General features: G+C 40.4%; 1 long non-coding RNA gene across 3 annotated transcripts; it reads right to left on the reverse strand.

Moving 5' to 3' along the window:
- Window positions 1-3,063: 3,063 nt before the first annotated feature.
- LOC120101719 (uncharacterized) lies at window positions 3,064-131,758 on the reverse strand. 3 transcript variants are annotated; one of them, XR_010065410.1, is made up of 3 exons: window positions 131,306-131,758; window positions 124,212-124,269; window positions 3,064-3,312 (listed from the first exon to the last, which is right to left on the reverse strand). It is a non-coding gene; the product is annotated as an uncharacterized LOC120101719 (long non-coding RNA). The 3 variants fall into 3 exon arrangements; XR_005502514.2 differs by lacking the exon at window positions 3,064-3,312 and adding an exon at window positions 80,360-82,737 and having other exon boundaries at window positions 131,306-131,756; XR_005502515.2 differs by lacking the exon at window positions 3,064-3,312 and adding an exon at window positions 85,974-86,551.
- Between the last annotated feature and the right edge of the window lie 156,600 nt (window positions 131,759-288,358).

Below are 288,358 nucleotides of genomic sequence, written 5' to 3' on the forward strand. Positions count from 1 at the left end.
CCTTCGGGATTTTAGTATGTCCTTGACTCCAGCCTGTGCTTTACTCTCTGTTTACCAGTCTGTCAGGATGTGAACAACAGTGCTATACTCTTAAATTTCTTCCAGTGCTGTGAAGATAAACCATGTCCAACTTATAAAAGAAAGCATTTAATTGGAGGCTTGCTTACAGTTTCAGAGAGTGAGTCCACGACCATCGAGGTAAGAGGCAGGGTAGTAGGCAGGCGGATATGTTGCTGGACCAGTAACTGAGAGTTTATATCTTATCCACAAGCACACAACAGAGAGGAAGAGAGGGAGCAGGAAAGAGGGAGAGAGGGCGAGAAGGAAAGAAGAAAGAGGCTGGGCCTGGCATGGGCCATTGAAACCTCAAATTTTACCCCAAGTGACAGACCTCCTCCAACAAGGCCACACCTCCTAATCCTTTCTAAACAGTCCACCAACAAGGAAACATTCAAGTATATGCACTTAGGGGGTTAGTCTCATTCAAATCATCCAAATACCTCTGTTACCATGGAGCTACCTTCTGAGGAAAGAAATGTAGGCAATTTAAAGTTGGGGATAAAGTGGACATGGACAATGGAATGCTGACTACTTCTGAGACTCCTTCTCCCATCATATAGACAGTATGGTGGATCATCTATAAGTTCAATGCCAATGGACGGTGTTACCCTAAAGAATGAGCTGAAATAAATCCTCCATTTTCTGTTTCTCCCTTTCAGGTATTTTGCCACAAAAATGAAGAGGGGAGGGGAGAAGCTAATACAGAAAATTGGTTCTGTTGTCCTTGACTGAGATCATGTGATTCTTAGGTATCTGGCACTGGTTTGTGGAAGGAATGTGAAGGGAATTTACAGCTTAAGGCAGAGAAACCTTAGGGTGCTGTAAAGGGACTTGAATGGACATCCTGGTGAGGCGGTGGGGGGGGGGGATGAGGAAAGTAAAGACTGCTTGTGAGGTTCCAGAAGACAAGTATTCTTTTGGGGTCTAGATTAGAAGCCACTGAGTTTCAGTGGATCTCACTGCATTCTGCCCATGTCCTGAAATTTTGGGTGGAGAAGAGGTCAAAATAACACACTAGTTTGCTTCTCAGAGGAAATTGTGAAACAATCTAGCATTCAGGCTATGGCATGCTTACTGCTTCTCACTCTCTTTCACAGTGAAAGAGAGTAGAAAGTGAGTCAGAAAGATAGGAAGGCTAGAAATGTAGGCAAGTTTAAAGTTGGGGATAAAGTAGACACAGACGATGGAATGTTGACTATTAGATTAGTGAAATTAAAGAGAAACTTTGCATTCTGTACTGGGACAATAAGACAGTGCCTTTAGGGCCATCCAGAGATGGCCCCACATGGGGATGCATCCCATATATAGCCACTAAACCTAGACAATATGCCAAGAAATGCATGGTGACAGGAGCCTGATATAGCTGTCTCCTGAAGGCACTGTCAGAGCCTGACAGTTACAGAGGTGGATGCTTGCAGCCAACCATTGAACTGAGAAGAGGGTTCCCAATAGTGGAGTTAGAGAAAGGACCAAAGTAGCTGAAGGGGTTTGCAACCCCATAAGAAGAACAACAATATCAACCAACCAGACCCTCCAGAGCTCCCAGGGATTAAACCACCATCCCAAGAGAACACAGGGATGGACCTATGGCTCTATCCACAATGTAGCAGAGGATAGTTTTGTTGACCATCAATGGGAAGAGAGGCCCTTGTCCTGTCAATGCTCAATGCCCCAGTGTAGGGGAATGTCAGGGAGGGGAGGAGGGAGGGAGTTGGTGGGTGGGTGAGAGAGCACCCTCATAGAAGCAGGGGTTGGGGTGGGATAGCGGGAACCAGGAAATGGGATAACATTTAAAATGTAAATAAAAAATGCAATTAAAAAAAGTGCCTTGAGGGTAGGACCCCATCTACTGGAAAAAAAATGTATAGAAATTAGGAAAGAAAGAGCTCGAATAGAGAATGCACAAGCAAATATTCCCTGTTTAGGAACAACTTCCAAGGAATGTGTTTTCCCAGGGTTAGGTGCCTAAATATATTGACGGTACAGAAGTTGTGATGAATGGGGGCCAGGTTATATCAAACTGGCAGCAGGACTTGGTGTCGTTTTATTGGGCACAAAAGTGAAGGTAGCCTGGAAGCTTGCATGAAGGTCAGGCAATGCCATCAAGGAATAGCAGCGTCAGACTCTCTGCATGGATGGAGTCATTGGGTGAAGTTGGGAAAATAAGATCTAAGTTGTAGAAGACAGGCAGGACCTTGGCGATGCCAGGAATGGGCGCGCCTGCTGAGTTAAAAAAGCTACAGCTATTGGGTGAATCCAGCCCAACATGGAGGCACTAGAGCCAGAGGGCAGAGCTATTCCCGTGTGTTGGAGTACAGGTGACGTCACCAATGATGTCACACAAGGAGCTGCGGTATTTGCTGTTTGCCGTGCTGTGTTTCTACTTTGGTCTGGTTCTTGTTGCTATGCTCCCCCCCGCCCCCCGGCTCTAACCTTAGATCATCTCCACACGTTTCAATTCCAATTCAGCACCCTCTTCCACTGCAATTACATCTCAGCCACAACTGTGTCACAGCATGGACTATGCGTTGTCTTGAAATCTCCTCCTCCAAATGACTTAGACTGTTACTTTCCAATCCATCCCTAGTTAAATCTCAATTCATGGACAGAATGCATGCAGATCCTTTGCTGGAATATAACATGAACAGATTCTAATCTAATCCCTGGCAGAATCTTTATTCTCCTCCAAGACCCCAGGAGACCATATGGCATGATTGTTCTGCATTATTAGATATTCGAAGTTTGTGATTTTCTTTCTGATTGTACAGGCACTCACAGCTAAAAGTCTTACTCAAGTTTCATAGGACTATTTTGACATTTGAATAGTGTTGAGAAATATGAAAACTATGAGGGCCTTTGAAGGCAGAATGTGTAAAACGAATACATTTGACATTAGGAGATAGTTGTTGTCTTAGTTAGGGTTTTATGGCTGTGAACAGACACCATGACCAATGTAAGTTTTATAAAGGACAACATTTAATTGGAGCTGACTTGCAGGTTCAGAGGTTCAGTCCATTATCATCAAGGCGGGAGCATGGCAGCATTGCAGCATCCAGGCAGGCATGGTGCAGAAGGAACTGAGTTCTACATCTTCACCCGAAGAAAGCCAGGAACAGACTGAGCATCCCCAGTCAGCTAGGAGGAGGGTCTCCAAGCCCACGCCCACAGTGACACACTTCCTCCAACAAGGCCACACCTTCTAATAGTGCCATTTCCTGGGCCAAGCATATGCAAACCATCACAGTCTTGATCCTATAAAGAACAGAAGTAGAATGTTTTGGTTTATAAGTGAAATGTCCCCTATGGATTCTCAGTGGAACACTTGCTATCAACTGGCCACATTCTTTTGGAAGGTTGCATAACTTTCGGGAGCAGGACATTGTTGAAACATGAGGGTCCCTGGAGGGTGTACCTCCAAAATTATAGCTGGATTCACCTTCAATCAAGCTTCATTGCAGTACGAGCCAATGAGATGAAATAAACAGTGCCACACCCTCTTGTTGTCATGGATCTGAGTACCACCATGCTTTCTGCCCAACCCACAGATGACATCTTCTCTAACCGGGAACGGAAATAAAGTCTCTGCTCCTTTAAGTTGTTTTTGCCACACCCATAAGAGAAGTAACCTGTATGTGCTGTTGCCAGGTCTGAATCCGTGAACAGAGTAACACCGAAGACGGCTGGTCTAAAGTGAAAGACACTGGGCAGATTGCTGTCACTAAAGGAAACACATCTTAGTGAGCAGACGCTCTAAAAAAATTGATGACTCCACAGTAATCAGAGAAGGACACTGTAGGCCTCTTTATTTTGAGACATGGCAGGGCAGGGAAGACATCATAAAGTTTACTCACAGAATGTAAGGGTTATTAGAGGGAAAACTTTGGAAACTGCTGAGTAGTGAAATCTCTGGTGCTGGCTAATAACTTGCTGAAACCCAAGAGGAAGGCATTTTGTCTTAGCCTGACCATTAAGCACGAAGCCCAACCTTTCAGTCCATGATTTATAGCTCTCAGAGCTCTGAAGACTTCATTAAAAAGCACTAAATAAAGCCAGACACCTCCCAAGGTGTCCCATAACTTGCTTGGGAGTCGGAGAGATAAGAGGCATTTTTCAAGGTCAGACTTTATTTAGGCAGCAGGGAGCCTATAGATTCAAATAGGTTAAATGAGAAACACAATCAATGATAAGGAGGAAAGAGGGGAACAGCAATAATAATAACAATAATAATAATAATAATAATAATAAAGAAAGATAAAGTGAAAAAGAGAAAGAATTTGTATATTCCATGCCCCGAGTCTCTATGACAAATTGCGTTATCCAAGCATAGTTATAGCAAAGTACCCAGTCTTTTTTAAAAACTACACTCTCTTTTTAAAATATTTATATATTTATTTTATGTATATGAATGCTTTCTCTTCCCACACATCACAAAGAGGAATCAAATCCCATTACAGATGTTTGTGAGTCACCATGTGGTTGCTGGAAATTGAACTCACAACCTCTGGAAGAGCAGCCAGCGCTCTTAACCACTGAGCCATTTCTCTAGCTCCTCTTTTTTTCTTTCTTTCTTTTGAGACAGATTCTCACGTAGCCTATACTGGTCTTGAATTTCTTATTTTCCTGAGTGTGATCTTGGAGTTCTGATTTTCCTCCCTCTCCCTACTCAGTTCTTGGATTATAGGTGTGGGCCGTGGTAGGATTATCCATTATAATTTCAGTGGTCTCACAATCCACCTGGATCTTGTGGGACCACTGACCTTGGGAATCCTGGTCCCAGTCACATAGAAAGATCAGTTTTTCTGGCTTCTGGTCTCATTGACCTCCCACTTGACTGACTGTCAGCTTTGAGCACCTTCATTAATATCTTCAGGAGGAGGAGGAGGAGGAAGAAGAGAGGAGGAACAGCAGCAGCAGCAGCAGCAGCAGCAGCAGCAGCAGCAGCAGCAGCAGCAGCAGCAGCAGCTACATGATACAGAGAGACTACAGAAAAGTCAATTCCTAGGCTTTCACTACTCGATGGATGCTTCACGGAGCAAAGGTCATCAGCCCCTGCAGCAACTGCCAATTTTCAAGTTCACTGGCAAAATTTCACTGTATACTAAGTTTATGGTTGTTTTTTCTTATGCACAACTAACTTTCCTTTCTCCCTTTTGAGGGAGAACTTATTAAACGGCATTTTGTTCATAAAAGAGAAGGTACTAGAAGAGACACATTGTCTATCAAATGCATCTCTGGTCAAAGTGATAATGTGAAGATATGCTGTGGCCTAACAACCTTTTGGCTGGCATGAAGTCTTCCTTGAGTGTAGCCCTAACTTTCAAGTCATACTGATTTCAGAGCCCGTTACCAACTTCCTTGAGAAGAAAATTAAAGGTAAAGGTGAAGGAGCATTCGACAGAGACCACCAACTGATTCCATTTCTGACTTTATCTGCGTTTGGTAGCAAGTTTCTGCATCTTAGCAGCGCGCTGACCACTGAGGATGTTACCCAAGTCTGTCATGCTCCGTGCTGCTTCCCTGCTGTTCTCAAAGCTCCATACGGTGTAGGATGCTTGGGTGTCAGTGTGTCACGTGTGTATAGTTCCACCCTTCTGTCTTCTTTGAAGCTACAGAAAACAAGCTGTGGTCAGCACAATCTACACAAGAGAGGCAACTGCCCTTGGGCCAACGCTTAGTCAAAGTCAAGAGATGACTGGCAGTTGAATGGATGAAGGTCTCAGCCATTCCTTCCTCGGATGGAGTAATGGTGAGCTGTGTTCCATAAGGTCCCTCAGAGTCTCTATGGGACCGGAACTCAACACACAGTGCAGCAAGCAGCCCAGAAGCCCTCTTTCCCTGCTCGCCTGCTTCAATATTCTGGGACCACTTTTCAGAAGAAGTATTTCTGCCAAAGTCCCTATATCAGGGTCTACTATTAACACATTTCCCGTTTTCCTTTGTAACAAACTGCTATCAGAGACCTCTACACTGTCTGCCCTGGGCATACTCTGTGAAATAGAATTTCCTTTGTGTTTCCCTTAGTCAACAGGCTAGAGTACCATAAGAGTAGTCAAGACTGCCATCTCCCTGTTTTGAGGTCTAGGTCTGTCTTAGTTAGGGTTTCCACTGCTGTGAAGAGATACCATGGCCAAGGCAACATTTAATTAGGGCTGACTTGCAGGTTCAGAGGTTCAGTCCATTATCATCATGGCAGGAAGCATGGCAGCATCCAGGCAGACATGGTGCTGGAGAAGGAGTTGAGAGTTCTACATCTTGTTCTGAAGGGAGCCCAGGGAAGACTGGGTCCTTTGCCCTGAGCAGAGGTTAAGCATAGGACCACCCCCACAGTGACACATGTCCTCTAACAACATCGCACCTATTCTAACAAGGGCACACCTCCTAATAGTGTCACTCCCTGTGGGTCAAACATTCAAACCCATGAGTCTATGTGGGCAAAACTTATTTAAACCACTACAAGATCCTAGGATTGATTCTGGATCCCCACTTACCAGGTGTATAGGGTAATTCCTTAATCTTTATATGGTAGTTGTTTTTTATTAGTGGGGGAAGTATGATTATGATAATAACAATGGTAGAAATGACTGTGATGTAAAGTGAGGAAATACATGTAAATTGATAGAAAAGAACATCACAGATAACAATAAACAATAAATAAACTATTTTGTCTATTTTAATAAAGTATTAAGTATTATTAACACTTTATTAAACTTGGCAACAAATAAAGAACAGTTGGAGAAAGGATGCTCTTTCCCCTAGGGACAATGAAGAATGAATGATTTGAAGACAAAGTCAGGGAATCTGCATGGAATCCAATCAGAATGTCTTTATGGAGGCTACATGAGAAGATTGAGCAGACAATTAGATAATTTGTAGTTGGTCTAGGGGCTTCTTTTGAGTCATAAAGTCCATGGTGACATGGGTACAGATGGAGGCCAAAAGCTGGGGAGGAAGAAGACTGAAGCGGTCAGTATGGGTCTTGCAGAGTCAAAGGATCAGAAGCCTCTTGCTAGGCTCCACTTGCTGCAGCAGCTTGCACAGTCGTAATAACGTCAGCGTAGAGCCACGCCTGGGAAGTAAAGTTGCTGCAGCAAGTGGGGAGATGTAAAATGGTCCAGCGACTAACAGTATGGGAGCTCTCCATGACTTTAAACCAGACCTGGCATATGATTTGGTCAAACAGCATCTAGACCCAAAAGAACCATAATCAGAATCTTTAATAAGTAGTTGTGTGTCCATGATCCCTGTGGCATTCTGCACAATAGCCATAACTCAGAAAACCTAACTGTCCAACAGTAAGGGAGTAAAAACCAGAAATAGACAAAGTGATAGACAGATGTATTATTGCCTTTCATCCTTTTTAATGTAACTATAAAATACTATGAAACAAACTAAAAATCTAAAAAAAACTGGTTTAGTTAGTTGAGGATTATATTTTATAATGCCAAATAAAAATTTTCATTCCTTTTTTATAAATGGCTTATTGTGGCTTTAAGAGGAAGTAATATTTTAAGGTAATCATGGCATTTGTTTGTTTTTATTTATTTACTTACTTACTTATTTATTTTAGTTTCAAAGTATCCAAGACCAAGAAGCTTAGTTCACACATTCATATAATAAATAAGTGATACATTTATTTGGTCTCTTATTGGAGCTGAAATATGATAAACTGAAAATGAAACAAATAATTTTGTTTTTGTCTTCATAATGTATTTGAAAACATGATTAATCAGATAATTCGAACTCAAAACTTAACTCCAAAAATGCTAAAAATGGTAGAAAAATGTTGACTATCCTTTTAGAAATTGTAGAAAAATTATTTAGGACAAAAACCAAGTAGAAAGTAAAGATTGGAAAGGTGAGAGTGGGAACTGGGTTATTCCAAAACTAAAAATAGGCGAGGTAGATTTTTGGAGCTCTACTAGTTCTTACAAACTACTTAATTTAATACTAATTTAAAATATGCATTTAAAAGGGAGTCTGAGGGGTTGGGGATTTAGCTCAGTGGTAGAGCGCTTGCCTAGCAAGCACAAGGCCCTGGGTTCGGTTCCCAGCTCCAAAAAAAAAAAAAAAAAAAAAAAAAAAAAAAAAAAAAAGAAAGAAAGAAAGAAATAAAAGGGAGTCTGAGTCCTGCAGCTACCCTGCAGGGTGGACAATGTTGCTCCCAGAAGACAGGTATCAGATGAAAATCTCAGTTCCAGACACAGGATAATATCCTTCAAGTTGGTGTTAGGGAGACCCCAGGGACATCCAAGAGTACCAACAACACAGACTAGTGATGTTGCTCTCGCTCTACTACAACTATGTGGTAAGACCCTACTGCTGAAGACACTTTGAATACAGGACATGGAGAAGTAAACTTTGATCAGGAAGCTTTCTTTAGGCTACCTTACACAGTGCCAGAAGGCACTATAGAAGATGTTAGGGCAGCAATGTCGTTAATGGTCCACCCAGTCCTGGACCCTCCATGCTACAATGATAACGTACCTGACAAGATGTGACCACCTGTGCAACAAAGATGTGATAGGTATAGAAGTAGCCAACCGGTTTTTGATTGGACGTGAGGTCAGATCCACAGGAATGATAGGCACTAGAGGTAGGGATGGGATACCTTCTGTTGTTGTTTTGCTAAATGGACAATGAAGGTAGGTAACACCTTGCCCTGACACCTTTAGTTATATTTATTTTCCTAGACAGAGTAATGTAAAAATATCTGATGATTGATGGTGGCAGCATGTAAAGTTATACTTGAATATTTAAGCAGTGTCAATGTGGGCTCAGAAAGACCCAGTCTAGATGATATTATGAATACCAAATTATCTTATTGGATTGTAGTGGAAAGATTTAGATACCTCATTTTATAGGATAAAGAAGACATACATAGAGTTTTCAAAAATTGGTTTAAAAACTGCAAATATTAAAGTCTGTTTTCAATGCCTTATTTAAAGACTAAAGAGAGAATTAGGGTTGACCAGAATACTCTCTCTCTCTCTCTCTCTCTCTCTCTCTCTCTCTCTCTCTCTCTCTCTCTCCCTCTATCTCCTGTCTATCTATCTATCTACCTCATCTATCTATCTATCTATCTATCTATCTATCTATCTATCTATCTATCTATCTATCTATCTATCTATCTTCCATCTATTCATCTATGTATGTAATTACAAGAGGGGACTAACAATACTAGCTTATCAGAGGCTGGGTAGTTCCACAATAGTCTCTGAAGTCTGGAAAGCTGAGGAAACTGAAATTTCAAGAAACAGAACATTTCTCAAAAAGGACCAATGATACAGTCCTTGTATTAGGCTGAAAACCCTTGTCACTAGTGCAAAGCCACAATCAAAGCAGAGGAACCTTGGATTGGATCTCTGTAGACAACATCAAAAGCAAACCAACAATTCCTAGCCAAAAGGCATTCACTCAAGAAGTGATGCGTGTTTGCACACACACAAGCTTTGCACATATTCTATGTTTCTGCTCCATCTGGGCTCCTAGCCTATTGCCTGGTGCTGTTCACACTTACAGTGGGTTTTTCCCACTCAGGAATTGACCCTCTCCCACCACTAACAATCTCTGCAAACTTCCTCATGAAGACACTCCAATTGTGATTCACTATTTTCTAGGCACTTCTCAAGCTGCTCATGTTGACAACCAAGATTAAATGACAGAGAAACAGAGGACTGAGAACCATGCAAGAAAGTCTGTCCCTTTGGAGGAAAAAGGACTGACAGGCAGTCTGGATTGCAAGAGAAGTAGACTTGCTTTTTTTTTTTTTTTTTTTTTTTTTTTTTTTGGTTCTTTTTTTCGGAGCTGGGGACCGAACCCAGGGCCTTGTGCTTCCTAGGTAAGCGCTCTACCACTGAGCTAAATCCCCAGCCCCGACTTGCTTTTTTTTAAATTTATTTTTCTTGGATATTTTATATATTTATATTTCAAATATTATCCCCTTTCCTCCCTCTCCCATACCTCCCTCCCTTGCCCTGCTTCTATGAGATTGCTCCCATTCCCACCTACCCACTACAACCTCAATATCCTGGTATTACCCTACATTTGGGAAACAAACCTTCACAGGACCAAGAACCTCTTCTTCTATTGATGCTGGACAATGCCATCCTCTGTTACATATGTGGCTGGAGTCATGGGTCCCTCCATATGTACTCATTGGTTGGCGGTTTAGTCCCTAGAAGTTCTGGTGGAGTATGGTTGGTTGATATTGTTGTTCTTCCTATGGGGTTGCAAACCCCTTTAGCTCATTTAGTCTTTTCTCTAAATCCTCCATTAGGGTCCCCTTGTTCAGTCCAATGGTTAGCCGAACCATCTTCATCTGTATCAGGAGGGCTCTGGCAAAGCCTCTCAGGACACACCCGTATCTGGCTCCTGTCAGCAAGCACTTCTTAGGATCAGCAATAGTGACTGCGTTTGGTGGCTGTGTTTGGTGGGATGGATTGCTAGGTGGAGGTGTCTCTGGATAACTTTTTCTTCAGTCCCTGCTCCACTCTTTGTCCCTGTATTTCCTACCATGAATGTTTTGTTCTCCCTTCTAAGAAGGACTGAGGCATCGCACTTTGATCACCTTTCTTCTTAAACTTCATATGGTATGTGGATTGTATCTTGGGCAATCCGAGCTTTTAGGCTAATATCCACTTATCAGTGAGTGCATACCATGTGTGTTTTTTGTGATTGGGTTACCTCACTGTGGATGATATTTTCTAGTTCCATCCATTTGCTTATGATTTTCATAAAGTGATTGTTTTTAATAGCTGAATAGTACTCCATTTTGTAAATGTACCACATTTTCTGTATCCATTCCTCTGTTGAAGGACAACTGGGCTCTTTCCAGCTTCTGACTATTATAAATAAGGCTGCTATAAACATTGTGGTGCTTGTGTCCTTGTTATATGTTGGAGCATCTTTTGGTTGTGTGCCCAGGAGTGTTATGGATGGGTCCTTAGGTAATACTATGTCCAATTTTCTGAGGAACCGCCAGACTGATTTCCAGAGTGGTTGTATTAGCTTGCAATATACCAACAATAGAGGAGTGTTCCTCTTTCTCCACATCCTCACCAGTATCTGCTGTCACCTGAGTTTTTGATCTTAGCCTTCTGATTGGTGTGAGGTGGAATCTCAGGGTTGTTCTGATTTGCATTTCCCTGATGACTAAAGATGTTGAACATTTCTTTCTTTTTCTTTCTTTTTTTTTTTTTTGGTTCTTTTTTTTCGGAGCTGGGGAAAACATTTCTTTATGTGCTTCTTGGCCATTCAGTATTCCTCAGTTGAGAATTCTTTGTTTATCTCTGTACCCCATTTTTGAATAGGATTATTTGATCCTCTGAAGTCTAACTTCTTGAGTTCTTTGTATATATTAGATATTAACCATCTGTCAGATGTAGGATTGGTAAAGATCCTTTTCAAATCTGTTGGTTGCCATTTTATCCTATTGACTGTGTCCTTTGCCTTACAGAAGTTTTGCAATTTTATGAGGTCCCATTTGTGGATTCTTGATTTTAGAGCATAAGCCTTTTGTGTTCTGTTCAGGAAATTTTCTCCTGTGCCCATGTGTTTGAGGCTCTTCCCCACTTTTTCTTCTATTAGTTTGCATGTATGTGGTTTTATGTGGCGGTTCTTGGTCCACTTGACTGGGGCTTTGTACAAAGAGATAAGAATGGATCAATTTGCATTCTTCTATATGCTGACCCCAAGTTGAACCAGCACCATTTGTTGAAAATGCTGTCTTTTTTCCATTGGATAGTTTTAGGTCCTTTGTCAAAGATCAAGTGACCATAGGTGTGTGGGTTCGTTTCTGGGTCTTCATTTCTATTCCATTGATCTACCTGCCTATCTCTGTACCAATACCATGCAGTTTTTTTTTTAAAATCAGGATTGCTCTGTAATACAGCTTGAAGTCAGGGATAGAGATTCCCCCATAAGTTCTTTTACTGTTGAGAATAGACTTGTTAGTATGTTGTGAATAGTTCCTGCAAGATTAGGGTAAGGAAGGAAAGGGTACCGAATAGTAAGAAACAATCAGCGGACTGGGGAGTCTGTTTGTCGGGGCTGGAGAGACAGCTCAGCAGTTAAGAGCATTGCTGCTTTTCCAGAGGACATGGGCTCAGCAGCCAGAACCTGCTTGGAATTAGGGAACTCCAGTTTCAGGAAATTCTGGCTTTTGAGGTCATGGCATCCACATGGTGCACAAAAATCTTTGAGTTAAATACCAGGCTCATAAAGTAAAAATGAATAAATCTTAAAAAAAAAACCCTGCATGGCCCAGTCTAAAGCAAAAAGAAAGCAAAGTCAATATTGATTTAATCTTCAAGTTCATCTGAAAGAAACAGAATCAATAGAAATACCCAGAAAGTATCTTAAGAGAAACAGCAATAAAAAGAATGTGTTTTTACTAATATAAAAATAAATTGAAGGATAATACACCTTAAAATCAAGCTGCTCTGGCTAAAATGTAGCAAGCAGATCAATAACAAGATTGGGTCTTATATAACACCAGTGACCCATATATAACACCAGATCAATAACGCCAAGGACCTTCGAAAACTCAGATGCTCAAAATGTAACAGGGCGCTGCCTAAAAGAATCATTCAGCCGCACAGAGGAAGATAGGATTCTTGCTCTGCTTTATGTATGCAAATTGTATCCAGCCAACAGGAAGGAACTGGGTGCAACAAAGTGGTAATAATTTAATTACTAACTAGAAAAGCGGGATGAATTTTTCTGTTGCTGGGGAGGACAATGTTTCCTTTTGTTTTGAAGTTTTAGAAGACATTACAATCCCTCTGCTTATGCCAGGGGACAGATACAAATGAGGCACAGAAGACAGCTTTTCACCTTAGAGACTGCCTTTTAGCCATGTCTGAACTGTGGGGTTGAAATCTGATGGCTTAGAAATAGCATTGGTCACTTTGGGATTAGTACATTGACCTATTGCTTTATTATTTTTTAAAAATATCTTATTTATTTAATGTATATGAGTACATTGTAGCTGTCTTGAGATACACCAGAATCTGTTACAGATGTTTGTGAGCCACCATGTGGTTGCTGGGAATTGTACTCAGGACCTCTGGAAGAGCAGTCAGTGCTCTTAACCACTGAGCCATCTCTCCAGCCCCTGACCTATTGCTTTAGAATATCTCTGGGTAAAATAAACTGGGTTTTAGATACAATCTAAAACCATCCCAGAGTTTATCCTAAACATACTGAATCAAGATCCCTGTCTTAGATGTGCAAAATCAAAATACATCTCAGGCTTCAATGTTTTAACCCATTTTTTTTTTTACATCTACTTTTTTATTAACTTGAGTATTTCTTATTTACATTTCGAATGTTATTCCCTTTCCCGGTTTCCGGGCAAACATCCCCCTAATCCCTCCTCCTCCCCTTCTTTATGGGTGTTCCCCTCCCCACCCTCCCCCCATTGCCGCCCTCCCCCCAACAATCACGTTCACTGGGGGTTCAGTCTTAGCAGGACCCAGGGCTTCCCCTTCCACTGTGATCTTACTAGGATATTCATTGCTACCTATGAGGTTAGAGTCCAGGGTCAGTCCATGTATTAACCCATGTTTTTAATGCAAGCGCAATCTTAAGAATTTCTGACTGTGTTGGACAGTTTTATGTCAGTTTTACACAAGCTAAAATCATCTGACAGGAGGGAACCTCAATTAAGAAAATGTTTCCATGAGATGAGGACAGAGACATTTTTTTAATTAGTGATCGATGAGGGAGGGCCCAGCTTATTGTCGATGGTTCCATCCCTGGGCTAGTTGTTTTGGATTCTATAAGACATCAGATTCAACAAGCCATAGAGAGCAAGCCAGTAAGCAGCACCCTCCATGGCCTCTGCCTCAGTTCCTGCCTCCAGGTTCCTGCCTTGTTTGGGTTCCTGTCCTGACTTCCTTCAGTGATGGATGGCAATATGGAAGTATAAACCAAACAAACCCTTTCCTCCCCAATTTGCTTTTGGTCATGGTGTTTCATCACAGTTATTGTTACTCACAGAAGCATTGTAAAGCAGGCTAGAAGGTGAGGGTTCAGGAAGGATGCTGGAGGATTATTGCTGTCTCTACTGTGCCATATTAGGGACCCCCCAGAGGAAGGTTCTGGATCTCCATCAGGTCTGCTGAGTGTTAACATTCCCCGACTCCCACCATCCCTGCCATTTTGTCTGGCTTTACAGAATGCAGTTGTCATAGTTGGCTTGAATCTCTCCCTGTGTTGTCTAGGATGATCATCTGTGTTTTGGAGAAAAGGCAGGAAATAATCTGACAATTGTTAGGGTCGGCTTTTCGAGAACAAACTTCTGCCGTCTGTACCTAGAAGCTGCAAATGTCTGTCTGAGAGGCCGGTGAGCCAAACTCAGTGTTTTCAGCTTCTTTGCTATAAGAGCTTCGAATGACCCTTAGATTCTGTCAACCAGGGTGTGTTTGGGTGACTGGATCATCAGAGAAACGCTAAGGCCCTCTTCCTGTACACATTGTGCTATTTCTGTTCATAAACAAGGGACTGGAGATGAGACTGCATTTAGTGAAAGTCACAATTCCAGAATTTTTCCTTGTGTATGATGTAAACTGATATGCTAAAATGTGTGGGATCTACATAATTCAGAACAGGGTAAGAGTCTCATCCTTTCCTTATCCACACCCCTTAATAAATCCTTGGAGAGACAATGTCACAAAATCACACACTGATGAAAATCCATTCTAAGCCTAAAGACTTGAACCTAGCAGAGAAGCGAAAGTTTAGTGATATGTTTGTAGATTCGCAGTGCACCTAAACTCCTGAAATCCATATTGTCAAATTTCAATAAAAATACCCTCAGTTACCGGAAAAGCTTGGATTCTCTTCATATATTTTGATTAAGGCAACTGAATGGTTGAAGTGACAGCTCGAGAGTCAAGAGCCCTCCTTGCTCTTGCAAAGAATCAATGTTTGGTTCTTAGCACCTACATGACATCTTATGATCTCCCCAACTTCAGTTCCAGAGGCCTGGATGCACACTTTTGATCTCCACAGCTACCATGAATGTATGTAACGCAAGCAAAACCTTCACACAGATAAAAACCCTCTACATGTATGTCCATTCATTGAACTATTCATTCAATATATTAAGTATATATAGTTATATATGATGATATATATCTCCTAAAACCATACATTATACAATTTTTTTTACTAATTTTACAATTTGGCAAACAATATTCTCATTTAAATTACTTACATTCGTATGGGATTTATTACTTTCACACATAAACAAATAAGAACATTTTCCAAGGTAATAATTACAGTAACACTGATATTGATATATATGCTCTATTCACAGGGCACTTGGAATCCTCAATAATTTTTCAGTGTAAAGGAGCAAAAAGTTGGAGAATTAGTATTTGAGAGCTGATAATATGAAATCTACATCTTACCAGCAGATGGCGCCACGAACACATAGAACTTGAGGCTCCAGTTTCCGTGGAAACGGATTTATATACATCAGCTGTAAATGAGATCTGGCTTTCCCCAAAGGAGATTCTTCCCTGCGTTCGGTTGCTCTTTATGTGAAAAGGAAACTGCCCTAAGTGGCCTGCAGATTACGCTGAGAGTGGGAAGGGATGCCTCGCCCGTCATACTCACCCCACCGCCCACAAACTAATTATCTCCTCGGCCAAAACCATGGACTATATCTGAGAGCGATGTTTCCCTACATGGTAGCTATGCATACAGTCAGATATGCCAATTCCCTCGCATCACAGAGAGCTGTATGATAGACCCCAGAACTTATTCTAAGGAACCACATTATTACAGAGATATATGCATATTCCTATCCTGCTATAACATCAAAGATTACTGTAGGCTGAGTATGGAGAGGTCTATCTCTAAAACGTGTATTTCTCTTCTGTGTATTAATGACAGTGTACTCCGACATAACTTGTCCATCTCGATTCTCTGTATCTGTGTACTGTGGAAGGTAATGTCATTTCCGTATGGAGACCTAATTTTGGAACAGACCTGCTTCTTCTGACCTTTTTTAGTTCCTGTTTTGCATACAGATTCCCCCTTTGCTGTGTTGACTCAAGCTTGCTATTTTTCCCTCCAGATTTTAATGTCTCTGCTTTTCTGGAGGGAATCCTCATGTCTCGTGCTGACTTAGTATCTCAGCCTTGCTCCAAATGATTCACACTCCTTTTCCACCCACTGACAGATGAGAAAACGCAGCACTGTTCCCGTGGAATGTCAGAGGGATGTGTAATGGCCTAGCATGGCCCCTACATTGCAGTCTCTCCCAACCAACCCACTTTTCAGGTATTCTAGTCAACTAGCTTGATCAGTGAGCTTTAGGTGGCCAAGTTCCAAGATTTGCTCCAACAGATTGTCTCTGGATTTCTGCAGAGACATCCTCCCACTCAGCTCTGCTCAACAATGCCTGAGACCCAACCATTTTTTTTGACGTTCGCCCATGCATGGGTAAGCAATATGCTGTGTCTATGGGGGGGGGGGGGTTTCAGGAGTAGCCAGAGGTCCACGGAGGTGGAGTCAGTACTGTGCAGAGTTACAGCAATATTGATCCTGGCCACTTGCTCTAGCCTGCACCTTCCATTTATTCTTTCTCCAACTCCTCATTCTTTTTTTTTTTTGAGAAAAAACAGTTTTTGTCATTCCTTCTACAGTACAGAGACCCTTAAATCATCTCTCACAGTGCACGCCAAGTTGTTTTATAAGTTAAGATGCTATGATCTCTCCTTGTGTATTGGGTGCACCTAAGTCTCCATTAATCTTCACTGTGAGTGATTAAGGGTGCACCTGACTGTGGTGCGTATAGGAGGGGTCTCTGGCAGGAAATTATGGATTATGATCAGATACAGTGATCCTGATAGCATTTTCATAACAGATTGCAGATGGCTTTTAAAGTCCCCCCCCCAAATCCAAATAAACCCTTTCCTCCCCAACTTGCATTTAGTCATGGTGTTTTATCACAGCAATGGGAAACCCAAATAAGACACTCTAGGATGGTGGTTCTCAACCTTCCTAATCCTATGACCCCTTAATAAAACTCATGTTGTAGTGACCCCCAACCACATAACTGTAATTTTGCTTCTGCTGTGAATCATAAGTAAATATTTTTGGATATACAGTTGGCCGGAGCGGTCTTGGCCCGCAGGTTGAGAACCACTGCTCTAGGAGCCTGTGTCTGGATCATGTTCAGATACATAGCTGATTGTTTAAGAAGCGGGTCTGCTTTCCCAGAGCTGTGAATATTTTTACATATTTATCTGTGCGTGCGTGTGTGTGTGTGCGTGTGTGTGTGTGTGTGTGTGTGTGTGTGTGTGTGTTCTAGTTCTTCCAAGGTCTAGACATTGAAAAATGCAAAGTGTTGCTGTGAGAAATCGAAGAGCTAAATCAAAGGAGACAGGCTTGATTGTTTTATGGATCAGAGAATCAATAATGTTAACTTGATCATTCTCTCCCAAACCGGTTTACAGTCAAAACCCCCAATTTTTTTTAATATATAAAATAAGTTACTAAACTTCTTCTAGAATCACATGTAGGAGGCTAGCATGGATAAATATATAAATGCGTTTTCTGCCTAGGCAACTGACCTTAGACTCCTACACGTTTTCTTCTGAACTCCACATGCACACCACACCACACACACACACACACACACACACACACACACACACACACACACACCACACACACCACACACACACACACACCACACACACCACACACACCACACACACCACACACACACACCACACCACACACACACACACACACACACCACACACACCACACACACACACACACCACACACACCACACACACCACACACACCACACACACACACACCACACCACACACACACACACACACGCACACACACACACCACACACACCACACACACACCACACACACACACACACCACACACACCACACACACACACACACACACCACACACACCACACACACACACACCACACACACACACACACACACACATACACACACACCACACACACACACCACACCACACACACACACACCAATACACTCTCTCTCTCTCTCTCTAAATGTAATTTTAAAAGTATGTACAATTATATGCGAATGAAAAAACCTTAGAACAGTAAAAAGCATTTTGGGAAGAACAGTTAAACAGAGGGATAGCACCAATTAAACCCCAATCGACTGTCCATCTACACAAGTGTGGTCTGACTGCAGTAGGTGTCAACACTCTCCAGGTGCTTCCTCTCTGCAGCCCCCATTGGAAACCACTGGATTTGTAATAAACATTTCACTGAACCTCTAGGGGGCACCCCAGGCTGGTCACTGACTAAAGAATTATATTTGCATATAAATAGACCTTCCTGCAGGCTTCCTAAAACCATTTTCCCCCTCCCACAAAATCAGATGCCCTGGGTGGAAACAAGAAAACGTAAAGGATTTAAGAGTGAGGGGCTTGACAGCTGGGGTATTTTTTTTTTTTCTCGCAAGACCATCCAGTACTTGGCGTCTGTGAGAATTGTAAACACGTATGGTTTCTGATTCTGTATCGACACTCCTTCTTAAAAGGAATATGCATCATTTTAAAAGTTGAAAGTCTGATGGTTTCCAGAACATCAGACTTGCCTGGAACCTTTTAAACTCTTCTGAGAGAGCACTCTGACGCCCTGCACATTCTCTCTGGTTTAGTCACCGCACATGACCACTTTTCCAAGCTTAACACCTTACTGCGCCATCCCTGAGTTCCCCAGGCAGGGGAAGTGGCTCTTACTCTCTCAGTCTGGAAAGAGCCTCCCTCCTGGAACCCTGCAGCATCAGTCCCCACCACTGTGGAAGGGAACTTGATATGCACCCCACCCCCGTCCTCATTTAATTGTTTCATAGCCACACCGACTGATACATTTAGTGTCCTAGGACCCCATCTTTGGTTGGATAATTACTGGCAGTGCTTGCATATGGAGCAAGGGCTTAGAATTGTCTGTTAGATGAACTGGACGTGAGTTTGGGAAAAGGTTCATTTTTATCACTTTCTTGCATTTGCTCCACATCCTGACTGGGGCAGAGCAGGCATGGCATCCAACTGCTGATGGAGGTGAAGGCATTTGTGCATGTGTTCAGTAATGGTTCGCATAATTGAACCATCAGGTGATAGTGTGAACAGATTATCTTTGAATTCTTTTCTCCAAGTTGACTTCACCACCACCTCCTTCTCCTCTCATTTTTCCCTCTGATTCTTTTTCCTTTACATTCCTCCTCCTCCTTTTCCTCTCTCTCCCACCCCTGCCCTCTTTGCTTTCTTTCCACCCTCCCTCCCTCCCTCCCTCCCTCTCTCCCTCCCTCTCTCCCTCCCTCCCTCCCTCTCTCCCTCCCTCTCTCCTTCCCTCCCTCCCTCCCATCTTCCACTATATTGTCTAGACTAGCCTTGATCTCGAGATTCTCCCCTGACTCCATACTGCTGACATTACAGTCCTGCATTGTCACACCCCACCCTATGTCCTCCCTATGTCCTTAAATTTAAAGGGACAGCTTAGCTCTTTCACGCTTTTAAGTTTCCACCCTTTCCCTCCCTCTTTCCTCCCTTCCTATCTTCCCTTTGTTTCCTTCCATTTTGTCTCTTCCGTCTTTCTTATATGTATATGGATGTTTATAAACACACGAAATGAGAAGACTAAAGTAATGTTGGCAAGTACTTCCAAGGGACTTGCACAAATTGGATCTTATTGGCCACAAAGTCACAGGCATAGTCTATTACTTTGATTTATTGACCTTCAATCATAACCAAACAAGAAGTTCCCTTCAGTAGTTTAGTGATGATAAAGAAGTCATTTATTTCCATATGCATGTATGAATCCTTTGTGTGTGTGTGTGTGTGTGTGTGTGTGTGTGTGTCTGTGTGTGTGTATGTTTGTGTGTATGATTATTACACATGTGTGTGCACTCCGTTGTGGGACAGAAATCTGTCAGAGATCTTTCTCAATCTCTCCACCTTATTTTTTGAGACAGGATAGCTCACTGAATCTGGGGCTTGATGGTTCAATTAAACTGGGTATCAGGCCCCAGAGATGCTCCTGTCTCTATCTTTCTGGATACTCACTGCTATGCTCAGCTTTTATGTGGTGGCAGGGACTGAATTCAGGTTCTCATGTTTGTGTGGCAAGCACTTTATTAACTAAGCCACTTCCCCAACCCACTGACTCCTCTTTATCTGTCCAGAAGTCCCAGTGGTGGTAAAAGGGCAAGGTGCACTCATGGCATTACTTCTGTTCTAGAAAAATACATCAAATGTGACACTTTTCTTTTAAAAAATTAATTTTTTCTTTCTAAGTTTCATATATACATACAACATATTTCAATCATATTAACTTTACTCCCCTCTCTCCTTCATTTGCACCCCATATTTTCCCAACCTCCTTCTAACTTTATATCCACTTTGCTTTTTAAAAACATAACTCATTGAGCCCAATTTATGCTCCCCAAATATTCATGCATGTGTAGCTATCTCCAGGACTGTGGTTAACCTACCAGGAGCCACATTCTTGAGGAAAACTGACTGTCCCTCCTCCAGAAGCCATCAACTGTCAATAGTCCCTCAGTTGGCATCATGAGCCTCTCTCTCCTCTGTGGTAGAATGTTGACCTTGTGGCTTGATCTTGTGTACGTCTTTTGCAGACAATCAGAGTTGCTGTGAGTCCATGGGTATAACAGCCCTAAAGTTTTACCTTTTTCTTTCTTAGATTATCTATGCTTGGGTATGTGAAGGTCAAAAGCGTAACTCCTTGAAGCAGGAGTTACAGGTGATTAGGAGCTGCCCAACATGGATGCCGGGAATTGAATATAGGTCCTCTGTAAGAGCAGCCAGTGCTCCTAACCACTATTGATCTGCTTGTTACATTTTCAGGCTAATGACTTTTCTCTAAGTAGTCCAGAGAGCTTGTTTCCTCCATGTTTTTCTTCTTTTTCCCTTCATATTACAAATATCTTTGATTGTCATGTAGGTTCCCAGGTTTCCTATAAGAACCCAATACCACTATTCTTAGTTGTCAGCTTCCAAGGTTCATTAGAGGCCCCTGGAGAGCTAGTTCAAGTTTGGGCTATGGGGCTTCTCTCCTACAGCTTGGTTTGACCACCTGACATTCTGATTTGAACGCAGCAAATACATATCTTATATGGAGAGTTTGATGTAGTCAGGCTGAGCTGTGTGTAACTCCCAGTGTGTGATCCTGTACCAAGGAGGGTTTTCTTGGAAACACCCTCTAAATAAAACCTCTCCTTTCCCCAAACACTTTCTTCAGAGGGTCCCACTTTGGGAAAACATGTTTAATATACAGTCTATTCTTAGCCTGCCCCTTATTGTCTGAGTTACCCCCAGCATGGTTTGACTCTCTGAAGCCCATTTCCACATGGGTACCACAAGAACAAAACACTTGTCCCTAAGGGTTATTAGGCAGATGGATATGATGCAGGAGGTTATCAGCTATAACACTGAAAATGGACCCCAAGCTGGTGCCTGAATTGTATCATGGGTGCCCAGGGGCACTTTCTTCAGCTTTCCGTTATTTTAACAAACACCTAACTTGATCAGTTTATGAAGAGAAAAGGTCTACTTTGGTGCAATTTTAGAGACATCAGTACATTGCTGATTATAACATGCATGGCAAAGCAACTATGGTGGTTTGAATGAAAATAGCTCCCTTAGGCCCAGAGGGAGTGTCACTATTAGGAGATGGAGATGTGGCCTTGTCAGAATAGGTGTGGCTTTGTTGGAGAAAGTGTGTCACTGGGGGTAGATTTTGAGGTCTCAGATGCTCAAGTCAAGCCCAGTGTCTCACTCTCTTTCTGCTTGCTGCCTATCAACCTGGTTGTAGAACTCTCAGTTCCTTCTCCAGCACAATGTTTGCTTGCATACCACCATGCTTCCCACCATAATGACAAGGGACTAAACCTTTGAATCAGCTCCAATTAGATGCTTTCTTTTATAAGAGTTGCTGTGGTCATGTATCTCTTCACAGCAATAAAAATCCTAAGATAAGAACTCATAGCCCATACCTCCTAAAGAAGCAAATTCTCAACAAAACAATGATATAAACCCTCCCACTAAGCCTCACCTCTAATTTTTTTTCGCCAAGCAGGGGACCACACCGTCAGCATCTGGGCTATTGGGAGACATCACAGCTCTAAGCTATGACCTTTGTTTCCTCCTTCCCTTCTACTTTCTTTGAAGAGGTAGAAAGAGGACAGAGGAAAGGATAATTTGTTAGATCTCTAACACATACAGGTGATATTTGCTGCAACCGCAGTGGGGCACATGTGAGTGGGTCCATCACCACCCTCCACGCCCAGAATTTAGCTCTGTTTCAGAGTTGGAGTTGCAGTTGGAGGTTCCTGGTGGCCAGGGGAGCCTGCTTCTTCTCTGTATTTTAACATCTGAAACAGCTTTGTTGGTAGAGCATATTTTGTGTTGCTCTTTGCTTTGGTTAGAGAGGGCCACTCATCGATTACCTGACAGCATTTCCTTGCCCTCATGCTCTCTCTCATTTCAGAAAATATATTTGTTTCTTTTTTGGGCGGGAGGGTGTGACTTTAAAGAAGATAAGAAACATTCGTGCGACATCAGATGTTTCTTATGAGAGCACAAATTATTGATGAGCCTCAATATGTTGACGGAAGAGGAAGACAGAGATTTAATTAATTTTAGAATTCTGCGCCCAGCCTACCTCCCCACCCTTTCGGCAGCTAATAAAATGCAGAAACAGACTGTGAACAAAAGTCAAGAGATGCTGCTGTGAAGAGGGCAAGTCACAAGGGGCTCCCCTTTCACTTTTCACTCACAGCATGCGTGCTTCAGACTGGCTGTCTGTGTCAAAGAATCTTCCCGCACTGCTGCTGTGCACAGATCCCTCTGAAGAGCAGAACAGAGAGCTAGAGAGAATGTGAAAAAAATACCAAGCAGCAGAGAAACCCAAACAAACATACATTTAGAGAATGAAACCACTGTCTTGTCGATTCACCAGGATTTGGAAAAACATTTACGTATGTATTCTAATTTGGAGAGTCCTTTTGAGAAAACTAAAGTCTGGGGTTGTGGGCTCTGAAGTGGGCTTTGTTTAGGCATTCCATTGCTCAACAGGGTTTCAGCAGAGCAAGGTTGCGAAGCACAATGGGTTTGTCTTCCTGGTTCCTGGCAGAGCCATGGAGATGACAGTGGATCAGGCAGATCATTTAAAATGAATAAATAGAATTTGAGATGTAGATGATTAAAAGCTTGGGAGCTGTGGTGAATTAATTTCCCTTTTGATTGATCATGGCAATATTTCCTTCATGCTGGTGACTAAGGGTATTTACGTCCAGCAGTCCTATCTCATGCATCACTATTTTCGTACAATACTCCAGAGGCCTCAGAAGTTCTTCTGCAAGAGGTTAATGCTTGCATTTTCATTGGACAGTGTTCTTATATACACTGTGTGTTTGTAAGTATGCACATATGCAAGACATTAAATGTCTTAAGTTATTCACAAGATTTTGGCTATTGTGAACAATTTCTACTATGAAAAATCTCTTTAAACACTTTCTTGTATTCATATTTTCCATTCTTTGATGGTTTTATATATTTATATAGTGGATTTTAGTATAAAATTTAGTACACTTGTATATTCCCTTTACTGTCTTTTAAATCTGTAACCTAAGCTTTTTGAGATTTGTAAAACATTTTATATACACATATTTTCATGTTCCTACTAATTAACCAAAATACTGTTATCCTCAAACTTAAAATTAATTTTTCTTGATGCATCAAAATAATGGTAAAGGTTAAATAGAACCTTGTATGCATATGAATACACAGTGAATAAGATTTAAACATGAATCACAGAAATTTGCATTTGATTCAATTGCTTAAAGGGTCACTAAAATTTATGAAGAGCCAATTGATAAATCAATGTTTTCTCTCAAGAAATTTGCTCTCCCAGGGATAGGTTAATTACAAAAGAGTTGACACTGGTAAAGATGGGTGACTGGAAGGATGATGTCTGGGACAAACTCAGAATCAGCTGGGGGAAAAGAGATGGCCCAGGGACTGAGACATAGGAACAGACAGAAGGCAGCCACTCCACAGAGATCCCTGTAGCCGGATGTTCATGTGGCACAATCTCACATGGGAAACCTTAAAGGAAATAACCACAGATATTTTGCAGATACAGTCTGCTTTTCATCTCTGAATCAGAACTCATTAGATCACCATACCCAGTTGTTGCAAAGATTTCACTGGGAATTCTGGTGTTGTTTGTTTGTTGATTTGGTTTCTGTTTCTTTTCCTCAAGACTTCTGTCTCTACCCCCTGCTTGGTTGGTTGACCTAAACATCAGGGATCAAAATGACTTGAAAAAAAAGTGTTCATAGCAGGTTTAAGTGACTTGAAGGTCATGAGGATGGACCTCTCCCTTACAATCAGCAGTTGGTGAAATCCTGAACTAAAAATGCTGAACTTTGATTACAGCCCCCAAAATGAAGACTGACCCTGGGTGGAGACCAATTCCAAATTGTCCCCAAATCTCTAAAAGATTAGTATCTAGCTGGAGGGTTTCTGGTAAAGATCAAAGACATTGATCTTACTCCTAAGAGTTGGTCCAAAGGCTGTACTCATCACCCAGACAGGACTGCCTTCCTCACTCCCTAGAATGCTGTCTGTTCTAGAAAACTTGAGAAATTGTTTACCTAAAAATGTAGACTGGGATAATGGTTTTCCTGGCTTTTGTCCCCCCTCATCTAATGGCAATGTTTTCCTCTTCAGCCATCCCTTTGGTTATTAGCTACTCTCACCCTTGAGTGTGCTCAATTTTACACTGTAATAAACACCAGTAATAAACACATACACTATGTGCTATGTGTCTCACCTGAATCCTTTAATAGAGATCACAAGGACCAGGGTGCTGAGGTGAGACAAAAGCGAGATCCTGACCACACTGAGTATGCACAGCCTTTCATCTTGTTATTATCCCTTAAATACCACAGTAAAGCAATTATTTTTATGGAATTAACATTGTTGTGTATTTTACCACATCTAGATAGAATTTAAAGTATATTGGTAGAGTCTGGCATTGTGGTCCATGTCTGTCATCCTAGTCCTTAAAATGATAATGCAAGTAGATTCTCATGATGGGGTTGAGCTCTGTCTGGTCTACATTATGAGTTCCATGTCAGTTTGGGCTACAGAAGGAGACCCTGTCTCACACAACAAAAGCAAGCAGAGCCAAAACAGAACTAATGAGATATATGGGACTCTGCATAGGTTATATGAAACTACCAGGGCATTTACACAGAGACTTGGGAGTTTAGCTCTGTCCTGGGGAGTTCCAGGCCATTCTCTGTCAGCAAGAGATTATTAGGCACACATTAGAGAGGGGCAGGAACCCATGAGATCAACCAGAAGACCTTGAGCCAACAGCTTCTAGCTTGCACTATTGTTGAGTGAACTTGTGCGGCAAAGCATTTGACAGTCATCAACCAGGAAGTGGAGAAAGGCCAACACAGACAAGACTGAGCAGAATAGGCAAAAGGGTAGGACCTCAGGCCCTGTGGGTTGATTCTCCTTGGTTGGATGGCACAGTGGTGACTAAGCCAGTGTACTGTTCACTGTTGTGCCCAGAAAAAGTGCTACATCTATGCTACGCAATGCAGCTGATCAGAATTTCAGTGACCATAGAGAGTTGGGATAGTTCAGGTTCAGAGACAGATTATCTTGGGCAATCTTACCCCCCAAATAGTTCACCTCTGGGTGTGACTTAACATTCTTTTTTTAAAAATTTTATTAGATATATTTCTTTACTTACATTTCAAAGGTTATTCCCCTTCCTGGTTTCCTGTCCATAAGCCCCCATTCCCTCCTCTCCCTCTCCCCCACATGGGTATTCCTCCTATATATCCCCCTTATTGCCCTCCCATATTCCTCTGTACAGGGCATCCAACCTTGGCTTAACATTCTTGTGATTATTTGGTAAATCATTGTGGAAAGTATGAACACAACCCTAGTGTAAAAAGAATATCTCTGTACTGTATGGGTGCTTCTCCTGTCAATTAAAAATCCTATGGCCTGACTTAGGCAGGAAATAGGAGGCGGAACACCTGGCTGGAGGCAGAAAGAATTCTGGCATAGAGCGCAGGTAACCAGCCACGTGGCGAAATATATTAAAATAAATGGGCTATGTTAAGTTATATCTGCTCAGAAAAGAGTCTAGCTGTATGGCCAAGATATTTATAGATATATTTTGAGTCTGAGTCTTATTTCTTAGAGCATGAGGCTAGGAGGTGGAGCCCTATCCAATTTCTACACCCTAGCGTCCAGCAAAGCCAAAACCGAGAGTGCCACACAGTAGCACCTGACGTCTATGGCAGAGTTTTCTCTTCTTTGTTATAACATGATCTCCAAATGGACCTGCAGATAAATTTGAAAAACATCTTGACTTATGCATTTCTTTGTTGTGTTACTGTAAAAACTTTATGAAACTCTTTCCTTGTGGGGACATGGAGTCTGGGGTAAGATAAACCCGTGTTCCTGGCTATGATCCTTCATAACAAATGGCCTTGCTCCATTTGAGGTGAGAGCTGTATTTTTGCACCGGCAGAATCTACGTCCACCTTAATCATTTCACATGCTGAATCTTTCTTTGCCTCTCGTTCAAGCCTTCTCAATGAGAAACAGGAAGCAAGAAGACGTCCCTGCTTTTATGAGATCAGTTCATTTGTTTCTCAGAGAGGTGACCTTCTTATTTCCATGGTGGGAAGGCCATGCAGAAGACCTGACCCCTGAAGCTCTTCTTGGGCAGTAGGACTGACAGACAGAGGAGATAGCTACATGGATGCCTTTGAAGGCTGAGCAGTAAGCATGGTGGCCTTTTTTAAATTTTCCTTATGCCATGTTTAAAAAAAAATCTCTGCATATTATATGCTCTAATCAGGGGAATGAGGGATGGATCTTGGGTGCTGTCTTGGGCTTACTGAGTGAAAACCAAGATTCAAGTTTAATTTGTTTTAAAGAAACAAAGAGGTGGAATGATTCATCCACCCAAACGCTGTGAGCCACAAATACCTGTTACAATGATTGAAGTAAAGGCCCTGGACGTTTATCGAGCTGATTTTTCAGAGGTATTCTGTAGAACTGATGTAATTGGATTTGCTTCACAGACTGGCTGCTGCTTCCAGTGGAAATTCACTGTTTATGCTGTCAGCAGCCTGGAAAATGGAAGATATATTCTGGAAAATATTTGTTGCCCTTGTTAAAGGTATTTGTTACCCTTGTTAAAGGTGTATATGCCTCCAGAATACATTGTTTGAACCTCACCCTTAATAACTCCTTGCCTGGCATATCATTGTGAAGAATCCAGTTGGGTATCCTTGGGTTTTGGTATGCCTGTCATGGGAAGGAAGTTCAAAGTGAGCCTGGATGGGACTTGAAACATCAGAGATGGGAGAAATGCAAGCATGAGCCTGAAGAATGTTCCTAAGGAATGACTAACTACAGTAACTAAACCAACACGCCTTATCCAATGAAGCAGTAATGGCCATGCCTAGGGCACCACAGCATTTAAAAGGTGGAGATGATCAGAGCCTAGCTTGTGCTGGAACTGTTGACCACATTCTTTGGTCTTCAGAATACTTTCCACTTCCTGTTTCTAACAGCAACAGAGTCAAATATGAGCATGGCCTATTCCTATGGGAAATCCTTCTTTTCTCTAGGTATTTTGCTTTTGTGCATCTTCCATAGTTTAAGAGTAGCAGCCACTCATTTAGTTTTGGCAAGGTTCAAGAAGTACATCTTATACTTTATCATCGCCATAGTTTCTGACAGGTTTCAAGTATCCCTATAGAATCAATCAAGGCACAGATATTTGAAATGTTTGAGATGTTGTCTTCTCCACCATAAATTTTGGCTTTCAACATACAAATAATTTTGGTTGAGAAACTTCTGTGAGACTCGTCCTATGCTGTTCCTTAATGTTCTCCTCAATATGGGAAGTCACTTTCATAACACAAATATATAGAGATTGAGTAATTCATGTCCTTAGTTCATATAAGTAAGATATGCTTTTGTCTAATGGAATGTCAGACTAATTATTACAAAGAAAATGGAAAAAACAATATACAGAACATATTGATGATCGAAACACTCAGGAAGGTGAGAGCAACATAAATGTAAGGTAAGCCTAGTCTATGTAGTTAGAACTGTCTTTAAGAAAAAGAAAGAATATTCAAATGTATGGACACTCAAAAATACATGTATAGACAAATGCTTAACCTAATCAGTCACCGAGCTGTGCAATGTTTCACTTAGAATCTTGTACCAGAAGTCCTAAATAAAAACCTTGAAATTCTGTACCACGTCTTAAAATTGAGAGAGAGAGAGAAAGAGAGAGAGAGAGAGAGAGAGAGAGAGAGAGAGAGAGAGAGAGAGATGAGCAAGTTAATTTTGTTACTCAGAGATACCTTAAACTGATAAGTGGAAATTACTTATTACAAGAGACAGACAGACTTAAAACATTTTTTTTAAAAAAAGTCTGTTTTTTTTTACAACATATCAAGTATATATATTGTTCATCTGTGCAGTAATCTTTACAGTATGATATTATTTCTTTAAAAAGGGAAAAGTATGAATATAAGTAATAAGAATTTTGATAAGGACAGATTTAAGACAGCAACGGTGCACTTTCCTTATTTTTCCAATGTCTGATCATGTATTTGTCCCTCTTAAAGACCTATATGACTGGACTCAGACTTGGAAACTCTCAGAAAGGACCCCTCCATCTCTTGGCAATCTGTCCTTTGAGTTTTCCTTAGCTTCTCTCATTCTCTCGTGCAAAAGTTTAACGTATCCCACCACCTCCTCCTGGGTTTCTTACTGCGTTCTTTCTTCAGAACAAGGCAATATTTGTGTTGCAGAACATAGTGGATCTTGGGGCCTGTGGTCCTGGGCTTCTTACCCTCATTGTTTAAGGGTTTTCTGACATGTTAATGGGTGTCATCTGGTGAGAGATTGAACAGCTTTCAGATTCTGCTACCTCATTGGGCCTTAGCCATCAAAGCATAGCAGAATTTGTAGTCCAGAAACATACTTTTTCCTTTTTTTTTAAAATAATAATCAGGTTGATAACACTCAGGCTGCCATCCATAGTACATCCCAAATAAACTTGCATTTCCTCTCTTCTTCTACTTGGTCTATAACAAGAGTTATAACAAGAACACCCCTTACTCAATAGCAGGCACACCCTACCAAGCATCAAGATAATTTGTTTCATGGGAAAACCTTGTTTGTAATTCCTACCACTGATTCAGACCACAGGACCCCTCCACTCTTCACCAGAGCACCATCAATTACTTCTGCGGCCATGCACTTCTCACAGAGTTCGTGTTCATCGTTCACATCTATGAGTTTCTGACAGCCTGAGGCTGGGAAGGAGATAGCTCGCTCTTGATACAGCTGACAGCCTAGGAGGTGACACAGGAAAAGAAAACTTTTCTTTTCACTCATCTGGTTTTCTAGCATTGGTGTAATAAGGGTAATAATGTGAAAAGGGAAAAAGAACCTGTCTGTCAGTCAGTGCTGATCAAAGGCCTGGCAGACCATAAAAAGCAATGAAGTTCCCATCACCAGATCATCAGAGATTAAGTGTTGATTGACAGGCATTCCCCAGCTGAGAACCTTCATTTGTTTCACTGTCACGGAGACGGCTTTCACTTCTCAGCTTGGTTCTAACAGTTTGTAACTTGGAACTCTTCCTAAGCAAACTATTTTCCAAACTTGATAACGAATACTAAATCAGGGCACCTGGTCACATAGAGTGAAGAAAATGTTAAGAGATTTTCCCACCAGTGTAAAATCTAAGATATTCTTTGTATGTGGGGGTCTCTGCCCTGTCACCATGTGAACAACATGAGAAGGGTTCTGAGGTTTGTGTAGGAGTTAGACCAGTTTGGTAATAACCATCAGTCTACACCAATCCCACCCCATCGCTATCTTCGTCATTCTAAGGTCAAGCCACTACAGTAGCCTCTTCAAGGTGGTAACCTTTTCTAGAAAGAGCAACCTCCCTTTCTAGAAAGCAAACAAAATGCTGGCTAATTGCTTTGGAAGAGCCAATTCTTTTTGAAATGAAGAAACCTGAAGTAGTAATGACTTCCTTACTCCAGCAGATTTAACATGGAAAAAGAAGACCCCTCCATTGTGCCTGTCTGTGGGGACAACAGAAGAGCTGGGCGTGGCTTTACTCAGTGGTAGAGATGAGTGAACAAGAGCCAGTCTGTATACCATGCCAAAAAAGAATCAACCTCATGTAGGATCTGACAAGGAGACAGCCATTGCTTCCTGGATTGCCCTAACCTTGCACTGTGGAAACAGCAGCTCCAGTAGCCCCATCCTTGCAGAAAAGATACAAAACACCGGACAGATTTCCTTCTGTCCTGTTTCTTTTAGACAATTTGCTAGGCTGGAAGGACATTAGCAGCTGCTGGCTTCGAATTTGCTGTTCCGTTAGTCTGAGAAACATATCAGAAAATAATGAGGAGGCTGGCAATCTGCTGTGCAGAACGCAGTCAGCCAGAAGTGTGCCCCTCAGGGACTGTGTGTGCTCTGGGAAAATTTCATAGAAAATGCAATCAAGTTCAACACATACATATGTTTTTATTTATTTGTGTGCCTGTTTCGGACCTTTTGTTGGTGCTGTTTTTGTGAGGATTCTTGGCATTGTGGTTTCCTTCGCCAGTTCTTTTCTCCATCAAGCAAGGAAGGAGCAGAGTAAAGTTTTGCTAAATAAAGAGAAGATGCTTGGCCAGAATCTGTGTCTATCTTCACAGTGAATCCTCCCTTCAACTACACAAGGTATGCAATTTCTAAATCTCCAACTCTGGCTGCCTTTTGCTGACTCCAATCATAGCTCTAAACGCTGGAGGGAGCTGTGAGCACCTGTGTTTTTGGTTAGCTTTTCTTTTATGCAGATAGTATGGCAACACAAAGGAACAAAGAAGGAATCTATGCATGTATCTATTTATCTGTCTGCCTACCTATTTATCATCTATCAAGTATCTACTATTTTTTACATTGCTTTGATTCTGTGTAGTCCTAATGTGTACTGTGTATGAAGAATGTGTGTTTAATGCAAGTAAACGGTATCTGCCCACCAAGGGTCTTACACCCTATGTCTTTAGTTAGCTTTCCTTTCTGTAGATGATGGCGATGTGTATAGATCAATGACAACATCCTGGGTGCATTATGCTTCCTTTTCTTGTTGAAATTTGGGTCATTTTGTATTCATACTATTATAGATAATGATGAATAAATATACTCTACATTTTAATAATTGCCCAAAGTATTAGATGATCCCTTAGTGGGCTATTGAAGATACCAGTAGCCAGGTAGTTGTGTTTAGGGTCCTTGATCTATGATCACAATGCCATCAGCCTGTTGTGTCTAAAACACATACTTTTTCTTAACTAGATTGCAGAGAAATCAGAATAGAAGCACTGGTCCTGAAGTGCCCTTCATTTATTTATTTATTTATTTATTTATTTATTTATTTATTTATTTATTTATTTACTTATTTACTTATTTACTTATTTATTTATTTACTGGTCCTGAAGTGCCCTTCACTTATTTATTTATTTATTTATTTATTTATTTATTTATTTACTGGTCCTGAAGTGCCCTTCACTTATTTATTTATTTATTTATTTATTTATTTATTTATTTACTGGTCCTGAAGTGCCCTTCACTTATTTATTTATTTATTTACTTATTTATTTATTTTTATACGAGTACACTATAGTCATCCACAGACACACCAGAAGAGGCCATTGAATCCCACTACAGATGGTTGTGAGCCACCATGTGGTTGCTGGGACTTGAACTCAGGACCTCTGGAAGAGCAATCAGTGCTCTTAACCACTGAGCCATCTCTCCAGCCCCCGAAGTGCCCTTCTTGCCTGTCTAACCATAAAGTCTATTCAAAACACAGCTTAAAAAATCCAAAAGGTCTCTACTAATATATAAGTGAGAATGTTTAAGTTCACCAAATTTCCTGATACTTGCTACTAATATTATTAGATTACAGAAGTTGCATTTTAAGGTGTTTTATGAAATACTTTATGCTGTGTATCTTGGTATGGATTGTAAAAATATTGATCTCTATTTATTCTGGTTTTGCGCTTGTGAGATATTTGTGACATTGTGTGATGACAGGCCACAGACTCTGTCATATGGATCCCATCTCACTGAAGCCCATACCTTTGGAAATGTGCCTGGCTAATTCACCTGAGTTTATTCTGAACCCTGAGGTGTACAGTGCAGCCCATGCAACATACAACTGGCCTCAACGTGGTGAAGGTGAGACTTGTGGGCCCTGTTCCATAAAGGCCTTAACAAAATTCCAGATGTGAATATAGCCCTGCTTTCCATAACAGTGGTTTGGTTAAATATGTGAGCCCATATTTAACAGTAACCTCATAATATAACGGAGAAAGGTTTTGAAGCTACTATTTCTGTGACATCAAAGTACAGTACATTACTTGCATTCTTGGTTGTATGGTTCTGAACATAACAAGGGGTTCACATGTATAAAAGCATGGCATCTATAATCCTGTCCAGCATGTAGCACTTATGACAACAGTGCTGGCTTAACCATTCACTTAACTTTCCCTGTACTACACTTTTACCATTATCTCAACATGTGCTCTTTCTACTGTTACACATGTTAATCTGTGTTATGCTTATAGCAACCATATGTCTTGCGTTTATGGTCTCTTGAAAACACCACTTCTACTTGGTTTAATCTTTTTTTTTTTCTTCCATGTCTCTACTTCTTTTTTTCTTCCATTTTTATTAAATTGGGTATTTCTTATTTGCATTTCAAATATTATTCCCTTTCCCAGTTTCCTGTCCATCAGTCCCCTAACTCCTCCCCCTCCACTTCTATATGGGTGTTCCCCTCCCCATCCACCCACCATTACCACCTCCCCAACCATCCCCTACATTGGCAGGACCAATTTTCTGAGGAATCTCCAGACTGATTTCCAGAGAGGTTGTACCAGTCCGCAATCCCAGCAACTGTGGAGGAGTGTTCCTCTTTCTCCACATCCTCACCAGCATCTGCTGTTGCCTGAGTTTTTGATCTTAGTCATTCTCACTGGTGTGAGGTGGAGTCTCAGGGTTGTTTTGATGTGCATTTCCCTGATGACTAAGGATGTTGAACATTTCTTTAGGTGTTTCTCGGCCATTTGGCATTCTCAGCTGTGAATACTTGGCTCAGTCTTCTGCTGTTTTGTTCTTTGTGTTCCTTGGAACAATGGGTGACATTGATTGTATATGCATTGTGGCACAGGCATGGAGTGCACTGTACCATGTAGGTTTGTGTGAATTTAACCTATTATCCTCTCATAATGGGACTGGTTACTGTTGCTTTTTTTCTTTTTCTTTTTCTTTTTTTGAGATTATGTGTCATAATTAATTTGTGTGTGAAATGTTTTTGATTTCTAGAAATGGAGGCCTTCAGCCTTTAAAATTAATAGAACTCCATAATCTGCAGAGTGGGATGATTACCAGGGTGATGAACTAGAAGCCCAGAGGAGCCTGGGACATTGGAATTCATTAAAGACCCTCAGGTTATCAAATCACCTCCTACTCTTCCCCCACACCATTATTATAGTTAAAGCTTTATGAGATATGCTTGGTGCAATTGATCAAACTTACTTAAGACGCTCTTGGATTTCATCTTTGTTTTGCTTTTCATTCATTTGGCAAGACCACGTAAGTGATAGAGCATGAGATGTTCTGTCATTTTCTTGTTCATCTGTTCTGCTTTTATTGAATCTCACACTGTGATAAGATGCATGTTGGATGCTAAGAACACAGAAACAAAGACACCACAACAGGGGATTGTGATGTGGTGTGATGAAATACAACAGGCTTTGACATTTATAAGCAATAAGATTAAGAAACCTTCTTGGCATCCCTACCCTTTTGAATGGTAACAGAGGCCATGGGAATAGTTTTTTTCCATGCTTTGTTGTCATCCCCTCCTGTACTGAGAACTGACCACATCCACAGTCCCTAGAGGGCTGTGTCCAGTCTGCTCTGCCTCACCTGACAATGCAGTGTGTATCTTCCACAGGAAGGTCAGATAGTGGGCGACAAAGGCACACTGGAGACTGGAGGATTCATATTCAAAATCAAGTCCTTCTTGGATAGCAAAGGTCCTGAAGAAAATTGTTTCTGATGATGGCAAGGATGTTTCCAGAGGTCATTTCCTGCTCAGTAGGATATCTACAAGTCTACCAGGCTTCAAGTCTTTCTACTGAGTGAAACCTGTGACATTGATTCTTGGAGAGCCCCTGAGATTTCAAAATCACTGTGTCAGCACCCCGCTATGTAGTAACAGAAATAGTCATTTTTTTTTCTGTGATTCCTCACTACATAGCTAGAAAAGTCATGGGCTCTCTTTAGTTTTAATAAAGTTTATAAAGCATTTAATAATTATTGGAGAAAGTTTGCATTTTTTCATAACAAATAACCAACCAACCAAACAAACAAAATACTTGAGAAGAATTTGCCTGACTGGCAGGCAAGCTGCTAGAGCCTCAGTTCACAAAAGAGAAGTTGCTCCCACAAATTCAAGGCTGGAATCAGTTAGGGTGGACCAGATTGATTGGCCAAACCCAGAGACAAACTCATAAGAGACAAAGAAATATAGGACCAGTGGGTCAGACCCAGAAGTCATTTGAAAGAGACCCAGAAATTGGATTATGCTCTAGGTTCCAGAAGTAGATCATGTTCTTGGGAACAAGATTTGAAATTTTAGAAGGTTATGCAATGCTATAATTTTATAACTATGTGTGCGAGGGCACAACAGAGACTCTATTTTAAGATTTCTCTGCTATAGTCTATATTAAGATATACATGGCAACTTTCTTCCCAGGGGAAGAGAAAGCAAGAAGAAGGTGAAGCAGCCTCTGCAGATACCTTGCTAGGATGTCTTTAGCAGTGGTGTTGCTGCACATCCCGGCCACCAAAGCTCAACAGTTAGAAGCTGCTGACATTATTATTAATGACACTCTGTTATGGTTGCAAATGGGAGCCTACCGTAACTGTCTCCAGAGAGGCTTTATCCAGCAGTGGATGAAAACAGATGCAGAGACCCACAGCCAAACATCAGGTGGAGCCCTGGTAGTCTCGTGGAAGAGTGAGGGATAGGGGTTGAGTGAGCTTGAGGGGTCAAGAACACCACCAGAAGATTTACAGAGTCAACTGATCTGGACACACGGGGTTCACAGAGACTGAAAAACAAGCAGGGGCTGGACCTAGGTCTCCTACGTGTTTATAGCAGATGTGCAGTTTGGTCTTCGTGTGGGTCCCTAACAATTAGAGCAGGGTCTGTCTCTGACTCTGTCGCCTGCCACTGGATTCCCTTCCCCTAGCTGGACTGCTCGTTTGTGCCTCAGTGGAAGAGGATGTGCTTAGTTCTGCTGGGACTGGGTGTTCCAGGGTGAGGTGGAACCCAGGGGAACTTCCCTTTCTCTGAGGAGAATGGGAGGGGGTAATTGAAGGAGGGATTTGTAAGGTTGGGACTGAGAGGAGCAGGGGGAAAGGGGTTGTAGTCAGGATGTAAAATGAGTAAATAATACATTAACAACAATAAAAAAAGAGTCCTCCCTTCATGTTACATTTCCTCTGACTGGTGTTCTTCCTTACTGATCCTTTGCTTTTGTTTTCATCTGAAGTAACCTACTCAAACTCAATATAACAATCCTGTCTTCTTGATAAAGAATAAATACATGGTAGATCTGGACTGCCTACAGGGGGAACTCTGGGCTCTGTTCCTAATGTTCTGTCTCCACGTTCCTCTTTAGGAATATGTCCCACCATGCCCAAGAACTTCCTTTCTTACATTCACAGGTTCCTGAAATTTCTGCCATGTTTACTTTTTTTAACCCTGTGGTTCTCTGCTCCTGAGAGCCATCTGCTTTCTTTGCCTGCCTTGTGAAATGTCACTGTCAATATTCTATTCTCTCCTGTGCAATCATTGTCTTTTGATCTTTACCCTCACCTTCAAGCAGAAAACAATCTGCCCTGTTTCCATTGAAGCTGTTAATTCTTCCCTATGACAACTGCACCAGACTTAGTGTTTGGCCTTGACCATTCTCCCACCATCTTGTAGAAATCTTAACTTCTCAAGTGGCACGAGTAGAAGGTGAGGCCTTTAGGAAATGCTTTGTTCATAAGGATGAAGCACTCATAAATGGTGCTAGTGCCCTTATGGAAGGTCCAAGAAGGTTCATCTGTCCTACCATGTAAGAGCAGAGAAACTGGTACCTTCTGTGAACTAGGAAACGGATTGGCCCCTGAGACCAACTCTATCACCAATTTGATCTTTAACGTCATCCACAGCTATGAGCAGTACATTCTGTTGTCTGTCAGCTACCAGCTTTTAGTATTCAGTTATGGTAACCTGAGTAAACTTAGGCAGGTACTTGAATAAGATCTAAGAATTGAGTGAAAAGGCCCAGATGAAGAACATATACTTGAGACCCCGTAGAACACTGTGGATTAGATAAAAGAAAGCATTCCTGCCCTAGAGAGGTAGGACAGGAAGAGTGCCAGCCTTAAGTAGCTCAGGGATGTGACCCTGAATATTCCTTCTTTATATGATCATGAAAATCTAGTGTAGATCATGTGCCAATATTTAAACATAAGATTGGATGAACATAGCTCAATATTTCCCTGGAGTTCCAGAAATTATGATTTTCATGATGGAGAGGTATAAATGATACCCTTTTCTAGGGTACTGAGCTCTGACCTGTATCTTCCCACCAGCTGAAGCCCCAAAGTATAAAGGCACATTGATGGATCTCTACCTTCACATTTCTAACTTCCAAAGGTCATGGGCTGCTGATAGAATACTTAAGGTAACAACAATTGATGAGATGCTTCTAAGAACCTAAAGGGACAGACACGGGAGCAGAATAGATTGACCACATAATATAATAAATGTTACCACTGGGAAACGTGGGCAGAATTCTCTCCTTTGCATCTATCTAACTATCCACCCAGAGATGATGCAGCTATGTGTTTTCAGCTTCATCTGTAAAACATTGTGAAAAGTATTATTCATAGGCTCATAGGCTAGTGAAACACACACACACACACACACACACACACACACACACACACACACACCCTTTAATCTTAATGCTCAGTATTTTTGTCAATGGTTTGGAACACATCAAAGACTATGTCCCAAATACCAGCTGGAGACCTGTGCTTTGTTTCTCATGTGTTAACTGGCTGAGTTCTTAAAACTTCTGGTGGGATTGCAAACTGGGACAACCATGCTGGAAGTCAATCTGGCAGTTCCTCAGAAAATTGAAAATAGTTCTGCCTGAGGACCCAGAATATACCCAAAAGATATTACACTGTACTTCAAGGACAATTGCTCCACTATGTTCATAGCAGCCTTATTTGTAATAGCTAGAAGCTGGAAACAACCCAGATGTCCCCCCAAAGAATGGATATAGAAAATGTGGTTCACAATGGAATACTATTCAGCTATTAAAAACGAAGACATCATTAATTTTGCAAGCAAATAGATGGAACTTGAAAATATCATCCTGAATGAGGTAACTCAGACCCGAAAGAACATGCATGTATGTAATCACTGATAAGTAGATATTAGACAAAAAGTACAGAATACCCAGGATACAACCCACAGAAGTGTAACAAGAAGAAAGACCGAGGGTGTGTCAACCTCACCTGGAAGAGAAAAGAAAATAATCACGGGAGGCAAAGGGAGGGAGGGGTCTGGGTGGGAAAGGGGAGCAGGAGGGGGAAAGGGGAACAGGATCATGTATGGGGGCAGGAGAGAAGCCAAGAGGGCCAGGAGAATGAATAGAAATAAGCAGCAGGGGGTGATGGGATGGGATGGAGGTGGGGGGACCCTCTAGAAAGTACGAGAGACCTGGGAGGTGAGACACCCTCAGGACTCAATGTGGGTGACCTTAGCCAAAGTGCCCACCATTGGAGAGGGAACTAGAAGAGTCCACCTTCAGTGGATAGACAGGGTCTCAAGTGAAGGGACAGGGTTACTAACCCTCAGTCAAAATTCCTGACCCAGAATTGTTCTTGTCTAAAAGAACTGCAGGGACAAAAACAGAGAAGAGACTAAAAGAAAGGCAGTCCAATCAGTGGTTCAACTTAGGATCCATCTCATGTGTGTGTGGGTGAGTCGGGGGGAACACCAAGGCCCGACACTATTACTGATGCCATGATGTGCTTACAGATGGGAGCCTGGCATGGCTGTCCTCTGAGAGGCCCTAGCAGCAGCTGACAGAAATAGATGCAGATACTTACCCCCAACCATTGGAGTGAAGTCGGGGACCCCTATGGTTGGGTTAGGGGAAGGATTGAAGATGCTGAAGGGGAGGGTGACCCTATAGGAAGACCAGGAGTCTCAACTAACCCAGACTCCAGGGAGCTCCAGAGACTGAGTCACCAACCAGAACACACTAGCCAGTTGAGGCCCCTGGCACATCTATAGCAGAGGTCTAACTGGTCTGGACTCAGAGGGAGAAAGTGCACTTAATCCTTGAGAGACTTGAGGCCCCAGGGAAGGGGGAGGCCTAGAGGTGGGGAGAGCATTCTCTCAGAGGCAAGAGGGAGGAGGAATGGGATTAAGAATTGTGAGAGGGGGAACCAGAAGGGGTGGGTAAACAACAAAAAAGTAAGTAAATAAAAGAATTTAAACAAAGCAAAACAAACAAAATTGAAAATCTTCTGAAAACTGAGTTTTCCCTTGTGATAGAATAACATTCTCCACATGGGATTAGATAGGAATGAATCTCTTTCTAACAGGTAATCACTCTTGATTTTGTTCTTGTTACTATTGTTTATGTTCCTTCAATTTCAGATTATAGCAAAAGGATGAAAATAAGCTGGAGAAGAATCATCCATTTCCAAGGATGGACGTTATTGAGAAATTAAAATTACGAATAACCAGAGAAAGTGGAAAATAAATCTCTCTAAATTCCTGTTAACTGGTTGAGGATGGAGTCGGGGGCATCCTTTTGCTTAGGTTCAAGTCCACATGACTGACTAACAGAAAGTCCTATTGTATTTGTATGTTAAGGTAAATGAGTCAGCTCAGGAAACAATAAGTAGAAAGAGTGACTGCAAGACAGGCAGCATCATCCTGGGTACCTCAGTTTTTATTAAATGAGTCATAGAAGGGAAATAGGAAATAATTTCTCAGAGTTCAGTCTGTTAAGTATATTAACTCAACCTGAAAGCTTTGTAACATGAAACACACACACACACACACACACACACACACACACACACACACACACACACACACACACCACACATACCACTTTTCTAAAGGAGAACTCAATGGCATAGTTGAGGCTAATGGATACTTTTCAGAAGTGAGGTAAATTATTATAACCTGTTCTTATTCTTATAATAAAGTATGGAACTGGAGTTGGAAAGGAAGCTTTCTGAAGTTGGTTGACTCTGAATGAGTCAATTGGTGTTCAGAAACCATTCAGGGTGGAACCCAGCATTCTACCAGATTTAATTCTGATGTTCTACCACTATGTAAGAATCAATTTGTCTTGGGGTCTTAGATCAAACTTTCCGTGTATTCTGTATTCTCAGGTTAGGAGCTCAGGCAGGATTGCCCAATCAGATGTCTAGGGTGTGTGCTGCTGGCCGAAGTCACATGTTAGTATTCATCTGGCTGAAGAACTGAGGCACCATCAAAGCATCTGGTATCTTCACTGGGGTGGCTAAATGGCTGAGTCTACACTCTGGGACCAAATAACCACACAGCCTCCTATGATAGTAGCTGGGTAGTTGAGTTTCTTCCATAAGTCTTGGACTTCTGAGAGCAAGCTCTCTGACAGAATGGATGGAAGATACTACAAGTCTTTTTATGACTATACCACAAGTCTCATAAGATCAGCTCAACCAAATCTTACTTGTCAAGATTGTCACTAAGGTCATCCTGGGTTTAGAGGGAAGAAGGAGATTTGAAAGCATTATGGGAGAAGTAATAAAAAAATTGTAGCCATTTCTAGTATATAGACTTGTCTGTGTGATAAATGCTATAGTCAGTTACTCAAATTCTATAAGATGCTATCATTTAGCTCTGGATAGACACATTTATATAGACCGATGGCTCATGGCTAATGACTATAATGCTCTGAATTCTCTAGCTGTGTTTTCTTTAGTCATAGTTTTGTTTGCTTCAGTTTACATGAGGCTAAGTAGAAAAGCCTTATTTATGCTTGCCCAAGAAGTTCCCACTTAATTCTGGGTAGAATGCTAAGGTCATGCTCTGCTATACGTATTATATAACACAGTGGTTTTTAGGCTGTGCCCTGCCTTGAGGAACTCAATCTTACAAACAGGCTTGACTTCATTCTGAGTGAAAATTTGGGCAGGATGGACCTGTTCCATTGGACGCATAAACAATAGCATCTGTCTAGAACCACCCACGAGACACAGACTGATTAATAACTTATTCCTAATAAGAAAAAAATTATAACCATATAAATTTGTCAAAATAAGCTGGACCTTATGAGCATGTGGGTGTATCAAAATCCTATGAGAGAAGCCAGGCCAGAGAATGTACAAAATACATCAAACTGAGTAAAGTAGAGCACCCTTACCTGAGCCTGTAAAGAGGTGGGCTCTAACACTGCTATAATGTTACCCCATACCAGTCTGTCGTCTGACTGCCCAGTGTGTCTATCAAGAGGTCTACTGTCAGACAACTTCCTGCTGTCCCCAAGGGCTCTAGTTTAACTAGTCCCAAGAGTTGACACTGCCTGTTCAGATGGCTGCTACATGTTTTCCCACTCATCTGCTGGTATGTGATCCTGCCCTTTGTCTCTACATCCCCCAATGTCCCTTACCTCCCTTCTGAAGCTGGAGTCTGACCTTGTGGCTTGAACCCTGCTGTGCATCTCTAACCCTATCTAGCCATTCCCTAAGCTAGATGAATAGATAGATAGATAGATAGATAGATAGATAGATAGATAGATAGATGAACAGATAGACAGATAGACAGATAGACAGACAGAGACAGATAGACAGATAGAAAGATAGATATTTGCTATCTAGTATGTAATGTGTGAGCTAAGAGTTAATATCAGTAGTTAACACTGGAAGAAGGAGAAGGAGAAGGAGAAGGAGAAGGAGAAGGAGAAGGAGAAGGAGAAGGAGAAGGAGAAGGAGAAGAAGAACTCATGTTTTCCTGCTGTCAAGAGAATCAAGAGTACTTGGAAAATTTCAGTCAACCAAATTGATGGACACTGTGAATGTATTATTATTATTCAGTACATTATACTTTGAAATTGTACAAACATGTTCATATACATTTCTGAAAAAGAATAATCATGATAGAGGTATGATAAATATCTACCTCCTTGCGCAACGGGAGGGGCAGCTATAAAATGTGGTGTTAGAATTGTTCAGAAGTTTCAGGCACAATAGAACTCTAGCACCCACAGCAATAACCTGACTGTAATCCAGACAACCATACTCGCCCCTTTCTCTCCCTCTTTCCGTCCCTTCTCTTTCCCTCGATCCCTCTCTCCTTCTCCCCTCTTCCTCTGTCTTTCCTTCTTTCCACCCCTGCCTCCCTTCCTTGCTTGTTTACTTTTGGATCTTTTGTTTAAATTATGCTTGTCTAATACAGCCAGAGTCCCAGTAAGGATCTGTGCTGGTAGGAAGGGAAGCCGTAGAGGTTCTCTGCTTTGTGAACTCTCTCTCAAGGGACAGCATTCAGCAGAGCTCTGTGTGACAGTGGCAGAAGGTACAACTGCAGTTCCTTCAGGTGAACTTCCACATATATGGCATTTACTAAGGTATAAGTAACAAAGAATGCACCCTTTGAAGTTACTCACATATATTGCCCCAAATACAACCATAACCACAGTTGTTTAGAATTTAGAGCAAAAGTGATGTATTTCAGGAAGGATTCTTGTATCTTTGGTATTGGTTAAAATTCCCCACATGGCCTGTGTCAGCTGATTCTAGGTCAACTTGACACAAGCTAGAGTCATTTTGGAAGAGGAAACCTTTAACTGAGAAAGCACCTCCACCAGAGTGGCCTGTGGGAAGCCTGTGGTGTGTTTTCTTGAATACTGATTGATGTGTGAGGGCTTAGCTCACTGTGGTTGGTGCCATTTCTGGGCTAGTGGTCCTGGATGTTATAAGAGAGCATTCTGAGCATGCCAGGAGGCGTAATCCATTGAGCGTCACTTCTCTATGCTTCTCCTTTGCTTCAGTTCTTGCTCCGGTTTCCTTCCCTATATGAGCTCCTTCCCTGACTTCCCAAAATGATGAACTATTACCTGGAAGAATAAGACAAACTAAACCCTTTTCTCCTTAAGTTGCTTTTGGTGATGATGTTTTATTAAGCGATAGAAATCCTAACAAGACAGGCTCCCTTGTGGTAAAGAAAAAGCACAGATACTTATTTGGTCAGCTTAGCACTGTTTTCAAATCCTCACACACACACCACTCCCTGGGTCTGTGATACATCACAGAAACTGATCTGATCTAAGACATACATAGTTCATGGTTCTGATAGGCCATTCAGGAAGAAAGCACATTTTGAACTTTGAACATTTTATTAGGAGACATACAATGCCGTGTTATAAACAATGCTGTGAGTTAGAGGATGCCGCCGAACTATAATTAATGCAGGAATGCTGGGCATGCTTAGGAGAGGCTGTACTGAACTCTTATGTTCACCACATTGGTAAATTATAGCGTTTTGATTCTCAATCCCTTTAAGTTGCACAATCCCTTTAAGTGCTTTTGGGTGGAATTCTGGTTGTGGTTCTTGTGAGTAGAAGGCTTTGGACACGTGAAAGGCCTTTGCCGGCTGTACAAGGAGGGTGACCTCTCCAGAGTCTTTCTTTGCAATGCCGCATTTGCAGTTCTTCCCACCATTAAGGGATCTGCTCCTTTCTGGAGTCTCAGTAAAGTCTCTCTTGAGTCACTGTAAAACTTTCTACTTCATGGACACCCCTCTCGCTGGCCTTCTGTTTACACTGTCGTCTCAGTTACTAACTTGAAACCAACATGGCTTGGGTGACCTCCTTCTTTATAGAACATTTGGAAGCTTCAGTGTCTTAGAGTTGAAGGTCCTCTAACACCTGGCTTCCGCCAATCACTAAATCCTTCTGAGCATGTCAGTTACCAATTCTATTACGTTATCGACAGTTCCTTATGCTTGCGTGTTGGTGTGTTTTGTGTGTGTGTGTGTGTGTGTGTGTGTGTGTGTGTGTGTGTGTTATTTCTTTTCAGCCCAGAATACCTAGTTTTGATCCTTTTAGTTCTCCAGGTTTCAGATAAAAGTATATATCACACAACAGATACCATTTCCGAGAGTATTTCGATACCCAACAAGTACTGCTGACTGTTGGTAACTCCCACCCTTGCCGAGTTCCCTCTCCTTTCAGTTGGGCATCTCCCATCTACTCAGCCATAGAGACCTCCATATTTTTAATCCTCATTCTGACATCTGGTTTGGGATGGACTTGCGATTGTCAGCTCTCCCACTTGAAGCATATGCTCCAACCTGACTCTCACCTGCCTAACCCTCACCAGTCTTGTCTTGACTTTAGGATTTCTAGCCTAGACAGCATCCATACCTCCTGTCTGGACATCCAGATTCCTTTCCTTTCTTACCCCACTGTGGTCAGTTTGTGGTGTCATTATTTTGTTCTTAAAACCCTCAAGTTCTCCCACTTCTTCTGCTTTCTTACCTGGGCACCTCCATCCCCTCCCCGTGAACGTCCTTTCCACTGAGGTATTTTCTGAGCCCTTGACTCACTTTCCTTTATAAAGAGCACTAACATCCATCTCAGGTTGCATGGATGTGAGCACAAGCAGGGTGGGGGCTTGATCTTGGTCACCATTCTACTTTAGAGAAGATGCACTTAATCCTTGAGAGACTTGAGGTCCCAAGGAATGGGGAGATCTTGTAGATGGGGAGCATCCTCTCTGAGGCAAGGGGAGGAGGAATGGGATGAAGAACTGTGGTAGTGGAGACAGAGAGGAGGGACAATGACTAGAATGTAAATAAATAAAATAATAAAACAAGTGCTGAAAGAAAGAAAAAACAAGCAACATGTGAGGGAATGATTGAAAATTACTTGGGCATATAGTCTCCTAATTTTTCGACGTATGTCAAAATGCAGGATAAAAGTGTTATTATCTTGCTTCCATGATGCTGCTCTGCTCTTTCCTGGAACAATCAGAATTTACCTTTAATGTACTTATCTTGATTTACAGAAAGGAGTTATGTATTTCCGCCCAGTACCTGTCCCTCGTGGCCATCTGTAGTCCTGATCAGGCCTGCAAGTGGCCCTTCCAAGGTGCCTGTCTTAATAAAGGGTTTAGTTGGTGTTAACAGGTGTAGTTCAGTCATTTACAGACAATATTTGTGGGCTGTGGAAGAGGCCTTACAGAGATTTGCCTTCTGAAGTACGTGAGCATTACTAACGGGTACTTTGTGGCCTTCAAGCCTATTCCAATACTCAGTTCAATTAAATTCTGCATTAAAAAATGAAGGTCAGGTTCAGTGGCCCTGTGTTTGTCTGTTTTCATTTCCACAGGAAGGAGCAGTGGGACCCCTCTTTGGAAAATTTGATTTAAAAGATTTATTTAAATGTGTCATATGAATTAAAGCATGATTATTTTATTTACTGGATTATCTGGATTATTTTACACACACACACACACACACACACACACACACACACACACACACACACACACACACACACACACACACCAGTCCCATGCTGATTAAATATTTCTGCCCTTCTTTTTTTTTGGTTCTTTTTTTTTTCCGGAGCTGGGGACCGAACCCAGGGCCTTTATTTCTGCCCTTCTTAATGAGCTTCTAACTATAGCAATTTTCTGACTAAATTCTTATCCATAGAGGAAAAGAAGTGCTCCCAAGGTTGGATGGCTTTGTTTGTTTGTTTTGTTTAACAAATCTAAATGCCATTCATCACCGCAAGATCTCAAACATATGAATGGCATCTAAGTTACCAAGTGAAAAGTCCTCCTTTGGAAGCAGGGCAAAGTGGGTACAATAGAGTGCTTAACACTGGCCAAACCCACCCATGTCCCACCTTCACAGCCAGCAGAAGACAAAGGTTCTTGGTGTATTTCTTTTTTTCTTTTTTCGGAGCTGGGGACCGAACCCAGGGCCTTGCGCTCTCTAGGCAAGCGCTCTACCGCTGAGCTAAATCCCCTACCCCGTATTTCTTGGATTTGCAAACTATGCCCAAAGTACTTTGTTCTCTTTATTCTATGTTGCTTGCCTAGTTCTTTTTTCTGGATGTGAAAGGGACACAAACAAAAGAGCTATCTTTTCTGTGTATTATCACGGATATTTAAAAAGTGACTAGCACTGATGTTAAGAAGAAGCTGGAGAGCTCTGTCTGTTTGGGGAGTGCCTTTTCTTCCTCAGGGTTTTCTGTCAGGACTTTTACAGAGAACTGGAGATGCTTTGTACATAAAAAGGAGAGCTAACCAGCATTCCAAGTCACATTTCAATTATTTTAACCATCAACTAGACTGTCTTTCTTTTCCCTCTTCAAATCTTCTACCACTTGGAAAAATAAGCAAGTAATTAGGCCACGAGAATTAGAAAAGAAGTATGAGACATATGGGATTCACAAAGCTGCAAATCCCAGCATTACTGCAAAGTGAAATGCCCCGAAGCAGGTGTTTTGTGTGGCTTTCCTTTAAGTCTCATGCTATGGTACAGACAGTAGCTTTATCTCTAAAACAATTCGAGGCATCTGGGGAGTTTTGATCATATTATGTTTCAATTCATTCCATTGTCTCTCTAAATCCAAATTAGTGTGTTTGTGCTACATCTTATAACGTGACTTTAGCCTGTTATAAAAACACTAACTCAATGGTAAACGTTTATTTGAGAAATTTTACTGTTAAATTTAGGCATTTGCAAGTAAAGATATAGGCACCATGGCTGTTGTGCCAGTGGTGGTAGATCTCTTAGTGCTGGAGGATTCCAAGCTCAGTCACTGGTTGTCTTAAAGCCACCATCTGTATTCAATCCCTTTCAAATTCACTTTGACTGGTAGCTTTAAACATCTTCTCCACCAGAATGGCTTGGATCCATTCTTCTATTATTTTTTACTTCAGTTTTTTTAAAAAGTAATTTTGTAATTATATTTATGTACAGAAAGCTTAACAGTGTACACTTAACTAAGTTTAGTGGCAAGAATTAGTCTTTCCCTTTTCCAGGTTGGCAATGAGAGCCACAGACTTAAGGACCCAGGATGTTGCCTCCCCAGTGGCTGCAGATCTTGTCCTATCTGTCACTGTAACTGGTCCTAATACCTTCTACCAGCTTAGCCAGAGCACCCTTGTCTTCCCAGTTAACCTGTGTGAAGGCAACACTAATGCACAACTTCCTGTTGTCCAACTGCCCCATCCTGGCCATTCCCTTGATGGTGCAGCAGGGGTCCCCCATCTTTTGACACAGGACAGGTAGGAAAAAAAACCATCTCAAAGGATCTACTTCAGGGGCAATCACTACCAGCTAAACCTTCTTGTTCTCCACCAAGGTGGTGACTGTATTGACCCCTGCTCTGAGGATGGGAGTTCTCTTAGTTGGGATGTCACTTTGTCCAGTAGCTTTCTTTTCAGCACGGCCAGCAGCCTTTGCTTCCTCTCCAGCTTTGTCTTGTGGGCAAGCTTAAGCAGCTGGGTATGTGTTTGCCTGTCCAGGACCTGGGTGAACTGGTTAATGGCAGGAGGTACTTTGAGCCGCTTGTAGAGAATGGCCCTTTGCGGCTGCAACCTGATGTAGTGGGACCATTTGTCAAAGTATGTGAGATCAACCTGATGTAGTGGGACCATTTGTCAAAGTATGTGAGATCTCTTTTGGGCTGGATGTCCTTCCAGTGGTGATGTTCTTGGGCCTTTTCTCAGACAAAGGACTGACCACCTTTTGTGCCTCCCGTTTCTTCACAACTGGGGAGTTGGGTGCAGGACCACCATCTTCCCCTTGGCTTTCTTGTTTGGCTGGAGGAGAGAGCTACTTCAATATTTCTGTTGGGATGCCTCCTTACAACCCCAGATCCACCCCAACCCAGAGGGGTGGGGGGGAGAGAGAGACAGAGAGAGAGAAGAAGAAGAAGAAGAAGAAGAAGAAGAAGAAGAAGGAGGAGGAGGAGGAGGAGGAGGAGGAGGAGGAGGAGGAGGAGGAGGAGGAGGAGGAGGAGGAAGAGGAGGAAGAAGAGGAGGAGGAGGAGGAGGGGGAGGAGGAGGAGGAGGAGGAGGTGGAAGGAGAGACCAAGAGGGAGAGGGAGAGACAGAGAAAGACAGAGACAGGGTGGGGCATCCAGAAATTACCATCATTTCCCCCATCTAAGCTTGCTCTGTAATAGATGATTCTTGTTTCAGTGAAGAATCACTTGATCTTCTCTAACTCCACATTCTCTCATGTTGCACTCCTAGTCCATCAGGAAGGTCCTCCAGCTTCTACCACTAAAATAGTGCAGAGTCCCACATCTCTTCCCACTCCAATGTGACCGCCCTCATCTCCCGCCAGATTATTGTACCCAGGAGCCTCCTGATCCTAAAACAGCAGCTAAACTGATGATGAAAAGTGTAAACCAAAAGTTTGTGTGGGAGCATAATTTATATTTAACTTGATTAAATAGGTGGGAATTAGACATCTGAGTCATATGATAATCACATATTTAATATTATAAGAAAATGAAAATTTGATTTTCAAGGTAGACATATGGCTTTTTATTTTTACAGCGCTATTTGAGAGTCCTAGAGTCCCAGTCTCTCCGTTCTCTTCCTCATGCTTGGGATTTTCAAGAATCATTTTGTTTGTTTGGATTTTCAGCCTGGTAAGGGTACAAATTATACAGTGAGATGACATTGTGGTTTTATGTTCTATATCTTATATTTAATGGTCTTGACCCTCTTCCCACATAGTTAGTTGCTGTTGTATATTTCCTTTATTCAAGTATGTAGATAAGACCTTTGACCATTTGTTACTGAGTTATACAAACAATTCTTAATCTCTAGACTTGAGGCCTTTGTAAGTTATATTAATTACAAATAGTGTCTCAATCTGTGTATTGAACATTTTTTCTTGCTGTTCTATATGATATAGAAGTTGCTTTTTTTGAGGATGTTAAATCTGTTTTGTAGTGTGTGTGTGTGTGTGTGTGTGTGTGTGTGTGTGTGTGTGTGTGCGTGTGTGTGTGTTATGCTAAGAAATGTTCAACCCACATAAAGATTTTTCCTAGAAGTTTTACAGTTTGTGGTTTTACATTTAAATTACTGGAGCATGTGAGTTAGATAATTTGTAGGTATCTTTATTGTTATTGGTTATTAATAAAAATAACTTAGTTTCCTTTGCCTGGGTAATGGAGACATACGTTATAACATATTCATACACTGGACATAAAACATCCCTTATCATTAATGCAACGAGAAAAACTCTCTCAAGTGTTACGTGAAGTGAAGGAAGTCAGGATGTTAAGGCTTCGTGTTGTTAGACATTTATTTCTTGTTTTTGAAAAGGAAAAACTAAAAAGACAGACAAAATGTCAGTGATTCCAAAAACATGGGAAAGGGGTTGCTTTCAACGAGAGGGAGGAAAGTTATGGGTGGCGGTGGAACTGTTGCATGCTTTCATTGTGGTGGTGGCTGCACGGCAGTGTATTTGTCAAAACTTGTGAAATTAGACACTAGAGTAAAGGTCTTTATATGAAATAACTGAGTTGAATACCCATTGCAATGATGAATGGATACCCACACATCATCATCACTCATAGTGAACTCATATTTATGTGGTGGACTTTCTGTGAGTTTGGAAAAACTTACGACAGTATGTGAGCTCTTTGCGCACCACATACATTGCTTTGGTGGTGGTGGCTAAAACAGGGGAGGCTATGCAAAGTTGGAAGCAGACAGTTTGTATAAGAAATTTACTCACCTTCTCAGGTTTGCTATGAGTCCACAATAACTGTAAAAATAAAATCTTTAAAATAGCTAAAGTAAATCATAATTTGGTAAAATAATAAAAATAAATAAAACAGACTAGCAGCCTCTTTTTCTTAGATTAAGGCCAATAGCTGAGTTGTGACTAAATTCTTCTCTACCTGACACTAGTTGGATACCTCAGGCTTCCTTCCTTCCTTCCTTCCTTCCTTCCTTCCTTCCTTCCTTCCCCCTCCTCCTTTTCCTCCTCCTTCTTTTCTTCTCTTCCTCTTCCTTCTCCTCCTTCTTTTCCTTTATTCACTCATTTATTTGTTCATTCACTTTACATCCTTATCGCAATCCCTCACTCTTATCCTCCCAGTCTCACCCTACCACCCTCCTTTCCCATTTTCCCTTCCCCTTTCCCTCCCCCATATCAGCACACCCTGGCACCTCAAGTCCCATCAGAACTAAATACATCTTTGCCTACTGAGGTCAGACAAAGCAGCCCAACTAGGGGCAATGCTTCCTCCTCATGGAATTTGAACCACCACTCCCTCTGACTGGATACTTATCTCCTAGACCTGTAGCTTCCAAGGTGTGTATTAGGTGTTCTGGGCACCAAATCCAATTTGTTCTGGTGCAGAGGGGCACTTTAGAAGTCAGGGAGAGGGGAGAGTGCAAGGACAGTCTCTGTCACATCACAAACTGTTAGTGACTTTGATTATCATTAGGTTAAGGCAGTTAATAGTTTCAACATTAGATGGAGCAATACAACTTTTGATGACTGTACAGTTTTCAAAAAGAGAATATTCCATCTTGGAAACTAAGAAGCAACTACTGTATGAAATTCAATACACAAAAGGCAAAGGGGATACACAGAAATGCCCAGTCTGATTCTGGGGGTAGAGACATTGTGTCAAGACTAAGAAGATACCCATGACATTCTGAAGTATCTGTGGCCATTGAGAATAAAAATTAATTTTAATTTTTTTCTTTTATATTGAGGTAAGTCATGTTCTTTCAGAGATCATCCTAGGGTCACTGTCTTCTCAGTCTGTGATCAGTGGTAGAGCCAATGTCCCTTTGGAAATCACTCTTACATGGACTTCCTCAAATTCACGAACAGGGGAAAAACATGTTAACATGATGATGCAAGCTCTTAAGCTTCAGATTACAGAGGAAGTAGAACTACAAAACCATCTTCAAGAGCATCTTGAAAATGAAACAACTCAATGCCAGAAAGCCTGGTGCTTCAGGCACACAAGATCAGATAGATAGTACTTTGTCTTTAGCGACCAGGAGAGCCCATCTGAAATGTTCAGGATGTACGTCAAATGCAGACTGATGAGTTCATCCACTAAAATTTGGAAAAATCATGTTTCTATTGATTTCAGCCACTTCAGAGGTTCAGTTTTTCATTAGGTCCTTAATAAATAGTAGTTGAATTTAATTATCCATTCACCATTCTACTAAATTGAAGCATAGATTAATCTGTTACACTTAGCATTTTTTAATCTAAAAGGTGATAATTCATACAAAAAACCCTAGAACGTGATTCTTCATGCATGTAAACAGAAGGAGAAATCACTTTGGAGCAGTAGAAAAAGGTTTTATTGGTAACCCCAAACTTAAACTGGCTTCTGGGTCCAATGATGCAGTACTTGAAATTGGTACATGTGCACATGTGTGTGTGTGTGTGTGTGTGTGTGTGTGTGAGTGTACATGTGTGTGAGTGTACATGTGTGTGTGTGAGTGTATATGTGTGTGAGTGTACATGTGTGTGTGTGAGTGTATATGCGTGTGTGTGAGTATGTGTGAGTGTGTGTGTATGTGTGAGTATGTGTGTATGTGAGTATGAGTGTATATATATATGTATGTGTGTGTGTGTGTGTGTGTGTGTGTGTGTGTGTGTGTGTGTGTGGTCTATAAACGTGAATGCTAGAGTGGGACTTCAGATACCTTTCTCAATCATTCTTTGCCTTAGTCTCTTGAGACAGGCTCTCACTGAATTTGTAAGCTCTCCCATTGTTTTGGATTGGCTGGTTGGGTGGGTGATCAGTGATCTCTCAGGATCTATCTGACTCACCTCCATGTAGTACACCTCTGTTGTTGTTTGGTTGGTTTGGTTTTCTGTTTGCTTGTTTGCTTTTCTTTACATGAGTGGTGGAGATCTGAATTGAAGTCCTCATTCTTGCAGGGAAAGCACGATTAAACTCTGCCTCCTCAGACTCAGGAAGGCTGATACTTAAGGTGAAAAGGAATTTATAATGTTGAGGTATGTACATTGTATTTCATTCAAGAATGGGCAGAGAATGTCAGCTACATATCTGTTTCTCTTCTGGAGACATTTTGGTTAGCTCCGGCTGACTGCTGTATTTTGATGTATTATATTTTTCTTGCACAAAGTAGTTGTAATACAAAGCTTACTTTTGATGGGTCTACTCTTAGGCCCATTTACTTGTTTTAAATCTCTGCTCTTCAAAATGGCTCATTTTGTTATATTTAAAATTCTCATACAATTATCTTTTGCCTAATATTTTATTTCTTCTGTCCTCATCTTAACTTCATATTCCTTGAAGACAGGAAGCCTCAGGTACGTCATTGAGGCTGCTGAACGGTGGTAGAGCTCTTGCCCCTGTCTCAAGCTCCATGGGTTTGTTGGCCTCGGGGAAGGACTTCTCGTGGTTTCTCCTGTTAGTTGCCCTCTTCTCCTGTGCATTGTCTCCAGAACGGAAGCTTCACTTGCTTCGCCATCATTTACTAATCCAGAGCTTTGCTAACTGGATTCCCAGCTGCTTTGGAAAGGCTCTGCCTCAATGCCAGAAGGTACAAGTGGCATTAATTCAGGAAATGTTTTGAGAACAGCTGATGGTGTTTACAGTTGGAACGATAGTTGAAGGCATCATTTTCTCTTCAGGAGCAGGTAAACAAAAGGGTCTTTTCAGCCTGAAGTGTGTTGTCTTGGGAAAAATGCATGTCTAGCCTGAAGGAGAACAACAGGCTTAACTTCCTCTCATCTTCTCCTTTCTACTTGACTCCAGCCTCCTGCAAAGCTACTTAGAAGAAAACCGTAGTCCAACAGCTTCAATTTAATATCTATTTTTAATAAAAACATTCTAAGTATATATTATATTGTATGAAAGAAAATTTAAAAAATAAAGACTATTTTCCCCAATTTACCTTTGATCAGGCTTCCTTTCCCAGAGACTTACAGGCTTCATGTGTATTCTTTCAGTTGACTGAAAAAAAAATCTAAGTGTGTGTGTGTGTGTGTGTGTGTGTGTGTGTGTGTGTGTGTGTGCACGTGCACATGTGCCACTATACATGCATGGAACCCAGAGGAAAATCTAACAGATGATTGTTCTCTCCTTCCACCATGTGGGTTCTGAACAATGAACCCAGGTCCCTGTGCTTGGCCTCAAGTACTCTACTGAGTCATCTCAATGGTCCGCAGCTGAATTTTAAATTGCTATTCTACACGAATGTGAAATAGCATACATAGATCTTGATTTTTGTCAATTAACAATGTATCTTCGAGATCCTATTATTAAGCAGGAGGTTAGCTTTGGGAAGGCTTTAGTAGCAGAGCCTCTCCTAATAGGACATGAAGAACAATGGGTAGGCCTACTTAGAGCCCTGAAACTATATGAAGTTATTGTGCTGCCCAATTAGTGATCAATATTCAGACTGGAGTTGAGATGAATAATGAGGTAGGTAGGTCAGTTCAAAGCAGCTTCAGGAACTTCCCCTAGATAGACTTTTCAGGTACTTAAGCCCTCACCCCCCTCTCTCTCTCTCTTGATTTTTTTTAACGTATTTTTTATTTATGTTTTAAATGTTATCCCTTTCCAGGTTTCCCCTATCATACTCCCTTCCCCTGCTTCTATAAGGGTGCTCCCTCACTCACCCACTCCTTCCCACATCCCCATCCTGACATTCTCCTACACTGGGGCATTGAGCCTTGACAGGACCAAGGGCTTCTCCTCCCAATGATGCCTGACAAGGACATCCTCTGCTACACATTCGGCTGGAGCTATGGGTTCTTCCATGAGTACTCTTTGGTTGGTGGTTTAGTCACTGGGAGTTCTGGTGGGTCTGGTTGGTTGATATTGTAGTTATGGGGTTGCAAACCCCTTCGCTAATTCAGTCCTTTCTGTAACTCCTCTGTTGGGGACTCCATTCTCAGTCCAACGGTTGGCAGTCTGTATTTGTCAGGTTCTGGCAGAGTCTCTCAGGAAACAGCTATATCTGACTCCTGTTAGCATGTACTTCTTGGCATCCACAATATTTACTGAGTTTGGTGTCTGTATATGGGATGGATCCCTCAGGTGGGACAGTCTCTGTAGGGCCTTTCCTTCAGTTTATGCTCCACATTTGTCTTCATATTTCCCCCTGTGAGTATTTTGTTCACCTTTCTAAGAAGAACTGAAGCATTTGCACTTTGGTCTTCCTTCTACTTGAGATTCATGTCGTCTGTGAATTGAATCTTGGGTATTCCAAGCTTTTGTGACAATATCCACTTATCAGTGGGTGAATACTATGTGTGTTATTTTGTGATTGGGTTACCTCACTCAGGATGATATTTTCTAGTTCCATCTATTTGCCTAAGAACTTTATGAAGTCATTTTTAATAGCTGAGTAGTATTCCATTGTGTAAATGCAACACATTTTCTGTATCCATTCCTCTGTTAAAGGACATTGGGTTCTTTCCAGCTTCTGACTATTATAAATAAGGCTGCTATGAACATAGTGGAGTGTGTGTTCTTGTTATATGTTGGAGCATCGTTTGGGTATCATGCCCAGGAGTGGTATAGCTGAGTCCTCAGGTAGTACTATATCCAATTTTCAGAGGAACTGCCAGAGTGATTTCCAGAGTGGTTGTAACAGCACGCAATCCCACCAACAATGGAGGAGTGTTCCTCTTTCTCCACATCCTTGACGGCATCTGTTGTCACCTGAATTTTTGGTCTCAGCCATTCTGACTGGTGTGAGGTGGAGTCTCAGAGTTGTTTTGGTTTGCATTTCCCTGATGACTAAGACTATTGAACATTTCTTTAGGTGCTTCTCAGCCACTCAGTATTCCTCAGTTGAGAATTCTTTGTTTAGCCCTGTACCACATTTTTAATAGGGTTATTTGATTCTCTGGAATCAAACTTCTTGAGTTCTTTGCATATATTGGATATTAGACCTCTATTGGATGTAGGATTGGTAAAGATCTTTTCCCAATCTATTGGTTGCCATTTTGTCCTATTGTCGGTGTCCTCTGCCTTACAGAAGCTTTGCAATTTTATGAGGTCCCATTTGTAAATTCTTAATCTTAGAAAATAAACCATTGGTATTCTGTTCAGGAAAATTTCCTCTGTGCCCATGTGTTTGAGACTCTTCCCCACTTTCTCTTCTATTAGTTTCAGTGTATCTGGTTTTATGTGGAGGTTCTTGATCCACTTAGACTTGAGATTTGTACAATGCAATAAGAATGGATTGATTTTCATTCTTCTACATGCTGACCCCCCATCGAATGAGCACCATTTGTTGAGGATGCTGTCTTTTTTTCCATTGGATGGTTTTAGCTCTTTTGTCAAAGATCAAGTTACCATAGGTGTGTGGATTCATTTCTGGGCCTTCAATTCTATTTCATTGATCTACCTGCTTATCTCTGTACCAATACCATACAAGTTTTTAGCCCTATTGTTCTGTAATACAGCTAGAGGTTAGGGATGGTGTTTCCCCCAGAAGTTTTTTATCGTTGAGGACAGTTTTGGCTATTCCGGATTTTTTGTTAATCCAAATGAATTTGCAAATTGCTCTTTATAAATCTGTGAAGAATTGAGTTGGAATTTTGATGGGGATTACATTGAATCTGTAGATTGCTTTGGGCAAGATGACCATTTTTACAATATTAATCCTGCCAATCCATGAACATGGGAGATCTTTCTATCTTCTGAAATCTTCAATTTCTTTCTTAGAGAATTGAAGTTCCTGTCATATAAACCTTTCACTTGCCTGGTTAGAGTCACTCTGAGGTATTTTATATTATTTGTGACTATTGTGAAAGGTGTCCTTTCCCTAATTTCTTTCTCAGACTGTTTATCCTTTGAGTAGAGGAAGGCTACTGATTTGTTTGAGTTAATTTTATATTCAGCCACTTTGCTAAAGTTGTTTATCAGGTTTAGGAATTCTCTGATGAAATTTTTGGGGTTCCTTAACCCCCAAAATATACTATCATATCATCTGCAAATACTAATATTTTGACTTCTTCTTTTCCAATTTGTATCCCTTTGACCTCTTTTTGTTGTCTAATTGCTCTGGTTAGGACTTGAAGTACTATATTTAATAAGTAGGGAGAGAGTGGGCAGCCTTGTGTAGTCCTGGATTACTTTAGTGAGTTTTCAAGTTTCTCTCCATTTAGTTTGATGATGGCTACTCATTTGCTGTGTATTGCTTTTACTATGTTTTGGTAGGGGACTTGAATTCCTGATCTTTCCAAGATTTTTATCATGAAGGGGTGTTGAATTTTGTCAAATGTTTTCTCAGCATCTAATGAGATGATCATGTGTTTTTTTTTATTTGAGTTTGCTTATATAGTGGATTATGTTGATGGATTTCTGAATGCTAAACCATCCCTGAATCCCTGGGATGAAGCCTACTTGATCATGATGGATGATGATTTTGATGTGTTCTTGGATTTGGTTTGTGAGAATCTTATTGAGTATTTTTGCATCGATATTCATAAGGGAAATTGGTCTGAAGTTCTCTGTCTTTGTGTGGTTTGGGTATAAGCATAATTGTGGCTTCATAGAAGGAATTGGGTAGTTGTGCCTCCTGTTTCTATTTTGTAGAATAGTTTGGATAGTATTGGTATTAGGTCTTCTATGAATGTCTGATAGAATTCTACACTAAACCCATCTGGTCCTGGGCTTTTTTTTTTTTATTGGGAAATGTCTTAGTTAGGGTTTTATTGCTGTAAACAGACACCACAAGCAATGCAAATTTTATAAAGGGCAACATTTAATTGGGACTGGCTTACAGGTTCAGAGGTTCAGTCCATTATCATCAAGGCGAGAGCATGGTAGCATCCAGACAGGCATGGTGCAGGAGGAGCTGAGAGTTCTATATCTTCATCCAAAGAAAGCCAGGGACAGACTGAGCATCCTCAGGCAGCTAGGAGGAGGGTCTCCAAGCCCACTCCCACAGTGACACACTTCCTCCAACAAGGCCACACCTTTGAATAGTGCCACTCCCTGGGCCAACTCATATGCAAACGATCAAAGGAGATTTTTAATGACTGCTTCTATTTCTTTAGGATTTATGGGACTGTTTAAATTGTTTATCTGCTCCTAATTTAACTTTGGTACCCGGTATCTGTTTATAAAATTGTCCATTTCATCCAAATTTTCCAGTTTTGTTGAATATAGGCTTTTGTAGTAGGATCTGATGTTTTTTGAATTTCCTCAGTTTCTTTTGTTATTTCTCCCTTTTCACTTCTGATTTTGCTAATTTGGATACTTTCTCTGTGCCCTCTGATTCGTCTGGCTAAGGGTTTATCTATCTGTTGATTTTCTCAAAGAACCAGCTCCTAGTTCTGTTGATTCTTTATATAGTCCTTTTTGTTTCTACTTGGTTGATTTCAGCCTGAGTTTGATTATTTCCTGCTATTTACTCCTCTTGGACGTATTTACTTCTTTTTGTTCTAGAGCTTTTAGGTGTGCTGTCAAACTGCTGATATATGCTCTCTCCTGTTTCTTTCTGCAGGCACTCAGTGCTATGAGTTTTCCTCTTAGCACAGCTTTCATTGTGTCCCATAATTTTGAGTATGTTGTGCCTTCATTTTCATTAAATTCTAAAAACTCTTTAATTTCTTTATTTCTTCCTTGACCAGGTTATCATTGAGCAGAGCATTGTTCAGCTTCCATGCATATGTGGGCTTTCTGTCATTTTTGTTGTTATTGAAGACCAGCCTTAGTCTGATGTGATCTGATAGGATGCATGGGATTATTTCAATCTTCTTGTATCTGTTGAGGTCTGTTTTGTGACTAATTATATGGTCAATTTTGGAGAAGGTACCATGAGTTGCTGAGATGAAGGTATATTCTTTTGTTTTAGGATGAAATGTTCTACAGATATCTGTTAAATCCATTTGGTTCAGAACTTCTGTTAGTTTCACTGTGTCTCTTTTTCGTTTCTGTTTCCATGATCTGTCCATTGATGATAGGGGGGTGTTGAAATTTTCCACTATTATTGTGTGAAATGCAATGTGTCCTTTGAACTTTAGTAAGGTTTCTTTTATGAATGTGGGTGCCCTTGCATTTGAAGCATAGATATTCAGAATTGAGAGTTCATCTTGGTATTTTTTTCCTCTGACAAGTATGAAGTGTCCTTCCTTTTCTTTTTTGATAACTTCTGTTTGAAAGTCGATTCTCTTTGATAGTAGGATGGCTACTCCAGCTTGTTTCTTGCAACCGTTGGCTTGGAAAATTTTTTTCCAGCCTTTAACTCTGAGGAAGTGACTGTCTTTGTCATTGAGGTGTGTTTCTTATATGCAGCAAAGTGCTGGGTCCTCTTTACATATCCAGTTTGTTAGTCTATGTCTTTTTTATTGGGGAATGAGTCTTTTGATATTGAGAAATATTAGGGACCAATGATTGTTTTTTCCTCTTTTGTTGTTGTTGTTGTTGTTGTTGTTGTGTTTTTCTGTAATTCTTTAAAGGATTTTTGTCCTTCCTCTTTAAGGACTTCTACCTGTTTACCTGTGTTGTCTTGTATTTCTTTAAGGGATTTATTTATTCCTTCTTAAAGTCTTCTAACATCATTCTGAGATGTGATTTTAAATCAGAATCTTGCTTTTTCGGTGTGTCGGTGTAGCTAGTGCTTGCTGTGGTAAGAGAGCTGGGTTCTGATGATGTCAGGGGCCCTTGGTTTATGTTGCTTAGGTTCTTGAGCTTGCCTTTTTCTATCTGGTTGTCTCTGGTGTCAGCTGGTCTTGCTGTCTCTGACAGTGGCTTGAACCTCCTGTAAGTCTGTGTGTCAGCATTCCTGGGAGACCAGCTCTCTTCTGGTGGGTCTTGGGTACAGAGAACTGTGGCACATGTTCAGCTCTTGGTGCAGACAGAAACTGGAAGAATCCTGCCCCAGACTGCTTCTAGGTTCCTGTGTCCTGAGGGCTCTAGGCTTGTCCTTCTGAGCAGAAATGGTGGTCTTACCTATGCTCTCAGGTGTGTCAGCACTCCAGGCATTCCAGCTCTCTGTCAGCTGCATCCGGACACAGAGAGCTGTGACATAGTGTCAGCTCCAGGGCACAGACAGAAACTGCAGGCTCTTTTCTCTTTTTTCAAGGAGAATTTTTGTTTATTTATTTTTATTTAGTAATTTCTACAGTATTTTTGATTATATTCTTTCCTTTCCCCAACTCCTCCAAGAACCTTCCACCTCTCTACCCAGCCAACTTCATGTTCTTTCCTCTTGCTTCTTTTATATCTCTCTGTATCATACTAAATTCTGTGTAAAATGGGCTTCTAAGAAGATTGCATTCTTTTCCAGGTTATTGAAATTCTAGGGGCAAACACGAGGAGTAGCAGCACAGAGAGAACTATCTACCAGCCTCATGTGATAGACTTTAACCTTGTTGCTTAGCCTCCTCTTCTTTTTTTTTCCTGAAAAGTGCATTTTTGCTTCTTTCCTCGAACTAAATTCCTGACTGACCTATGACTCAGTCTCATGTGATTTCTTTTCTTTGGGGGATAGAGGAATCCAAGAACTCAGACTGAAACTAGAGACAGAGACCAGAAGGAGCAGGCTTCCTCTTCAACAATATCACCATAAACAATGGTTCTTTTGGAGTGCTGGTATAGTTTTTTGTTTGCAGATAAATTCTCATTTATAGAATCAGCCCCCACTACTCAATCAATATTTATATTGTTTAACTACTGTAATCAGTTCATGTGCTTGCATCCATGTCATTTTGCCTATCTATCACCAGTAACAATGAATTTTAGCATTGCTTTTCTGAGCCAGTGATCATGGGTATTTTTAACTTTAATTTAGACTCAGCATGCCTCTGTATTAGTGTCACCCCACTTTCGTGTCTCTTGGTGGATTGTTTTTCCTGATTTCCTTTAAACTTGTTACCAATAGCAATATGAAAAAAACAGACTTTCATTGTAGGCTAACTTATATTTCTGTTACTGTGAAGAGGCAGAACATTGTTTCATATGATTATTTCATAACCTTCTATTCATTTCCCTTTTCTGCCATTTCCTGTGGTTTTCACTTCTTCATCAACCTGATTCATCAGGTCTTTTTATATATTAAGGAAACTGTAACCACTGACTTTTAGATTAAAGAAATCATTGCCATTTTGTTCATAGATCATTTGGACTTTGGCTTTGTAAACAATGTGATTTTTATTTAGTATAGGTTAAAAACAATACACACAGAGAGAGAGAGAGAGAGAGAGAGAGAGAGAGAGAGAGAGAGAGATTCAGCCAGAGGTTTCTTAATTAATCCTTCACTCAATTGGTAGTTGATTATCTCCTGATCATATATAAAAATTTTGAGATATCAGTTCTCAGCAATATCTGGATTTATTTTCTGGTTCCTCTGTTTCATGGGGGATGGATGGCACCATGAAATATGCCTTAATATCTGGTTGGAATAGCTTCCCACGATTCATATTCTGGATATTTATTTTCTTATTTTTATTTGAATTTGAGAATAAGCTTTAAATAATTTATGATTCATTCTTCAGCAACTCTTTTGGCTATCTATTTTTCATGAGTTAAAATGTGTTGCAAATCTTTATCTCCAAGTAGAAAATACATCTTCGTATCCTCCTGTAGCATTTTAATATAATATAACCTGAATATGACATTTTCTAGCCACCATAGGTTTCCTTTATACTCTTCATATATCACTATTTTAGTTTGTGTTATATGGGTAGAAGTAGACGGTTGGCTTTTGTGTTTTATAGCCACGAAGCTTGCTGAATTCTGCTTCTGGATTTACTTTCCAGTATGTTATTTTGGGATTTTCAAATAGACAGAGAATGCTCTATTGGATCCATAGTAATCTCAGCATTTTCCCTCAAATTTAAAATCATCCCTCTTTCGTCTTTTAACCATCAAGGAAATGGTTGGGGTTGACAGAATGGTGACAGAGAACAGTGGGACCTGCAGACATGTTTGCCTTGTTACAATTTTCATGATCTCACCATTAAACAGGAAGCATATCCATTTGTCTGAGAGAGCTAATACTAGTAAGGATGTGGTTTTCTTATTTAATTAGGAGGATGTTTTCTTGTTAGTAAAGATGATCAGTGGATTTGATTAAATGCCTTTCACTGTCAGAGAAGTCATGTTATTCTTTTGCCAATTAATGTGTTCTCATGTAGCAATTGAACATTGTGACAATTCTCTCAACATTGAAGCAACCCTGAACTCCTAGAGTAAGTGCAACTAAGCCTCCTGACAGTGCTCTCTTGGTGCATTCCTGGAGGATTTTTGGTAATAATTTATTTATTTAAATGTGGGCATCAAGTTTTGACATAGCTGTTATTTGTAAATGGAATTTAGACTTCCTTTATGAGAGGTTTGAAAGAGTTTCAATACATGTCAAATTCCTTAGCTTTTAATAGCTTTATAGAACTCCACGTTAAGATGGGCAAAGTCAAAAGCAGAGTGTGCTTCCTGATTTAAGTGAGTCAGTGCCAGAAGTGGCCTAAGGAGGCAGAACTCCAAATGGGATTTTGGATCTTGGCCATCTATAACCTGGCTGGCAATGGGAACTCCTTTGCTCCATATGGGGACAGGGATGAGAGTCCTCAGTGTGCTGCATAGTAACAGGGAAATGATTAAGTTTTTGCAGTTGGTGACCTGGGGTATGGTTCTTGTAGAACAGAACACTCTGGCAGGTGTAACATGTCAAACCTTTGAGAGGCACAGGGGAAGTAGTAATTATAATGACTATGGAACCGGATGTCACTTGCTACATAAAAATGATGCATGGAGAAATTCAATAAAAGGTCAAGAGAGATGAGTCATCAGTTTATGGAAAGATGTGAAAGTCAGGGGCCCTTCCTTGCCATTGTGTAAAAGAACAATAGAAATATGAGGAACAGGCCCAAGTCCTTCCTTAAAGTATAGTATAGACCCAGAGATGTGAGTGAGTTATCAGCTACCTGACAGCATAGGGCAACACCAGGTTCATCTACCATTCTGGAGATGCTATGCTAGTGGGAATAATACAACAAGAGCAAGGGGGATATGTGTTTCTGAGCTGGGGGAAATTCAACAAAGATTCCAGAGACTCCCATATCTGTGAAATTTGGGGAACCCTGTGATTTGTGTACCTGCAGGATATTCTTAAGCCTAGAGTCCTCACCTTTGTTCCCTTGGAAAGGAGCCCAATCCCTGGCAGGACTTGGTGATCGTCTGCAAGCTTGTCCAACAGTTCTCAGAGCTCTCAACCTCACATACTGGATGACAGGGAAGGATGCCAGTTTCAAGTGGATTCTGATTTAATGGACTCCAGCAGATCCAGGATGCAGATTAAAAACCCAGCTGCTTGGCCCATATGTTCCAACCTTTAAGCATTAGAGAAACATCTAAGGGCAGATTATGCCAGGAGAACCCTACCATCTCTACTAAGAACATTAGCATCTACATGTAGAAGTCTGAACGAGCCCTGCCTTCTTCACCAGAGTCTTCATTTTTCAATAGTCTATATTAACACAGAGATGTGTATACTATACTCCTCCCTGCATAGTAGGAAATAAGCCCTGGACAATAGTATTTATCCTAAACATGGGACCACATGCGCTCATCATGGCGTGGGGTCATTATACTCTCAAATGACCAGGCTGGGCAGCTCCAGCACCTAGCTTCTGTCAGACAGAAGTGCAATTAGACTTATGTCCAATTGTAAATAGGGGCAAAAGGAACTGAGCACATGGCTGATGGCCTGGCAACAAAGCTTCTCCTTCAGCTTCCACCTATGGTGACAGTGCATTCGTGTGGGCAGACCATACATGACTAGCCAACAAAAAGAAAAGGGTGGATCTGATAGCCCTACAGGATGAAATCAAAGTGTCCCACATTTGGGTAGTGATCCTGGTCACTTGCTTTTGGTAGAAAGAGACATACCCATGAACATTCTCCCCCCCCCCCCCACACACAGTGACACTGACACTGAAAACACACACTATTCATCAGCAAAGGGAATAGTTCTATTAAGTTGGTCAGGGGTCTGAGATGACAAGGGCTTAAGTATAAGAAGAGTTAACTGGTATCATGGTTTGTCAGAATAAGCATGCTATGCTGTTTTCTGTCTTGCACAGAAACCACCTTCTATAGCACAATCATAAAACAAGTGTCATTGCCGACCAGCTCATACCTCAAAGAGAAGCAGAGGTCATGTATCCAGAGCCAAATATGAGTGACCTTGGGCCTGTAACACAGATTCAGCTTGTTCTTAATGACAAGCTTCAAAGTGGAAGCCGCTATTGCGAGTTTACAGTTACAGAATCAAATAATCCCATTAATCAGGGCACTTGCCAAATATATAAGTGGAAAGATCAGGTAGCTGAGTTCACAGAAAAGTACAAAAATCTCTGCTATATGTTTTGCCTGTTCATTTATAGCTTTTTGGATTTGGGGGATGGTAGTGGTCTCATACATTAATATATTCCAACAGTTTTACCTGACAACTGAAAGGATGCTACAAGAGACACAGACATGATAATGAATGACTGTTAAAGGAACTAAAAAAATCCACAATAATTTGGCTCTGGATCTGGAACATTCCACTTGTCCACTATTCTGATGTTCTAATTTAGTTAGCCCTGAATAGGCATGACTGTTCTTTGTTCCTTTGTTATTGTTGTTTTGAAACCGCAGTTCCCATAACCAAGTGGACAGAATGGCTTGGGTCAATTTGGCCCTTCTTGAGATTGGCTGTTCCACTGCTGACACGATGGGCACATGAGTGGAAGCACCAAAGGAGAAGAAAATAGATGGACTCAGAGCATGGAATCCCTCAGGCCAGTTCATTAGCTGTAAAAGATCCGAAGTGGAGAGTCAGCAATCAGGGGGCCCAGTGATGCTGCCAAGTAGAGCGTCATTCAGGTAGCCTCATTTAGACTTCTGGAGGAGACGCTGGGGAACCCTGCCTCCATGGAGCAACTCCTTACAAGACAAAACACACAACCTCAGTTGCTATGTCCATCACAGATGCAGTTCACATGTTAAAAACTGTGTGGCAGCTACAGGGCTGTTCTCACATGTTACCACTCTGGATGGCCCATGTTAGGAATCAGTTTGTGCTTTCTGTTCCTATAGCTCTAACTTCTGTATGTTTTGAGATTCGGGCTTTCAGCATTGTAATGCTTCTACCAAGAGACAGTAAGAATCCCTTTATCTTTTCGTCTGATCACTTCTGATATTTTTACATCAAACAACAGGCAAGGAAAGGAGTAGTTATTAATTGGCTGAGGTGAGCTTGATCATCCCAGGAGATAAAGCTGCTGTCATGCCAGATAGAGATTTGTTTGGTACCCAAGGGACTCAAGAGATGTCTTTATGTCTTCTCTGCCTGATTGTCACTGGAAATGGAAAAGAACAGTGATTCTGGCCTCATAAGAGCATGATGCAAAGGGGCCATAGTAGTCTTTGGGATGGTAGTTTGTGGGAAGTCTCTCAGGAAAATGGCCATGTGCCTATTGGTTGGTTTGCAGCTAGAAAGGATTTGAAAGAAAATACAGGACAATGATGAAAAAGAGCTGTGGCCCTGAGAGCAGAGTTAAACTAAGTGTGGCATTTTTTCTCAAGAAAATGAATTAATCAGAATTCTGGTGGAGTCATTCCCAGATAAAGTTAGCTTAAGTTTTAAATATTTTATTTAATTTTTAAGATTTTTATACATTATACCTGATCATATTCCTTCCCATTCCCCAACACCTTCCAAATCCTTCCCTACCTCTCTACCCACTCAATTTCTCTCCTAAAAAAAAAACCAAAAACAAAGCCCACCAAGAACACACACACACACACACACACACACACACACACACACACACACACACACAAGTAAAATGATAAAATCTCTGGGGAGTCATTTGTTCATGAGCATGGGACCTGCCCCAGAATATGGTTGCTAGACCAGTGCCACTCCGTTGAAGACAACATTTTTTCCTTTTCCCAGCAGCTATCAATTACAAATAGCTTCTTGAATGGGATGAGACTTTGTGCCCCCTTCTGCACCCCATGCCGGGCTTTTGTCTGGCTTGAGTTTGTGCAGGACTTCAGTTTGTCAAGTCTTATTTATTATATATGTGCCCGTGCCTTACTGTGTCTGGAAAACACTGTTTCCCTGAGGTAACTCACTGTCTCTGGCTCTTCTATCTTTCTGCTTCTTCTTCCACACAGATGTTAAGGCAAGCCAATTCAAAAGCCAAAGAGTGAGCTTGGGGGTAATGTAATGTGGCTTCCAAGCTCCCTTTGGAGTCAAGGCACCTACCTGTATATGCCAGGGGTACTGGCTGCTCCACCTCCCAGTGTGGATACTTTTAAAAGGCTCCTCTACTAAAGAATGTCCCCTGGAAAGTCACATTTGCTCCCAAAGGGACTGCCACCTTCAAGGTCCAGAGAAGTAGTCATGGTCTTCTTGTCTCAGTTGAGGATGTTTCCAAACCCCCACCCAAGCTCCAGGGCTGCCCTAGGTCAGATGTGAGAGAGGCCCACCCTTTAGCTTTTCCCATTGCTGTTTCCTTCACTCTGCTGTAGCTCTAAAGGCACATACACAAGTCCTTTGGCACTCTGTCCCATCAGAGATAGAGATTATGTCTTCTACTTGGGTGGCATGTGCTTAGGACTCATTCTAGTGAGTAGATTACAGCAACTGCTAGGAGATGTCACTTTTTAAATTGGTTTGTAGAAAGACTGCGGCATTAATCTTCATACCCCCCTCTCCCTCCCTCTCTCTGACATTCATTCTAAGGAAACGCAGACACTTGTCAAGTGGGTGTTATTAAAAGGCCTGTGTGGTGAAGGGTTGAGTGTGGCTGACACCCATGTAGTAATCCTGAATGTGGATCCTCCTGTGTCTGACAGCTTCGCTGCATCCTTATGAGGTAGAACCACATGGCTAAGCTGCACATACATATCTCAGAATCTATGTGAAATAATGAATGCTTATTGATTTAAGATAAGGACTTTTAAGGCAGCATTTTACTTAACAGTAGATAGTTAATGCATTCTTTTATCAATATTATCTTCAACAAACTCTTCGGAGAACCTTCCAGAGGCAAGTCACCTCAGTCTGTTTTCCTAGAAAAATCATCCTAAGAGAGACTGCAAGAGCACTCATCTTTCTGAGAAATGCTGGCTAATTTATTGTCAAGTGTGGAGAGAAGAATTTATGGATGTCACCGGGCAGGGATGAGAAAGAATATCATCTAATTTAGGTATAACTTGGCCTCCTTTTGCAAGCAAGTGGGAGAGATTGACGGTCTGGATCAGGTTAAGTGTTCTAGAAGAACAACGATAGACACAAGGAAGAAAGTAGAAATGAGGAAACAAACTTGAAGCCCTTTGTGATGTCCGGAAAACATCCAAAGATCATGAAGTACATCTTAATTCTTAGTGGCTGCCAGGATATGTGCTGGGAGATAATATTTTTTACTTATAGCAAGGAATCTGCATCTATAAAATCTTCACAATATGGTTGCCTATATTGTGTGTGTGTGTGTGTGTGTGTGTGTGGTGGGGGTCTGTGTCTCTCTCTTTGTGTGTGTGGTGTGTGATGTGTTTGTGTGTGTGTGTGTGTGGGGGGTTTCTGTGTGTATAGGGATATATCCCTAACTAGGATTTCAATTGCTGTGATGAAATGTCATGACCAAAGAAACTTGAAAAAGAAAGCATGTTTTTTAAACTACATTTCCATATCACTGTTCATAATCAAAACAAGTCAGGATAGGAACTCATACAGGGCAGGAACATGAAGGCAGGAGCTGATGCAGAGGCCATGGAGGAGTGCTTCTTACTGGCTTTCATCCTATGGTCTGTTTTCTTATAGAACTTAGGACCACCAACCCAAAGATCTTACCATCCACAATGAGCTAAGCCTTCCTCCATTAATCACTAATTAAGAATCCCCTACAGGGTTTCCAGCCACACGTAGGCATTTTTTAATTGAGGTTCCTTCCTCTCAGATGACTTAGCTTTTGTCAAGCTGACATAAAACTACCCATCACAATGGACCCTTTGTCAACTTGACACACAAACGCATCACCATTAAGCCACAACTATTCTTTTCTCATTTATCCTCAAGATCTTACATTAAAAAACATTAACTTTAAAAGTCCCACAGTCTTTTCGAATTTGAACACATTGAAAGTTCAGACCAAACTCTTTAAAAAAAAGAGCAGAAAAATCTTTCAATGTAAACTCCTATAAAAATCAAAATTAAGTTAAATACTTATTTTTATTTTAAGAAGGAAGGACTGGGACACAGTCACAATCTAGTCAAAGCAAAACAGAACTCCTCTAACAGTGTAAATAACACAGTGTTCAGTATCTGGGGTCTGTTCACAATCTTGGGTCCTCCAAAAGCCTTGGGTCACTTCAGCTTCTCGCTCTGCAGCACTCACACAGTTGAAGTTTGAGCAGGCTCGACGCCACTGCTGCTGAGGTTCTTGGTGGTTGTCCCATGGAACTGGCATCTCCAAATTGTTGAGATCTTCTGCTGCAACTGGGCTGCACTTTCATCAATAGCCTCTCACAGTCTCACTTCATAGTGACTAGCCTCAACTTCTCTGCACGATTCCTCCTCTCACCGTGTCACACCACAATTGCTTTCCATAACCCCTTCATGCCCTGAAAACCAGTTCCACCTGGGTGACTGTTAGACTATCAGGTTTGACTGTCAGCCTGAGGTGTATCCCTGGTCACCTCTGAAACACAGCTTCTGTGTGTTGACTTGCAGGAAACATTCCTCAGAAAATTTCACATCAATGATGCTGGTCTCTTCATGATGATCACCAATTTCTCAGCTATGTCTCATCATCATCAAGTATCCCAATAAAGCAAATGTTTTACTTCAGTGGTCTTGTCTCTTGTTAATTATGGCTAATTCTTCAGCCCCAGCTAACAGAACCAGAGCATCTTAACTCAAAATAACCAACAGCCCCAGTAATCTTTGAACTTTCCTCTGAAACTTTAGAAGCCAGGCCTCCATCATTTCCACCACTTCCAATATTCTTATTTTTCAAGCTCCTACAGAAAAGCTCATTGAGCTCTCAACACTCGATGACTTTTCTATTTAAAAAATATTTATTGATTGATTGGTTATTTGGAAAACTCACATCATGCACCCCGATAGCACTCACCTCCCAGTATTCTCATGTCTGCCTCTAATCCTCTGTGACCTCCCTCCTCAACAAAAATGAAAAAGCGAGTCCATCCATGTGGTCATTTATGGAGCATGCTCAAACTGCTAGTGGCTAGCCCCTACTCTCAAGGAGAATGAGATTTTCTCCATCTTCATCCATGCTGGAAGCCATCAATAAGACAATGCCTTGTCTGGCGAGGGTCCAGGCCAGCTCTCCCATGAGAAAACACCATGACCAAAGCAACTTGGGGGGGTGTGGTTATTTGACTTAACATTTATAACACTATGCACCATCAAAGGAAGTCAGGACAGAAACTCAAGCAGCACAGGAACCTGGAGACAGGAACTAGTTCTGAGGTCATGGGGGGGGTGATGCTTATTGGTTTGCTCCTTATGGCTCGCTCAGCCTGCTTTCTTATAGAACCCAGGACCACCAGCACAGAGATGACAGTACCCACAATAGGCTGGACCCTTCCCCATCAATCACTAATTAGGAAAATGCTCTATGGGTTTGCCTGCTGCCCAATCACATGGAGACATTTACTTTTCTTCTTTTTTAAAAATCATTCTTAGTTTAATTAACTAATTCATTCATTAATTAATGTAATGTACGAGTGCTCCTCTGTATGTACACCTGCATACCAGAAGAAGGCGCCAGATTGCTGATCGCTTTATAGATGGTTATGAGCTACCAATGTGGGTGCTGGGAATTGAACTCAGGACCTCTGGAAGAGCAGCCAATGCTCTTAACTGCTGAGCTATCTCTCCAGACATGGAAGCATTTTCTTAATTGAGGTTCCTTCCTCGCAGATGACTTTATTAGCTTGTGTCAAGTTGACATAAAACTATCCTGTACAATATATATATTTGTAAATATCGATGTAACACTAATAATTAAAGAATAATAGGCTATAAAATATTAAGTGCCACTAACAAGAGAGCCAGCCAGCCATTACCATAACAGTGAAAGTAGGACTCAGGTTCTGCAGACATTGGATTAGCAACTGCCGTCTCCTGGGAGAACAGCTAAGGAAAACAATATTCTGCCTCCATGCCCTTCATATTGCTCTGAAAATGGCCTCATTAGAGAGACATCTAATGCCTTCAGGGCTTCACTGTTCCTCTATGAATAAGAAAAGAGATGTTTTATGCTTGAGCTTGACAAACTCCTCCTCTCATGGGTCACAGTGGATTATTTTCTGAAAGGCAGCTCCCCACTTGCCTAGGACATAAAAGCCTTTCTGTTTCATTGCCTTGCTGGCTCTAGTTAATAGGCCCAATTAGCCACAGAGGTTATTGAATATCTATGCATTTAAGAAAGTATTAGATGTCATGTGGGATGACAATGAAGTCTGTGGTAAGGATAAGATGGACCAACACCATGCGGGCAGTAGCTTAGAAATAAGTATCTTACCCAGTTAAGGATGGATGATACCCTGAAATAAAGCTATTCAACACTGCCAGGCTCCAGAAGAGGCTCAAAGTTTAGATAGTGTCTTTCAAAGCTAGTATTTTACCTATAAAATCATCATCAGGAGTTCATGACTTTTGAAGCTGACAAGAGAACACAGAGACATGCTGAACTTATATTTCAGCATGGGCGTGCCGCCCATGTTATGGCAGCTTCCCCAGTGAGAGCCTGAGGCAGGGTCTATGAACCCAGCTTTAATCAGAGTAAGGTGTCCAAGCAGTGGTGGTGGAGCAAGGGACAAGGACATGTTTCCATCCACATGCTGATACTTCTGCAAGTTCTCATGACTGCAGCCACAGGGCTCCATTTTCACAGACATATCACAATTCACCTAACCACTGCTCTATAGCCTCTGTACTGCCGTTGAGGCAGACTCTTGTCATGAGACCTAGAGGACCCATCAACTCTGGCCCCTCCCTTCTCAGCACCCCAGAGGGCTGAGATGATAGGTGTCTACCGTCATGCTTGCTCTCTCCGTCACTTCTCTACTCTTGACAATAATATTGGAAACTTCCATATGTATTCATTCTCACCAATTTCCCATGGATAAATTATGCCATTAAAACTACTAAATTTATTGGGGTTCAGAGCTAAACAAAGAATTCACAGCTGAGGAATGCCGAATGGCTGAGAAACACCTAAAGAAATGTTCAACATCTTTAGTCATAAGGGAAATGCAAATCAAAACAACCCTGAGATTTCACCTCACACCAGTGAGAATGGCTAAGATCAAAAACTCAGGTGACAGCAGATGCTGGCGAGGATGTGGAGAAAGAGGAACACTCCTCCATTGTTGGTGGGATTGCAGACTGGTACAACCATTCTGGAAATCAGTCTGGAGGTTCCTCAGAAAATTGGACATTGAACTGCCTGAGGATCCAGCTATACCTCTCTTGGGCATATACCCAAAAGATGCCCCAACATATAAAAAAGACACGTGCTCCACTATGTTCATCGCAGCCTTATTTATAATAGCCAGAAGCTGGAAAGAACCCAGATGCCCTTCAACAGAGGAATGGATACAGAAAATGTGGTACATCTACACAATGGAATATTACTCAGCTATCAAAAACAACGAGTTTATGAAATTTGTAGGCAAATGGTTGGAACTGGAAAATATCATCCTGAGTGAGCTAACCCAATCACAGAAAGACATACATGGTATGCACTCATTGATAAGTGGCTATTAGCCCAAATGCTTGAATTACCCTAGATGCCTAGAACAAATGAAACTCAAGACGGATGATCAAAATGTGAATGCTTCACTCCTTCTTTAAATGAGGAAAAAGAATACTCTTGGCAGGGAAGGGAGAGGCAAAGATTAAAACAGAGACTGAAGGAACACCCATTCAGAGCCTGCCCCACATGTGGCCCATACATATACAGCCACCCAATTAGACAAGATGGATGAAGCAAAGAAGTGCAGACCGACAGGAGCCGGACGTAGATCGCTCCTGAGAGACACAGCCAGAATACAGCAAATACAGAGGCGAATGCCAGCAGCAAACCACTGAACTGAGAATAGGTCCCCCGTTGAAGGAATCAGAGAAAGAACTGGAAGAGCTTGAAGGGGCTCGAGACCCCAAAAGTACAAAAATGTCAAGCAACCAGAGCTTCCAGGGACTAAGCCACTACCTAAAGACTATACATGGACTGACCCTGGACTCTGACCCCATAGGTAGCAATGAATATCCTAGGAAGAGCACCAGTGGAAGGGGAAGCCCTGGGTCCTGCTAAGACTGAACCCCCAGTGAACTAGACTATGGGGTGAGGGCGGCAATGGGGGGAGGGTTGGGAGGGGAACACCCATAAGGAAGGGGAGGGGGGAGGGAGATGTTTGCCCGGAAACCGTGAAAGGGAATAACACTTGAAATGTATATAAGAAATACTCAAGTTAATAAAAAAAATAATAAAAAAATAAAAAAAAGGAAATAGATAATACTAGATACATTTCTGCTAAATCAACAGTTATCAATGATCAATGAGGTCCAAAAATGTCTTTTAATATTCAGATTCCAATAAAATTAGAGATTATAAAAACTAAAAAAAAACTACTAAATTTATAAGTATATCACATAAATACATACATTATTAAAATTATGATAAAGTTTTGATGTGAACTGCCAAATTTTCCTCCAGAAAGTTCGGTGAATTTGCTCACTCAGTACCAGTTGTTAAAAGAACGGATGTTTGTCCTCATTTGTTATTCCTTTTCCTCTTTTCTGGATGGGCAATAGTATTTTATTTTATGCTGTCTTTCTCCCCATGTATAGGGATGTTACAGACTTTACAAAATGTTTATTGGGTGTTATAATTTCCCTTGTATGGATTGCTTGTTTATATCTCTTTGTTATTTTTCCTAATGAATGTACTAGAAGATTTTTCATATTTATGTAAAGTTTTTAGGTGTTATAGATGTTAGTCCTTTGCAAAACAGGATAAGTTTACTCAGTTTATCAGCCTCCCATTTCTATTTATATCTTTGTAACAATTCTACATTTACAGTGTTTATGATGCAAAACCCACCAGATTAAAGTTTGTTTTCCTTTCCATTTAGAATATCAAAGTATCTCCATTATATTAGAAAGACTTACCTTCTTTCAGAAATGGCTGCTAAAGTATTGTTTTCTAAGCCAACTTTCCTTTGTGTGCTGATTTAAACTGTGGAACAGTACATTGCATAAACAAATATAAGCACTCAAGTCAGTCAAAATTTGTGCAAAAATGAAAAATATGAATGTTTTGAAAATGTTCAAGTACAACTATGCTGATAAATGCACAAGTGTATTTGGAATGGTATTTCTTCTGTATTGGAGTTCTTCAGAGAAACAATTCAATAGGCTCAATGATCAATCCATAAATAGAGACAGATTTATTAGAGAACCAGTTTTATGCACATGTAGAGGCTGAAAACCTCATGATAGGCTGTTTGCAAGCTGAAGGACTGTAGAGACCAAGTACACTGGTTTAAATGGCCAAAGAGCTGTTTGTGTAAGCACTGGAAATGAAGTTACTGACCAGAAGGATTTCATGCCAAGGCCTGGAGATCACAGGCATCCCAGTTACAGAAGAAAGAGAGTAAGTTCACGCACGTATCCCTTCCTGATCCCACATTCCTCTTCTAGAATGTCTGTCTGTTGGTTAGATGTCCCACAACCTTTGTCCCAGTATAACCAGCCATTTGTTCAAAAGTAAGACCTTGTATAAGATATTTCTTATTTACAACAAGACCCACTGAAAAATCATATAGAAGTGTTGACATCGAGAGCGGCACTTCCCCTTCTAAGGGGACTTACATGAGGGCTTACTGAGGAGAAGAAGGACTGATATTGGGTTTTAAAGTGAATAAGTAACTTTAATTAAAAACAACATTTACATGTACAAAAATACTAGCACAGATTAGTTTTGGTTTTGCACTCCAATAATATTTTTTATATTAGTCAGGGTTCTCTAGAGAATGAGACTTGAAAGGTTGAAATTATCATACCTATCAATCATCTATACAATGGATTTTGTTATAGTGCTTTAAGACTGTGGTCTTATTATTTCAACAATGGCTGACTCTTGATGGAAAGCCTAAGAATCTAACAGTTATTTGGTCCATAAGTTTGTATGTCTCAAGTGGTCTTCAGGATAATCTGAAGTTCCAACGAATTAGCCTCTAACACCAGTGAAGAAATGAACTCGCCAGTAATAGTGAAAGCAAGCAGGCAAAGAACAAAAGCTATCTTCATCCTTGCCCTTAATATAGGCTGCCACCAGAAGGCGTGGCCCAGATTTAAGGTGGGTCTTTCCACTTTAAATGATCAAAAAAGAAGTCTCTCACAGGTGTACCCAGCAGCTTAGACTTCCACTGATTCTAGCTGTAGTCAGGTTGACAATGAGGCATAGCCGTCACATTCATGTTTTGTTTATATAATGAAAATAGGTACAATTTAAAACAAAATAACTCTTTGTTTTATGCTCTAATATCATTTACTTTTTTGTTCACAATGATGAAAATGTTGAAAACAACTGTCATCAGTGGGATAATGGTGAAATAAATTGTGCTGTAAACCATATTTAAAATCATATGCTACTCTTCAAGGGAACAAGACACTTCTCTCCATTATTATATTTGGTTGTTTATGAAAATATTGGCAACATTTGTCTTCTGAAAGGGGATGAGAATGAAGTGATGAACAAAGGGAGACTTGGTGGTTTGGTTTTACTATGTGCTAGTGCCATAATGTTTGAATCTTACCACAATTGCATTTTCATGGGTTAGTGTGCAGCTAAAACTCTGTATCAACAGAACATAGGATCTGAAGTTAGGAGTAGAAGAACATTCATGTCACAGAAGCATGAAAATGTCTGCATTCATGGTTCTGGTGGCTGATATGCTCCATCATTCTTTTTAGCTCTGATTATTTTTCTTTGATCTATTTTGACTAATGCAGTAGAATTTTGATTCTCTCTTTCATAAACCAAATAGGATAAGCCAAATGGAAAAAAACCCTCCCCATCTGAGTCTGGTATTACAAATTTTAAACAAATGAACAAGGGTTCCTTATTGTGGTTGTTTGAATGAGAATGTTCTCCAAAGGTTCATGTATCTGAACACTTGGGCCCCACTTGGTGGTGCTGTTTGGGAAGGTTTAAGAGGTGTGGCCTTGTTGGAGGAAGTATGCCACTGGAGGTGGCATTTGAGAATTTAAAGACACCATGCCACCTGCTTTCAACTTCTTGCCTGTGATTCCAGAGTTAAGCTTTCAGCTTTCTGTGTCAGCTGCCATTTACTGCTTGCTGCCATAGTTCCCTGCCATCATGCACTCTAACTCTCTGGAACCATAAGGCAAAATAAATCAATTCTTCCATAAGTTGTCTTGGTCATGGTATTTTATCACAGCAACAGGAATTAACTAATACACTTGCTAAAGACCATCTTGACCCAGTGGAATTTGTGCTGAATGGTGTTATATCAGCTTGACACCACAAACTAGAATCATCAGAGGAGAGGGATTCTCAATTGAGAAAATATCTCTACAAGATCAGGCTGCAGATAAGCCTGTGCAACATTTCGTTAATTGATGACCGGTATGGAAAGTTCCGGTCCATTATGAGTAGTGACACCCCTAGGCTGGTGGTCTTGGATAAGAAAGTAGACTGAGTTGACCATGGAGAGCAAATCAATAAGCAACTCTCCTCCATTTTTCTGTATCTGTCCCTGCCTCCAGGTCCCTCCTTTCCTCTTTGAGTTCCTGACCTAAGTTCTCTCAGTGATAGACTGCAACCTGGAAGTGTAGGTGAAATAACTCCTTTTCTTTACAAGTTGCTTTGACAATGGTGTTTTGGCACAGAAATAGAGACCCTAACTAAGACAGAGAGCAACTGTCTGCCCACACTTCGAGTGCCATCATGGGATTACTCCTGTGGAAATCAGGAACTATTTCCTAGAATGCGTTCTGACCATTCTTGGGTTGCCAAGTGTGGAGTCAATGGAGACACTTGATTCCTTTTAGTTTTATATTTAGAAGGACCAAGAAACCGAGGCAGGTCTTCTAACTCATTCTGCCAAAGAAACTTATTACTTTGTTCGAACTTGGCAATTTCCCATGGTTAAGGGAAGGGAAGCTTCCAAAAATTCCACCTGTCACTTCTGAAAGAAGACTCCTATGAATCACTAACAGAAAGTTGCCTGGAAAGCCAAACTCATTACCGAGATACAGCATTGAGTATAGATGCAGAATGGAATTGCAAATAAATCTTGACTCCATTGTCTGAACATGGAGATAGTTGACTCAAAAATACCTTTTGCGCTCTTACATTCTTGTGATGCTTGAATCTCACTTCCTATAGCACAAAATGTACTGATAGAGAGCATCAAATGTATTGATAGTATTTAAAACATCAGATTTTGGTATTTTTTTAATTTCTGAATATATAGAATGCTCCAGTCACATTTAAAGAGCACACAGAATTTTGCTGCACCCCCAGGAAATGTTTAATAAAATATACACTCTAGTGTGGTTTCCAGCATTTATAACGGAGGTGATGAGACCTAATTGAGGCTTAGTGCAACCTGTATTTTTTAGTAATTCGTTTCAGAATCTGACCTGATCTTTATAAGTCAGTTGGTAGATAGAAACACAAGACTGAAATCTATGTTAAATATCTGTACCAATATTTCCATGGGTTACAAATTAGACAAATGGTTACATCCAAATTATATAAACTATATACTCATTATGCACACAAACACACATACCAAACATTTGCATTTACATTTCAAAAGATTATTGCCTATATTTAGCTTTCATGTTTAAGACTAGCAATGCTGGTTCTGAAAAAAATGTAGATACTCTGAAAAATGCAAAGAGGGTACCTTTTAACAAGTGGTAACTGCTACCAGATATGATATTCATTAAGTAGTTTGTCTTGTACTTCATTAAGTAGTTTGCCTTAGCTTCATAGCTATGGCACAAGTATTTCTTTGTTCCATCAAAACTTTCAAATGCAAACATAGCAGTTGAAGCCTGAAGCATGCTTTTTTTTACAACAATATATATGTATATTTTTATATTTATTAACTTGAGTATTTCTTATTTACATTTTGATTGTTATTCCCTTTCCCAGTTTCTGGGCCAACATCCCCCTAACCCCTCCCCCTCCCGTTCTATATGGGTGTTCCCCTCCCCATCCTCCCCCCATTACTGCCCTCCCCACAACAATCACGTTCACTGAGGGTTCAGTCTTGGCAGGACCCAGGGCTTCCCCTTCCACTGGTACTCATACTAGGCTATTCATTGCTACCTATGAGGTCAGAGTCCACGGTCAGTCCATGTATAGTCTTTAGGTAGTGGCTTAGTCCCTGGAAGCTCTGGTTGGTTGGCACTGTTGTTCATATGGGGTCTCGAGCCCCTTCAAGCTCTTCCAGTCCTTTCTCTGATTCCTTCAACAGGGGTCCCGTTTTCACTTCAGTGGTTTGCTGCTGGCATTCGCCTATGTATTTGCTGAATTCTGGCTGTGTCTCTCAGGAGAGATCTACATCTGGTTCCTGTCGGCCTGCACTTCTTTGCTTCATCCATCTTGTCTAATTGGGTGGCTGTATATGTATGGGCCACATGTGGGGCAGGCTCTGAATGGGTGTTCCTTCTGTCTCTGTTTTAAACTTTGCCTCCCTATTCCCTCCCAAGGGCATTCTTGTTCCCCTTTTAAAGAAGGAGCGAAGCATTCGCATTTTGGTCATCCCTCTTGAGTTTCATGTGTTCTGTGCATCTAGGGCAATTCAAGCATTTGGGCTAATAGCCACTTATCAATGAGTGCATACCATGTGTGTTTTTCTTGATTAGGTTACCTCACTCAGGATGATATTTTCCAGTTCCATTCATTTGCTTATGAATTTCATAAAGTCATTGTTTTTGATAGCTGAGTAATATTCCATTGTGTAGATGTACCACATTCTCTGTATCCATTCCTCTGTTGAAGGGCATCTGGGTTCTTTCCAGCTTCTGGCTATTATAAATAAGGCTGCTATGAACATAGTGGAGCTTGTGTCTTTGTTATATGTTGGGGCATCTTTTGGGTATATGCCCAAGAGAGGTATAGCTGGGTCCTCAGGTAGTTCAATGTCTAATTTTCTGAGGAACCTCCAGACTGATTTCCAGAATGGTTGTACCAGTCTGCAATCCCACCAACAATGGAGGAGTGTTCCTCTTTCTCCACATCCTCGCCAGCATTTGTTGTCACCTGAGTTTTTGATCTTAGCCATTCTCACTGCTGTGAGGTGAAATCTCAGGGTTGAAACATGCTTTTTGTAGTGCTATTGTTTCACTGAACCAACAACCACCTTTTCATTAGATACATAAGCTATCGCGAGTGCCTGGAGATTATACATACTAGTCTGATTAATGAATTTTACATCAGTCTTTTCTGTACCTCTGGTCATTATCAGGCCAGAGAATAGGGCATATTTTTTTAAATTAAAAATGTGCTTTTTTTCCCTGGGTCCTCAAAAGTTGGCAAGAAGCAGGTGTTCAGTAAATATTTATTCCACAGGAATACATATTTTAAAGCTCTGGTTCATGGTGCCAAATTGCTCTCCACAGAAGTTGTGTTCATTTACATCTCTTTCCATGTGAAAATGAGTTCCATGCTTCACCCGTCAGTGTTCAGTACTATAATTTATGTTTTATCTCTAACTGTTCATAGGTAGATAATAATAGCCTAAGCTCAGGTTTTTTTGTTTCTCTAAATTATAGTTTATTTTTATATGTACTTTTGGCAATGTACTTCTTTTGAAAATTACCTGTTCCTAATTTTGTTCACTTGAGATGAATCTGTTAGCTTTTTAGCATTAAATGTGTATTGTTATTTGTTATGTAATAAAATATGTTTTATACGGTTATTGGTGTGCATGATTTCTTATAATATTTTCTAGACTGTCATTTGCCTTGAATTTCTTTTAATTTTGAAAAAAGGACTCAATTAAAAATTTGGTCAAATTAGCTAATTTTTCTTCTTAATCTTTGGCTTTACATTTGGATTGAAATGAAACAATTCTAAAATTTATCCCAAAGTCTCTTCTAGAAGATTTGTGTCTTTGCAATGGTCTTTGATCCACTAGGAATCTACTCTGCATCAGTTATGACATGAAGGACGATCTGACTTTTCTTTGCAGAGGAGCCAAATCTGAACACCAATTTGGGTCTCCTCATTCTCTGTGTAATACTTTGGCAGTGTTTCCTTAACTGCGCACTAAATTCTGGCCAATTCCAGGTGTAGTCAAGTGGATAGCCAAGGTATCCATCATACCATATTTTCAGTGTCCAGCTAAACAATAGGGTTATGCCCATTTCCTATTCTATATTAAATTGACTCAAGGAAGCAGATCTGGTGGCTCATGCCTGCAAGCCCAGAACTTTGGAGGCTGAGGTAGAGGGCCAGTTAAGTTTGAGTTTAGTTGGGCTAAAAGCTAAGAGTGTGCCACCCAAAGCAAAGCTAAACAAAACAAAAGTATGACGTGCTTACAGCATGGCTTCGCTTGCTCCCAAAACAGCTCCACACTTTACACACTCAACTCTCTCTGGCTTGACCTGTGACTGCAGAGCAGTGCAGTTGCAAGCGATTGTTCTTGCCCTGACCCCTGTAACATTTCAGAGAATCTGCCTGGAAAAGATGGATTTGCTGTTGTGTATTTATTCTTTAAACATACCTGAACCGGGTTCTGAATTTACGCTCTGATTTCTACTAGACAATCATAGAACATAGTAGTTGGGAAGAGGTGGTGCAGTTATGTGTTATTTTTTTTATTTTATGTGTATGTACTTGAATATATGTATATATACCATATATGTACAAGTACCTGTGGAGGCCAGAGAAGAAAGTTTTGCATTTCTTGGAACCAGAATTGCAGTTGACTGTGAGCCACCCATTTGGGTGATAGGGACATTAGTTGCTCTCTGAGACATTGATGCAAGACCCCACAACACACTTAACCTTGCATCTTTCATGCCTGCAAAACAGGAGCACGAGGCTGCTGCTGAAAACTTGGGCTGCCAGTTAGTCCTTTTTTCTGGACTCTTTGGTCCACATGTACAGCAACTTCTGTGTGTGGATCCTAGGAAAACAATTAACAAGGTGGGTAGAATTTTGAAGCAGGAAATCCCTTGACAGCATTCTCTATTCAAGCTCTGTTCCCTTAAATAAATCCTACGATCCCATAAATTGGAGCCTTTGATGGGTGGAGGTCTTGCTTTGATTTCCAGCAAAGATCAGAATATTTCTATTTAAGAATTAAGCCTCTGTTTGAACCTGTGCCTCGGGAACAACTTATAATTCCTCAACAAACTACACATTTTTAAATACAAAGTTTAGTGTACAATGTTTTGCTCTTTTTTTTTTTTGCTGGAGACCTGAATGAGTACAGGTAATAGTGCCCAAGATGCAGCCAGAACACTTTTGTCTTATAATATCCTCAACCAAACAAATTTGTTTATTGCCTTTAAATTTCACCTCATTCAAGCTCTCGGGATACAAGTAAAATGAAATCATATTTATATTTGTGGCCAAATAGTATACAAATGACACCTAGTCCAGTTTCTGACATTCTTTGCTCACAGAAGCAACATGAATTGGGCCTCCACCATGCATATATCTCTCAACATTCTGTCTTTTGAACTCTATTTCCAGCATCCTATGGATTTTGTAGCTCAAAAATACCAGTCTGTCAACAAACCAAAGGCCTTAAAACTACACAGTCAGGTTTATCATGGCAATGGACCACTTCTTGGTATTAAGTTTTCTGTATTAGATACTTAGTGACATTATAAAGTGCTAGACAAAAGCAGCTTAAGGAAGGAACTGTGCATGTTGGCTCACAGTTACAGGGTAGCATCGTGGCAGGGAGGTCAAGGCACCAGGAAAGTGAAGATGGTTACATCTCTCTTCAGTCTAGAAATGGAGACTGATGTGTATGTTCAGCTCAGCTTCTCTTTTTTATACTTTTCAGGACACCACCCCAGGAAATGTTGTCACCATAGTGGTCATGTCTTTTCATCACATCAATTAACCTAATCAAAATAATCTCTTTTAGGCATGCCAAGAGGCCACTGTTGCAGATGATTCTAGGTTCCATCAAGTTGACAATTAGGATTAGCACCATTAGACACTAGGATTTGGCCCATTCTCAGCCTCAGTTGGGAGCACACAGTCCTTCCTCAACAATGCTGCTGAGAAAATTGGCCTTATATTAAACTCTATGTTCTACAAACTCTAAAACTTGCCATACCCTCCTTCCCAACTCTGAGCTATCTACTCTGGTGTGTGTGTGTGTGTGTGTGTGTGTGTGTGTGTGTGTGTGTGTGTGTGTGTGTGTGTAGGTGTGTGTTGTTGGAAATGTGTGTGTTCAATAAGCATGAACCTACAGGTGTCTCTGCTGAAAAAAAGGCAAGCTAGCCATATGGTGGGTCTATTTTTAGTTTCTTTCTCTTGTTTTTCAATTTAAAAAACAAAACAAATACTTTAAAAGTTGTGCTTAACATCGTGGAATGCTACCCAGCATCAAGACTTAGAGCACAGACGTGCCCCAGGGAAGATAGCTTGACAGTGTGAGTGCCTGGAGTCCTCTCTGAGAAAGCCATGGCTGGCACTCACAGTTCCTCCAAGAAACATACCAGCATCTGCAGCAAGTGGTGCCCACTGCTCTGCAGTTGACTTATTACCAGCTGCTCACATGTCTTTTGTCTGCTCAACTTCTTCAAGCTTTCTGATTTCATTTATTTTTAAACAATTGGTAGAGGAGAGATTAAAAGCAAGTTGTGAAACTACTTTTAGTTTCTTGAGGAACTTCTACAGTGTTTTCTTGTACACATGTGAAAATTCATGTTTTCACTGTATCGTCATCACTGTGACTCCAATACTGACAGAAACAACATAAAGGAGGGACCGTTTATTGAGGATCACGGTTCCAGTCCATCGTGATGAGGAAGGCACAGTTGAATAGCTCAGTTCGTGGCTTGTGGAAGTATGTGGAACTGGCTATTCACCTCATCATGGACCAGGACCAGCAATGACTGAGACCCGAATTAGAAGCTGGGTTGTAACTTTCAAAGAACTATCAGTAGTAACCTCTTTCTCTCCACTGCACTGCGTTCTACCTCTAGGAAGGGACAAAGTCTTTTCAAACAGCACTATCAGCTGGGGAGCAAGCATCTAATAGATAAGCAGGCCTACCAACATCCACCACTTGTCTTTTTAAAAATAATACCCATTGTAAGTGAGCAAAGATACTATAGATAATATATGTATATACTATGCTTTATATATGTAGGGGGCTATTCTGGTGCTAAGGTACTATTCCCCCAATTGGTTCTTGATCTGTCAATAAAGAAAGCCATGGCTAATTGCTAAGCAGAAGGGACAGGCAGGACTTCGGGTCCCTGGGGCTGAGAGGTAGATGCAAGGAAGGAGAATGGATCTGTCATGCTTTGGAGAGAGAACTGGGCAGCCATGTGAGATCTCAGCAGACTGCTCCTCCAGGCCAGTCAGAGGAGTTAGCAACTGAAGAATAGGGCAGGTGGGAGAGCAGAGAAATGAAATTGGTAAGGGCATGATTTTCCAGGAGGGAGATAGCAGAACCCAGTAATTCTGCCAAGAAGGAAAGTAGAAAAGGAACAAACTGTGTGTGTCTTTTGTCTGAGGATTCAAGGGAAGCTTGGAGGGGGCTGGTAGCATGGTTACTTCCTGGAGCTAAAGGCAGGTAGTGTAAAACTATAAGCAGTATATACACATACATATATTGCATTAAATAATAAATAAATGGATCATTCCATGCTAGCACAGTTACTCTCTGGCCCCATGGCTAGCCCCATGTAGAGACCGCCAATTTTATGGCTCTCCTGCTGTGGACTCTGCTCATATTCTCAGCCATCTGCCCCCTGTGGTTATAGTCACAATTCCCAGTAACCCAGTAAAGTCAGAACTCTAGAGGCTTGTGATATACCAGTCAGATTTATATCAGTAAATTCTCACCCCACAAAACTTCCACACAATAAACTCAGAGCCAATTGATATTGCTATAAACTGCCCACCTAGATAAGACAAATTGTCCTGCAATTATCCATCCCTTATGATATTCATAGCTACCTGTGGCTGTTTGAAGCCACATAGAACTGTGTCGTCCTCCTTCTCCGTCTTTCTTCCTTCTCCCTTCCCCACTCTCTGTCCCGTCTCTAAAATTCTCAGCCCACCTTTCGTTTTCGCTGCCCAGTCACAGGCTCTTGCTTTATCTTGTGCCTACCTTCACCTGCATATAGGTAGCAATCTACATATAATATATATTATACATGTAGATTTACATATAATCTACATATATGTTACATGTAGTTATTCTTTGATAATGAAGAATGAAATCCTGTCATTTGCAGCTGATGGGATGATAATAGAGGACATTATATTAGATACAGTGAGCCCAATGCTAAACTACAATTTCCACAATTATCTGTCATGGTAGAAGGTAAAAAGAGTTGACCTCGATGTAGAACAGTAATTAACAGAGGTTATGGGGCATGTAGTAGGCTGTGTTTTTGTCAGTTCATGCTGTATATCTAGATGCAAATATCACTCTGGGGCCCAGTGAACCCACATAACCAACAAGAAAGAAATAACGTGTTCTTTGTCTAATACCTGCCACACTTGCCGAACTCACAGTCATGTGACTCCCCATTGCAGAAGGCTCTCTCCCTGGGAATTAGCCCTTCAAAGAAGTCTCTCCTCACTAAGTTTGGGACTATTTTTCTTTAAATGGTGTTTTTGTTGGCTTTTGGTGTCATTTTTAGTTGACACATAGTATTTATATATATTTGTAGAGAATCCTATGATATTTAGAAATATTCATACAGAGGGAAATGATTAAAACAGAATATTAAACCTCTTTTTCATCTCAGACACATACCCACGGCATTTCTTTGTGGTGAGAATACTCAAAATCCTCTCTCCTGGCTCATCTGAACCCTCTCAGGCACTGCTGTTATCTGTGATAACACCTCAGAGCTTTTCCCTCCAATCTGGCTGTAACTTTGTACTCATTAGCTAATTTCTTCCCCTCCACCTCATTTCTGCTGTCTTCTGGGTCTCACTGTCTATGGTTTCTCTTTCTACTTCTGCAAGATCATTTTCTTAGATCCTACATGAGGCCAGGTGTTGACTTTCTGTCTGGCTTATTGTATTTAATTTTGTATTCCAGGTTCATCGAAGATGTCACAAAAGATAAGACTTCATTTCTTCATTGCTATCGAGCGTCTTGCTGTGTATTCTGTGGAAAAGAAGCAGAAATTTGTATTCAAACTCAGGTCTTCCTCACCCTCAGTCACAAGCTTTTTAAACTTTCATCTGAATTCTTTTTCAGTGCTTGGGCTATAGAATTTATATTCATACTCAGAGGAAGTGGTCCTGGGGTCCTGTCCAGCTCCGCCTGCTGCAGGGGTGATACCAGAAGGGCAAAAGGTCTGAGATATTGCACAAAGCAGCTTGTCAAAAGGCTCTGAAAAATGTCAGTAGAGGGAAATAAAAGTGGTTCAGTTCAACCTCAAAAGTGGTAAGAGCAAGCATGTATTAGTCTGAGAGGCTGAAGTCCCCAAACCTACATGTCTGTATCCTGCCGTACAGGGAAGCGCTGTTCAGGGTCTGAGAATCCATCTTCGTAGTTGAGAGTAGAAAGCCTCTTACTCATTTAAATATCTTCTGTTGGTCCTATCTGTGGGCCATTTCTAAGGAAAATGCAGAGAGACCTTAAGCAGGGTCTTTGAATTATGTGAAGGAGTACCATTCAGTGTGGTGTGGTCCAGCAGCAGCAGCAGCAGCAGCAGCAGCAGCAGCAGCAGCAGCAGCAGCAGCAGCAGCAGCAGCAGCAGCAGCAGCAGGAGGAGGAGGAGGAGGAGGAGGAGGAGGAGGAGGAGGAGGAGGAGGAGGAGGAGGAAGAAACACCTTTGGAAATGCAGATCCTCTGGCCCCACATAGAGTTCCTGCATTAGGAACTCTGAGCACTGTAGACCAGCCTTCTAAGCTTATCAACCTTGCCAAGGGATTCTTAGCACACTGGGTGGATGGCAGTGCTCTCTGGAGGAACATTTGCAAGAAGCTGAACTTGAGAGAACCTGGACTACCTAAGGATGGCAATGACTTCTCTTTCCTGGGCTCCTACTTAGGGCAGGCAGCTCAGCTGTGAAGGTAACTGATTTCCTCACCTCCTCTGGGTTGTGCTCCCTTCCCAGGTGTTGTTAATAAGTGATTTCTTGACATGTTCTGTATTTAGAGAAAGAAATCAGAATGTATTGAGCAGCCATGAATGTGCCAGATACTTGGGCTTGGCATTTTTTGATGAGTTTTTTACATGTGATCTTTATAGAAACCCAAAGAGAATAAAAGTATGTCCTGTATTTCCTACAGAGAAATGTTTGCATTTTTTGGGGGAAAACACTTGAAAGCCTAAAAGATTTTGAGACTTACAGAGATTACTATGATTGGGATGGCATGCCTTTTACTGGAGTGGGAAGGGGTATTCTTAGAGGGGAAGGCCTCCTTGGCATATATCATGAAGTCAGGACCTGGGAAAGACACTGTCATTATTAAGAAAAAACTGTAAGCACAGCTATATGCTGTTACTCAGCAGCTCTACAATGGGTTATAGCTGTCCTCTTGGTACACAAGAAACAAGAGGGATGATCTGTGATATAGTGAAGGAGAGGTCATATAGTCCAGGTGCCTGTCAATGAGGAATGCATGAAACAGGGCAAATGCTACTTCTGGGAGCAAATGTCTGAGGTGATTCACAGTAATGCAGGTGAACTTTCTACTCTTTTTTTTCTTCTCTTTCTTCTTCTCCCTCTTCACAACCCCTGCCTCAGACCCCAAGCCCAGGAACCAAAGCTCTGCCTTTCTTCTGCCCTGTTACATGTTCTAGGAATCTATTTTAACCAATCATGGATAACTTGTGGGGCAAGGTTTATACAACAAAAGTTGGCATATGTAAGGATCTGCCCATCTTGGCGAAAACAGATCTTGGGTACAGAATTTAGTTTGAATTTGAATACAAGTGTAGCATCAGACCAACCTACTACAGTTAAGAAAAGAAAATCCCAAAATAAATGCCACTTCTTAATGCACCTTCAGGACCAATACTAAGAAATTAGGATCTGGGGCTCAGACATTTTGGCACACTGACGTCAACTCCTGAAGATCTCATAACTTTATATCCATTTTGATCACACTAAATTTGGCACCCTTATCTTTCCCAGCTCTGTTATAATGCATTTGAGATCATTAGGTAAGGGTAGAATTCTGCTGGGAAAACTGCATATGGGCCATACTATTTACTGACTTCAGAGAGATCTTACGTGATTCTCATTTCTAACTTAAAGAGGAAGAGTTTGGAGAAATTAAAAGGAGGTGGGAGGGTCTTAGTCTAGGAGCATGCCTGAAGCCCACTGCTTAATGGAGTCACCTGAAAGCTCCTGAGAAATATAGATCCCAGGGTCCGTTTCCTTGAACTTTGGGGATAAACTTAGAAAACAGCAGGTTCTGAAACATCCCAGTGAAAAGTCAGATACATTTGAAGACAACACTCTCCTACTTTCAAATCAATGCACAAATAATTAAAGGAAGTAGAAGGGAGAAAACATCGTTAGTCCTCTTTTAGGATTTTTCTATCTAGAAACCAAGGGGTTTCACCTGTGGGAAAATCTACAAGATATGCTAAACAATATAGAGACTGTGGAGGAGTCCCTTAGGAACAGTGCAATTCTACTACTAAGTATCCTGCACCCTACTTCTCTGTTCTTTGGCGAGACAATCGATTATGTGATAATCGACTGTATTCACTTCTTCTCTTATTTTCTCCTTATTATATAGGACAGAGCCCAGAGAGCTGATGAATTTAGGGAATAGGTGCACTGAGATCTGGATAGCAAAGTAACTCCAGGTTGTTTTCAGGGGCAATCTTATTAGTCTAAATTTTCAGTTATTTTTCATCACTCCTTTCTGTTACCAAATCATATATAATAATTTTACAAGTAACTCAGAGTTGTTGTTGGTTATTATTGATATTATTGGCATTTTGAGAATGTTTCTAATCCTAAGGTGGCCAATGCAAAGAAATATTCAGGATCTCATTTGGAAGAGAGAGGGGACACTTATTAACCAAAGTGGACAGGATTGCGTGGTGTGGATGGGTTGCTTCCTCTTCCTTTCATCACAGCTAGTAAGAAGCTGTCATCTTGTGTGACACTGGATCTGTTCCCCTAACAATCTATTTGGTCTACAAGTAGGCACATACTGCAAGACTGGACAATCAAAATATTTCCACAAGATGATTTTTATTTGGACAGTTTAATCAAATAGTCTTTCTCTTCTTTCTCAGGATGATTGCTCCTCTAGGCAGATTTAAGGGAACAGAGGCAGACATTTATATAAATATAAAATATATAGTGCCTGAAAATGGTCAACAATAATGATAATAATTGTTATAATTTTAACTAGCAATAATGGCAAGCATAATGAGTATATATTGAGCAATTTCTTTATACCTAACACAATGTTATTGGCTATCCATATATTAATTTTTAATATATTCACCTAAGGACGTGAGTCCTGTAATTAATCCTACTTTAAAGAAAACACTCAATAATAAACAATTGTGAAGAGTCTAAAGGATGGAATGAGACTGAACTAGTGTGCCAGATTTTCCCAGTGTCTACATATATATCAGGCTTTACAGTTGTTTGTGTTTTTAAACATTTTCTTCATTCCATGAATTGGAATTTTTCATTGTCCTTGAACTTTACAAACCGAATTTCTTTCACGTACAACCCAAATTAACAAGACACTGTAGAGTCACAACATGGCTTGTCAAGTGGCCCTTATATGGCTGGCTAGAATGTGATGAAATAAAAACGAATAGATGTAGACTTAGCTCCAGACCTCAAGGAGCGGCTCTCACGTCAGCAAGACATCTAGGTAGCAGAGGTGGCGTCTGGCGTGGAAGAATAGCGAGTGAGCTCTGATTTTCATGTCTTCATGTTTCTTCTCTAAGGTAGGCAACTGGAGCCCAGCAAACCCTTCTTTGTGCAACCCTAAGACCAAGGTGAGGCACAGAACCTTATCTGTAATGATAATTGTCAGATCTCCTGACCAAAGATCACATTGCACATAACTCCAGATCTAAAGAGAATGAAAGATGACTCAGCAGGGGATGGGCCTCTACCAAGACTAACAACCTGAGTTTATCACCAGGATCTACATGGTTGAAGGAGATGATTCCCACAAGATGTCTTCTGATGGACACTGTGGCATGTGTACAGCCACACATATGAACACTAAATAAAGAAATAAATGGAAAAATGAAAGAAAATAGGATGATTACAGGACCTCTCTTTTGACCTTGCTTTACACTTTGAATTGGTTTGTGTCTTTTCATCCAGGGGGAGTCAGTGTTGAATGTGTGAGGCAGCAGTGATGACAGGTAACTGCACAATGATCACGGCTTCCTCCTTCCTCTGACATCCAACATAAGCAGCCCAGGCATCTGCCTAGGGAGGAATGGTACCCAGACAGATTGGAGACTGGAGAAGTATGCCTCTAAGGTTGGACTCCTAAGGAGCCATTTACTAGCTCTGTGACCTCAGAAGGGTCACAAAACCATTACTCTCTTGGTGCTTTTCAAGCCAGACTATATTGGTTTGGGAGTGCCTGCCTTAAAGGTGGGCAGGGTGAAGCGAGGAGGTGCAGAGCTGCATGTCTGGCTTTCAGCAGTACTTCCTACTCAGCACTAAGGACTAAGTGAAGAAAGATGCACAGAAGGCTGCAATAGTGCCCAACACTCCAAAAGCAGCCTAATACATTATGGCAATCACTGCTACCATGCAAAAGCAAGGTGAACGACTAGGTAGATGTATATATGTAATAAATCTCAAAAGCAGTATATGGGAAAAGCAAGAAGGACAGTTATGTTAGCATAAATATCACCGAAGAGATCAAATTTAAAACCCAAACAACCTTTTGTGTTGTGTATGAAAATGCAAATGTATGTGCCTATAAATATATATTACTAAGAATAACATGATATCCTGTTTATGTCTACACAAATATATGTAAGCATATCAATAAATATGATACACTGTGCACAGTTATCAGTGTAGATACTTGAACTTTTATATGTGCATGTCACATGTATACGTGTGTGAGAAGGCATGAAATTACTACTTCCCTGACAATAGTTATAGCTAGTAAAGGATAGTGATGTGTGTGTGTGTGTGAGAGAGAGAGAGAAAGAGAGAGAGAGAGAGATGCATGTGTGTTCACAGAGCAAAGAGTCTGCTTGCTTGAAATATTTCACAATTAGAAATCTTAGAAATTATATTATAAAAGCTTCTATCTGATCACTAGAAGGCTGTCTTCTTCATTTGTATTCCACTTGAGTATTCAAATTTCCCTTTTAATATGCAAGAGAAGCTATGGTTTGAGACCCATGTGAATGTGAATCATTAATGAGGAGGCTTGCACTGGGATAGTTCCAAACTAGGTTGCCAGGCTGGAGAGTGACTGCAGAGAGAGAGGAAGGCTGGGGGACCTGCAGCTTGGTGTTATGAACTTGTTATGAATTTACATTGGACATTCTTCCATGACCTGGAGAAAATAAGACTCGGTACAAGATTTTGCAGACAGGCTTAATCCCACTCAGGTTATTTCTTTAGCTATGAAACCGTAATAATAAATCTTATTTCAATAGGTTTCTGTGTGAAATAAATAAGCACGAACACAGCCCTTGGCAAGCATATCAAAGACCCAGTGTTATGACACTCAATTCATATTTAAAGCATCCTTGTCACAGACATCAGAGAGGAAAGGAATATCAATCGTTTGCCTTCAGGAATCAGAGCAGCCAATGAAATCTCTTTCTCTGTCTACTGGAGCCAGTAGGTACATTTAAAAAACAAAACATAAAAGATCAAGCAGAGTCTCTCTGGCTGCTCCTGAAAGCCAGTTCCTCTTTTCTATGCAGAGGTTTGTTTTAGCTTCATGCATGTGGGGTGGGGAGGAGGAAGAGGAAACCTGTCCCTTCTGAGAGAAATGGAAACAAAGGCAAGTCTGGGATCAGGTCCGCTAGGGAGAGGGGCAAGCAGCTCAGCAAAGGTTTGAGAGAAAAGGCTGAAGGTGAAGGAGGGAGGAACCGCAGGAGGGACGTGTAATTTGTGAGCCACCCACAAAGGGGCAAGTAGACAAAAAGGAAGGCTGGCCTGGGCCATTGGGTGTCAAGGATAATGACGTTGGATAACAAAGCATGGAGAACATGAAGGGGACTTTGTGTGGCAGCTCCATCCTGGGAAGACCAAATCTCTTAATTTAGCTGGGGACTTCAAAATGGACTGCACAGAAGGTGTTCCTCTGTCAGCAGTAAAGTGATAGAGGCTGGGGCATAGCTTTACTCTGTCCTCTGCAGTAGCCTGAGGAGGCCATCTAATCGTTTAGCAATCTTACCTCAGGCCAACCTAAGATTCCTGGCTTCTACTCAGAAAAGAATTTCAGAGTAGCAAGTATGAAGGAGGGTTGGGCTTTAATGAAGATATTTTCGTATGGATTTGGAGACAGTTAAGAGAAGGAAGATGACTAAAGAAGAAAGTAAGACACACCAGAGTGTGTGTATGGTCTTTAATAGTCACCCTTTATTGCCTTCACAAGAGTCAAGTATACCATTTCAGTGATTTGAAGGTTACTGTGTCCCCAGGGGTTGCTAAGCACCTAAATGAGATCATAAGGTGGTTCTCAGGGTTACCAGACAGGACTAGATATAACACATAAGATCTCAGGGATGTAGGAAGGTGGGATGTCTCCATTGTAAGCAATGCAAATAGTCTGAGACTTTCTGATATGTATGAAGAAATAAAAGAGGACTTACTTGAGACCATATGTAGGTAGGCCATGATCTTAGTTCATTGTCTTAACAAAGTAGTTATGTATGAAAAGAATATCATTTCTGGGTTAGCAGCCTCCACAGCAAACGGTATTACTTGTGTTAGAATTCCTGTTATTCATTTGGTGAGAGGGTTCAATCAGATAACAGCGATTATCCCTTTTCTTGTCCCACAATTCTTTCTGGTTTTCTATCCTACCTCACTTCTGTGGGAGGAATAAACCAAGCTCTGTATCAGGGATTAACGAATGCCTCACAAGGACCTTCAATAGGGAACACCACGTTCCCTTCCACAGGAATGTTCAGTTCACTGGCAGTAGCCAGTTGTGCTGATGACTTGTGCCCATATCTTGACTATTTTCTACTGGGATTTTGGATGCTAAAAATATTATTGTACTTTATGATGACTTTTGGAAAAATTGTTTACCTTTTAGAAGGCATTTTGTGCCTCGTGTTATGTTTCTATAATTCTGCAACTTGGGAAGTAAAAGCAGAAGGAACTTGTGTTCCGTGTCAGCATGCTCTGGATAGCAGGACCTTGCTTAAATAAATAAATAAATAAATAAATAAATAAATAGTATTTTTGTTACTGATACCTTTGGTCACAAATGGATGATGAAAACCCAGATTATAGATATAAATTTAGAGGCAATTTGATATAGTGCAGAAAAGCATATGGGTAAAATATCAGGCATGGGCAACAATGCCTTTACTAGACACCAGTTTAACAAATCGCAATAATGGATTACTTATGTAGAGGTATTTGGCTAGTGAGGTCTCAAGGACCTTCAAATATTACAGTCTATTGCTAATGCTCTTGTTTACCATTCAGAACTTGATGTTAAGATCCTATTACCAAAGACAACACACTCTTGAGTCATAGGACATGGCTAAGTCAATCTGGTACTTATCTGGCAGCTTCCTACTGGCTTGCCTTCATAGTGTTGGAAGGCGCCATGTATACTACCAGAGAAGAAAAATGATTACTGGTCTTACCCAGCCATGAATACCATGAACTACAATAATTACCAGTCAATCAAGATATGATTACTGTTGCAATAGAGGCATGGATGTCATGGAGGTAAAACAACTGATTGAATTTAAAGCTCATTCCACAAGATGAAACACATACTTGGCACTGTTACCAGGGTCAAAATGATCCTACGGCTAGATATGTCTTAGACCCTAGAATCGAACCTCCTATCATTAATCTGTTAATATTAAACTGACACCCAATTACTTACCTTTATACACATGGATTAAGACATCTATCAACCATCATCAGAGAAATTTCTGTTCTGGTGATTAACATAGGGAGAAACAACTGGGAAAGGTGCAGAGAATAAGAGACTAAAGAATGCTCATGCCTTTAATGGAATGTGATGTATTGTACTCCATCCTCTCTAGGAAGAAGGTCTGGGATGAACGGAAGGGCCTGATGCAGTGGAGGGCTACAAAGAAGCAATGTTCCTGTACACAGCAGGGAAACTATACACATGAACTCACAGTGATGATGAGTGCACATACAAGGCCCATGCAACTCAAGCCAGATAAAATCCCAGCACAAAATGTGAAAGTGGTCACAAAGTTTGATCTTAGCTGAGGAGCACTTGGTAACTGTTAGATACTGGGAGGGTTTGGTCAGTTAATGGTCAGTTTCCTCTAAGACCTGTGGTAAGTCAACCATGTTCCAGGAGCAGACTGCACATGCAAGATAATTGGAACAATACAAATTGGCCTCTGCAAAAGGACACAGTTAGATGGAAGAGAAAGGGGTGTTGGTTTTGGGAAGATTTGGGGGTGAATAAGAAAAAAAAACATATACAAAATTCTCAAACAATTCATACAATTTTTAAAATTAAAGAGATGCCAGGCATGCATCAACATATCACTTTAAGATTTATTCACTCATTTATTTGTTGAACAATTTTATATGAAGGGTTTGCTATGTATTGGGTTTGTAGAATTAACATTTTACTGGAAGGAAACATAAATTAGGGAAAGACTGCCAAGGTGATTTAATGGTGCAGTGATGGTGATTGGATTCCCAGTGACTGGGAAAAGTGACAGATTTTGTGACAGGTTTTAGAGCAGAGAGAAAGATCACTAGGTAATGTGACTTGCTTGGTTTCTGAATGCCCAGGAAGCAGTTACAGTATTTTTTTTTTTTTGCTGGTAGTACAGCAATAATAAATGCCTTTCATCTCCTCAATAAGCAGGAGATATTGACATAGAAAGCCGTAGATGACAATGGTTACCATCATCTCTGTCAATCAAAGTGATCGTGGTTACCATCATCACTGTCATCTAGAAAAGTCATCCAACCAATTATCCTTATAAATTTAGATTCTACTGGGGGCTTTGGGAATCTGTCAATAGCTGAACAGCTGAGAATCTACTTTTGGAGGATTGGAAACCTTTAAAAAAAACTGCACTTATAACCCAGTATCATGTTGGCTAGTTGTGAATTGACTGGATAAACTAAAGGTAGGGGCTTAGACAAACCACTGAGAACTGGGGCAAATGGGAGAAGTTTGGGCTTCCCTCTTTCCGTGGATTTCAACAGGACTCCTGTGGGCCCTGCTAGACTCACTTGAACAAGATCATGTTACTCCTCTGACCCAAACCCTTTACTCAATTTCCATATCATGTGACATTTGGTCTCCAGGTCCCTGTGTGATATAGGCCACCTCAGTCTTTGCTTGTATTGCTTTGCATTCCTCTCTTCACCCTGCCAATTCAATTTCTTCACCAATGGTTCCCTTGGTGCTTCTCAAACACACCAAGCAATATTTTATATCTGAAATTTTCACTGGCCATTGTCTCTGCTTCCCAAATGCCAGGATTACAGCTTCACGCCACTATGCCTGGCTTCTATCTCTGTCTTTTAATGGGCTTACATTTAAGATTTACATTTGATGTAAATCAAAGGTAACTCTGGCTGACTCTGGCTGACTCATATCTTCTCTCTTGTCAGTTGTTCATAGCAAGAGGATGGAAAGAATGCAGCATCCTAAGAAGAAACAATGTCTGAAATAATCTGTGCTGTGCCCTTGTTTTTTTTAGAAAAAAAAAAAAAAGACCACAATGCCAACCCAAGTTTAGCAACCCAAGGTATGTAAAGACGTTTGGTCTCCCTCAGTGTGGAACACACACAGATGAGACTCCATCTGTCCTGTGTAGCTTTTCTGAGCCTGAGGGGATCAGCTCACTGTGGGTCCCTTGATGTCTTCATGGGTAATAATCTTTTTGGATTTGTGTGAGTCTGTTTCAAAAGACAGATGCGAGCAAGAGTTTTCATGGCTTTCTAAGGATACTGATAAGTTAGGACTGAAGTCTCCCTCTGTGTTGTTTTTATGTCTGCCACTTCTGTTCCCCTCTTTGTGTTTCATTGATTTCCTGTAGTTTACTTGAAACTACATGTTTGAAGAATTGCATCTTTCTTTCCCCCTGTTAGTGTTTTTGGGTATAATTTGTAAAGCTGTTCTGGCTACTGTGGTACGCATGTGACTCTTACAATGGTCCACTGTTAGTGAAGTGTGCAGGCCTCCCTTGTGCATGGATCCCTTACCCTTGATGTTTTTCAGGCAACATTCTCTGGTGTACTCGGCAATGTTGTAACTTGCATTGTCATCATCCAATCAGAAGCAAGCAAGTCATGCAAAGGAAGAGAGGCTGTTGTGTCCAGCCATAATTTCATCCATAATTTTTCCTACAGTAGATACAGCTATGAATTATGAGTGTTTAGAAATAATACACAGTGTCCCACAGGACCTGCTGCAGACTTAGCTCTTGACAGTCCATTTTTCTATTCTTAGCAATACTTTGAATTATAAAATATTATTATGATTTTTGTTAGTATGCTGGGTAAAATATTTTTATTGATTTCACTTTAAACTTCAAAGTTTGAAGTGAGTTAAAATGTCCTTCAGTGTAATTATAGGCATGGTTATTTCCATATTGTAAAGTGCTAGTTAATCTGTTCAACATTTTAAAAAATGGATTTCTTTTTGAGAATTTCATATACAAGAACAGTATTGACATCATTTCCCCCTCTCTCTCCTCCCTCCCACTTCTTTCAACCCCCATATTTTTCAAATCTATCTTATTGTTTAATTATTGTTCATACATATACATATATGCATGGATGTATATATACATGTACTGATAAATACAGTCTTTTGAGTTCTTTTAATGTTCCTCATACGTCTACATATTTAGAACTGATTTATTATTTATCTTCCTGATGATAAATTAATTTATAAAATGATCATTTTTTCATGTTGATTCATTAATTTTAAAACACATATTTTCTGTATTAATACCTGTATAGATCTATGAATATTGCTTCATATCTACTCATTGACTTGCAATATTAGTTATTAGTCATTTTATGTCACAAAATAAAACACAAGTGTTGATAGTAGCTTAACTCCCTCCTCTAAACACACATCTACAATGCTGTCAGCATCCTTTATGTCTTCTGGTAACTTTTAGTCTTGTTTTCAGTTGTGATAGGCATACATTTAGATTTTGTTATTGCAAAATAGTATAAAGAATCAAATTTTATTTTTTGAAAGTAACATTTCATTCTCAAATCATTGCTGTAAAACTACCTAGTTCCACTATTATATATGCATATTTTATGTATGCTTACAAACTACAAATTACCTGTATGCACATTTAAGCTTTATTTTTCCCTCCTCTTCTTCTTCCTCCTCCTCCTTTTCTTTCTGGAAATAAATTCTCACTATGTAGCAGAGGCTGGCCTCAAACACTAGACTGGTAGACTGAACCTGAATTTGTAATTTTTCTGCCTCACCCCCCTGATTGTTGGGAATCCAGGCTGGTGTCTATTCTTGAGCAATTGTTCGTATTTAATTACCATGGTCTTTGGCTTTCATGTTTTAGTTTTCAAATATCATTTCTTATTCTTTGGGGAAGGAAAGAAAACTCTCCTGTTCATAGAACCATTTTATAGTTTAACTTTGCTATTCTTTGCTCTTATACATTACATTCCCATGTGAGACAATAAATCTCTTTTAGCTTGTACTATTTTATGTCTTCAAATACACATTTCAATTATTTTAACTGAATTATGCTTTAGTTTTATTTTGTACTCTATTTTTCTTTTATCTCCATTATTTTCTGTTTCTATTTTTGTTGTTGTGGTTTTCTTCCAGTGTTGATGAAGTCATATTCTATACCTAGTGGCAAAATCTTTACAACAACAAAAAAGTCAATAATGGAAGAAATCCCAGTGTTCAATAAATATATTATATAACCAATTTAAATGCATTAAATTAGATTTGTTTGTGTAGAAAATGATGATCTGATGTTAGTTCAGCCATGAACATAGTGCTAAGAACTGGTTTCCCTCAGTACTTCAAGGATATTGATATGCTCCCATCTCATACACAGGATGTTTGTTTTGACCCTAAGGACTCTATTTTATGCTATGAAGAAGCTCAAGGCACCATGGGAGAATCCCACAGGGTGTTTTGGTTGATAGTGCCAAACTGAGATTAACAGCCAACAGTTAAGAGTAACAACCAGCGTTCATGCAAAGAAGTCTTTGCGAATGAATGGCTTCCGTGCAGCTCCTGGCCCAGGAGGAAACTACAGGTTGAAACAAACAGAATTCTGAAAACTCATGAGCTGGATCTCCTAGGTCTGCCATTGGCTATATGAATTGGAGCAGAGTAGGTGGTTTATTTTTAAAACAATGTTAATAACACTAGTGTTAGCTAGAGGGCTGTCGTGAGTTAGTGTGAGAACTTCTCATGGCAATATTAGGTTCACTTTACTTGTGATGCTGTGTACCAAAGACAGTTAAGTACTAATATATCGTTCAAAGTCAGCTATGGAAATGTGTATGTAAATTCAAATCTCAACCCATTCTCAATTCAATTTCATTGCTAAATGTAATCACCATAGCAACCCATGAAGCTACCTATTCTCACACAAGGAGCCTAGAGATTCAGGACCATCTTTTGGTGTATCTCAGTTTAATTCAAGCAAGACTTGGCAGCAGGCAAAAAGTTGTGATGCCATTTAAAGCACAAGTATTAAAAAAATGTGTGCCACTGGTTTTGAATACCTGAGCTCAGAGCAGTTTAAGCAGACGCCTCACTGTGCCAATATGAGAGAGAACGGCTAGTTCTCCTTGGCCTCACTTTCTCATAATGCTGTTTTTGGAAAATGATTTTTACTAAAATAGCATCCCCTATATGAATCTTGTTTAAATGCCAGGGTGGCTCTTGGAAGCAGACTGTAGTTATAGTGCATATTTTCATGGCAATACCAAGGAGAAAGGAGCTGAGTAACAGAAGGAAGTGCATTGATGGAAGGAGCGTCTTTAGGCAGAACTATTTGTAGCTTCCAAGCTGCCCATAGAAACTTCCTCCACACTACTCGGTGAAAATGGTGTGTGATAAAATGAAGTTACAGGGCAAAGGTCATCAGTGACAATAGTAAACAATGTCTGTAACAAGGGGGTGTGAATCCAAAATTGTTGCCAAGGATCTACTTCTGACGCATAGTGAATAGAGAGAAAAGGAACTTTCCTTGAGTCTTTGCTTTAACATTGTGCATTGCAGATCTGTTGACTTTCTAATCACCGCTTAAGTACTTCATGTACTTATTATGTAATGTGTTTGCTGTGTACCCAACAGCATCCCAAATGCAACACCTTTGCCTTCTTTAATCTTAAGAGCAACCTCTTGAGGCAAATGCTTTTTCATGTACAGTAGAAGAAATTCAAGTACAGAGAAGGAAACTCAGTTGCTACGCTAGACTTTCTAGATGTGTGGGGAGACAAAACTCAGATCATTAAACTTCTCATGTATTTATTAATATTAGCCTTACCATCATTAATTACTGATGATGTTTATTGATCCATGTGCCAGGAGTGAGCAAAGAACATCATCTAGACATGGTAGAGTGACAGAATTAAGTGAAATGAGGTTGGGTTTCTCAGTGTGTGAGTCAGTGATGCTTAATTCCTCAACTGTATTAACCCTTAGTTTACCTTTAGTCAACTCGAACTGTGTTCTGTTCCTAGGGAATTCTTTGTGTGCCTTGCATTAAAACGAACACTAAAGCTTGTTCTTGTTTTCTGGAATAATGGAGATGACCAAAGTTACTTTTGTATACCAGAGGCTTTGCCCTTGATTAGTTATATGATTCTGGCTGAGGTATGGATCTCATTGGATCTGTTTCCACATCCATGTGATGAACTTGTAAGTCTCTGGTCTCTCACAGTCCTCACAGTGCATAGAATATGTACAGAAAATCTCTCAGAGTCTTCTTACAGAGTCATAAGGTACAACACAAAAACTTCATCTAGATCTAAGATATTAAACATAACTGTTAAAACTTTGTTATCGTTCCACCCCCCTTCCCATTTCTGCTTGTATTTTGAGATCACGTCTTTTAAAAAATAAGTTATTTATTTACTTTAAATCCCAATTACTGCTTTGTTGGATGATGTCATAGAGGTGAAGGCATGTACAGGATAGAACGAGGCCTGTTATTGGATGAGAAGGAAGGATGGGCAGGAAAAAGGTTTTAGAGAGAGGAGACTGGAGTGAGTGAGACTAGGCAGTGGAGAGAACATGAAGGCTGACGTTAAGATTCCTCTTTGCAAATCAAAACAACCCTGAGATTCCACCTCACACCAGCCAGAATGACTAAGGTCAAAAACTCCAGCAACAGCAGATGGTGGAGAGGATGTGGAGAAAGAGGAACACTCCTCCATTGTTGGTGAGATTGCAGACTGGTACAACCATTCTGGAAAACAGTCTGGAGGTTCCTCAGAAAATTGGACATTGAACTACCTGAGGATCCAGTTATACCTCTCTTGGGCATATACCCAAAAGATGCCCCAACATATAAAAGAGACACGTGCTCCACTATGTTCATCGCAGCCTTATTTCCAGCCAGAAGCTGGAAAGAACCCAGATGCCCTTCAACAGAGGAATGGTTACAGAGAATGTGGTACATCTACACAATGAAATGCTGCTCAGCTGTCAAGAACAATGACTTTATGAAATTCATAGGCAAATGGATGGAACTGGAAAATATCATCCTGTGTGAAGTAACCCAATCACAGAAAAACACACATGGTATGCACTCATTGATAAGTGGATATTAGCCCAAATGCTCGAATTATCCTAGATGCACAGAACACATGAAACTCAAGAAGGATGACCAAAATGAGAATGCTTCACTCCTTCTTTAAAAAGGAACAAGAATACCCTTGGGAGGGATTAGGGAGGCAAAGTTTAAAACAGAGACAGAAGGAACACCCATTCAGAGCCTGCCCCACATGTGGCCCATACATATACAGCCACCCAATTAGACAAGATGGATGAAACAAAGAAGTGCAGGCTGACAGGAACCGGATGTAGATCTCTCCTGAGAGACACAGCCAGAATACAGCAAACACAGAGGCGAATGCCAGCAGCAAACCACTGAAGTGAGAACGGGACCCCTGTTGAAGGAATCTGAGAAAGGACTGAAAGAGGTTGAAGGGGCTCGAGACCCCATATGAACAACAATGCCAACCAACCAGAGCTTCCAGGGACTAAGCCACTACCCAAAGACTATACATGGACTGACCCTGGGCTCCAACCTCATAGGTAGCAATGAATAGCCTAGTAAGAGCACCAGTGGAAGGGGAAGCCCTTGGTCCTGCCAAGACTGAACCCCCAGTGAACATGATTGTTGGGGGGAGGGCGGTAATGGGGGGAGGATGGGGAGGGGAACACCAATATAGAAGGGGACAGGGAGGGGTTCTGTTGGCCCAGAAACCGGGAAAGGAAATAACAATCGAAATGTAAATAAGAAATAACCAAGTTAATAAAGATGGAGAAAAAAAGATTCCTCTTTGTACATTTTCAGGTTGTTATAGATATTCTTAAGGGATGGATGGATGTTTACAGGCCTTTGTATGTCTAGGTGGGCAATTTTATCTCATCAGTTGGGTCAGAGGTTACTGTGTTGTGTGTTCTTCCATGTGGCGAATTAAGTTCAAGAGAATATGTAGTGGCTGGAGACACTAGGTCGCCACAGAATTGGGATGTATATTTCTGGCATGGGGAAAACCTGCCTTGGGAACTAGATGGGTAGAGAGATTGTTGCCAGGCTCAGAAAGAAGCCATCAGCAGTGTGATATGGGATAGAGCACAGCAGGTAAGGGGCTTTGTTGACTGAGATGAAGATATCTACCAGATATCTTGGGGCACTGCAGTGCCGGATCTAGTGCTGGATAAAAGACAGCATTTTGTAATTTTACAGCAACACAGCTTCCCCTCCCTCCTCTCTTCCCAGTCCCATCTTCTTACCATCCCTCCACCCCCATTTACTCTTAACATATCAAGTTACTGTAGGATTAGGGCACCTTCTCCTATGTGGGTAGGCAAGGCGGTCCAGTTAGGGGAAAGGGATCCAAAGGCAGCCACTTAGTCAGAGACAACCCTTCCTCTGCTTTTGAAGACCTAGCTGCACAACTGTTATATATGTGCAGAGGGCCAAGATCCATCCCATGGATGCTCTCTGGTTAGAAGGTCAGTCTCTATGACCAGCTACGGTTAGTTCATTCTATAAGTTTTCTTGTGGTGTCCTTGAGCCCTCTGCCTCCTTCAAGCCTTCTTGTCCTTCTTCCACAGGCTGGCCCAAGCTTCAATTAATTTTTGGGTTGTGGGTCTCTGCATCAGTTCCCACCAGTTCTGGGCAAAGCCTCTTGCAGTTGTACTAGGTTTCTGTCTACAAGCTTAGAAGAATATCATTCATTAATAGTGCAAAGGGTATCTTTTACCCCTGTGTATCCTGTAGGCAGGACATATTATTTGTCTAAGTTTTGTGACTGGGTTGGTGCCCCAATCCCTGCCATAGAAGTCCTTCCTGGTTACAGGAGATGTCTAGTTCAGGATTCATAGTCCCCATAGTTAGGAGTCTTAGCTAGGGTCTCCCTCATAGATTCCTGGGAGTTCCCATTGTCCTAGGTTTCTAGCTTATCCCAGAGATGATACCTCTATCTAGTTGTCTCTCCCAGTACTCTGTCCCTCTGTCTTCCCCCAACCTCATCCCTCCTATTTCTATCTCTACCCCTCCTCCACACAGTCTCCTCCCTCGACCCATACCCTTCATGCATAATCTATTTTCCCTTCTCAGTGAAAATTAAGTGTCCCCTTTTGGAGCCTCCTTGTTACTTAACTTCTTTGGGTTTGTGGTTTGTAGCACGGTTTTTATTATGTAACTTGATCTGGTCCTGAGCCCACTGAATAGTCCAGGGCGTCTTGGAACTCAAGATCATGGAACTCAACATCGTCCTGCCTTCACTCTCATCCACTCAAAGCTATGCTGTTACTTTGCTTAAATTCATAACACAATTTCTGCAGAAGGTAGTCAAAATAAATACATACTAAGCTTTTTGATTTTTAAATATCAATCCACAGATCTCTACATGAAAGAGAAAATTTGCTCCTAGGTTAAAACAATGTTTCTTTAACTCAATCTTTGCCTTCAGAAAAGCTGCTATGAATGCTAAAGCTCAGGGGATACAGTGTCTTGATGAATATTTGCTCCTGCAAGTTCTTCTAGGTTGTTGTTACTTTTTAAAATAGCTGCATTGTTAGTAGTATTCAGTGTAGCAAATGCCAAGAATTATAAGGTTCTTTGGCATTCGGCTATCAGATAGCTCTCAGCTCCCCTCAATCCTTCACAGTCTTCTGAGAGACCCATGTAAGGCTTCCCAAATATTCTCAGAGTGTTCTCTAATATCTAAGCTTAATTCTCTGCCATCATCACCCATTGGCTTACTCCATATAATCAGTAACTAAAGAATGAAAGACTGTTGGATGAGAAGTAAGCATATAAGATCCAATGATTGAAGGACTGAGCTCTCAGCTACTCTGGCCTGTTGAAAATATTTTTGTTTGTTTGTTTGTTTGTTTGTTTTTCCAGTGCCTAGGAAATTGAAGATTGATAGATTTAAGTAATATGGATGCCAATGTGCATCCAGCTACCGTTCTTCCCATTCATGGCCCTTTCTGGGGAAAACTGATACCTCTGTCCTTTCTTCCTGGAAGATGTCACAAGCATACAGAAGTAATGAACACACTTGATATAACCAACTTCTCCAAAACATAGACTTTATCTAGGTATTTACCATGTTTTGCTAGGCAGGATTCAAAATGTAGAATACGAAACTACTATATTGTTATTTAAAGGTTTTTGCAGTACATGAAAAATTTTTCCTTTGAGGTAGACATGGGTAGAAAAAAATAATTCAGAATTAAAAAGGCAACTTCCCCAGTTTGGTAATGCATACCTGTACTGGCTACAAAGTTTGTATTGGTTCATTAGCATTGTAAACAGAGCTAGATACCAAGGGAGGGGGTTGATATTGGAGTGGTGTGATGTATAGCTGAGCAGGTCAGCCAAGAGCACTGTTATTTTAGGAAGTGCTGAGAAGCTGGAGGCTCTAATGGCTCTCACGGGGATTAAACAAACAAAGCTCGTATTTTTCTTCATGAAGGATTAAATGAGAGATTGTCCCTGACTAATTCACTGTCAAAACTAAGTATTTATTCATACCTCACTACCTATATTTTTCTGCTGTGGCATCAAATACCCATGATTCATTCACAATGTTTATTTTTCTTGTTCTTTTAAGTTACATAAGTAATAAATGTTTGCTGTAAAAATCATAAACAGTATGAGTAAAATAAACCTCTCCTTCTCCCAATTTGACCTCTCTAGGGAGCAGGCTTTACCATTCGTATGCATCCCCACCTTTTAGATTTCTAAGTATGTACATCCACATACATGTGTTTAGTCATAGGTATTTAAAATAGGATGATTTTATAAGTATTTTTCTGTTCTTGACTCAATTTCATCCAAGATAACTGTTTCCTATCTCATGTCTAGCAGAAGCTAATGACATTCTTGAAATTGTGCAGTCCTCATCTGACTACAGTGTATTCATATCTCATTTACCTAGTGCCTACGATGTAGGTTATTTCTCACCCAACGGTGATTAGCTGGGAGTTTGTCTTCCTCTGAGAGTGCTGTATGTTTGTTCTTTCAAATAGTTTGAGACTGCATTGTGTGAGTCAGATACATTGTGTAACAAAGAACCTTCAGATTTCTGCTGGAAATCCTAAGAATTCTCAATGCCACTGAATCTAAGGCACTCAAAATCAAAATAATCTAGGAAGAAAGACATCATACAAGAATGTTTTCTCAGCAGAACACCTAACATATCAAAACAGAATAGCTAAAGGGCAATTATTCAAAGCATAAAGATCTTGTTCTCATTAAGTGTTTGATTTGTTAAGTATTTTCCCAGCACTTAAATCCTGGTTTTCATATCAACAGTTATTCAATATGGTTTAGGACACCTGCTGGCATGAGAGCTTTGATAGCTGAAACTACTGATGGTTGATGCTGGGTCTCCTTCTCTGCTACGAATAATTCCCTGGTCACCTTCTCCAGGTCTCTTGGCTACTTTTTGTTTTGTTTTGCTTTTTTTTTCACTTTGGAGACTAATTTATGCTCTGATGTGGCTCTTGTAATTAGCATGGGCACAGTGGACTTGTGAATGAATTACCTAGAAGTGCCCCACCTCAAAGCCGTGCCTTCTGTCTTTAATGTGTGCTACTGCCCTTGCTGCCACTGAGGCATAAATTGAAAATTATTTGGCACTCACATGAGCTCATCACAAGGGGACAGGAAGTTAATGATAAGCAGCTAGAACTTTAATCACCCAATATTAAAACTTCTTTCACTTCCTTTACTCATTTTACCAATAGACTGTACCAAGAGCCATTATACCTGTTGGGCATCAATGCTGTAGACTTGAAATTTTATCATCTCAGGAAGCTGAAGTTGGACAGTGGTAAGTTTTCAGTCAGCCCAAACAAGTAATTGAGACCCTGTCTCAAAATAAAATGTAAATAATAAATAATAAATAAATAATAATAATTAAAATCTTGGAGTCATAGAGTGATTGTCTAGCATGCACTAGGCTCTACTCCAGGTTCAATTCCCAGTTAACACACACAGGGGTCTTCCAACTTCAGGATAAAGTATGGTTTATATTTTAGATAAACCTTGATACATGCTAGAAAGCCCATAGAAAGCAGTTTAAATTTAATATGTATTGATATTTAAGGAACAGCAATTTGTGTGTTCATACAAAAGCCAACAGACCCTGGTCATTAGGTTGTCAGTGAGGCAGAGACAGGAGGAAAATCGAGTCCTGCTAAGCAGAGGGTAGGAAGCTAGTAAAAGAGTCTGGCTATAGTCAGGCAGGATATACGCAAGTGTGGGTAGTAGTTATTGGCCAGGAAGCAATATAAAATGGACACAATCCCAGGCAGAAAGCTGTAAGTTGTAAGTCCAAGCATAGATGCTTATTTGACTGGCGATAACTCAGCACCACGGACAGTTCCTTGATGTTGTGCTTTTAGAATCTAAGGACCAAAAGAGTAATGTACTTTTAAGCATTTTCACCACCATCGCTTCTGCTGAGTAATCTTGTTACTAGAGGTTAAACTTGGATCCCCACTTGAGTCAAATCTAAACTGCATTATATGAAAGGGTTTGGGCAATCAATCCATGTTCCCAGAGCTTAGAATGTTTTTATGGAAGTGTTTAGTTTGGCTTGCAGTTCCAGAGGATTATAACTTATGACATGATTAACTTGACATATGCAAGATTAACACATGTTGAATATGTTTTCATCTACAAAGGTCTTCTTATGTTCTTCGCTAACTTTTGCTACTGATATTCTTGACATAACAATAAATTAGTGTGTACCTTCTAAATTGTATGTCAAAGGAACTATTCAGTATATACTCTTCTTATCCTTCTTAAGTTAGCCCAATGGTGTTACATTCATTCACATTTGTGCATGTTTATTTTTGTCTTCTAATACACTGTGGAAAAAAAGATATAGCACAACTTGCTAAAACAATTGTCTATTTGCAAAATGGTCAATTAAAAAATTCCATTTTATGCTAATTCAAATGAGTATACTAGAGACTCCCTTCCCACACCCATCTTCTCAGCCTGATAAGTTCTGTGGGGTGCCAACAGCCCCTCTGAGCAGCCTGCTATTCTTATTGAACCCCCACTCTCCTGCCACTTCTTACCTCACCTTCATCAGACCTGCTGATCTGGAACCCAAGGATTCCCAACAGAAGCCTGCCACACCAGGATCATCAAAATTAGCCCGCCCCCAATACCTACTACATTAGGCACAGGAACTAAAGATAACCAGAGGGCTAAAGGCCCTCTAAGGAATACAATCAACAAAAACTAAGGCATATGACATCTTCAGAGCACAGCTATCCCACTACCACAAGCTCAACACAACTGAAACATAAGGAATTGACATTAAATCCAATTATAAAGATGATAGAGGACCTTAAAAAGGAAATGAATAAATCCCTTAAAGAAATACAGGAAAAATACAATTAAACATGTGAAATAAATAAATAAAACTGTTCAATATTTAAAACAGAAATAGAATAAGGAAAACACAAACTGAGGGAATCCTGGAGATGGAAAATATAGGGAAGAAAACATTAACAACAGACAAACATCACTAACAAAATACAAGAGATGGAAGAAAGACACTCAGGCATAGAAGATACAATAGAAGAAATTGATATATCAGTCAAAGAAAATGTTAAATCTGAAACATTCCTGATCCAAAACATCCAGAAAATCTGGGATATCATGAAAAAACCTAACCTAAGAATAATGGGAATAGAAGAAGGTGAAGAGCCCCAGATCCAAGGACCAGAAATTATTTTCAATAAAATCATAGAAGAAAACTTTCCCAACCCAAAGAAAGCGATGTCTATAAATATACAAGAATCTTATGGTAAAGGACCATAGTTCTAAAGCATAAATATCAAACTCCACACATTAATAATAGGAAACTTCAAAAACTCACTCTCACCAATTGGCAGGTCATCCCAATAAAAACTAACCAGAAAAATAATGAAAATAACTGGTATTATGAATCAAATGGATCTCACAGACATCTATAGAATATTTCACCCAAACACAAGAGAATATACCTTCTTCTCAGTTCCTCATGGATCATTTTCCAAAATTGACCATATAGTTAAGTCACAGAGCAAGCCTCAACAGATACAAGAAAATTGAAATAATGCCTTGTATTTTATCAGACCAGCATGGATTAAAGTTGGATTTGAACAACAACAGAAACACCAGAAACCCTACACACTCATGGAACATCTTTTTATTCAATGATCTCTGGGTCAGGGGAAAAAAAAGAAAGAAAGAAATTAAAGATTTTCTAGAATTCAATGAAAGAAGGCACAACATACTCAGTGGGACACAACAGAAGCAGTACTAAGAGGAAGGTTCATAGCACCAAGTTCCTCCATAGAGAAATTAGAAATTTTTCCTACAAGCAATTTAAAAGTAGACCTGAAAGCTCTAGAAAAACCCCACTGAAGAAGAGTAAAAAGCAGGACACAAATCAAAATCAGGGTGAAATCAATCAATTAGAAACAAAGAAAATAATACAAAGAATTAATGAAATCAAGAGGTGGTTCCTTGAGAAAATCAACAAGATAGAAAAACCCTTAGTCAAATTAACCAACAGAGAGACAGTATCCAAATGAATAAAACAAAAAATGAAAGGGGACAGATAACAGCATGCAATGAGGAGATCAAAGATTCATTAAGTCTTACTTCTAAAGCCTGTACTCCACAAAATTGGAAAATCTTAACAAAATAGATTATTTTCTAGACAGATACCACTTTCTATGGTTAAATCAAGATCAGGTAAATTATTTAAATAGCCCTATAGAATCTAAGGAAATATAAGCAGTCATTAAATGCCTCCCAACCAAAAGAAAAAAATCCCAAGGCCAGATGGTTTTTGTGCGGAATTCTACCAGAACTTCAAAGAAGAGCCAATACCAATATACCTCACACTATTTCACAAAATAAAAGCAGAAGGAACACTGCCAGGTTCATTCTTTGAAGCCACAGTCATCTCGATACTAAACCACACAAAGAGTCGATAAAGAAAGGGAATTTCAGGCCAATTTCTCTTGTGAATATTGATGCAAAAATACTCAATAGAATTCTCACAGGCCAAATCCAGGAACACATTAACAATACCATTCACCATATCAAGTAGGCTTCATCTCAGGGATACAGGAATGGTTCAATATATAAAAATCCATCAATGTATTCCACCATATATAAACAAACTCAAAGAAAAAAATCACATGGTCATCTCATTAGATGCTGAAACATCCTTTGACGAAATCCAATATCCTTTCATGATAAATGTCTTACAGAGATTAGGGATATGAGGCACATACCTAAACATAATAAAAGTGATACACAGCAAGCCAATAGCCAAGATCAAGTTAAATGAAGAGAAACTTAAAGTAATTCCGTTAAAATTAAGGGAAAGACAAGGTAGTGCCCACTTTCCCCCACCTATTCAATATAGAAACTCAAGTTCTAGCTAGAGAAATAAGACAACAAAAGGAGATCAAGGAGATACAAATTGGAAAGGAAGAAGTCAAAGTATCACTATTTGGGGATAGCATATATAAGCAACCACAAAATTTTTTCCCAGAGAACTCCTACAACTGAGAAATACCTTCAGCAAAGTGGATGCATATAAAGGTAAGTTAAAAAAATCACTTGCCACCCTTTATACAAATGGTAAACAGGCTAGATAGAAATTAGGGAAACAATACTCTTTACAATAGCCATGGATAAAATAAAATTTCTTGGTGTAACCCTTACCAAGTGTAACAAGTGAAAGACCTATAGGTCAAGAACTTCACATCACTGAAGAAATAAATTGAGAAAGATATCAGAAGATGGAAAGATCTCCCATGCTCATAGATTGGTAGGATTAACATGGTAAAAATGGCCATCTTACCAAACAGAATTCACCGATTCTATGCAATTCCCATTAAATTTCTAACACAATTCTTTACAGGCCTTGACAGAGAAATTCTCAACTTCATAGGGAACAAAAACAAAACCCAAAAAACCCAAGATAGGTAAAACAATCCTGAACAATAAAAGAACTTTAGGAGGTATCCCCATCCTTGACCTCAATCTGTACTACAAACAACAGTAATAAAAAACACTCCATGGCATTGGTAGAAAAACAAACAGGTTGAGGAATGGAATAGAGCCAAAGTCTCTGAATTAAACTCACACATCTACAGACACTTGATTTCTGACAAAATGTCAAAACCATAAAATGGCAAAGAAAGCATCTTCAACAAATGGTGCTTGTCTAACTGAATTTCTTCATGTAGTAATCTATATCTATTAGTCTGCACAAAACTCAAGTCCAAGTGGCTCAAAGACCTCAATGCTAAATCTGAGACATTAAATATACTAGAACAGAAAGTGGGGAATAGCCTTGAACTTATTGGTATAGGAGACAACCTCCTAAACAGAATACCAGTGGCTTACACTCTAAAATCAACAATTGATAAATGGGACCTCGTGAAACTGAAAACCTTTTGTAAGGCAAAGGATACTAGTAGTCTACAGATTTGGAAAGGATTTTCACAAACCCTACATCAGACAGAGGGCTAATATCCTAAAGAACTCAGAAGTTAGACTCCATCAAACCAAACACCCCAATTAAAAAAAAAATGTATACAGAGCTAAACAGAGAATTCTCAACAGAGGAATCTTTTTTTTTTAATCTTTATTAACTTGAGAATTTCTTATTTACATTTTGATTGATATTCCCCTTCCCGGTTTCTGGGCCAACATCCCCTAACTCCTCCCCCTCCCCTTCTATGCAAGCTTCTCCTCCCCATCCTCCCCCCATTGCTGCCCTCCCCTCAACAATCACGTTCACTGGGGGTTCAGTCTTGGCAGGACCCAGGGCTTCCCCTTCCACTGGTGCTCTTACTAGGATATTCATTGCTACCTATGGGGTCCAAGTCCAGGGTCAGTCCATGTATAGTCTTTGGGTAGTGGCTTAGTCCCTGGAAGCTCTGGTTGCTTGGCATTGTACATATGGGGTCTCGAGCCCCTTCAAGCTCTTCCAGTCCTTTCTCTCAACAGAGGAATCTTAAATATCAGAGCAGCACTTAAAAAAAACTTCAGTCCTTAGTCATCAGGGAAATGCAAATCAAAACAACTCTGAGGTTCCGTCTTATACTCACAGGAATGGCTAAGATCAAAATCTCAAGAGATGGCAAAGGCTGGTGAGGATGGAGAGCAAGGAGAACACTCCTCCATTACTGATGGGAGTGCAAGCTTGTACATCCACTTTGGAAATCAATTTTCCCATTTCTCATGAAACTGGGAATAGTTTTACTTCAAGACCCAGATATACCATTCCTGGACATATATGCAAAAAATGCCCCACTATATCACAGGAACATCTGCTCAACTGTGTTTATAGCACCTTCATATGTAATATCCAGAAACTGGAAACAACCTAGATGTCTTTCAACTGAAGAATGGGCAAAGAAAATGCAGTACATCTACACAGTGGCATACTATTCAGCTATTAAAAACAAAGACATCATACATTTTGCAGGCAAATGGATTGAACTTGAGAGTAACATCCTGAGTGAGGTAACCCAGACCCAAAAGGACCTGCATGATGTGTACGCACTGCATGATATTAGCCACAAAATACAGGATACCCTTACTATATTCCACAGACCCAAAGAAGCAAAACAAGAAAGGTGGTCCAAGCAAGGATAATTGAATCTCACTTAGAAGTGGGAATAAAATAGTTGTATGAGGCAGATGGAGGGAGGGAACTGGGTAGGAGAGGGGATTGGGAGGAGAATGAGGGGTTTCAGGATCAGGTGTGGGGAGAGACGGGGAAGATGGTCAGATGGCCATGAGAATGAATGAAATCTGCAGCTGTAGGGATGGAGAGGTGAGGAGGGGGGTCATCTAGAGTACATTCCAGTAACTGGGATAGGGGAGGCTTCCAAGAATGAATGGGGTTGAACTTATCTGGGACTCATAGCAGTGAAGATACAGAACCTGAAAAGTCTACCTCATGTAGACAAGGAGGAACCCCATTGTGACACTAACCCACTCACAAAACTTTCAACACAAAATTTATCCTGCCTACAAGTAAAGAAGTGATAGAGGATGGAGCAGAGACTTAGGGAAAGGCCAAGAAATAACTGGCCCAACCAGAGACCCATCCCATGGATTAGCACCTATCCCTGACACTAGTAATGATACTCAGTTATGATTGCAGACAGGAGCCTAGCATGGCTGTCTGCTGAGAGGCTCCGCCCAGCAGCTGACTCAGACAGATGCAAACACCCACAACCAAACATTGGATGGAGCTTGGGTTCTCTTTTGGAAGAATAGGAGGAAGGATTGAGGGCCCCTAAGGGGATAAGTACTCCATAAAAAGATCAACAAAGTCAACTAACCTGGACCCTTGTGGGCTCTCAGAGACTGAAACACCAACCAAAGAACATACACGGGCTGGACATAGCAAGTGCCCCCTTTCCTAACACATCCATATGTAGCAGGTGCACAGCTCAGTCTTCGTGTGGGTTCAGAAGAATCCCATCTGGAGCAGGACTATCCCTACAGCTGTTGCCTATCTGAGGAATCCCTTCCCCTAATCGGCTACCTTGTTTGGCATCAGTGGGAGAGGAAGCACCTAACCCTGCAGACTTGATGTGCCAGGGTCTAGGGGGCAGTACCCAGGGGAGCCTCCACTCTCTCAGAGAAGAAGGGGAGAAGGACTGTGGGAGAGGAACTGGACAGTAGCCTCAATATAAAGTGAATAAATAAAAATAAAAAACAACTAACCTAGAAGTGCTAGTGTAGAGGTTGTATAACCACAAGTTTTTCTTTTTCTTGAGTAGAAATCTGCAATGAATGCTCTAGATCACCTGAATGTATATTTTTTAACTTCTGGAGATAAACAAGGCTTAAAATATACTTTAAGGTTTCAAACTTAGAAATTTCCATTATTAGGGCAGTAGCCCATTAAGCATCACGATATAAGATTATACCCATTTTTAATAACCCACAACTCTGATATTAATAAACATATACTATTAAATAAATATACATAAAATAATTATACACATATATTTATTTATTGTCAATTTCACAGGTTCTGGAGTAATACAGAAGATAAAACTCTGGCCAATGATTGTGAAGGAGGTTTTAGATTGGGCTAATTGAGGTGGCAAGATGCACCCTTATTTGGAGGATGCCTTTCCATGGGCTGTGTTCCAAACAGGACTAAAAGAGTGAAAGCCAGCAGAGCATCAGTGTTTGTTTCTCTCTGCATCATAACTGTAACCGAAATGTGACCAACTGCCTCTTACCCCAATGCCTTCCCTGCCCTAAAGCAGTACATTCAGAGTGTAAAACATAAGAAACCCTCTCTCTCCTTGGTGCACATGAGTGTAGGCAGGTGTAAACATATGTGTTGTTAGAGGTCAGCCTTGTGTATTGCTCTTCAAAAGCTATGAACCTTGATACTTTTGGGACAGAGTCTTTGCTGGCATTTGGGATCACTGACTGCGATTAGCTGGTGGGCCTATCAGCCCACGGAATACACTCGTGTCTGCCTCCCTAATGTTGGGATTACAGATGTGCATCACCACATCTGGCTCTTTAATTGGATGCTGAAAACTGAACATGAGTATTCTTGTTCAGCAAGAACTTTACTCCCTGAGCTATCTCCATTCCCTGATTAAATTGCTTTAGTCTGATGTTTTATTATATTATTGAGGAAACTAAAACACTGTATATACTGCAGCCATTTCCAAATGATACTTATAATTAGTTTTAAGATACCTAGTACCAAGATATATACATTTCAAAGTTTCTCATCCTTCTTAGGAGCTGATTCACTCAAGAAAGCTCACTTCTGCATTTGTATTTCTAAATCCCAAGCTAACCTGAGCATAAGGTTACTGGACTAGGAACTCCACAGTATTAAGAATCCTTCACTTTGGGAACCAGCCAGTTTCCTTCTCTGTACTCTAAGTGTAATCAGATCTTAAAACTCACTGGAGCTTTATGTATTAGAGGTTATTGATAGAAGAAATCTCTTTCTGCTTGTCCTTCAATTCTTTAGACAGACAACAAAACCCCAGTGTCCAAGCAAGCTGAACAGAGTCCAGATACACTTAAGAAAGCCTGTCTTACTGTTGCTATGGAAGACTGACGGTGACGTAGCCAGTGTGAACCACAGCACCAATTTCTCGCTATTGTGCAGAATCTTGATTCAATCTGTCAGTTCCTAGTCTGAAGCCAAAAAGTCTTCCACTGGGAGGAGTCATCTCTGATTTTTAAGCACAACAGACATCTACTCTGTAGCATGTGGGGCTGAACTGTTAACATTTCAAGGTGTTGATAGCACCTACCCAGTAAGGCAATGGCAAAGCTTTATGGATATCTCTGGGAGTCTAAAACCCTTTAGAAATGGGAATTGGTTAGAGCGTTTGAAACATTTATTCCGTGATTCTTCAGCACAGAAAGATACTATCAGGCTTGTCTTCCAATGAGAAGGAACAGAGGACAGCTGATTGTTGGAGGGATGCTCTTGTGCCATATTCTTTTCAGAACACATGGAGCTTTTGAAAAACATTATCAAGATTACAAGTACATCACAGAGAATTTTCTTATACCCATCATTAAAATTTTCTCAGTGTTAAGGCTGCATGATTTGGGTACAATGACGGACATTAAGAAATGACATTGACATGGTACATTCAATACAATGACAGGGTTTGTTGGAATTATTCCTATGCAGAATCCCATCTTGCTGCTTGCCACATGGTCTCTTTGGTCTCCCATCTCTGATAATTGTTCTTTCTTTTAAACCCAACAATCTTTGAAATATGCAGATCTGTTACTGCGAGCAGCCCCTTTTGATTTGGATCTATTTCATGTTTTATCAGAACTAGAGCAAGGCTCTGCATTTTTAGAGGCTGAATTGTGCCCCCGCCTCCGCCAAACCCTTAGAATGCAATTCTAATGCCCGATCTGATGGTTTGGGGAGGTTGAATATTTTGGAAAGTAAATTTGCAGTGAGGTAGAAATCTGAGAATACAGTCAGTGCCCTTACAGGAAGAGACACGGGAGCTAGTTTCCTCACTTGTCACTGTGTGAGGACATGGCAGGGATTTGGCCATCTGCAGGCTAAGCAGGAAGCACAACCCCACCAGCCATCAGATCAACTGCTTCTTGACCTTGACATCCCAGAATGAGGGACACAGAAAAGGAAATGACTGTGTCTTAATCCTCCCTGACTATGGTAATCTATAATGACAGGACTGCCATCCACATGGCACTCTGCCCTTTCAGTTCATCAGATCAAGAATGCCTGCTTGCAACCCACAGGCCTACATCAGGTCTCTGAAGCTTTTCCTTGGGAATGTGATGTCCACAAGGTGCCTTCCTTGTTGCTGCCACTTTCTTTCGATGACCCGTTGTAAGAAAAAGTACTTGCGACCACGCAAATGCCCCATTCCTCATCACAGGTCTGCACATTAACCTTTTCACCTCATCGAAGCTTCGTGCCTTGAACCAGTGTCTCAGTGGTGTCTACCTAATGGTGACTGACTTCTATTTCCTCTGCATTTTCCATGCCCTGTGTCTGTGAGAAAGGATAAAGTCATCAAATATTTCTTAGCTGCCTGTGTCACAAGAGAAGTGGGTCAGGGGACCAGGCTTCTTTCAGTTCTCTGAGGGGGTGGTGCTGGGTGGGTGATGTCCAGCTGGCTGCAGCTGTGAAGGAGGAGGACACGTGCTCTCCCCTTAGACCCTGGCTGCTGTTCTATTCTAGCCTCTGCTGTTTCCATTTGGGGAACATCTCCCTCTAACTAGTTACTTGCTCTTCAGGCCTCAGTTCCTGCCCATCCTTGGTAAATGACTGTCTCATCTCATTTCCTTTACAACACGAGCCATTCTCCCAAGTCTGCCTTTACTGTGTTTCCTTCTAAGACTCACACAACATGAGTGAAGACCACAGTTATTTCCTCTACATTTCTGAGCTACTAGGCAACATCTAAGGACAAAGGACCTTCTTGAGAGGGATTTGACAGAGGAAAATAAATATAAAATAGTGTATTTGTGGGCTCAGTGGTTAAGAGCACTGACTGCTCTTCCAGAGTTCAAGTCCCACCACAGGGTGGCTCACCACTATCTGTAATGAGATCCAATGCCCTCTTCTGATGTGTCTGAAGACAGCTACAGTGTATACAATAAATAAGTAAATCCTTAAAAAAAGTAGCGTATTTGTCACAAAGTCTGTTATGTTTATAATTTAAAGGTTTAAAATGTAGCATGGGTGCTACATTAACATTTGTTCTTTTGTGGGGTTGCATTTGTGTGAATCTTGTATAAGACAAGTGTATATAGTTTCAGTATCCATGGCAATTTGCAATGTGTAAAATGTTCATTACACCAAAACATCCTTGATACCTTTTATGGACACCTACCCACTTCCTTGGCATTTATTGGCCTTCTTTTTCTGGATTTAATTTTGCCTCATCCACAATATGATGTGCATGGCACTATAAAATTCACAGCCTTTAGAATTTGTCACCTCTCATGTACCATGATGTTTGAAATTCATCTACACTGCTCTTGCTGTTGACACATTTTGTTGCTGAGTCATGTTCCATTTTATGCAATGACGACTTTGTCTATCAGTCACTGGCCAATAGGTTTGTTTCCACTTTTGAGGATTATAAATAAAGTCATTGCTAGAATTCTCTCTCTCTCTCTCTCCCTCTCTCTCTCTCTCTCTCTCTCATCTTTATTAAATTGGGTATATCTTATTTACATTTCAAATGTTATTCCCTTTCCCGGTTTTCGGGCCAACATCCCCCTAACCCCTCCCCCTCCCCTTCCTTATGGGTGTTCCCCTCCCCAGCCTCCCCCCATTACTGCCCTCCTCGCAAAAATCACATTCACTGGGGGTCCAGCATTGGCAGGACCAAGGGCTTCCCCTTCCACTGGTGCCCTTACTAGACTATTCATTGCTACCTATGAGGTTGGAGCCCAGGGTCAGTCCATGTATAGTCTTTGGGTAGTGGCTTAGTCCCTGGAAGCTCTGGTTGGTTGGCATTGTTGTTCACATGGGGTCTCAAGCCCCTTCAGCTCTTTCAGTCTCTGATTCCTTCAACAGGGGTCCCATTCTCACTTCAGTGGTTTGCTGCTGGCATTCGCCTCTGTGTTTGTTGTATTCTGGCTGTGTCTCTCAGGAGAGATCTACATCCGGTTCCTGTCAGCCTGCACTTCTTTGTTTCATCCATCTTATCTAGTTTGGTGGCTGTATATGTATGAGCCACATGTGGGGCAGGCTATTAATGGGCATTCCTTCAGTCTCTGTTCTAAACTTCGCCTCCCTATCCCCTCCTAAGGGTATTCTTGTTCCCCTTTTAAAGAAGGAATGAAGCATCTGCACTTTGGTCATCCTTCTTGAGTTTCATGTGTTCTGTGAATCTAGGGTAATTCGAGCATTTGGGCTAATATCCACTTATCAGTGAGTACATACCATGTGTGTTTTTCTGTGATTGGGTTACCTCACTCAGGATGATATTTTCCAGTTCCATCCATTTGCCTATGAATTTCATAAATCTCTCTCTCTTTATCTCTCTGTGTCTGTGTCTGTGTCTGTCTGTATGTGTCTGTCTGTGTCTAGCTGTCTGTCTGTCTGTCTCCTCTCTCTCTGTGCGTGTGCATGTGTGTGTGCTCAAAAGAGACATAGGGAGGAATCAGATGGACAGCAGAGAGAGGTACACACAGAGAAACAGAGGCTTTCAATTTTATTGAACATGTACCTGGGAGTGGAATTTCCAGTGTTTGGTGGGCAGTTTAGAAGTTATCCAACAATGTTGTCGAGGAGGGAGACTAAGCAGCAGTGTAAACCTCTATCAATCGCTTTACTGATGTCACTTTCATGTGATGCTTGCTGTCTCTACTTCTCTACTGAGCAGCTAATTAAAAAATGTTTTGCCCATTTATTATTGGACTTTTCCCCTCTTGTTGAGTTTTGTATGCTGTATTAATATTCAGAATGGAACAAGCATTAAATGTGGGTTGAGTCTAATTTATTGTTTTTCCTGTTATGGCTGGTGCTAACCTTTGTTTGCTTTGGTTGTGTAGCCGTTTTCAAGACTTCCTCTCAGACATTTTCATCTTTGTAGGTTTCAGAAAAAAGCACAAGCTGACTTCCCTTCCCAGAGCTGTAGCTCTGACACACCTCTTAGTCTTGACTTCCTTTCACTTTTATATCTGCTAACTGGGAACAAGCCATTTTCTCTTCGTAATTTTCCACTGGTGTCTTCTAGTAAAAGTCAAGACAATTGCCCGATGAGTGTCAAGATGGTCAAACTGCCACCATGCTGTTAGCAGTAGCACATGGAAGGCACGAAAGGAATAACGGGGTTGTAGCAAGAGAGCTGCCTAAAAGTGCAGCTGCAGGATCCTCACCAGAAGGAAAGAGGAAATGCATGAGTAGAGAGAATTCAGAGAGGAGGCACTTTCCTACCAACACACACAGACTCCAGATCAGAAAGGGAAATAGCTGGGGAGCAGATATAAAAATGATCAATGTTCAACAGATGTAAAATTATGCCCAATTACAGAGAAGAAAGGGAATAAAAATTCAGGTATCTTAGTTCATTGTTGGTGCCATTACGTCTCCCTCTTTCCAATGGGTTTTCCAGACATGGTTTCTCTGTGTAACCTTGGATGTCCTGGAACTCACTCTGGAGCAGGCTGGTCTTGAACTCAGTCTGCCTGCCTCTTCCTCTTGCATGCTGGGACTAAAGGTGTGTGCCACCACCCAGCACACCTTCTTAATGTAAAGTGGTTTGCTTTGAAAGTGCTGTCTAGTCTCAGCCCCTCTAGACTCATGGTTATCAAAAAGTGAAGGAAGGGAAACCATACATGGAGTCTAAGGACTGCCTTCCGGGAGGTCTTTGCCATGTGCTGAGCACCACGACCAAGTGTTACGTGGTCGGTTTGCGTGGTGTGCACACTCCTGCTGAGGATGAAGCCTGAAAGGAGGACCTGCGCTGACACCTGCACTGTATGACAGATAGCAAATAATCCTATGCAGTGAAATTGGACATTGGAGTGATCTCTCCACACCAGGCTTCTCTGTCAACCATGGAAAGATTCAGAGAGAAACAGAGCTATCAGTGCTGTAAAGGAGGAACTCGGCAGGGTTTTGAGACAGCCTGTCCCACAGTGTATGCTCAGAAATGCCCTTCTTTGGCACTCATCAAGTGTGTTATTGTGGAGCTCCTGACTCTGGCAATAGTTGTAGTTCCCAGAGTGGCCCTCCTACCTCAGCCCTCTGTCACAACCTGCCATTGGGGTCATTTTTCACTACCCAAACTTGCGAGCAAATTGTGCATCCTTGTTCAAGTAGGATGGGATAGGATCTTATCAAACAGGACTTACCAGCTGGAACCAGAAAAAAATATGTCCATCTGGCCTGGGCAATGTGCCCTCCTGGAAAATTACTGAATAGTGCCAACTTCTGTAAAAATACATTCCTTAAAATGCCAGCAGAAGGCAGAGACTTATGGAGAAATGAAGAAATTATGCAGCCCATGGAAAGCCCCATCTATCACCAGCCCTGGATAATGGGAATAAATGCCCACCCAGCCTCAGTGCCAAGAACATTAATAATTAGTTCATGGGAGCTGTCACTCAGGAATGTCCTGGCCGCAGTTCAGATTCCAGGCATGAGGGGATATGATGCAAATGCATGGAGCCCACAGAGCAATGAGACATTTTGTTGTGCGTGGGTGGGCTGTCAGAAGCAACCCTCCCTCTACAGAGAGGCAGTGAGAAGTGACGACTTTGGGTCCAGGGAGCTTGGTGAGTTAGTCTAAGTGCCTTTTTTGTTCTCCCTGCACGCTTTGCAGAACTCTTGTCTTCCTCCTGAGGAATAAAGACAGTCAACCAATGTTCATCATAGAACTTTCTTGCCTCTGCCCCAGACCACTGCCTGCCACAGTTTCTGGAAAGCCTCTGAAGTGGCCACCCAAGGTCCTTCTTATGTCCCATCTGACTCCATCCATGTATGGGATAGAGTGTGTTCCCTGAAAATGTATGCATTCTAACCCCAATGTTTCAGACTGTGTCTGCATTTGGGAGTAGAGTCTGTAAGGGAGCAAGTGGGTTAAAGGACACCTAATTTGTATCCTCTTAAGAAAAAGGTATTTGGACAGACACAGAGCAAAGACTTCATGGGGATAAAGGCATCTGCTGTTCAGCTCAGAAGAGAAGCCAGAGGAAACCAGTCCACTCAATACCTTTTCCTTGGACTTCCAGCTTGCAGAACTGTTAACAGAATTTTCTTGTTTAAGCTCCCAAGTTGGTGGGGTTTTATTATGGTGTCCTAACTGGCACCTGTAAATCTTTTACTCACTCCTTAGGCACTGAGTTGCCCTTCAGCTGTCTCTCTAATGACCTGCAAGTGTTGACCACAGTAATGAGGTTATTATCACAAATGAGCCATGGCTACTATGTCCCGACCTCATCTGTGTCTTTTTAAATTCAATTCAATGGGTTTTATTTTCAAATACAGTACTAGGGTTTGAATTCGGGGCTTTGTACATGTTAATCCAGTTGTACACCCAGCCTCTCTCCATCCTCCTTCCTGGTTTTAATGTTTGCTTCTGCTGTTTTTGTATTTTCACTTTTATTGAGAGTATTTCACTACGGTACCAAGGTGACCTAAAAAAATTCATGATTCTCAATCTTCCTTGTACCTAATCTCCCTCTTTGGATCTCCACTTTCTAATCCCTTTACTCATGTTCTTCCCCTGTAATAACTGTTCCTCAAGTCAAATGCAGGTCCACTTCTCCACAAGGCTTTTCCTATTTCCCAGGATGGTTAGACCACTGACACTGAGTTTATGGGGGAGGATACCATCCAACTGGCTGTTGTATTGCTTGTTACTCCTAGTGCACTGCTTTGCACATTTCAAGTCTATATCTGTTATGTAACTAAAGAGAAAAACAAAGAGAATGGGATTGCAGGAGAGATATATGATGCCCTGCCCAGGAATGTATATTTTTAAGAGCTGACGGGATAATAGTGTTAGCCATGCTTCTCTGATCAAACCAATGTGGGTACAGCACACACCATCATCCTGTATGTTCCTTATTTCACTGTCTCCATAGGAGAAACATTCCTACCTGTATTATGGGATTTCTGTGTGGATGAGTGAGACTCACATGTGCAAAGTATATGCTCTTACTTTAGCAAGAAAAATAAAGTTCCAACAGGTGAGAACCAGAGGCAACAGACTGAGCCTGCAGTCTCTGCTGGAAATTCTCACTACCCAAGGAGCCCACAAAGTGTCCTATGCTACATTTGGATGAAAAATGATGCTTCTGTCTCTCCCTTAATCACAAGTTCTAAGAAGTAAGGTGATGAGCAGTGATTCCTGGGCATTCAAGCCATCAAGTCTGATAAGGAAGCTCTACATCTTATTTTAGTGCTTCAAAAGGACGACCGTATTATAGTTTAGATTTGGTTGAACCAGTACTTGGCCGGTATAGCATGAGGCTGAGGATGTAACACAGAGGGAAGTGATTCATTTCCACAGAAACAGGACAAGCTCTTACTGCTGCTGTTCCTAGGGAGCACTTCTCCCTTCAGATATCCTCACCCATAAGTAGATTCAGACAGACAGGCGGAGAGTGGTGAACCAGAGAACATGTAGTTACAAGGACAGTTGCTCCTTGTTTCAGTGGATTCTGTATTCGCAAATTCATCTATTTGCTAAAATACATTTGAAAACCACAAAACACACATATATACACACACATATATACACACATACATACACACACATACATATGCACACATATATATATACACACATATATACACACACATATATATATACATACATATATACACACACATATATACACACATATTTATACACACACATATACACACACATATATATACACACATACACACACATATACACACATATATATATATATATATACACACACATATATATACACACACACATATATACACACATATGTATATACACATACATACACATATACATATGTAGTTTAGTCATACAACATTACCTTTCCCAGCACAGTGAGCACAGAGTTGGTCTTTTTGCTCCAGTCTCATGCTGCTCATGTGTCCTTTTCATGATTATGTAGTGTCTCATTTCTCACTTTCTTTCCTTGTTGTTGTGATTTCACAACAAAATGTGATGTGTGTTTACATCCCTTGCAGTATTACCAGCACTAGTGAAAAGGCTGTATGTGTCTTATGCAGAAAACATAGATATTAGGGAAACTCTATTCATGAGTGAGTTATTCATGAGTGAGTTATATAGTGCAACTGACTGGAATTCAATGCAAATGATTACACACACACACACACACACACACACACACACACACACACATGCCAAGAAGGTGTTTGATTGGTTAGGCTTCTAAGAACATAAACCCAAAATTTCCCTAAGAGCAATGGTTCAGTATTAGCTGATCTATCATTCTTAGTGACTTTATTCAATAATAATGTGACTGGACAGACAGGATCTAGTATAAAATATAGTTCAAGTTTAGAAGTAGTAAAGCTAGAGAGATCCAGGCAAGGGAGGGTCTTAAGCAGCAGGATCAGTCATTATCTTGCTGAAGGAGGGTCACTAACTATGGAAAATAATTAGATTTTCCCTTTTACACTTTGATAGCCATGAGAAGAATGGGTTTAAGGGGAACTTTGGCAAGATGAGGATGCACTAAAGCAACTTTCCAGAGATGGGACCAGCCACTGTGTGTGCCTTACAGACACACTTCTACTTTTTGAAATAGGATTCAGTATACCCCAGTCTGAGAAGGTGAGCATCCCACTGAAAAGCTGAGCTAAGCCTTACTGATTGGTGCCAAAGGAGTACTGGAGCAATCGTGTGATAAACACTGTGCTGGGTTATGTGAACAGAAACGCTGCTAGTGGGAATGGAAAGGAATGGGGAGAAAGGAAGGAGGAAGGAAGGAAGGAGAGAAGAAAGGAAGGAAGGGAGGAAGGGAAGAAGGATAGACAGAAGGAAGGAAAGATGAATGGATGGATAGAAGGAAGGAAAGATATAAGGAAGAAAAGATGGAGGAAAGAAAGAAAGAAAGAAAGAAAGAAAGAAAAAACAGACGGAAGGAAGGAAAGAAGGAAGGGAAGACAAAGAATCAGGCTACCAAGAGTTCTTGGCTTTGACAGATATAAACATGACCTACTTCCAGAAGGACAGAAAATGAGTCCAACAGTGAGTAACAGTTAATAGTGGCTCCCATCTTGATTCTAGTAGGATAGGTAGGGCAAAGGGGGCAGGAGGTCTTCTGGAGCCATGAGTGTGATACTGCCACTGCAACAGGTCTGGAAGACAGGACACAAAGCCAAAACAGGTCACATGTGACACTCATGAGCTAATGGAATTTGGGGTTTGGACTTGTTATAATTACTTCCTTCTGGTAGTTGCTTTGAGGGAATGTTTATCCAGACTTGTCATGTTTTTGTGTTTCAGAATCAGATCCCCCATTTGGCTTTTCAGGTCTACTGCTGAAGAATTCAAAGCCTTTGAAATTGTCCCATCCATATCTGGATTAGATGATAGTTAGCTGAGACTTAAGCCTTTGGAGTTAATGTTGGAATGAGTTATAATTTGGGGGTCTACTGAGATAGAGTAAACATATTTTGCATATGAGAACAACATAGACTTCAGGGCAACAGAAGTGAAATACCATACATTACATTCCTTGAAAATTCATATGCTGAAGATCTAATTCCCAAGGAGATAATATTTTTTTCTTGGGCCTTTGAGAAATTATTGGATTTAGTGATTTTAGCAGGAGGTTGGGTAGTCATTCACTACCTTTTCTTTATGGTAGTAAGCTCAATGTCTTTGTAGGAAGAGACACAATAGAGCTTGTTGTCTTTGTCCTTACCTTTTTCCATGTGGAAATGCAGCAAAGACAGCCATGTGCAAGCCAGAAATAACCCCACCACCACCACTCCCTATAGTCAGAAATTAAAGTTGGTGCTTTGATCTTGGCTTTCAGTCCCCACGACTGTTAGACAGTACTATTTTCATTTATGTCTTCCAGCCTGTGGCATTTTGCATGGCATCTGTGCAAACTAAAAGAGTGGTGCTATCTCTGAAAGGCAATTTTGGGGGCAAAGCAAGAAGATATTTTGTGTGTGTGTGTGTGTGTGTGTGTGTGTGTGTGTGTGTGTGTGTGTGTGTGTATTTGGTATTTATTTATAACAAATATAAAACAATTGTTTATAACAATTATAAAACAATAAACCTAGGTGTTGAATATATGGTCATATTTTCTTTAGGAAACTCCCTAGCAGAAGAACATCTCAATGTTTTACAAATTAAATGTCTTCCTTGGTCTGATTAAATACACACAAAAGGAGTTCACAGTCTATGCGGCTCTGAACGTAGTAGAGTCTCCTGGATTGGTGGGAAGGAGATTTTAGGCTGAGCCACAGTTTTGCTGTTTCAGCTAATTTTGTTTCAGCTTCTGAATGGTTTAATGCATTTGACTGCACTGTATTCACCCTGCTCAGATCATGGGGTCATTGCAGGAGATGAACAGACCTTGTATGTAAAGAGATGCTTAAAGACTATAAAAATGCAAAGCATGATCCCAATAGAAACAGAAATGGCCTCTGAATTGCTGGGAAGCCAAGCCTGAAATAATTTTTGAAGGGAAGAAAGTCACTTAGGACTTCCGAAGTGTCACATTTCTCTTCATGGTTTAAGAACACCAGACAATCCAAGACATGGGGAAAATAATCTCTACAGCGTGGTGACAGGCATTTTGATGGGACTCCACTTTCTGCTCATGTCTCTGTGAACAAACATTCCTTCATGTCAACTGGGTCCCGCCTCAATTAAAATCCTTTAAACAAGTCAGCAATCACAGCCAGTACTACCACAATGAGAGCAAAACCACAGGCTGGGATGAGAGTGGCCAGAGAATCAATTGATCCAGCTCTAAGTACCTTTGCTCTCATTAGAGTTCGGTATGATTGAACAGTTACAGAAGTGCCCATAGCATAGAGTCCATGCTACCTGGGAGAAGACAGCAGTGCAGTTGAAGGATGAAAAGTTAACACTTAAAGCGATAACTAGAATTGGTAGGTAGTACCAAAGATGTCACAATCAGTTCTCTGACAAGTGCTAACAATGCTTTAAAGGAAGTGAGAAAGGGAAAAATCCAAACTAAACATGGAAATTCCTCCTCAAACTGGTGACTAGAGCTGAGCATTGATGGCTGACCAAGAATGTATAAGTAAAAAGTATGGTTTTACAAGTGCAAATGGGGGTGCAGGAAGCTGTAGGCAAACACTCTGGGACTGTGCAAGCAGAACACTGTCCATCCTGAGTCAGTATAGGGGTCCACACGAGAGCCATCAGCACAAGGTTCATACAAGCCAGGGGCACCACTCCTGTCTCCTAAGGAACAGGGTCTTTAAAATGCATGAGTTGGGGATATTTTAAGTTTAAATTGGGGGGGCTGGGAAGATGACTCAGTACATAAAGTGCTTGCTGTGCAAGCATAAAAGTGGTGTTCTGTGGTCATACCTGTTGATAAATATTAATGTCTTGCACTAAAAATAATACACGGCCAAAGAGTACAGGGAACAGCATGTACCTAACTGCCACCAGAGTGTTTCTGTACAGGCTAGTGAATGCCCAAGTAGAATTCGGTTAACTCAACCCTGTTCCTGCCCCTGGTTTGTAAGGTTTAAATATTCACTGGGGAAGACTACAATACAATGACACTTACTCTGGTGACATGCAGAAAGAACTGTGTCACTTAAAGCTCTGCATGGGGCGGGGGGGGGTGCTTCTCTGCAGGCCTCTGCAGGGGACAGGGTTAATAGCAAACTGAAGACACAGTCACATGCACGGCAAGCAAGGCTCACTTCAGCTTTAGGAATGGGCTGCTGTGAATAGTTTTGTGGGTAGGGGGAGGGGGGCATTTTCAAGGTCCAAGTCTAGAGAGGAATGCGATGCAATCATGTCCTTTGGGTACAATATAACCCTTGCAGTCATAAACACACGGCTGCTGCGGCTGCCTGCTGAAGACCTGTGCGCCCCTCTCCCCGCTTCACGTGCACGTAAGTGGGAGAACGGGTTGGAAAGGAGAAAAGGAGGAGAGGGAGGGGGAACAGAGCAATGGGGGATATAATTATACATTCTATACATGTATGAAATTGTCAAAATGAAAGCAGACTTGAAGGTAAGCTGGAAGAATAGAAGTCTGGAAGTTGCTAGGCAGAGTTGGAAAGTTGAGGCCAGCTTTTGCTGTTGGAATTATTCTGTGTAGGGACTCTGTGCTCCAGGCCTCCTGAGCCTGGTATACCGTTCCTGACTTTAGGGTTTTGCTAGTGACAAAAACAACCCACCTGTCCCTCCCAGCCTTACTGTTCTTGTACCATCACCCCTCACAGGCACCACAGAGACCCCTTTTCTGCTAGCAAAGCTTTCACTGGGAGAGGCTGCAGAGTTCCAGCTGCATCTGGTGCATCCAAGCTTGCATTTGTAGCTGGTTGCTCAGAACCTTTGCAAAGGCTTTTCTTTGCTTCCTTAGAGCAGCAGATGATGGTTTCTGAGGGTCAAAGTCTTTTATTTATTTATTTATTTATTTTTTATCAAACTCCTGCTTCTATTGTCCAGAAGCTCTTGAGGAGGGAACAATAACAAAAATTATTCCAAAGCAGAGCCCTGGCTGTCATTCAAATCAGTGAGGTATGCAGGTAATGATCGATAAAGAGATAAATGCAACAGTAGGAAGCCTCGAGACATTAATACAATGGCATGAACACGATGCCGTGATACTAAATAAACAACCCAATGAGATTTGGTTAAGGAAGGACATTCATTTCAACAAATGGTAAGAAAACAAGTGAGTGTCCATTTTAGGAAAGGTGTCCATCCTTACCTCGCGATTGACCCACTAATTAATCTGGAATTAATGCTAAACCTAACTGTAAAACCTAAACAAGGCATTTCTAGAAAGAACGATGAGATTCTATTTACTATTTTGCAATAGTCAAAATGATTTTGTAAAAGGCATCAAACATAAAACGTATTATAAATCGAACCTCATCAAAATGAAAACCTTTCTAACGGAGCCACTGCTTACAGAATGAATAGCAATCCTCAAAGTGTGGAAAAGATAAAGGTCTTACCATAGAACACGTACAAATCAATGACAAATGGCAATAATCCAATAACATGTGCTCGAGGGCTTAATCGAGCACTTAGAGGAAGTTGGGAGAGGCCAACAAGCCTAGGAAAGGGGCTAAACAGGGGAATGGAAGTTAGAACCCCACTGAAAACCCTCACTGGGCTGAGAACTGGAGAAGCACATTGGTCAAGATGGGCACGGACTCCCCAAGAGCACCTTCTCAGATGAGCAACCAACAGGAGATCAGAAGAACGCTTAAGGGAGTTTTAATAAAATGCGAGTGCAGGGAAGGTTAATAGACCCTGCAAGGACAAAAATCAGTGAAGAAAGAAGACCTAGTGGCCTTAAGTCTTTGACTAGGGTATCAGGAAGACTGCATCCTGCCCAGGTACTGTGAGTGATGGGGAGTAGAGACAGTACTTCATATCCTCAGGGCAATCAAGGAAGAAATAACTAACTATATTTAATTATTAAAAATGTGTTTTTACACTTAAAGAAATGTTCAACATCCTTAGCCATCAGAGAAATGCAAATCAAAACTCATATAGTACCTGTTTGTGAAAATCTGCCTCAGCTTGAGAGAAGATCCTGAGGAAGGGGTATTAGGAGCTGTGGAAGAAAAGACTCAGAGTCAATAATGGCGTACAAGCTGGCAGCTCTATAGTCTGCTGGAGAGATGGTTCTCTGCTGGAGATAGTTCTTAGCTAGAAGTAGTTCTCTCTTACAGGTCAAAGCTCAGTCTTTTATTTTGCATAAGCTACTTTCTTAGGAATTGCATATCAATTTGATCTTTTACCCCAGGTTCCCTTTTGAATACCCCAGGAATCAGCATTATATGACCTTAGCCCCTTGAACCTAAAGACAGAGCCACATGGCCAAAGCTGCCAAGTTCTGCTTCTTTCTGAAACTGGAACATGGTCCCCTTGTTCTATTACATTGTCACCAGCTTTCTGTTTTCCAACTCCTTTAATGCCTAAGCTTGGCTGTCCTGTAACTTGCTCTGTGGACAGACCTTGAACTCAGAGATCTGTATGGCTCTGTATCCTGAATGCTGAGATTAAAAGTGTGTACCACCATACCTGGTCCTAAGTTTTTCATGTCCACTATTCTTCAAGATCTGGATCAAAAGCCTGTATCGTCCAGCTTCAAGGTTTGGATCACGTGTGTGCCCTCCATTTCTGGATTGTAGTTCATTCCAGATTAAAACGTCCAAACTACTCCTCATTCAATTGCAAACACAAACAATAAGCAAAGGTGGAACTTAAGGGAACTTGTCCTGAGATCACCACTCCCTAAATCTCTGTAACTCCTTGAACACAGGATTCAGCTCCGTTTCACTTTCTGGTACCCCTTTATTACTTGAACCATACATTTTGTATTTAGTTTAGCAAGTTCTTGTTTTTTGACTATTCCTTTCACGTTCATGATTTAGGTTTTTTTAATCTATTGATCAAATCATGTCTCCTTATTTAAGCTGGCACATTAGTGCAGCTGCCTTTCTATTTTTCAGGTCTGTGCAGCCCCTCACGTAATTCATATTGCAGCCTTATATTTTGCATAGTTAAGAAATTCTGTAAAGAACAGTTCTTACACTGATTTATATATTCTTGAACTCATGTTTTTATGAGTTCTTTCTCACAGCCTTAAAGGTTTTCCTGGAGGTCACAGCATTTCTATTTTGCTAAGGAATACCAGGCACATTCTCATTTACTGAAATTATGCTGTTTCTCACCATGGAGTCATTAACCTTGGCAGGGGGAACATTCTCGGGAGGAGGAACATGAAGCAAAATATGTATATTTTTATACAAAGAAACCTTACACCTACAGCAGCCATCAGTACTCAAGAAGATCCATGTCCTGCTGGCTCTGCTCCAGGGGCAGGGACTGTGTCACACTGTCCCTTCTGTGGCTATGCCAGACCCAGGCAACTTGTCTGACTAAAATCATTAAAACAAGTGACAGTTCATGTGTAGTAAGGATGTGGAGCAACGAAAACATTCCTCTATTGCTGGTGGCTGTATAAACCTGCATAGCCACTATAGAAATCTATATGTCAGTTCCTTAGAAAGTTGGAAATCAATCTACCTCGAGACCCAGGTATACTACTCTTGGACATATACCTAAAGAATGTTCGGATACCTGCTCAATTATATTCATTATGTCTTTATTCATAATAGCCAGAAACCAGAAACAACCTAGCTGTCTCTCAACTATAGAATGGCAAAGAAAATGTGGTAAATTTACATAGGGGAGTATTACTAAGTTGTTTAAAAAATGGCATCATGAAATTTGTAGGGAAATGGATGGAACTACTAAAAACATCATCAATCCACAGACTCAGAGAGGTTAGATTAAAAAGGAGAGCTCTAGGGGGCAACATATAGATCTGCATGGAAAGTAGAAATAAAATAGATTTTGTGGGTAGACTGGGCAGACGGGAATAGGGGCAGGAAAGATCAGTTTGGGGGTGAGAAAATAAATGGAGGGAAAACATTTGGGAAGAGACAGATGGAATTGGGGGCCATCAGGAGGGTGGTGTGGAAAACCAAGTGCTATGGAAAGTTCCTGGAATCTATGAGGGTGGCCCTAGTGAGGACTTCTAGTAATGGAAGATACAGAGTCTGAACTAGCCATCTTTTGTAGTCAGACAAGGCTTCCAGTAGTGTAACTGGGTGTATTCAGCTGAGTTGTTGGCCAAAGGAGTCTCATGTAGATCCCTAAACAACTCAGGCTGATGTTAGGACAGAGGGTCACTCTCCTAAAACTGCCAGTGGGGCTCCATTGGTGAGGATAACATTCACACAGCTCACTAAATGTACAGAGTTGGGCTGGTGCCTGCATGGAGCCTTCATGCTTACATTCTGGTCTCTTTCATGCTGGAAGATACTCTTCAAGCTGTAGAAAGAAGCACTTGGACACAAATGCAGTCACAAAACCCTTGGTCTACAATCTGTCCTGTCAACAAGATATGCTGAGAAAGAACTTGTGGAAGTGACCAAACAAGGTCTGGTTTAACTTGAGGTCCATACAGTAAGAGGGAGAGAGGGAGAGGGAGAGGGAGAGGGAGAGGGAGAGGGAGAGGGAGAGGGAGAGGGAGAGGGAGAGAGAGAGAGAGAGAGAGAGAGAGAGAGAGAGAGAGAGAGAGAGAGAGAGAGAGACCATGTTCTACACTGCCTGGATAGTCATGGGCTGGAGATTTGATATAGCCCAGAGACCAAGGGTAAAGCTGAACATAGCTGGAAAGAAATTAATGGAATTATTCCTCTTGATATTCTACTGTACTCATTGATTGGCGGCTTTTTCAATTGTCATCAGAGATGCTTCCTCCAGCAGAGATGGGAGTGGGTTCAGAGACCCACAGCCAGACAGTATGTGAAGAGAAGTCTTAATTGGAAGTCTCCATTGAGTCCCTTCTCTCAATGGACCTGCATGGATCTTATCAGGTTCAGATCTCTGTGCATACATTACGGCTATTAGCTGATGTTCTTGTAGGACTCCTAACAATGGGAGTGGGTGTTTCTTCCTCTTTTGCCTGCTCTTAGATTCTTTCCCTCCTGTTAGGCCACCTTGTTCAGCCTTGAACCTTTTACCTTGTCTTATTACGTCTTTGGTTGTTGTCTCTTGGAGGCCTGCTCTTTTCTGAAGGGAAATGGAGAAGGGCAGATGGATGTGAGGGAGAGTGCAAGGGGGGGAGGATCTTGGAGGAGTGGAGGGAGGAGAAACTGTACTCAGGATGTATGAATGAGAGAAGAATCTGCTTTTGTAAAATATATTTTTCTAGTAATATTTCCCCAGGACAGTACAAAATTTGATAGGAGTAGTAGTTTGAAGAAGAGGCTAAGAGTTCGGAAGGACTGTGAAAAAGCCTCATACTTCTTTCCTCCCCTGTTATTGACCCTGAGGCGCTTTAGGAGTGGGTAACATTTGGAACCCTTAGAGGGAAGGGACTATTGAGTGCTGTGCTTGCTGCTTTGGCATGCACTCATGTACTCTGTAATCACAGTAATGCTATAACAGTGCAACCCTCTAGAAACCCCTCATTTCTCAGCTGGTGACTGGCCTAAGAACAGCAGTTTTGATGCCCTCGCTGGTTGTCTTAGTTACTTTTCTCTTGCTGTGAAAAGGCACCGTGGCCAAGGAAACTTACAAAAGAATGTGTTCAATTTGGGCTTTACAGTTCCAGAGGGTTAATCTGTGATCATTATGGCCAGGTGCATGACAGCAGACAGACATGTATGGCTCTGGGGCAGTAGCTAAGAGTGCACATCTCCAATCACAAGAGTCAGACAGAGAGTTAAATGGGAAAGGCACAGACAGACTTTTGAAATCTTGAAAACCTACCCCAGTGACACACTTCCTCTAAGAAGGCCGCACCCCTTAATCCTTCCCAAACAGTTCCATCAACCAGGTACCAAGAATTCAAATAAAAGAGCTGACAGAGGCCATTCTCACTCAAACCACCACACTGGCCCTCTTCATCACTTTGTTTCTGTCATACAATCGTTTTTGGTTCATGGGGAATCAAGACTCAGTGTTCCCTCTTTTACTCCCTAAATCCAACGTGAACATCAGAACCCGCTCTGCGCTCCTGGCACACAGTGTTGAATCAACACTATGAAATCTACTCCAGATCTTTCCCTTCTTCCTATCTTCCCTTCCCTATTCTCTTCCTTTCAATTTCTTTCCTTTTCTTAGCTTTTCACGGATTTGTTTTTATTTCTTTCCCACCTAGTTTTTAGTATCCCTACATAAGCCATTCTCTCTTCAGATAGAGAACTTATTTACAAGCATATGAGTCCCTCCTCCTCACCCCAGGGAATTGATTACTCTGTAGTTTTCTAAGACCCTAATAATAGTCAAAAATTTCAGGGGAAAGGACTACCGACAAGGGCAATATGTCTGAATGCCCACTCAGTGTCTGTGCCTGGTGCATGCTTTAGGAGATGCAGTCCAGGACTTCCACAAATAACATGGTGAATTATTAAAGCACACCTTGCTTGCTCTATCTCAAAGAGAGCTTCAAGTATTAATTAATGAGTGATTAGTTCAGCCTCATAAGTTATCATTCTGATAAAATGGGAATTAGAACAGGAACCAGAGCCAGTCTGAGTGTGTTACTGCTATTTTAGCAGGCCTCTCATCCAATAATGAGGAAGCATAAAATGTAGTTTAATGAACATAATTTGATGGTGGAAAATTGTTCATCTGGTATAAGCTATTCATCTCTGTTAATCTATCCCAGATCACATGGAAAATGGCTCTTCAGTAGGATCCATAGATGCTGTTTGCTGTTGCTTTCATGTACTTTAAGCTACCTTTCTAGAGAAAGCCAAAAGGTTTACTGATGCTCACACACTTGTCTTAGATAATCCACACTACCCTAGTGAAATTTCTTGATATCTTGAAAGTATGCCTTTGGGTAGAAGAAGCATTCTTTTCTCCTCTCACACCAATTCCTATCATGTTTAGAAATTGTGATGAACAAATATTTTAATCAAATTACAATTGACTTAAGATTATTGATTTAAAACAAATAATGAAATTAGAATATCTTCAGGTGAAATCCAATGGGTCTACAGAAGCTGTAGATAATTTATTAAATAGTGTTAAATTCACTATGCAGTCACTCTCATTTAATTGATTCCATTAGAGTTAACAAACTCAAAACTTCCTCCATAGACGCACAGTGTGCTTCCTCTTATCATTCACCCCTAACCAGCTTTTGCCTCCTTCATTCACTGTGGATGGGTTACCACTGACCTCTTAGTCAACACAAAGCCCCGGATCAAGCTTCTTTTTAGTTTACCCTCCTAGTCCCTAGGTTAACTGTTCATGATCCTTTTGAAATTGCTTTTCAGGAAAATGTTGCCAATGTAGTATAATATCCTTCTATTTTCTTGTTTTAAAGAACAATAAGGTTCAGAATTGTCTCTCTGAAAGCTGAGGACTTACATTCTTCCTTCTTTTACATTGTGTACTGACCAATCAGGAAGAACTTATAGTATTCTGAATCCCAATTTTAAAGGGGACAGCACAACAACAATGAAAATTAAAAATCAATTCAGAAGGAAACAATGATGTTGGTTAGATAGCTCAATGAATAAAGCTACCTGCCATTAAACATGATGACCTATATTCAATCCCCAGGATCCACATGATGGAGGAAAGGAACTGACCTCTGATCTACACACACACACACACACACACACACACACACACACACACACACACACTAAGTTTTTTCTTTCTTTTTCTTTTTCTTTTTCTTTTAATGTAGAAAATGTTCCAGGCTCTTCTTCTTGCTTTACTGAATGGAGCTCTTTATGTAACTGTGGACAACTTTCCTAGTCTTTCAAAACCTCACTTTACTTATCTGTAAATTGAAGATAATTATACCTCCCAGGGTCGCTATTAAAATCAAATAGGGATAATTGATGTGAAATGCTCTGAAAAATTAGAGTTCTATGCTAAGCCAAGATTAGCAGTGCAGCAGTGTCTGACAAAGCCTAAGGCCTGGCCTTTCCCCTTTATGGCCATTCCCTATAAAACTTTTTTCTAAGCTCCCACTCGCATTTCTAATTAGGTCAGTGACCATTAGTGATTCAGTTCCTTATGTCCCAAACCAAAACCTGCACCTCCTGCAGAAGCTCAACTCCTTTGGTGAATAACATGGCTAATTGTGTCACCATTTTATCCACCCACTCCTGAACTATGGGAACTATTTTGACTTGAATGATAATGTCCCAGCACTGAGAACTTCACATTGATTTATAGCTAATATCCATCCTGAAACAATTATACTCGATAGCCTGATAGTTTCTGGAGCTAGAAGTTTAGACTGGTTTCTCTCTAAGACTTCAGGGCTATCTCATGCCTCTGTCCATAGTAGGAGATTGCTGGGATCCTTGGGACTTGAAGCATGACCCCAGTCTCTGTCTCCAGCTCTACATGACTCTCTTCCCTGCATTTCCTTTCCTCTCCTTTCCAGATACAAGTTCAATAATCAACTATGATCTTTTCCTCACTTGATTGTATCTGAGACGAGTGCTTCTAAATGTCAGTCACAGGTACTGGGGATAAAGACTTGAAATGTGTGTTTCAGCAGAGCGTGATGATAATTTCCACACTTGTAAAAAGCATCTTTTACTTCTTAAGCTTTCCTGGTTTGGATCATACCATTGCTAATTACCCAAAACATTAATTTCCTACTCTTTTCCTACTATGTCAGACACTTACAGATCCAGAAAGGGATGAATCCTTGTGTTTTACTTATATAAAATGAATCCACTCCATCGCCTTTCCTTCCTGGCACCTCTCACTCTATTTTGACCCCATTAGACTATCTATTAACCTAGCCTGTTACTATCATCAGGGTCCAGTTTGAGTTTCTCACTGCTACATACCTATCTCTTATTCTCAGGTTGGACTTTTAGTTGTCTAGTGTCCAATCAGTCTCCTCATGGTCTAGTGGTCCATGTGGAAGTCTGTTTCAACAACACAACATAATCCATGCTTTGAGAAATATATAATCTTAAACTCATGTGTTTTAGTCTATTCCTCCCAAAGAAAAAATATCTAAGGCTTTAGATCACTTTTCTACTTTTCAGGAAAGAGGCAAAGTTAAATACATATATCATGCTTACCACTGTTCAGTCCGTATGTCTGCAGAACTCATTTGGAATTCTTGAAGATGGTGAAAAGAGAAAAGGAAAAAGGAGGAGGAGGAGAAGGAGAAGGAGGAGGACGAGGAGGAGGAGGAGGAGGGGGAGGACGACGGTGGGGGGAGACAATCAGCTGGAGGCCATCCATTTGCAAGTTGTTAGTGCCCTCTGACTTCGGTTCTTTAGACAAGTGTCTGCATTTTGAGAAAGGGCACACATGGTCTGTGGTATGAAGTGTTTCATTCCACTCCTTTGTAGACTTGGTATCGTTTTGCTTTGTCTTCATCCAACCTGGTGGGGATCACGTGGGAGGTTATTTTGGAGGCTTAGTGGGTTTTGAGCAGCAGACGGTGGGAGGCACACACATGACATCTGTCTTCTTTCTCTTTTTCCTCACAAGAAATTGTAGTATTTCTGACAGATTTCTCCCATGGATGGAAGCAAATTAGAGTGGTTTCTAAAGTGCCAAGTGTGGCCTGAATTCAGCTAAACAAGTGGGTAACAGATTACTGTGAAGGGGGACAGGAAAGCTGACAGCTCTAGAGATCTACAAAAAGAAGTGAGGAGTTTCTTCTATTTAGAACTTCAGACAGGATGCGTATCCAACAAGCTCTATGTGAAATGTTTTCCACTTGAAAATCTTAAAACACAGGCATGGAAAAAGAGATCAGAGAAACACTCTTAGGGATAGGTTTAGGAAGAGCTAATGTACTCCATGACAGTTAAAAGTCAATCTTTGGCATCAAAACAATTTGATCAGCATATGCTTTAAATAACCCAAAACTAGAGGATTCTAAAGCATCCAGGGCGTTTCTATTTGGGTCCCATTCAAATCAATGAGAGAAGACTGAGTTTTCTTTTTAAAAAGGTAAGAGGCAGGGATAGCTCTGACATGGTCAGACTAAAATACTAATAAGATGGATTGAAACTTCTTTACTTAAAGTAAAGACAAACTGATTTATGTAACTAATGATGCAATATCTCAGAATGGGTGAATTGCAAAGAAAAGAGATTTTTAATGACTCAAGTTTATGGTTCAAGGGCAAAAGACCAACTACATCAAGTGATGAAGGCTTTGCTAGTGGAATATCAGGGTGATGGAATGTACCACGTGACAAAAGGAGGGATTGAAGGATAGTGTGTGTGCATGTGACTGTGTATGCATGTGCACACATGTGTCTGATCTCTCTGATTTTTTGTTAAGGCAGCACAATTTAGTCATTGGGGCTCCAATCTGATAGATGGCATTATCAAATCCTGATCTACTCTCCAAACTCCACAAAAGTTTGAAATTTTACTTTCTTAATATCCCAGAGTGGGAATTATTACAGCAATGATATCCTTGAAGGACATATATTTTGACTATAGCATGGATAAAAAATCAGAGTTAAATCTGGAGTGCCCAAGTCATGAATCTGGGCTCTTGTTTCTCTAGTACATGATAAAGATGATGGGGAAAAGAATCCCACAATGCACTCTAGAGTGACTAGATACAGACAGAATTTGGTATGAGCAAAACATCACACCATAGCTTTTGTCTTCATTAAATGTTTATTTTCCTTTTTTTGAGAGGGGTCTTATTGTATAGCCAAGGCTGTCCTCAAACTTGTGAACTCCTTTACTCCAGTCTCTCAAACACTGGAATTACAGGTATGTGCCACTATACTTGACCCTTAGAATCATTTTACTCTGTACTTCTCTGGTTCATACATGCATTTGGCAATAGTGAACATGTAAGCAGATGTGTTATATATGTAATTAATTACCTACTTCAAGGAAGTACATGATAGACAAGCCATTTTCCTTCCAGCATATATTTCTGCCATATTTGAACACTGCCTGACTAGAGCAGGTCTTTACAGGCAAAGCAGAGGTATGCTCACCTGCTAGACACCCGTCCAGAGTTGATATGTGCTGATGTGCTGGTAAGGCTGCCTTTTAATGTTTGTGTTGCTGATTATTAGAGAGATGGCTGGATTAAAAAATTCTCTCTCTCTCTCTCTGTCTCTGTCTCTGTCTCTCTCTCTCTCTGCATGTGTCTGACTGTGCGTACAGCAGTGGTTTTCAACCTTCTTAATGCTTCAGCATTCATTACAATATTTTATGTTGTGGTAACCTCACCAGTTAAATTAGTTTTGATGCTACCTTATAACTGTAATTTTCTTCCATTATTAATTATTTATCTGTCTTTTCCAGTGGTTTTAGGCAACCCCCAAAGAGGTTGTAACCCACATGTTGAGAACCACTGATATAGCTGGAGGTCAACCTCAGGTGTCACTCTTCAGGGTAGTCACCCACCTTTGTTCTCTTACTAGGACTTGGACTTGCTGATTTGTCTAGACTGGGATATAGTCTTTTCTGACTTGCTGAGATCACCCTTTCTCTGTCTTCCCACAGCTATGATTACAAACACACGTCACCACATTTGGCTTCTTATGTTGCTCTAGGAATCAAATTAGAGCCCTCATGTTTGTATGGCAAGTGCATATAGTTATCTTAGCATCCCATGAGTGGGTTCTTAAAATCGATGTAGGGAAAAGAGAAATAACTTTTTCTCTTAAAGAAACAGTTAGGTGTTTTTTAAAATGAGAAACTATGCAGATGCAAAGAAAGAAATCACAATCAAAGGTAGCAACAGTGGAAGACACTTTCCTGGGGAACAGGTTTATTGAACAAAAAATTCATAAATTTTGCCTTCATTTATTGATAAGAGGTTATAAAACTATTTTTCTTTTGCATTCTGGAGACACAAGAAGCAAACAGCTCTGATGGAAACATAGCTCTCCATTCTCAGGATTGTACATTCACCCCAACTCAAGGTCCTCTCAACTGCTGAGAACTGTAAAAGGCTGGAACCAAGTTATTACTTGCTCTGTTTCTTTCTTCGTCCCTCCCTCCAGGTCTAGTGTCTTAATGAGGAGACAACAGTTGGTGATAGGAAGGATATAAGACTCCACCACAGAATGGAAGAAATCTAAGGGTGTGGTTATATTTCTTGGCTTTAAGAGGACCATGCAGCCTAAGACTTTGCTGAGGCTGGAGGCAATGAAGCAATCATAAGGAGTTTCTTAAGGCAACAGCAATACCTTGCAGGGAGGATTTCCATTGGATTAGCTCTGTGGCACTTGTGGATCTCATCCATCTGAGACCAGCTCCTGCTCCTCCTCACAGAGCTGTGCCCATTCTGGCTGACTAATCTCTGGACAATAGCGCAGCTCCAAAAGCCACACTCTACTCTGCCCAAGCTCTGACGAGAACTGCAGCCTAAACCGAAGACCATCCCCAAATGCTCCAAAGGGACTGAAATAAGAGAACTGGGACAAACTGAGCCAAGCACTCATATTATCCCAGGACAAAAGTGTGCTAAAACTGACAATTTTCTGATGATTGTTGAGAAAAACCTACTCCCAATTTCATAACCCAGGGATTCTGCATTTGAACATTTGAATATAGTCTCTGTTCATTTTGTCTCTTAAGCAAATAACCTTCATCACTGTTGTCTTCAGTGTGAGATCAAATGCCTTCAGGTTTTAGCTATTAAAAGGCTTTCTTTTTCTCTGAAATGATATTTATAATAAATAACTGTGGCAGTTTACATTTACATTGGGGAAAATTTAAAAGTTGATGACTTTGAATTAGTCCATGAATAATAACAGGACCACAAAATTGAAACATGAGACTATCTAGAGATGTTCATTTCATTAATTAATTCATTAGTTTTTTTATCAAGTATCTACTTATTTGTAGATTTTTTGAGGCAGTACTATCCAAGAGAAATATAATGTAAGGCATCTTATTACAAATTTCCCAGTAACCACGTTTGAAAAGGATTAAAAATAAAATACTGTTTTGACTTATATCAGTATATAAAGAAATTAAAGAGATTTATGTCACATGAAGTCACTAGCGTTCAGTTTGATAGCAGACATTTCCATTTGGATTAGCTGCATTTTAAGTTCCCAAATAGCCTCCCCTACCATGCTTTACAACTATGGTACAGCTCCAAGAATTACGTGGGGAAAATTGTCTTAACATTTTAGAGAACTGATAAACAATCGAGAGACATACACACATATCATTACCATCCACAGCATTTAAAAAAGGATGTGTATAAAAATACAGACTAAACCGTGATCTGTGGATAGAACTGCATTTGTAGTGAATGTAGGAAGTCATTATGGAGGAGGGGGAACTTGAGAGAGACCTTGAAGATGAGTTATGGGAGGAGGTATGAAAGGATGATCTGCCCAGGAAGACCTGGTAGGGGGAGGTTTGAGTCTGAAGTATCTTTTTCACAGGCTCGTACTCCAGGACTTACTCAGCTGATTATGCTGGATAATGCTGATGACGATATTTGGGGGCTCTGTGGACTTTAAAAGGTGAGGCCCAGCGGTTGGAAGTAGGTCACTGGGCACAAAGCTTTGGGTGTTACAATCTGGCCCTGTGTCACATCTGAAAAGAGTGAATTGGCCTGAGCCAGGCTGACTCCACAATAGGCTGTGGACTAGCAGTTCAGGAAACCAGGCCTGAGTTTCTACTTCTCAGAACTAGACAAGCCAGTTATTGGAACAACCGCAGGTTTATATAAAAGGGACTCCCCAACTTGCAAAACAACAGTTAGCCACGCTTGTGGCCAAGAGGTCAAGAGCTACCCCTCCCCAGCATGAAGTAAGAATAGCTAGTCTGAATCATAGCATCACCCAGACCCTCAGACATAGAACCCACCAATCAAGCCATAAATCACCTACCCCTCCCTAATTAATGCTCCTCTTTGGCTTTAAAACTGACTTCGACTTTAGTCAGAGTCCTTTCCCGCTGACAGAATTAGGCCCCTGCATGCAGGAATCTGTTCAATAAATCCTCTTTGCTTTTGCCTACTACTTGAGTCTGGGGTATCAGTCTTCAGGGATTCATGGACCCTAACAATCCTCTTTCCATCTCCCTCTTACATCTGCTTCTATGTTGTAAGCAGCCTCCACCACCATGAGCATATGAGATATATTCTCAACCTTTTCTTCACTTTTGTTTTTTAATCAGGCATTTTGGTCACAGCAATGCAAAAATAGCAAATACAAGTGACTATGCTAGAACCCAAAAGCACAGAAGAGCCTACAATTTGGTTTACTCTCTGTACTCGAGGATCGCCTAAGAAAACTTCATGTATGTTCTTTCTTATCACTGAAAGATATAGGAGAAACTGCTCTGAGGGGATACCTTTTGAGGGTTCTTAGTTTTGTGCAGAAAAAAATAATTAAAAATAGATTCTGGGGAAAACTCAAAGAAAAGTTTATTGACATTTGAGAAATAAAACAATGGGCAAGAAAGCGAGAGATTTTAGTAGAAGGGAGGGGGGAGCTGCCCCCGAGAAGATGATGGAAGAAAGCAGAGCTTTCTGAATGAGTCAAGAGACCAGGAGGCCTCAGCAGAGGACGCTGCAGAGGGGGATGCAAGGTGGCGGGGAGCTTCAAAGAATTAGAAACTGGCAATGCCTTGGGTCCAGAGGCAAACAGATTGAGTGTGCCAGAAAAAAAAGAAAAGAAAAAGAGATCTTAAGAGGAAAAAGTCACATTTTCTATGGTTTAATTCAGAATTCAGAAGGCAGACAGTGCTAGCCATGGAGACCTAGAAGCATTTGTATCATGTGAAGGGCTCTGGGGACCTCTTATGTACATATTTCATTAGGATAGCTATTCTCCCCGATTTTCCTGTCATTGTGTATCATGCATTTTTTTTCCTACCTCTAGCTATAGAATGGTCTTCTTTAGACTGTAAAGACAAGGTTCTTCTTCTTGCAGAAGGAGAATCTCCTGGTCCCAGCAAGGAAATTACCCACTGTTTATGTTAATATGATATTATTATTTGGACCTAGCCATTTGAAGTGTGGCGGGGACAGACCATCAGATCACTCCATGTATATCAGAGGTTATGACTGTGTTGGTATTCAAGTATTCCACAGAAGGGTTCCAACCTTGAGTGAACTTGCAGCCCACCTCTGAAAAGATGCTGCTATCATCCATGTATCAACTCCAGGTACCAGAGGAAGCCAACATTTCTTTCAACAGTGTCTCACATGCTCTGCTATTGCTACACAAACCAGGGGTTTCTCTGCTGTTCTTTCTTGCTCACTTGGTGCAGTATTTAAAGCTTCTGAGAGCAGATGTGTATGTGGGGAAATTTACCAAGCACTTCTCCCATGGACACCCACTAGATGTCATCTGATTTCATTCCACCCTGGCACCATCTTCCTAGAGACAGCATTTGATCGCTTCGGTGGAGGGCTTGGCCCTACAAACTTTCCTCCCACTTCAGGTGCCAGTCCCAAATAGTAGGCTGTAGCCTATACTGTGACCAGTTGGCAATAAAGTGGGTATTCTCATACTTCCCGTAATTCCCCTCCTCAAGTTTGAATTATTTCCTAACCTGGCTAATGGAACTTAGAGAATCACTTTATTCATGTTTACTAGGTTGTTAGTGAAACTTATATTAAAGGATATTAATGAGTCCAGACAGAGGAAATATATATGTCAAGCATATGAGAGGGACCACCCCTTAATAACACCGGTATCTTCCACAGTCCAGATGCTTCTCAAACCCAGTTTTTTTGGGGGGCTGTTCATGAAAGCTACATTATGGCTGATTAATCATTGACCATTGGTGGTAAGCCTGCCTGTCAGCACCATCCCTTGGGAATGAGAATGCTGGAAAGTGTTAATTCTCTAATTATATCTTGGTCTTTCTAATGATCAACCCACTGTTCACTGTATACATACATATGTATATGTATATATTATATATTATAGTATATATATATCACAGATGGAAATCATACTCATACACATATAAAATAATATATATTATATTGTATGTTATATGTTGTATATTATATATATGGCAAATGATACATGGTATATATCATATTATGCACTACATGTTATATGCCACAAGTTACATGCTACATCTACATGTTACATATTACATGTACGTTGCATGTTATATGTTGCATGTTATAAAGTGTACATTACATGCTATGTGCTGTATGCTACATATTATACATTATATTATATAATATATGCAATATATATATGTATGTATTACAGATGATGTCCTTTAATTTCTGCCATGGGGAATGAAGAGCCTTCTCTCGCTTTTAATTTCCTTATTGCTTTCATTGACCACTTGCCTTTAGCCTAGATAGCAACTAAGTTTTGTATTTGTTTTTTGAACTCCTTAGAAGATTTTAAAATGACATTTGTTAGCTGTTTTATACTAGATAGGAACCCTTTAGGTATAGTGTTCCTTGTTCAAACCTTAGAGTTGTTTCTGCCTCCTGACTGAACATGGGTTGATATATAACCTGGCTTCCTCTTCTGTTTTCCTTACCAGGTTTAGTTGACTTAAGAAAGTGAGATTGTGAGGAGTGTTGACACACCAAAGATCCCTGCTGCCAAAATACCAGACCCTAGTGAGACCTACCCAGAGCCCACAGGACCCAGGAACTGCTGATCAGCTGGGGACAGGATCCTTCCAGTTTCCATCTGTGTCCTGGAGCTGACACTGTGTCAGAGCTATCCATACTCCAGTGCTGCCAGGAAAGAGCAGGTCTTCCAGGCATGCTGACACGTCAAAGATCACAGCTAACAGCACCCCAATCCTACCTGGAGAGAGCTTATCTCACAGGAGTGCTGACACACCTAAGACTACAGGCTCACAGGCTTACAGGAAGGACAAGCTCCAGTCAGAGAAAGCAAAACCAGATAAAACCAGAGATAACCAGAGAGCAAGAGGCAAGTGAGAGAACATAAGCAACAGCAACCAAGGCTACTTGGCACCATCAGAACCCAGTTCTTCCACCAGAGCAAGTTCTGGATACCCTAACACACCTGAAAAGCAAGATTTGTATTTAAAATCACATCTCAGTATGACGACAGAGGACATTAAGAAGAACATAAATAACTCCCTTAAAGAATGCAGAAGAACAAAGGCTAAAGGGTAGAAGCCCTTAAACAGGAAACACATAAGTCCCTTACAGAAATAGAGGAAAGCACAATCAAACAGGTGAAGGAATTGAACAAAACCATCCGGGATCTAAATATGGAAATACAAACAATAAAAAAAATTACAAAGAGAGACAACCCTGGAGATAGAAAGCATAGATCAGGAGTCATAGATTCAAGCACCCATGCAAGTCTATGATGCAAACATCACCAACAAACTACAAGAAATAGAAGACAAAATCTCAGGTATAGAAGAAATCATGCAAAACATTGACACAACAGTCAAAGAAAATGCAAAATGCACAAAACTCCTAACCCAAAACATCCAGGGAATCCAGAACAAACCTAAGGATAGAAGTCCTAGCCAGAGCAATCAGACAACAAAAAAAAGCTTCTCTAAAGCAAAGGACACTGTCAATAGGGCAAAACAGCAGCCCACAGATTGGAAAAAATACCAATCCTATATCTGATAAAGGGATAATATCTAAAATATACAAAGAACTCAAGAAATTAGTCTCCAGAGAACAAAATAACCCTATTAAAAATGGAGTACAGAGATAAACAGGGGAATCTTGCATGACTGAGAAGCACTTAAACAAATGTTCAAGATTCATAGTCATCCAGGAAATGCAAATCAAAACAACCCTGAGAATCCACCTCACACCAGTCAGAATGGCTAAGATCAAAAACTCAGGTGACAGCAGATGCTGGTGAGGATGTGAAGAAAGAGGAACACTCCTCCATTGTAGATGGGATTGCAAGCTGCTATAACCACTGTGGTAATCAGTCTGGAGGATCCTCAGAAAATTAGACATTGCACTACCTGAGGACCCAGATATATCACTCCTGGGTATATACCCAAAAGATGATACAACATATAACAAGAACACGTGCTCCACTATGTTCATAGCAGCCTTAATTATAGTAGCCAGAAGCTGGAAAGAACCCAGATGTTATTCAACAGAGGAATGGATACAAAAAATGTGGGGCATCTACATGATGGAGTACTATTCTGCTATTAAAAACAATGACTTCATGAAATTCTTAGGCGAGTGGATGGAACTAAAAAATATCATCCTGGGTGAGGTAACCCAGTCACAAAATAACACATATTGTATGCACTCACTGATGAGGCAATATTAGCCCAGAAGCTCAGATTACCCAAGATGCTGTCTATAGACCATATGAAGCTCAAGAATATGGAAGACCAAAATGTGGATGCGTCAGTCCTTCTTAGAAGGGGCAGCAAAAATACTTACAGGAGCTAGAGGATGGGATAGACTTGGGTGGAAAATGGTGGGAAGAGAAAAAGGGGGCAGGACCAGGTATGAGAGGAGACAGGGATGATATACAGAGGGTCAAGTATTTGAACAGAGGTGTGTAGCAATGGGTGATGGGCAACTGGGGGTAGCCAACAGAAAATCCCAAATGCCAGGAAAGCAAGAGGCTCCCAGAACCCAAGAGGGATGACATTAGCTGAAATACCAAACAAAGGGGAGGGAGAACCTGTAGAGACCATATCCAGAGGTTATTCCTGACCCCCGACTGAGGAACAGAGCCCCTCCCCCACCTCACAAAATTTTAACGGAGAATTGCTCCTATCTAAAGGAAATACAGGGACAACAGTGGGGCAGAGACTGAAGCAAAGGCCATCCAGAGACTACCCTGGGGATTCATCCCATATGCAGTCACCAAACCCAGTCAATTTTGCTGATGCCAAGAAGTGCTTGCTGACAAGAGCCTCATATGGATGTCTCCTGAGAGGCTCTGCCAGAGCCCTACTGATATAGATGAGGATGCTTGCAGCAAACCATTGAACTGAACACAGGGACCCCAGTGGAGGAGTTAGAGAAAGGACTGAAGGAGCTGAGGGAGTTTGCAAACCCATAGGAAGAACAACATCAACCAATCAGACCCCTTGAGTTCCCAGGGACTAAACCACCAGCCAAAGTGTACACATGGAGGGACCCATGGTTCCAGCTGCATGTGTAGCAGAGAATGGCCTTATCAGACATCAATGAGAAGAGAGGCCTTTGGTTCTGCCAAGGCTGGACCCCCCCCCCCCCCCGCTAGTGTAGGGGAATATCAGTGCTGGGAGGTGGGAAAGGGTGGGTGTTTGAGTGGGGGAAAGGGGATAACATTTGAAATGTAAATTAAAAGATTTGATAAAAAAATAAAAAATTGAAATCGAGCTTGTATAACTGGCTTCTATACTCCATAAGGCAACTGGGCTAAGGTGTTATAAAGTATGTACAATTGACCGTGCTGCGCTCTGCTCAAGTTCCTTGGCTTTAGTACTGCAGAGCAGTTAGCAACTTACTTTGCACCACCCACTCTCAATTGTCTCACTGAGGGCTTGCTCTAGAATTGTTGAAAGCTGTTCCATCCAAGCACAAAGCAACCCCCAAAAGAGACAGCTAAAGAATCGGTGCCAGCCCTGACACACAGAATTCTGGGTATAAACATGTCTGTTCTCTTGCTCCTTAGACGGGATAACCATGAGGTAGGCATTTCATAGTTTCTCTTGTATTGGGAAAAACATTTGGAGCAACAGTGTGGTCCATCTGCTCTAACTGGTCCATCTCTCCCATTTCCCACAGTGTTTCTCTGGAATCGCTTTCTATCCATCTCCTCAGGGATCAGAGAACTCTGTGCAAGAGGAGACAGAGAGTGCCAGAGCCAGAGGGGACACAAGACACCAATCAACCAAAGCTTTTAGACACGACAGAATCGGCATTCACTTATGAGCTCACAGAGACTGTGGCAGCATGCACAACACCTACTCAGTTCTGCATGGGTCTGCACCCTTTGGGACTCTGGAGCTGAAAGGAGAAGTAGGCACAAACCCCCATGACTAATCCAGCAGCGTCTTCCAAACCCAGCAACTCCTTCCAACTAATAACCATTTGCAAATGAAACACTAATTTTCTTCAAGGAATTCTCGCTGGGAAAACAAGTCATTCTGAGGGGTAAGTCCCATGCCCAGCAGTGTAGATGGTGAACAGAAATTAAACTCTGCAGTAAATCTGGAGGTTCTCCTTTCATAATCTTGTGTTCCGGCATTCTTTTTCTATTTTTTCTACCTTTCAAGTTCTTTGCATATATGTCATGGCTTTCAATTCTGTGTTGTTACAGGATGTGTGTGTGTGTGTGTGTGTGTGTGTGTGTGTGTAAATGTGTGTATCTCTGTGCCTACATGTATTTTCTATGCCTTTTCTTTGGCTTTTTTTCTTGTTTGCTTGTTTTGTCACATCCTAATTTGTTTTTTATTTATCTTTTAAATTTAATTTATTCTTTATTATTAAATAGACATCTGTTTTCTAGACAGACAGAAAGGATGCACATCCTGACAAAAGGGGAGATGAGAAAGAACTGGAAGGATTAGGGAAAGAGAAACTAGAATTAGAATATGTTGTATGAAAAAATCTATTTCAATTAAAGGAAAAAAGAGAAAATTGACCTCTAAATAAGTATAGTCGCTTATGGAATTTCAAGATCAGATTCTGGAGGAACCTAAGATGGTATGCTACCCAGAAATCTCTGGGATTGTGTATTTTAGGCTATAACACGACTCAACGAGTCGAAAACCCACAGGACATCAGTTATAATAGTGACTCACCGATTACAATCCAAGGCAAATGAAATGACATTTTAGAATTCCTTACTGCACTCTGAAGTTGTGAAAACATGTTGCTAAAACATCTGTTTCATTTATTTACTTCGGTCCAACAACCAGTCAGTTAAGTCAGAAACATGTTGCTGTATAAAATGAATACTCAGGGAACGTCAAGCTTTCCATATTCCCCTTACTTAATTGAGGGTTGCTGGGACACATCTGCCATATCAGCCACCTCCACAATAAACTGAAATAATCACATCGCTGCACTCCGCAGGCTGTTGTGAGGATAAGTCCTAAATATTGTTGCGAGGCACACGGCACATATGGAAGTGCCATGCAAATGTTAAACAACAGACTGATACAGTCTACTTAGGACTACCACGGAAACAGATTGGCGAACGTTACGTCTTACAATTGGCATTATTTTTCTCTCATTTGCTACTGGTTAGAAATTGTCTTTTCATTCAATAGGCTTTCTGGCCACTTGGCTTAAATCTAAGCATTTACAGTTCTTGGTCACTGTTGAAGTTCTAACAGAGAAATGATAAATCAATAAAAACCTAAAATAACTCCCAAGGGATATGGCCATGATTTCTATTATATTTTGGATCCCAATTGGTCCCCCAAAGGCCCATGTGCTTCATCTCCAGGGTGTTACTATAGAGAGATGGTGGAGACATTATGAGGTGCGACCTAGTGGCAGGTCCTTTAAGGTTTTCCTTTCAAGGGGATTATTAGATCCAGGCCCTCTCATCCTGTTTTCTTGTTCCCTGCCTCATCATGAGGTGAATAGCTGTCCACAGGATGCTGCCTTGACATGCTGCCTCATCATAGGCTCAATGAATCAGGGTCCCACCACCAATTGGAAACCCTAACACTGTAAGAAAGAATAGACATTTTCCCTGTAAGGGAATTTTCTCAGACACTTTTATTATTTGTAGGGACAGAGAGCTAAGCAACACAATGATTCTTTCTTCCCTGCACTCATTCCTCCACCACATGCCTGCAGGAATGCTACTCTTCCATCACAGGGGAACCCGTTCCTTGACCGTTCACTCAGCCACAGACTTGCTGCCCCCAATAGGATTTTCATTAAAAGATTCAAGCTAAGGCTCGGGGAAGGTATGCATATTGCAGCTTCCTGGATCGTGCCCTGTCACCACTCCCATAAGCACCTGGGCTGATTCGCTGATAAATGACAAACATGGAGCATGGCCTATCACTCAGTAGCCCAAGAATGACCCAGGTATAGAAGGATCCTAGCTGAGACAAGAAGAAACATCCAGCTGAGCCCAACACAAATAGCCAAGTTCAGACTCATGAGTTCATCATATGCTTATTGTTTTAACTGCCCAATACTTTGAAGAGGCTAGCTAAATACCACTATGATATTACTAAATAGCTATACCTCTAACGTGGCCAAATCTACCCTATACTCAAGTACCCTACTCCATAAGAGTTTTCTCCAGGTTCAAGATTTGCAAAAGCTTTTAAGTCACCTATGTTCTCTTGACTCCACCTCTCTTCTTGCCTTGATAGGAGTAAGTTCTCTCTGCCATTAGCCAAATATGGAAGCAAATGTGTCACTCCTATAACCCTCCAACGGTTTTCTGATCCTTCTCACCCTTTGTAACAAGAGTTCATTATGATTCTGCCTTCAGGGAAAAAATACTTATTACTCAGACAGACAGTTTGAAGTAAAATCTCTCTGACATTCTCTAAGCTGGGGTGGGAGCTGAAGAGACACATGGTGGGTGGGAAGACACTGCTTGGCAGAGACATTTGAAACGTATTTTTATACAAAGAGATCCATCTATAGTTTTCATAGCACTTGACACTTGAATCTGAACTTCAGTAGCTAATTTTCCCTCCAATCATTTTAATGACATACTCAGAAGCTTCTCTTTTTACCATGGACACAGTTACTCATGAAGCACATACAAAACACATGGGTCTCAAGCTCCTCTCACAGTGCATTTCCATGCTTATTTCCATGCTTATTTCCATGCTTATGATACCCACAGCACCTACTTCCATTTCCCTCCAAAGCTCTAAAATTACTCCCCGAGTGTTGGGAATCACTGGAAATTTTATCAGGGAAGCTCATGGTAAAGTCATAGTTTTTTATTGCTTTGTGAAAAATCCCACAAATCCCTCTTCCAAATAATCCTACATCCTTACAAGCAAATAATAAATGTAATAAAAATTCAAACTCTAGTCCTTAATATTCCTTGGGTAATAGCATGTGAATTAGGAAGAACATTATTTTCCTACTTCTTGAAATATAAGATATTTTTATATGCTTGAGATGACCAGAATTTCTGACCCTGTCTCCTTCATTTAACTTAGCAGGGATGGAGGATTTCAAAACACTTGTAAATGTCACAGTTTTGATTTTTATGCAAATTTATCACTCCCAAAATAATTGTGGAATTTACATGTTCAGTGTGGTTTTTTTTTTTTTTTTGCTTGCTTGGTTTTTGGTTTTGTGGTGTTGTTGTGGTGTTGTTGTTGTTGTGTTGTTGTTGTTGTTGTTGCTAAGCCCTAGATATATTAGGTTTCACCTTTTTTCTACAGAGTTTTTGATAGCATAATTATATGGACAATGCAGTCCCATTCCTCTTTACCAGAAAAATGGGGTGATGTTACCTGTATATGAGTTATATGAACAACTTCGCGTCTTTGGTTGTTCCTTGGTTTGTAAGTAAATTATGGTGTTAAGTGGGGGAGGAGGGTAAGCAACCTTCTCTAATGTGAGTATCTGAAGTGGGTTCCGAGGTGGGTAACACCTTTCTGACCTGCCTCAACATTTAAGACTTATACTATATCACAGGGGATGATTGAATTGGAAAGAAAAAAATGCAGATAACTGCTTCAATTACAATATTTGTTTACAAGCAAGCATGGGTACCAGCAAGCATCCATAAGTTTACTTCCCAGGGCACTGAACAGTCGGCAAATATTAGGGGCATGAGAACCAGAGGTAAATATCATGCCTATGTTTAAAGCAAACCAAAGATTACATACAAATAAAGATTGGACCCCCACCCGCCTTGCAACATTACTGGGGCCAGGTTCTAGGACCTAGAGACCTACTATCACTCTGCTAAGTCAGCATAATGTTCAATCACCTCCTAACAACTTCTTATACCCATAGATTAGTGCATCTCTCAACGCTCCTCAGGGCATCATCTGTTTGCAGTAGATGGTGATTGAAACAGAGAGCCACAACAGTCAAGGTGCAGAGATGAAGAGACTGTTGAGTATTCAGCACTAAATGAAACGTCTCTTATAACACACGCTATTATCATGAATGAAGAGGCAAAAAGATTGTAAGCACCAGACAGTGTATGGCTTCAAGGACACCGTTTTCCAGACACAGTGGGGGCAGTTGCACCTATGAACCCACTGCAGTTGTGATGCCATGCATACGATCTGTGCAAGCTCAAGCCGGACAAACATGGAGAGGGAACGTGGGCATGAAGTTTCACCTCAGATAAGGAGTTATTGGTTTTTGGTAGCTGCTGGGAGAAGGGGAGTCAGTTTCCTTAAAGGGTGTGGCCTCTTGTGGATTGACCACCCTTCAGCAAAGACCACACATCCAAGAATATATAGACAGCACACATTGGACTTAATGGGTTAAGAAGGAGAGAGTAAGTTGGGTAGGTGATGAAGGAGGTGTATAGATCTGGGAGCCATTGAAGAAAAGGGGTAAATATGATCAAAACACATTATACAAAATTCTTTAAGAAGTTATGAAAAAAAAGGCTCCACAGGCTGGAAAACTCAGCCTTTGCAAGCTAATTGGTAGTGAATGACTTTATTTTTTAATTTTTAATTTGCCTTCATTTAATTGCAAATGCTTAGTATTATGCATAAAGGAAACAAGAGACAGTGTGGCCCATAAATTATTCACTTCAGCTTCTAATTTTGATTCTAAAGCCAAATAATAAAATGGAAATAAGGGAAAACATTCCAAAATGAGTCATAAGATCTATGAAGGCCTGAAAAATTATTTTCAAGTCTTGGATCCTATTAGAATATACACAAGCTAATGAATCATATATTAGTGCACGTTGCCAAGTTCTAACTTATGGTGCCTCCATCGGAGAACTCGACATTTATTCATCCCTCTGGAAACCAGTTTAGATGTAGAGCAAGCGACAGAGGCCAGCAGCATGAAGGCAGCTAGATCCATACCTTTGGGCCTAGGGCCACACCATAAAGGTCCATCCATCCCTGTGCAGTCCAAATGGAGAACTAGAGAGAAATAAGACAGACGGACCATTGCATGAACACTCTCACACGAGCCAGAGTTGTGAATGCAAAACAATTGTACTGAGAGAATCTGCCTCTTCAAAGGGAGAAAAAGTTATTGCCGGGTACATTGAATTAATTCATGAGAGAGGGCGGCTATTCTGAAAGTGGGAAAGAAGAAGGCAAATCAGGCCAGATCTACACAGCATGGTGGTTGACTGGATTGGCCCATTTGTACCTCATCACCATCTTTCTGTCAGATTCTGTAGTGTGTACCTCCCTACTGGTGTTTATTTTGCATCATTGGTTTTCATGTCAATGCCCTTTGAAGGCCTGTGCATTGGGCTGGTGGATTCACTTTGCAGAATATGAGGTGCCTTCAGGCTTAAAGCCCAATGAGACACGCTCAGCAAAGGTAATGAGTACAAGATAGGAAAGCCTAGCTCAGTGGTTCATCTTCCTAGCGCTGTGACTCTTTAATACAGCGCTACGAATTGTGGTGACCCCCAACCTTAACAGCATTGTCACTGCTACTTCATAACTGTAATGTTGCTATTGGTGTGATCTGTAATGTAAATATCTTTGGAGACAGAAGTTTGTAAACAGGTTGTGACCCACAGGTTGGAAACTGCTGGCTTCTCATCTTTGTGCAACCTCTGCAATGCAGCTCTTTGGAAGATGAGGCCAAGGCAAGGATTTTGACTAAAAGTACACCTGGCTCAACTTTCTTGACTCTTGTGTTCTTGCTTCTCTACTCCCTCTCCTGGTTCTTCCAGAAAGAAATCTACTTTAATGTTCTCTGCAGTGGACAGTGATATCTTTTAGACAGTACCCGAATATATTTGTTTAGAATATTACAGAGATGTGGACACAGAGACAGTATTGTGGACTGTTTTATCAGGAAAAATAACATACCAGAAATTAAGAAGAGCCCCAGTCTCTCAATGACAAAAATACACAGTGACATTGTTACTTTCAGAACTACAATTAAGGAGAGTGATAAACTGGCTCTTTGACAGAAATAATCATCTCTCAAGTCATTGGAAGCTAATAGCTTTGCCAGTGGACTGTTTCAGTAAGAGATAAATTGGAAGCTAATCCTGCATCTGAGAGAAAGGTGTCACCATGTGCCTGGGGGATAAAATATTCATCCTGAAAACTGAGAAGCATAAAGTGATGAATTAACTCACACGATGGCACACAATGAGAGCATTTCTTCTTTGAGGCAGGGGATTGATATGTTGCCTTAGGTGGCCTGGAACTTGCTATGAAAGAAGTTGATTTATTATTTCCCACTTAGTGTAAGTTTTGTAGGTCCATCCTGGTGAGACTTATACTCTCTAAGAATGTAAACAGAGTTTACATGAGCAAATGATTTTGGTTTTTGTTTCATTTGTTTATTTAGAGATAAGATTTCACCATGTTGTCTACCCTGGCCTTGAACTCCTGGGTTCACAATAACTTGCTTCATCTTCCCAAGCAATTTGTGACTGCAAGTGCACACCACCATATCCAACTCTAGCCACCTGTGCCTGGATTCTGCAGGACTTCTCAGATATATTTATCTTGCAAACGTCTGAATGAATATTTCCAACCCAAGTGGTCATACAGTTATTTCTTCCTGAGCCCTTTTGTTTCCTTAAGTGAGATTGTGAACAGATAAAATTTCCTTTTACTTTTCACCACTTCTGCACTATTCAGTATGCCAGTCAGCATGAGAGTACAGACGTCTATGACCTGTCATTGTGAACTAAGTAAGCCTTTCTATTCTCAGAGAGAAAAGGTTGATAGTGGGCTCCCTTGTTCCATGTGTATATGTTTTGGCTTTCGATTAGATTCCAAATCCCTAGAAAACACACTAAATACTGAACTTTATGTTTAAAAATTTAAGCAAAATATTCATCTCTAATTAATACAATTAACATCATAGTCACCACATAAAACTTATTATGGCTTTGGGAAATAGTCCCAAAATGCTATAGCACTTGCTGTTTGTTGTCCCTGAGATAATCCTATCAGAAAGCTGTTGTCATATATATCTAGGCATGTATCTGTGGTCTTCTATTTATCATCTATTATCTGCTACCTATTTATTGTCTATTACCTATCTATTAAACATTTACTATCTTCCCTCTAGAATATAACCTCATAAAATCAAATACTTTCCTTTGCTTCCTGCTTTATCCATAGCACCAGGCAGATAGGAAGCGCTCTCTCTTTCTCTGTGTATAACTGTGGGAAGGAAGAAATAACAAAAAGAAATAAGGAATGAGAAAAAGAACCGAGGGAGGGAAGGAGGGAAGCATTTAGTGTGAACACACACTTGTTGACACTTTTTGGCTTTTTTCCAAGGTGTGGTGCTGCCTTAACCTGGGTCGTGACGCTGCCTCACCCACATACCTAAGCTACAAGGATATCTTATTCCACTGTGGCATAGATCATTTTCTAGAATTTGTGATTTGGAGAATGAGAGCAATATTTTCTTTTTTTTTTATTATTATTAACTTGAGTATTTCTTATATACATTTCGAGTGTTATTCCCTTTCCCAGTTTCCGGGCAAACATCCCCCTCCCCCCTCCCCTTTCTTATCAGTGTTCCCCTCCCCACCCTCCCCCCATTGTCCCCCTCCCCCCAACAGTCTAGTTCACTGGGGGTTCAGTCTTAGCAGGACCCAGGGCTTCCCCTTCCACTGGTGGAGAGCAATATTTTCTTTTGTCCATTTTAGTTATAACATGCATCACAAGAAATTTTATTTATATATTTATCTATTCTTTCATAAGTTCATCCACTTTCATTAGTTGTTGATTTTTATGCTGAACCAAATTGTCTAAACATCGCTTTTGATCACCAATGATTGCTGCATGCTTCACAATTTAGATCAAGTTAAAAATGCATCCCTGTTGGATATCACAGGAAATTTGAAAAACAGAAATAACATGTGCTGGGTATAGTAGTTTGAACTACTGATCATTATCTTTCTGAATTTTTCATACATCATTTCAAGCCTTCCTTGTTTCTGTTTAAAAAGCTGATGTTACCTTGATGGTCCTATCTGTGTGTGAGGCTTAGTATTTCTCTGTTGAGGTCTTCAATATGCTTTCTCTGCTGTGTGTATGGAGTTCTGACTTTAGACTGATCTAGGTAGTTCCTCTCTTGATTTCTCTGTTTGGTATTCTAATACCTCCTGCATGGACATTTCTCTTCCACCTTAATTCAGAAAATCTTCTACTATGACATTTTAATAGAAAAAATTTTATATGTCTTTGCATATAATTTTTCTTTGTTTATTCATATAATTTATATATTATACCTTCCCATAGTTTCCTAGAGTTAAAATATTCTCATATATTCTTATTAATTTAATTTTGTCACTGTGTGATTGCTATAACTTGAATTTTAGCCTGAATAATCTATCTTTTCATTAACTTGCTTCTGTTTGACATACTGAAAATTTTTTTCATTCCTTGTATTTCTGTTTGAGTTTTGTTCAATACGTCTCTTTATTAAATTCTATGTTCATATCTTCTTTTGATTTCCTTGTTTGTATTCTCTTGGAATCAATGCAAGATGTTTATTTGTATCCTCTCTGATTTATTTGAAGATACTTATCAGTTTAAAAAAACGTTATTTTTCTTGGATTTTGTCTACTTCATTCCCACGGGAGGCAATTTCCAGGGGAGTCATAGTCTTGAGTAAGAAATATTTCCTTGTTTTTGTATGTTCCTTGTGTTTTTCCTTAGAACTTGTGCATCTGAGGTTAGGTGGCCACTGACAAATTATTTTTAACCCCTCTGTTCTTTTAGTGGAGGTGTTTAGTGTTCAAGAGGAACTAAGTTGTAATAGACTTGAAGTCATTTTCCTGGCTAGCACAATGTTTGGGACATTAGAGTCGATCCCCAGTTCTCCATTAAGAGTAAAGCGCTGTATATTCTGTTAGCTCTGACCCAACATTCTTGTTCAGTCTCTGCAGATTCTAGAACACTATACTTTCACCTCCTTCTATGTATTGAGCATTTTTATGAGATAGTCTCAAGTTCCCATGACTGACTACAAACTCCCCATATATCTGAAGAGGATTTAAGTTCCAGATCCTTGAACCTCAATCTCTCAAGTGTGTGTGGCAATGCCAGGCTTGGACTGCCATCTCTAGCTGAGGAGAAAAATTAATTTATGTAGATTTTATTAAACAGGGAGGCAAACAGGCTAGTAAGCAGTGAATTAAATTTTCATTTGGGAAGCAGAAGACTTGGAATTGTGGGCAGAGCAACAGGGATACTGCCTAATGTGAAAGCTATTTTCAAAGCCTGTAGGCAACACTACACTACTGCTCCTACAAAATCAGGTCAATTGGGAGAGTGTGACCCTTCATCTCTACAGGAACAAACAAACAAAAAATTAAGTGACTTATTTTTATATAAAGTCATCAAAGGAAGAAATTTCAATGCCTATATCAGAACTGGCCATCAGGTCAATTAGTTCTAGAAAGTAAAAATGTGACTGGAGGTGCAAGGTTCAGAGCTGTGGCAGCCTAACAAGATAGGCTTGTCCATCTGTTCTTAACCAGGCAGTTTAAAAGAGGAGAAATACTGAGAATTAGAAAAGGGGATTTATTCTGTGCGAGCAGACAGATTAGGAAGAAGAATAAAGATAAATAAAGCGATCCAGTACCTCATCCTAGCCCCAAGTTCTACTATCACTGGAGTAGTAAGATGAGGTTTAGACTTAAATAAAAGACTCGAGGTAGGCATAATTAAGCATTTCTAGGTAAGATGTGGACCCACTCCTTTTGCAGTCTCTCCTACAATGTAATCTGACAAGCTGTCAGACCTATGCAAAATCTCCTTCTGGGACAGTAGTTTGCCCTAGAACCAGCTCTATTCTTTCCAGCGTCCAGCATGAGATTCCTAAAGAAATAATTCCACTTCCATGGGGACCATTGCTTTAACTGTTCCACAGTCAGAGACACTGATAGAAATGTCTCTCTTTAGAATATCTTTGACCCGCGGATTCTGGCCCGCAGCAGCTCTCTGCTCCCAGACCCCGTGGGAGAGAGACCTCACCGCCTGGTCAGGTGGGCACTCCTGAGGCTGCAGAGCAGAAGAGACCACCAACATTGCCCACCCCTGCCCACATCCCTGGCACAAGAGGAAACTGTATAAGGCCTCTGGGTTCCCGTGGGGGAGGGCCCAGGAGCGGCAAAACCCCTGCCCCTGAGACACCGCCGGAACCTGAAGGAACAAACCGGATAAACAGTTCTCTGCACCCAAATCCCGTGGGAGGGAGTGCTAAACCTTCAGAGAGGCAGACACGCCTGGGAAACCAGAAGAGACTGCACTCTGCACACATTACTGATTCCAGAGGAAAACACCAAAAAATTAGACAGAAAAATTTGCAAATTCATCTGGAATAACAAAAAACCCAGGATAGCTAAAACTATCCTCAACAATAAAAGGACTTCAGGGGGAATCACTATCCCTGAACTCAAGCAGTATTACAGAGTAATAGTGATAAAAACTGCATGGTATTGGTACAGAGAGACAGATAGACCAATGGAACAGAATTGAAGACCCAGAAATGAACCCACACACCTATGGTCACTTGATTTTTGGCAAAGGAGCCAAAACCATCCAATGGAAAAAAGATAGCATTTTCAGCAAATGGTGCTGGTTCAACTGGAGGTCAACATGTAGAAGAATGCAGATCGATCCATGCTTATCACCCTGTACAAAGCTTAAGTCCAAGTGGATCAAGGATCTCCACATCAAACCAGACACACTCAAACTAATAGAAGAAAAACTAGGGAAGCATCTGGAACACATGGGCACTGGAAAACATTTCCTGAACAAAACACCAATGGCTTATGCTCTAAGATCAAGAATCAACAAATGGGATCTCATAAAACTGCAAAGCTTCTGTAAGGCAAAGGTCACTGTGGTTAGGACAAAACGGCAACCAACAGATTGGGAAAAGATCTTTACCAATCCTACAACAGATAGAGGCCTTATATCCAAAATATACAAAGAACTCAAGAAGTTAGACTGCAGGGAGACAAATAACCCTGTTAAAAAATGGGGTTCAGAGCTAAACAAAGAATTCACAGCTGAGGAATGCCGAATGGCTGAGAAACACCTAAAGAAATGTTCAACATCTTTAGTCATAAGGGAAATGCAAATCAAAACAACCCTGAGATTTCATCTCACACCAGTGAGAATGGCTAAGATCAAAAACTCAGGTGACAGCAGATGCTGGCGAGGATGTGGAGAAAGAGGAACACTCCTCCATTGTTGGTGGGATTGCAGACTGGTACAACCATTCTGGAAATCAGTCTGGAGGTTCCTCAGAAAATTGGACATCGAACTGCCTGAGGATCCAGCTATACCTCTCTTGTGCATATACCCAAAAGATGCCCCAACATATGAAAAAGACACGTGCTCCACTATGTTCATAGCAGCCTTATTTATAATAGCTAGAAGCTGGAAAGAACCTAGATGCCCTTCAACAGAGGAATGGATACAGAAAATGTGGTACATCTACACAATGGAATATTACTCAGCTCTCAAAAACAATGACTTTATGAAATTTGTAGGCAAATGGTTGGAACTGGAAAATATCATCCTGAGTGAGCTAACCCAATCACAGAAAGACATACATGGTATGCACTCATTGATAAGTGGCTATTAGCCCAAATGCTTGAATTACCCTAGACGCCTAGAACAAATGAAACGCAAGACGGATGATCAAAATGTGAATGCTTCCCTCCTTCTTTAAAAGGGGAACAAGAATACCCTTGGCAGGGAAGAGAGAGGCAAAGATTAAAACAGAGACTGAAGGAACACCCATTCAGAGCCTGCCCTACATGTGGCCCATACATATACAGCCACCCAATTAGACAAGATGGATGAAGCAAAGAATTGCAGACCGACAGGAGCCGGATGTAGATTGCTCCTGAGAGACACAGCCAGAATACAGCAAATACAGAGGCGAATGCCAGCAGCAAACCACTGAACTGAGAACAGGACCCCCGTTGAAGGAATCAGAGAAAAACTGGAAGAGCTTGAAGGTGCTTGAGACCCCATATGTACAACAATGCCAAGCAACCAGAGCTTCCAGGGACTAAGCCACTACCTAAAGGCTATACATGGACTGACCCTGGACTCTGACCTCATAGGTAGCAATGAATATCCTAGTAAGAGCACCAGTGGAAGGGGAAGCCCTGGGTCCTGCTAAGACTGAACCCCCAATGAACTAGTCTATGGGGGGAGGGCGGCAATGGGGGGAGGGTTGGGAGGGGAACACCCATAAAGAAGAGGAGGGGGGAGGGGGATGTTTGCCCGGAAACCGGGAAAGGGAATAACACTCGAAATGTATATAAGAAATACTCAAGTTAATAATAATAATAATAAAAAAGAATATCTTCACTCCCGCCAAGTTGACTATGTAAATTGCTTCTGTGTGTGTGTGTGTGTGTGCGCGCGCGCCCACGTGCCCTTGTGTGCCCATACACACATATGTGATTTTTTTAAATACCATGTCACCAGAAGAAATCTCTCATAGTGACTGATTTAATATAAGACCTTGGCTGTAATTGTTCTAATAATAGTCTTCTCCTTTGAGTGAGAAAGGTAACCTTCCACTCTTCCCAAAGAGGAATCTTTCTTACTCTCTGTCCCCCTTCATCACTTTTAAGCAAATTCAAATTAGATCTTCCTTCATGGTCTCTCTCTTGTACCTTGAGTACCCCATCCAAAGATGAGTTCCCAACACTTGCTATTTAGATAGCCCCTGTGAGCTAAGTCTAGGCTCTATGAGTACTGGCTGCAAGATGAAACTTTTCTGGAGGATTTTCAGCTGATTGAAAGAAAGCATGGAGACGTGCAGGGCTCCAGTTATAAATAAGCTCATCATGGCGTAATTGTTTTCAATACAGTTTAATCAGAATTCTCCTTGTTCAGCTCAAGCAACAGTCCAGGGATTTCATTACTTAGTTATTGGAACAGAATGCTAAATGAGGAAGCATTCCACACAGAAATTACTTCAACTGATTATTTTTGTATAGGAAAAAATCATGAAGTCACCACAAAATAGATATTTTGTTTTTCTATCTGTTTGTGGAAATTTTGGTTCCCTCACACTAGGGAAGAATTTATGGGAGTCTGAGTTATTTGTTTGAAATTCCATCTCTTCCTGGCCTTGGTACAGCTTCCCTGTGGGAGGAGCATATTTCCAATATATTTTATATTGGATTTGATCATGTGGTTGTGCAATTAGTGACACACAGGCAGAAGGAAAGTTGTAACCCTTATGACCAGGTGTATGTAATCTTGCCACTTCGATTATATATAATTTCTTTATCTCATTGGACACATTGTAACTGTACATATTTACAGAGTTTATATCTTTCTATTTGTATATAATGATAATGCTCAGATCAGGGTAGTTGGCATACCCACAGCTTCCGACTTTTGCCATTTTTTTGTGTGTCAAGAACATTTAAAGTCCTCTCTTCTTGCTCTTTGGAAATATTGAGTTAAGCCAGGTTGGTGGTGCAGAACTGTTATGTCAACACTGGGAAGCTGAGAAAGATCACAGCTTGAAGACCAGTCCGGTCTGTATAACAGACCGTCTCCTCAAAAAGAAAAATATTCATAAAGAAAAAGCAATTAATAGCTGTCACTAGTCTGTGCTTAAGAGATCAGAAGCTATTCCACCTATTCAGCTGTATCATTAACACATTAAACTAGTCTCTTCCCAAGATATGGTAACTACCATTCTACTCTTTATGTATATGATATTAACATTTTTATCTTCTGCGTATAAGGGAATACATGCAGGGTTTGCCATTCTGTAAGCAGCAATCCATTAACAAGGGTCCTAGAACAAAAACATGTGTCACAGACTGAAGCTGGTAGATAGCCTAGAGTTTACCCACCGCAACCATGGTAACGGGTTGTACAGCACACCCAAGGTCTCATTAATTAATTAATTAATTATTACAGGTCTCTGAGTGTTAAGCATCTAGTGTGTAAAGTGTAGCAGCAGGACTTAACATAAAAACTTCTTTCTTTTATGGAGTCAGCTTAGCCAAACTTGTCTGACCTTTAAGGAGAGGAGCAATTTTTACTTTTTAATTCCACTGTTCTGAGTTTGACTCTTTGCTCTTTGTCCTGAAATTATTTTGCTAGTGAGGAATATGCAAAGCATTGAGAACTATACCAAATAAAAAGATTGAGATTCAAACATTAAGTCACAGGCCAAAAAGAGAACTTCTTATTATAATGGTGGTCATTTTTTTAATGGATTAGATAAAAAGTCAACTCAAACCATTTCACTGACAATAGAAACATTGAGAGGAATTATGTCGGAACAAAACTGACATGGATGACTGACTGCTTCACATGATAAAACCTGTAAAAATTTATGTAGGAAGTGTTGAAAATGGGTTGCGAAATTAGGCTCAATAGGCATAGTCAGCAGAAAATAAAACCAACAATGGCTGATTGAATGAAAATCAATCACAGAATCAACTCTTCTAAGGAAAATATCAATGTGGAGAAAATAGCCTTGGGAAATTGGTCCTGGTATGAATAAGGACTACAAGAAATTATTCTCTGTTCTAGAAAGTGAGATTATAAAAGTCTCAAGACTGTGGCACATTTCCACAGTGCTCTTGTAAGTCCCACATCCGTAAGATTGTCCTGTGTGAGATGGAGGTCTGAACCCACATCTGCCCAGCTGAGTCCTGGGAGTGCGCTATGCCCATGGCCCGTGAAAGACACTGAAGAGGGACCATAGATCCTCATTTGCTCTGCCTGTAGGAAAAGCACTGACCCAGACCCTTGGCTGTCAGCCTCCTGCTGGATAAGATAGATCCAGGGATCCATTCACAAGGCCATCTCTTAACTGAGTTGTAAAGTAAGTTCTTTGTACTTTCTCCATTTGGCTCTAGCTGCTGTCCAGTCAGTACTACATTCACACATTCTTGCTTTGTTATTATATCATTATTCACTTATTTTAAGTGTGTGTGTGTGTGTGTGTGTGTGTGTGTGTGTGTGTGTGTGTGTATAGGCAAATGCTACACCATGAATGTGGAGGTCAGAGGTTAACACACAAGAGTCCATTCTCTTTTCCTTTATTTAATATTGTGTCATTACTTTGTTTTTTATATTTTTCATTTATTTACATTCCAAATATTGTCCCTCCTCCAGGTCCCTTCTCCCAGAGTTCTTCACCCCATCCCCCTTGTCCCCTTTCCCTCTGAAAGGGTGTTTCCCCAGCAAGTTCTGGTAGACAAACAGAAAATATTGGAAATAGCCTTTATTGTTTTGGGGGATGTCTGAGACACCTCTGAACAGTAACTGTAAAAGAGGCTTCCCACACTTGGCACTGGGCTTTACTTAGAAACCAATGACTTTGGGGAGAAACCTTATCTTCTGTGTGAGGCAAGGCTAATAAAACTGCTCGGCATGAATATGTGCACGTATCCATTTGTGTTAGGAAGCTTATGAAACAGTAGATTTCTGTATGACTTTTCAAACATCCTTAGTTATATCTGCCTTTAACTGCTCCTCTACCCTAGCCAGCTTTTCCCACTTAAATCTCTGTCTTTTTATTTCCCCTTCATACCAAATGTATTTTACTATTTTCCTCCCTAAGGTTTTCTTCTGTGTGCCCATTAACGGCCCCTTTTTAGTTTCCTGGATTCTGCAAAGATTACAAATTAAACCCAGGAATCTAAAAGTGTGATGCTAAGACTCACAGAGTAACAAATGTGCCATTTTTCTTCCTGGGGCTGGGTTTCCTCACTCAGTACAATGCTTGTTTTCCAGCACTGTCAATTTACCTGCGAATACCATAATTTCATTTTTCTTCATTGGTGAATAAAAAATATAGAACTGTAAGGAAATAAATTATCTTTGCAAACCAAAATCCAAATCTGGAACATTTCATCACAGCAGCTCTGAAGCTCGCTTTCCTTGCACCTCCACATGGATGGTGTCTCTCTTGGGGATGTTGTAGTGCCTGGAATTGGTGATGAGGTGATGTAGTTGTTTCTCTTCACTGTGCGCTTGGGGAAGGGGAGTGAGCAGTAAGTATACCACAGACTGAGTCCTGTCTGTGCCTTAAAATATCCTCTCCCGAATACATTAGTTCTTTAGCTTTAAATTCAGCCTCACTCAGGTTTTCAGGACACAAAGCAAATGCAGCCAACCCCTTTCCAGAATATAACTTGAATGTTCTTCAGCCCAGTTTCAAGAGAAACATTGGGGAAATAATCAAGTCATTGTCAGGAAAAAATAAAGTTGGTGAAGATTTGCACACACACACACACACACACACACACACACACACACACATCCATCCATCACCAACAGAATAAAATGGGGAGGTGGCATTAAACATTGGTTGATTTTGTTTCTAAAACAAAGCAGAATATTAGTGAACAAATAATATTTAATCTATTCATATTAAGGTAAACTTTTTCTTCTTTATATGTGTACGTAGAGAACATATGTGTGTAAGCATGTTCATATATGTGTGAGTACATATGTATGCACTATACATCTGGAGGCCTGAGGTGATGCCAGGAATCTTCCTTGATCGTCCTCTACCTGATTGTTTTCTAAGGCAGGTCTCTATGTCAAACCCAGAGCTCACTGATATAGCTAGTCTCACTGGCTATCTTAGCTGTGGATCCCATCTCTGCCTTCTGAGACTGGAGTTGCTGGCAAGCTGCCATGCCCTCTTAGCATTTATGTTAGTTCCGAGGATGTGAACTCCACTTCTTTTTCCTTTGTGTCAAGCACTTTAACTGCTGAACCATCTTCCCAGCTCCTGCAGTGTTTTCTTAGCAATAAAAGAAATAAGAAACCATTCATGATGCAATGTGAGTGAACTTAGAAACTATTATACTAAGTTTAAAAAAAAAGAGACACAAAGGCTGCATTTATATTGTATGATTTCACTTGTAGGAGATGTGCAGGATTTGATTGTGTATGCACCTGGGATAGAAAGACAGAAGCATTGAAAGTTGGAGGCTGGCATGAGCTAACTACTTAGTGAGGCCCTGTCTCAAAAGGGGGGGTAGGTAATAACTAAGTAGATAGATAGATAGATAGATAGATAGATAGATAGATAGATAGATAGATGATAGATAGATAGATAGATAGATAGATAGATAGATAGATAGATAGATAGAGATAAGCTATAAGCTTGCAAAGTTAGAAGGGAAGAAATGGTTAGTAGTCACTAGACTGGAAAATGATAAAAGGCAGAGGTTGCTTACTTCTCCTCAGGTAATAAGAATTCATTGGAATTAGGATTATACAGCAAGAGTTATTGTGGTATCTCACAAATACAGTAATTTCTATATATTATACACATTATACGGTAACATTTATGTTATGTGAATTATACTTATAATTAATTAATTAATTAGAGCAAAGCTGCATAAATTAGCAACAAAACCTAAAATCTATAAAGGTATCTTGGGACCAAGCCAGAAACTCTGAATCTATATTAGATATAGGGGGATGTTAAGCAAAGGTGAGATGATTGCATTGTGGATGACATGACAATATCTTTTTGGAAAATGCATGCTGATGCTTTCAGGGACAAAGTATCCCAATGCCTAGTTTTTATACATGGTTCAGCAAAAACATAAAATAATAAATAGCGATCCATACATAGCAACAAGACATGGCAAACGACATTGGAAATCTTTAGCCCCGGAGTTTGACTGTGCTGTAGATTCTCACTGCCTTGCCCTTGGCAGTGGGCATGGACCCTCTCAGCGCATTCCCTATTCCTCCAGCTTTTGGTGTCCTCAAAGAGTTTTTTAAAATTATTCTGTTTATTTACATTCCACAAGTTGCCCCCTTCCTGGTCCCCCCTCCTGGAGTTCATCATCCCATCCCCTTTTGCCCCCTTCCCATTTCTGAGAGGATGCTCACCCACCTGCTCACCCACCTCACTTTGGTTGGAGAGGTACCATGGTGCTTTATCACTGGGCCAATGGAGGAGACACAGGAGGAACCCAGACTAGAAGGCACCAAGCCCACCAACATCTTCTGCACTTTCAGTGACAATGACATGAAATGTCTACACTACCTAGGAGGAGGTGCCGAGAGAATGACACCAGGGTCAACTGGGACAATCTGTGTGTGAAAACACCAGGGACAGTCCTGAGGTCAGCCAAGGATGGAGGAAGCTTTGTGAACCAGGAAGGCATTTTCTAAGAGTATAGCCTTGTGGTAGAACACTAATCTATCATGTGTCGGGTCCTGGGTTCCACCTCCAGGATCACAACTAATTTTAAAACAGTAGTGACCCACTATACAAATAAAAATATAAACTACTTACAGTTTATATGGGAATATAAAGTATATTTATATGAGATTAGAAACTAACCCAAAGACATGTAAAAATTGTTCATATTTAGAGGAGACATTAAACATTGGTGAAATTGGGCAGATTATAGAAATTGCTCTAAAGATGGCTAACTGTTCATAAAAATCAAAATGTGGGTAGTTTATTTATTATTCTAAAAAACCTAAGTAGTGGTGAATCTTTAATAATAGCAACGAAAGGATATGTAATGTCTTTATCAACAGTTAATGAAGAGTTGTATTATGTGTTTTTATAGCTGGGCAGGACAGCGAGACTTAAAAAAATGTATTTGCCATGTCCCTCCCAGGAACTGGTCCACTGTTGCCACCAGAAAGTGTTCATGCCCGAAGCTTGGCACTGCTATAGATTCCCACTGGGTTGCCGTGGCAGTGCAGGCTTTATGAAAATAAAGTGGGTTCTAGTACCAAGCAATGAGAAAGGATTCAGGAGCCACTGGTTCTGAAGGTCAGAGGGCACCTCTGTGGCTGGTGACAGGAACGGGTAGGCTGGAGTTAGAGATGTCTGTTGATAAAATTCGAGGTTGGAAGTCTGCGTGAGAGAGTATACAGTGTTTTCCAGCACAAGAACTAATAGCACGCTGACATTTTGTATCCTTCAACAGACATCCTATCAGCTGATATAGTTAAAGAAATTATAGTGCTCTCCACTTTAGACCTGCCTTGTAGAAAATGGTCCCTAAGAGCAACAGTCAAGTTCAGATGGAAACTAACACCTCTAAACAGATGTGCCATCCCCCTACCATACCTGCGCTGAGAACTATATCCAGTGTACTGTGCGCAGCTTATAGCTCTGTAACTACCCAGGCTTCACATAAAAGAGAGAACCTTCAATTTCATGTGTAGGTTTAATATTTGACAGTGGAATACATCCAGAACCCGGCTAAGATGATCCCCAAACCCCAGACATGACCACCACCACCCCCACAACAATCTGTTTCAGCCCCTTCCTATCTGGCTTCTTCTGACCTCCACCTGCTCTCTCACAGGCTTGTGGCTCTGTTACCTCAGGGGTGAAGACTTGCTTTGTTATCTCCAGTGCCCCCACTATAAAAAAGGCCAGTGGGTATGTTGCAATAGTACAGGAATGATCTCAGAGACCTCTGCAAGAAGTTTATTTTCTTTTTGCTCCCTAACTCCATTCAAAGAGGGGGGGGATTAAGATAAACTTGTGAATTTCTTTTTAAACCACAAATAAAAGTTTCGTTGCAAATTCTTAGGAGGCAGAATAGTGATAATTTCAATTTCAGACATTTTTTTCTTTATCACATTGTTCTCATCCACATACCCAGGGCTTTTACAAGTAAGTTAATTAACTGTGTATTTGTGTGGGAATGCCACTGTACACATGTCAGTTGTGTATGTGGGAGTGAAAGACAACCTTTGGGACTTAGTTCTCAACTTCCACCTTGCTGAAGTAGGATCTCTCTTGTTTCAGCTCAGTGAACCTGAGTCTAGCTGGTCCATGAGCTTGTGGTTGATCCTTTAGCCTCCACTTCCTATCTCTCTTTAGGAATGATGGGATTACAGATACACATCACCAGGTCCAGCTTTTTATGTGAGTTCTGGAGAGTAAGCTCACATTGTCTTGCTTGTTCAACCAGCATTTTCCCTCTACACCACCTCCCCAGTTCCACCCATGGTTTTGAAATAGAAATGAATGGTGATCCCCACAGTTGATTTTGCCTTTCAGTTACTAATACAAGCCAAGTCTTTTAAAGCTGGGATTAGCTATCAAGAAGGGGAACACTTTCTGGTCTCTTCTAGAACTGAATCTGACAATGTGACTGCTGTTCTGGAAAATAGGACAAAGTAGAAATGTCTTTTTTTTCTTAGTCTTTGATAATTTATGGTTTTTGTTTTTTATTGGATACTTTAAATATTTAAGTATTTCAAAGGTTATTCCCTTTCCCAGTTCCCCCCTTTCCGATTCCCACTCCCTCTGCTTCTATGAGGACACTCCCTCTCACACCACCCACACCTACCTCACCACCCTGGCATTCTCCTACACTGGGGTATTGCGCATTGATGCCAGACAGTGCCATCCTCTGATACATATGCAGCTGGAGCCATGGGTCCCTCCATGTGTACTCCCTCCCTGGGAGCTCTGGGGTTCTGGTGCCTTGATACTGTTGTTCTTCCTACAGGATTGCAAACCCCCTCAACTCCTTCAGTCCTTTCTCTAACTCCTCCATTGGAGTCCCCATACTCAGTCTGATGGTTAGCTGCAAGCATCCTCATCTGTATCAGTAAGGCTCTAGCAGAGCCTCTCAGGAGACATCCATATCAGGCTCCTGTCAGAAAGCACTTCTTGACATCAGAAAGAGTGACTGGATTTGGTGACTGCATATGGAATGATTCCCCAGGTAGGGCAGTCTCTGGATGGCATTTCCTTCAGTCTCTGCTTTACTCTTTGTCACTGTATTTCCTTTACACAGGAGCAATTCTGGGTTAAATTTTTGTGAACGGTGGGTGGCCCAATCCCTCAACTGGGGGCATTGCCTGACCTCTGGATATTGTCTTTACTGGTTCTCCCTCCCCTTTGCTGGGCATCTCAGGTAATCTCATCCCTGTTGGGTCTTGGTAGTCTCTCACTTTCCCGGCATCTGGTACTTTCTGACGGCTATCCCCAGTTCCCCTGGCCCCATTGCTATGTACCTCTGCTTAAATTCATGACCCTCTGTATATCATCTGTCTCTTCTCATACCTGATCCTGCCCCCTTTTGTTCTCTCCCCCTGCCTCTCTTCCTCCCAAGTCCCTTTCACCCTCTACCTCTTGTGAGTATTTTGTTCCCCTAAGAAGGACTGAAGCATCCATGTTTTGGTCTTCTGTCTTCTTGAGCTTCATATGGTCTCTTGGGTATTCTGAGTTTTTGAACTAATATTCACTTATCAGTGAGTGCATACCATGTGTGTTCTTTTGTGACTGGGTTACCTCACTCAGGATATTTTCTAGTTCCATCCATTTGCCTAAGAATTTCATGAAGTCATTGTTTTTGATAGCTGAGTTGTACTCCATTGTGTAAATGTACCACATTTTTTGTATCCATTCCTCCACTGAACGACATTTGGGTTTTTTCTAGCTTCTGGCTATTATAAATAAGGTTGCTATGAACATGATGGAGCATGTGTCCAGGTTGTATGTTAGATAATATTTTGGGTATATGCCCAGGAGTGTGTAGCTGGGTCCTTGGGTCCTATGTCCAATTTTCTAAGGAACCTCTAGACTGATTTTCACAGTGGTTGTGCCAGCTTGCAATCCCACCAACAATGGAGAAATGTTCCTCTTTTTCCACATCCTTGCCAGCATATGTTGTCACCTGAGGCTTTTATTTTAGCCATTCTGACCGGTATGAAGTGGAATCTCAGGGTTATTTTGATTTGCATTTCCCTGATGACAAAGGATGTTGAACAATTCTTTAGGCACTTCTTGGCCATTCAATATTTCTCAGTTGAGAATTCTTTGTTTAGCTCTGTACCCCATTTTTAATAGGGTTATTTGGTTCTCTGGAGTCTAATTTTTTTATTTCTTAGTATATATTGAATAGTATCCCTCTATCAAATATAGGATTGGTAAAGATCTTTTCCCTATCTGTTGATTGCTGTTTTGTCCTATTGACAGTGTCTTTACCGTACAGAACCTGGCAATTTTATGAGGTCTCATTTGTTGATTGTTGATTTTAGAGCATAAACCTTTGGTGTTCTGTTCAAGAAATTTTCCCCTGTGTGTATGTGTTCGAGGCTTGTCCCCACTTTCTCTTCTATTAGTTTGAGTGTATCTGGTTTTATGTGGAGGTTCTTGATCCACTTGGACTTGAGTTTTGTACAGGGTGATAAGAATGGATCGATCTGCATTCTTCTATATGCTGACCTCCAGTTGAACCAGCACCATTTGTTGAAAATGCTGTCTTTTTTCCACTGGATGGTTTTAGCTCCTTTGACAAAGATCAAGTGACCATAGGTGTGTGGGTTCACTTCTGGGTCTTCAGATCTATTCCATCAATCTACATAAAGCAGAAATGTCTTATGACTCTTGAGAAGTATCTTTAGAAAAGATAGGGAATGATTTATTGCTTCCTCTTTGTACTATTTAAGATTATCATTATGATAGCTTTAGCATGAACTGGACCAATTTGTTGATATAGCATGAGCAAAGACAACTGAATTCTTGGCAAATTCTAGAACTGGTACTGAAATGCTTTCCTTCCAGAATTCCTTTATATAGAATAGAAATAAATTATGTTTGTGATAATGTTATATATAGTATTGTATTATAATATGCACAGCATGTTAATTTTATGCAGTATAACAATATTAACATTTGCTACAACCACCTTAAACATTTATAACTTGATTCTCTCCCAGGAATTTTCTTGGTACAATGGCCCCATTTGCTAAGAAGGATCCTGTTTTCTTTTCTCAGCCTGCCATGCCTTGCAGCAGTCTCAAGCCTAAGTTGGTACCCATACTAAGAGCAAAGGTCACTATTAGGACCCATTGACCTTAGACAGGTCCTAAACTATGAACTGATTGTCCAAGTCCTCATACATTGTCCTCAGGAATTTTTGAATCAGGGTGATGATAAAAATTTGTATGTAAAAAAAATTAGTTGAAGTTATGGCTGGGTTAAAGTTGAAGCTATAATCAACTTTGGATTTCATTTTCACCCACATCCTCATCATCCTTACTCACAAATACGTATTCATACTCTTGAACATGAATACATATTCGATTAGTAAAAGATAGATATAGGTGGGAGGCTATTGCTGCTACCAGAAATAAGAAACAATGTTTAAAATATCAACACTGCCACAAAATTCATATAAAATATTTATGATGCCCAGGACATGAAATGAAATATAACTGCTTTGTCTATTATTTGGGTCATAAAACAACCTTTAATAATGTATCTGAGGGCCCCCTCGATTGCATCTCATTTCCCTTTCTAATAAATAGGCGTCCACTCGTTTTCAGCTTCCAGATATTTATCAAGTACTGAGGTATGCATGCATTCCTAAGAGGCATGTGCTATTAGCCAGCAAAGCTACAAATCAACATATCCCAAGACTCAGCAGTTTTATTTTTAGGCCCATGCAATTTTGCATCTTTAAAAGAAACTTACAGAGATAGCTTAGTTCTCTCCTGCATCTTTCTGCAATGTGTATTTCTTCTCTGGTTTCTGTGTCTAAGGTTCATCCATATTGTTAAGTGCGGCTTCTCTACGCTGATTTTTAGTCTATAACATGAGTATCCCACCGTTGAATGGCTTCACTCCTGTTGAAGGAGTTAAGCTATTTCCAAATGTACACTCCTTTCTAACTCTCTTTACTTTTTCATTTTTTAAACATTCCCTTCTGAACATTTTCTATCTAATCATCCTTCAGTATTTGTGGAAGATTGGTTCCAGCATCCCCCACAGATCCCAAAGCCTCCAGATGCTCATGGCCTTTATGTAGAATAGCACGGTATTTGCATATAGCCTCCGCAATCCTCCCCTACACTTTTCATCTCCAGATCACTCTTGCTGCCTAATATAATGTACGTGCCAGGTGAATAAGCACTGCTACACTATCATTAAGAAATGGTGACAGGTGGGAAACTCAGCAGGTATACTAAAGACCCTGTTCAGTCTCGTGACTTTAAATAGACTTGTTGAAGCCACAAACAAGGCTCCACACGGGACAACTGTCTACTTTATTGATCACACGATTTACATGTATTCCTTGAAATAAAAAATGCTGCCTCATCAGATATTTGCTCCTTCAGCTTTAGCTGATCCTGCCCAGTTTGTTTCCCAAGTGGTGCAATCAAACTCTGCAGGTAGCAGGCAAGTGTGGGGCTTCTCAGCTTAGCATAAGCTTAGGAGATGTTTCACTTCCTAGGTTATCAGGAAAATGGGCTGACCATTTAGGTTGTGTTCCTTGCTGTTCCTTCTCCTATAAATTTTCCTTTCATTTGTTTTATTATTGAGTGGCTCATATCATTAATTTTATTGATTTATCAATCAATTTTATTTTATTTATCAATCGTATTGATTTTTCAAAAGCTGCTTACATATTCTGGATAGTAACCACTTCTTGTTACTTGAACTTCAAATATGTTTTCTTTCAGTGTCAAACTCAATTTTGTTTTAAATGTTTCACACAAATACATAAGAAGAATCCTAAATGTTACCAAAGTGAACATGTCTAGGAAAACACTGATATCCTTTCAACATGGTTGAAATTAGTGGGTATCATTATCTTGTGTGGTTTGCCAGAAGTTCAGAAATGGCCCCTGATTTTTTCCCCTTGCTTTCTTTAGGTAGCATCCTCTTCTTTCTGCTGATCTTTAGAGCAACAAAATGAGACAGCAAACATTTTCTTAATATTTCAGGATATGTTTTCAGTCTCTGAGGAGATAATACTGATTTTCTCCTGTCTATCAAACTCCATCTCTATTGGGTAGCAAACTCTTTTTGAAGAGTTTTAAAAAAATACATTTTAATTAAAATATAATTGTATCACTTCATCCTTTTTTTCTTTTCTTTAGCATCATGTCCCCCATAACTCTTCCCATGTCCCTCTCACTCTCGAACTGATAGCCTCTTTTTCTTTGATTATTATATTGTTTTACACACACACACACACACACACACACACACACACACACACACACACAAACACACACACCCTCCTGAGTCCGTTTTGCTGTTGCTGCTGCTGTTGTTGTTGCTGTTGTTGTTTGTGTGTATATGATCTCGGGACTGATCACTTTGTATCAGGTAACCATTAGGGGGCTCATCCCTTGAGGAGCTCTCCCTCAGCAGTCATTGGTTTCCTGTAGTTCTTTGTCCAGGATGGGATGGATGCCCTATAGACAAAGATTTTGCCCCCTTAGGTTATGTATACCTATTGATATCGTCATTGTTGGTTTTGTGCAGACTGTAGGAGACAGTCCCAGCACACTTTTAGAATTCTGTCCTTTACAATCCTTCTGCCCAGCTTCCACATTGCTCCCTAAGCCGTAGATGCAGAAACTATGCTGCAGATGGATACAGCTCAAAGCCTCACTTTTTAGTTATTGATGGGCAGAAATGGTAGATTCTGGTAGATTCGCATTTTTTTATTTAGTCCTAAGGGTTCATTTTCTACTTTGAGATGATAAGTCTATTGTTTTCTCCCCTTCTAAAAGTTAAGTGTTTAATATCACAATTTATGGCATAAGAAGATTATTATAGAGACCTCACCGCCTGGTCAGGTGGGCACTCCTGAGGCTGCAGAGCAGAGGAGACTACCAACACTGCCCACCCCTGCCCACATCCCTGGCCCAAGAGGAAACTGTATAAGGCCTCTGGGTTCCCGTAGGAGAGTGCCCAGGTGCGCCAGGACCCCTGCGCCTGAGACACCGCCGGAACCTGAAGGAAACAGACCGGATAAACAGTTCTCTGCACCCAAATCCCGTGGGAGGGAGAGCTAAACCTACAGAGAGGCAGACATGCCTGGGAAACCAGAAGAGACTGCACTCTGCGCACATCCAGACGCCAGAGGAAAACACCAAACGCCATCTGGAACCCTGGTGCACGGAGGCTCCCGGAAAGAGCGGCGCAGATCTTCTCGGTTGCTGCCGCCGCGGAGAAGACTTAGGCAGTACCCCACGAGCACACTTGAGCCTCGGAACCTCAGGTAGGACCAACTTTTCCCCTGCAAGTGACCTGCCTGGTGAACTCAAGACACAGGCCCACAGGAACAGCAAAAGACCTGTAGAGAGGAAAAACTACAAGCCGGAAAGCAGAACACTCTGTCCCCATAACTGGCTGAAAGAAAACAGGAAAAGAGGTCTACAGCACTCCTGACACACAAGCTTATAGGACAGTCTAGCTACTGTCAGAAATAGCAGAACAAAGTAACACTAGAGATAATCTGATGGCAGGAGGCAAGCGCAGGAACCCAAGCAACAGAAACCAAGACTACATGGCATCATCGGAGCCCAATTCTCCCACCAAAATAAACATGGAATATCCAAACACACCAGAAAAGCAAGATCTAGTTTCAAAATCATATTTGATCATGATGCTGGAGGACTTCAAGAAAGATGTGAAGAACTCCCTTAGAGAACAAGTAGAAGCCTACAGAGAAGAATCGCAAAAATGCCTGAAAGAATTCCAGGAAAACACAATCAAACAGTTGAAGGAATTAAAAATGGAAATAGAAGCAATCAAGAAAGAACACATGGAAACAACCCTGGATATAGAAAATCAAAAGAAGAGACAAGGAGCTGTAGATAGAAGCCTCACCAACAGAATACAAGAGATGGAAGAGAGAATCTCGGGAGCAGAAGATTCCCTAGAAATCATTGACTCAACTGTCAAAGATAATGTAAAGCAGAAAAAGCTACTGGTCCAAAACATACAGGAAATCCAGGACTCAATGAGAAGATCAAACCTAAGGATAATAGGTATAGAAGAGAGTGAAGACTCCCAGCTCAAAAGACCAGTAAATATCTTCAACAAAATCATAGAAGAAAACTTCCCTAACCTAAAAAAAGAGATACCCATAGGCATACAAGAAGCCTACAGAACTCCAAATAGATTGGACCAGAAAAGAAACACCTCCCGTCACATAATAGTCAAAACACCAAACGCACAAAATAAAGAAAGAATATTAAAAGCAGTAAGGGAAAAAGGTCAAATAACATATAAAGGCAGACCTATCAGAATCACACCAGACTTTTCACCAGAAACTATGAAGGCCAGAAGATCCTGGACAGATGTCATACAGACCCTAAGAGAACACAAGTGCAAGCCCAGGTTACTGTATCCTGCAAAACTCTCAATTAACATAGATGGAGAAACCAAGATATTCCATGACAAAACCAAATTTACACAATATCTTTCTACAAAGCCAGCACTACAAAGGATAATAAAGGGTAAAGCCCAACATAAGGAAGCAAGCTATACCCTAGAAGAAGCAAGAACCTAATCGTCTTGGCAACAAAACAAAGAGAAGAAAAGCACACAAACATAACCTCACATCCAAATATGAATATAACAGGAAGCAATAATCACTATTCCTTAATATCTCTCAACATCAATGGCCTCAACTCCCCAATAAAAAGACATAGATTAACAAACTGGATACGCAACGAGGACCCTGCATTCTGCTGCCTACAGGAAACACACCTCAGAGACAAAGACAGACACTACCTCAGGGTGAAAGGCTGGAAAACAACTTTCCAAGCAAATGGTCAGAAGAAGCAAGCTGGAGTAGCCATTCTAATATCAAATCAAATCAATTTTCAATTAAAAGTCATCAAAAAAGATAAGGAAGGACACTTCATATTCATCAAAGGAAAAATCCACCAAGATGAACTCTCAATCCTAAATAGCTATGCCCCAAATACAAGGGCACTTACATACGTAATAGAAACCTTACTAAAGCTCAAAACACACATTGCACCTCACACAATAATAGTGGGAGATTTCAACACCCCACTCTCATCAATGGACAGATCATGGAAACAGAAATTACAGAGACGTAGACAGACTAAGAGAAGTCATGAGCCAAATGGACTTAACAGATATTTATAGAACATTCTATCCTAAAGCAAAAGGATATACCTTCTTCTCAGCTCCTCATGGTACTTTCTCCAAAATTGACCATATAGTTGGTCAAAAAACGGGCCTCAACAGGTACAGAAAGATATAAATAATCCCATGCGTGCTATCGGACCACCGTGGCCTAAAACTGGTCTTCAATAACAATAAGGGAAGAATGCCCACATATACGTGGAAATTGAACAATGCTCTACTCAATGATAACCTAGTCAAGGAAGAAATAAAGAAAGAAATTAAAAACTTTTTAGAATTTAATGAAAATGAAGGTACAACATACCCAAACTTATGGGACACAATGAGCGCTGTGCTAAGAGGAAAACTCATAGCGCTGTGTGCCTGCAGAAAGAAACAGGAAAGAGGATATGTCAGCAGCTTGACAGCACACCTAAAAGCTCTAGAGCAAAAAGAAGCAAATACACCCAGGAGGAGGAGAAGGCAGGAAATAATCAAACTCAGAGCTGAAATCAACCAAGTAGAAACAAAAAGGACCATAGAAAGAATCAACAGAACCAAAAGCTGGTTCTTTGAGAAAATCAAGATGAGAGATAAACCCTTAGCCAGACCAACGAGAGGACCCAGAGAGTGTGTCCAAATTAACAAAATCAGAAATGAAAAGGGAGACATAACTACAGATTCAGAGGAAATTCAAAAAATCATCAGATCTTACTATAAAAGCCTATATTCAACAAAACTTGAAAATCTACAGGAAATGGACAATTTCCTAGACAAATATCAGGTACCGAAGTTAAATCAGGAACAGATAAACCAGTTAAACAACCCCATAACTCCTAAGGAAATAGAAGCAGTCATTAAAGGTCTCCCAACCAAAAAGAGCCCAGGTCCAGATGGGTTTAGTGCAGAATTCTATCAAACCTTCATAGAAGACCTCATACCAATATTATCCAAACTATTCCACAAAATTGAAACAGATGGAGCACTACCGAATTCCTTCTATGAAGCCACAATTACTCTTATACCTAAACCACACAAAGACCCAACAAAGAAAGAGAACTTCAGACCAATTTCCCTTATGAATATCGATGCTAAAATACTCAACAAAATTCTGGCAAACCGAATCCAAGAGCACATCAAAACAATCATCCACCATGATCAAGTAGGCTTCATCCCAGGCATGGAGGGATGGTTTAATATACGGAAAACCATCAACGTGATCCATTATATAAACAAACTGAAAGAACAAAACCACATGATCATTTCATTAGATGCTGAGAAAGCATTTGACAAAATTCAACTCCCCTTCATGATAAAAGTCCTGGAAAGAATAGGAATTGAAGGCCCATACATAAACATAGTAAAAGCCATATACAGCAAGCCAGTTGCTAACATTAAACTAAATGGAGAGAAACTTGAAGCAATCCCACTAAAATCAGGGACTAGACAAGGCTGTCCACTCTCTCCCTACTTATTCAATATAGTTCTTGAAGTTCTAGCCAGAGCAATCAGACAACAAAAGGAGGTCAAGGGGATACAGATCGGAAAAGAAGAAGTCAAAATATCACTATTTGCAGATGATATGATAGTTTATTTAAGTGATCCCAAAAGTTCCACCAGAGAACTACTAAAGCTGATAAAGAACTTCAGCAAAGTGGCTGGGTATAAAATTAACTCAAATAAATCAGTAGCCTTCCTCTACACAAAAGAGAAACAAGCCGAGAAAGAAATTAGGGAAACGACACCCTTCATAATAGACCCAAATAATATAAAGTACCTCGGTGTGACTTTAACCAAGCAAGTAAAAGATCTGTACAATAAGAACTTCAAGACACTGAAGAAAGAAACTGAAGAAGACCTCAGAAGATGGAAAGATCTCCCATGCTCATGGATTGGCAGGATTAATATAGTAAAAATGGCCATTTTACCAAAAGCGATCTACAGATTCAATGTAATCCCCATCAAAATACCAATCCAATTCTTCAAAGAGTTAGACAGAGCAATTTGCAAATTCATCTGGAATAACAAAAAACCCAGGATAGCTAAAACTATCCTCAACAATAAAAGGACTTCACGGGGAATCACTATCCCTGAACTCAAGCAGTATTACAGAGTAATAGTGATAAAAACTGCATGGTATTGGTACAGAGACAGACAGATAGACCAATGGAGCAGAATTGAAGACCCAGAAATGAACCCACACACCTATGGTCACTTGATTTTTGACAAAGGAGCCAAAACCATCCAATGGAAAAAAGATAGCATTTTCAGCAAATGGTGCTGGTTCAACTGGAGGTCAACATGTAGAAGAATGCAGATCGATCCATGCTTATCACCCTGTACAAAGCTTAAGTCCAAGTGGATCAAGGACCTCCACATCAAACCTGATACACTCAAACTAATAGAAGAAAAACTAGGGAAGCATCTGGAACAGATGGGCACTGGAAAAAATTTCCTGAACAAAACACCAATGGCTTATGCTCTAAGATCAAGAATCGACAAATGAGTTCTCATAAAACTGCAAAGCTTCTGTAAGGCAAAGGACACCGTGGTTAGGACAAATCGGCAACCAAAGATTGGGAAAAGATCTTTACCAATCCTACAACAGATAAAGGCGTTATATCCAAAATATACAAAGAACTCAAGAAGTTAGACCGCAGGGAGACAAATAACCCTATTAAAAAATGGGGTTCAGAGCTAAACAAAGAATTCACAGCTGAGGAATGCCGAATGGCTCAGAAACACCTAAAGAAATGTTCAACATCTTTAGTCATAAGGGAAATGCAAATCAAAACAACCCTGAGATTTCACCTCACACCAGTGAGAATGGCTAAGATCAAAAACTCAGGTGACAGCAGATGCTGGCGAGGATGCGGAGAAAGAGGAACACTCCTCCATTGTTGGTGGGATTGCAGACTGGTACAACCATTCTGGAAATCAGTCTGGAGGTTCCTCAGAAAATTGGACATTGAACTGCCTGAGGATCCAGCTATACCTCTCTTGGGCATATACCCAAAAGATGCCCCAACGTATAAAAAAGACACGTGCTCCACTATGTTCATCGCAGCCTTATTTATAATAGCCAGAAGCTGGAAAGAACCCAGATGCCCTTCAACAGAGGAATGGATACAGAAAATGTGGTACATCTACACAATGGAATATTACTCAGCTATCAAAAACAACGGCTTTATGAAATCGTAGGCAAATGGTTGGAACTGGAAAATATCATCCTGAGTGAGCTAACCCAAACACAGAAAGACATACATGGTATGCACTCACTGATAAGTGGCTATTAGCCCAAATGCTTGAATTACCCTAGATGCCTAAAACAAATGAAACTCAAGACAGATGATCAAAATGTGAATGCTTCACTCCTTCTCTAAAAGGGGAACAAGAATACCCTTGGCAGGGAAGAGAGAGGCAAAGATTAAAACAGAGACTGAAGGAACTCCCATTCAGAGCCTGCCCCACATGTGGCCCATACATATACAGTCACCCAATTAGACAAGATTGATGAAGCAAAGTAGTGCAGACCGACAGGAGCCGGATGTTGATCTCTCCTGAGAGACACAGCCAGAATACAGCAAATACAGGGGCAAATGCCAGCAGCAAACCACTAAACTGAGAATAGGACCCCCGTTGAAGGAATCAGAGAAAGAACTGGAAGAGCTTGAAGGGGCTCGAGACCTCATATGTACATCAATGCCAAGCAACCAGAGTTTCCAGGGACTAAGCCACTACCTAAAGACTATGCATGGACTGACCCTGGACTCTGACCTCATAGGTAGCAATGAATATCCTAGTAAGAGCACCAGTGGAAGGGGAAGCCCTGGGTCCTGCTAAGACTGAACCCCCAGTGAACTAGACTGTTGGGGGGAGGGCAGCAATGGGGGGATGTTTGGGAGGGGAACACCCATAAGGAAGGGGAGGGGGGGGATGTTTGCCCGGAAACCAAAGAATTATTATTACGTATTAAATAAATTTAAAAAAAAAGAAAAAAAAGAATTTATCCATTGTAAAAATACACTTAAAGTTAATCAAAAATTAAAAAAAAGAAGTTTATTATTCAATTCTTAGATGTAAAAACATGAAGTATAATTTTTTCTGAGAGATATGTGGGATGTGAAATGTTTGTGTGCATTAGGACTTGTGTGTGACTTAAGTTGTGGTGTTCTCGTGCTAAAATGCACTCACCCTGTGAGCACTGCTCAGCGGCAGGAAGCGTATTCATGCTGACCTGCAGCTGCTGTGCCCAAGGATTGCCGCATCTCGTTTTGTCTCCCAACACTGAAAGTGCGTATTAAGCTATAATTTCCGATACCCCTAAGACATTTGTACCCCCTGTTCTTTCTTTCTCTGTGAGTTTGTCTACCTGAGACCATTTATAGATTTGGATCCTGTACAAGTTGCCCTTTGAGACTGATGGATTTCACATTTAACTGCCCTTAAGGTTCATCCATATTGTGGCGTGTGTCATAGTCATCATCCCTTTTAAGAAAGAACGGCATTCCGCTGTGTGCACACTCTGGATTTTGTTTATCCATCCATCTGCCAATGGATACTTAGATAGTCTCTCCCTTCTGCCTATGTGATTACTGCTACTATAAATACAGGTACACAAATATCTGCTTCTCTCAATTCAACGTTTTTGTATATAATTAAACATGAAATAGCTAGCTCATATATGGTGATGCTATATTTAATATTTGGAGCATGGCCATACTGCTCTCTACAGTAGCTATAGCCTCATATAATCTCAGCAACAGGGCACGTGCTCCAATCTCTCCACATCTTCATACATACCTGTGGTTTCTGATTGTTTAATAGGAGCCTCGACTTGAATATCCCCTCTAATTACTGACTCTGAGCATCTTTTTTATGTATTTTTTAAGAATCTTTATACTTTGCTGCAAGAAATGCCTCTTTGACTATTTTACCTCTTTTTTTCCTCTCAATCATATTTCTTTTGGTTGAGTTTTGGGGATTCTTTCTGTATTCTGGGATTAACACCTTATCAGATGTTTGGCTTAAAAACATCCCGCCTTTTTTAGCTTCCCTTTTCACTCCATTAATTGTGTCTTTTGTGCATAGAAAATTTTAATTCTGATGAAGTTGAAGCTCATTATATTTAACTTTATTGCCTGTGCTTTTAGTGCATATGAAAAATTATTGCTAACTGCAGTGTCTGAAGTATTTTTTCCCTTAAAGAGGAAGAGGTAAGGATAATTGCCTATTGTGTAGCTTAACAGCAACAAACCCAGAAGGCGCCTGGATCACACAATGCAATTTTATTTGCTCACAGTGTGGAGGCTAAGCCATTTACGATCAGGGTGTCCTCACAGACCCCTCTCCTCCATTTCCAGATGGCTGCCTCCTTCGCTGCCACTTCATGAGGTCTCTCTCTGTGTGAATTAGAATCTCATCTCCTTCAATAGGCAGCAATGCTCCTGAGAGATCATTAAATGGTGATTTCCTCCTAAGATCTTACCCCTAAGTACAGTTAAATTCCAGCTCAAGGCATCAACATATGATGTTGAAGGGAAACAACTGTCTGGCACACAGCAAACCACCATGTAAATGGTGGTCACAACAGCCTCTGAAAGACAGGGTACTTTGTGACAAATAAGAAATTGGAGGCAATGAGTTTTAAAAAATAAATGTGTAAAAATAATGGAGCCAGCATCATATCAAAACCTAATGTTTTGATGTAGCTCAGAGTGGGAGAAATAGTTTTCCCCAGGAAAGAAGACACCAATTTGTTATCCAGTATCAAAGATCAACCCTAAAACCATACATACAAGTAATGTCATATACAAATTAGCAACTTTTACTTATGTATTTGTATATACGTATACACATAAATATGTAATGACAATGCAAAAGAGGCTATGAATTTGAAAGGGCAAGGAGGGGGTCTGTTGGAGGGTTTGGAGAGAGAGAAAGGAAGTGGAAATATGGTAAATATATTAAAATCGCAAAAAATAAACAAAATTTTTAAAAGCAAGAAAAACATTTGGTGGCACAGCCAATCCACATGCTAGATGTTTTGTAGTGGTAAGGGCAAACTTGAATTTTCCCTCAGAACAGGCAGAGATATTTATGATTTTTTAAAGCTGCTTGTTTTATTCCTTGAATCCTCAAAACAGACTGTACATCAAGTTCACCTCTGCGTTCTCCTGCCTGAATTCTTACAGCTACCTAGGCTTCTGATCTTTCCAGGGTTCTTCAGTTCTCTCCAACTCTGTCTGCTTCCAATTAAAGCAAAGTAGGTTCCTCTAGCCCACAAGTATGGGTTCTAACTGATGCAAATCCCTCTATGAGGTTCATTTTGTCCTTCTGCATTAACAGTTACCACCACAGGAGTTCGAACTGAGTTTGCTGCTTTACTCCTTGTGATGCTTACATGAGGAGGACAAACTAACATTTGAATTTTCAAGTAGAGAAACTAAAGTATAGCTGTGATACCAACCATTATAAAGACGAAATCCGACACTTTGCCCATAACCTTCAACACTGTATTTCTATCACAGAAACTCAAGGCAGAGCCTGACTTTTTCTGACAATATCCCTTCACTTAGGCCAGAGGTATCATGCCATAGTGAGGAGCAGAATGGTGAGTATGCAGGGGAATGGGATCAGGTACAGGATGCTGAGGTGTTGCAATAACCCCTCTGGAAATCAGAGGGGTTCACATCTACTGCACATTTCTAAATTCTGTTCCTTTCTATGGGTACTTGAAAAAAATGAGTAGCAAAATACTCAGCCTACATACCCAGCAGTTAGTCAAGAGTTGGCATCCAAGGAGTATGGGAACAGGTCAGCCTCATTAAATATCTGAAATGACTATATGCTCACATCTTGGGTAAGCCCTCTAAGTTCCTTGAGGACCTATGGAATTGGTGAAGTTTTCTTTGTCTTGTAGGTTAGTAGTGATAGTTAAATGAAAAAAAAATTAAGTCAGCTCTAAGAAACAATGGCAAGCATCGAAGACATATTAGCTCCTGTTACTGTGTGTCCCTGAGTGCCCCTGCCACGGTGTTCCTGACTACTGCTGTCACCATGTCTCTGTGTGCAGTGCCACTGTGTTCCCTGAATGCTAAGTGCTTTGTTACTGGGTTCCTGTTCTTTTTCCTTTGAAGTTCTCCTTTGTGCTTCATGTATGCAAAGTAGATTTCTTTTGTGTGAACTGAGAGGTCCATATTCCATCAGTATGTCCTTACATGGCACACATTTCACCTGGAGTAGCCATCTGTGCTGCCAGTTCAACATCACAGTTTTCAAATGACTCAGGGCTTGAGAAGTGCCTGATGTTGATTTAAAGGTAAAGAAAAGGACACATGCCCAAATGAGTATTCTTTCATATATCCTTGAAGGAGAGCATAGAATACTTTCGGAGGTATTTTGTTTTCTTCAGACAATCATTTTTGTTTGGTTTAGCCATACAGACAATGGGCAAAATGTTCTTCCAAGGATGGTTGCAGGAAACTGCAACTATAAAACTAAAACTTATTTGACCAATGGTCAAGTTGGTTTTGTAAGAGACCAGGTAGTGCTACAGTCCCCACATCTCCACAGACAGAAAACAATAGGGCTTGATTGTGACCCAAGGAGTCTCCCTTTTGAGACTTCTGCTGAAGTTGCTGGAACCTTCATAGGCTTCCTGTATTTTCTTCCTGATGCAACACGACTGAACTGCAGAGAGCATCAGGGTTGGAACTCAGGACAACACTTCTAGTTCATATCATTTGTGCTAAAATCTCCATCCAACAGTAAACACTCTACTCTAGGAGCAACAAAGGTGTCATGCCAGTGTCCTGAGAGTTTAATTGCTGAACCATGACCACACACTCTGACTACAACCTAACACTATTTCAATATTACAAATATTTCAACTGAAAGAATATAGCAATAGAAAACAAATCTAATCAATGAAATAACCCTAGAAACATAGTCTTCAACATAGTGATCTGAGGACCACAAAAAAATCAAGATGGCATATCTCACTCTCATTCAAAATCTAGAGAACTGCCGAAGAGTGAAAGGAATGAGATGAAATCAGCAAGGGATTTAAAAGAATAGTCAAAATAATGTTCAATGAAATCAAAGAGGATGCAAGTAAACTCCTAATGAATTCAAAGATAATACAAGTGAATAAAATAATGAAAACAAGCCAAGCCATGAAACATGGTATAGATATGGAGAGAAATACTGAGAGCAATCAAAATCAAATTTTAGAAATAAAAATGCAGTAACTCATTCCCTCACCTGAAAAGAAGAGAAAATGAGGGGGTAGGGTGGGGAAATAACCAACTTAGTAGAAAAACCTCACTGGGCGGGGGAGATGGCTCTGTAGGTAAAGCCTTTGTCATGTCTGCATGATGACCTGAGTTCAGATCCCCAAGAAACCACATACTTAGGTGTGGTAGTGCAGGTCTGCATACCCAGGAATTCTACAAGATGGGGATTGTAGGTACAAGAATGTCTCTGGAAATCAGTTGAAAGCTTCCTCAGAAAATTGGACATAGTACTACCTGAAGACCCAGCTATACCACTCCTGGGCATATACCCAAAAAAGATGCTCCAACATATAACAAGGACACATGCTCCACTGTGTTCATAGCAGTCTTATTTATAATAGCCAGAAGCTGAAAAGAACCCTGATACCCTTCAACAGAGGAATGGATACAGAAAATGTGGTACATCTACACAATGGAATACGACTCAGCTATTAAAAACAATGACTTCATGAAATGGATGGAACTAGAAAATATCATCCTGAGTGAAGTAGCCCAGTCACGAAAGAACATACATGATATTCACTCACTTAGCCCAAAAGTTCAGAATACCCAAGATACAATCCACAGACCACATGAAGCTCAAGAAAAAGGAAGACCAAAGTGCAGATGCTTCAGTCCTTCTTAAAAGGAGGAACAAAAACATTCATAGGAGGAGATACGAACACAAAATTTGGAGTAGAGATTGAAGGAATGGCCATTGAGAGCCTGCCCTACCTGGGGATCCAGCCCATATATATATTCAGCCCCCATACTCGGACAATATTGTTTATGCCAAAAAGTGTATGCTGACAGAAGTTTGATATAGCTGTCTCCTGAGGTGTGTCTGCTAGAGCATGACAAATACAGAGGCAAATGCTAGCAGCCAACCATTTAACTGAGAACAACCATTAGAGAAGTTAGAGAAAATATTGAAGGAGCTGAAGGGGCTTGTAACCCCATAAGAACAATACAAACCAACCAGAGCTCCCGGAACTAAACCACATCCAAAGAGCCATGACTCTATCTGCATATGTAACAGAGGATGGCCTTGTTGGGCACCAATGGGAGAAGAAGCCCTTGGGCCTGCCAAGGCTGAATCCCCCAGTGTAGGGAAATGTCAGGGTGGGGAAGCAGGGTGGGGTGGGTGGTTGGGGGTAAGGAATACCCTCATAGAAGAAGGGGATGTGATAGGGGGTTTATGGACAGAAAACCAGGAAAGGGGATAATATTTGAAATGAAAATTAAAAAATATCCAATTAAAGAAAGACATTGTAATAAAACATTTAATAAATTAAAAAAAACATTCTGATTTTGTTAGTGGTAAAGATTCATAATAAAGATGAATTTATGTGGCTGTTAAAAAAACAAAAAGAGTGCTCTAAAGCTTGCAAGCCAGCTAGTCTAGCACATACAGCATCAAACAAGGCACCTTCTTTCAAAGCGTACAACCTGAGGTTGTCCTCTGGACTGCACATAGATGCTATGCCATGATTCAACCTTCAATACACTTGCACACATACACACACCACACACAAGAAAGCCTCATCAACAAACTAGATCAAGTAGAAGACATACTAACTGGAATAAAAGGCATGAGGGATAAATTAGAACATTTAGATGTCAACAATGATAAAACAAGAAAATACGGATGTGACCAAAGAGATTACTCGGTGGTTAAAAATGTTTCTGATTTCCAGAGACTCAGGTTAATTCCTAGAACCCATTTATGATATTTCATGACTACCTATAACTCCTGCTCAGGGGATTGAATATCTTCTTCTAGCCTCTATGGGCACCTGCACTCACGTGTACATACCCCATACAGACACACATAAATATACAAAATCAAATATTTTTCATAAAAGAAATGTAGGCAGAACATAGGAATTACTGGTAACATGAAAAATCAGTGAAATTAGAGGAAGATATGGTCACCATGAAACAGGATAATGTCAGGAGAAAATATCTCATATCATATTGTAGTTAAAACACTAATCATACAGAAGGCAGGAAAACATTAACAGCTATAAGAAAGAAGCATCAATCACATATAAAAGTTAACCCAACTTAACTACAGCAAATTTCTCAACCAGAATCCTAACATCCAGGAGTCTATGGGATGATGAGTTCCCAGTGCTGAAAGAAAATAATTGCCAACCCACTTAACTATATCCAGCAAATTATTGTCATAATAAATGGAGAAATAAGAACTTTTCAGGATACAAACCAGTCTAAATGAATTGATGAGCATAAAAACAGTGCAACTGACAATGCCTGAAGGAATCTCATGGTCTAAATGGAAAGTTGCACCGTGGGAAATAATAACCTTTAGTACATGAGTAGTTAAAGAACAGGAATAGGCGATATCAAATACCACAAGATGGGGCTGGGGATTTAGCTCAGTGGTAGAGCGCTTACCTAACAAATACCACAAGATGAACAAAGTGACAGGATTTAATACATACATCTCAATTAAAACTTTGGTTATTAATGTGTCAAATACACAACCAAAGCACAGCAGACTGCACTAAAAATGGGATTTCATAAACAATTTTGTTTGTGAAAATCACAAATATTATGGGACTATGTTTTTGTTTTTCGAAGGTGTGGGGATATGGGGTTGTTTCACTGTATTCCTCTCATGTTGTAGCAGAGGTGTGATTTTTGCCTGTTGCAAATGGTTTTCATTAGTATGTGACATTTGTAATTCTGGGGTCTCCAGAGGGTATGTAAGTGTTAGGGCCTTGAGAAGTGTTTTTTGTTGTTTGTTTATGGGTTGCTGTGTGCAAAGAGATAAGAAGAAGAAATTACGTACTCAGATGGCAAAGATTGAACCTGCCCCAAGGAACTGGATAGGAAGTAGTCTAACAATATTGTTGCCCCCTTTCTTACCACCAAGTCTCTCTCTCTCCTCTCTCTCTCTCTCTCTCTCTCTCTCTCTCTCTCTCTCTCTCTCTCTCTCTCTCTCCTTCTTTATCATCTATCTAGTGTTCTGGTGTTAAGGGGCTGAAAGGACAGAAGAAGAGGGGAGAAGGATGAAAGAAAAACTTACCATGAAGCTAAAGTCCAGCTATAAGTGGTGCCGAGACAAGGCACTAGGCAAAATGAGAAATTTCAAGTGTTATAGAGTAAATGGCAGGGCATGAAGGAATGGACATTTTGTTTCAAGATACAAGGCAAAAGGTTGGGGATTTAGCTCAGTGGTAGAGCGTTTGCCAAGCAAACTCAAGACCCTGGGTTCGGCCCCCAGCTCCAAAAAAAAAAAAAAAAAAAAAAAGATACAAGGCAAAAGATTTATTGCCTCTACTTCTGATGGGTTATTCCCACTTTGCTTCCAGAGGGACTTTGGGGGGTTTTCTGTCTCTTTCTCTTCCTATAGTCTGAAAAAAAAAGGTTGTGAGAGTGGTTAAACAGTTGGAAATATTGCAGGTAGAAATGGAGGAACCCAAGAAACAGTAACAAAAATGCCTGAAATGAATAAATAAAATATTTCAACCTGCTCTCTTATTTCTGAAGGGGCTGCAGAGTTGGCTGTGCAACTGGAAAAATGGCAGGTGGAGATTGAAGCACTTGGGAGGTGAGTAGGGCCAGAAAAAGGAGAGAAAAGGACTCAGTCCCAATGACTGAGCAAGGGAACAGAAGTTTCCCAGAAAAGGAAAGGGGGAAAGAAATTTTGCTACCACAGGGCAGTGTGGTTAAAGAAAAGCTGAAACATACTGTTTTTTTTTTTTATTAACGAGTATTTCTTATTTACATTTCAAGTGTTATTCCCTTTCCCTGTTTCCGGGCAAACATCCCCCTAATCCCTCCCCCTCGCCTTCTTTAGGGGTGTTCCCCTCCCCACCCTCCCCCCATTACTGCCCTCCCCCCAACAATCTAGTTCACTGGGGGTTCAGTCTTAGCAGGACCCAGGGCTTCCCCTTCCACTGGTGATCTTACTAGGATATTCATTGCTACCTATGAGGTCAGAGTCCAGGGTCAGTCCATGTATAGCCTTTAGGTAGTGGCTTAGTCCCTGGAAACTCTGGTTGCTTGGCATTGTTGTACATATGGGGTCTCGAGCCCCTTCAAGCTCTTCCAGTTCTTTCTCTGATTCCTTCAATGGGGGTCCTGTTCTCAGTTCAGTGGTTTGCTGCTGGCATTCGCTTCTGTATTTGCTGTATTCTGGCTGTGTCTCTCCGGAGCGATCTACATCCGGCTCCTGTCAGCCTGCACTTCTTTGCTTCATCCATCTTGTCTAATTGGATGGCTGTATATGTATGGGCCACATGTAGGGCAGGCTCTGAATGGCTGTTCCTTCAGTCTCTGTTTTAATCTTTGCCTCTCTCTTCCCTGCCAAGGGTATTCTTGTTCCCCTTTTAGAGAAGGAGTGAAGCATTCACATTTTGATCATCCGTCTTGAGTTTCATTTGTTCTAGGCATCTAGGGTAATTCAAGCATTTGGGCTAATAGCCACTTATCAGTGAGTGCATACCATGTATGTCTTTCTGTGATTGGGTTAGCTCACTCAGGATGATATTTTCCAGTTCCAACCATTTGCCTACGAATTTCATAAAGCCATTGTTTTTGATAGCTGAGTAATATTCAATTGTGTAGATGTACCACATTTTCTGTATCCATTCCTCTGTTGAAGGGCATCTGGGTTCTTTCCAGCTTCTGGCTATTATAAATAAGGCTGCGATGAACATAGTGGAGCAGGTGTCTTTTTTATATGCTGGGGCATCTTTTGGGTATATGCCCAAGAAAGGAATAGCTGGATCCTCAGGCAGTTCAATGTCCAATTTTCTGAGGAACCTCCAGACTGATTTCCAGAATGGTTGTACCAGTTTGCAATCCCACCAACAATGGAGGAGTGTTCTTCTTTCTCCGCATCCTCGCCAGCATCTGCTGTCACCTGAGTTTTTGATCTTAGCCATTCTCACTGGTGTGAAATGAAATCTCAGGGTTGTTTTGATTTGCATTTCCCTTATGACTAAAGATGTTGAACATTTCTTTAGGTGTTTCTCAGCCATTCGGCATTCCTCAGCTGTGAATTCTTTGTTTAGCTCTGAACCCCAATTTTTAATAGGGTTATTTGTCTCCCTGCAGTCTAACTTCTTGAGTTCTTTGTATATTTTGGATATAACGCCTCTATCTGTTGTAGGATTGGTAAAGATCTTTTCCCAATCTGTTGGTTGCCGATTTGTCCTAACCACGGTGTCCTTTGCCTTACAGAAGCTTTGCAGTTTTATGAGATCCCATTTGTTGATTCTTGATCTTAGAACATAAGCCATTGGTGTTTTGTTCAGGAAATTTTTTCCAGTGCCCATGTGTTCCAGATCCTTCCCTAGTTTTTCTTCTATTAGTTTGAGTGTATCAGGTTTGATGTGGAGGTTCTTGATCCACTTGGACTTAAGCTTTGTACAGGGTGATAAGCATGGATCAATCTCCATTCTTCTACATGTTGACCTCCAGTTGAACCAGCACCATTTGCTGAAAATGCTATCTTTTTTCCATTGGATGGTTTTGGCTCCTTTGTCAAAAATCAAGTGACCATAGGTGTGTGGGTTCATTTCTGGGTCTTCAATTCTGTTCCATTGGTCTATCTGTCTGTCTCTGTACCAATACCATGCAGTTTTTATTACTATTGCTCTGTAATACTGCTTGAGTTCAGGGATAGTGATTCCCCCTGAAGTCGTTTTATTGTTGAGTATAGTTTTAGCTATCCTAGGTTTTTTGTTATTCCAGATGAATTTGCAAATTGTTCTGTCTAACTCTTTGAAAAATTGGATTGGTATTTTGATGGGGATTACATTGAATCTGTAGATCGCTTTTGGTAAAATGGCCATTTTTACTATATTAATCCTGCCAATCCATGAGCATGGGAGATCTTTCCATCTTCTGAGGTCTTCTTCAATTTCTTTCTTCAGTGTCTTGAAGTTCTTATTCTACAGATCTTTTACTTGCTTGGTTAAAGTCGCACCGAGGTACTTTATATTATTTGGGTCTATTATGAAGGGTGTCGTTTCCCTTATTTCTTTCTCGGCTTGTTTCTCTTTTGTATAGAGGAAGGCAACTGATTTATTTGAGTTAATTTTATACCCAGCCACTTTGCTGAAGTTCTTTATCAGCTTTAGTAGTTCTCTGGTGGAACTTTTGGGATCACTTAAATAAACTATCATATCATCTGCAAATAGTGATATTTTGACTTCTTTTCCGATCTGTATCCCCTTGACCTCCTTTTGTTGTCTGATTGCTCTGGCTAGAACTTCAAGAACTATATTGAATAAGTAGGGAGAGAGTGGGCAGCCTTGTCTAGTCCCTGATTTTAGTGGGATTGCTTCAAGTTTCTCTCCATTTAGTTTAATGTTAGCAACTGGTTTGCTGTATATGGCTTTTACTATGTTTAGGTATGGGCCTTGAATTCCTATTCTTTCCAGGACTTTTATCATGAAGGGGTGTTGAATTTTGTCAAATGCTTTCTCAGCATCTAATGAAATGATCATGTGGTTTTGTTCTTTCAGTTTGTTTATATAATGGATCACGTTGATGGTTTTCCGTATATTAAACCATCCCTGCATGCCTGGGATGAAGCCTACTTGATCATGGTGGATGATTGTTTTGATGTGCTCTTGGATTCAGTTTGCAAGAATTTTATTGAGTACTTTTTGCGTCGATATTCATAAGGGAAATTGGTCTGAAGTTCTCTTTCTTTGTTGGGTCTTTGTGTGGTTTAGGTATAAGAGTAATTGTGGCTTCATAGAAGGAATTCGGGAGTGATCCATCTGTTTCAATTTTGTGGAATAGTTTGGATAATATTGGTATGAGGTCTTCTATGAAGGTTTGATAGAATTCTGCACTAAACCCGTCTGGACCTGGGCTCTTTTTGGTTGGGAGACCTTTAATGACTGCTTCTATTTCCTTAGGAGTTATGGGGTTGTTTAACTGATTTATCTGTTCCTGATTTAACTTCTGTACCTGGTATTTGTCTAGGAAATTGTCCATTTCCTGTAGATTTTCAAGTTTTGTTGAATATAGGCTTTTATAGTAAGATCTGATGATTTTTTGAATTTCCTCTGAATCTGTAGTTATGTCTCCCTTTTCATTTCTGATTTTGTTAATTTGGACACACTCTCTGGGTCCTCTCGTTAGTCTGGCTAAGGGTTTATCTATCTTGTTGATTTTCTCAAAGAACCAACTTTTGGTTCTGTTGATTCTTTCTATGGTCCTTTTTGTTTCTACTTGGTTGATTTCAGCTCTGAGTTTGATTATTTCCTGCCTTCTACTCCTCCTGGGTGTATTTGCTTCTTTTTGTTCTAGAGCTTTTAGGTGTGCTGTCAAGCTGCTGACATTTCCTGTTTCTTTCTGCAGGCACACAGCTGTATGAGTTTTCCTCTTAGCACAGCTTTCATTGTGTCCCATAAGTTTGGGTATGTTGTACCTTCATTTTCATTAAATTCTAAAAAGTTTTTAATTTCTTTCTTTATTTCTTCCTTGACTAGGTTATCATTGAGTAGAGCATTGTTCAATTTCCACGTATATGTGGGCATTCTTCCCTTATTGTTATTGAAGACCAGTTTTAGGCCGTGGTGGTCTGATAGCACGCATGGGATTATTTCTATCTTTCTGTACATGTTGAGGCCCATTTTTTGGCCAACTATATGGTCAATTTTGGAGAAAGTACCATGAGGAGCTGAGAAGAAGGTATATCCTTTTGCTTTAGGATAGGATGTTCTATAAATATCTGTTAAGTCCATTTGGCTCATGACTTCTCTTCGTCTGTCTACGTCTCTGTTTAATTTCTGTTTCCATGATCTGTCCATTGATGAGAGTGGTGTGTTGAAATCTCCCACTATTATTGTGTGAGGTGCAATGTGTGTTTGAGCTTTAGTAAGGTTTCTTTTACATATGTAGGTGCCCTTGTATTTGGGGCATAGATATTTAGGATTGAGAGTTCATCTTGGTGGATTTTTCCTTTGATGAATATGAAGTGTCCTTCCTTATCTTTTTTGATGACTTTTAGTTGGAAATTGATTTTATTTGATATTAGAATGGCTACTCCAGCTTGCTTCTTCTGACCATTTGCTTGGAAAGTTGTTTTCCAGCCTTTCACTCTGAGGTAGTGTCTGTCTTTGTCTCTGAGGTGTGTTTCCTGTAGGCAGCAGAATGCAGGGTCCTCGTTGCGTATCCAGTTTGTTAATCTATGTCTTTTTATTGGGGAGTTGAGGCCATTGATATTGAGAGATATTAAGGAATAGTGATTATTGTTTCCCTTTATATTCATATTTGGATGTGAGGTTATGTTTGTGTGCTTTCATTCTCTTTGTTTTGTTGCCAAGACGATTAGTTTCTTGCTTCTTCTAGGGTATAGCTTGCCTCCTTATGTTGGGCTTTACCATTTATTATCCTTTGTAGTGCTGGATTTTTAGAAAGATATTGTGTAAATTTGGTTTTGTCATGGAATATCTTGGTTTCTCCATCAATTTTAATTGAGAGTTTTGCTGGATACAGTAACCTGGGCTGGCATTTGTGTTCTCTTAGGGTCTGTATGACATCAGTCCAGGATCTTCTGGCCTTCATAGTTTCTGGCGAGAAGTCTGGTGTGATTCTGATAGGTCTCCCTTTATATGTTACTTGACCTTTTTCCCTTACTGCTTTTAATATTCTTTCTTTATTTTGTGCGTTTGGTGTTTTGACTATTATGTGACGGGAGGTGTTTCTTTTCTGGTCCAATCTATTTGGAGTTCTGTAGGCTTCTTGTATGCCTATGGGTATCTCTTTTTTTAGGTTAGGGAAGTTTTCTTCTATGATTTTGTTGAAGATATTAACTGGTCCTTTGAGCTGGGAGTCTTCACTCTCTTCTATACCTATTATCCTTAGGTTTGATCTTCTCATTGAGTCCTGGATTTCCTGTATGTTTTGGACCAGTAGCTTTTTCCGCTTTACATTATCTTTGACAGTTGAGTCAATGATTTCTATGGAATCTTCTGCTCCCGAGATTCTCTCTTCCATCTCTAGTATTCTGTTGGTGAAGCTTGTATCTACAGCTCCTTGTCTCTTCTTTTGGTTTTCTATATCCAGGGTTGTGTCCATGTGTTCTTTCTTGATTGCTTCTATTTCCATTTTTAATTCCTTCAACTGTTTGATTGTGTTTTCCTGGAATTCTTTCAGGGATTTTTGTGTCTCCTCTCTATGGGTTTCTACTTGTTTATTTATGTTTTCCTGGAATTCTTTCAGGCATTTTTGCGATTCCTCTCTGTAGGCTTCTACTTGTTCTCTAAGGGAGTTCTTCATGTCTTTCTTGAAGTCCTCCAGCATCATGATCAAATATGATTGTGAAACTAGATCTTGTTTTTCTGGTGTGTTTGGATATTCCATGTTTATTTTGGTGGGAGAATTGGGCTCCGATGATGCCATGTAGTCTTGGTTTCTGTTGCTTGGGTTCCTGCGCTTGCCTCTTGCCATCAGAATATCTCTAGTGTTACTTTGTTCTGCTATTTCTGACAGTGGCTAGACTGTCCTATAAGCCTGTGTGTCAGGAGTGCTGTAGACCTGTTTTCCTGTTTTCTTTTAGCCAGTTATGGGGACAGAGTGTTCTGCTTTCGGGCGTGTAGTTTTTCCTCTCTACGGGTCTTCAGCTGTTCCTCTGGGCCTGTGTCTTGAGTTCACCAGGCAGGTCACTTGCAGCAGAAAAGTTGGTCTTACCTGTGGTCCCGAGGCTCAAGTTTGCTCGCGGGGTGCTGCCCACGAGCTCTCTGTGGCAGCAGCAACCAGGAAGATCTGCTCAGCCCTTTCTGGGAGCTTCCGTGCACTAGGGTGCCAGATGGCGCTTGGTGTTCTCCTCTGGCGTCTGGATGTGCGCAGAGTGCAGTCTCTTCTGGTTTCCCAGGCGTGTCCACCTCTCCGAAGGTTCAGCTCTCCCTCCCACGGGATTTGGGTGCAGAGAACTGTTTATCAGGTCTGTTTCCTTCAGGTTCCAGCAGTGTCTCAGGTGCAGGGGCCCTCCGCTCCTGGGCCCTCCCCTATGGGAACCCAGAGGCCTTATACAGTTTCCTCTTGGGCCAGGGATGTGGGCAGGGGTGGGCAGTGTTGGTGGTCTCCTCCGCTCTGCAGCCTCGGGAGTGCCCACCTGACCAGGTGGTGAGGTCTCTCTCCCACGGGGTTTGGGAGCAGAGAGCTGTGTGCCCCGGGATCTGCGGGTGTGGGACTTCCGGTAAACACAGGAAGTGCCCGGTCCCAGAGGAATTCTGCCTCTGTGTGTCCCGAGTTCACCAGGCAGGTTTCCTGCAGCGGAAAAGTTGGTCCTACCTGTGGTTCCGAGGCTCAAGTTTGCCTGTGGGGCACTGCCTAAGTCCTCTCCGCGGTGGCAGCAACCGGGAAGATCTGCGCCGCTCCCTCCGGGAGCCTCTGTGCACCAGGGTTCCTGATGGCGCTTGGTGTTCTCCTCTGGCGTCTGGATGTGCGCAGAGTGCAGTCTCTTCTGGTTTCCCAGGCGTTTCCGCCTCTCCGAAGGTTTAGCTCTCCCTCCCACAGGATTTGGGTGCAGAGAACTGTTTATCAGGTCTGTGTCCTTCAGGTTCTGGCGGTGTCTCAGGCACAGGGGTCCTGCCGCTCCTGGGCCCTCCCCTAAGGGAACCCAGAGGCCTTATACAGTTTCCTCTTGGGCCAGGGATGTGGGCAGGGGTGGGCAGTGTTGGTGGTCTCCTCCGCTCTGCAGCCTCGGGAGTGCCCACCTGACCAGGTGGTGAGGTCTCTCTCCCACGGGGTTTGGGAGCAGAGAGCTGCTGCGGGCCGGGATCCGCGGGTCGAAACATACTGTTTTGAAATAAAAGACCAATCTCAAACCAAGTGCACCGCCAGCAATAGAGGAGAACAGTCTGGGGTTACAAGATCACCATCATTAACTTTCCCAGTAGTCCTACAGCATAAGCCTACTAGTGGGGTTGAACAAAGTTATGACAAGATAGAAGAGCATCCTATAGAAATGATAGAACTGAGGTGGCTTAAAGAGACCGTGATTTCTTATTGGATCCATTAACCTTATGTGAAACAAATTCTAAATAACTGGGATACTCAAATTGAATTATTCCTCAAGACTGGAAGGAATTGGTGACAGCCATTCTAGAAGTCAGTCCACAATTGCAATTGTTAATGGTGGAGGGTAAAGGCTGTGAATATTGAACAGAGGAATAGAGTAAGGAAAATGACTAGAGTGATAGATCCATTTCTGGGTAAAGGGTGGGGATATACAAGAATGGATTCAATTTGATGGTGCTACTACAGAACAATGCTGATTAGCAACTATAAGATCTTGGAACAAAGTTGAAGAGCTTGTTCAAAGGTCCACCTGATTTTCAAAGTTTATACAAGGCTCCGGAAAAGCTTTCACTGGTTTCTTACAAAGATCAGTCTCTGCTGCAAACAAAGCTATATCCTACCCTAACACAAGACAGATGATGATAGAGACCTTGGCATATGAAAATATGAATACTGAAAGTAAAATATGTTATTAGACAATTAAAGATGCAGGAGTGCCTACAGATGAATGGATAAGGAAATGACCAATATTGGTTTTCACATGTACCATGCTAATATCATAGGTCAAGCTATACCTAAAGGTCTCAGATACCAAAATGCTTAGTGCTTCAATTGTGGGAAATTTGGTCACTTACAAAGAGACTGTGACCAAGCCACTAAAATCTCAGATCTCAAAATACCTGGTGTGTTAACTGAGAAATACAATACTTTGAACCAGAGAAGTGAACAAGCCAGTTTTAGCATAATGGTTTTTTCTAAATACAAACTAGAAACAAGGCCTATGTTTCCAGGGGTGCGCAGGTGATATGATAAGTGCTACCATTGGAGCAATCAGTGTAGGTCCAAAAGAGATATCCAAGGCAATTTCTTACTGTCAGGAAATGGTTTTGGTAGCCCGGCTTGAGGTCCCACATCAAAAAGTACAAGCCATATCAGATAAAAGCAGCAGAAAACCACCAGGATATAGAAAAAAAAAAACGGAATTAAATCAGCCTATGACAATGTGTTAATATCAGAATGGAAGCCTGCAAAAGTTTGCACTAGGGATACAAGTTGTTTATGTTTCTGCAGGAAATGAGAAGTTGTGGAAACCACCAAAATTATAGAGATTAAAGTTGAGCAGGAGAGGTCTCTTGAAAACCTTGGCTACTGACCCAAAAAGCACTTAGGTAACTGAAAATGTTTCTGTTTATAATTTCCCACTAGATTCAGCACAATTTATGGCTTAAAATAGAAAAGGAAAATGTAGTAAGAATAAAAAAAAAAAAAAAAAAAAAAACAGAACTATCACGGGAATGTGTTTTCATTTTAATCCCAGGTGTGGGATATGGAGCTACCTCAGAGAAAGTGACTATGATTTGCCTCATGCTCTAGGTGGGGCATGATTTTGTCAACTGCAGATACTTTCTGCAAGTGTGTGATGTTTGGAATTCTGGGGACTCTACAAAGGGTATATAAATGATAGAGCCTTGAGAGGTGGAGTTATTGTTTGTTATTTGTGGGTTGCTGTTGGGTTGCTGTTGATTGCTGTTGGTTGCTCTGGTGATATACAAAAAGACAACAAGAAGAAATTAGATATTCTGACAGTTGTAGGGAGCTGTATTGGATTTGGGCCTGGCCGCTTTGTGACTATGGCTCAAAGTGGCTATGTGACTCTTGGCTGCATAGCCACAGAGGTTCAACATTGAAATGACTGTCATAAAGTCTTGAGATTGTTGGACAAAAGCATCTCCCATGAATTTATGGCACAGAAAGATAGCATTCACAGGATGTTTCAGCTTGAGCAAACACGAGACTCCAGTGTCTCCATCACATGACCTCTTCACCTTCTGCTATCCTCCCTCCTCCCTCCATCCTTTGTGTTTCACAAAGGACACTCCCCCTACCTGAAAGCCTTAAAACCTGTAACGCTCACCCCATTAAATGAGACCTTGACAACAGAACTTTTGCTTGGTCTCCTTCTTCTTTCACCCCCATTGATACACAGGTAGAAGGCCTCTTCGGGTCCCTGAATAACTGGACCTGCTGGACGGGTCAGACAGTGGAGATTAAACTTTCCCCAAGGAATTTGACACCTCTAGTCAGCAGAAAATCGTCTAATGATAATGATATCCCCTTTCCCTCTATTCTTCTTTCTCTCCTATACAGTGTTAGGGGGTTTAAAAGTAGAATAGAGGTGGAAGAAAGAACCCATAAAACAGTGAAAATGACAACTACAATGAAATTCAACTGGGTTTTCTGTTTTGTTTTGTTTTGTTTTGTTTTGTCTCCAAAGCCCACATCTCACCATCGAAAATTAAATGATGACCTTTTAGTCAATGGTTAGAAAAGTCTTCCCAAGCAAATACAGGAAAAAAGTCAAGCAGGGATCATTCTCCCAATATCTAACAAAGTTAACTGAAAATCAATAGTACTCATAAGAGTAAATAAGTTCACTTCCTACTGACTGAAGGAAAAATTCATGGAGCAAAAACTACAACTCTAAACATATATACAATGAAGACCAGTGTACTTGATATCATAAGAAAGCACTACTATGTGGAGAAACACAGAGTAACTCTAACACAATAACAGTTGGTAATCCAATTTTTCCATTTGTACCAAGAGATTGGTAATTCTGAAAAATAAAAGCATAAATATTAGAATAAAATCACACCACAGATGAACTGAACTAGTTATCTATTGAACATTTCATCTCTGCAGCACAAAAACTAATTCTAAAACAAATTCTAAAATAGGACAGAAAGAAAACAAGTTTTAACAAATATAGGAACATTGAAATACTGTTTTATAATCTATCTGATTATAATGGAATGAAACTAGAATTCAACAGGAGGAGAAAGTACAGGGGAGATACATATCATGGAAACTGAACAACATACTACAGAGTAATTAATGCATTAACCAAGAAATTCAGAAAGAAATAAAAATTACTAGAACTGAATGAAAATTAAAGTGTAACATACCAAGGCCTATATAATACAATAAAAGCAGCAGAAAGAAGGAAGCTCATATCTATGATGCCTACAGTAAGAATTCAGATAGGTTTAAATAAATAACTTAATGATGCACAATCTAAACCCCAAAGTCAGTAAAAAGAAGAAACAATCAAGGTCAGAGAAGAAATTAATGAAATGGAAACAACGACAAAAATGATATAAATAATGAATAAAATGAAAATTGATTAATTGAAAGAGTATATAATATTGACAAACCTTTAGCCAAACTAACTAAAGGAAAAAGAGAGAAAATCCAAAATAACATTAAAGAAGAAAAGATATTACCACATAATGGAATGAAACTAGAATTCAACAGGAGGAGAAAGTACAGGGGAGATACATATCATGGAATAACAAAGATTCATAAATTCATAAAATCTTTAGAACATATCTCAAAAGCTTGTATATTCCAAATAATTGGAAAATATAAAAAAGCATTACTTTCTAGATTAATGTAACGAAAATTTTAAAGGAAGGTGAGAAAAACAACTTGAATGAAACTATAATAAACGATAGCATGGAAATGGAAAAAAATACTCTTCTACTTAGGGAAAGTTGAGATCCAAGATGGATTCATCTCAAACTTTGAGATAAATGTTTGAGATGAATGTTTCTCAAACTCCCACAAAATAGAAAAAGAGGGACACTGCCAAGTTCTTACATAAACAGTATTACTCTGATACCATAGCCAGATAAGGACAAAACAACAACAATATCAACTAAACTATAGACTAATCTCACTGATGAATATACCTGTGAAATATAAATAATATAATGCAAATGGAATTCATTGTGGAAATGGAGCACATTGAAAGGAGATCACTTACCAGGATTTTCATTCCAGAAACAAAAGGGTAGTTAAACATAGAAATCAATAAATGTAATGCCATAAATCACATGATTCCCCAACACATGTAATAGATGTAAATCCAATTTTTTTTCATAAAGCCCTTAAGAAACTAGGAATAGAAGGAACATTCCTCAACACAGTAACGTGACATCATATATATACAGAGGCGACATCACCCTAAATGGGGGAAATTAGAACATTTCCATTAAAGTCAGAAGCAATACAACTGTTACTGTGTTATTATTCAACATAGTGATTGGTGTCTTAATTAAAGAAATAAGGCAAGAGATGAAAATAAAAGAGATACAAATAGATAGGAAAGAAATAAAAGTATCTTCATTTGGAGATAATATGATTCTATACGTCAGAGGTAATAAGATCCTATGCATTTTATCATAAAACACTTAGGTCAATGGAACACTTCTTCAAAGTGGCAGGAGACAAAAATAACACATGAAAGTCAGTTGCCTTTATTTATACCAACAATAAACTTGTTGAAAAGGGAATCATGGAAATAATCCATTCATAGTTACTTTTTAAGATACCTAGGAATGAACTTAATCAAGGAAATGAAAAATCCCCACCTTTGAAACTTTAACATACTTAGAAATAAAGCTTAAAAAATAAGAACCCCTAGAAGATAGAAAGACCTCACGTGCCATATTAGAATAATTCATACTGTGAAAATAGCTGTGTTGCCAAAAAACAACCTATAGGTTCAGTGAAATTGCTATAAAAATTTCAATGACGTTTTTCACTGAACCTAAAACAAAAGAAAATAGAACAAGAAATCAGATGTAAACACATGAGACCCCAGACAGCCAAAGCAATCGGGAGCAAAGAGAACAATTCTGGAAATATCACCATATCTGATTTCAAGTTATGCCACAGAGCTGTTGTAATAAAAACCCCACAGTACTAACACAAAACAGAAACAAAGATCAATGAAACAGCACAGTGCCCAGAAATAAACCCATACAGCTACAGACACCTGTTTTTGACAAAGATGCCAAAAATATACATTGAAGAAAAGATGTCCTCTTGAGCAAATGGTGCTGGCAAAAATGAATATCTACATTTCAGGAATGAACTCAGCCTGGAGAGATGGCCCACTTGACAAAGTGCTTGCTCTTCAAATCTGAGGAACTGAGTTTGAGTCTTCAGCATTCATGTCAAAAGCCAGGTGCAGTGAAGTAGATCTATGATTCCTAGATCAGGAAGGCAAACTGAGTCAGGAACAGACTTTGTTTAAAATAATTAGCTTGAAAACAACTGAGGAAGACACCCTATGCTGATCTTTCACCTACATATAGACATGTGAGTTTATGCATTGTCATAAACATGACTACACACACACACATGTGCACACACAAGTGCACACATAAGTGCACACACAAACATACACATACACACACACAAGAGTATATATGGGCACATGTGCACTCACAGATTTACAAAGAGAAACTAGATCTCTGGCTCTCATCCTGTGAAAGAAACAAAGTCTAAATGGATCAAAAGCATTAACATAAGATCTGAAGAATAAAACTGAGAAGAGGAGGAAGTGAGGAAACACTTCAAGAAAGTCAATTTTTTTAATAGAATCCACTCAGGAAAGGAAGTGCTGCCAAGGATTAACAAATGAGACCACGAAATTAAGGATCTTCTGCACAACAAAAGAAACAGTCAAAAGAGGAAAAAGACAGCCTACAAACCAGAAGACAATCTTTGTTAGTTATACATTTGATAGAGAAGTAATCTGCAATGTGTACAGAATTAAAAGATCTAGAAAATTAAATAATCCAACAAAAGAACAATCTTAGGAAAAGAGCAGACAGTTCTAAAATGATGACATACAAACAGTTCACAAATGTTAAAAGTATAGCAATCCCAGAGAGAAAAAATTCAAATACAACTACACTGAGGTTCCATCTCCAATGCAGTCAAATGGTTCTCAAGGAAAGAAACTGTAGAGCCACCCAGATGGCTCCAGAGTCAAAGGCTTTTGCTGCACAAGCCTGATGACCTGAGTTCAAACCCTGAAAGAGAGAATTGATTTCCAAGTTTCCCTGTAACCCCTGCATAGGTACCATAGTCACACACAGACCCATAATCACAAACCCATATATTGTATACCACACACCCACACACCCACACACGTGCGCACACACACGTAAAGTTAAAATAAAATCTAAACATTTTAAAGAAAACATACCACAGCAAACGTTGGTTTTGTTGCAGACAAAAGAAACTGTTGGTGCTGTTGGGAATGTTAACTATTCTAACCACTCTGGTCCCAGGGTGAAGTCTCCTTCAAAAACTAGTAAAGAATCTATCATGACCCTTCTACAATCATTCTCAATATTTACCTGAAGGACTCTGAGTCAGCCTACTCAGATATTTGCACATCAGTGTTCATTGTAGCATGGTTCCTAGCAGCTAAGTTATGGACCCACTGGGTACCCACAACAGAGAGATAGAAAAGGGGAACACAGTGTGTGTACACTAACGAAATGTTTTCCAGCCGTGAACAAGCAAGTTTTATCCTTGGCAAAAATGTGTAGGTAAGTGGAATTCACACATTAAGTAAGTATCAGAAAATATCACAGAAGAGTAACCAAGATGCCAGCTACATGTAAAATCATGTATGAACACGTAGCCTGAAAGCCTGAAAACAAAACTAGGTAGGGGAACGAAGGGGCAATGGGGAAAAGTAAAAAGGAATAAATGGCTGGGCATGGTCAAGAGTATGCACAAAGCACTTCATATGATAACATGAAGATGGCATGTGCAACTCTCCATTAAAACAAACCTGTAGATACTATCTGTAATAGTAAAATGTTCTTAAATTAAGTAATGTACCAAGATTCACCAAACACTTCATTCAATGCCACTAAATTGAGTAAGCTTACTGTACCCTCCAGCAAATCTGTGTTGTTCACAATAAGGCACTACGGACAATCTTGAGTGCTCAGGGGAAACCACTACTTCTGCTCACATTCCTGGTCCAAAAAAAACCTTCCTAGAGCCCTGTGGACACAGCAGCCTAAGAACAGTCAGGAAGAGAATCTTTCAGATCTCTGCTTGGGCTCAGAGCTCAAAGCCAGTCTCCAGGAGCACTGACACACCTGAGAGCAGATGTAAGACCAACATATCTGCTCCAAGCAGCCCACCTGATGCCCTCAGGACACATGAACCCAGGAGTAGCTCTCTCTTTCCAGATCCAGCAGAAAGAAAACAGGTCTACAGGAGTGCTGACACACAGGCCTACAGATGGGTCAAGCCACTATCAAAGACAGCAAGACCAGCTAACACCAGAGACAACCTGATAGCAAGGGACAAGGGGAGGAACTTAAGCAACAGAAACTAAGACTACTTGGTATCATCAGACCGCAGTTCTTCCAATAAAGCAAATATTGGATATCCAAACACACTGGGAAAACAAGATTTGGATTCAAAATCATATCTTACCATGATGATAGAGGACTTTAAAAAGGACATGAATAACTCCCTTAAAGAAATATAAGACAACAAAGGTAAAAAAGTAGAAGACCTTAAAAAGGAAACACAAAAATCTCTTAATAAATTACAGGAAAAAAGAACCAAACAGGTGAAGGAATTGCACAAAACCATCTAGGATCTAAACATGGAAATAGAAACAATAAAGAAATCACAAAGGGAGACAACTCTGGAAATGGAAAACCTAGGAAACAGATCAGGAGTAATAGACACAAGCATCATGAACAGAATACAGGAGATAGAAGAGAGAGTCACAGGAGCAGAAGACACCATAGAAAACATTGACTCAACCATCAAAGAAAATGTAAAGCACAAGAAGCTCCTAACCCAAGACATCCAGGAAATCCAGGACACAATGAGAAGATCAACCCTAAGGGAAATAGGTATAGAAGACACCAAAGATTCTTAAATTAAAGGGCCAGTAATTATTTTCAAAAAATTATAGAAGAGAATATCCCTAAACTAAAGAAAGAAATGCTCATGAACATATAAGAAGCCTACAAAACTACAAATAGATTGGACCAGAAAAGAAATCCCTCCCATCAAATAATATTCAGAACAACAAATTCACAAAACAGAAAAAGAATATTAAAAGCTGTAAGGGAAAAAGGTCAAATAACATATAAAGGCAGACCTATCAGAATTACAGTAGACTGTGAAAGCCAGAAGATCCTGTGCAAATGTCCTACAGACCCTAAGAGAACACAAATGCCAGACCAGGCAACTATATCCAGTTAAAACTCTCAATTAACATAGATGGTGAAACCAAGATATTCCATGACAAAACCAAATTTACACACTATCTTTCCACAAATCCAGCCCTGCAAAGGATAATAGATGGAAAACTCCAACTCATGGAGGGAAACTACACCCTAGAAAAATCAAGAAAGTAATCTTCTTGCAATGAAACATAAAGAAGAGAGCCACAGAAACAAAATTCTACCTCTAACAACAAAAAGAACAGAAAACAACAATCCTTATTCCTTAATGTTTCTTAACATCAGTGGACTCAATTCCCCAATAAAAATACATAGGCTAACAGACTGGATACGTAAAGAGGACCCAGCATTTTGCTGCATACAGGAAACAAACCTCAGTGACAAAGACAGACATTACATCAGAGTAAAAGGCTGGAAAACAATTTTCCCAGCAAATGGTCCAAAGAAACAAGCTAGAGTAGGCATTCTAATATTGAATAAAATTGACTTTCGACCAAAAGTCATCAGAATAAATAAGGAAGGACACTTCACATTCCTCAAAGGAAAAGTCCAAGAAGATGAACTCGCAATCCTGAATATCTAGGCTCCAAATGCAAGGACAGCTACATTCATAAAACAAACGTTCCTAAAGCTCAAAGCACACATTGCACTTCCCACAGTAATAATGGGAGATTTCAACACCCGAGTGTCATCCATCAATGGATAGACCATGGAAACAGAAAGTAAACAGAGGCATAGAGAAACTGAAAGAAGTTATGAAACAAATGGATATAACAGATATTTATAGAACATTTCACCCTAAAAACAAAAGAATATACTTTCTTCTCAGCACCTCATGAAAACTTCTCCAAAACTGACCATGTAATCTGTCACAAAACAGGCCTTCACAGATGCAAGGAGACTGAAATAACACCAGGCATCCTATCTGGTCACAACAAACTAATGCTGTTCTTCAATAACAACAAAAAAACGACAGAAAGTCCACATACACATGGAAGTTGAACAACACTTTACTCGGTTATAACTTGGACAATGAAGAAATAATGAAAGAAATTAAAGACTTTTTAGAATTTAATGAAAATGAAGGTACAACATACCCAAATTTATGGGACACAATGAAAGCAGTGCTAAAAGAACAACTCTTATCTCTGAGTGCCTGCAAAAAGAAACAGGAGAAAGCATACATCAGCAGCTAGACAGCACACCTAAAAACTCTAGAACAAAAAGAAGCAAATACACCCAAAAGGAGTAGAAGGCAGGAAATAATCAAACTCAGGGCTGAAATCAACCAAGTAGAAACAAAAAAAAAATAGACAAAGAATCAATGAAACCTGGAGCTGGTTCTTTGAGAAAATCAACAAGATAGATAAACCCTTAGCCAGACTAACTAGAGGGCACGGAGGGAGTATCCAAATAAACAAAATCAGAAATGAAAAGAGATACATAACAACAGAATCTGAGGAAATTCAAAAAATCATCAGATCCCACTACAAAAGTCTATATTCAACAAAACTGGAAAATCTGGATGAAATGTACAATTTTCTAGACAGATACCACATACCAAAGTTAAATGAGGATCAGATAAACCATCTACATAGTTCTATAACTCCTAAAGTAATTGAAGCATTTATTTAAAGTCTCCAAACAAAAACCAGACCAGGAATGGATGGATTTAGTGCAGAATTCCATCAGACCTTCATAGAAGACCTAATACCAATACTATTCAAATTGTTCCACAAATAGAAACAGAAGAAACAATACAAAATTCCTTCTATGAAGCCACAATAATTCTTATACCAAAACCACACAAAGACCCAAAAAAGAAAGAGAACTTCAGACCAATTTCCCTTATGAATATTGACACAAAAATACTCAACAAAAGTCCCACAAAACGAATCCAAGAACACATCAAAATGATCATCCATCATAATCAAGTAGGCTTCATCCCAGGGATGCAGGAATGGTTCAATATATGGAAATCCATCAATGAAATCCAATATATAAACAAACTCAAAGAAAAAAACACATGATCATCTCTTTAGATGCTGAGAAAGCATTTGACAAAATTCAACACGACTTCATGTTAAAAGCTTAGAAAGATCAGGAATTCAAGGCCCATACATAAACACAGTAAAAGCAATATACAATAAACCAGTAGCCAACATTAATTTAAATAGAGAGAATCTTGAAGCAATCCCACTAAAATCAGGGAGTAGACAAGGCTGTCCACTCTCTCCCTACTTACTCAATATAGTACTCAAAGCCCTAGCCAGAGCAATCAGAAAACAAATGGAGGTCAAAGGGATACAAATTGGAAAGGAAGAAGTCAAAATATCACTATTTGCAGATGATATGATAGAGTACTTATGTGACCCCAAAAGTTCTACCAGAGAACTAAGCCTGATAAACAACTTCAGCAAAGTGGCTGGATAAAAAATTAACTCAAACAAATCAGTAGCCTTCCTCTACTGAAAGGATAAACAGGCTGAGAAAGAAATTAGAGAAATCACACCTTTCACAGCAGTCACAAATAACATAAAATACCTTGGTGTGATTCGAATCAAGCAAGTGAAAGATCTGTATGACAAGAACTTCAAGTCTCTGAATAAAAAGTTGAAAAAGATCTCAGAAGATGAAGGACCTCCCATGCTCATGGATTGTCAGGATTAATATAGTAAAAATGGCCATTTTGCCAAAAGTAATCTACAGATTCAATGCAATTCCCATCAAAATTCCAACTCAATTCTTCATAGAGTTAGAAAGAGCAATTTGCAAATTCATTAGGAATAACTAAAAACCCAGTATAGCAAAAACTATTCTCAACAATAAAAGAACGTCTGGGGAATTCACCACCCCTGACCTCAAGCTGTATTACAGAGGAATAGAGATTAAAAACTGTATGTTATTGGTACAGAGACAGGCAGGCATATCAATGGAATAGAATTGAAGACCCAGAAATGAACCCACACACCTATAGTCACTTGATCTTTGACAAAGGAACTAAAACCATCCAGTGAAAAAAAGAGAATTTCCAAAAGGTGGTACTGTTTCAACTGGAGTTCATCATGTAGAAGAATGCAAATCAATCCATTCTTCTCACCATGTACAAAGCTCAAATCCAAGTGGATCAAGAGCCTCCACATAAAACCAGATACACTCAATCTAACAGAAGAAAAAGTGGTGAAGAGCCTCAAACACATGGGCACTGGGGAAATTTTCCTGGACAAAACACCAACAATGGTTTATGCTGTAAGATCAAGAACCAACAAATGGGACCTCATGAAATTGCAAAGCTCCTGTAAAGCACAGGACACTGTCATTAGGGCAAAACGGCAACCAACAGATTGGGAAAAGATCTTTACCAATCCTACATCTGATAGAAAGCTAATATCAAATATATAGCAAGAATTCAAGAAGTTGAACTCCAGCGAATCAAACAACCCTATTAAAAATGGGGTACAGAGCTAAAGAAAGAATTCTCAGCTGAGGAATATTGAATGGCTGAGAAATACCTAAAGAAATGTTCAACATCCTTAGTCATCAGGGAACTGCAAATCAAAACATCACTGAGACTCCACCTCACATCAGTCAGAATGGCTAAGTTAAAAGACTCAGGCGAAAACAGTTGCTGGCAATGATGTAGAGAAAGAGGAACACTCCTCCATTGTTGGTGGGATTGCAAGCTGTTACAACCACTCCGGAAATCAGTCTGGAGGTTCCTCAGAATATCAATACTACCTGAGGATCCAGCTACACCACATCTGAGTATATACCCAAAAGATTCTCCAACATATAACAAAGACACCTGTTCCACTATGTTTATAGCAGCCTTATTTATAATAGCCAGAAGCTGGAAAGAACCTCGATGCCCTTCAACAGAGGAATTTTACAGAAAATATGGTACATCTACACAACAGAGTACTATTCAGCTATCAAAAACAATGACATCATGAAATTCGTAAGCAAATGGATGGAACTAGAAAATATCTTGAGTGAGGTAACCCAATCACAAGCAAACACACATGATATGCACTCACTGATAAGTGGATATTAGCCCAAAAGCTCAAATTACCTTAGATACAATCTACAGACTACATGAAGCTCAAGAAGAACGACCAAAATGCAGATGCTTTAGTCCTTCTTAAAAGGCTCATCAAAAATATTCATAGGAGGAGATATGGAGACAAAGTTTGGAGCAGAGTCTGAAGGAATGGCCATTCAGAGCCTGCCCCACCTTGGGATCCAGCCCATAATATTCAGCCACCAAACCCAGATAATATTGCTCATGCCAAGAAGTGCGTGCTGACTAGAGCCTGATATAGTCATCTCCTGAGAGGCTCTGTCAGAGTATGACAAATACAGAGATGAGTGCTAGCAGCTGACCAGTGAACTGAGAGTGGGGTTCCCAGTGAGGAGTTAGAGAAAGGATTGAAGGAGCTGAAGTAGCTTGCAACTCCCTAAGAACAACAATATCAACCAGTCAGAGCTCCCACGGACTAAACCACTATCGAAAGAGTACACTTGGACAGACCTATGGCTCCAGCTGCATATGTATCAGAAGATGGCCTTGTTGGGCACCATTGGGAAGAGAGGACCTTGGTCCTGACAAGGCTGAACCCCCCCCCCCCATTGAAGGGGAATATCAGGGTAGGGATGCAGGAAGGAGTGAGTGGTTGGGGAGGGGGAACACCCTCATAGTAGAAGGATGAGAGAAGATGGGATAGGGGGTTTATGGTCGGGAAACCAAAAAAGGGGATGACATTTGTAATGTAAATAAAAAATCAATAAAAATATGACTGAAAAATAAGAAGTAGTATAGCCATTGGAAACGGTTTATCAGTTATTAAATGAGTTAGGTAGCAAAATATCACTCGACCTATCAATTCTAACCTTAGGCATATTCCAAAAGGCATAATAATATAAATGGATTTAGAAAACTTGTAGATGTGTGTTCAAAGCATCTTATTTATAACAGCCAAAATAAGATGATTAGTGAATGTAGTGTGTTCAACCAATAAAATGTCATTTCACATAAAAGGAATGAGTTAGTGATAAACAGTACAAGATAGGTAAGTCTTGCCTGCATTGTGCTAAGTGGATAAAGGCAATCAAAAATGACTATACATTATGTAAGTTTACATGTGTAAAAATTCAACAGTATGAAATTCTATAGGAACAGCAAGTTGATTAGTTGTTTAAAGTGAGAAGAAGGCAAGAGTGGGGAGTGACTGTTCATGTGTAGGGAGTATATTTCAGAAGTAGTGAAAACATTCTAAACTTGGATTGTAGAGAGTTGCAAAACTCTGAAAACATAAGACCTAATTATGCACAGGGTAAGTTGCATAATATGTAAATTGTATATCAATAAAAGCATTCAGGGGGAATGAACAAAATAGAAAGTTTGGCCAAAGCTAAGGAGGAAAGGAAACATTTTAAAAAGTAACTGAGAGCGAGAATCACAGATGGATCATTCTAGGCCAAAAAACTGGAATATTAGCTCCCAACCAAGGGTGGTTTGCCCTCCGGGGGACATGTAGCAATGTCTAGAGTCATCTTCATTAACACAATAAAGAGAGATGCAACTAGCATCTAGTGAGCAGAGGCCAAGGATACTGTGAAATATCCCATGGTGCACAGGAGAGCTCCTAGTAACCAAGAATTATTTAGCATAAAGGGTCAAAGATGTTAAAATTGAAGAACCTTATTGGATGGAAGCTGGAAAAATGACTGAGCCAAATTTCATCGGGTTGCCCTTTGAGTCCCTCCTCAACAAAAGAATTTTATCAGAGGCAGACACATCTCACTGAATGGCAAGACTTACACAGAAAACTTCAGAGTCTGTGTATGCTCTGACTCGGAGATTCTGCCCAGCAAGAGTGCAGTATACAAACCCACTCTTGTTTCATTGGTTTTCAAGCATCGATTGGTAAAACACAAATATGAAATACTACACTAACTCACCCTAACTGGCATGTCTTGTGCTTAGTCTAACTTTTATAAGTTCACAGGTCTCAAAGAAAAGTTATTAGTCCTTTCCTTCCAATGTCTAGAAAACCAACATGTATTTGTTTATAAATAATCAGAATCCATTGTTTCTGTATCATTTCTGAGCTCAGTTTTTCCAGGGTCATAAAATATTCACCAAGTCTGTGAGGTATAAAATATTCCCGACAAGCAAATTGTGGACAATAACATTTATGAGCAAAAATTCCACTCAGAAGCCAATAAAAGTCTGTAACAGTTTGAGTATTGCTAGTATTAATAGATAATTGTTAAAAATCGGCCATAGTTACAGACAAGTGAAGTAAATTAATCAGGAAGGTTATTGGCAGGAATTTAGAAGAAGGATGTTGTCATAAGACTGTACACACAGCCAGCACATATGGGGAATTCTTCCAGACTAGAAAACATGTAATTGTACTTAGTTTGCCTTTCAAATGACAGGAGTTGCCAAGGGTCAGGAGTTTGTTTCAATGTCTCTCAGTGCTTTCAGAATCTCATTTTATTTATGCATAAAACTATTGAGATAAGTTAGAGGCTCTTCAAATTAATGGAGCTTATTTAATCAGAATTTCTAGGCTGAATTTTTAGAGCATGGATACAATAACAGGTATCCAGACTTCTGGTCCTCAATGATTTTTATATGCATCTTAGTTTAGGAACAACGCTGCATATTTAACACGGACACTCTAGGTAGGGCAACATTCAGACCTTAGCATGGTAAGACAGTAGGTACCCACGGAATATAAATCATGAAAGAAAAAATAAAAAATAAAATAAAATAAGAAAGATCTTCCTGGGAAGATGAGTGCCTGGCAAGGAGGGCACTAAGGGGAGGGAGGATTTGAGAGTGGTGGATGCTGTTGCTATGGCAACCTCATCCTTTCACAGCATGTGATCTCAAGGGCTGTCTGTGCTGCGAGGTGGGCCGCACATCTGATAGAGTGCACATCACTCATATCATCAATTTGTAGGTGAGGACTTGTGGATACAGAAGGATAATTAAATAAATGTAAGTCTGACTATTAAGAACTAATATTTCTTAGTAATCTTGAGTGCTTGGCTCGCATCCACAGGAGGTAAGGCTAATGGACCCACAGTGAATGTTTTGTTTTTCTGTACAGAGCCCTTTCTGAGATTGTTACTGTGATGCTCATCCCCACTTGAAGCCCTTGCCTTAGGAAGGCTCAGTGTTTATGTTTTTAATTTGGAGAAAAACCAAGAATGGCACAAAATGTTTAGGTTGACTCTAACAACGCCTGTGCTTGTCCTTACAGTCAGCTGAGAACTGACTTTTCCACTCTAATAGCCCCTGTATGGTGTGTTTTGTCTGCTGTCTTTGCAAGATGAGATGACAGGCAGGGTAGAGGATGGGATCTAAATGTCCGACATATAATCTGACCCACTAGGGGTTTTACTTCTATGCTGGTGGCACAGCAGACAATGTGTGAGCTGAGGGTGACTGGACATGTGACAACTTTCCAGTCAACTGACAAGATCTTGTATTTATTGACATCGCTAGTATACTGGCTACTGCTCTGAGAATGCCAAATGAAAGAAACTTTATCAAGGGCTTCTCAAACCTGTTTATTAAGTTAACAATCCAATAAAATTATCATTTGTATTTCCTTTTCTCTTCCACTTTGGAACATAGTTCTCTCTTATCTTCAGGACTGCTGATGTAGAAAACACTGCCTTAGAAAATGATATTTTGATGGTCTTCAAAGAGTATATTAGCAACAACATAATCATTTTCTTTCCCTCACATGTTTGTATTTATATTTTTAATCTGTCACATTTTCTCTGTCCTTCTCCCTTACCTTTGAAACCATCAATTCTGTACAAGTATTACTTATCTGAAAGTATATTTAAAGTGGTTAATTAGTTTTGATTTAGTGAAGATGGTTTATGAATAAATAGATATTTAATATTTCATTTATCATTTATCTACAGATGGGCATGTGGGCTGCTCCTGTTACTTGGCTATGTGAATAGTGCTACAGATAACCTGGGCCAGCCAGTCATTCTTCCACACATATGTTAATCTCTTTTCATTTGACTCTATATTCAGGAGTGGATTTCTGAATGATAATCGTAACTTCTAGTCTTAATGATTTTTGAGACCCCAATTTCTCCCTAACAATGGTAGGAACATTTATGACCATCCCCAACAATGTCCACTTTCCTCAACACCATTCTCAACATTTGACTTTTAAAGTTATTATTATTGCCATCCAAACAGATACAGGGTATATCTCCTCATGGTTGTTGATTTGCATTTTCAGATAACTCATAATATTAAATCATTTTTTCATATACCTGTTGACTTTTCATATGTCTTTTTTGGAGAAATGTCTTTTTAGATCTTTTACATCCTTTTAGTGACTTTAGCTCTGCTGTTGAGTTCTTTATATATTTGAATATTAACCCCATCAGACATGTGGTAAATATCTCCCTGTGTATTCACAGAGTTGTCTCTTCACTCTGTTAATTATTTTCTTTATTATTCATACATTTTCTAATTTGATAAACTCCCCTATTAGTTACTGTTTTTGTTACCTCTGTTTTAAGAATCATATCCAAATGCCATAGTTAGGTTTTTATTGCCGTGATAAAACATCATGGCCAAAAGCAACTTGGAGAGTAAAGGGTTTATTTCATTTTCTACATTGTAGACTGTCATCTATGGATGTTAGGGTCAGGAACTTAAGGAGGCAGGAACTGATGTGGAGGCCATGGAAGAGTACTGCTTACTGCTTTGTTTCTCCTACCTGGCTCAGCTTGCTTTCTTTTACACCCCAGATCATGTGCCTGGGGGTGGCACCATCTGTATTGGACTGGGCCCTCCGCCATCTACCAGTAATTAGGAAAATGCACTTCAGGCTTTCCGGGAGCCTGATCTTACTGAGGTATTTTATCAACTGAGTCTTTCTCTCTAAATAACTCTTACTGTTATCAAGCGGACAATAAACTAGCCAGGATACAATTAAAAAAACCAACAGCTAAATACTAAGAAGAGTGTATCCTTGAGCTATAATTTCTCTGATTTAGTACACTTTGTCTTTTACCTGAGTCTTTTGAGTTGGTTTTTGTATATAGTTTGATTAGCGAGAATCTTTATTTCTCTGTTGTGGATTGTTTGTTGTTTTTTGAGACAAGGTCCCTTTTGACTGCTCTACAACTCACTTGATAGTCTAAAGTGCTTTGAATACTTGATTCCCTTCCCTCTTCCTTCCCAGTATTGGGCTTACAGTTTTGAATCATCACATCCAGTCTCCTAAGAAATATAATTATGAAAGAGCGATTGTGTGTTCTTAGTACTTTTTCAAGGTCAATTGACTACAAATGCACAGATTTATTTTGTAGTTTCTGGTCTATTGGTCTATCTGTGTTGTTACTTTTAGGCCTATCTTGTTTTCCTTTTAATTTAATTAGTAGGAAACACTGAGTAAAGGAGACACCATGTCAGCCATGTAAATTCACTTGGCTCTAGAGTGCTCATTCTATCTTTCACTATAACATGTAGTTCTTCAATAATCAGACCCACAGGGGAGAAATAAAATGTTCCTATGTGTGTTTCAGAAAGCCAGAGGATGTTACTGTTTAGGAACAGTAAAACAAAGGACCCGGTTACCATGTTCCACAGAAAGATCCTTGACCTTTCAACACTATTTATGTGAAGGGAATTAATTTCATAATCCATGTCATTTGGAAAAGCTGTTTGGCTTGGAAAAATGTCTCTTAACTGAGTCAAGGATGTTTGTTGGAGTGTCTACTACGGGAATACCATTTTCCTAGATCCTGGGGAAAGAGACAAAGACCAGTTCAATCTATCAAGGGCTTAAGATACCAATGTTTCCTGTATTACTCTTCATCTCAGCATTCAGGAGTTTCAGTTTTATGGATAAACATGATTAAGCAGTTTATCATTAAATATGATTTATCAAGTTTCCTTTTCTGCATGTTTGATGACTGTTTAGAGATGATTTAAAGCTATATTATTCAAATGTTTTCTCAAGAAAGTTAGTAAAAAAATCTATATATCTCTTTAAAAGTGTCAAAAACTCATCTGACTTTTGAATGTAATAATTGAAATTTTTCATAGTTTTGCACATGGATTTAGATAATTTTAACTCCCAGACATCCCAAGACAGGTTGTTGAATGTCTCAATCTCGGCCCAGTAGGCATCCTAGACAATGTCTGAAAGGACAGAGGAAATGACCTGTGTGTAGTGATGGTTGAAGGATAGCATCTGACAGCCCTGCAAGACACCTGTGGTTCTCCTCACAAGACAAAGGCTCATGATATATTCTGCTCAGGGTCACACAGCAGGCTAGTGCAGGAATAAAGCAAGAATCCATCACGGGAAATGAAGCAAAATATAGTTACAAATTTGCTACTCTAAGGTGAGATGGATCCTGGACATCAAAAGAAGAGTGCAGGAGACCCCAGCGGGCTTCAGCTGGGACAGGAGACAGTCAGGGGACCCTGCAGCAGAGGTAATCACATTCAGAGGGGAGAGAGACAGAGAGACAGAGAGAGGCAGAGACAGAGAGACAGAGACAGACACAGAGAAGGAGAGACAGACAGAGACAGGCAGTAGGAGGGTTAGTGATTATTATACCTGCATACCGACTTCCATGTCTGGCACCCACTGTGTACAGAAATAATTGTCAGCCATATTTTTTTAAAGACATGGTATCACTATATGGGTAGCCCTGGCTTTCCTGGAACTCAATACATTGACTAGGCTGACATGAAACTCAAGAAGTTATCTGCCTCTGCCTCTCCTGAGTGCTATGGTTAAACACATGTCATCATATATAGTGTGATCAGCTGTAATTTTGTTTACCTTTGAAATTATAATAAAATTACAGTGTTTCTCCCTTCTGTTTCCTCCTCACAAACTGTCATACACCCCTCCCTATACTTCTTCAAATTCAAGTCTTCTTTTTTCATTAATTGTTATTGTATATAACAGAATGTTATCCCAAGATGTCTGAGAACAAATAAAATTGATAAAAAGGGGAAGAATCCCTGAATTTATCCAACTCAAAATTTTATTTTGTTCATTTCAGAGATTGTAATCTAATTACAATGCTTCTCCCTTTCCTGTCCTCCCTCTCAACCCTGTTTCATTAATTGTTAGTGTATGTATGTACTTGTATATATATATCTCTATCCCTAAATATAGCCTATTGGGTATACATAATGTTGCTTTTATGTCTGTTGTGTCTGGGGAAAATTATCTCTCCCACTTCCAGCTTTCCACAGGCACCTGCTGAAGCTTCATGGACTTTTCCCCAGTTCATTTTGGCATATTGTCTTTGTTGAACTCATGTGTAGACAGTCATCATGTCAGGGAGACTTTACAGGTCTGTACTTGGGCTTTTTTTAAACTTTTTTTTTAAAGTCCAGTTGTTGTCCCACTCCTAGTCCACTATTCCATAGTTCCTCATCTCATTCCTCCTCCCCTGAACCCAGTCGTCTCCAAAATGATGTCCTCCCTTCCTCCTCTCAGGCCTTTCCACTCCCTGGGGCCTCAAGTCTCTCAAGGATTAGGCATTTCTCCCACTGAGGCCAGACTAGGCAGTCCTCTGCTATATATGTGTAAGGGTCCTTGGACCTGCTCCTGTATGCTGCCTGGTTGGTGGCTCACTGACTGAGAGATCTCAGAGGTCCAGGTAAGTTGAGACTGCTGGTCTTCCTATGGGGTCACCCTCCTCCTAAGATTTTTCCAGCCTTTCTCTATTTCAATCACAAGGGTCTCTGACTTCAGTCCAATGGTTGGCTGTAAATATCTACATCTGTCTCAGCTGCTTGGTGGGCCTCTCAAAGGACAGCTACGGTAGGTTCCCATCTGTAAGTACAACATAGTGTCAGTAATAGTATCGAGCTGTGAAGTTTTCCCTTGAGATGGATCCCAAGTTGGGCTAATCACTGGACTGGTTTTCCCTCAATCTCTTCTCCATTTTTGTCCCTGCCGATTTTTTTTAGACAGGAACAATTCTGGATAAGAGTTTTTGACTGTGCGATGGCAACCTTATCCCTCCACTTGATGCTCTGTCTTTCTACTGGAGGTAGACTCTACAAGTTCTCTCTCCCCACTGTTGGGCATTTCCTTTGAATAGTTGACTGATAGACATGGTTTTCTTAGACTGTTGAAACTGAAAAGTAGTGAGAATGGCTTGAGTTATAAACATCATCGAGGTGGCTTCAACTCTGAAGTTCCATGGCACGTGTTTCCACCTAATCACCTTAACTGTAAGATTTATTTACTACCTATTTATTTGCTTTTGCATCTGTTTATTTATCAAGTCTCTGAATAGCATCATTTAAAAATTCCCACCTAGAACTAGAAATAATAACTATGATCTAGGTACGTGCCAGGCTACCAAGCATTGCTCCATATTGTCACCTAGCTAAGACATGTTTTTAAATTATAGGTATAGTGGCTTCTGTAGAACATTCTTGAAAGAACGGGGAGTCCTTATTCAGAAATAAATCTTTGGAAACTTAAAATATGTGTTTTATGTGGTCCTTTCTCAACTGTGAGCTTTGTTATACCTTCTCTTCTACCTCGACGTTTGGAATTCATGGAGATGTATTCCATTGTCTTTATTCTTGTTTTACTTCCACATTTATGGCATCACAAACTATTAAATAGTGCACAACTACTGGGCCACATCAGGTTTAGCTCTTAGGAGTGATGCTGGGCTGAAGCTAGATGCCATGTCAGTGAACCATGAAAGAAACCAGCCCATGGGTTGATACTGTGCCTTTTCTCACTAAAGCCTACTGCTGATTTCTAGTCAAATTACCCCATGCTTGCCTGTGTTTTTCTTCAGGAAACTATTTCTATACATTTTTTCTCAAATTATGTCAGGTTGTCTAGCATCTAATTTTTATGTCTTGAATCATCCTGGTTTAAAATAGTAATGTCTGAGTAAGACAGAAAATACCAATAACCCCAGCTTTAAGGAGGTGGAGACGTGAAGACCACTAGTTCAAGGTCAGCCTGAGCCATGCAGTAAGACCCTGTTTAAACTGTAGACTAGAACAGGAAAGCACTTCCAAATATTCAGATCTCAAATGTTTACTCTCTTATAAAATTAGTTTGAGTTCTTAGGGTAGAAACCACAAGACAGGTCTCATTCACAATCTAGAACCCAATACAGTGCTAGGTAAACTGTGATTGCATGTTTAGCACTTGTCCTGGATTGTCTTCTAATTCTTGTCATTCTGGGTTGGAGCTCTGGACTGCTTGGTTTCTGGCCCTTGGTTCTCAAAGACTTCTTTCCACCAGTCTCATTCCAATCTTATCGTTATAATACTCACTAGAACAAGACCTGAGTAGAAGGAAGAGAGAGAGCCTATGTTACCAAATGTGTTCCCAAATGTGAACTTAACAAAAATGACACTAGTGAATACACCAAAGTAGATGAAGGAAAAGGCCATAAGGCATCAAACTTATAGAACAAATAAAAAAACAGAACCAACTGAGAAAAGCTGGGAGTGGGAGAGAAGGTCTTCCCCAGGGAAGAGGACATCAACTGGTTGTTCAGTGTCAAATGGTCAGCCCTAAAAAACACACATACAAGTAACATTATATGGACCCCACAGGCTATATTTAGGCATATAACATGCATATTAATGCAATTACAGTTAGGAAAAGAAGAGGTCATGAGTTTAAAAGAAAGCAAGGGTTATAAGGGAAGGTTTGTATGTAGGAAATAGAAGGGAGGCATGCTGTAAATATAATCTCAAAACTAAAACAAAATGATGGCAAAATAATGTGATCGTCACTTTCTGCTTACTGAGATCTCTATTCTCCATCTGCGACCATGAAGTAGAAATCATGGTAAAGAAGAGCAAGCAAGAATACTGGGAAGAAAAATGACATTGCTAAAGAAAAGAATGGGAAAATATACTTAAAAACCATATAGTCTTCAATGAATTTAAAATGTATATTCAAGGAAAGGATGCCTATTTGAAGTCAGGTTTCCAAGGAAAAATTGCCCATTCCAAGGTGGAGTTATTTCCGTGTAGTTCATTTCATCCTACATTATCAGCCCAGTCAAACACGTGAAGTCACCGTTTATCATCAGGAACATGAATGTGATTCCTATTAAAAATGATGCCACATGATTTCATGCCAAATGTGAGGATAGCATTCATCTTGTTTATACCTATACTTTATAAGTGATTTCCAAGTCTGTGATTTTCATGACCAAAGGTAAATATTTACTAGGAAGCTGAGATTAAGAGCTCCTGGGACATTGCCAGAGAAACAGCTCAGCAGTTAAAAGCACTGGTTGCTTGTCTAGAGGACTTGGGTTCAAGTCTCAGTGCTCACATGGGATGCATATTCATCTCTAGCTTCCAGAGGGTCTGACACCATCTTTTGGCTTCCCTAGACATAGCATTCATATGAAGGACAAACATGCATGCAAGAAAAACACCTATTTTTATAACATAAAAATAAAACATTTAAAAATATCTCACCTTGCTAACTTACTCCCCTAATGCTCACCTGCCTCTTGGGATAGACACCAGCCTGAACAGAACTGGCATAACCAGGGAGGCTTATCAGCATGTGTGAGGTCTATCCAGCCACTCCAAACAGAAACTGAAAATAAGTTACGTTACCATGAAGCAGCCAAATTCTTTTATGAATAAAAATGAAATGAAGGTGCCTGCTATAATTTGAAGAGAGACATGGATCAGTTAAGTCTCCTAGGAATGCTGGGAGAGTGAATAGAAGGGAGACTAGAAACCAGGCATGATATACATGTGACTTCATCATGCATGCGCTGTAGTGCAGCCTCATTCCAACAGAGCTTTGATCTTCAATTTCTGTCCAAAAACTGTAGCATACCAAACCTGAGTTCACTCACCCTAACCACAGCATCGATCTTAAAGATTGTAGTCAGCTTAGCGATAGTGGGGAACATTAATCGCTATAATTTTTCTAGAAAGAGTCATCAAAGTACTCATCAATGTTCTTTTCTGTCACCTACATAGTATAGCTGCAGAGACTCCCTGCTTTTCTGCTAAAGAGATGCAAGATATAATTTATAGCTAATGACCAGATACACCACCTATCAGCCTAGCATCATTCTACTGCTGGAAAGAGATAGGAAGGAGACTGAAAGCCAAAAGAAGACTAAGTCTTGGGAAGGACTGGGCAGACAGAACTTATGTCATGGTTTGGGGGGAAAGTGAGAGCAAAAGAAAATCACTGGTTCCCTTCTGTCCTGTGCCTCTTGCAGTTAGCACCACAGCACTCTGTCATCCTCATGGAGGAAGGTTCCAGAGAGTTGGCATGAAAGATCTACATAGTTCCTTGGAATCCAAGTGGCGTGGTTGAGGATCTTGCAATTTCCCATGGTGCCATTGGTAATATACAACCATTAGTAATATAATATATTGCTCGATAGCAGAACCAATTTTATAAACCCAAACTAGCTAAATTTATAAAGGCACTGACATTTGCAAAGTTTCTATTTTGCTAATTGCAAAGGAGGAAGAGCATGGAGAAAAGAGAGAGCACAAGTTGTGGGGTGGGATAAGCATATATAGAATGGAAATACCATGCATAAAAGTAGGAGAGACAAATATTTCTATTCACAAATAAGATTAAAATGCTCTCAAAATCTAATATTTTTCTGGGCTCTCTAGTGGAGCAGGGTATCCTAAAAATTATAGGAAGTGTTGGAATGAAGCATCAAGTATTAATACAATTTGTTCTAAAAATAATACTCCCAGTATTTCAACCAAAACACAACCAGAAACAATTAGGTAGTGCAGTAAGATGACAGATAACTCAGTATAAAAAATTAAAAATGTCCTTATGCAAAAAATTATAAAGTTGACAATGAATGGGACAAAAAGAACAATTTGAAAACTATGCCTAAGGATTAATATAGTAAAAATGGCCATTTTACCAAAAGCAATCTACAGATTCAATGCAATCCCCATCAAAATTCCAATCCAATTTTTCATAGAGTTAGACAGAACAATTTGCAAATTCATCTGGAATAACAAAAAACCCAGGATAGCTAAAACTATCCTCAACAATGGAAGGACTTCCGGGGGAATCACTATCCCTGAACTCAAGCAGTAATACAGAGCAATAGTGATAAAAAAAACTCTATGGTATCGGTACAGAGACAGACAGATAGACCAGTGGAATAGAATTGAAGACCCAGAAATGAGCCCACACACCTATGGTAAATTGATTTTTGACAAAGGAGCCAAAACCATCCAATGGAAAAAAAGATAGCCTTTTCAGCAAATGGTGCTGGTTCAACTGGAGGTCAGCATGTAGAAGAATGAGGATTGATCCACTCTTATCACCCTGTACAAAGCTTAAGTCCAAGTGGATCAAAGACCTCCACATTAAACCAGATACACTCAAACTAATAGAAGAAAAAATGGAGAAGAATCTCGAACACATGGGCACTGGAGAAAAATTCCTGAACAAAACACCAATGGCTTATGTTCTAAGATCAAGAATCGACAAATGGGACCTCATAAAAATGCAAAGCTTCTGTAAGGCAAAGGACACTGTTGTCAGGACAAAATGGCAACCAACAGATTGGGAAAAGATCTTTACCAATCCTACAACTGATAGAGGGCTTATATCCAATATACAAAGAGTTCACTAAGTTAGACTGCAGGGAGACAAATAACCCTATTAAAAATGGGGTTCAGAGCTAAACAAAGAATTCACAGCTGAGGAATGCCAAATGGCTGAGAAACACCTAAAGAAATGTTCAACATCTTTAGTCATAAGGGAAATGCAAATCAAAACAACCCTGAGATTCCACCTCACACCAGTGAGAATGGCTAAGATCAAAAACTCTGGCGCCAGCAGATGCTGGCAAGGATGTGGAGAAAGAGGAACACTCCTCCATTGTTGGTGGAATTGCAGACTGGTACAACCATTCTGGAAATCAGTCTGGAGATTCCTCAGAAAATTGGACATTGAACTACCTGAGGACCCAGATATACCTCTCTTGGGCATATACCCAAAAGATGCTCCAACAAATAACAAAGGCACATGCTCCTCTATGTTCATAGCAGCCTTATTTGTAATAGCCAGAAGCTGGAAAGAACCCAGATGCCCTTCAACAGAGGAATGGACACAGAAAATGTGGTACATCTACACAATGGAATATTACTCAGCTATCAAAAACAATGACTTTATGAAATTCTTAGGCAAATGGATGGAACTGGAAACTATCATCCTGAGTGAGGTAACCCAGTCACAGAAAAACACACATGGTATGCACTCATTGATAAGTAGATATTAGCCCAAATGCTCGAATTACCCTAGATGCACAGAACACATGAAACTCAAGAAGGATGGCCAAAATGCGAATGCTTTACTCCTTCTTTAAAAGGGGAAGAAGAATACCCTTGGGAGGGAACAGGGAGGCAAGGTTTAGAACAGAGGCAGAAGGAACACCCATTCAGAGCCTGACACTATGTTGTACTTACAGATGGGAACCTACCATAGCTGTCCTTTGAGAGGCCCACCAAGCAGCTGAGACAGATGCAGATATTTACAGCCAACCATTGGACTGAAGTCAGAGACCCCTGTGATTGAAATAGAGAAAGGCTGGAAGAATCTTAGGAGGAGGGTGACCCCATAGGAAGACCAGCAGTATCAACTTACCTGGACCTCTGAGATCTCTCAGTCAGTGAGCCAGCAACCAGGCAGCATACAGGATCTGGTCCAAGGACCCTTACATATATACAGCCACCATACTAGATACAATGGATGAAGCAAAGAAGTGCAGGCTGACAGGAACCAGATGTAGATCTCTCCTGAGAGACACAGCCAGAATATGGCAAATACATAGGTGAATGCCGGCAGCAAACCACTGAACTGAGAATGGGACCCCAGTTGAAGGAATCAGAGAAAGGACTGAAAGAGCTTGAAGGGGCTTGAGACCCCATATGAACAATAATGCCAAGCAACCAGAGTTTCCAGGGACTAAGCCACTACCCAAAGACTATACATGGACTGACCCTGGACTCCAACTGCATAGGTAGCAATGAATAGCCTAGTAAGGGCACCAGTGGAAGGGGAAGCCCTTGGTCCTGCCAAGACTGAACCCATAGTGAATGGGATTGTTGGGGGGGAGGGTGATAAGGGGAGGGGGATGGGGAGGGAGAACACCCATATAGAAGGGGAGGGGGAGGGGCTAGGGGGATGTTGGCCTGGAAACCAGGAAAGGGAATAACAATTGAAATGTAAATAAGAAATACCCAATTTAATAAAGATGGAAAAAAAAGAAAGAAAACTATGCCTAAAAGGTAAGATAGCTAATATTCGAATTACTCACAAAAATATGGGATTCATTTTTAAAATTTTAAGTTTCTATTAACTATTTTCTGTTAAACTAAATGGTTTAACTTCTCATGCTTTAATTATCTCCTTCCTGAGAGCTCATTAAAATGAAATTTAAAAAAATAATGCTTTCCTTTATGTCTACTCTGCATGCTACCAGAGGAGAAAGATAAACATCAGTATTACCAGGCTACAAACCCTGTGACCTGTAACAGTGACCTGCCTTGCAATGTATACTACTGAAATAGTGGTATAATGTCCAGAGTAATTGCCTTAGTTAGGGTTTCTTTTGCAGTGAAAAGACACCATGCCAGTGTGCAGGCAGTACTGGAGGAGCCGAGAATTCTGTCTCTTGATCCGACCACCACAACCAGTGAGGAGAGACTGATTCTGGCCATATATATATATATATAACACCTCAAAACTCTCTCCCACAGTGACACACTTCCAATAACAAGGCTATGTATCCTCCAATAAGGTCACATTTCCTAATAGTGCCACTTGACATGGGCAAAGTCTATCCAAACCAGCACTATCCCTTTTCGACTGGATTTAGCCTACCTCATGAGCTAGAATCCATACCTGTCATTGCTAAAGTAACAAAGAACCTGCGAATAGATAGATCATGGGCCTAGGGGAAAACTTATTACTATTATTCTATTAAAGAAATTTAGCAATAAAATGACTTTTATTGACATATCAGTGCCTTACTCAACCTACCTCAGAGATGCTTTCTTTTGCAGCAAATGGGACCTAACAGAGAGACCCACATCTGGACAATATGCAAACAGTAAGAAGAGACTTGGAACACTTATACCTAAATGGGATGTCTTCATCAAACTCCCTCCCTACGAGGCTCAGGGTCCTATGAAGAAGAGGAGGCAGAAACACTGAGAGCCAAAGAAGATGAATGTCGGTAAGGAAATAGTGTGTCCTAGAAATAACAGCACCGATGCACACATGAACTTACAGAGACTATACAACAAGCACAAGACCTGCACAGGGTTCAAGCTAGATGGAAAAGGGTTAAGTGGATATGGGATTCCGACCCTAACCAAAAAGCAATTGCATTCCACTAGCAAAGAATGGAGTGTCACTGGGCCTATCAACCACACTCCAGGGCAGGCCACATGCTCAGGATCAGTGGGCCAACACAAAACAAAACCCATGTTTTTTTTAATTATTATTAAAATGTGTGTGTGTGTGTGTGTGTGTGTGTGTGTGTGTGTGTGTGTTTCATTTGGCCATTTTTTTACTTGTGTGTTCTTTGTTTTTTAAATTTAATTTTTGACAAGGAAGAGAGAGGGAGGGAGTGTGAGAAGAGAGAGAGAGAGAAAGAGAGAGAGAGAGAGAGAGAGAGAGAGAGAGAGAGAGAGAGTAAACTTAGGCAGATAGGAAAGTGAGTATTGTATCTGCCAGGGATGACCGAAGCCAAGGAATTGAAATCAAATTTGATATTCAGCAGAACCAGGGGCCTCAAGGCTATGCCGTTCAAGAGCCTTTACTGGCATTCTGTAAAGCTTTTCTTCCAGCTAGCTTAGAGTTCAAAGCAGGGGCAGAGAAACAATGAAAAAAACATACTGAGTATTTCTCATCACTGTCACCAGATGTGCTCAGGAGACAGAAAGTCTCATGGCTGAATGGGGACTGTTTCCATAATGACCTTGAATGCTATGTTAGGGGAAGGCTACATCTTGCTATGGCATCCTTGGTCAGTCAGAGCCATTCCTCTAAGGGGTGTAAATACAATTCTAGGGAGTAGAGTTCACATAGCAGGATAGTGTTGGAACATCTATTATGTGCAGATTGCAGGTGGGTAAGATCTGGGAGGAAATGGGGGAAATGTTATCAAAATATATGACAAAAGTAATAAAAAACAAGGCTTTTTATTTTCACTTTTAAAAGAATATTTAAAAATAGTCCTTTGATCTGGTAAATTCAAAGACAAGGGATGGCACAGTCATCTTCAGATGAAGTTGGTCCCCTGACTTTGGAGGATAGAGAGTGGAAGTTGATGGAGCGTTGGGAAGCCATCCACGAAGCAGAGCAGTGGCTCAGTGAACTCTCGGACCCTTGGCTCTTTCACACGGAGGGAACAGGGACAGGCAGCTGGGAGTCTCAATGGAGACTGCTGAGTTACTGGCCTGCCCACCGTCCTGAGTCCCAAGGTCTGAACTTCTCCACTCGCCACCACCCTTGCTGCTTCTTCTCAGCAGCCCAGGGTTGATTTCCATGGGCAGCGTCATCTACATTTCGCTTTCTAGAACCCATTCTTATTCAGCTAGTGGAGGCATCCTCAAGAAATTGAGAATTGAAGCAGAGAAAGATGTTGGGATTTACTCCCATATCTCACTGTGGCTTCTGTTTGGTATTGTCCTCAGCAGACATTCCGCTTGTCCTACATCGGCCAGGCATCGGCTAGGCTCCAATAATTTGCCCTTTTAGTTCCTGTGGCAGGGACAGCTTCATGTTATGCTGGCCCTGGGGGCACCAACCTCATACCTTGAATGCCTCATCCCTGCCCTGACATTGGGTTCTCTTTAGTAAAAAAGCATTAAATGAAGCTTCTGGATCTTACTGGAGCCCTGGGTGACTGAGCTCAGGCAGGAACACTACCCATTTACCCACCGATTCAGAAGCCTGGAGGTTGGTAGGCTGTAGAATTAGGACTGCAGGTAGCCAGACTCTTGTTAAACAATTTAAAGGAAGAAATTATATCAGTTTCCTCATAACTTCAGAAATCTCAACCCATTGCCTTTGGTTTCTGTGGCAAAAGAGAAGATGGTGCACAGTGTCAGAACAAGGAGGGAGAGGTGATGAGGAAAATGAGGATGAGGTAGTGAGGTTAACCAATAGAGCAAGATGTGCGACTCCCAAGGACACATCCCCACTAGCCTACTTCTGCCAAGTAGGACCTACTCTCCACACATTACTACATCCCAGCAGCATTCGTCATTCAACTCCATCAATAGATTTTTGTCTATTATGGAGGTGGCACCTTCCTGAGCCAATCACTTCCCCAGTACCTGTCAACTGGTAAACTAGGCTATAACACAGTACGTCCCATGTTTATTTCTTACTAAAACTGTAACACACATATATACTAATATTGTAGTGAGCCAGAAGAAGGCAAAGACTATAGACCAACGACTGAGGGTCAGCCATGCAAAAGGGGGCTCCTGGTACAGTAATTTGGACATGCGTAGGACGCACCTACAAATTTATATATAATGTGCATTGACATTTGTAAGATTTTTGTTTTGTTTTATTTTAGCAAAAAAAGCTAAAATCTGGTAACTTTGAGGGGGGTTAGCCAGCAGAGCACAGAATAAGACTTTGATTTTTATTTTATGATTTTGGTGCTTCCACTTGGTAGCTTAGCACGAATATCTATAAAGTCAGTTTTTCTGGAATCCACTTCACATCTTATTGTTGCTAGTGTGAACGCCACAGGTCTCGGATTTCTTATTCTTGAATCAGGAGTGATAACCTTTACTTTAGAACTCTGTCTTAAGACTCATATGAATAGCCACACGGAGGGTGCTTCGAGCTGTATCTGGCACATAATAAGAATCTGATGAACGCTAAGCTTATTATAACTAAAAATTCACATGCACTTTTAAAATCCACAGTCGTATCTAACTGGAGAGCTCTAAAGCTATACATTTTATGGTATTTGTTCTGGGGATACTTAGGCAAGCAAAAACACACATGCTTTTCAGAGGGAAGATACCCATCTTTGTTCATAGGGATTGGTTTTCAAATAAATGAATAGTTACATCTTTAAACCAAGAAAGTATGTCAAAGGCCTCTCATAATAGAGCAGGGCTGTATTTCACTTGGGGCAGGCGAAGGTAGAGAGGATGCTTGCTTGACTGTTCTTGTCCAACATCTACAGATCTGTCTCAAACTCCCTTTTTGTTTGTGACTTTGGGTAAACTCTTAACCCTCTCTATTGGTCATTTATTTGTGATAATTGAAGCAGATGTCTCTTGGTTCCTACCCAGCCATGAAAATAGACTCCTCTCAGGAGACAGCAGATACTTATTCCAGGGACCAATGTGAGTGACAGGATCTGAGCAGAGGTCAGTGACAGCATCTCACTGCTTTGACCTTGCCCTTGTCTTGGCTATAAAATTCTTCCATAAATGCCTATAACTTCACTTGCTAGAGATGAGCACCAAAATACAGAAAGGGGAAAAAACGCTGCACAGCGGCCACCCAGTCAAGATCCATTCCAGTGCTTATTGAAGACTTGAAATTAGCCTCCTTTCCTGGTAGCCCAGAAAAACCAGAGGATAAAATCTCATCACACCTTCCAGTCCTGCCAGTTGTCTATCTTCAAGTTGTGCAACAGCTTAGTATTTTAGAAGGAATGAATGAAAGACAACATATTCTGCCAATTTACTGCCTATCCAGGGAATCTGATAAAGTATCTTTCCCTAATCTAAATCCTTGACCAAAATGCGGATGCTCCCACTCCTTCTGAAAGGGGAAAAATATCCATAGAAGGGGATATGGAAGCAAAGTTTAGAGCAGCGACTCAAGGAATGGCCATTTAGAGCCTGACCCACATGTGGCCCATATATATACAGCCACCAAAACCAGATAAGATTGATGAAGCTAGAAAATGTATGCTGAAAGGGACCGGATATAGATCTCTCCTGAGAGACACATCCAGAGCACGCCCAATACAGAGGTCAATGCTGGCAGCAAACCACTGAACTGAGAATCGGACCCCCTTGGGGGAATCAGAAGAAGTATCATAAGAGTTTAAGGAGCTTGCAACCCCATAAAAGCAACAATGCCAACCAACCAGAGCTTCCAGGGACTAAACCACTACCGAAAGACTATACATGGACTGACCCAGGGCTCCAACTGCTTATGTAACAGAAAATAGCCATGTTGGGGCACCAGGGGAAGGGGAAGCCCTTGGTCCTGCCAAGGTTGGACCCCCAGTGCAGGGGAATATGGGGGGGCAATAAGGGGGATGTATAGGGGGAATACTCGTATGGGGGAGGGGAGGGAATGGGGGCTTATGGACAGGGAACCAGGAAGGGGAATAACGTTTGAAATGTAAGTAAAGAAATGTATCTAATAAAAAAAGAAATCTTCTCAAGCACTCTTCTGTCTCCTTTCTGCTTGGGCTGTGTTAGTTCTGTGAATAATTAGTAATTAGCAGCATACAGCTTGCTGGGTGTTAATGGCAGTGGATTTATTTGGCTCAAAAACCCTCTGTTTTATTTTTGGAGCATTTTAATTTCATGGTTATACATTAAAACTGAGAGTTATAAATTATAAAAAGCAAATGGGATCCTAAGGAATGGAGCAGTTGGATATTATATATGCTGCTAAGCTTAACTCATTCTGCCCCATAAAATATCCATACATTAAATATATGTACATGCGAAAAAAACAGTTCTCTGCACCCAAATCCCGTGGGAGGGAGAGCTGAACCTTCAGAGAGGCAGACACGCCTGGGAAACCAGAAGAGACTGCACTCTGTGCACATCCAGACGCCAGAGGAAAACACCAAACGTCATCTGGAACCCTGGTGCACGGAGGCTCCCGGAAAGAGCAGTGCAGATCTTCCCGGTTGCTGCCGCCGCAGAGAGGACTTAGGCAGTACCCCACGAGCAAACTTGAGCCTTGGAACCACAGGTAGGACTAACTTTTCCCCTGCAAGAAACCTGCCTGGTGAACTCAAGACACAGGCCCACAGGAACAGCTGAAGACCTGTAGAGAGGAAAAACTACACGCCCGAAAGCAGAACACTCTGTCCCCATAACTGGCTGAAAGAAAACAGGAAAACAGGTCTACAGCACTCCTGACACACAGGTTATAGGACAGTCTAGCCACGGTCAGAAATAGCAGAACAAAGTAACACTAGAGATAATCTGATGGCGAGAGGCAAGCACAGGAACCCAAGCAACAGAAACCAAGACTACATGGCATCATCGGAGCCCAATTCTCCCACCAAAGCAAACACGGAATATCCAAACACACCAGAAAAGCAAGACCTAGTTTCAAAATCATATTTGATCATGATGCTGGAGGACTTCAAGAAAGACATAAAGAACTCCCTTAGAGAACAAGTAGAAGCCTACAGAGAGGAATCGCAAAAATCCCTGAAAGAATTCCAGGAAAACACAATCAAACAGTTAAAGAAATTAAAAATGGAAATTGAAGCAATCAAGAAAGAACACATGGAAACAACCCTGGACATAGAAAATCAAAAGAAAAGACAAGGAGCTGTAGATACAAGCTTCACCAACAGAATACAAGAGATGGAAGAGAGAATCTCGGGAGCAGAAGATTCCATAGAAATCATTGACTCAACTGTCAAAGATAATGTAAAGCAGAAAAAGCTACTGGTCCAAAACATACAGGAAATCCAGGACTCAATGAGAAGATCAAACCTAAGGATAATAGGTATAGAAGAGAGTGAAGACTCCCAGCTCAAAGGACCAGTAAATATCTTCAACAAAATCATAGAAGAAAACTTCCCTAACCTAAAAAAAGAGATACCCATAGGCATACAAGAAGCCTACAGAACTCCAAATAGATTGGACCAGAAAAGAAACACCTCCCGTCACATAATAGTCAAAACACCAAACGCACAAAATAAAGAAAGAATATTAAAAGCAGCAAGGGAAAAAGGTCAAGTAACATATAAAGGCAGACCTATCAGAATCACACCAGACTTTTCACCAGAAACTATGAAGGCCAGAAGATCCTGGACAGATGTCATACAGACCCTAAGAAAACACAAATTCCAGCCCAGGTTACTGTATCCTGCAAAACTCTCAATTAACATAGATGGAGAAACCAAGATATACCATGACAAAACCAAATTTACACAATATCTTTCTACAAATCCAGCACTACAAAGGATAATAAAGGGTAAAGCCCAACATAAGGAGGCAAGCTATACCCTAGAAGAAGCAAGAAACTAATCATCTTGGCAACAAAACAAAGAGAAGAAAAGCACACAAACATAACCTCACATCCAAATATGAATATAACAGGAAGCAATAATCACTATTCCTTAATATCTCTCAACATCAATGGCCTCAACTCCCCAATAAAAAGACATAGATTAACAAACTCGATACGCAATGAGGACCCTGCATTCTGCTGCCTACAGGAAACACACCTCAGAGACAAAGACAGACACTACCTCAGAGTGAAAGGCTGGAAAACAACTTTCCAAGCAAATGGTCAGAAGAAGCAAGCTGGAGTAGCCATTCTAATATCAAATAAAATCAATTTTCAATTAAAAGTCATCAAAAAAGATAAGGAAGGACACTTCATATTCATCAAAGGAAAAATCCACCAAGATGAACTATCAATCCTCATCTTCGGTTGGTTTATATACAAGTGTGCAATTTCTAGGCTTGAAAGTAAAATGATGCTATCTGGTGCTGGATAGAGGAGCCTTATTTTTTATTATGGCAGCTTGCTATTTTTGTAACATGGTGATTTGGTTGAACACAATAAAGTACAGTAGTAACTGAAAAAAAAAACAAAAACAAACAAACAAAAAAGAGTCCACTGTCTGCTGATGGTACAGACTGCCAAGTAAGGTAGTGAGCTCCCTGACCCTAGGTAAGTTTAAAGAAAGATAGCAATTACATTTTAGAAAGAATTCTGCACTGAATAAAAAAATTGAACTTAATAATCTCTAAAATTTTCTATTTTTCTAGTTATTGAATATTTGCCAAATGCTAAAGGCCATATCTCTGAATGTATGACCCACATACACATATATATTCACATATGTGACATTTTATGTATACTCAATTAATATTGTTAATTAATAACCTAATTAATATGTTAATTATAAGATATTATAACTATAAGATAATTATGAAAGGAGAAACAATGATTAACTCTATAGAAACAGCAATTCTCAGTGATGGTGATATGCTTAAAACAACTTGAAAATAATTCAGTTCTTGAAAGCAAACCAAATATAATCTTTCTGTGAAATATGTAAAAGGAGAAAAAATTCCTCCCTTTTTTGAAATGTAAAATTAATGTTTTCTAACACTGTGTGTATGTGTAAACTACAATCAAGCATACTTGTTTGTTGCCTTTTTATTTTATTTTTTGCCACTTTCTTTTATTTTGGTAAAGGAGCTATGAGAGTATTAAAAATTTACCTAAACAGTACCCCACGAGCAAACTTGAGCCTTGGAACTGCAGGTAGGACCAACTTTTCCCCTACAAGAAACCTGCCTGGTGAACTCAGGACACACAGAGGCAAAATTCCTCTAAGGCCGGGCACTTCCTGTGTTTACTGGAAGTCCCACACCGGCGGATACTGGACCGCAGCAGCTCTCTGCTCCCAAACCCCGTGGGAGAGAGACCTCACCGCCTGATCAGGTGGGCACTCCTGAGGCTGCAGAGCGGAGGAGACCACCAACACTGCCCACCCCTGCCCACATCCCTGGCCCAAGAGGCAACTGTATAAGGCCTCTGGGTTCCCGTAGGGGAGGGCCCGGGAGCGGCAGAACCCCTGCGCCTGAGACACTGCCGGAACCTGAAGGAAACAGACCTGATAAACAGTTCTCTGCACCCAAATCCCGTGGGAGGGAGAGCTGAACCTTCAGAGAGGCGGACACGCCTGGGAAACCAGAAGAGACTGCACTCTGTGCACATCCAGGCGCCAGAGGAAAACACCAAACGTCATCTGAAACCCTGGTGCACGGAGGCTCCCGGAAGGAGCGGCACAGATTTTCCCGGTTGCTGCCACAGCGGACAGGACTTAGGCAGTACCCCACGAGCAAACTTGAGCCTTGGAACCACAGGTAGGACCAATTTTTCCCCTGCAAGAAACCTGCCTGGTGAACTCAAGACACAGGCCCACAGGAACAGCTGAAGACCTGTAGAGAGGAAAAACTACACGCCCGAAAGCAGAACACTCTGTCCCCATAACTGGCTGAAAGAAAACAGGAAAACAGGTCTACAGCACTCCTGACACACAGGTTATAGGACAGTCTAGCCACTGTCAGAAATAGCAGAACAAAGTAACACTAGAGATAATCTGATGGCGAGAGGCAAGCACAGGAACCCAAGCAACAGAAACCAAGACTACATGGCATCATCGGAGCCCAATTCTCCCACCAAAGCAAACACGGAATATCCAAACACACCAGAAAAGCAAGACCTAGTTTCAAAATCATATTTGATCATGATGCTGGAGGACTTCAAGAAAGACATAAAGAACTCCCTTAGAGAACAAGTAGAAGCCTACAGAGAGGAATCGCAAAAATCCCTGAAAGAATTCCAGGAAAACACAATCAAACAGTTGAAGGAATTAAAAATGGAAATAGAAGCAATCAAGAAAGAACACATGGAAACAACCCTGGACATAGAAAATCAAAAGAAAAGACAAGGAGCTGTAGATACAAGCTTCACCAACAGAATTCAAGAGATGGAAGAGAGAATCTCGGGAGCAGAAGATTCCATAGAAATCATTGACTCAACTGTCAAAGATAATGTAAAGCAGAAAAAGCTACTGGTCCAAAACATACAGGAAATTCAGGACTCAATGAGAAGATCAAACCTAAGGATAATAGGTATAGAAGAGAGTGAAGACTCCCAGCTCAAAGGACCAGTAAATATCTTCAACAAAATCATAGAAGAAAACTTCCCTAACCTAAAAAAAGAGATACCCATAGGCATACAAGAAGCCTACAGAACTCCAAATAGATTGGACCAGAAAAGAAACACCTCCCGTCACATAATAGTCAAAACACCAAACGCACAAAATAAAGAAAGAATATTAAAAGCAGCAAGGGAAAAAGGTCAAGTAACATATAAAGGCAGACCTATCAGAATCACACCAGACTTTTCACCAGAAACTATGAAGGCCAGAAGATCCTGGACAGATGTCATACAGACCCTAAGAAAACACAAATTCCAGCCCAGGTTACTGTATCCTGCAAAACTCTCAATTAACATAGATGGAGAAACCAAGATATACCATGACAAAACCAAATTTACACAATATCTTTCTACAAATCCAGCACTACAAAGGATAATAAAGGGTAAAGCCCAACATAAGGAGGCAAGCTATACCCTAGAAGAAGCAAGAAACTAATCATCTTGGCAACAAAACAAAGAGAAGAAAAGCACACAAACATAACCTCACATCCAAATATGAATATAACAGGAAGCAATAATCACTATTCCTTAATATCTCTCAACATCAATGGCCTCAACTCCCCAATAAAAAGACATAGATTAACAAACTCGATACGCAATGAGGACCCTGCATTCTGCTGCCTACAGGAAACACACCTCAGAGACAAAGACAGACACTACCTCAGAGTGAAAGGCTGGAAAACAACTTTCCAAGCAAATGGTCAGAAGAAGCAAGCTGGAGTAGCCATTCTAATATCAAATAAAATCAATTTTCAATTAAAAGTCATCAAAAAAGATAAGGAAGGACACTTCATATTCATCAAAGGAAAAATCCACCAAGATGAAGTCTCAATCCTAAATATCTATGCCCCAAATACAAGGGCACCTACATATGTAAAAGAAACCTTACTAAAGCTCAAAACACACATTGCACCTCACACAATAATAGTGGGAGATTTCAACACGCCACTCTCATCAATGGACAGATCATGGAAACAGAAATTACACAGAGATGTAGACAGACTAAGAGAAGTCATGAGCCAAATGGACTTAACGGATATTTATAGAACATTCTATCCTAAAGCAAAAGGATATACCTTCTTCTCAGCTCCTCATGGTACTTTCTCCAAAATTGACCATATAATTGGTCAAAAAACGGGCCTCAACAGGTACAGAAAGATAGAAATAATCCCATGCGTGCTATCGGACCACCACGGCCTAAAACTGGTCTTCAATAACAATAAGGGAAGAATGCCCACATATACGTGGAAATTGAACAATGCTCTACTCAATGATAACCTGGTCAAGGAAGAAATAAAGAAAGAAATTAAAAACTTTTTAGAATTTAATGAAAATGAAGGTACAACATACCCAAACTTATGGGACACAATGAAAGCTGTGCTAAGAGGAAAACTCATAGCGCTGAGTGCCTGCAGAAAGAAACAGGAAAGAGCATATGTCAGCAGCTTGACAGCACACCTAAAAGCTCTAGAACAAAAAGAAGCAAATACACCCAGGAGGAGTAGAAGGCAGGAAATAATCAAACTCAGAGCTGAAATCAACCAAGTAGAAACAAAAAGGACCATAGAAAGAATCAACAGAACCAAAAGTTGGTTCTTTGAGAAAATCAACAAGATAGATAAACCCTTAGCCAGACTAACGAGAGGACACAGAGAGTGCGTCCAAATTAACAAAATCAGAAATGAAAAGGGAGACATAACTACAGATTCAGAGGAAATTCAAAAAATCATCAGATCTTACTATAAAAACCTATATTCAACAAAACTTGAAAATCTTCAGGAAATGGACAATTTCCTAGACAGATACCAGGTATCGAAGTTAAATCAGGAACAGATAAACCAGTTAAACAACCCCATAACTCCTAAGGAAATAGAAGCAGTCATTAAAGGTCTCCCAACCAAAAAGAGCCCAGGTCCAGACGGGTTTAGTGCAGAATTCTATCAAACCTTCATAGAAGACCTTATACCAATATTATCCAAACTATTCCACAAAATTGAAACAGATGGAGCCCTACCGAATTCCTTCTATGAAGCCACAATTACTCTTATACCTAAACCACACAAAGACCCAACAAAGAAAGAGAACTTCAGACCAATTTCCCTTATGAATATCGACGCAAAAATACTCAATAAAATTCTGGCAAATCGAATTCAAGAGCACATCAAAACAATCATCCACCATGATCAAGAAGGCTTCATCCCAGGCATGCAGGGATGGTTTAATATAAGGAAAACCATCAACGTGATCCATCATATAAACAAACTGAAAGAACAGAACCACATGATCATTTCATTAGATGCTGAGAAAGCATTTGACAAAATCCAACACCCCTTCATGATAAAAGTCCTGGAAAGAATAGGAATTCAAGGCCCATACCTAAACATAGTAAAAGCCATATACAGCAAACCAGTTGCTAACATTAAACTAAATGGAGAGAAACTTGAAGCAATCCCACTAAAATCAGGGACTAGACAAGGCTGCCCACTCTCTCCCTACTTATTCAATATAGTTCTTGAAGTTCTAGCCAGAGCAATCAGACAACAAAAGGAGATCAAGGGGATACAGATCGGAAAAGAAGAGGTCAAAATATCACTATTCGCAAATGACATGATAGTATATTTAAGTGATCCCAAAAGTTCCACCAGAGAACTACTAAAGCTGATAAACAACTTCAGCAAAGTGGCTGGGTATAAAATTATCTCAAATAAATCAGTTGCCTTCCTCTATACAAAAGAGAAACAAGCCGAGAAAGAAATTAGGGAAACGACACCCTTCATAATAGACCCAAATAATATAAAGTACCTCGGTGTGACTTTAACGAAGCAAGTAAAAGATCTGTACAATAAGAACTTCAAGACACTGAGGAAAGAAATTTAAAAAGACCTCAGAAGATGGAAAGATCTCCCATGCTCATGGATTGGCAGGATTAATATAGTAAAAATGGCCATTTTACCAAAAGCAATCTACAGATTCAATGCAATCCCCATCAAAATACCAATCCAATTCTTCAAAGAGTTAGACAGAACAATTTGCAAATTCATCTGGAATAACAAAAAACCCAGGATAGCTAAAGCTATCCTCAACAATAAGAGGACTTCAGGGGGAATCACTATCCCTGAACTCAAGCAGTATTACAGAGCAATAGTGATAAAAACTGCATGGTATTGGTACAGAGACAGACAGATAGACCAATGGAATAGAATTGAAGACCCAGAAATGAACCCACACACCTATGGTCACTTGATTTTTGACAAAGGAGCCAAAACCATCCAATGGAAAAAAGATAGCATTTTCAGCAAATGGTGCTGGTTCAACTGGAGGGCAACATGTAGAAGAATGCAGATCGATCCATGCCTATCACCCTGTACAAAGCTTAAGTCCAAGTGGATCAAGGACCTCCACATCAAACCAGACACACTCAAACTAATAGAAGAAAAACTAGGGAAGCATCTGGAACACATGGGCACTGGAAAAAATTTCCTGAACAAAACACCAATGGCTTATGCTCTAAGATCAAGAATCGACAAATGGGATCTCATAAAACTGCAAAGCTTCTGTAAGGCAAAGGACACTGTGGTTAGGACAAAACGGCAACCAACAGATTGGGAAAAGATCTTTACCAATCCTATAACAGATAGAGGCCTTATATCCAAAATATACAAAGAACTCAAGAAGTTAGACCGCAGGGAAACAAATAACCCTATTAAAAAATGGGGTTCAGAGCTAAACAAAGAATTCACAGCTGAGGAATGCCGAATGGCTGAGAAACACCTAAAGAAATGTTCAACATCTTTAGTCATAAGGGAAATGCAAATCAAAACAACCCTGAGATTTCACCTCACACCAGTGAGAATGGCTAAGATCAAAAACTCAGGTGACAGCAGATGCTGGCGAGGATGTGGAGAAAGAGGAACACTCCTCCATTGTTGGTGGGATTGCAGACTGGTAAAACCATTCTGGAAATCAGTCTGGAGGTTCCTCAGAAAATTGGACATTGAACTGCCTGAGGATCCAGCCATACCTCTCTTGGGCATAAACCCAAAAGATGCCTCAACATATAAAAGAGACATGTGCTCCACTATGTTCATTGCAGCCTTATTTATAATAGCCAGAAACTGGAAAGAACCCAGATGCCCTTCAACAGAGGAATGGATACAGAAAATGTGGTACATCTACACAATGGAATATTACTCAGCTATCAAAAACAACGAGTTTATGAAATTCGTAGGCAAATGGTTGGAACTGGAAAATATCATCCTGAGTGAGCTAACCCACTCACAGAAAGACATACATGGTATGCACTCATTGATAAGTGGCTATTAGCCCAAATGCTTGAATTACCCTAGATCCCTAGAACAAATGAAACTCAAGACGGATGATCAAAATGTGAATGCTTCACTCCTTCTTTAAATGAGGAAAAAGAATACCCTTGGCAGGGAAGGGAGAGGCAAAGATTAAAACAGAGACTGAAGGAACACCCATTCAGAGCCTGCCCCACAGGTGGCCCATACATATACAGCCACCCAATTAGACAAGATGGATGAAGCAAAGAAGTGCAGACCGACAGGAGCCGGATGTAGATCGCTCCTGAGAGACACAGCCAGAATACAGCAAATACAGAGGCGAATGCCAGTAGCAAACCACTGAACTGAGAATAGGTCCCCCGTTGAAGGAATCAGAGAAAGAACTGGAAGAGCTTGAAGGTGCTCGAGACCCCAAAAGTACAACAATGTCAAGCAACCAGAGCTTCCAGGGACTAAGCCACTACCTAAAGACTATACATGGACTGACCCTGGACTCTGTCCCCATAGGTAGCAATGAATATCCTAGTAAGAGCACCAGTGGAAGGGGAAGCCCTGGGTCCTGCTAAGACTGAACCCCCAGTGAACTAGACTATGCGGGGAGGGTGGCAATGGGGGGAGGTTTGGGAGGGGAACACCCATAAGGAAGGGGAGGGGGGAGGGTGATGTTTGTCCGGAAACCGGGAAAGGGAATAACACTTGAAATGTATATAAGAAATACTCAAGTTAATAAAAAAAAAAAGAAAAAAAATAAAAAAATGACCAAGAAAGTTAGTAATAAAGGAAAGAAAAAACAAAACACCAAAACAAACAAAAAAAATTTACCTAAAGACTTCCATTTCTAGAAAACACTCATTAAAATGGTTCTTAGCAGAAAAAAATATATGTACATGCTGCTTTGTAATATTTGTCTTTGTTTACCACTGCAGAAATGAAATTTCTCTTATGTAATTTCCCATTTTTAGTCCCATATCTAAATGATTCATGAGATGGAAAAACACTAATAGTTTAAACCTGCCAGCAGCATAAGCATTGCCACAACCTCATTCTCACAAGTTTTCAAACTCTCCTCAAGATTCTGGTAACAATGCAGCTTCAACCCAAATCATCATTGGTCATGTTAGAGACCCCCAAGAGATAGAAATAAAACATGGAGAAATATTAAGGATTGGAGATGCTGGAGGAGGACAAGTTGAGGATGGCAGAAGACTTGTTGTGTTCTTGGTATAGAAATTAGAGTTGAAACAAGACAAATTCTTGTTTCAAAGAACATGTGGTCTGATTAAACCGATGATGACTATGGTTTCAAGAGGATACAATTTATAACCTACAAAAGGAGATATAAATATCATTGTCATTAAGTATGATCTGAAAGGCTGGCTTTCAAAGCTCACTTTTAATTGTTTATGTACATGTGTGCATGCATGTGCATGCTTGTGTATATATGTGTATTCTCATGTGTGAATGAACATGCATGCACATATGTGTTTAGACTAGAGGTCAACCTTAAATGTCATTCTCATGAACTGTGCATCTTGATTGTTCAGATCAGGCCTCTTACAGAGGTTCTAAAAACGTGGGACTAGACTCAGAAGGTAAAAATATCTTAGTGATTTAACTCTTGATCTATCATGAGTTAAGTATGTGTGAGTGGAGCAGTTCAGGGTACATAGATGAGGGCAGAGGTTGTTCATGTTATTGTAAGCAGGATAAGCTCATCAAAGCTCTGAAGTTCCAGGTTTGGGACAAACACACTTGTAGAGTCAAGGACACAGAAGAAATAGTAGGGTTGAAGAATTCTTACGAGGATCTGGAGCCTAGGGCAGGTGCTGACACCACTGTAGAGCCAGTGCCTGACACTGTGCCAAAGGTCAGGACTGTAGTCAGTTCACAGGATGCCTGGCCATGAAGACCAGGGTCGATTACAGTGATTCATTGCAGAAGACCAACTTCTCCAATCCAGATTAAGATAGACAGGCAGATGGAATGCATTGCTAGAGTATATCAGACATTATAAAATAAAAAGTCAAGCCTTATGTCAAAATTTGTAAAGATCTGAGTTAAAGACAGCTCAAAGGCTTAAAAGTCATCATCAACACCTATAGGATGGCTCTGTTGTGTCAAGGATGTCCCTTGGTGACTATGATTAATATATTTCATCTTCACCATGAATTTGAAGGTGGATTATTCCTCTCCCCATTTAAAGCTGGGAGAACTGAAGCATAGAAAGAGTAATCCATTTGTCTAAGATCATTCAGCAATCAAGTGTAAGACTCAAAAGCTGGAGTGGAAAAGTCTCTAAAATTGGAAACATAGGGTTGTGCTATGCTATCTTATTCTATTTGACTAAAACAATAATGGAAACATAGGGTTGTGCTATGCTATCTTATTCTATTTGACTAAAACAATAATGGAAACATAGGGTTGTGCTATGCTACCTTATTCTATTTGACTAAAACAATAATGGAAACATAGGGTTGTGCTATGCTATCTTATTCTATTTGACTAAAACAATAATGGAAACATAGGGTTGTGCTATGCTATCTTATTCTATTTGACTAAAACAATAATGGAAACATAGGGTTGTGCTATGCTATCTTATTCTATTTGACTAAAACAATAATGGAAACATAGGGTTGTGCTATGCTATCTATCTTATTCTATTTGACTAAAACAATAATTGGTTTTGTTTTTATTTAAAATGGATTTTCCCATACAATATATTCTAATCCCAGTTTTTCCATTCTTATACCCTCCTAGATCCTCCGCCACACCTTTACCTATCCAACTCCATGGTCCTTTCTTTCTTTCTCTCTTTCTTTCTTTCTTTCTTTCTTTCTTTCTTTCTTTCTTTCTTTCTTTTTTCTTTCTTTCTTCCTTTCAATAAACAGAAAAATAAAAATAGACTAGTTTAAAGTAAACAATAAATAGGAGGCAAGGTTTGGGGAAAAGCATGAGAAGCAGTACACGTTTAATAACGCCTGCACATACAGAAAAGCCATGAAAACCCAAAGTTGGAAGCTATAATATGTAAGTGAAAGAATAAGGTGGTGGGGTGAGGGCTGACAAAGCATTATAAAACAAAACAAAACAAAATAAAGTAAAACAACCAAAAAACCCCCAAAACAACAACAACAACAAAACTCAAAAAAAAAAAAAACTCTCCAGAAATACTAGTGAGTTTGTTTTGTGGCAATTATCTACTACTGGGAATGGGTCCTACTCTTAATTGTGAAGCACCCATTTATAAGAATTTAGAACTAGCTGGCTATTTAAAATTGGAAGTTTTTTATACAAAGTACACAACTTTTATTTTAATTTTTAATTAGTGAATACCCATTGACTTGGCTCCATAACCTTCTTGGTTAGACACAAGCTCCATGGTGTCTAACCTGCCCTCCCTACCCTTTTCACCCATTTTACTGCATGTGCTTGTATTAGCTACATTGCATCACTGAATGGATAGAGAGGAGAGTGTCTCACAGGACTGAACTGAGGCATACACTCATCAAAAGATGCAGGGCACAGAAGCTGGACCAAACAGTCCCATTGAAGATGGATTACAGAAGGTTCAAAGTACATATTACTGAATCTGCATGACTTGATTTGTAGGGACACTTGGGATTAAGAGTTTATCAAGGGAGCAGAATGTCCAGAAATTTTAAAACAAATTCTGATCTTATTTCCCTGGATTTAAATCCTCACCGTATATCTTCTGATCGTGGTTAAAACTACAGGCACGGTGGACTTAGCTAAGTTATTAGTGTTAAGACAGCAAAACTACTTGAACTCAAGAAGTCCAGAGAAAGCTGGTTAGACTCTTGCTCCTCTCCTGATAAAGTGTACAGTCAGCATTGAGGATCATTTGATGCATTGTCCTTTGAGTAAACAACAAGGAACAACTTTATGACAGAAATGACACTGCTTATAACATGAACTTGGAGGGGTACCTCAAACTTATTTATTTAAATTAAAATTTCAGTGTCTTTTAAAATTTATTATTTTTTCATAGAATACATTCTTATTTCAGCCTCCTCTCCATCCCTCCTTCTTGGTACCCCCCCCATATAAACATTCCCTCTCTCTGATATCTCTTGCTTCTTCAGAAAAGAGTAGGCCTCCAAGTGGTACCAACCAAACATGGCATAACACGATGCAATAAGGCTAAGAACAAACCTTCATGTCAAGGCTGGAGGAAGCAACCCAGTAAGAAGACAAAATCCTATGAACCCACAAAGAAGGCAGAGACACCCCCCACTCCCATTTCTAGGAGTCCATCAAAAACCACATGCTAAAGAATCATGACAGGCATGCAGAGGGCCTGACACAGATCCACACAGGCTCCACGGTTGCTGCTCCAGCCTCTGTGAGGCCCTATGAGCCCTATTTAGTTGATTCTGTGGACTATGTTCTGCTGGTGTCCTTGTCCCTTCTGTCTCCTATAATCTTTCCTCCCCCTCTTCTGTGAGGTTTCCCTGGTTTCTTGATTGCAGTAGCCATATTCCAAGAGTGCAGTACATGTGTCTGGAGGCTACTGAAATGGGCAGTGTAGGTGTTGAATGTTACCATCATAGTTGAAAACTATTATTGGACATCATTGCCTTGGTAAAGACTTTTCACTGCACCATATTCAGGTTCCTATGACTCAAAGAAGGCTATCGCCATGCCACCCCCATTCCAATACTTGACAACGTGGAGTTCTTTCCTGTTATGATAGATACAAATCTGATGAAAATCCATCATCATCTACAAACCTCCCCATAGTAGGAATCTAAGTAAATTCATTGTAAACTCTGCTTCCACTGGAGAAGTTTAAAACCATTCCCAGCACACTTGTGGTCTGTCGTGAACTGCAGCTTCTTTACCAAATCCATCCAGTCACTTGGCTGTTTTCAAACAGTGTCCCGCACAAGGAAAGTGCTAGCAGGTTGAGTAGAAGGAGAGAAGGAACATCCCTAATGTAATAAGACATGTCTTTCAAACTTCATATTCACGGCCACATAGAGAAGACTCCATTAGCCTCCTTCTAACAGTCAGTCCCAACAGTGCTTTGCGGTGGTGTCTCTCTTGCCCACATTTCTCCACTTTTCCATTGTTGTGCAAAAGTCTTTAGTACCATTTTATTGACCCGCATCCTTCACTTACTTGCCTCAGGTTTGAAACTATCCAAAATAAAGAATTGTTTCCCAAGTCAGAGATATCCTAGTGCCCATGGTTATTAAGAAAATGACAGTTTCCTCTCCACATCAGCACAGTGCCTTTTGTCTTTGTTTTCCCAGACTTGTGTGGCTGTGGGAATGAGTTCTGCTGAAGCACTGTGTTTATGGAACACCCCCAAGTTTGTGAGAAGTTTAGGAACGATTGCCCTCAGATACAAGGAATATGTGAGAGCTGGAGAGAAACCCACTGCTCTCTTCAGCATTGGATTTGGGGATGAGCATAGAAAGTTTGGATAAGAGGGACTTAAGATGCCCATGGAATTACAAAGCATTAGTTTATAGCATCATTTTTGCTCTCTTAAAGTCACCTATATGAGATTAATTTTTATTTCTACTTCAAAACATCTGACCATGTGTTCTCCAAAGTGCAACTAGTCCCAAACCAAGAGTGCTTTAATTTTATAGCTAGTAGAGATCAAAAACTGTAATATCCTCTCAGGCACCCCACCCCCTGTCATTCAGCCTTTTTTATTCTCCAACTTGAGTCTCAGAAGCCTGCCCACACCCACAGTCAGGCCTTGCTGTGTGGGAAGTCTGAAGACACCCAGAGGCCCACCTGTTATGTGGCCTGCCAGTAGCCAGTAGTGGGAGCAACTCTGATGTGCAAGTATGTGGTAGAGACATGGGAGAGACAGAGAAGTATAATGGTTTGAGCACCATGAAGAGAGAAAGAACTGGAGACTCGAGGGTGAAAAGGGAGAGCCTGATGTGAGCAAACTGACCTGACATGTGAGGCTGTGCTGAAGTCCCAGACTGTGCTGTCACTGAGGGCCCTGTCTGTATTCGTGGCCATGCAGCAGCAGGCGTCTGTATCAATGTCTGTGGCTCACAGACACCACCAAAGGCCATGTAGACATCCCCGATCCAGGCTGCCACCTGGAACCATGTTGATGTCCGAGGACTGTGCAGAGCTGGCCCCGCTCCTCACTGGCTGCAGCACTCGGGAAAGTTGATCCTGTACCTCACTGGTAAGCACAGTAAAGTAAAGCTGGTCCTGGTGAGCAGGGGTGAGCCAGCTGAGTCTGTGAGCACAGGAGAGCTGGACCTACCACTTATCTGCTGTGCATGGGGTGGGAGAGATAGTCTCACTTCCCCTTCCTTACTCCTCACTGCCCATGGCAGGTGGGAGTGCTGGCCTGAGGTCACAAGAGAGGGAGAGCTGGTCCTGCTCCTCACCAGCTGCTGTACTTCAGAGAGTGGGCCCTGCACCTCACCTGGCCAGCACACTAGACCCTAGTGGTGCAGGTCAGTGAACTGACCCCAAGGGCATGACAGCCAGAGAACTGGCCCTGTTCTTTGCCAGTGCAGCATTGGGTGGGCTAGCCAGGGCAGTGCTGGAGAGCTGACCCTGGTGGTATAGGTATGCGAGAGCTAGCAGACCGACCAATTCATCTACCACCCAGGCCCAGATCCCAGGCTTTAAGTTGGCTCGCACTAACATCTACTGCATCTGTGAACTGCTTGCAGAAGGGCATGAAAGGGGTTGGTCCTGAAGATTCAAAGTTGCAGAATCTCAATGACATAGGGCAACAACAGGAGATACCAGAGAAGTCCTGGTGAGAATCCAGTATTGGTAGTGAAGCAGAAAATAGGCTGAGGCCTCGAACCAGACCAAATGACTCATTGCAGTGAACATGTGAGAGTGAAGGTGTGTGGACCAAAGGTATGCTGTAGGGCGGCACACTGTGACACACTACAGCCATCATGAAAAGATGATTTATTTTTGCTTTAATTTTTTCTTTTGGGAAGGAGGTTGCATGGATGGAGGGCAGATACAAGGGTATGGAGAGATGAACAAGATTGGGGTACATGATTTGAAATTTGCAAGGAATTGATAAAACATTTAAAAAGCAGAAACAAAAAACAACAAAGAACAAAGACCCCCACACACGCACACAAAGGGATTACTGTCCTGCATCCAAAGCTTTCTGATTTAGTAGAACAATTATAGACCTTGGCATTTGTTCTCTCATGCACATTTAGAAAACTTGACATTTAAAAGCTGAGCTTGTCGGTGTGTGTGTTAGTACAGGCTTATAATATCTGCACTTGAGAGGAAGGAGAATCAACACCTCAGGGCCAGCCTGAGCTAATGAGTGAAATAATGTAAATAAAGAAGGCTGAAAAAGCCACACATTTGCATACTTCAAACCTATATTATATCCTCTGGTTGTAGATTTATTTTTCCATTTTCATTGTTATGGTGCTAGCTCCTACTGATTTTCTAGGCAAATTAGAAAATATTTGTGAAAGTCACAGAAAATGAAGACATATATCATTGCCTTACCAAATTTGATGCAGTGCATATAATACAATCCAGAATCATAGATCCTCTAACTAGTTTTCAGTCTTTCCAAAAGGCAGGACCTTCTGGTTGTACAATCTTTACAGAGCTTTTAGACAAAGGAGAAAAAGGTCATCCCAGACTGATAGTAAGATCAGGTGTTTTAGAGTTTTACTGCTGTAAACAGACACCATGACCAAAGCAACTCTTATAAGGACAACATTTAATTGGGTCTGGCTTACCGGTTCAGAGCTTCAGTCCACAATCATCAAGGTGGGAGCATGGTAGCATCTAAGCAGGCATGATATAGGCAGAGCTGAGAGTTCTACATCTTCAACTGAAGGTTGCTAGTGGAAGACTGACTTCCAAGCAGCTAAGGTGAGGGTCTTATAGCCCAAACCCACAATGACACACCTACTCCAACAGGGCCACACTTTCTTATAGTGTCACTTCCTGGGCCAAGCATATACAAACCACCGCACCAGGCAATTTGAAATTGAGAATTCAACTTTTAAGAGCTTTTTGATGTAGGGATAGAAAAGGGGGTGATCAAATGCTTGAATTACCCTAGATGCCTAGAACAAATGAAACTCAAGACAGATGATCAAAATGTGAATGCTTCACTCCTTCTTTAAAAGGGGAACAAGAATACCCTTGGCAGGGAATAGAGAGGCAAAGATTAAAACAGACACAGAAGGAACACCCATTCAGAGCCTGCCCCACATGTGGCCCATACATATAGAGCCACCCAATTAGACAAGATGGATGAAGCAAAGAAGTGCAGGCTGACAGGAGCCGGATGTAGATTGCTCCTGAGAGACACAGCCAGAATACAGCAAATACAGAGGCGAATGCCAGCAGCAAACCACTGAACTGAGAACGGGATCCCCGTTGAAGGAATCAGAGAAAGAACTCGAAGAGCTTGAAGGAGCTCAAGACCCCTTATGAACAACAATGCCAAGCAACCAGAGCTTCCAGGGACTAAGCCACTACCTAAAGACTATACATGGACTGACCCTGGACTCTGACCTCATAGGTAGCAATGAATATTCTAGTAAGATCACCAGTGGAAGGGGAAGCCCTGGGTCCTGCTAAGACTGAACCCCCAGTGAACGTGATTGTTGGGGGGAGGGCGGCAATGGGGGGAGGATGGGGAGGGGAACACCCATAAAGAAGGGGAGGGGGAGGGGTTAGGGGGATGTTTGCCCGGAAACCGGGAAAGGGAATAACACTCGAAATGTAAATAAGAAATACTCAAGTTAATAAAAAAAGGGGGGGTGATTATAAGGCAAGAAGGATTTAGGATCTAGGGATGGTTCAGTTAGACCAATTCTATCAGTACAACCATTTCTCTAAGAACTTCCAAAGACCCATTTTCAGCTCTCTCTGTCACCCAGTGGCCAAGTTGTCACTCTGATAAATAGCATCTGTTATTCTTGGCCAATCTTACTACAACTATTTTCCCATTGACTGTTACATGCCCCAGTGGACTCCATCTTATTACTGTAAGAGTATATCTGAAATCAGAAATTTTTGTTTATTATATGGCTCCACCAGATATGCCTTAGATAAAGATGCCTTATAGAATCATTTGCAATTATTCATGCTTTCTTACTGTTTCTTCTAAAAAAACATACTGCTAGAAAACCAATGCAACTAATCGAATTACCTTGAGGTAAGCCTATTTAGCTAGTCTATGCAGTGCAGAATAGCTTTATTAATAAGCCCCCTTTAAAACATAAGGGATTTGGGCTTAAAACTAAGCTTATCTTAAATCTTGAAATGCTAGGCTATCTTCTCCCCTAGAACAGTAAGTAGACAGGGTTAGATTCAAGGAGTCATGGTGAATTGAAAATGCACTGTCCTTTCTCCACTGATTGAAGAAGAAGAAAGTTCTTAGCAAGGCTGTGAGCTCAAGTAAGATTGTATAGGTATCAGCTTCCTTCTTTATATTTCACTCTTACCTGTGGTGACTCTTGTGATTCTTCTGTAAGTTGTAAAATATTAAAAACCAGGGCTGGGGAGATGCTCTTGCACAAAACCTGATTTTATTTCCAGCAGTAACATGGTGGCTCATAACCATACAGAACTACATTTCCAGGTATCTGACCCTCTTCTAGCCTCTGCAGGAATCAGGTATAGCAGTGGTATACGTGCAGGCATGTGGGAGGCTGATGTGGTCCTCATATGCTGCCATGGGAAGGGCCATGCCAAGGATGGCCCTTCTTCCTTCAGTCTCAGGGTATTGCTAAAACCCTCTCCCGGACTGAGTATGTTTTTCGACAGTATGTGCAGAAAGAATTAACGGCAGCTTCCTCCTCTTGGGTAACTGAAGCCTGAGTCTGCTTCCTACTGAACTCTCCTATCTATGTTAGCTAACCTGCCCCTTGCTCAGCTGTGTAGAATAAACCTGCTTCTTTCTTAAAATGCATATAATAAGCCCACAGCCTTCAGCTTTATATGATAGATGAGCTAAGTCTCCTGCCTGCTGGTGTGTCCACATGAGAGTGCATAGCCAACTAAGTATCAGCTTTTCTGTACATGAGCCTCTCATTTCTCCAGTCTGTGTTGCCTCATTTAGATCAGTTCCACTACTGTGCTGGCCACACACAAGTAAGCATTTATACACATAAAATTAAAATAAATACATATTTTAAAAAATTTAAAACAAACATTTCAATATACTGTAATGTTAGTTGTTGCTGAAGAAAAAAAAAAACCTAAGAGTAGCCCATAAACCCCTTTACAGAGTATGACCTTTGGTCATGGTTGTATACAGCAATAACAAAAAATAAGTGTGTCTAGAATATAATGTCTGATGGAAGGCTGTTGTAGAAGAAAGGGTGAGTGGCAGGGTTAATTAACACTAAGGCTGTTTTTTGAAAACTCCATATGCAAACTCATTATTTTATAATATGTGAGTATCTAATATATAATTTCTATTATAATTACCATACACTAATAATAATGCTCATCACAGATACCATAGTTGTTTAGGGCTGGGTGTAGACACTTCTAAAATTCTTAGTCAAGAGTGTCTTGGAGACCTCCAAGACAATACAGATTATCAGCATCAGTTATCCTCCAGGACTTGATGGTAAGACACTATTGCTGAAAACATCCCATACTTGTATCGTAGGGAATGGGAAATCAAGCTGGTGCCAATTGAGAAGATTTCTGTTTGGTGACTCGCCTTCAGACATCAGAAGATGCTCTCCTGGATTCTGGGAGAGAAAAATCATCAACAGTGTTACCTGGCTCTGCTACCTGTAGGTTATAATAATGATCAGCCTGGTAAGACAGGCCAATGGGTACAATAATGGCACAAACACTATAGGAGCAAATGGCTACTTTCCAACTGGATTTATGACCTACTGTGCAAAAGAAAACATATGACAGAAGCTACAAATTGATGGCAAGCCATAGCTGGGGAGCTCATAGGCCCCAGGAGTAAACCTACCACTACTATTTTCCTAAATGGATGTAGTATCAAGCTTTCCTCTAAATATGCATCTTGGTACCAATAGACTAGTACAGCTCTCAGTCCTTATCAAAGAAGCCTCTTCATTCAGTGGAAAATGGAGGCTTAAACTCAGAAAACTCAAAGTGCAAAGCCAAGCTCAAACTGTCAGAGCTAAAGGAATAGACATCTGTGGAAAGAGGAGTGCTCAATCAACAAACAGGACATCTCTGCCATACCCTCTCCTTACACATGCCTTGGGAGCTATGGTGGAAGAAGGGTCAGAAAGATTGATTGCACAAGACAGAGGTCAGGTTGGACTAGGGCGAAATAGTGTCTTCTGGATATGACAGGACCGCTGCATTAGTAATTCATGGCTGTTGTTTTTGTCTGCATATGATCAGCACAAGATTAAGATAGACAACATCCAAACATGGAGTAGAGGGTCACACATGCTCCTACCACTAGCTGAGGAGCTACCTAGAGTTAGTGGCTACTAACGGATGAAAAGCCATTTTAGCTTAAGGATGTGGTCCCTGGTGGATTGACCAGGCTCCAGTAGATGGTCCTATACCCATGCATATCTACAAAGCACAGAAGAATTTCTTGAGATTTACATAAAGACAAAAAGGACAAGAATTCGGGAGGGAGTAATAGGGCATGTGGCATGGATCTCAGAGGAGCTAGAGAGGGATGACAATAGAATCAAGATGAATCTCTCTATACATCTATCTAATTCTCAAAGAACTAATAAAATATATTAAGAATAAAAACCCTAATAAATTTTAAATAAAAATAATATATTGCTATTTAGTTATATGCTTATATAACATATATTAATATAACATGTAATATATAATATATTATATTATAAGCTTTTTAGTTAAAGGAGCTGTCTGTGTAAAATCATGTGGGTTCAAAGTCCTACACTACTGTATCTACCAATTCTAGTAGGAACCATATGGTTATTTTTATAATAAGCTACTTATGTTTCAAATCGCTTCAAACATGCTTTTTCATGGCTTCTTCACAAAATCCTTAGAAGTAATTAATCTCTAACAAGGAAGCCAAGGCAGGCAGATTTAATAGACTGCCTGCCTGGTATCATGTGGCCATGAATGGTGGGTCATGCGGCAAACCTTATGATGTCTTCAGGAGATAGGAACCTATTGCTTATTTTTTTCTTTCTTGTAGAAGTGAAAATCTGATGCTTCAAGAAGATAAGGACAGCTCCCATAATAGACCCTGCTGGCTGTGAAATAGACTATTTTACACGGTGATATAAAAAGCAGGCAGAAAGGTGATGCTAATGACACTTCAGACTCCTTCTTGGTAGCTCTGCATTTCCAGGGACTGAGCGGGAAAATCTCTCTGTCTCTAATTACTTTTGACAGTCTTGGAAATGAAGTCAGGTTAGAGGTTCAGTCAGTCCGAATATGCAGACTGCAGCTACATTTATTATAAAGGACAAAGGAGAACTCGCAACCCAGTCATAGCTAAAAATTATAGATAGAGGTAAGGCTGAAAATATAGATAATTGGAAGCATAAAAATTGTTACTATTATGAAGAACACTTCTATAGCACTAGAAAACTACCGAAGTGAATGCTGAAATCACAGCTTCTAAGTGTATCTACCTCTACGGTGTTAAGCCGTGCTTTAAACAACTTATAGAGAAATGGTTGAACTAGAAAATGAAAAGAATGAAACAGATCATTGTCCTTTTACCTCAATGGCCCTAATGTCTGATCTTCAAGAGAACTCATTGTCTGCTGAGACCCTGATAGGCTTTAAAAGAGTTTTCTCCATTATCTTTTGAACCCATCACATCCCTACAGTCCCCCATGTATTTCTTTGGCCATTTTCTTGATTTCCATGCACCATTCTCAAATTCTAATGTGTGAGCTCTGCCATAGTCCACGGTCCAACTCAGTTTTGCTTCGTTCTGTGTTCTTTTCTGTTCACCACACACAGAACGAAGTTCACACTTACCCACGTTTTATACATAGTCATGTGCTCATTCTCACATTATGCCCTCAGTAATAATTTAAATTTAAAATTACATTAAACTATCAGTAGATTAAAGGTTTGTCTCCTGTTTTTCATTCTTCCTCTTTTTTATTACTTCTTTGAGAGTTTCGTACAGTATGTCTAGCTCATTTTCACTTCGACTCTCCCTACACAACTAAGTTTGTGCCACTGTTTTTAATCTTGCAAGACAAATTTTGTGCTGCTGAAATGTTCCTGAATGTGTGGTCTTCCAGAGGAGAGTGATCAACTTACCAGGGGCTACACTTTGGATAAATGTCTATGTCTGTGTCTGTGTCTGTGTCTGTGTCTGTGTCTGTGTCTGTGTCTGTGTCTGTGTCTGTGTCTGTGTCTGTGTCTCTGTGTCTCTGTGTCTCTGTGTCTCTGTGTCTCTGTATCTCCGTGTCTCTGTCTGTCTGTCAGTCTGTAAGTCAATCTGTCTGTCTCTTTCTATCTCTCCATCATCTTCCTCTCCATCTCCCTTATTATATGATTGAGAATAGCTCCACATTTTGTATGTGTAGGCCAATTCCTCTCTCTTTATTAGGATTTGCTCTGGCTTGGGCTAACATGTTTTGTAAACGATGTTGCAATCACTGAATGTATATGTGTAGCTGCCCTGATGTGTCCAGAAGACAATGTTTCCTTATACTCGTCTACTACCTCAGTCCATTACACTCTTTCCATCCCATCTTTGACAATTATCTTTGAGTTGTAGAAGGGTATTACAGTATACATATGCATGTACATATACATATACACATACATATACCCACACATACACACATACATACCTTTTTGGGTTGAGCATTCTGTAGTTTCTTGTTCTGTGCACTGAGGCAAATTGTTTTCTGTGTTAGTCCCCATCTACTTCAATTAAAAACTTCTCAAATGATAAGTAAGAAACTCCTTATTTATTTTCACAATGACAAACCAGTTTAATACTATGTTCACTTAGCCACATAATAGCAGTAAGTTCTCCCCCAGAGCCTGTGACCTATTTAGACATAGGTTCTTAGCCCTACAATGGTTCCAGGTAGGAGTTTCATCTTGCAGAATGGGACTTAAACTTACTTAGATTTATCACCTCTTTAATATTTGTGCCACTATTGTCTCAGTGGGCATGTCTTTCTAGGCAAGCCATTAGTTGGAGCTAAGAGGGTTCATAACTGAGTATAATTGGTGATTACTTTTCTACCCTTGTACCTTACATAACACCTTTCTGCACTGTGAAAGCTATTCAATGAAGATAAAGCTTCTAGGTCCATAACAGTTTGATTTTGCCATTTTTCTATGACTCAAGTATGTAGTATTGAAATCAATAGGGTTGTACCTTTAAGTCCTGGACTGTAACAAAAAGCAGTAGCAATAGCTAATAATTTGGGGGGCTCACTCATGTCTGAAAACTGGAATTTGTTGTTGTCGTTATCCTCTGATATTCAGGGAAGGGGCTCTATTTCCCTATTATAAAGGTGACTCCATATTAGCACTCTCTCTCTCTCTCTCTCTCTCTCTCTCTCTCTCTCTCTCTCTCTCTCTCTGTGTGTGTGTGTGTGTGTGTGTGTGTGTGTGTGTGTGTGTGTGTGTGTGTGGTTCTACAGTGGTAAATATCTATATGTATTCTTCAAATGCTCTCGGATGTGATTTCCCTATTCCTTTCCCTATTCCTTGCTCTCTATTACCCTCCACTCCCCAAAGCAATTTTTGCCCATTTCTGTTTTATATTCCCCCTTTGACCATTTATACAACTGCATCAAGTGCATTCTATTTCCCTTCCTTTGAACACCTCTCCCCGAAGCCCCCTTAGTAATTTTCTGACATCTAGGTATTCCAAATAAAACACTCATATATGAAGATTTAATGTTAGCATCCAGATATGAGAAAGGCTGCCCACTCTCTCCCTACCTATTCAATATAGTTCTCAAAGTCCTAGCCAGAGCATTCAGACAACAAAAGAAGGTAAAAGGGATACAAATTCGAAAGGAAGGAGTCAAAATATCACTATTTGCTGATGATTTGATAGTATATTTAAGTGACCTCAAAAATTCCACCAGAGAACTACTAAGCCTGATAAACAACTTCAGCAAAGTGTCTGGATAAAAAATTAAGTCAGACAAATCAGTAGCCTTACTGTTCTCAAAGGATAAAAAGGCTGAGAAAAAAATTAGGGAAATGACACCTTTCACAATAGTCACAAACAATATAAAATACCTTGGTGTGGCTCTAACCAAGCAAGTGAAAGATCTATGTGACAAGAACTTCAAGTTTCTGAAAAAGAAATTGAAGATCTCAGAAGATGGAAAGATCTCCCATGCTCATGGATTGGCAGGATTAATATAGTAACAATGGTCATGTTGCTGAAAGCAATCCCCATCAAAATCCCAAGTCAGTTTTTCACAGAGGTAGAAAGAGCAATTTTGCAATTTCCCTTGGCATGACAAAATATATAGGAAAACAAAAACTATTCTCAACAATAAAAGAACTTCTGGGGTAATCACCATTCATAGCCTCCAGCTGTATTTCAGAGCAATAGTGATCAAAACTGTATAGTATTGGTACAGAGACAGGCAGGTAGATACATGGAATAGAATTGAAGACCCAGAAACGAACCCACACACCTATGGTCACTTGATCTTTGACAAAGGAGCTAAAACCAACCAGTGGAATACTTCAGACCTTCTCAGAAAGGGGAACAAAAATACCCACTGGAGAAAATATGGAGACAAAGTGTGGACCAGAGACTGCCCCACCAGGGGATCTATCCCATATACAGACACCCACAACTCAGACAATATTACAGATGCCAAGAAATACATGCTGACAGGAGCCTGGTATATCTGCCAGATCCTGACAAATACAGAGGTGGATGCTTGAAGCCAATCATTGAACTGAGAACAGGGTCCCCTGTGGAGGAGTTAGAGAAAGGACTGAAGTAGCTGAAGGGGTTTGCAGCTCCATAAGAAGAACTACAATTACATCCAACCAAGTCCCCCAGGACTTCCAGGGACTAAACCACTATCCCAAGAGTATACAGAGATGGATTTATGGCTCAGTCTGCATATGTAGTAGATGATGACCTTGTCAGGCATCAATGGGAGGAGAGGCCCTTGGTCCCGTGAAGGTTTGATGCCCAGTGTAGTCCGGGAATGTCAGGGCCAGGAGGTGGAGGGGTATGTGTGGGTAGGTGAGGGAGCACCCTCATAGAACCAGGGGGAGAGGGGATGAGATAGAGGGTTTCCAGAGGGGAAAATTGGAAAAAAGATAACATTTAAAATGTAAATTAAAAAAGTGACAAAGACTATACGGAAATGAGGCTGAGTGATGTCCAAGCAGAATACAAGCCGAGGAGACAGCAAGCTATGCTCAGGCCCATGTTCTGCCTCTGACTATTTGACTCAGAGTGAGTCAGTTTGTTCTGTCCTTCCTGTTTTCTCCATCAATAAAAGGAATGGAAAGGACTTACGTCTAAGCTCTGCTGTGGGGACAAAATAGGTAGTATGTCTCAAGAGCCTCTTCACATCGTGCTTAACACCTGGACCTTTTAAACTTTTTTTTTCTTTTTTCTTTTTTTCGGAGCTGGGGACCGAACCCAGGGCCTTGCGGTTGCTAGGCAAGCGCTCTACCACTGAGCTAAATCCCCAACCTAAACTTTTATTTACTATTAGTCATGTGTAAAGTGTATGGCGGGGGTGTCAGATGATAACTTTATGGCATTGGTTCTCTCCTACCCACAAGTGTTCTGGGAATTGAAATCTGGTTACCAGTCTGGTGCCTTAGATAACTTTACCTGCTGGGCCAACCTGCCATCCCTGCTATTGTTTAATTTTCTGAGTTTACTTGACTGTATAGATGAGAAGATTGTGATAATTAGAAGCATCTGTATGATTGAGGGTGTTAAACTTTTTGGTTTTGTTGGTAATTTAAAGTCACCCTTTGGGATATATAAGGGCTGATGAAAGCAGAAGCTTTCCCAGCACATCTGGGACTAAATCTTTAGATGAGAAGCAAAGCAGAGCCAACCTTCTCAGCCCTTCTGCTCTGAGGGGCAAATGTTCCTTGCTTTCTTTTAGATACCAGATGGAAACCACTGTTAAATGGCCCTCCTTGGTGGCTCACTGGCTCATTATTCCATGGACAACCTCTGTATTCATAACACAAGCATTTGGCCTAGTGGATTCCTCAGAACATTTGCACCTGATGGGCCATTTTATTGGGCCTATCATTGGCCAGCGTGAGTGGTATTTAATTGGAAATGAATTTTCAACGCCTTGTGTTCATATATAAAGGCAGGAGTTTGTTCAAAGCATTTAGTCACAGGAAAGGAGAACCAAGGACTCCTTTTCTTATACTCTAGAGAGGTCCTGCAATAAACTGTCCCTGAGTGAAACCAAGCACACTCACTTGCATCTTGGCTCATGTCCAGTCAAAATGACACAGCTGTAATTCTAACATGCCAATTATTTTCCCATGAAAAATGTGCAACTGCCTTGCATGCAAGAAAATCAAGTGTCTGCTTCAAATGTTTTATATTCTTTGCACTGGATTTGAATTTCCACTCTCCAAGAAAGCCGCCTCCTTTACAAGGTAGCAACTTTGCTCTTACTGCAAAGTCTAAGCTCCAAGGAAAACTATGAATTCTTTGTCATAAATCATTTTCACATGGTGAATTTGTTGTTTGTATTATAACTACAGCAGATGAACTGCTTATGTGTGGGCGGCTTACAACCCATAAGCAGAGGCCACTGCTGCAGCACATGTCAGTTATGCATGGGTTGGTGATAGAGAGGTTTGTAAAGAAAAAATGAATCCCAGGCTTCCACATACATCATTTTAATTGGCTTCCTTTGCTACCATTTGCAGGCTGAGATTTGTAATTAAAACTTTATTATAAAGACTTGCACAAAGAACTATCAGGCATACTATTTTTGAATAAATTAGCCAGACACACCGGTTTTTAAATAAAAAGAAACGTCTCATTTTAAACCAAAAGGTCTATTTTATTCAAAATATCATTTATTAGATTTGAGGAAAATACTTAAAGTATGAATTATTCCAGGAATCTAGGAACAATTTACTTTTCATGGAGCTTGGTAGGCACGATCCAATGTTAAATCAACTATATTAAAAGAGGTTGTACATTTGATTACGCTAAGCATAGGACCAGGAGTATGTAATTCACCTACTTGGCACGTGTGATGCCTTGTGCTCAATCCCCAACCCTATAATCAAAATGCAACCTAAAACCGCTCTGTTAGGGTGAATTTAGGAATATCGAAGCATATTCTATCATGGAGTCACAGATCTCTAGGTGACAGGCGGGAAGAAAGAGGGATCAGAAAGACCACTAATATTCTTTGCATTTTTGAGACACTGGACTCGCTCTAGAATGCAAACAATGGAAGCAAAGGTCTACACATTCACATAATACCAAACAAGTACAGCTTCTTTCTGTCCAATTGTGGCTCTTCTCCGAACAATGATATTCCAATAATAAATTCTGTGAATGACTGAGGTAAACCAAGAAGTTAGGGGTAATAATAGGTATGTGCTAGAAAGCTCCCTAGGAAAGCCAAGGCAGGAGTTTGAGAAGGGTTTCATAATAGGAGGTGTAGATGCTGAAGAGACTGAAGGTTATGAATGTGGGATCTGAGTAAGAAGAGATTTATACGAGCTCACAGAGTCCATGCAGAATTCAAAGGTGTATGGTCTGAGTTTGTGTTTTCTGAATGCTAACTGACTTGCTCTTCATAAGCTGAAAGGGGAATGGTTATGGTGATGATTATAAGCATTAAGTAGGAAAGGTGCTTAAAACACTTTATTTTGAAGAGTGGCTCAGTGTAAATTGGTATTACTCCACAAGGACTTGATTATACTCAGTATAGACTAGCGGTTCTCAACCTGTAAGTCTCAACCCCTTTGGGTTTGTATATTAGATGTCATGTATGCCAGATATTTCCACTAAGATTCATGACTAGCAAACCTATGGTTATGAAGCAGCGATAAGACAATATGTTGCTTGAGGGTCATCATGACATGAGGAAGTGTATTAAAGGGTCACAGGGTTAGCATGGTTGAGAGCCACTGCTATAGACCATCTGGGTTGCACTCTTGCATGCTGCTGCCATGTAGAAGAAACCCGAGGATTGAGGTAAGATCAAGCAGCTTCTCTTGCATGAATGTCTTGTATTAATAACAAGGAGGGAAGATCTTGCTATTTCTTAGAAAATGTGTTTCGTTCTTTTCTCTAATAGAAAATGTATGAAAGAAGGATGAGAATCAACATGTGTCACTTCGACGTTTGTGATAGCCTCACATGTGCTTTGATTTGTGATCCTTCATTTAAGAGCGTAATAAGCATTTTGCAGCTAGGAGTTTTTTCACGCTATTAATTGCAAATTAATATTAATATCTTAATATATTGGATATGAATATATGAATCATAAGCTACCATATGGTTACTCTCACTACTTATTATTGCCCCATCATGAAAATTCTATGGCTTCTCCTGTTTAGATGTTAAAGTGGTATGGCAAAGCACACCTATTCTTTACTTATTCTTTGGCCCTGGTGTGCACCTACTATTTGACAGCCACTCAAAGTCCTGAGTTGAAATAAGTCTAACTAATATCTTTGGTCCTCTTTAGCTTATAATGCTGAAAGTGTGCCTGCTGGCTTAGGAGTTGACAGGTGAGGGCTTTTGCTATCCATGGTCTCATTACTGCTTAGAAATGTGCCAATTTATACATTCCCAGTAGTCAATCACACAATCTTGAGTCAAATATAGTATTTCACAGGTGCTCGCACAAGTCTAAAAACAGCTCCACCCACTGGAGAAAGCTGATGGAGACTTAGTTCTGACAAACAGATTTTTCTTTCTACCTCAGGAATTCACTATAGTGAATAAACCAGATTGACTCATTTCACTCGGCAAAGTCATTTGAAAGCCTGAGAGAAGGGAGTGGGGGAAGGGTGAAAGAATACCACCTGGGCTATTGAATTACCTAGTGGTGCATTCTCATAAGACAGTGATGTTTTGAAAGGCGCCTGGGTTGAGAATAAATATTCAGAAGCTCTATGATAAAATGGTACTGTAATAAATTGCTTTCAATCTCAATCTGCTCTTTTGTCTAAACTGTTGGGTGTGCGATAATGATATGCATCAGAGATTGGCCGCAACATTAAAGGAGAAATGAAGTGATGGACTGACACCTTACAGTTGCCAGCAACGCTGTGAAACTCAATAGGCATTCAGATGCGATACATGAAAGCTTGGTCCACTGATTTTGCTGTGACGCTTGTTTAAGTATGCTTTGTATGGAAAGGAAAAGCTCCCTCTCTGACTGTGGAGCCATAAATTAACTTCTGTCCCTCTCCTTACAGTAAGGAGCTATCTGCTTGATGTTTTAAAATGGCATCACCAACTCCTAGTGAAATATTTATGGCTTTATCAACACTAAGAAACAAACTCAAGTCCTTGAGCATGTAATTAGAGCATATCGTAAAGAGACAATAGGGACACAGGGAAGAGAATTTAGTGATAGAACATCTGGATAGCATGTGAAAGATGCTATATTCCATCTCCAATACCACTCCCAAAGAATACAGTTGTCAGTGCCCTCCTTGTGGATGCAGAATGAAGCCACATCTCAAAGGGTGAAAGCACAATATCGGAGTAGTCTAGTTCCAGCAGAAGACTTTCAGCAAGGCTTGGGACAGAGGTGGGATCCCTGTTTGAAAAAGAATTCAAGTTCCCAAACTGCATCCATTAATAGTCCTACTAAAAATAATAGAAGATACCACTGCCATCTTTCTGCTCTATGCTAGCTGTTTTACAAATTACTGTTGTATACCCCAACTTCCTATGCTCCCCCCAAACACAGGAGTAAGTTATTTCATTCCTCTATCTAAAAGTTGCAAAATAATTGGGGTTTAATTAATCATTCAAGGCCACACAAGTTTTGCCAATGAAGAATGTTCTTACTTTGATTGTTATGGATAGTTGGTCAATAACTTAGCTGGAGACCAATGAAATATTATAATTTGAAAGTCTGAGATGCAAAGAAATGTGGAGCATCAACCTACTGCTACTCAGATAAATTCAGGGTTAGAGATCTGTAAATCCATTCACTTGGGATAAAGTTAACCCCAGGCCTTAGGGAAGTCTTAGGAGGTGCTCTTAGTAGTAAAGGTTAAAACTTACTGGAGGAGGTATGGAGCCTCCTTTAAGCTCTAAGCCTATCTTGGGGCTTTCTAGAGTCATCTTCTAGGCACAATTTTCCTAATCAAAATTCCAATACACTTATCCAAGTTTAAATTAATCCTTCTCCGACACTTAAATTACTTAAAAGGAGACTGAGATGGGCCAGATCTGTCCTGCCTAAGTAACAAGTCTCACAGGAAAGCTTAAGAAAGAGAAGAATTGAAGGCCCCTTTGACAGTACAGAGTATACCCCCTGATGATTCTGCTCATATTTAGAAAAAGCTATGTTCAGTACGGAGACGCTCTTAGCAAAGCAAGGTCTGTTAAAGAAAGGGATGCTCTCTTCTCCTCAAAGTCCTGTTTGAATTCTGACAGCACACCTAAGCTGACCTCCCTCAAAGTAGAAGTCACAACCACTGAAGTACAAAAACTGAACATGTTTAGAAATTTCAATGGTACGTTGTCATTGCTATGTGCTGTGGGTAACTATTGTTGTGCAACAAAGAACTTCAAAGATAGTGGTCTAAAATGAGAACTTATCCTCTTTTTCATGGTTTTGTGGATTGCCTGGGCTCCTTGGGGCAGTTTGCACATAGGAGTATTCCTGTGTTTGTTGTCAAATGTCCATTGAAGCTGGATTAGCTGAAGGTTCACTGGGAAGATTTCTAGTGGCGAGGTTTTTCCTTCCCATATCTAGCATCTCAATGGGACAGTTAAAGGCTGGATGGTCATCTGACTTTCTGGAGCCTCTCTATGTGACCACCATAGACTTCTCAGCATGCTGGTCTCAGGGAATATGGCTTTTTAATTGGCCGCTCCTCCAAGAGGACACACTCAATGAGAAGGGTGGATACTGCAATGCTTCTTAGGAGCTGACCTCAGAAGTCAAACAATGTCACTTCACAAAACTGCAAGAGAAGGTGAACACATATAACTACTAGAAAGTGTCACTCATCAGTGACATCTTTGGAAGATAGCTACTAGGATATCCTATCCATGCCTGTGATCAGTAGAGCTGGTTTGAAGTGGTATACAGTAGATTAGGAATAGAGTTCACATGGGGATTAGCATGAGGCTCACACTATTAGTGGTTAGTAAAACCAAGCCAAACATCAAATAGGCTAAGAACTCTTGACCCTCTTCATGCCTGATTCTGCCCAAATTGTCTCTCTGTTCTCAAAAGTACATTCAACATCAGTTTTCTGCTTCAGTACAGTTGTGAGATTCTAATATGTGAAATTCTTTTTCTCCCACAATTCCCTAGGAGTAGTTCATCCTCTAGCTCTATGTAATTGTTCTTAAATTATTCTTCAAGCGCTCACCTCCCGTGTGGCCCGCTCTTAGGCAGAATTTGATGCAAGTTTACTTCCGTCAGACCATGTTGCCATTGGTTTTCTTTTCTCTTGATTTTTGACACAAGCTCTCAAAAAAAGGGGTGACTTTGAACTCCTGATTCTCCAGCCTCTACCTCCACAGTGCTGGGATTACAGGCATTCATCAACACACCTGTCCTAAGTCCTGCTTTACATTGCCAACATACGCCGTTGTGCTCTCTGCTCACTTTTAAAAGTCAGGTTTTGGTTCTATTCACCTCTCCCCCATTGCTTCTCAGACCCACCCCTTTCCAGGTCTACCCAACTTTTCTACAATGCTATTTTAAGCCCTCCAAAACTAGTCTGCTCATTTTTGCATTATGAAATTTGCACTTAAAAATAAAGCCTGGACTGAGGATTTTGCTCCCTTGGTACAGTGTTTGCCAATCTTACACGAGACTCTAGGTTCAGTCCCAGCATTGTATACAACCAGACCTGGAGAGCAATGAAAGCTATGCTTGGCACTTATCCAGAGTCAACAACCATCCAGATATTTATCCATTCTATCTATCTATCTATCTATCTATCTATCTATCTATCTATCTATCTATCTATCTATCTATCAGTCTATCAATCTATCAATCAATCTATCTATCTATCTATCAGTCTATCAATCTATCTATCTATCTATCTATCTATCTATCTTTCTATACTTCCATCTCTTAATTTATCCTTTCATCCATCCATCCATTCTTCCATCCAGCTAGCCAGCTAGCTTATACATCCACCTATTAACTTATCCATCCATCCATCCATTCATCTACCATCCATCCATCCATTTATCCATCCACATGTTCTCCATTTGCAGCTCTGGCTGGTATCAAGCTTTCTTTCTAGTTCTGAGATAGTTTTCATTACCATATATTGATATACATATAAGTTTTTCATACCATATATTTTGATATCGATTCCTACTCTTCCAGATCCTTCCAGATATTCCCACTCCTTATCCACCCAACTTTATTTTCTTTTTTTTCTATCACTCTTTCAAAAACAAAAACAAGAAACAAATACCCTACAAAAACAAAAGTCAAAACAAACAGGCAAAAGATTCATTAGGCAAAAAGGCAAATAGGAAACAAGGTGTTCACACAGAAAAAATGTTGTTGTTATTCAACTACTCATGCCCATGGAATCTGCTCTGGAGCATGGTTGATAAATCCAGTGACGCTCTATTGGAGGAAACTGATTTCCCTTTTGCTTTTGGCTAGGGGTCACACCCCATGTCTATTGCTTCCTCTCAGTGCTGGGACCCCACCTATGTATTCAATGCACAATTTCTGTGAATTCACATGTGCATTAGCCTGTTGCATCTGGAAAATACTGTTTCCTTGGACTCATTCAGCCCCTCTGGTTCTTATAATCTTGCTGTCCACTCTTCTTCATAGATCTTTGAGCCTTAAAATCCTTTAGGGCTGAGTGCTCCCAAGGTTCTCACCCCTTGCACGCAGTCCTGTTGTGGATGAGTGTGATGGTTCAGTTGCTAAAGTGTCCACTGTGTGAGCTTGAAGACCTTAGTTCAAATGTCTAGCACACATATAAAGAAAGGAAAGGAAGAAAACAAGAAACTAGGTGCTGGAAGACCATGTCTGTAACCTGAACACTGGGAAGGTAGAAACACAGTCTGTGTAAATCAGCAAGCTCCAACTCAAGAAGAAACCCCACCTCCAAAAATAAGGTGGAGTGTGTTTGAGGAAAGTACTCAACATCAATTTCTGGCATACACATGCAGACTATTCACATAACCATGTAAATACACCACACACACCAGAAAATTCTAGAGGTAATTTATGTTACATTGAAAGATAGAACAACAATAAATCTAGCCTAGCCAAAAATCAGTTCCGCAGATAAAGTCCTAAATATGGGTTTTATGTATGCACACATGTGCACACACACACACACATAGACATGAATGCACTCACATGCTACACACACATACACACACATACATCCCTCCATGTTCAAATGCTATATTTAAAAACATGGTCAGATGTAAAAGTATCTTTTATTTTCCTGATGTCTGCTAACTTAGACCTAGTCCTAGAAACTTCTTATCTACAATCTTATCTAGGTCTAGAATGTTTTCAGTCTCTGAGACTTACTGTTGAATAAATTCACCCTTTATAGCTCTTCTGAGCACTGGCTGGCTGGTTCAACTCAGCTATTCTGCCTCAACACTCCTCTCTATGCTAATTCAATCTAGCTTCTCTCTCTTGAATTGCTCGGTTTGGCCTCATACTAACTTTGGCAATCTGTTCTAATCTTCTGGCTCCTTCTCATTCTCTGACTCATTCTATCTTCACCTGTGTCTAGCTTGTTCTCTCTCTGCAACCTGTCTCTGGTAAAACTGCCTGCTTCTTTTCTCTCTCTCTTCACTGCTCTAAGTACATTCCTTTTCCTCTTTCTTCTAGCAGGGGAAAAACCTATTCAATCATCTGTCATTCAATCCACTCAACTAGAGATCACTTGCAAACATGGTGCTTCCTTCTACAAACTAACTTTACCTTCATTGTTTATGATTAAAGGTATGTATTAAAAAACCAGAATAAGCAAGTCTATATTCCAGACAGAGGGATTAAATGTGTATGCTAAGGGATGAACCAGACCAAACTAGAAACAGTTTGTTTTTTTCAGTAAAAGGCACAATCTTGGGGTTCACAGTATGATCAAATGTCCTGCTACAGTCAGGAATGTGCCCTGTTTCTGAGAACAACACCCCACACATTGCACACATAGAGTAACAGGAGCAGAGTTGGCCCTATTTTGTATATGCTAGGTAGATTTCGCGTTCAGTCAAACAAACAAACACTTGAAATGGGATGTCGCTAGAACTTTCTCTGTGAAGAAAAATGTCTTTCTATGGTTCGTACATAAAAACATTTTCAACAATCTCTTCCTCTGAGGAAAATGGCCACATTTTAGTGAGGAAAGAGAACCCTTAGGGAGAAAACACTGTATTGCTCTTCAGGCATTTCAAGGACTGTTCAATAGAAAGAACATTACACTTCCCCGCTTTTTGAGGTCAGGACTAGGGAGAATGGAAGGCTCACTTCTGACTAACTTAAGAAAAACAAAACAACACAACAACAACAAAAGACTCCACAAGCTCATCATTCTTGTGAAGCACAGAAGGCTTCCACCCAAGACAGTGAGCTTCTAGACACAGACTAAGGAAGCCAGGGTTGGGAACAGATGTCACAGCTATCTGTGGAGGAGGCAGAAGAGCAATTCCTGGCAGATAATCCTTCCCTGTTTCTGTATATGTGAGATTAAAAGACACAATGCTGCTTTCAAACACCAATAATAATTACAGTCTGGTCATCACTGTGGAATAATGACAGCCCAGAAACACCATAAAAACTAGGAACTGTTTGCACACAATTTTATTGTCTGTGTTGAGCTTTTTTCCTATCAAGAAAAACCTTACATTGGATTCAAGAGCAACATCCCAGCATGTTCCAATTTTAATAAAAATTCAATTTCTTTCTGGTGCTAGGCTGGTGCTACATTAGGCTTTCTCATTTTAAAACTCACCTTTATCCAGGACAGCCTTCCCTCAAGTGGCCTTGTGTAGTTATGACAAAGAACTGCAGTGTGTATGAAGGTTTCAGACTAACTCTTGGCTGGGCATTGTGTGCATGGTGCACTGCATCTAGTCACTTCTAAGAATTTTGTGCTCTTCTCTGTCCTGAGTTTGGTTTGATTTGGGGTTTTTTGTTGTTGTTTTGGGTTTTTTATTTTTTTGGACTTCTTTCTTTATTTCTATTTTTATGAAGCATATAAACTAATAATGAGTGCATATCCCCAGTATGTTATGGAAAAAAAACACTTTTCTCTTGTGAAAACGTTTATTTTTAAATTAACGAAGGAATGGAAAATTGTGTGTAGCATGTTTCTTCTTCTTTTAAAAAATATTCTGTTTTGTTTTAGTTGTTTGTCTGTTGGATTGTTTTCTGAAGAGAAAAAAGAAAGAGAAAGGAAGTAGAGTTTGGTGGGTGGTAGGGAGGACAAAGGGAGGAGTTCAGGGAGGCAACCATGATTGAGATTTATTGTATGAAAAATATTCATTAAATTTTTTTAGATTTTATTTATTTTATATTATGTCTAGAACTTTAGAATGCTGAGTTCAAATCTTAATAACAGATTTTTGTGAATAAAATCTACCTGTACAGAAACTATACACCACTCTGACAATGACGATCTGAACGGAATGTGATTCAGCTCTCATGAGACGCGAACGGAGCCACGTTGTTCCACAGCATCCCCTTGAGCTGAATACTCAGGTCATGAAAGAACTCTGAGAGTCAGCGCATGTTATTTGATACTTTTATGTGACAAAATTTTAACGAACTAATGCTAATCATTAAAAATCTCCCTTCAATAAAATCTGAGAAGACACAAATAAGCACAGAAACAATCATTGATCCTCTCTACTGGCAACTTTTCATAGTTACTGAATATAACTAAGAATAAAGAGTTATTAACAAGCCAGAAAAACAAACTTCCAGATGTATTACCATAGCTGAGATGGGAACAAACAATTTAGTTGACCCAAAGGTGACTTGAACCATTCTTGGTAAATAAAAATGTGAATTGGTTTTGCCATGGTGGAAAGTCGGGAAGGAGGCCTGTAGCTTCTGGTCACTGGCTGGTTCAAATAAGGACATGGGTAAAATGTACATGAAGGAACACAGTGTCTAGTCAGCAGGCCAGGACCTGACAAGGGGTGGTCTTGTTTGACCTTTCCCAATACCTAGGAATTAGGGTTCATACTAATTGATCTGCAATCTTCATCACTCACCTGCAGATTCCAAGACAAAGTCTTCTACCAGACACACAGCATATGCTGTCTAAGCATCCATTGAATGGACAAGCAAGTCAAATTCATCAAAACCAAAACACTCTCTTTTAGTCATAAGTGGGCCTCAACAGGCCTGTCCTTTTTTTCATGATTATAAATACGAAACATGAACAAGCTGTTGTTGTGCAAAAAGCTTATCTCCCTAAGTCCAGCAAAGTTTCATCACCACAGATTTGGAATCCAGTAGAATTTGCACCGAGATGCCAGTTAGAGAATCATCAGGCACGGATGACCTTCAAGTAATTTAATAACAGTGTCTAGCTGTAGGCTCTTCTCTGTAATCCAAACAAAGAGAGCACTTCAAAACCAGAATATTACCCCAAATTCACCCCGGAAACGTCTTTCTATTCCGTTCTGAAGGCAGAACTACTAATCATAGTTGTCATATGATTCTCCGGAAGGTCACTCTCACCCACGATTAACACTCTTCAAAGGCAAAACAATAAGATCTTACTCTTATTTCTCATTAAAATATGATTAAATAAATGCAGGATCTCTCAAGACAGTCTAGCTTTCCCTCCGGCTGAACACAATCTGCCAGACACGTGACCAGGGTGTTACTTCAAAATGGCCCTTCAAAACAAGTGGGAACAATATTTTAAAATCATTCAATTAGATTTTCATGTTAAAATTGCATTGCACTTGGTGACAAAATGCCGTTTCCCTACTGATATATAATATACTTTGATTATCTTTTCCCACACTCCGGCCTTTCTCTCTTTCCTCCCCTTCCACTTCACATAACCCCAAATCACTTCAATGTTTGTATCATATACATGATTTTATGTATATATGTAAAATCCAGGACCAACAAATAAGAGGAAACATGCATTGTCTTTATAAGACAGGCTTAATTCACTTACTATTATCTACCTCTGCATCTTTATTTTTAACCAATGGAATATCTTTGTTCTTCTTTATAGCTGAAAATTACACATACACACACACACACACACACACACACACACACACACACAGATGCACACATAATTGTTGGGTATGTTGGGTATGTTGGTTTATTCCATATTTAGATACTGTGAGTGGGACCACAATAAGCACTAATGTGAAAGTATCTAATAAACTAACGTGATCTTTTAGATCTGTACCACAGGAATGATATAGCTGGGCCACATGGTAGATGCATTTTTAGATTCTTGAGGATCCCCCATTCTGATCATACATAGATGGACTAATTTGCATCTCTCCTCACAATGTGTAATTGTTCTCTTTTGTCCACATCTTCTTCTTCGTTGATTATTATTTATAGGTGACTCATTATTGTCAATCTCCAAGTGTAGTTTAGTTTGTTTTTTTTTTTTTTGTTGTTGTTGTTATTTTGAGACAAGATTTTACTGTGCACCCCAGGCTAACCCAAATGCCTGGCCCAAAAGTTCACTCAAAAGACTACTTGAGTATCCTTGGCTGGTGTTGAACTGGAGGCAGTCTTCCTGCCTTAGCTTCCGTAATCCTGAGACTGCAGGTGTTTGCCACCACACTCAGCTTTGTTTTGTGATATCTTGATAATTGGTTTAACATTATTATTGTCTTTTGAGATTCTATGTGTTTAATCGTTTAAAAATGTTATCCCTAGAAGAGTCCGTGAGCTTCCTCGGGCTGTCCAAGTGATTGCATTGGCTATTTTCCCGTCACTGTGAACAAATTACCTTGTACCAACAACTTAATTTGGAGTAACCTAAATCTGTGTTTGTAAGCCACTAAAAATGGCTCAGGAACAAACTATCTCTTGTTCCTTTCAAATAAAAAAGACAATGAGGAGGAGGGAGGAGAAAGAAGAGGAGGAGAAATAATATTTCATTTGGCTCAGAACATTCAGTCCATTACAGTGGGGAGACACAATGGAGATTTCAGTTTCCATCATAGCAACCTAGGAAGCCGAGAGAAAAGACAAGAAACACCCAGGGACGATAGATTTCCAGGGCATTTGCCTATCGCCACCTGAGCCTCATAAGACTATCATCCATGCAAACCCCAACTGTGATTATGGAGATATGGGCGAAGAATCCCTAACTGAAAGCAAGTGAGGTTACAGATATCGAATGCCAAAAGTACTAGATTCAGAGCCACTGGAAGCACATAGCAAGAAGAATCTCTTCACTATGGCTTTAACGGGAGTGAGCTGGCTTGAATCCAAACTACCTTACCATCCTTCAGTTTTGCTCTCCAGATGTGTTATCGAGGGACTCCCATTGAGAATGCAAACGCGCAGGACGTTTCTGGCACGGAGCCACGGGCCCCATTCACAGGACATTTACTTCTTTCTAGTTTCTCCCCACAGCAGAACAGAATGCTCGGTTTGCTCTATCAGGGCACATTTATTTTAAGCTGGAGTTTTAATTATTAATCACTTCCTGAGATATTTGTTTTTCAGATCTATTTCTAGCTACTTTAATATGTACACACAGGCTTTATCCTTCTGCAAGGCAATTCAGTGTTGTAAATGTTACTGGCCACTCCTGCGTAAGCTGACCATGGAGCCAAATGGACAGAAAAATTTCATTAGAAACATGATAATGTGCTTTATGGATGGATATTTACTCCAGAGGCAGAGAAAGGAGGCAGGGATGGAGGGTGTGGGCCTTGTCATACCACCTACTCTAAAAGTACACATACACAGTGCATCTCCACATCTACATGTGTTTCCTGTGCTTTTTCTTTGGCTCTTTTTCTTCTGTTTGCTTGTTTTTTTCTTATTCTGACTTGTTTGTTTTGTTTTTGTTCTTTTCGTTGCTTTACCTTATTTTATATTTTTATTACTCCTTAGATGCTCGTTTGTTTTCTAATGAGAGATTGAAAGGGTGTGGAGCTTGATGAGAGGGCAAGTGCAGAGATGGGAAAGAAAAATCTATTTCAAATAAAAGAAAAAAATCTATTAAATCTGTCTTCAGTAAGGGATGGGCACCTAGGTACCAAGCCTGATTCTTCTTATGCCCTAAATAGCCCATGGAAATTTTACTGGTGAAAAATCTCACTGGCTCAGAATGGAAACCTGAGTTTGCTCTCTTTAGTGCTAAAATAGCTCTTCAGAAATAGTCTGATGAAATTTAATGAGAAACTACAAGCCATTTACTTTTCAGTGGCAGACTCTATGAATTTTAACAGCCAACCTGTATGACTGTAAAGGCAAAATTTCACAGGCAGAGCAGGTTTTAATTGAGCAATAAGGCATTTCTGAATTGATTGACTTCTGTCATAAGCTGCTGATGTCTGAAATACTGGCGTTAGTTAGGCATGACTTTACAGAGATTCAAAACTAGAAACCTCATTAATAATTTCCACAAACTGAAATCAATAAAAGCGATGTGCTGAGAATTCTGAGCCAAGGGCTTATTTTCACTGTGGTAGTGAGCTTATGCTGGGGACCAGCTCCAGCGAGGGGTAGGGGCCTGAAAACATGTTCATTGTTTATTAAGCAATAATTTATTTCTCAGATAAAGATGATCTAGCAAAAATTTAATGCAATAGCTGGGGGTTTCCACAATATGTGGAACTGTATTAAAGGATAACATCACTAGGAAGGTTGAAAAACGCTGCTTTAATGAATATCTAAAAGATTAGTCAATCAGATGCTGTCATTCATTTGAATCGCTGGTGCACAATATATGGTCATTACCCACCAAGGACTTATTGTACATCTACTATGCTCTACATATTTTGTAGTTGTACAATGAGGAGAGACCGACTAGGTCAACTCTCATGAAGCATGTATTCCCATGGCAATACAGGAGAGCTTCAACAGCAAATACCTTTATGGTACCGACTATGTGCCCCACATGATCCCAACCACAACTACGGGTAACTGCCCTTTCTTTCTTCTACTGAACTTACCCCTGAGTTACATGTGCTCACAACCCCATCCTCCAGAGTGTGACGCTGAGGCACAGAGAGATGAAAAGCAGACCTGAAATTCAAATAACGTGGTCTACTTTTGGAGTCTGATTCTGTAGCCATTGGACCATGCCACCTTCTGAAAAGAGAGAGGTAGCAGGCAAGCAATTTCAAAGAGTGACAATACCATGAAGTGATAAGCTTTAAGAAATTCTTGAGAAATATTAAAAATTAAATTAAAAAGAGAAACTAGTGTGGACAGAAGTTGGGGAGGGTGATTGTGCTATCTTTGAGAACATGTTTGCACTGAGAGAGGCAAGAAGCACGAAGGCCATCGTCCCATCAGCCAGAGAAGCTGCTTGAGGCACTTGGTGTATTCAGGGCTACAACAGCAATGCCTGTGACTCAGGAGTGAGGGACTGCCTCTCCTTTAACCTGAATGTTATTGCCTGAACGACAGGGAACGCATCTTCCCTGTGTTTGCTGCTTTCTACAGATACCATAGAAACAACAGTGGTCTCTAGACCAAAATATGCTCCCTTGGAACTCTCCCTTATATAACCAAACTGCCCTATTAATGAGTTACAACCTGAAGGATATGGCAGGCTTAGGGGGACAGCAAATGGAGCTCTGTGAAACAAGTAAATTGTCTTATGACCACAGCCCTCTGGACCACTCCCACTCAGGGTGACAGCTTCCTTGGAGTCTTTGTTCTCTGTTCTGTAACAGATTCAGGAGTTAGGCAGTGACATACCTCTTTGGCTTTAGTAAGTTCTCAGATCCCACGAGCACATGCTGAGCATGCTTTGAGTACTGGGTGCTGGCCTGAGCATACTGAATGATTCTTTTATACTCTATGGATCACCAGTGAGCTGGAAATATCCTCATTTCAGAGGTGAGGAAGCTGGGTCTTATTCAAATTTTGAATCTGGATAGACATGGGAATGCTTTCTTCCCTAAGTTTCTGTGAGGAAGGAAACCCCTTTTCCAGAATGCTGCCATATGGTTCTTACTGTCTCATTTCCCCCTTCTTAATTGGCCTTGGGTTTTTTGAAGATGTCATAGCACTGGCTCCTAGGTAATGACATCGCAGGTGCTTCTTAACATGGGTATAAATAATGCTCCTCAAATTAATGTTCTATATTTCCAGCTTTTATAGATTTGGCCTGCTTTGGTCCATAGCTAGGAGATGACAAGATCAGGGGTACCATTATCAATCATATCACTCATGTAAATTCATGGGAATGAGTTTTTACTAAGCTAACTCTCCCTCTGCAATCTTAGAGCCGGAGAAAGATTCTGCATAATAACCAACAATTAAAAGAGGGGGTAGGGAGTGTCTCCAGCCTGCCCTACATGTAGGAGTCCTCAGGAAAGAAAATTATTCAGACAGGGGCAGCTGGGGACATATCACAGGACAGACAAATCAGGAAGGAAGGATGGAGGCCATAAGAACCCCCAGAAAGAATGCACAGCGCATTCAAATGCCCACAGATAGCTCCATAGGAGAGGCCAGAAGATAGGAGTATTCTATTCACATGGAAATCAGTGTTTGGTAAGGGCAGCTGAGGGGATTTCCTTCTTCAGTTTCTCAGGGACAGTCCCCCTCTTTTTCTGTTTTGGGGAATGTCCTTCATGCTTTCCACTCTAGAACATTCTCTTTCCGTCTCATCCATACAGCACAACACTTGTTCTTTCATGAATTTAATTAATAAAAGGTCCTCATCCAAGTATCACTTTCTGTTGTGTTTGTTCTTTAGGTAGGTCCCTGAAGAGAAACCAAAGAGCCTATATTTTATTTGAAAAATATGTAACTTCATGTCCATCGTGTGCTTCTATTCTCAATGTGTGACCCTCTAGCTACACAAGGGTCAAACCTAACCTAAGCTACGTGCGAGATGGTTTACCAAACCCAAGAAAGACCAGAGCAAGGATGCCAGCAGGACGTGGAGGCCTGTACAAGGCTTTGAGCTGTGTCCGGTTTCTCATCCTGTGTCTTTGCCTGGGATGGCTTTAGTTTTTCTCCCATGAGGAAGAGACTGCAGCTGATGGTAGCGTCCCTGTCTCACACTCAAGAGCTTTATAAAGAGATTCATACCCTCTTCAGTTCCTCTCTCGGGAAGAAAGCTCATTATATTGGGTCGAAGGCCCGTCTAATAGAGTAGAAGCCCACATTTACCAGGTGGATCATGGGGTTTGACCTCCTTTGGTTCTGATCCTCAGAGAGAGTAGTATCAACACAGGTGATACGATGACACTATTTTTACAGTTCCCATCACTTCAGTATAGCCTCAGAGACAAATACATTATCGACTTTCCAGAATATTAAGTTATTTCTGTACTTCTGACAGTTGCCTGTTGCTTTCCATGTCAATGTAAAATTTCTTGGCAGAGGTCCAGCCCTGTCTCCATCTTGCTTTCCCACCCCACTTTCTGCCTGTTCTTTCTTCATGCTTGTCCTGGTCAGAAAGCTCACGGATTGTCCTGATTACATTACCCGCTTCCCCTTCTTTGATGCTCTATTATTAGCAGACACCTTTTATTTTTTCTCCTTATTTTCCTTATACATCCTAATTAGCACTTTTCTACTATTTATTAAAAGAATATAATAGACACCACATAGTCTCATTAACTCCGTTTTTTTTAACTCTACCTTTAAAAACAAAACAAAATCTCTCAATGTGATTGTAGGTCCTTTGGGAAAGGTCTTATTTTGTATTTCTTTCTGCAGTGCTTCAGATCATACTGAATGTATCAGTGAGGTCTTGCTACAGAACAAACCAGTCATTTGTTTTAGTTTGTGTTTCTATGAATTGGCAGTATGAGCTGGATTCAAACTTGCCTATTCTCCTGGGCTTATTTCAGCCTATTTCTGAATCCGTGCTGTATCCACTTTCTCCTCATCTGGGCAGAGGTAACTGGTTGCTGGCCATAGTGAGAAGGGTCTCCTCACTTTGCATCCTTCCACTGGCTCATTTACAAGCAGGTAATAGATTTCCAGGTTTATATTTTCAATTGCATTTTCTGCTGTCCAGTGGATTTAAAAAGTTAAGTCGTGATCAAGATCAGAATCAGCATGGCAGGAGACATAATGGGATGGTTTTATGAATAGGGAGACTTTTTACAGTTCAATCCACAAAGTATATTCTGAATTTTCTACATATATGTACATGCTGATTTGAACCACAAAACTCTAACAAAGAAACAAAACTCTAGCTCTCACAAAAATCAGTTGAGATGCTTTTCTAGAAAAATTTCTTTTGTAGCCATGTTCTACATTTTTAGTAGTCTTTCTCACATTCTATTTTTGATTTGTGTCCTCCCTCCCTCCCTCCCTCCCTCCCTCCCTCCCTCCTCTCTCTCTCTCTCTCTCTCCCTCTCTCTCTCTCTCTCTCTCTCTCTCTCTCTCTCTCTCTGTTTCTCTCCCCCTCTTTCTGCAGTGTCTGTGTCATTATCTTTGTGTGTGTGTGTGTGTATGTGTGTATGTGTGTGTGTGTGAGTGTGTGTGTGTGCATATTATCATATACTCAGTAGATAAAGAAAAGTTTCTATTTTTCCAAGTTTTAATTTCCTAAAATCCAAGAACTTCTCCATTAGACATAAGTAAGGATAGGAGTAAATGTAATAGGTAGGTTTTTTTTATATGCCATTTTTCTTAGTGTTCAATGCTAGAAAGAAAAATGAATCCAAAGCTAGATGGACAGGATTTTTGTTACTTTGAAATATATACTCTCTGCACCTCCCTTGAAACATGTTCTGGAAAACCATTTTGAGGCAATGATACTATAATAGGCTCAAAGCACTGTGGTCTACTAGACTTTCAACTTGGCAGCCCGCAATGTTTCATTTATCTTTATGTGTGATGCCCACCCCTGCCAAGAGAGAAGTCACAAGTGTGTCAACTCACATTTCTGGTCAACAGAGTGCTTCAACTATTCTGACAAGTAGTTACCCAATATAAACTTTACTCATCATTTGGAGACCTATTTGGAGAAATATATCTTACATCCGGGAAAAAAATTATTGTTGATTTTTTTGAAAGAACTATGTGAAGTTTTTGGTGTTTTGAAAGTGAAGGAAGTACCAGTGAACTAGACTATGGGGGGAGGGCAGCAATGGGGGGAGGGTGGGGAGGGGAACACCCATAAGGAAGGGGAGGGGGGAGGGGGATGTTTGCCCGGAAACCGGGAAAGGGAATGACACTCGAAATGTATATAAGAAATACTCAAGTTAATAAAAAAAAAAAAGAATGTAAAAAAAAAATAAAGTGGCTGAGACAAATACCAGTATTTAAAAAAAAAAAAAAAGAAAGTGAAGGAAGTAATGAGTTGTGATTTTCAATTTTCATTGTCAATTAGAATTATTTAGAAGACATTACTCTGGGCATCTGTGAGGGTGTTTGCAGAAATAAAGAGAGATCTACCCTGAATGGGAGTGACAGCACATGGACTGGGATGCTGACTAAAGAAATGAGACAAAAAGAAGAAAGTAAACTGTGCACCATCATTCATTGTATTTTGACTGTGGAACTTCTGTGACCAGATGCCTCACCTTTCCGCCTCCATTACTTGCTACCTTTATGGACTATACTTTCAAATTATGAGCCCAAACAAAACAAAACAAAACAAAAAAACAAAACAAAAATTCATCCTCCCTTAGGTTGCTTTTGGTCAGATATTTTGCCACATCAGTCTGAGAAGTAATAACTATGGACAGCGAGTGCCAAAACTAGAGTTCAGACCCACATGCCAACACACATTCCTAGATGTAACCAAGTGAGGGTCAGAGTAATTAATATAGACAATGAGTACCAGAAGTGGGGTTCAGACCCATGAGGACATACATCCCTAGATGTAACCAAGTTAGCATCAGAGTTAAGCATCAGGGTACTTTTCTTTAAAAAACATTGTTTTTGCTTATCCACTGTGTATTCCACTCACTGCCCCCCTGCTCCAGGTCACCCCTTCCTACAGTCTTTCCCTCCCAACAGAGTACCTTTAAATTATTCCTTAGAAAGATCCAGAGCTTATAAGGTCCAATTTATGTAATAAGTTCTCATGTTGTGACACTTTCAAAAGTTTGTGTGTAATGAAACAATGGTTAATAAAAACTAGTTCCCCACAAAGACTGTAGCAGCATTCACTGGGACTGCGCAAATCTAAGCAAGATGGAGTACCAGTATGAGAGAAGAAGCAGACACAAGCCCCAATCCCTAAGCTCAAAACTATCTCCAATTGATAATTGCTAATAAAGGAAAATAATTTTTCTCCATTGGGGTCTAACTGGGTATACAAACCACACTGAAGGTCAGGTTCCATGCCTAGCAAGGCTTAGATTTTTTATATTTTGTTTTGTCTTGTTTTAAGCTTACAGGTTCTTTGTATATATAATATGCTTTCCAGTGTTGTGTTTCTATGGGATTTCTGTGAGTACAAATGTGTGTGTGTGTGTGTGTGTGTGTGTGTGTGTGTGTGTGTGTGTGTAGCTCTATATGTGCCTTTTCTTTGTTTCATTTTGTATGTTTTCTGTTTGCTCGTTTTGTCCTATTCTAGTTTGTTTTTATTTTATCTTAATATTCTTATCATCATCATCATCATCATTATGATTTTAGATTTCTGATTGTTTTTTTAATAATAGAAAGAAACGGTGTGGAATTTGGTGATGGGAGGTGATAATAGAAAGAAAGGGTATGGAATTTGGTGATGATCTGGAAGAAGTTAAGGGAGGGAAACCATAATCATAATATATTGTATATAAAAAACTATTTTCATTTTAAAAAGAGACCAATTCACTGGCCTTTCAGATTTTACCTGTACAGTTTTTCTTAAGCCCTGGAATGAAATGGACCCAGCCAGAGCTACAGGTCTCTGTGAGCCCATGAGTCCTGCTTAGTTGATTAGTTAGGCAATGATCTCCTAATGTCATTTATGTCTTCTGACTCCTACAATCTTTCCTCCCTGTCTTCTGTGGGGTTCCTTGATCTCTGAGGGGAAAGATAATTACCTTTACAGGAAATACTTTAACCTGAAGTACCAGGAGAAGTGATATGGATATCCAAAGGTGGAAAGACTTTGGAAATGACCCATCTGGGTTCAAGTCATGCTTCTCTAATTTGGCAGACGTTTCTTGATCAAGTTTGTAAGCAGTTTGAAGGTTCAGATCAGTTTATACAAATTAAAGACAGAGAAATGTGAAGGATAATATACATTGTGGTCAGTGAAACGTACCTACAAAGTTGTGAGCGGCCTCTTCAATGGCAGTTGTTCAACAGTGCTCTAAGTGTGAAGTTTATTTCACTCTATCTAAGTGAACCATGGTTTTAGAGAAGGTAGGAGAATTATATTTTAAAACATCAAAGTGTGTTTTACTGGACTGTGTGGGTGACAAATCTTGATCACTGCATTCAGTGGGTGTCAAGCTCAGAAGACCCCCATTTGGGTATTCTTTGATCATTCTGTTTGCTTCCTAAAAGTATCATTTCTCCAAAACCCACTTGCCCCACCAATCCCCCTTAATGCACACAATGACCTGGTTCCTTTAGCTTCTATGTCTGACTCCTTTCTCTACCTCTGCTTCATGTTCTGATTTCAGTCTTCCTCCACATGAATCGACTAGACCTACCTCAGAGGCCCGTCATTTAGATGATAAAAAGACGAAAAAGATAAAAATACCCTCCTCTCTGTGACACCCAGAAAAAAATGTGTGGTGACATCTGTGATTTTCTGGAAGGCTGTGAGCTCCTACTTGCACAGTGGTTATTAGCAGTGGCCTGGTTCTGAAGCAATAATATCATTGGATTTTTTTCCATACCCATGTCTTACATTGGCACCACACGTAGCCGTATAAATCTCCAGCCACTAAATTCTGCTCTGCAATTCCCCAGGCTGTTCATTTATTATTAATCACAACCATTATTTATATAGAACTAAAGAGTTTTACGTCAAGGCTGAAGATAGACTGGAGCAAAAAGTAGTGTGGGGTCAGCTGAGCTATAAAAAACACCAGGGAGGGGGCTGGGGATTTAGCTCAGTAGTAGAGCGCTTACCTAGGAAGCACAAGGCCCTGGGTTCGGTCCCCAGCTCCGAAAAAAAAAAAAAAAAAGAACCAAAAAAAAAAAAAACACCAGGGAACAACGATCTTCTCTCTCCCCCACCAAGGACAAAGGTGACATAAACAGATACAGATAAGAACTAGAACTGTGTGTGTTAAGCATGACCTACCCTTGCAGGAAATGCAAGTCCTTTTTGAGATTTTCTACTCTGACAGTTATCATTTGAAGTAGTTGATGGTTAATGGGGAACACATTCAGAAATTGTGTAGTCGGAGTGATTGATCTTTTTATGTATGAATTGATTTATTTAGGCAGTTCACAAGTCATTGAGTTTGATTATGTATTAAGCATAACAGCAGAGATTCCCAAAGCAAGCATGGTATTTACCTTTCTGGGAGTTACATTTTAGTTGTATTCAAGGTCAAACCTAAGACTAAAACAAAGCCTTAATACTTGGGTAAGGCAGGATCTAAAATGGGGTACACCTTGGGGATGGAGTAGACTAGAGACATGAATGTCTACCCAAGGGCAAAAACTACATGAATATCCTTTACAGTAAGAGACATTCAAGTCAGCATCTCTTGATGTGTTTGTCTTGCTTCTTTCTTGGAAAATGAACTCTGTATGCTCAGAGTAGAGCTAGGGTAGGTCATGCTTAACACACACAATTCTGCTTTTCTCGGTTATGCACTTTAATGAGAGTTCTCTACACATTAACTATTTAACTATGTCCGGGTAAATGCTACTATTTTCCCTATCTTGCAGGGGACCTACCCAGAAGTCAGCCCTCCTCTGGGCTGCACAGGCAGTAAGCCCCACCTTACTTAGACAACCTGTAACTTGAGCAATCTTCTCAAGTTCAGTTGGCTATAAAAATGACAATCCTTCCCTTTGCCTTGTTTCACATTAAATAATCCTTTACCTACTCCAAAATGATGTATTGAGTGTTGAGGACATCTAGTGCTAAGGGCAGAAGCACAGACAAAAAACTAATAGTTGCCAGAGACTCCCATAGAGGGAGGAGCAGAAAACAATTGTCCAGTGAGCATATTATTTCTGATATTGCACCAGGAACATTCTAGAACTAGGTGGAGATGGTGGTTTCACAGCTTGATGAATGAGATAAATACCACTGAATTCAGGTTATATAATTTTCTGCTATATCAATGGAGAAAAGGAAAGAATAAAGGAGGAGAGAAAGGGGAAGCCTGACTAGGCAGGAGAGGTGTGTCCATGCACCCTGACACAGCAGGGCTGGTTTCTAACAGAATCTTGCACATTTCATCTATATTGCTGTAGAGACTCCCGGTAAGAAGGGATTTGTTCAGCCTAGTGCTCAGGGAACTTTCATTAAGGGGCTTTATTTGAGTTAAGCCTTTGCAAAGATCACAGACCCAAGAGCCTTCGTGAGTAAGGTTCATAATGAATGTGTTGTCAGAGGAAAGGCAGCAGATGTGATAAGGATTTTGCCAAACAGAAGTACCCATGCCCCATTTAAATTTTTTTCTTTTTTAAATATTCTGTTGGTCAAAAGCAAAATGAGCGTGTGGGCTTGGTTTTTAATTCATTGGGAATGGACTCTCCCCATTGGCCTTCGGGGACGAATACAATTCTAACAAGCTAAGTCTGGGGTGACTCTCCCAGTTGGGGTGTCTTCAGAAGTAGACCACAAGAAAAGGGGATTCACGTAGGAAACAGAGGAAGAACAGGAAAGACAGAGTTTAGAAGTGAGACTAGGAAGGGTAAGGCTCAGACAGGGTGTGCTCAAGCACTTGCCCTGGGAGCTCCTCTGTGCCCCAGAAGCCAATCTTCTGCAAGAATGCAAAATACATTCAGAATTATTTCAGTTGATGGGGAAGGGAGTTGGCATGGGATCTGCATGTGGCTGTTCCTGTCAGTCATTGATTTGGAGCTATTCCAATATCCTTACTGCATAGCAGGCACAGAGATTTCTATCAGGGAGGAGAAGCCCTCAAAAAACATGAACATGGAGGGACATTTTTACAAGGTACATGGAAATCAAAAGCTTAGAGTGATGTGAACACTGAAAGCATTGGATACAGTGGGCGTTCTTGCTGTACAAGAAACTAAAAGTACGCAAACAAAATTAGAGTATTCAGGGCTTCTTGACAGAATGCCAGGATCTGGGGCACCTGGAGGAGAGTCAGCCAATTAGTTGCTCCAGCACTTTAAGCCACATAGGGAACTAATTTGTTGCTGCTGTCTTATCAGTACTACCACATCCAGAGTGTCAGGTATGCACTACTCAGTCTGCGCGTACTCTCCCCATCTCTCAGCCTCCTCTGAACCTTCCCCACTACCTGAGGCTGATTCTCCAGTCTCCTCTTTCCCACCAAAGCTCCTTACCAGGAGCTTCCTTCCACTAAATGTCTTCTCTGTTGAACTGAGCCAAAGTCCATTTTCATTCTTTATGTTTGATGATCTTGTTAGACTAAGTAGGGAATAAGGAGGCCTGATTTGGGAGGGTGGCTATGTTTAATCCGAGGGGGTCAAAGCACAAAGGCAAGAAGATATTGAAAGTGTGACGAAAAGATTATAAATTATTACATACAGTATAACATATAATATGATAATCTATGTGTAATATATAATTATATATGTAATATATATGAAATAATATTAGAAATGTTCTAGAATCTGAGTATGAGGATTTTACAAGTGAGAGAAAGAGTTCTTAGTACATCAAGTTAGGATGCCATTTGGGGAGAAATCTCATTCAAGAAAAGGATGGCACTCTGCTAGAAACCCTATGAGGTATGGAGGGAAGACATACCCTTAATCAAGATTTTTCTTGGCAAAATTCCCACGAGAAACACTGCAATTGGCTTCCCAGGGTGACCCTGAGTTGTCAGTGAAAAAGTTCATTTTCATCTTCACTCAAGTCACTTTCTCCAGAGACCCAACTTCCTCCTTGGAGCTTTGTAACGTGTAGAGAAAATTACTTTGTTCATGATTTCTTGATAGAATTATATATCTACCATTTCAGTTCTTTCTAAAGAATTTAATTCATCCAGGTGCTGAGGGACTGGGTTGAGAAAGCAATAGGATCTGTTTAGGGGAATGGCTTGAAATTCAATGACCACCTCTTAGTTGGTGCACGCCATTGCTGTCTTAGGATTTAAACCTCACTGAAATACAGACTGGCCAGCGAGGATAGACACATTTAGACTTTTGCAGATCATCACGTATAATAGGCCATTTGGGAAATTCAGAGCAAAGCAAAAGTGTATGCTAACTTAGGGTTGCAGATGGATACTTTAATTAGATTACAGGAGAGGGGGAAAGTCAAAATGAAGAACTAAGAACTACTATGAATGCGAAGGGAATAGGTGGGATTCTCTGATTCAGTCTGCTACCAAGAAAAAGATTTTAAAAAGCCATTTCCCCTCTCTGCATCTTTGGAACGCCATTCTATCCAATATACATTAAGCCCCAGGGTTTGTATGCACACAAACACCTCATCCATAGCTCACCAAACACATCTCTGCTTTCCATGCTCTGAGCCAGGTGTAGAATAAAGGTTGTGAATTTTGAAACATGCCTGATTTGAACAATAATATTCTCTAAACTCCTTTCTGTTTTAGCTTTGGATTTTTAATCTGATGTTACCATGGTGCCCACCTCCCTCAGTTCTGCCAAATCCTGAGCTACATAGAAGCGCTAGCTATACCAGCTCTCAGGCAACCATCCCTGCAGCTTTTCATAGATTATCTTTATTGAGCACATATCCCACTTCACATATGGAAATGAAGCTAGAATAGGACTTGCATTGTCCATTTCAGAACTTAGCCACATCCTACAAGCTAAAATGTATCAGAATAAGCTTGGATAGTCAAATCATTCTTGACCAAATCATGATGAATTTAAAGTTTGTCCTTGTCACAAGGAAACTGTAGGAATTGCATGGGACCCTGAGAAACAGGGTATACATCCATAAAACTCAAGTACAAGGGGTTTATTTGTGAAATGGATCAGGAAACACACTTTAGAGGTACTGATAAAATCGAAGGGAAAGGAATCTTCTTTTTTTTTTCCTTGTGTCATCTTTTTTTTTTTTTTTATTAACTTGAGTATTTCTTTTTTTTTTTTTTTTTTTTTGGTTCTTTTTTTTTGGAGCTGGGGACCGAACCAACTTGAGTATTTCTTATATACATTTCGAGTGTTATTCCCTTTCCCGGTTTCCGGGCAAACATCCCACTCCCCCCTCCCCTTCTTTATGGGCGTTCCCCTCCCCATCCTCCCCCCATTGCTGCCCTCCCCCCAACAATCTAGTTCACTGGGGGTTCAGTCTTAGCAGGACCCAGGGCTTCCCCTTCCACTGGTGCTCTTACTAGGATATTCATTGCTACCTATGGGGTCAGAGTCCAGGGTCAGTCCATGTATAGTCTTTAGGTAGTAGCTTAGTCCCTGGAAGCTCTGGTTGCTTGGCATTGTTGTTCATATGGGGTCTCGAGCCCCTTCAAGCTCTTCCAGTTCTTTCTCTGATTCCTTCAACGGGGGTCCTATGCTCAGTTCAGTGGTTTGCTGCTGGCATTCGCCTCTGTGTTTGCTGTATTCTGGCTGTGTCTCTCAGGAGCTATCTACATCCGGCTCCTGTCGGCCTGCACTTCTTTGCTTCATCCATCTTGTCTAATTGGGTGGCTGTATATGTATGGGCCACATGTGGGGCAGGCTCTGAATGGGTGTTCCTTCTGTGTCTGTTTTAATCTTTGCCTCTCTATTCTCTGCCAAGGGTATCTTGTTCCCCTTTTAAAGAAGGAGTGAAGCATTCACATTTTGATCATCCGTCTTGAGTTTAATTTTTCTAGGCATCTAGGGTAATTCAAGCATTTGGGCTATTAAGCCACTTATCAATGAGTGCATACCATGTGTGTTTTTCTGTGATTGGGTTACCTCACTCAGGATGATATTTTCCAGTTCCAACCATTTGCCTACGAATTTCATAAAGCCGTTGTTTTTGATAGCTGTAATATTCCATTGTGTAGATGTACCACATTTTCTGTATCCATTCCTCTGTTGAAGGGCATCTGGGTTCTTTCCAGCTTCTGGCTATTATAAATAAGGCTGCGATGAACATAGTGGAGCACGTGTCTTTTTTATATGTTGGGGCATCTTTTGGGTATATGCCCAAGAGAGGTATAGCTGGATCCTCAGGCAGTTCAATGTCCAATTTTCTGAGGAACCTCCAGACTGATTTCCAGAATGGTTGGGAATCTTCTTAAAGTACAGGATTTTTTCAAAAATTATCAATGATGTTAGAGGGGTCAAAGCAAACCAAATCCACTTGTGGAATTCTGGGAAAGAATTTGGGAAATACCTGGAGTTGCTAAACTAACCAGGGAGAAAGAAAACTACAGCAAAGCCCTGTAAACCTTTGACTATGATTGGTTATTTCCAGGGATGCCCTCTTGGGTGTGTCTGTCTTGTGCTGAGTGAACACAGAAGGTTCTTTTGCTGTCCAGAAAACAAACAAATCTGCCCTTTGGGACAGAATTCCAGTATTGGTAATAATGCAGTATTCCCAGTGTGGGCATGAACACCAAGAGAAAGAAGGAAGAAGGGCTCTCCTAGTGCCTAGTAGGGGTGAAACCTAAGTTCTTGGAGAACCTTGGAGACCACAGGGATACATGAATGACCTGAATTATAGGAAGCCATTGACAATGTCCTTGTTCGGGGTTGTTTTAGCTATCCCAGGATATTTGTTTTGTTTTGTTTTGTTTTGTTTTTGCAAGAAGTTGAGAATTGCCCTTCAAGGTCTAAAGAATTGTGTTGAAATTCTGATGGGGATTGTGTTGAATCTGTAGATTGGTCGTATAGTGTGGACATTTTTATTATATTAATCCTAATTAGTTCATGAGCATAGGAGAACTCTCCATCTTCTGATATTCCTGTTTCTTTCTTCAAATTCTTAAAGTTTTTGAAATATAAATCTTTCACTTACTTGGTTAGAGTTACCCCAAGATATTTTATATTATTTGTGGTTTCTGTGAAAGGAGGTCTTTTCTCTGATTTGTTTTAGGGTCCATTTGTATATAAGAGGGCTACTGTTTTTTTGTTTTTTTGTTTGTTTGTTTTGGGGGGGTTGTTTCATTTGTTTTTGGATTGGGAGGTTTTTAATTGCTATTTATATTTCCTTTGAGTATTTAAATTGTTTTTCTTTGGTTATATTTAACTTTTGTACCTGGTATCTATTGAAAAATCCTTTTTTTAAAGCTTTTTCAATTTTGTGGAGACCAAATTTGTGTCTTCTTTTTTAAAAATTGTTTTATTTACATTCCAAATGTTTCTCCCTTTCCAATCTCCACTCCAAGTTCATCCCATCTCTTTGCCCCTGAGAGGGTGCTCTCCCCTATCCCTCCTGGACATCCTCCTTCCCTGGGACATCAAGTTTCTACACGATTAGGCAAATCCTTTTCCACTGAGGACAGACAAGGCAGTCCTTTGCTATATATTTACTGAGGGCTATGGACCAGCCCATGTACACTCTTTTGTTGGTGGTTTAGTCTCTGGTAGCTTCCAGGGGTCTGAGTAAGTTGATACTGTCGGTCTTCTTATGAGATTTCCATCCCTTTCAGCTGTCCCCTAACTGTTCCATAGGGGTCCCTGACTTCACTCGAATAGTTGGCTGTACGTATCTGCATCTGTCTCAATAGGCTGCTGGTAGAACCTCTCAAAGGACAACTATGCTAGGTTCCTGTCTGCAAGCTGAACAGGGCATCAGTAATAGTGTCGGGTTTCAGTGTCAATGTATGGGATGGATCACAACTTGGGCTGGTCCCTGGATGGCGTTTCCTTCAGTCTCTGCTCTACTTTTGACCCTGCATTTCTTTTAGATAGGAACAACTGTGGGTCAAAATTTTTGAAGATAGGTGGGTGACCCCATTCCTCCACTGGGAACCCTCTCCATCTACTGGAGGTAGTCCTTTCAGGTTCTGTCTCCCCACTGTTGGGCACTTTGGTTAAGGTCATACCCCTTGAGTCCTGGGAGACTCTCACATCCCAGGTCTCTGGGACTTTCTAGAGGTTTCCTCTCTCTCCACCCCCACAGTCGCATACTTCCATTCATTCCCCTGGCCTTCTCTCCTGTCTTCCTTTATACCTGATCCTTTCCCTCTTCTCCCTTCCCTCTCTCCTCTCCCATCCAACTCCCTCCCTCCCTCTGCCTCCCATGATTATTTTTGCCCCTTCTAAGTGGGATGGAAGCACCCTCACTTGGGCATTCCTTCTTGTTAAATTTCTTACAGCCTGTGAGTTGTATCATGTGTATTCTGTACTCTTTGGTTAATAGCCACCTATCAGTGAGTACATACCATGCATGTCCTTTGGTCTGGGTTACCTCAAAGAACTAAGTTTTTGTTTTGTTTCATTGACTTTTTTGTATTGTCCTCTTTGTTTCTATTCCATTAATTTTAGTCCTGTTTATTCCTGTCATCTACCTCTTTGGGTGTTCACCTCTTTTTGTTCTAGAGCTTTTAGGTGTGATGTTACATTGCTAGTATAGAATTCCTCCCTCTTCTTTTTTGTTGTTGTTTGTTTGTTTGTTTGTTGGTATGCACTTACTACTATGAACTTTCCTCTTAGCACCACTTTCATCATTCCATAAGTTTGAGTATGTTGTCTTTAATTCCTATTTTATTTCTGTCTTGACTCATTTTTCATTCAGTAGAGACTCATTCCTGTTGTTGATATCCAACTTTAATCTGTAGATGTCTGATAGGAGATAGGGTGTTATTTCAATTTTCTTGTACCCGTTGAGATATGGTTTGTATCCAAGCATGTGGTAAATTCTGGAGAAAGTCCCATGAGATGCAGAAAAAAAAAGCTATATTCTTTGTGTTTGGGTAAATGTTCTGTAAATATCTGTTAGGTCCATTTGGTTTATAACATGAGTTAGCTCCAGCATTTCTCTGATTAGTGTTTGTCTGGCTTTTCTGTCTGTTTGTGAGAGTGAGTATTGAAGTCTCCCACTACCACTACATGGGAACATATATGCAATTTAAGTTGTAACAGCGTTTCTTTTACAGACTTGGATTCCTTTGTGCTTAGGGCATAGATGTTAAAGAATTGAAATGTATCTTAATGGATTTTTCCTTTAATGAGTATGTAGTGTCTTTCCCTGTCTCTTTTCATTAGTTTTTATTTAAAGACTGTTTTGTTAGATATTGAAATGGCTATACCAGCTTGCTTCTTAGATCCATTTTCTTTTTTTTTTTTTTTTAAAGATTTATTTATTTATTATATATAAGTACACTGTAGCTGTCTTCAGATACACCAGAAGAGGGCATCAGATCTCTTTACAGATGGTTGTGAGCCACCATGTGGTTGCTGGGAATTGAACTCATGACCTCTGGAAGAGCAGTCGGGTGCTCTTAACCACTGAGCCATCTCTCCAGCCCTAGATCCATTTTCTTGATATATCTTTTTCCGACCCTTTGTCCTGAGGTAATGTCTTTCATGTTGAAGTGTGTTTCTTGTACAGCAGGAGGATGGATCCTCTTTTCATCCCATTCTGTTAGTCTGGTTTTTTTTTATTGGGGAATCGAGACCGTTGATATTGGCAGATATCAATGTCCCTTCTTTTGATTTTGCTGGTGTGATTATTTCCTGTGTTTTCATGGATGTAGTTAATCTTCTTAGGTTGGAGTATTCCTTTTAGCACTTTCTGTAAGTCTGGACTTATAGATATTGTTCAAAATGGACTTAATCTGGAGTCACTTATTTTCTCCATCTATGTTAAAACTTTCGTGCATATAGTAATCTGGGCTGGCATCTGTGGTCTCTTAAAGTTTGTAGCACACCTTCTGACTTTAAGAGTCTCTATCAAGGAAAAGATGTAATTCTAATTCTAATATTACTTGGTCTTTTTCCTCTACAGGTTTTAACATTCTTTCTTTGTTCTCTGTGTTCAGTGTTTGATATTACTTGGCAAGGGGATTTTTTTTTCTGGGCCAATCTATTTGGTGTTCTGAATGTTTCCTGTACTTTTATAGACATCTCCTTCTTTAGGTTAGAAAAGTTTTCTTTTGTGATATCAAAAACATTTTCTAGGCCTTTGTGCTATGTTTCCTCCCCTTCTTCTATACATATTACTCTTAGGTTTGGTCTTTTTGGTGATTCTTTAGCTACCAGCAACTAAGGAAAGATGTTCCCAATAGACACCCTTGCATGTGCTTGATCTTCTGAATACACAGGAAATGATTCTAACAAAGACATTCACCAGCAGATCTCCACAGAGGAGATGCTTTGTGTAAAAATATACCCTGGCTGAGAGCATTGCAGAAACACTGAAAAATTCTATCTTCAATGGCTTGGGAATCATATTTGATGAACAACTTCAGAAATTTTTATAAATGGCATTTAAACATGAACAATCTTGCACTTGTTGTCAGATCTAGTTAAAAACTAGATTTCTAAAAGAAATAGAAATTATGAATTGTAGTGGGTAGTTCCAAGATGGTGCTTCTTATCACACAAAATCTCCCTGCCCCTTAGCACAGAGAAATAATAGAGAAAAGACAAGGGAAAAATGATATGGAAATGGAAAGGGAAGGGAGTGAGTTGAGAAAGGAAAAGGGACTGGAAAATGGGAAAGGAGAGAAATGGAAGGGAAGTAAAGGTAAGGGGAAGGAAGGAAAGGGGAGGGGAGGGAAAGAAAGGGGAGGGGAGGGAAGAGGGGAGAGAAGAGAAACAATAGACTCGAAAGGGGAATAGGAAAGGGGAGAAGAAAAAAGGAAAAAGAGATGAAATTGCTTAAGATATGAAAAGTTCCCAATTTCCTCAGAAAACAGAATAAGTTAATGTATATTCAGAAGGGAGTATATTTATTCTTCTGGAAAGAAGGTGGTAATATAAAAATGTAAGTATGCTTAAGTCATCCCAATACTTGTAGGAAAGAAATCATGCAAAAGCTTGTGCAAAGGTAAAAACATAAGATGCCATTTACCATTGAACTCCTCTTCCAAAGGAGTCATCCTCACACCTCACCTCACAGCCCTAGGTTGTGTGCACTTATGCCATATATGGTTCATATATTGTCATGGTTCTCCAAAGAAATACAATATAGAGAATATACATTCATAGTGTGAACAAAAAGTTCCTTATAAAATTTACACACACACACACACACACACACACACACACACACACACACACACGTATGAACATAAAAGTATGACTTACAATAATGAAGTTTGAACAGTTTGTGACCTACCTTCATGCTGAGGAAAAGCTAATAATGCTGTTCTAGCCATCCTGGCCTTGAGCAAAGAACCATCATATGTAGGTGTTGAGGCAGAGCATATACACACTTTTAAGTCAAGGGTTAATTCTGAAATGATGCATGTTATGTTTTGGATATGATTTGAAGGTTATTGGATTATGAATGCATTTTTACCCAATATGTAAGCTTCTAATGAGATCATAGTAAATACAGTGAAGCCTGGTCACAGGTCCACTGAAAGGTGCGTCTTGACCTATTTCTTTCTGCTCTCTGTGCTTCCTGACCAACCTGAAGTGAGCAGCTTTGTTTTGCTGCAAGCTTTTGTGACGGTGGAGTGTCTTGTCTCAATCCTAGAGATAGTGGAGCCACCTGCTGTGGGTTGAAAGCTTTGAAACAGTGAATACAAACAAATCTTTCCTCCTTCAGGTTGTTTGTCTTGTCTGTTTTGCCACAGAGGTAGACAAGCTAAGCCCCCACCAATCTCCTCACAAGCCCCCGGCGCTGTTGCTCTCTGTCCATGCCACAGTAGAAGTAACTCTGCGTCCTGTGTGTTGAGCTTTTATGACCTGTTCTAGAAAAATAGAAATTGTACAAATTTAACTTTTCTCTTGAATTATACAATGTCCCTAACTTTTCTCTTTACAGGAATATACAAGCTACCCAAACATAACAGAAGTTAAAAAAGAAAAACAAAGACGGTATCATTCATTTGTACCCACACTTAGCAATGGGACTCACCTTTCAGAGTTTTGATGTTATTTGGTGTGATTTATTTTAGGCCTTTGATGTTTTTTAAAGTTCTCTATGAGATTGTGATGGATGCTTAATGTTGGAATTATTGGCTACATAGTACAGAAGTTGTAGACTCACAGCTATAAGAAAATGCAGTTTGCTTTTAAAGAAACAGAACTCTGGGTGGTTATGTAAAATTCCTTTTGAGCATCATTCACTTGAGGGGTTTCTCGCTAACGTGTCCTTGCTATATTTACATTATATACCACACACATAAACAGTTGCCCTCTGAGCACTCTTTGGTCTAAGGAGGAGTTCAGAGAGACTTGCTGTGAGAGTAAGATAGGTCACAGTGTGTGTTTGGGTGTGGTGATGGAGCTTAAACTTTAATCTCCACTGTCAACTTGATTGATTTGTAATTAGTTGGGGCATGAACCTCAGATCCTGACTGGGAGGATACAGCTAGACAGGTTGAACTGAGACAGACTTATCCTGAATGTGCTGTCATTACCCTAGAGTTGAGTTCCTGAGTGAATAAAATGGAGCAACTGAGTAAAGCACCAGTCTCTCTCAGTCTCTGAGACAAAGAAAGAGTCAAACTGAGAGTCAAAACAAATCCTTCCTTCCTTGAGTTACTTCTGTCTGTAAGGTATTATGTTACAGCAATGAAATATGCAACTAATATGTGGGTATATAAACATACTTTTATTTATTGAAGTCATAACACTTGGGTTTTCTTTCTTCATTATAAACATTTCTATAATGGATGTCCTAGAATGTATCAGTGCTCATGTCAGAGTGTCTCTCTGGGACGGACTCCTGGATATAAAATAATTATATTATAAAGTAGCTGCAGTTTGCACATTTCCATGAACATAGTGGGTTTCTCTTCCTATTTATGTTATTTCATATATATTTCATTACAATCTCACATTTTTCTCCATAAAAGCTTTGTAATTATTTTGAAAAACATTCACGGGTTATGATGTCACTGGCTTTTCTGATGAGTTTACCATTATTATCATTATTTTAATATTTTTCCAATTAGATGCTGATGCACTTTGGACCTGATATATAACAATCTTGTTGAATTTGTAGTAATCAGTGTGTGCTACCATTTTTTAATATAGAAATGACATCATCAGTAAAGTACAATTTGTTTCTTTATTAGCATGTAATTTCTTTTACTTGCAGCTTTGTTATAAGTGATATAAATGCTAGAGTGCTTTTCTTCTCTTGACATCTAAAATAGACAGAAGACTTTCAGCATTTTGATAGCATTTGTCTTTAAAGTAACTTTATGTTTGTTTCTTTGGTATATGTTAGGTTTTAGCAATTTCTATTATGAATGAGTACTGAATTTTATCATAGGCTTTTATAATTTATTAAAATAATAAGGTACATTGGTCTTTCTTTAATTAATGTGATAAAAAACCAAACATAACGAAACTCTAACACTATACTATCTTTCCTCACTCAGGCTAATGTTATTTCTCATTCTGTGTATGTCTGAACCTCTGTTTCTTCTTTTGGTTTAAAATGAAACAAGACCCTACATCTATGTAGTATCCATTCCCACCTATGAAATTCCCCTCCCCACTATTTTCTCATTATCCCTGGTGTTATGGTCCTACTGTCTGTATAATTAGGAACCTCCATATTCTTGGTTGGACAGATCTTTGTTATATGTGGCCAAACAAGCACAGTCTGTGCTGTATCAGGAATTGAGACAATGGTATTTTCTTGATAACATTATTCTCACCAGTTCTAAATCCAAAGAAAGAATTATGTCTACAGATAGCACGTATACTAGCCTCTAAGGCCCGCCACAGACAGTACTCACGCTTGACTACACAAGCACACATAAACACCCTCACACCCACCCACTCTTATGCACACCCTCACACACACTCTCTCATAGGTACCCACATACTCTCTTACACACACAGACATACGCACGCTCATACAAACACACATACACTAACACACAAACCCATATTACGGTTTTAAGTAAAATAAGATCATATAAAGCATTTCGAGTTACTTTTTTAAAAAATTAACAACTTAACTTTCCAAACCCAAGTGATGAATTAGCTGCATCAGGATTTAATTTCTTAATCATTTTTATCCCCTTACGTCATTGTTGCTTCACCACAGAAACTTTGCCTTCTCATAACCAATAGCCAACTGTATGGCGACTGTATCATGTTTTGTTTCTTCCAAAGTCACTAGGCGCCAACGTGCTGCATGCCCAGTTATGTGCAGTGAGTAACATTTCAGCACTGCTGAAAAATTGTTAATTCTCCGATCTGTAATGAAAATTAGCAGAAGTCTCCAGAGAGTACTACCATTACTTCATTGTAATCACAGCATGACCTCAAGCTTGTTCAAAGTTCTTTCTACCAATAAAATTTTAATCCTGAAATATAAAATCAGCCACCTTAATAGGGCTGACTGGATGGAGCATGGCAAAAAAAAAAGTCAAATGACTCATTGTTTCATCTTAAAAATAGAGATGCAATCTTCTTATCAAAAATACCATCTTGGATTAATCCACTTTCTAAACTTCCTAATTTTCCCCCTCCTTCTAGGTCTCCCTCTATTGGCTCAATAGTTAATTTAAAAGCTTTAAATTTAAAAGGCCCTGTGGTAGAAAAATGGCAGTAGATCCTCAGCTCAAGGTCTACTCAGGACATAACTTACTCCACACAGAATCCATGCTAATCCTACCACTCCTTCCAGTACAAGTCCATGCACATCTCACATTCTCGCACAACCAAGGTTTGTCCAATAACAAACAAATGAAATCAGCTGTCCACTTATTAAGTCTTGTCAGTTAACAATTATAGAGAGAACCAGATAACAAGTGATGAAGATATGAAAATCAGCTCTACACCCATTTGGTAGAAGAAGGAGGGTATACAAATAACCTATAGAGGTCAAGTCAGTAAGCATGGTCCCAAGACTTTGGTGCAAATCAAGAGATGGGCTCACTTAATGAAACTGTTAGCCTGGGATTTGAAATGATTAATCTAATAAAAAGTGTCAAGAGTCCATTTACTAGCTCAGTGAGACATGCCATAGGTGAACGTTGACTTGAGAGGGATGTGAGTCAACCTAACTCATTGTAGTAGGTCTAAAGGATCTCACTTGACATATACTTCCAGCATTTAAAATTTCACCAATACATAGTAAATCATTTGGACTGTGAGAGTTACAGGTTTAAAAGAACTCTTATTAAAGTGCAAATACCTTACCTGGAGGTTAACAATAAAGCCTCTAATGGTTATAAATGACAGTAATATTTTATTGAGGTTATCCTTATTGCATAAAAAAGGCACAAAGTAGCTCTTGTTATCCACCAGCATTCATTCCTCAAGGAGATTAGGACCACGGAAAAGTAATTAAACATTACCAAGGTTCAGGGTTGTCTGGAGGGATTTAAACCCAGGTCCCTATGACATCGAGTCCCTAGCACTTGGCATGCTGCTTCATTATTGGAATAATGGAAAATGAAATTAGCACACAGGCATCTGACTCTGATGAGAGAGGAACAGACCAAATCAAAGAGCCCCTGGTTATAAGTCCCTGAAGAGGAGAAGCCAGGCACATCACAAGCCTACATCTGTCTCTCTATAGCTGGTCTTACTATCAAACTCTACAGTCTTGAATTTTGTCTGGCAGCTCCTTCAAGATACTTCTGACCAACTTTGGAGAGCCATTTGACTTTCGGCCACATTGTTTCATAGCCCAGCATCCTTTCTCTTTCTCAGACTACTCTGAGAGGAAGTGGCTTTGACAGTCCCACCTTCAGCTTCCCAGTCTAGAGTGTAAATCCAAAGCAGTAGCAGGCATCATCTGGGGATAGAAATAGAAAGAAGTGCTGATTGGTTCTGGTTCTGAGATTAGCATCAAAGGCTAAATAAATAATGTAATGTTCCTAATCATAGTCGTGCAGGCAGCAATTAGGGCTGCATTACAGGGCTTACTCATGTTGAGCTCTGTACCTGAGATCAAACTCAGCTAATTTTCCACTCTTATTTTAATTCCATCAATTAGGGAAATAAATTGCCAATGAAAGCTCATCTTTTCAAAGAGTTTGTTTTAACCTTTTATGAAGTACTTGGGGGAAAGCAAAGAGAAGTGCTTCCTGAGTGACTGTTAATTTATCAGGTTGAGAGAGAGTGAGTGGGGGGAGCTGTGAAAAAAATACTGCTCCAAACAACAGCAGAAGACTGAACTGCACAGGAAAAGGTGGGGGGGGGGGCAGAGATCTTTCTGGAATTGCTATGACAAAGCATTTCAGTTTAGAGTGGAAAGAAGGAAAAACTGACCGCTATGTTTAGATTATAACATGAAAAGATTGGTCCTTTCATTACAAGTATCCATTTTCCCACTATTTATTAAGTACCTACTATATTCTAGAAAGAGATCTTTTGCCATTGCTCTAATTCTATTGCCATAGCTCCTCCCTTCATGAAGTATACAACTTTGTTAGAGACATGGCGAATAGACATATTATAGGTAGGTAAGCTAACACACAATTATTATATTCAGAGAAAGTGATGGAGTCAGGAGGGAAGGATCAGAAGGCCCCATCTCCAAAACAAAAGAAAAAGCAAAACAAAGTGTGTGAGAGGGTAACCCTGAGTCCCTTGTAGTGAGATGACTATGGTCTGGTGGGAGGAATAATTGCCCTAGAAAGAAGACTAGAGCAATGGCTTAGAGTTGAAGGAAGCAGAACACTCCTCTGGCAGAAGGACTAGCCTGAGAAACGGTAAGATGGCCGCCCGGAAATGCACCAACAGATCTCAAAGAAAACCAGAGGCCTGAGGAGAGCGACTGGCACTCACTGAGCACTGACATCAGATGAAGCTCAACGTGCAGCACTTTTCAGCTTTGACTCATATACTTCAATCATATCTGTCTTATTATGGCAACATCCTAGGGATAAGCTGCTTAGCTAAGACCACTGAATTATTGAACCTCCTATTTCAGTTCCCAAGGAAGGTACGAGGTTCTGGGGAAGAATCACTTTTTCATTTGAGGGCAGGGATGTGCTGTGAAGAATAGCTGGTGAACTCACTGGAGCTTCTAGAGCAGCAGTTCTCAACCTGTGGGTCGTGACCCCTTTTAGGGAGTCACATATAAGATAACCTCCATATCGGACATTTCAATCGCAATACGTAACAGTAGCAAAATTAACTATGAAACAGCAATGAAAATAATTTTTATCACTGAGGGCGTCACTACATCATGGGGATATATTAAAGGGTCACAGCACTAGGAAGGTTGAGGCAGAGCAGACTGATGCTATAATACAAAATTGGGAGACGTGAAAACACTAAAGAAATTGATGGAAAAACAGATTGTGAAGTTAAGTGTAGCTGGAACATGGCAGCTAACGAGCTGGGGCGGGACCAGGAAAAGGGGGAGCAATGGGCCTGGCTTGTGTCTGTGTAGCCATGTCCAGATGAGAGAGAGAACAGGAGATAAAAACCCACAGTGACAAGGAAGAGTCAGGAGAAAGCAGCCCATCCCTACACTAAGACCTTGGCAGAGGTCACAAACATGGGAGACACAGTGAAGGTTCAACACGGTAAGCCCAGACTTAACCCTGCTGTGAATGGTGCTTCTCCATAGCTCCTCAGACATCTGTGTCACAGACACTAAGCTCTCATCTGGTAGAGTGGGTAGCAGTTTTACCCTCTTGCATTAAAATAAAGGTGAGATTTAATGATGGCTCTGAGCAGGTTGTCTCCTGACTGTGGAAGTTGCATAGGGCTGTACAACAACTGGCAAGCTACATGGACTTGCTTTCTCCTTTCTCATGACATGTTGTGCCTCTGTGACCTCAAACTCCTTTCTATGTCAGGTTACAGCTTACTGACTGTAAGGATGGTCTCCTGGTCTCCTGGTCTCCTGTTAGGCAGTGGTTTGCTTCCCCAGTATGTCTTATGATATTGAACCTTGTCAGCTCATGCTCTTGAAGATGTCATATAAAGGCTCATTTGTCCCACTGAGCCACTCATGACCATTCATGGAGATGGGATGTGAGAAAAAAATAATACTAAATGAGAATCATGGTCTGAGAACCCTTCCCTAATCACCTGGCCAGACATTCTGACTCCACAGAAGTCAAAATCCAAGTACATATGGCGGCAGTGAATCTTTCAAGGTTGTATTTAGGATTAAAAACAAAACAAAACAAAACACAAAAACCCTATCATTTCAAGACTCAGTAGTTACACCACCCTCAACCCACAGATAAAGCAAGGAAAGCTTTCTTCCCAAGCTGCTAATATTTGAGGGTCATTATGGTTGCTACAGTGTCTAGAAAACCATATTGCCTCATACAGAAGTTAAATATACGATGAAGGATGCAGTGCTGAGAGCACATCCTGGCCTGTATGTGTCCTTGACTACTCTACGTCTATACATGCCTAGGGTTATGAACTTATAACTGCTTGGACCATTGACTTCTAGATCTATGGCTCTGGTCAAACACTTGGCCCTTGAGAGACAAGCATGTAAAATACAACTTCCATGGCTTAATTAGGAAACAGATCAACAGTCTCTGTCTTTCCCAGATTCAATCCAGGAAATCTGTTATACCCAAGGATCTGGACACTTCTTATAACAAGTGACCCCTACAGCCCAATGATCTAGTAAACAGGAACGGGTTAGAACCAGTACTAGAAAGACTGGTGGGGACCGGATTAGCTTGGAGCTTCTCAGTTTTCCTGTTTGATCTATTTGACCAGATGCTGTCCAAACTGCACGGTTACTTCTCACTCCCAGGCTTTGTACAGAAACAATATGCATTATTTAAAGAGCAACAACAAAAATAATCCCTTATAAATATTGCATATTCATTTGCCAACAGAAGATTAATACAATAATAATGCCTCAGACATGAAGAACAGCCAAATGCAAAACAGGCTGGGAGAAATTGCTTTTCTTCTTGGCTAAGAGTCACAAGAGACTGGAAAGCAAATTCTTTCCTTAGCCCAGTGTCCTTTGGGGCTTCAAAGCTTCCAGAAAAGGATTATGTATCATGGAAAGTGTTAATGTACCTCATTATTCCAGTTCTCTCTGATGAATTCTCTGGAATCAATAAAGGTGCTTAGCAGTTAAGAATTTCATTAGGATGCTGTGCAATACCAGGAATCTCTTAGATTTATGTAACATCCCAAGCAAGTTCTAAAGCAATCATGGAGAATGAATAGGTTCCCCTGCTGTGTGGACCTGTGAATCCTGTCAATGAGAGTGTTCTTTTTTTTTTCTCCTTTTGGATTCTCTGAGCTTTGAGCAGGTCATGGCTAATATCAGCATCATACAATCCTGTATGTTCATCTTGTTCTTATATGTCTTTAAAATATGTAACTCCACTACGTGCTCTGAAAGATAAAGAGGGGAAGAATGTTGTTGTGATAAAGAATACAGTTTGGGATATGCTGGAGAAAGGAGAAAAGTTGACAGTCTTCAAGGTCAGAATGTGAGAAAGTCACATGGCAGCTAAAGCTTTGCGCCGTTATTTCATGGAAGCAAAAAAGGGACTGGGAGTTGAGATGTGGGCATCTCCACTGGGACTGATAAATTCTTAGAAACCCTGAAGGGAAGAAACCTGACACGCAGTTATGAACACTGAGACTCTTCCAAGAAACATCCAGAGGTGACACCATATTTGTGTTGGCTGCACATTCCTGGTAATATCTGACTAGTTTACATTTATTCATGAAGACAATGATCAATGATGAACTGTAATGATCTGAGTGAATGTCATTAGACCAAAAGGAGGAAGTGAAGGTCATTGTTGTATAAATGCAGGGACACAGTTCTAAGCTGCAAAACACCTTACGATGCTCTTTTCAGCTCAGTACTCTGAAAGGCACACACCATAGAAGACTCGGTGTTCCACTTACCTCCTTGTGACTGACTCATCATCATCTTTTCTCTTAATCAGGGCAGGGTCTTTAGACAACCTACATCAACGTAAGACTTAGCACAAAAGGATCCACTAATAATATGAAGTTAGGAAAAAGTATAGAAGGCTTTCATTTATGAACCAGAATCAAGTATAACTCAGATCCATCCACGTGTTTGTGGCCTTTTGGAAAAACGATGAAGAGACCTCAGCTATGTAAAATTCTGCGCAATGAGAAACCACAGCCCTGAGTCAAGCTAGTTCACCAGAATCATAAATGATCCGTCCACAGGCACACATCAGCAGGAAGAAGGACACGATCAGAAAAAGCTGCCTTGGAGGTATGAAGTAGCAAGAGGGAGACCAGAAAATTTGGTTCATCCTTAGACCTTTGTAATATAGTCTGTAACTTTTTATTTAAAAAATTATTAACATGTGTGGTTTTCTGTGCATAATGTGGTGGGGGTCACAGATGTCACAGCACCTGTGTTGCCGTCGGAGGGCAGCTTTGGGGAGTGATTTCTGTCCTTCTGCTTTCATGTGGGTTCTAGGTAGTTAGGCTTGTGTAACAGAAGCCTTCGTTGCACCATCTCAAAGGCCCTTTTAAAATTTACTTTTGTTATATGTTAATTTACTGCCGTTTAGTTTATATACCGAAGGATTCCTTAGAATCTACACACAGAGAAATGCATGTGCTTTATGTCGGGGGAATGATTTTGGTGGTGCAAAGTTGTCCTGCTGGGCAGTGGCCACACAAGAACCACTCTAATGACCTTGCTCCCTCAGGACAGTGAGCCTGGAGCAGGTTTCTTTGGAGCAGTCTCATCCCAGTGCACTCCAACATGGCTCTTCTTGACTTGCTTTTCACCTCTGTATGTGCCAGGCTATCAGGCATCTTCCTAAAGTTAATAGAAAAATTAGAGTAAAATGTACAGGAAGCATCTCTGGCTTGAGAAAACAACCCCTCTTCCAGCTCCAGGCTAACTTCAGTTCTAATCACTTTATTCTTTGTGTGAAACCAAACATCTAAATTTGTTCCTCATAATCTTCATCTACCTTCATATTCCTAAAAGAACTTCAAAGCATGCATAAATAGAAGGTTCTGAAGAGGCAGGCTTTATCTCTTAACCCTTAGCATTTTTCAACTTGAAAACTCCATTGTCAGAGAAACTAGATGAAACTAGATGCTGCCTTTTTCCCCGGGAAACATTTCCCCGTATCTTTGTGATGCTGCTTATTCAAGGTAGATTTTCTTATTTTGGTTTCAGGTCACATTAATT

The sequence above is a fragment of the Rattus norvegicus genome, chromosome 3 (genome assembly GCF_036323735.1).
Source record: "Rattus norvegicus strain BN/NHsdMcwi chromosome 3, GRCr8, whole genome shotgun sequence".
NCBI classification, from domain to species: Eukaryota; Metazoa; Chordata; class Mammalia; order Rodentia; family Muridae; genus Rattus; species Rattus norvegicus.